Source organism: Chlorocebus sabaeus, chromosome 9 (assembly GCF_047675955.1).
Source record: "Chlorocebus sabaeus isolate Y175 chromosome 9, mChlSab1.0.hap1, whole genome shotgun sequence".
Lineage (NCBI taxonomy): Eukaryota > Metazoa > Chordata > Mammalia > Primates > Cercopithecidae > Chlorocebus > Chlorocebus sabaeus.
The window spans coordinates 50,230,310-50,518,031 of record NC_132912.1 but is presented as its reverse complement, the minus strand read 5'-3'; the positions used below and the strand labels follow the sequence as shown (position 1 = coordinate 50,518,031).

Below are 287,722 nucleotides of genomic sequence, written 5' to 3'. Positions count from 1 at the left end.
GGAAGTAAAGCACTCCTCAGCAAATGTAAAAGAACAGAAATTATAACGAACTGTCTCTCGGACCACAGTGCAATCAAACTAGAACTCAGGATTAAGAAACTCACTCAAAACTGCTCAACTACATGGAAACTGAACAACCTGCTCCTGAATGGACTACTGGGAACATAAAGAAATGAAGGCAGAAATAAAGATGTTCTTTGAAACCAATGAGAACAAAGACACAGCATATCAGAATCTCTGGGACACATTTAAAGCAGTGTGTAGAGAGAAATTTATAGCACTAAATGGCCACAAGAGAAAGCAGGAAAGATCTAAAATTGACACCCTAACATCACAATTAAAAGAACTAGAGAAGCAAGAGCAAACACATTCAAAAGCTAGCAGAAGGCAGGAAATAACTAAGATCAGAGCAGAACTGAAGGAGATAGAGACACAGAAAACCCTTCAAAAACTCAACGAATCCAGGAACTGGTTTTTTGAAAAGATCATCAAAATTGATAGACCACTAGCAAGACTAATAAAGAAGAAAATAGAGAAGAAGCAAATAGACGCAATAAAAAATGATAAAGGGGATACCACCATCAATCCCACAGAAATACAAACTACCATCAGAGAATACTATAAACATCACTATGCAAATAAACTAGAAAACCTAGAAGAAATGGATAAATTCCTTGAACCCCTTTATCCCCCTGGTTCAACACAAATCAATAAACGTAATCCAGCATATAAACAGAACCAAAGACAAAAACCAAATGATTATCTCCATAGATGCAGAAAAGGCCTTTGACAAAATTCAATAGCCTTCATGCTAAAAACTCTCAATAAATTCGGTATTGATGGAACGTATCTCAAAATAATAAGAGCTATTTATGACAAACCCACAGCCAATGTCATACTGAATGGGCAAAAATTGGAAGCATTCCCTTTGAAAACTGGCACAAGACAGGGATGCCCTCTCTCACCACTCCTATTCAACATAGTGTTGGAAGTTCTGGCCAGGGCAATCAGGCAGGAGAAAGAAATAAAGGGTATTCAATTAGGAAAAGAGGAAGTCAAACTGTCCCTGTTTGCAGATGATATGATTGTAAATTTAGAAAACCCCATCATCTCAGCCCAAAATCTCCTAAGCTGATAAGCAACTTCAGCAAAGTCTCAGGATACAAAATCAATGTGTAAAAATCACAAGCATTCCTATACACCAATAACAGACAAACAGAGAGCCAAATCATGAGTGAACTCCCATTCACAATTGCTTCAAAGAGAATAAAATACCTAGGAATCCAACTTACAAGGGATGTGAAGGACCTCTTCAAGGAGAACTAAAAACCACTGTTCAGTGAAATAAAAGAGGACACAAACAAATGGAAGAACATTCCATGCTCATGGATAGGAAGAATCAATATCGTGAAAATGGCCATACTTTCCAAGATAATTTATAGATTCAATGCCATCCCATCAAGCTACCAATGACTTTCTTAATAGAATTGGAAAAAACTACTTTAAAGTTCATATGGAACCAAAAAAGAGCCTGCATTGCCAAGAGAATCCTAAGCCAAAAGAACAAAGCTGGAGGCATCAAGCTACCTGACTTCAAACTATACTACAAGGCTACAGTAAACAAAACAGCATGGTACTGGTACCAAAACAGAGTTATAGACCAATGGAACAGAAGAGAGCCCTCAAAAATACCACCACACCTCTACAACCATCTGATCTTTGACAAACCTGACAAAAACAAGAAATGGGGAAAGGATTCCCTATTTAATAAATGGTGCTTGGAAAACTGGCTAACTGTATATAGAAAGCTGAAACTAGATCCCTTCCTTACACCTTATACAAAAATTAATTCAAGATGGATTAAAGACTTAAATGTTAGACCTAAAACCATAAAAACCCTAGAAGAAAACCTAGGCAATACCATTCAGGGCATAGGCATGGGCAAGGACTTCATGTCTAAAACACCAAAAGCAATGGCAACAAAAGCCAAAATTGACCAATGGAATCTAATTAAATTAAAGAGCTTCTGCACAGCAAAAGAAACTACCATCAGAGTGAACAAGCAACCTACAGAATGGGAGAAAATTTTTGCAACCTACTCATCTGACAAAGGGCTAATATTCAGAATCTACAAAGAACTCACACAAATTTACAAGTAAAAAACAAACAACGCCATCAAAAAGTGGGTGAAGGACATGAACAGACACTCTCAAAAGAAGACATTTATGTAGCCAACAGACACATGAAAAAATGCTCATCATCACTGGCCATCAGAGAAATGCAAATGAAAACCACAATGAGATACCATCTCACGCCAGTTAGAATGGTGATCATTAAAAACTCAGGAAACAGCAGGTGCTGGAGAGGATGTAGAGAAATAGGAACACTTTTACACTGTTGGTGGGACTGTAAACTAGTTCAACCATTGTGGAAGACAGTGTGGCAATTCCTCAAAGGTCTAGAACTAGAAATACCATTTGACCCAGTCATCCCATTACTGGGTATATACCCAAAGGATTATAAATTATGCTGCTATAAAGACACATGCACACATATGCTTATTGAGGCACTATTCACAATAGCAAAAACATGGAACCAACCCAAATGTCCATTGATGGCAATGATAGACTGGATTAAGAAAATGTGGCACATATACACCATGGAATACTATGCAGCCATAAAAAAGGATGGGTTCATGTCCTTTGTAGGGACATGGATGAAGCTGGAAACCATCATTCTCAGCAAATTATCGCAAGGCCAAAAAACCAAATACCGCATGTTCTCACTCATAGGTGGGAATTGAACAATGAGAACACTTGGACACAGGAAGGGGAACATCACACACAGTGGCCTGTCGTGGGGTGGGGGGAAGGGGGAGGGATAGTATTAGGAGATATACCTAATGTAAATGACGAGTTAATGGGTGCAGCACACCAACATGGCACTTGTATACATATGTAACAAACCTGTACCTTGTGCACATGTACCCTAGAACTTAAAATATAATAATAAAAAAAAGAAAAATGCTTCTGATAGAATGCTAGTATAGTCAACAAGCACTTATAAAGCACTTACTGTGTGCTAGCTATTATATTAAGTGCTTTAAAATTTTGAATTTAACTTATTTAATTCTCACAACAAGTCTATGAGGAAAATATTGTTACTATTATTCCCTCTTCGAGGAAATTAAAACATGGAGAGATTAGAGCAGCCCAAGGTGTAATGCCATAAGGGGTAGAAAAAATTCAAACTTGTTTGTACAATAGAAACTCACCTACATATATATACATAGAAGGATAAAATTTTAAAGTCCTCCTTTTTAAAAACTTTTTTTCTTGAGCTGTAACTTATATGTTAGGTTGGTGCAAAAGTAATTGCTGTTTTTGTCATTACATACAGTCAAGTACATAAGTCTTAGGTGCACGGCTTAATTTTTACATGGTATACACCCACGTAACTGTGATCCAGATAAGCACAAAGATAGCTTCCAGCATCCCAGAAGGCTCCCAGAGACTGCCTCCCAATCAATGCTTCCTAGAGGCAGCCACCATTCTGATCTCTATCACCATAGATTAACTTAGGCTGGTTTTGAACTTTATATAAACGAAATAGTGCAGTATAAATCTGTTGTATCTGATTTCTTTTAATCAACATTATGCCTGTAAGATTCATCCTTATTGGATGTCTCAGTAGTCCTTTTCATTGAATATACATGAATATACAGCAATTCATTCACCCATTCTCCCTGTTGGACTTTAGAATTTTTTCTACTGTAAATAATGGTCCTATGAATATTCTAGTATGTGTCTTTTAGTGGACCTAAGCCCTCATTTCTATTAGATACATTTCCTAAAGTTGAATTGCTGAGTCTCGGGGTATGGTAGATACTGCCAAATGGTTTTTCCATTTGGTATGGCAGTATCATAGGAGACAAGCCATGACACAAGAAGTGATCGAGGACTTAACACTAAACCCCACATCCATTGCTGAGTCACCCTGGATCTCAAGCTTGTAAATTGTGGGGTGAATCAATCTTATGTGAAGTATTTGGTGTGCCTGGGGCATGATATAAAGGTGTCCAAAAGTCTTCTAAAGAATTATTTTTAGGCCAGGCATGGTGGCTCATGCCTGTCATTCCAGCACTTTGGGAGGCCAAGGCAGATGGATCACCTGAGGACATGAGTTTAAGATTAGTCTGGCCAACATGGTGAAACCTCATCTCCACTAAAAATACAAAAATTAACCAGGTATGGTGGCAGGCACCTGTAATCCCAGCTACTTGGGAGGCTGAGGCAGGAGAATTGCTTGAACCCAGGAGACGGAGTTTGCAGTGAGCCGAGATCACGCCACTGCACTCCAGCCTGGGCGACAGAGCAAGACTCTCTCAAAAACAAGAAAAGAAACTATTTTTAGTCATTAAGGTCTGATCGCTTCTGCTATGCATCGGTGGCAGATACATGGTGGCTTTTCCTTTGATGAATTATGTTTTCTTTGCCATTTCTGAGAACATTATAACTTAGCTGTGTCTGAACACTGGCATCAAATTACAAGACGCATGAGTCATCATGGAAGAGACCCAAGGGAAAAAAGCAGGGCCTAATAAACTAGCCTCCAGGTCACAGCCTAACAGCATCCTTCTCCAAAGGGATGAGCTAAGCCTGCAGCCAGCGACTGTCAGTGACTATTAAGGAGATCTGGATGCAAAATGTGAGTGTCACCTGAATCAGGATTAGCGGATGCATGAGACTCCCCTTTTCCTAGCAAGTAGATTCTTACCTTACTGACTTCTACTATGTGCTAGGGATATGATCCCTGCCCTCAGGAGTCTCACAGTCCACACAGTGGAAACAGATAAGTAAACAGGAAATTATGACCCGGCATGACAGGTCATGTCTTACAGAAACTGGATGACCCAGGGCCTAAGAAGGGCAGATTTTAAAGTCTTGAAGAATTAAAGCTGTCACAATGTGAGTGAAAAAACAAGAGCAATAGAATATTTGAGCAAACAGCAATGCACCTGAAATTTTTAAAAAGTTAGCTTTCAGAGGCCAAAAGAGGCCTTGTGAAATTTTTTAAAAGTTAGCTTTCAGAGACCAAAAGAGGCCTTGGAGTGTCCGAGACACAGGAAATGTATTACAGGGAGACTAGTTCTAACCATCAGGTTCGAGAGCAAGGGGTTCCACATGTAAGGAAGGAGTTGCCGGGGGTCCTGGTTTCTGATCCTAGCTTGGATGTACTCTGTTTGTGGGGTCCTGGGAGGCTAGGTGGCTTCTCTGGGCTCAGTTTCCCTACCTGGGAATAGGTATAGACCAGAGAATCTCTGCAAGCTTCTTTCCAGATAGGATATGCTATGGCTGCTTAATATTTTTAAACAAGACAGAATGGCATCATCTCAAATGCTCACTGCAAGTCATCTCCACTGTATGCATTTTATCACTTCATGATATAATTTAATTTTGCTGGTGAACTCATTGTACATATCAAACTACATGCAAAAAAAAAAAAAAAAAAAAAAAAGGCAAGCCAGAGAGAACAGAAAAAAAGACAGTGGCTTGAGGACGTGATCTGGGGCGAAGAAATGAGACCCTTTTAACTCTTGAGTGCTCATGATGCAAAGTGAACCCGAGACCATCCAGGGATAGACGAATGGATGAGAGCCACTCCTCCTCCGCAAACTTCACCTTCCCTCCACCATCCTCAGAGTACCATGTCTAAACCTAGGATACTCATCAGTTAACTGGAATTGGATGGGAATGAAATCCAAGTCCCACCTCCATGGATTTCGGCCACACTCACTAAGCATGAGAACAGGCAGAACGCACACAGTGTGAGAAATGGGCATGTGAACAGGGGGTTGAAGTCAGGAAGGCACTGAGCAACAGAAGCTACCAGCTCTTTCGTCTTGAGAAAGCCTGGCTGTGCTTTGTATCTTGTCTGTAAATATCTGTTTACTTAATTAAAATACAAACAGCCGGGCGCGGTGGCTCACGCCTGTAATCCCAGCACTTTGGGAGGCGGAGACGGGCGGATCACGAGGTCAGGAGATCGAGACCATCCTGGCTAACCCGGTGAAACCCCGTCTCTACTAAAAAAATACAAAAAACTAGCCGGGCGAGATGGCGGGCGCCTGTAGTCCCAGCTACTCGGGAGGCTGAGGCAGGAGAATGGCGTAAACCCGGAAGGCGGAGCTTAACAGTGAGCTGAGATCCGGCCACTGCACTCCAGCCTGGGCGACAGAGCCAGACTCTGTCTCAAAAAAATAAATAAATAAATAAAATAAAATAAAATACAAACAGTCTGGGTCTGCCTTAAAATAAAGTGAACACCAAAAAGGAGAGGCCTAGCCCAGTTCAGTGGCTCATGCCCGTAATCCCAGTGCTTCAGGAGGCTGAGGTGGGAGGATTGCTTCAGGCCAGGAGTTTGACACCAGCCTGGGCAACACAATAAGACCCCGTCTTCACAAAAATTTAAAAATGTAGCCGGGCACAGTGGTGTGCACTCGTAGTCCCAGCTACTTGGAAGCTTGAGGCAAGAGGATCTCTTGAGCCTGGAAGGTCGAGGCTACAGTGAGCTATGATTGCACCACTGCACTCCAGCCTGGGTGACAGACCAAGATCCTGTCTTTAAAAAAAAAAAAAAGAAAAAAGAAAGAGAAGAAAAGAAAACAAAGAAAGAAGGGAGGGAGGGAGAGAAGGAGGAACTGAAGGGGAGGGGAGGGGAAGGGAAGGGGAGAGGAGGGGAGAAAAGGAGAGGAGAGGGGAGGAGAGAAGAAAGAAACCTGAGGGAAAGCTCATGCAAGCGTTGACAAAGGAGGTGTCCTCATTCAACACATTGACTTTTGCGGTTTGCTCTGTGCTCAGGGCTGGGAACTCAGGGATGAGACAGCCAGTTGGTGCCCTGCTAAAGCAGAATGATAAGACACACACACACAAATGAGAACAAAACCCTGTGCTGAGAAGGCTGCGTTATTCCACTGGAAGCATTGCATGGACCTGCAGCGGCAGCACCACCCAGGGGTTTGTTAGAAATGAATCTTAGGCTCCAGAACCAGAACCTGCATTGTAGCAGGAACTCCAGGGTTTTAGAAGCATGGCTGCATGGGGTAAGGGGCCCTGGGGAGCTTGCAGTGGGAGGAGAAGGGCTGATTCTGTCTAAGAGGGTCATAGAAGATCTCCCCCAGGAAGTCATATTTGGGCTAGCTCTTCAAAGATGAGTAGGAACTTAATTTGAGAAGAGAGGGAGGAAATTCCAAGCAGAGGAAGGGGTAGGATGAGATGGTGACAGACTTCAGAGAGATGATGCTGAGCTGGAAACGGGTTAGAATCTGATTTTGAAGACACCTGTACTCATCTACCATATTAAGGAATTTATGTTCTGTTTGTCTCCTGAGGCTGAGAATCAAGTAAGGAGGGAGAACATTCTCCAGGCACCATGCTGAGGTTTAGTCAGTGCAGGGTGTTCAGTGCACATTAGAGAGGCTGATGACCTTGTTCACAGCGGAGATTTTCTCTCAGGGAAAATAGTGAGTAAGACTAGTGCCCTTCAGGTCTGCCCATAGAGGGTGGGAGGGTCCTGCATTTAAAGGGAAACAGAAAAAAATGTTTCCATCTAAGGACATTTTTTTTTTTTTCCCTGAAGGTGATAGAAGCAAGGAAATTATCAATTACTCTAAATGGTAGGAAGCCAAAACATGGTGCCAAAGGACTGCAAAGTAATTTTTCTTGGAGGCAAAGTAGCAACGGTTTAATCTTTCAAACAGCCTCATGGAAGGCCAAGGCAGAGAGAGCGAGCCTGCTTCATCTTAGCAGAAACCTGGTTGTAACTCAGGACTCAGAAGCCTGGTGTTATCCAAGGATGGTCCACAGACACACCAGTCCCATGGCAGATGGAGTCCACACTGCCCAGGACCCTAGTTCTGGGAGCGATTGCTTTCCCCATGCAGGCCTGGGCCCTCCAGCTCCCAACTGGCCAGATCCTCTCAGTGACCAGTCAGAGGAAGCCATGCGCTTTTAAAAATGCCAGAGGACATTTGTCATGCTCTGTTATTGTCATGATTATAGATTGCTATAGTGGTCTTGTGTGTGTGGAATAATATAGCACATCCAGTCTAGCACAGATAATTCAGACAGCTCCCACATATAGAGATGTCTTGGCACGTGAAGGTGTTCTATTGTAGCAAAAGTCCTTGGGCCATTGGGACTGTGGATTGTGAGAAGTAAAAGGACAGCATTAGCAACCAGCACTAAACCATGCTGCAACGTGTAGAAGGAAAAAAAAAAAACCGTGGGAGCTTCTGGTATTAGCACTCATTAAATGCTGACCCTATAATGAATGCTTTCTAGCACTCATCTCGAATTCATTCCACAACCTAAGAGAGCTGCCATTAGCCCCATTTTCAAATGAGTAACCTGGGGTCCGGTGAGGGTGGTTGTCAGGGCACCACAGCTAAGCTGTGCAGAGCTGGTGTTCAGGTCTAGGTCAGCCTGTTGTGGACCACAGCTTACCACTCTGACTTTCTGGAGTGCACTATCCTGCCGTTCAGAAGTCTCTAAGATGCTGCGAGTTTGCTGAGAGTTTGTCTAGGCTTCAGAAAATTCACACAAAAGATCAAAACACAGAAAAGGCAGAAAACAGACAAAATCCACATAGGTAAAACATGAATTAAATATTAATTATTAAATAACAAAATTTGTAAATTATATATAATCATAAATAATAACTTTTTATTGGAAAAACTTCAGTTTACAAAAGACTTCAACATGTTTTATGTATCTAGCTTCTAAATTACTTAAAGTTGTCTGTTCACAGGTATTTAGTTTGTAGTTTTTCCAGAATAGTTTTCATTTCCATATTTCGCAGATGAAGAGGATTTCACATAAGCCCAAATCTATGGATCCATTTGATTCCTTAAGACACTGGTATGAGCAAATCAATGAGCATTTATCTATCACTACTCCTTTAAAGATGCTGTGTTAAATCCTGGAGGAGAAATGATGGTGAAGGAGATACAGGTTCATCTCTAAAGAGGTCTCTCTCCAGCAGGGAAGATGAATCAAACAAGCAGAAAATTAAGTAAAAGAGGTGTGTTGCTGTTGTCGCTGTTGCTTTTTATGTTAGTGACAAAAAATTAGAGAGAGAAAGGTTTTACTGGCCTAAGTAATATTCAGATGACACTTACTATAGGCATCAGAAAGGAGAAATGAGATCAGGTTCAGGAAGGAAAGCTGTACAATGCCAAGACTTGTTGCTGGATTTAGAAAGAGATAAGATGCTGAAAGGCAGAAAGAAAATGTATTTATCAGAGCCCAACAAAAGTACACAGGAAGATGTACTTAGGGAAGAGCATCCAGACTAATTTGAATTTGAAGAAACATTTGCAAATGGACTAAAGAGTGTTAAGCCCAAAAAGGCAGGTTGGAGCCATACCATCAAGAAAGTCTTGAAAGACTCATGCAGCAATTGGGACAGCTCTCTTTGGTGTGGCAGCCATGGAAGGTTTTTGATCTGCTTAAAGTACTTTCTTCCTTTTCAATAAACGGAGCTGGGAGAACTGGACACTCACATGCAAAAAAAAAAAAAAAAAAATGAAGTTAGATCCCCTATCTCACACCACATCCAAAAATCAACTCAAAATAAGGCTGGGCATGGTGGCTTCTGCCTGTAATCCCAATGCTTTGGGAGGCTGAAGTGGGTGGATCACCCTGAGCTCAGGAGTGCAAGACCAGCCTGGGCAACATGGTGAAACCCTGTGTCTACCAAAAACACACACACACACACACACAAAGAAGCAGCCAGGTGTGGTGGCCTATTCCTGCAGTCCCAGCTACGTGGGAGGCTGAAGTGGTAGGACTGCTTGAACCTGGGAAGCAGAGGTTGCCGTGAGCCAAGATCGCACCACTGCACTCCAGCCTAGGCAACAAAGTGAGATGCTATCTCCAAAAAAAAAAAAAAAATCAACTCAAAATAGATCACAGATGTATATGTAAGAGCTAAAATATGCAACTCTTAGATGAAAACACAGAAGTAAAGCTTTGTGATCTTGAATTAAGCAATTATTTCTTAGGTACAACACTGAAAGCACAAATTATTGAAGAAAAATTGATGTTGAATTTAATAAACATTTTAAAACTGCATTTCGAACAACACCATCAAGAAATAGAAAGGAGGCCAGGTGCAGCGGCTCAAGCCTGTAATCCCAACACTTTAGGATGCCAAGGTAAAAGGATTGCTTGGCCAGATGTGGTGGCTCACACCTATAATCCCAGTACTTTGAGAGGCCGAGGTGGGCGGACCACCTGAGGTGGGGAGTTCGAGACCAGCCTGAACAACATGGAGAAACCCTGTCTCTACTAAAAATACAAAATTAGCTGGGTGTGGTGGCACATGCCTGTAATCCCAGCTACTCGGGAGGCTGAAGCAGGAGAATCGCTTGAATCTGGAAGACGGAGGTTGTGGTGAGCTGACAACGCGCCATTGCACTCCAGCCTGGGCGACAAGGGCAAAAAACCTCGTCTCAGAAAAAAAAAAAAAAAAAAAAAAGGATTGCTTGAGACCAGGAGTTTCAGGCCAGCCTGGGTAATATTGTAAAACTCCATCTCTACAAAAATATTTTAAAAATTAGCTGGGCCTGGCGGTGCACACCTGTAGTTCCAGCTACTCGAGAAGCTGAGGTGGCAGGATCACGTGAGCCCAGGAGGTAAAGGCTGCAGTGAGCTATGATCACAGCACTACACTGTAGCCTGGGCGACAGAGCAAGACCCTGTCTCTAAAAAAGAAAAAAGAAAGAAGAAAAGAAAATTGAAAAGACACATTATAGACTGGGAGAAAATATTTGCATATCGTATATCCAATAAGAGACATATGTAGAATTAAGAAAATAACTCTTACAACTCAGTCATAAAAAAAAAATGTTCAATGGGCAAAAGATTTGAACAGACATTTCTCTAAAGAAAGTGTAGCCAGAGGCGGGGGGCAGGGGGGGCCCATGCCTGCAATCCCAGCACTTTGGGAGGCCAAGGCGGGCGGATCACCTGAGGTCAGGAGTTCAAGACCAGCCTGACCAACATGGAGAAACCCCATCTCTACTAAAAATGCCAAAAAAATTGCCAATTTTTCTCCTCTTACCTTGGCATCCTAAAGCTGGGCGTGGTGGTGCATGCCTGTAATCCCAGCTACTGGGGAGGCTGAGGCAAGAGAATAGGTTGAACCTGGGAGGCAGAGGTTGCTGTGAGTGGAGATCACGCCATTGCACTCCAGTCTGGGCAACAAGATCAAAACTCCATCTCAAAAAAAAAAAAAAAAGAAAGAAAAGAAAGCATAGAGTGTGCAATAAACACATGAAAAGATGCTCAACATCATTAGTCATTAGAGAACTGCAAATCAAAAACACAGTGAGACACCACTTCTTATCCACTAGGGTGGCTATAATAAAAAGCAGACAATAACAAATGCTGTTAAGGATGTGGAGAAAGTAGAATCCTCACACACTGCTGGTAGGATGAAAAATGGTACAGCTGCTGTGGAAAACAATTTGGCAATTCCTCAAAAATGTTAAACATAGAGTTACCATGTGACTGAGCAAGTCCTCTCAGAGAAATTCTTTAAGAGAAATAAAACCCCAGATCGGTGCCTCACGCCTGTAATCCCAACACTTTGGGAGGCTGAGGGGGGTGGATCACTTGAGGTCAGGAGTTCGAGACCGGCCTGGCCAACGTGGTGAAACCCTGTCTCTACTAAAAATACAAAGAATTAGCCGGGCATGGTGGTGTATGCCTGTAATCCCAGCTACTCGGGAGGCTGAGACAGGAGAATCACTTGAACCCAGGAGGCAGAAGTTGCAGTGAGCCGACATCATGCCATTACACTCCAGCCTGGGCAACAGAGTAGGACATCGTCTCAAAAATAAATAAATAAGCCGAGTGTGGTGGCTCACGACTATAAACCCAGCACTTTGGGAGGCCGAGGCGGGCGGATCATGAGGTCAGGAGATTGAGACCATCCTGGCTAACATGGTGAAACCCCATCTCTACTAAAAATACAAAAAATTAGCTGGGTGTGGTGGAGGGCGCCTGTAGTCCCAGCTACTCAGGAGGCTGAGGCAGGAGAATGGCATGAATCCGGGAGGCCGAGCTTGCAGTGAGCCGAGACTGCACCTCTGCACTCCAACCTGGACGACAAAGCAAGACTCCATCTCAATAAATAAATAAATAGAGAAAGAAATAAAATGACATTCGTACTAAGATTTGAACATGTATAGTCATAGAAGCATTATTCACGACAGCCATTTGGCTGTGGAAACAACCCAAGTGTCCATCAACTGAAGAATGGAAAAAACAAAATGTGGTCTATCCATATGATGGAATACTATTTAGCCATGAAAGAGAACTGAGTACTTACACATGCTACAACATGGATGAACCTCAAAAGTATTATGCACAATGAAAGAAGCCAGACACAAAGACCATGTGGAAGGAAAATGAATCTTGGGACCCCCAAATCACGAAAGCTGGGCACTGCTAAGGGCGCACCTGCCTCCCATTCTATTCCTAAAAAAGATACCTCCCTCACGAGGAATTTCCTTGTGGATAAAGGACAGACAGAGCTCAAAGTCATCCCTCAGCTCACTGAGATAGATGCATATCTGATTGCTTCCTTTGAAAAAGCTAATCAGCAACTCAAAAGAATGCAATCCTTTGTCTCTTACCTATGACCTGGAAGCCCCCTCCCCAATTCGAGTTGTCCAGACTTTCCAGACGGAACCAGTGTACATCTTAGGTAATTGACATTTCATGTATCCCTAAAATCTGTAAAACCAAACTGTGCCCCAACCACCTTGCGCACGTGTCGTCAGGACCTCCTGACGCTGTGTCACGGGCACAGGTCCTTAACTTTGACAAAATAAACTTCCTAAATTGACTGAGACCGGTCTCAGGTATTGAGGGTTCACAACCACATACTATAAGATTCCATTTCTAGGAAAAGTGCAAACAAGGCACATATTCTGTAAGTGAGAATGGGGTGTAAGTGAGCATGAAGTTTCTTTTTGGGATGAGGGAAATATTCTAAGATTAGAGAGTGGCACAACTCTGTAAATATACTAAAGCTCATCGAAGTGTGAGTTTTGTGGTATATAAATTGTATCTCAATAAAGCTGATTTTTAAAGACTCTTCCTTCATTCCTTTCTTGCTTCCTCCTTTTCTCCTTTCCTGTCCTTCTTGTCTTCTGTTCTCCTGTCCTTTCTTCTTTTTTTTTTCTCTTACTCTTTTGCCCAACTTTTAACCACAGGTGAGCATTTAAAACATAAATGTTGAGCAAACACTCAGGTCGCCACTACTTAGGTCAATAAATGGAATGTCTCTAGCTTGCCAGAGGCCTCTCCTGCATATACAGCGTCACTTCTCAATTGCAACTTCCCCCTCCTCTAAATACAAATTATCCTAGCTTTTAAGGTAGCCACTTTCTCACTTTTCTACACAGTTTTACCAGTGATACTACTAAGTATGTATCTTTAGACATTTAATATTAATTTTACTTGTTTTTGAAATAGATATACAGGTACAGATATCCATACGTTGTGCACAGTTTTCTGTCTGGTTTCTTTCACTCAACAAAATGTTTGTAAGGACAGAATTGTTGATGAAAAGAGACAAACTCTAAAATATTTGAAGAGATTTATTCTGAGCCAGCTATGAGTGACCAATGGCCCACGACACAGCCCTATCCCCTTCTCAGGGTAAACACACCTGGCAGTGGCATTTATCTGGTTCACCAGGCTGACTGTTCCCTCAGGAATAACTTCCTGTGTGTCCTGATCAGATATATTCATCAGCGATTGTTTAATAGTGAGCTGTGGGTCCTGCATGAACCCAAACATGCCCTTTCATTCCCTGGCATTGAAAATTAAAGATACTGGTCTGGTGCAGTCACTCATACCTATAATCCCAGCACTTTGGGAGGCCGAGGTAGGTGGATCACCTGAGGTCAGGAGTTCAAGACTAGCCTGACCAACATGATGCAACCCCATCTCTACTAAAAACACAAAAATCAGCCAGGTGTGGTGGCGTGCACCTGTAATCCCAGCTACTCGGGAGGCTGAGACAGGAGAATTGCCTGAACTCGGGAGACAGGGATTGCAGTGAACCAAGATTGTGCCACTGCATTCCAGGCTAGGCAACAGAGCAGGACTAAGTCTCAAAATAAATAAATAAATAAAAATAATTAAATTAAATTTAATTAATTAAATATACTGATATGGTTTGTGTCCCCATCCACATCTCATGTCAAATTGTAATTCCCATGTGTCAGGGGAGGGGCCTGGTGATAGGTGATTGGGTCATGGGTGTGGATTTCCCCTTGCTGTTCTCGTGATAGTGAGTGACCTCATGAGATCTGATGATTTAAAAATGCGTGGTTTTCTTCACTTGCTCTCTCTCCTGCCACCTTGTGAAGAAGGTCCTTGCTTCCCCTTCGCCTTTCACCATGATTGTAAGTTTCCTGAGGCTTCCCAGTCGTTTCCTGTTAAGCCTGCAGAACTATGAGTCAATTAATCCTCTTTTCTTCATAAGTTACCCAGTCTCAGGTAGTTCTTTATAACAGTGTGACAACAGACTAATACAGATACTGTCCTTAAAGTAGTTGTTTTACAATCCATTATAGTAAATGTTTCTCAGGAAGCTGATGATACCAATTTACAAAACAGAGCCATTCCTTTACATTATCCCCTCTGGTTTTAATAGTTACTTGGTTTTGCCTTTCCCTTGACCATCTTCTTGGCAACCACGGGTCTCAGAGGTAACTTTTGTTGCCCTGGCTTAATTTTTCCTTTTGTAAGTAGCTTTAAGGCTGGTGGCCTGAGCTGAGATAGACCCATATCTGAGCTTGGTCCAGTCTTAAGGCCCAACCCAGCACTCTTTTACTTTCCTTTTAGCTATTACAGATAATAATGAGCAAGGAATTTAATATTTTATCTTTTTCTCATTAGTTTGCATTTTCTTATGCATTCAATGAACTAACTCCCTGGGAGTATGAGTATGGCCCAGCTCTAAATTCCACTGGAAACTGTTACCTTTAGTGACTGAATGCAATCCACTGCAGCTCCTTAAGATGGGTAACCACGTGGCCACCCAGAAGTCTAAGGTTTTCCATTTCCCACCTTTTTACCTTTCTCTTTATCCATTTAAATTTAGCTATATAATTTTTCCTTTATTTTAAAGCAACTCAAATAGCCTTTAAACTAGGAAAAAAAAAAAAACATTTTCTTCAGCAAACATCCTTGTGTTTTTACAAATTTCACCAAAACATTTTTTACTCTTTTGCTATTTTAAGTCTTAGTAACCCAAATTCCAAGTGAAAAACCCAAGGTTACTTAATTTAACATAACATGACCTTAAGATTCTAAACTACTGGAGAGAATTTTGAGATTAAATTTACCAAATTAATCTTACCAAATATTACTATAGTCATGTGAACTAAAAGGCATCAGAGCTAGCTTTTGTTAGTCTGATAAGAACTTACTTTAAGCCAATTGATGAGAGCTCCTTCATATAGTTTGACAGTTAAATATCACTTCCACATAACACATGTAGATATAACAGATATACAGACAAAAGCAGATCCTATAAGATTTTTCTTCCTTTTTTTTTTTTTTGAGATGGAGTTTTGTTCTTGTTGCCCAGGCTGGAGTGCAACGGCACGGTGTTGGCTCACTGCAACCTCTGTCTCCCACCCAGCTAATTTTTGTTTTGTTTTGATTTGGTTTTTTTTGAGATGGAGTCTCACTCTGTCACCCAGTCTGGAGTGCAGTGGTGCCATCTTGGCTCACTGCAAACTCCGCCTCCCCGGTTCAAATGATTCTCCTGCCTCAGCCTCCCAAGTAGCTGGGATTACAGGCATGTGCCACCACACTTGGCTAATTTTTTGTATTTGGTAGAGATGGGGTTTCACCATGTTGGTCAGGCTGGTCTCGAACTCCTGACCTCAGGTGATCCACCTCCCTCAGCCTCACAAAGTGCTGGGATTACATGCGTGTGCCACCATGCCCAGCAATTTTTGTATTTTTAGTAGAGACAGAGTTTTACCATGTTGGCCAGGATGGTCTCGGTCTCTTGACCTCATGATCCACCTGCCTCAGCCTCCCAAAGTGCTGGCATTACAGGCGTGAGCCACCACACACGGCTGGCTGTGTATTTTTTTTTTTTTTTTTTTTTTTTGAGACTCAGTTTCGCTCTTGTTGTCCAGGCTAGGGTGCAATGGCGTGGTCTTGGCTCACTGCAACCTCTGCCTCCCAGGTTCAAGCGATTCTCCTGCCTCAGCCTCCCAAGTAGCTGGGATTACAGGCATGTGCCACCACACCTGGCTAATTTTTTGTATTTTTAGTAGAAATACGGTTTCCTCATGTTGGCCAGGCTGGTCTCGAACTCATGACCTCAGGTGATCTGCCCGCCATGGCCTCCCAAAGTGCTGGGATTGTAGACATGAGCCACCACACCCAGCTATTTACCTTTTAATATCACATTTTTTAGAAAAATGTTTTCCTATAATTTTAAAAATTAGAAACCACCCATTTAATGAATTATATTATTTAATGTAACTTTAGATTCTAAATTATATATCAAGTTTGTTTATAAGCATTTATTCCATTACATTTACCTGATTAATTTAATTTTGATAGTTTACTTAGGTTATTTATGAAAACTGTGATAGTCATCATTTAAAGCTATTTCCTGTTAACCTTTTTTATAGTTTCTTACTTAGGTAAGAAACTTAAGGTTAAATACCAGTATTTTACCAATAACTCAGAATTTAGCTGTTTTCATTAAACTAACAATAGTAAATGTCTTATTTATCAAAAATTACACAAGAAGGCTGGGCATGGTAGCTTATGCCTATAATCCCAGCACTTTGGGAGTCCAAGGTAAGCAGATCACTTGAGGCCAGGAATTCGAGACCAGACTGGCTATGATGGTAAAACCCTCGTCTCTACCAAAAATTCAAAAATTAGCCAGGTGTGTGGTGCACACTTGTAATCCCAGCTATTCAGGAGGCTGAGGTGGGAAGATCTCTTGAACCCAGCAAGTGGAGGTTGCAGTGAGCCAAAATCGTGCCATTGCACTCCAGTTTGGGCGACAAGAGTCTGTCCCCCAAAAAACAGCAACAACAAAAATTACACAAGTAAAGATCATTTTGTTTTGGGCTGGGTTTACAGTTTTACAACTCTTATGTCAAATTTTGGCATCTTATAGTATTTGGCAGGCATAAGTTTGAAACTGCTTCCATCAATCAATGGAAACAAAAATGTTGACAATTCTTAAGACATGTCTAATATTTATCAATAATTTTAAAGCTGGCTTATTTATTAAAGATTTTACTTATGTCACATGAACTTGAAAAACATTTGGGTTTATTATTTGAGTACTCTTCAAGCCAATTTGGTATATTGTGGCCACAACACATAAAGTACATGTACGTATATATAAACACGCACAGTCTTCAGACCAAGATCCTGTTGCTTTTACTTAGAATTCTAAACATGAAATATTAATACAAACTCACCAGTTTACAAAAACAAACAAATGGAGTGGCACAGTGGCTTATGCCTATGATCCTAACACTTTGGTAGGCAAAGGTGGGCAGATCGCTTGAGGTCAGGAGTTCCAGACCAGCCTGGACAACACAGTGAAACCCTGTCTCTACAAAAAAAAAAAAAAAAAAAAAAATTAGCCAGGCATGGTGGTGGGCACCTGTGGTCCTAGCTATTCAGGAGGCTGAGTTGGGAGGACCACTTGAACCAGGGAGGCAGAGGTTGCAGTGAGCTGAAATCATGCCACTGCACTCCAGCCTGGGCAATAGAGCCAGACACTGTCTCAAAAAAAAAAAAAAAAAAAAAAAAAGCCAAATAAAATGGTTGAATCCAAACAGTGATTTTTTTTTTAAAATCTCAGCAGAATAGTAACTGTTAGGCAGGAATCTAGACCCACCATGGCGGCATTACCCGGCGTAGCAGGCCTTTTGTTAAAGACTCCCTTCACCCTTTTACACACCAGCAGACTTACATGCGTCACAGTTCCGGCTGGGCAACCACACTCCCCCATGACCTGCAGCTCACCTGCATTCCACAAGTTTGTAAACAGCAGTTTCGGTTAACAGTTTCCAAAGACCCCTTCCTCATGACCCTTACTCAACTCCTGCCCTAGTAGTTTCAAGACCCCCCAGGCCCTGTTTGCACAACCAGCTTCCCTACCTCTCAGGCTATAAAAAGCCCCTACCCTCCTCCCTTAGCACGACTTCCTAGACCCGCACCTTTGGACTGAGGAACCTCTGAGGAACCTCGTCCGCAAGCCCTAATAAAAGGCTATTCTCACTGCCATTTGCCTTGTGTCTTCGTTCCCGGTTCGGCTCCAGCCTCAGTTTACCTTTACAGTAACGACAGATTTTAAGCAGCAGAAAATAAAACAGAGAAATAGAGAACTTAAGAACTCCATAGTGGCCGGGCACGGTGGCTCAAGCCTGTAATCCCAGCACTTTGGGAGGCTGAGACGGGCGGATCACGAGGTCAGGAGATCGAGACCATCCTGGCTAATACAGTGAAACCCCGTCTCTACTAAAAAATACAAAAAAATAGCCGGGTGAGGTGGCGGGCGCCTGTAGTCCCAGCTATAGGGAGGCTGAGGCAGGAGAATGGCACAAACCCGGGAGACGGAGCTTGCAGTGAGCTGCGATCCGGCCACTGCACTCCAGCCTGGGCAAAAGCGCGAGACTCCCTCTCAAAAAAAAAAAAAAAAAGAACTCCATAGTTGCAGGTGGATGTTGGGAGCAAGCCCCCCAAAATCTGGCCATAAACTGGCCCCAAGACTGGCCATAAACAAAATCTATGCAGCACTGTAACATGTTCATAATGGCCCTAACACCCAAGCTGGAAGGTTGTGGGTTTACGGGAATGAGGGCAAGCAGGCCCGCCCAGTGCGGAAAACTGTTTAAAGGCATTCTTAAGCCACAAACAACAGCATGAGTGATCTGTGCCTTAAGCGCACGTTTCTGCTGCAGTTAACTAGCCCAACCTATTCCTTTAATTCGGCCCATTCTTTCATTTCCCATAAGGGATATTTTTAGTTAATTTAATATCTGTAGAAACAATGCTAATGACTGGTTTGCTGTTAACAAATATGTGGGTAAATCTCTGTTTGGGGCTCTCAGCTCTGAAGGCTGTGAGACCCCTGATTTCCCACTTCACACCTCTATATAGGGTCTCCCAACCGAGCTGGTCTCAGCAAGTAGCATCCATCGTAGGGGCTCGAATCCAGGTCGAAGGGTCGCCGGAGCAACGGTTGGAACGGAAAACTAGCTGGAGGACACCCGAGTACTCTTAAAGCAATCTCCGTGGTGAGTAAGAAGGGGAGTTCGGAAGCGTCAGGGTAACAATGGGACAGGTATGGGGTCTGGTTCGTTTCACCCTGGAACTTTTTCACACTGATAATGAGGAGGAACAAGAGTATAGCGAAGTAACAGAAGAGGTTACAGAGCATGTTTATTTACCAGCTAAAGCTAAAGCGGCAAAGGAAGGAGAGGTTCATCCCTACCCTTCTGCACTTCATCCTTACTGTTTTGAAGAAACTGACTCCCCAGATCTTTCTTTTCCGGAGGACACTGGGTGAAAAGTAGTTGCCACAGTGACTGAGCAGTGCCTTGAGCGACGGCTCTTAGATTCAGGCAGGAATTCAGCAAGCTAGGCAAGAGGGTGATTCAGAGGCTTGGCAGTTCCCTGTTAGAATACACCCCCCCAGATCAACAGGGAAATATTACAGCTACATTTGAGCCTTTTCCTTTCAAATTACTCAAAGAGTTAAAACAAGCTATAAATGAGTATGGACCAGGTTCTCCTTTTGTAATGGGACTGTTAAAGAATGTTTGCTGTTTCCAGTCAGATGATTCCTACTGACTGGGACGCTCTTACTCGAGCTTGTCTAACTCCTGCTGAGGGTTCTTACAATTTAAAACTTGATGAGCAGATGAAGTTTCCATTCAGGCTGCTTGCAATGCCCAGGCCCAACCTCAAATTAATATAACTGCAGACCAACTTTTGGGGGTTGGCGGCTGGACTGGTTTAGATGCACAACTGGTCATGCAGGATGATGCCATAGGACAGCTTAGAGGAGTGTGCGTTAGAGCTTGGGAAAAAATCACTTCAGGTGGAGAACAATATTCTTCCTTTAGTGCTATAAAACAGGGACCCAGAGAACCATATGTTGATTTTATGGCTTGGTTGCAGGAGTCTCTTAAAAAGATTATTGCAGATTTGACTGCTCAGGATGTAGTGCTGCAATTATTGACTTTCAACAATGCTAATCCTGATTGCCAGGCTGCTCTGCGACCTATTAGAGGGAAAGCACATTTGGTTGATTATATCAAGGCCTGTGATGGCACTGGAGGTAATCTGCATAAAGCTACCTTGCTGGCACAGGTAATGGCAGGACTGAGAGTGGATAAAGGAAATACTCTGTTTCCTGGAGCTTGTTTTAACTGTGGGAAGCATGGTGACACTAAAAAAGAATGTAGAAAAAAATCAGCGAGTCAGGCCGCCAGAAAGGGGAAAAAAGAAAACTGCTGATCCTGAAATATGTCCAAAATGTGAAAAAGGAAAGCATTGGGCTAATCAGTGTCACTCTAAGTTTATAAGATGGGAACCCGATTTTGGGAAACGCCATGAAGGGCCTATCCTGGGCCCCATTCTCAACTGAGGCATTTCCAGCTCAGGCCATTCCCTCACCCCTGTACAATGTCTGTCCCCCGCCACAGCCGGTAGTGCCGCAGTAGATTCATGCTGCACAAAAGCTGTGAGCCTTCTGCCTGGGGAACCCCCGCAAAAGTTCCCAACAGGAGTCTGTGGACCCTTGCCAGCAGGGATAATAGGATTACTTTTAGGAAGGCCTAGTTTAGGTTTAAAAGGCATACAAATACATACAGGAGTCTTTGATTCAGATTACAATGGGGAAATTCAAATTGTTATATCTACTTCTGTTCCCTGGAAAGCAGAGTCAGGAGATTGCATAGCATAGCTCCTGATTGTACCATATGTGGGAATGAGACAAAGTGAAATTAAAGGAAGAGGAGGATTTGGAAGCACAAATAAACAAGGCAAAGCAGCTTATTGGGTAAATCAAACTACTGATAAATGTCCTACCTGTGAAATAACTATTCAAGGAAAGAAATTTAAAGGTTTGGTAGGTACAGGAGCAGACATTTCAATCATTTCTCTACAGCACTGGCCGTCCGTGTGGCCAATTCAACCTGCTCAATTTAACATAGTTGGAGTTGGTAAAACTGCTGAAGCATATCAAAGTAGTTATATTTTGCATTGTGAGGGGCCCGATGGACAACCTGGGACTATTCAACCAATTATAACTTCTGTACCTATAAATTTATGGGGAGGAGATTTATTGCAACAATGGGGAGCACAAATTCTAATTCCAGAACAATTATATGGCCCTCAAAGTCAACATACAGTGCATGAAATGGGGTATGTCCCCGTAATGGGACTAGAAAAAAATTTGCAGAGTTTGAAAGAACCACTTCAAGCAGAAAAACAAAGTTCCCTCCACAGATTAGGAAATAATTTTTGATGGCAGCCATTGTTAAGCCTCCAGAACCTCTACCTTCAAAATGGTTAACAGATAAGCCAATTTGGATAGAACAATGGCCACTAAGTAAAGAAAAACTGGAGGCTTTAGAGAAATTAGTTACTGAACAATTAGAAAATGTGCACTTAGCTGGCTGGGCGCGGTGGCTCAAGCCTGTAATCCCAGCACTTTGGGAGGCCGAGACGGGCGGATCACGAGGTCAGGAGATCGAGACCATCCTGGCTAACACGGTGAAACCCCGACTCTACTAAAAAAATACAAAAAAATTAGCCAGGCGTGATGGCGGCGCCTGTAGTCCCAGCTACTCGGGAGGCTGAGGCAGGAGAATGGTGTGAACCCGGGAGGCGGAGCTTGCAGTGAGCTGAGATCCGGCCACTGCACTCCGGCCTGGGTGACACAGTGAGACTCCGTCTCAAAAAAAAAAAAAAAAAAAAAGAATATGGGCACATAGCTCCAACATTTTCCCCTTGGAATTCTCCAGTTTTTGTAATTAAGAAAAAATCAGGTAAATGGAGAATGTTACCTGACTTAGGAGCCATCAATTCAGTTATACAACCTATGGGAGCACTACAGCCAGGATTGCCTTCTCCTGCTATAATTCCAAAAAATTGGCCTTTAATAATCATAGATTTAAAAGAATGTTTCTTTACTATCCCTTTAGCTGAGCAAGACTGAATGGTTTGCATTTACAATTCCTGCAGTAAACAACCTGCAGCCTGCTAAGCGTTATCATTGGAAAGTGTTGCCACAGGGCATGTCAAACAGCCCAACAATTTGCCAGACGTATGTGGGGCAAGCAATTGAACCTACGAAAAATTTTCACAGTGTTACATTATTCACTATATGGATGATATACTTTGTGCTGCTCCCACTCGAGAAATATTACTCCAACATTATGATCACTTGCAAAATTCGATTTCTTGTGCTGGTTTAATTATAACTCCTGACAAAATTCAGACTACTACTCCTTACTGCTACTTGGGGACCTTAGTAAATGACACTACCATTGTGCCACATAAAGTAACCATACGTAGGGATCAACTAAAAACATTAAATGACTTTCAAAAATTACTAGGAGATATTAATTGGATACGACCTGCTCTAGGTATTCCTACCTATGCCATGAGTAATCTGTTTTCTATCCATAGAGGAAATCCTAGTCTCACTAGCCCTTGGCAATTAACAAAGGAGGCTGAGGTTGAGTTATAGTTGACTGAAAAACAAGTCCATTAAGCTCAGATAAATAGAATAGATCCAGAGAAGACTCTAGATTTGCTAAGTTTTTCAACTCAGCATTCACCTACTGGTGTTATTGTCCAAGAACAGGACTTACTTAGTAAAGTGGCTTTTTCTTCCACATACTAATTCACGGACTCTAACTCCTTATTTAGATCAAATTGCTACTATGATAGGAAATGGGAGAACTTGGATTGTTAAATTACATGGATATGATCCTGGAAAAATTATTGTATCTCTCACGAAGGCACAAATACAGCAAGCTTTTATAAAGAGGCTTACTTGGCAAACCCATTTAGCTGACTTTGTGGGTATTCTTGATAATCATTTTCCTAAAACTAAACTGTTTCAGTTTTTTGAATTAACTAATTGGATTCTCCCTAAAATAACTAAATTTAAACCAACTGAAGGTGCTGAGAATGTTTTTACAGATGGGTCTAGTAATGGCAAAGCTTCTTATTTTGGCTCAAAAAGTAAAGTTTTCCACACGTCCTATACTTCAGCTCAAAAAGCAGAGCTTGTAGCTGTAATTGAGGTATTGACTGCTTTTGATACTCTATTAATGTGATTTCTGATTCTTCATACGTGTTTCATTCCACACAGCACAGTTAAATGAAAATGCTCCATTATGATTTCATACAGATGAACAACTGATGACTTTATTTACCCAACTGCAAACAGCAGTTAGGAGTAGAATGCATCCTTTTTACATCACTCACATTAGAGCTCATACACCTCTTCCAGGACCTTTGACTGAAGGGAATCAAATGGCTGATCGCCTAGTTGCTACTGCAATATCTAATGCTAGACACTTTCACAATTTAACCCATGTTAATGCCTCTGGTCTCAAACGCAGATACAGCATTACCTGGAAAGAAGCTAAAGTTATTATCCAGGGATGCCCAACTTGCCAAATGGACATTCCTCATCTTCTATAGGAGTTAATCCTCGAAGACTGGAACCTAACTCTATTTGGCAAATGGATGTCACACATGTTCCCTCATTTGGGAGACTAGTTTATGTACATGTATGTGTGGACACCTTTTCTCACTTTGTCTGGGCTACATGCCAATCAGGACAGTCTTCTGCCTGTGTTAAACATCACCTCTTGCAGTGTTTTGTGGTGATGGACATTCCAGTTCTATTAAAACAGATAATGCCCCAGGCTATACTAGCCAAGCTCTAGCTACATTTTTCTCTATGTAGAATATTAAACACATTACTGGAATGCCATACAATTCTCAAGGACAAGCCATAGTGGAAAGAATTAATCTCTCCCTAAAACAGCAGTTGCAAAAGCAGAAGGGAGACAGAGAATATGGAACCCCACAGATGCAACTGAACCTAGCATTATGAACTTTAAATTTTTTGAGCCTGCCCAAAGGCCAGATGTTATCAGCAGCTGAACAGCATCTATAGAAACCAGCTGCAAAGACAGAAACAGAACAACTGATTTGGTGGAGAGATTCAATAACAAAAAGTTGGGAAATAGGTAAAATAATAACTTGGGGTAGAGGTTATGCTTGTATTTCTCCAGGCCAAAATCAACAGCCTATTTCGATACCATCAAGACACCTGAAACCTTATCATGAGCCAGATGCCGAGGAAGAGACTCCGGGAGGATCCTGAGGACCCCTTGGTTGCAGCCATGTCAAGGCTGATGCTGAGGAGGACCCCAACTGTCACAAGCAACACCCATCGAACACAGCCACCCACCTGAGGACAGATCAAGAAGCTGTCACAGATGGTGGAAGAAAACCTGAGGAAAGCAGGACAACCAGTCACAGTGAATAACTTAATGGTATCTATGATAGCGGTTATCACCACTGCCGTGAGTATTCCTTCAATAAGGGCTGGTAATAATGCCTGGATGCAATCACTCTATGACACAGTTACACATGCTTTCTGATCTCCGTATTTACCATAATAAATCTGCTCCTATAATTGAGGCATACCACCCTCAAAAACCTATTTGTAAACAGGATTGGACCTGGTTAGAAAAAATGAACATGCTTGCTTGGGAAGATTGCTTTGCAGAACAGACAGAGGTGCTGCACAACAATTCCAATGGAATCATTATTAATTGGTCCCCTAAGGGGATGTTTAGCTTGAATTGCACCTCTCAGTCTGCGTGCCACATCTGAACAAAACGGACAGATGGTAGATATAATAAGTACGGCAAAAGTTCCTATTATCTGGAACCATGTCAGTATAGTGTCACCTCAACCTCAAATGATATGACCTGCTCTAGGAGCTTAACATAAGGATTTGTGGAAACTATTAAATGCTCTTAATAAGATCAAAATTTGGGAAAGAATAAAGAAGCATCTAGAAGGACACTCTACAAACTTCTTTTTGGATATAGCAAAATTAAAAGAACAAATATTTAAAGCATCCCAGGCACACCTGACCTTAATGCCAGGAACTGGAGCTCTTAAAGGAGCTGCAGACAAATTAGCAGCTAGTAACCCATTAAAATGGATAAAAACACTTGGAAGCTCTGTGATTTCAATGATGACTGTGCTTTTAATCTAAGTTGTTTGTCTTTGTATAGTCTGCAGATGCGGATCCCGCCTCCTGTGAGAAGTAGCTTACCGTGACAAAGTTGCCCTTGCTTTTATCTCTTTGCAGACCAGAGAAGGGGGACATGTTGGGAACAAGCACCCCAAAATCTGGCAGTAAACTGGCCCCAAGACTGGTCATAAACAAAATCTCTACACACTGTAACATGTTCATAATGGCCCTAACACCCATGCTGGAAGGTTGTGGGTTTACAGGAATGAGGGCAAGGAACGCCTGGCCCGCCCAGGGTGGAAAACTGCTTAAAGGCATTCTTAAGCCACAAACAGTAGCATAAGCAATCTGTGCCTTAAGGGCATGTTCCTGCCGCAGTTAACTAGCCCAACCTATTCCTTTAATTCGGCCTATCCCTTCGTTTCCCATAAGGGATACTTTTAGTTAATTTAATATCTATAGAAACAATGCTAATGACTGGTTTGCTGTAAATAAATATGTGAGTAAATCTCTGTTCGGGGCTCTCAGCTCTGAAGGCTGTGAGACCCCTGATTTCCCACTTCACACCTCTATATTTCTGTGTGTGTGTCTTTAATTCCTGTAGCGCTGCTGGATTAGGGTCTCCCTGACCGACCTGGTCTCGGCAGGTGGACCATTGGGCTCTGAATTTTTCCTTGATGTAATTTGCCCATCAGTTCAAAGTGTGCACAACAGACCATAATATGTAATCAGCTCGACTACTAGAAAACCTGGCATGCCTTTGGACTTTTCCTTCTCTTTTCTTTTTTGCTTGCTTCCTTCCTTCCTTCCTTCTTCTTCTTCTTCTTCTTTTTTTTTTTTTTAAAGGCAGGGACTCTCTCTGTTGTCCAGACTGGAGTGCAGTGGCATGATCACTGCAATCTCCACCTCCCAGGTTCAAGGGATTCTCCTGCCTCAGCCTCCTGAGTAGCTGGGATTGCAGCACCTGCCATCATGCCTGGCTAATTTTTGTATCTTTTGGTAGAGACCAGGTCGTGCCATGTTGCCTTGAGCTCAAACTGCTGAGATCAATCAATCCTCCCACCCCAGCCTCCCAAAGTGTTGGGATTACAGGCGTGAGCCACTGTACCCAGCCAGACTTTTTTATTTCGTACAAACACTTGCAAGTAGAGCTGCCATAAAACCAATGGGCTGCCCAAAAGGCAGTTGTTTTTTTTTTTTTCCCCTCATTCTTAGATTATTTGTGTCCCACTTTTTTTTTTAAAGGAGGAACTGAGCTGTGGCCTAGGGTTTACTGTGGTGGCTCAAAGTGTGCTGCTTGTGGGCAGGACTCCAGTGTGTCACTACTGAGTCCTTTCTGCCCTCTGATGTGTGTCAGTTTCCCTCTCTGGAGGTCTGTCATCTTCAAGAGGGCATGAAACACAGTTATCAGCTCTTATATGCATTTCCTGGGTGTGCTTTTAAAACTAATTTTGTTGAAGGATTCCCTGTAGGGCCACTGCATATCACAAGGGATCAATCCCTTAGATGCTCCCACTCTGGCCCCTTGTCATCTGGGGGCACCTTTAGGCTGAGAGGAGCAAAATCCCTTCTCTCTACAGAGCTAAGGAGCTCAGTTTCTCATTTATCTATGAAAAGGACAGTTCAGTTGCTTGTGCAAATGCACAGACAAGCAAATTGAGCTTAATTTTGGGAGAAAAAGCAACGGAGAAGACCCTTTAGAATGCACCTCAGAACTCAAATTAGGATCCTAAACAACTTCCCAGGAGAAAAAAAAAAAAAAAAAAAAAGCTCAAAATAAATCAAGGATTATCAACCAAACGGAGGTCTAGGGCTAATGAAGACTTCCCAGTTCCACTGAAGGAGAAGCTCGAAGTCGGGAAGGTTTCAATGGGCCCCTGCTGGTACCTTAGCTCCAAGAACAGGTAACTCCTTCTGGGTCATGAATCTTCTCTGAGGCCCCACATTTTGGGGGCACCAAATTATTATTGACAAAAAGAGTCAAACTCTGTAAAATATTTGAAGAGATTTGTTCTGAGCCAAATATGAGTGAACATGGCCCGTGACAGCCCCAGGAGATCCTGAGAACATGTGCCCAAGGTGGTCATGGTGCAGCCTAGTTTTATACATTTTAGGGAGACATGAGACATCAAATACATGTAAGATTTACATTGGCTCAATCTACATTGTGGTGGTGAGACTTCCAGGTCATAGGTAGATTTAAAACTTTTCTGATTGGCACCCAGGTGCCATAGCTCATGCCTGTAATACCAGCACTTTGGGAGGCTGAGGCAGGAAGATCACTTGAGGTCAGGAGTTCAAGACCAGCCTGGCCAACATGGTGAAACCCCAACTCTACTAAAAATACAAAAATTAGCTGAGCGGGGTGGTGCGCACCTGTAATCCCCACTACTCAGGAGGCTGAGGTGGGAGAATCGCTTGAACCCAGGAGGCAGAGATTGCAGTGAGCAACCACTGTGCTACTGTGTGGAGATCATGCCACTGCACTCCAGTCTGGGCAACAAAGCAAGACTCCATCTCAAAAATAAATAAAATAAAATAAAATTAAATTAAAATGTTTCTGATTGGCAATCAGTTGAGTTATTATCAATGGAAGGGAAAGTTTGAGTTATGATAAGGGGTTGTAGAGACCAAGGTTTTATCATGCAGATGAAGTCTCCAGGTAGCAGACTTCAGAGAGAACAGATTGTAAATGTTTCTTATCAGACTTAAAGAGTTTTATCAGTAATTCCAAAAGGGAGGGGATATAAACGAAGCATGTCTGGCTACCCCTCCCATCATGGCCTGAACTGGGATTTTTTGGTTTTGTTTTGTCTTTTTGAGACAAGGTCTCATCTGTTGCCCAGGCTGGAGTACAGTGGCACAATCTTGGCTCACAGGAACCTCCACCTCCCAGGCTCAAGCAATTCTCCCACCTCAGGCTCCCGAGTAGTTGGGATCATAGGCATGAGCCATCATGCCCAGCTAATTTTTTGTATTTTTGGTGGAGACGGGGTTTTACCATGTTGCCCAGGCTGGTCTTGAACTGAGCTCAAGCGATCCACCTGCCTTGGCCTCCAAAAATGCTGGATTACAGGTGTGAAGAACCACCCCCAGCCTGAAGCAGTTTTTCAGGTTAACTTTGGAACACCCTTGACCTGGAAGAGGGGTCCATTAAAATGGTTGGGGGGTCAAGAATTTCATTTTTGGTTTATGGAGTCTGGAGATAGAGTCACATACCTTCATTAATTTTTGATGAAGTTCCCAAGGCAATTCAATGAGGAAAGAAAAGTCTTTTCAACAAGTGATGCTGAAATAAATGAACATTTATGTGAAAAAAAGAACCTTGAACCCTACTCTATCACATATACGAAAATTAACTTGAAATGTATCTTAGACTTAAGTTTAAAACCTAACTCCAAAACTTTTAGAAGAAAATATAGGAGGAAAATCTCTGTGAACTTTGGTCAGGCAAAAATGTATTAGATAGGACACAGGTAGCACAGGCCATTACATTTTTTAAACTAATTTTACTTTATCTTACTTTAAAAAAGCCCGTTGAAAGACACCATCAAGAAAATGAAAAAACAAGACACAGACTGGAATAAAATATTTGCCAAACACATATCTGGTAAAGGACTTATATCCAGAAAACATAAAGAATATTTAAAAATTAATAATAATTCCAGTGAGTTTGGCTAAAATTAAGAAACCTGGTTAGGCGTGGTGGCTCATACTTGTAATCCCAGCACTTTGGGAGGCCAAGATAGGCAGAATGCTTGAGCTCAGGAGTTCGAGACCAGCCTGGGCAACATGGTGAAATCCCATCTCTATAAAACATACTGAAGTTAGCCGTGCATGGAGGCACACTCCTGTAGTCCCAGCAACTTAGGAGGCTGGGGCAGGAGGATCACTTGAGCCTGGGAGGCAGAGATCACAGTGAACTGAGATCGCTCCACTGTACTCCAGCCCGGGCAATGGAGCTAGACTTTGTCTCAAAAATAAATAAATAAATTAATTTAATTAAATTAAGAAACCCAAGGATACCAAGTGTGGGTGAGTATGCAGGGCAAACGCCATTCTCATATATTGCTGGTGAAAAGGCAAAATAGTGCAGCCACGTTGGAAAGCACTTTGGCAGTTTCTTTTAAAGTTGACTATACAACCCAGCCATCTGACTTTTGGGGTTTTACCTAAGAGAAGTGAAAATACATACCCACACAAAGCCCAAATGTTTCTAGGGGCTTTACTCATAATCACAAAAACCTGGAAACAACCCAGTGTCCATCTACTGGTGAATGAATAAACAAATTATGGTACCTCCATACAATGGAATACTGCTCAATAATAGGAATGAGTTACTGATAACTGATATGCTACAACATAGATCAATCTCAAAAATGTGTGCTAAGTGAAATAAGTTAGATAAAAAGATAAATGATTCATTCAAGATGAACGAATGATTCCATCACATTCTGGTAAAAGCAGATAGGAACAGAACTCAGATCAATATTTGATAGAGGGGCTAGACCATAGGAGGGGATTGACTTCAAGCGGCAAGGCAGAACTTTGGGCATCGAACCTGTTATGGTTACGGTACAAATTGAAATGCTGTGTTACAGTTTTCTTCTGCTCCATAGTTTTAGGGAGAGAGTCATGGGCTGAAATATTCAGATTCTTTTTGTTTTCTTCTTGTGGCTTTGTGTGGATAAAAACTGCCCATGTGCATGCATTCCATGAATGGGATTGGGAGTCTGGGTGGTTTACAAAATCCCTCCTCCCTCTTCTGTCACTGCCGGACTGTCGTTGCATTTTCCCTAATAGATGGCTTGGGGGAAGAGTGTGTGTATGACGAGTATTTCATGTGTTCTTCAACTTTTTGGCTCTCTTCTGTCTTCCAATTTTCTATTTCCCTCTCTTGTTCTTTCTCTTTCACTACCCAGGTTTCAAGAGCCATTCTTTCTCCTTTTTCTAGCTTTTTATTTTTTTTTTGAGACAGAGTCTCACTCTGTCGCCCAGGCTGGAGTGCAGTGGCACAATCTCAGCTGACAGCAACCTCCACCTTCCGGGTTCAGTGATTCTCCTGCCTCAGCCTCCTGAGTAGCTGGAATTACAGGCCACCATGCCTGGCTAATTTTTGTAATTTTAGTAGAGACAGGGTTTCACCATGTTGGTCAGGCTGGTCTCGAACTCCTGACCTCATGATCCGCCTGCCTTGGCCTCCCAAAGTGCTGGGATTACAGCATGAGTTACTGCGTCTGCCCTTTTCTAGCATTTTTGTGAGGATGCTCAAATATACAGAAAATAATTTTCCAGCAAACACTCATATACTCATCACTTAGATTCTACAATTGGCATTTTATAATTACTGCTTTCCCACATGTTGCTGAAACTATCTCTCTCTCCCTGCACTAATCCATACTATGTTGATACATTTCAAAGCAAATTGTACACATCCATCCATTTCCCCTTAGATACTTTATCATATGTATCATTAAATATAGCTCAATATTTCTTTACAGTTTTTAAATGTAAAATGTACATACAATGAAATTCACAGATATCCAGTATGTATTGCTAAATTTTGACAATTGCATAGTTACGTTTAACACAAACTCCTATCAAGATATAGGATATCATCATCAACTCCAGATAGTTTTCTTATGTTTCTCAGTAAATCTTCCACCCCATACTCACAGACAACATCGTTCTGATGTCCTCATGGGTTTTTTTTTTCCTGCCTGTTCTAGAATTTCATATGAACTGCAACTATGTGGTGCGTACTCTTTTGCATAACCTTATTTCACTTAGCATGTTTTTGAGATTCATCCATATTGTTTTATTAGTAATTTTATCAGTAATTCATTCTTTTTTAGTTCTGAGTAGTTTGAATATACCACAAATTGCTCATTTATTCTCCTGTTGGACATTTGGGTTGTTTCCAGTTTGATGCTATCAGGAAAAAGCTGCTCGTTATTCAGAGATGCGCTTTATCAGTCTAAGGGCTTCCTCCCCTAGCTTGCTCAGAGTTTTTATCAGGAAAGAATATTTAATTTCCTTCCTAAAAAAAAAAAATCCTCCTTTCCAAGAAGCCATGCTTTTCAAGGCTGCCACCATGAGCCCCATAAACTTTTTTTTTTCCCCCAAAAGAGCATCAGTTTCTCAACCCATAAACTTTCAAGGCCCATCCCTTTAGTGTTCTGATTTACTGTTTTGCAAAATTTAGTTCACGTACACAAAGTGTACAATTCATTGGTTGTCAGTCTGTTGATAAGTGCAACCATCACCACGGTCCATTTTAGGACATTTTTGTCACTGCAAGAAGAACACCATACATATCCTTTGGCTATCACCCTGTTTTCCCTTCATCCCTGCCCCCAACCCTAAGCAACAATTCTATTTTCTTTCTCTATGGATATGCCAGTTCTGAACTTTCCCATGAATGGAATCATATAAGATGTGGTCTTCGGTGTTTGACTTTTTTTGTTTGTTTCTTTTTTTTTTTTTTTCTTAGACAGGGGCTTGCTCTGTCGCCTAGGCTGTGATCCCAGCTCACTGCAGCTCAACCTCCCTGGTTCAAGCAATCCTCCCACCTCAGCCTCCCGAGTAGCTGGGACTACAGATGTACACCACCATGCCCTGCTAATTTTAGCTTCTTTCGCTTATCATGTTTACAAGGTTCATCTGTATAATAGCAAGTATCAGAACTTCATTCCTCTTTATGGCAGAATACCATTTTATTGTATAAATATCCCACATTTTATTGGCTCATTCACCTGCTGGCACATTTGGGTTGTTTCTGTCTTTCAATTATTGTGAATAATGCTCCTATAAACATTCATGTGCAAGCTTCTGTGTGGGCATGGGCTTTTCTTTCTATTGTCTATGTAGCTAGAGTAGAATTGCTGGGTCACGTGGTAAATTTCCCTGGAGTAACTGCCAGACTGTTTTCCAGAGTGACTGGCCTATTTTCATGTTCCCACCAGCAGTGTTGGGGGTTCCCATTTCTCCACATTCTTACCAGCAACTGTCGTTATCTTTTTGATTCTAGCCATTCTAGTGGGTGTGAAGTGGCATCTAATTGTGGTCTTGATGTGCATTTTCCTGATGGCTAATGATTTTGAGCAATGTTTCAAGTGCTATTTGACATTTGTGTATCTTCTTTGGAGAAATTACTATTCAGATTCTTTGCCCATTTTTTTATTGGTTTATTTTTCTTCTTCTTATTGCACTGTAAGAGTTCTTTATATATTCTAGATACAAGGCCCATATTAGATATATGATTTGCAAAAGCTTTCTCCCATTATGTGAATCATCTTCTCATTTTCTTGATGGAGTCCTTTGAAACATGAAAGTTTTAAATCTTGATTAAGTCAGCTTATCTATTTTTTCTTCTGTTGTTTGTACCTTTGGTGTCATATCTAAAAATATTTTGCCACATTTAAGGTCACAGAGTTTTTTTTTTTATTTTTTATTGTGGTAAAATATATCAACCACATATATGTATAATATATGTATTTAATATATATATTGTTTACCATTTTTAACATTTTCAAGTTAGGTTCAGTGGCATTAAATGCATTCACATCGTTCTGTGCAACCATCACCACCATCCATTTCCAGAACTTTTTCATCTTCCCAAACTGAAACTCTGTCCCCATTAAACAATAACTCCCTGTATCCCCCTCACCCTCCACCTGGTCCCTGGTAACCAGGGTTCTACTCTCTGTCTCTATGCGTTTGACTACTGTAGGTACGTCATATAAGTGGAATCATAGAATATTTGTCCATTTTTTATCTGGCTTATATTCCACTTGGCATAATGTCTTCAACCTTTATCCACGTTGTAGCATGTGTCAGAATTTCCTTCCTTTTTAAAGCTATGTAACAATCCATTGTATGCACAGATCACATTTTGTTTATTCATCTATTGGTGGACATTTTCCACCAACTTCCAATTTCTGCCTATTGTGAATAATGCTGCAGTGAACATTGTGTACAAATATCTGTTTCCTGAGTCCCTGCTTTCAATTATTTTGTGGATATACTCAGAAGTGGGATTGCTGAATCCAATTAATTAAAAAATTAATTCAGGCCAGGTGCAGTGGCTCATGCCTGTAATCCCAGCATTTTGGAAGGTCAAGGTGGGCGGATCACCTGAGGTCAGGAGTTCAAGACCAGCCTGGCCAACATGGCAAAACCCCACCTCAACTAAAAATACAAAATTAGCCAGGCATGGTGGCCCACGCCTGTGATCCCAGCTACTTGGGAGGCTAAGGCTGGAGAATCACTTCAACCCGGGAGGCAGAGGATGCAGTGGGTCAAAACTGAGCCATTGCACTCCAGCCTGGACAACAGAGTGAAATTCCGTCTCAAAGAAAAAACAAAATTAATTCAATGTTTAAATTTTTGAGGAACTGAAAGGCCATCAAGATTTACACCTATGTTTTCTTCTGTGAGTTTTATAGCTTCTGCTGTTACTTTTAGGTCTTTGACCCATTTTGAGTTTGTTTACATGTGGTATGAGGTAAGGTTCCAACTCAACTCTTTTGTATGGAGGCTATCCAGCTGACTCATCATCATGGTTGAAAAGATTATTCTTTCCTCATTGGATGATGTTAACACCCTTGCATAATCGTGCATTTTTTTCCAGATACTTAACCTATCCCAATAATCCATATGTCTCTCCTGGTGCCAGTAAGTTTTGCAATAAATAAATGTGAGTCTTTCTAGTTTATTCCTTTTTTTTTTTTTTTTTTTTTTTTTTGAGGCAGAGTCCCACTCTCTTGCCCAGGCTGGAGTGCAGTGGCATGATCTCGACTCACTACAACCTCTACCTCATGGGTACAAGCAATTCTCCTGTCTCAATCTCCCAAGTAGCTGGGATTACAGGCGCATGCCACCATGCCCAGCTAATTTTTGTATTTTTAGTAGAGATGGGGTTTCACCATATGGGTCAGGTTGATCTTGAACTCCTGACCTCAGGTGATCCAACTGCCTCGGCCTCCCAAAGTGTTGGGATTACAGGCGTGAGCCACCGTGCCTGGCCACTTTATTCTTTATTTTCAGGATTGTTTTGACTCTTCTGGCTCCCTTGAAATTCCATGTGAAGTTTAGAATCAGTTCATCAATTTGTATAAAGAAGTCAGCTGGGGCCGGGCGAGCTGGCTCATGCCTGTAATCCCAACACTGTGGAAGGCTGAGGCAGGTGGATCACCTGAGGTCAGGAGTTTGAGACCAGCCTGGTCAACACAGCGAAACCCTGTCTCTACTAAATATACAAAAATTAGTCAGGCATGCTGGCGCACACCTGTAACCCCAGCTACTCAGGAGGCTGAGGCAGGGAGAATCGGTTGAACCCAGGAGGTGGAGGTTGCAGTGAGCTGAGACCGAGCCACTGTACTCCGAGCCTGGGTAACAGAGCAAGACTCCGTCTCAAAAAAAAAAAAAAAAAAAAAAAAAAAAGTCAGCTGGGTTTCGGATAGGGATTACACTGACTATCCTCTAACCTCCAGTCAAACCTCAGCCTCCAGATCACTTCTTAGCTAGGCCCCTGCCTCCAAGACCAGCTAACACCATATTTTGTGCTCAGCATCTTGTCTCCAACAAAAGCTCCCAGATCCTTCAGAATTATTCTGTTGAGGCCAAGGCCCCTACCTCCTACCTGGCCAACCTGCCTTTGTGGCCTTCCAGCACCTAAATTTCTCTGTGTTACTATTTTGACTACAACAATGTGTCCCCAGTGGGCGTGTGCCTCTTCTGTGACTTGTCAAGACAGAAACCCAAGGGCACCAAGTGTCTCCATGAAAAAACCAGTGTGGTGTTAGTGCCTTCTTGGAGGATGCAGAAGCTATCTCAAGATGAGTCAGGTCACACCTGAGATGCCCTTGGATCTCCCTTGTCCTAGAGAAGACACTGAAGCTGCCCCCATTGGATCTGCACGGACTCTGCCAGCACCGGCCCACATCTCTGTGGCTTCCTGAAGAACCACTTCCTAAAGTAGGTGATGAAAGTCATGGAGAAGATGAGGTTTCACCTGACCAACTTCCACAGGTTGGGCTCACGCAGTACTTCCTTGGAAGAGTCACTCTCAAGCATGATTAGGGACCCCCCCAAGTTCAGTGACCACGAGGAACACTGCTGCAGCCCCTTCACCTCAGGGAGTCCATGAACTTCTGTCCCCATCCCCAGGGCAGATGGCTGATACACTCCCCAGACATTTTCCCAAGCTACGAATCAAGTGGAAACACATTTTAAATGGAAAATAATTAAGATAATGGAAGTGGAGAGCAGAATGAGATCTAAAATAGATCCAATCAGAGTCCCAGGAAACAGGAAAGAAAACGAAGGAGAAACAACCTTTGAAGATAATTTTTAGGCCTGATATATACATGAATCAAAAGGTAGGTGCAGGAAACCACAATATATGTCAAGCAAAATCAATACAAAGGAAATCAGAGTTAAGTTGCAGAATAGCAAGAACTAAAAGCAGATCTGAAAATCAGGGAAGTGAGACTTTTCAGGAACAAAAAAGCCATGAAGGGCCAGGCATGGTGGCTCATGCCTGTAATCTCAGCACATGTGGGAAGCCGAGGCGGGCGGATCACTTGAGGTCAGAAGTTTGAGACCAGCCTGGCCAACATGGTGAAACCCTGTGTCTACTAAAAATACAAAAATTAGCTGGGTGTGATGGCACACACCTGTAATCCCTGCTACTTGGGAGGCTGAGGCAGGAGAATCGCTAGAACCTGGGAAGCAGAGGTTGATGTGAGCCAAGATTGGGCCACTGCACTCCAGCCTGGGTAACAGAGTGAGACTCTGTCCCCTCGCAACCCCCACCAAGAAAAGCCATAAAAGTGTATTATATCCAGGATATAGTTGGGTTTTTGTTTTTGGTTTAGCATTTATTCCATTTTACTGCTTAAAAGCAGAATTTTTGAGCCCTTTCACAGCCCTAGGGCCTGGTAAACTAAAACCTCGATATATGGTGCAAACGTGTGTTGAATTTAGGCTTAGTGTGTTTTAGAGAGAGAGAGGAAGAGATAAGGTCTTGCTCTTTCATCTAGGCTGGAGTGCAGCGGTGCCATCATAGCTCACTGTAACCTCCAACTCCTGGGCTCAAACAATCCTCCCACCTAAGCCTCCAGAGTAGTTGGCACTACCGGGTGTGGGCCACCACGCCCTGCTAAGTTTTTACTTATTTAAAAAATATTTTTTGCAGAGACAAGGTTTTACTGTGTTGCCCAGGCTGGTCTCAAAATCCAGGCCTTAAGGAATCCTCCCACCTCAGCCTCCCAAAGTGCTGGGATTACAGGCTTGAGTTACCACAAGTCAGTCCAGTTTCCCCTGTTTTATCTTGCATTGCTGTGATACAGTTGTAACTGCTGGGGTTGTATCGACACATTATTATTAACTCAAGTCCATTATTTACATGGGGGTTCACACTTTGTGTTGTACAATTCTATGGGTTTTGACAAATGCATATGTCATGTATCCACCATTACAGTATCATAGAGAATAGTCTCATAGTCCTAAAAATCCTGTGCCTCCTTTTTCACCCCTCCCCTCACCTCTCCACTCACCTTGAACCCCTGGAAACCACTGATATTTCTACTATCTCTATATTTTCACCTTTTCCAGAAGTCATATAATTTGAATGATACAGTATGTAGCTTTTTCAGACCAGCTTCCTTCATTTGGCGATATGCATTTAAGGTTATTCCATGTTTTCTAGTGTTTTGACAGCTCATTTCTGTTTAGCACTGAATAATATTCCATAGTCTGCATGGAATGGTTCATAGTGCATTCACCTACTGAAGAACATCTTCATTGTTTCTACATTTCAGCAATGAGAAATAAAGCTGTGGTAAACATTCATGTGAGGATATTCTCTGGATATATTTTCAATTCACTTGGGTAAACACCTGGGAGGTTGGCTGCTGGTTCGTATGGTAAGACTATGTTTACATTTGTAAGAAGCTGTCTTCAAAAGTGGCTGTACCTTTTCCATTCCCACCAGCAATAAATGAGAGTTCCTGTACCTCCACTTCTGACCAGTGTTCAGTATTGCCAGCGTTTGAGGTTTTAGCTATTCTAATAGTTCTGTAGTGGTATCTCTTTGTTGTTTTATTTTGCGGTACACTAGTGACCTAGGATGTTGGGCATCTTTTCATATGCTTACTTGCCATCGATATATCTTCTTTGGTGAGGTATCTGTTCAGATCTTCTGCCTAGTTTTTTTTTTTTGAGATGCAGTCTCACTTTTTCGCCCAGGCTGGAGTGCAATGGTGCAATCTTGGCTCACTGCAACCTCCGCCTCCCGGGTCAAGTGATTCTCCTGCCTCAGCCTCCTGAGTAGCTGGGATTACAGGTGCCTGCCACCACGCCCAGCTAATTTTCATATTTTTAGTAGAGATGGGGTTTCACCATGTTGGTCAGGCTGGTCTCGAACTTCTGCCCTCATGATCCACCTGCCTCAGCCTCCCAAAGTGCTGGGACTATTGGCATAAGCCACTGTGCCCGGCCTCTGCCTACTTTTTAGTAGGGCTGCTTTCTTACTGTTGAGTTTTAAGAGTTTTTTTACACTTTAGATACATATTCTTTCTTTTTTCTTTTTTTTGAGACATCCTTCTCTGTCGCCCAGGCTAGAGTACAGTGGCTCAATCTCCTCTCACTGCAACCTCCATCTCCCAGGTTCAGCCAATTCTCCTGCCTCAGCCTGCAAAGTAGCTGGGACTACAGGTGTGCGCCACCATGCCTGGCCAAGTTTTTGTAATAGAGACAGGGTTTTGCCATGTTGTCCAGGCTGATCTTGAACTCCTGAGCTCAGGCAATCCACCGCCTCGACCTCCCAAAGTGCTAGGATTATAGAGGTGAGCCACCGCGCCCAGCTAGATACATATTATCAGAGTAGCTGGGACTACAGGCATGTGCCACCATGTCCATCTTTCTATTTTTTGTACAGATGGGGTATCACCATGTTGCTCAGGCTGGTCTTGGACTCCTGAGTGCAAGTGATCTGCCTGCCTCAGCCTCCCAAAGTGCTGGGATTACAAGTGTGAGCCACTGCGCCTGGCATTGTCTTTTTTTTTTTTTTTTTGCATGGTTTGTGCTTTTGATGTTAATCTACAAACTCATCACCGAACCTAGGTCACCTAGATTTTGGCCTTCAGGATCTTCAAGAAATTTTATAGTACTGTGTTTTGTATTTAGGTCCATGATCCGTTTTTTAGTTTAATTGTTGTAAAGGTATAAGGTCAGTGTCTAGATTCCTTTTGCACATGAATGTCCAGTTTGGATGTTGGTTAAAAACAATATCATTTCAGCCAGGTGCAGTGGCTCACACTTGTAATCCCAGCACTTTGGGAGGCCAAGGCAGGTGGATTACCTGAGGTCAGTAGTTCGAGACCAGCCTGGCCAACATGGTGAAACACTGTCTCTACCGAAAACACAAAAATTAGCTGATGGTGGGCACCTGTAAACCCAGTTACTCGAGAAGCTGAGGCAGGAGAATTGCTTGAACCCAGAAGTGGAGCTGCAGTGAGCCGAGATCATGCCACTACACTCCAGCCCGGGCAACAGAGTGAGAGTCTCCCTCAAAACAAACAAACAAACCGAAAAAACAAAAACACACACACTATCATTTCTACATCAAATTGCATTTGCTCCTTTGTCAAAGATTAGTGGGTACACTGGGTCTATCTCTGCACTCTCTATTCTGTTCCATTGACCTATTTGTATTCTTTTACCAATCCCAAACTGTCTTGATTATTGTAGCTATACAGTATGACTTGAAATCTGGTCATGCCAGTCTACCAATGTTCTTTTTCAGTACTGTGTTGGCTGTTTTGAGTCTTACTGTTCCATACAAACTTTAGAACCACTTTGTCAATGTACAAAAATGACTTGCTGGATTTTGATTGAGATTATGTTGAATACATTGATCAGGTTGAGCCTCGGTAACAATGTTGAGTCTTCTGATCCATGAACATGAAATATCTCTCCATTTATTATTTATTTATTTATTTATTTATTTATTTATTTATTTATGATGAAGTCTTGCTCTGTCACCCAGGCTGGAGTGCAGTGGTGTGATCTCGGCTCACGGCAACCTCCCAACCTGGTTCAAGTGATTCTCCTGCCTCAGCCTCCTGAGTAGCTGGGATTACAGGTGCGCACCACCACGCCTGGCTAATTTTTGTATTTTTAGTAGAGATGGGGTTTCACCATGTTTGTCAGGCTCGTCTCAATCTCCCGACCTTGTGATCCGCATGCCTTGGCCTCCCAAAATGCTGGGATTATACACGTGAGCCACTGGGCCTAGGCTTGTATCTCTCCATTTATTTAGGTATTTTTTATTTCTTTTGTCTGAGTTTGGTAGTTTTCTTCATATAGATCTTGTACATATTTTGTGAGCTTTATGCATAAGTATTTCATTTTTTAGCACTAATGTAAATGATATTGTTTTTAATTTGAAATTCTAATTGTTCATTGCTAGCATACAGCAAGGCAATTAACTTTTGTATACTAAACTTGTAACCTGAAACCTTACTACAATAGTTTATTAGTTTGTTTTCTTTGTCATTTCTTTAGAATTTTCTAGATAATCATTCCATTGGGAATAAAAGCTGTTTTATTTCTTCCTTCCCAGTCTGTACGACTTTTTAAAATTTTCTTTTATTGTCCTATTGCATTCACTAGAATTTCTAGAAGAATGTGGGAAAGTAACGGTGACAAGAGACAGCCTTGCCCTGTTCTTGATCTTAAATGTGAGAAATCTAACTTTTCAACATTGAGTATGATGTTAGCTATATATTTTTATAGCTTCTTTTAAAAAAATCAAGTTGAGGAAGTTCCTCCTCATTCCTAGGTTGTTGAGAGTCTATTAACATGAATGAATTTTGAATTTTGTCAGATGCTTTTTTCTACATCTTTTGATTGATCATATGACTTTTCTTCTTTGGCTTCTTGATGTGATAGATTACATTTTCAAATATTGAACCAGCTGGGCGTGGTGGCTCACACCTGTAATCCAGTACTTTGGGAGGCTCGTTAGGTGACTTGAGAAAAGAAATGAGACACAGAGACAAAGTATAGAGAAAGAAAAGGGGGCCCAGGGGACCAGCACTCAGCATACAGAGGACCCACGCTGGCACCGGTCTCTGAGTTCCCTCAGTATTTATTGATCATTATCTTTATCATCTTAGAAAAAGGGATCATCGTAGAGATAAGGTCAGCAGTAAGACATATGAATAAAGATCTCTGTGACATGAATAAGTTTAAGGAAAAGTGCTGTGCCTTGATATGCATATACAAACATCTCCATAAACGTTTTTAGTGCATAAAGAGCAGCATTGAGCTAGCAAGTCCCACCTTTCGCCCTAAGGTGGTTTTCTCCTTTCTTGGTAAACAGAACATACAATCGGGTTTTACACTGAGATGTTCCATTGCCCGGGGATGAGCAGCAGGAGACAGATGCTTTTCTCTATCTCAACTGCCAAAAGGTCTTCTTTCCTCTTATATTAGTCCTCCTCAGCACAGACCCTTCACGGGTGTCAGGCTGGGGGACAATCAGGTCTTTCCCCTCCCACGAGGCCATATTTCAGACTATCACATGGGGAGAAACCTTGGACAATACCTAGCTTTCCTAGGCAGAGGTCCCCACGACCTTTGGCAGTGTATGTGTCCCTGGGTACTTGAGATTAAGAGAATGGTGATGACTTTTCACAAGCATACTGCCTTCAGGCACTTGTTTAACAAAGCACACCCTGCACAGACAAAAATCCGTTAAACCTTGAGTCACCACAGCACATGTCTCTTGCAAGGACAAGGTTGGGGGTAGGGTCACAGATTAACAGCATCTCAAATACAGAACAAAATGGAGTCTCTTATGTCTACTTCTTTCTATATAGACACAGTAACAGTCTGATCTCTCTTTCTTTTCCCCACAGGCATGGCAGCACATGCCTGTGGTCCCAGCTACTTGGGAGGCTGAGGTGAAAGGCTCAGTGACTTGTGTTGTCACCACTGCACTCCAGCCTGAATGACAGGGTGAGACCCTGTCTTAAAAAAACCCCAAAAAACCAAAAACGAATATTGAATTAACCTTGCATACCTGGGATAAATCCCACTTTATCGCTCAATTCTATTTGCAATTTGCTAAGATATTTTTAGGTAGTTTTGCATCCATATTCCCACAGGATATTGGTCTGTAGTTTTTTTAATTTACTTTGGTTTTGGTATTAAAAGGAATTGGGGGGCCGGGCGCGGTGGCTCAAGCCTGTAATCCCAGCACTTTGGGAGGCCGAGACGGGCGGATCACGAGGTCAGGCGATCGAGACCATCCTGGCTAACACGGTGAAACCCCGTCTCTACTAAAAATACAAAAAACTAGCCGGGCGTGGTGGCGGCACCTGTGGTTCCAGCTCCTCGGGAGGCTGAGGCAGGAGAATGGCGGGAACCCGGGAGGCGGAGCTTGCAGTGAACTGAGATCCGGCCACTGCACTCCAGCCTGGGCGACAGAGCGAGACTCCGTCTCAAAAAAAAAAAAAAAGGAATTGGGAAGTTTTTTCTCCTCTTTTATTTTCTGAGAGAGATTGTATAGATGTGGCATAATTATTCCTTAAATATTTGCTAGAATTCTCCAATGAAACAGACTGGGCCTGAAGATTGCCTATTGTGAGTTATAAAATTAGAAATTCAATTTCCTTACTAGCTATATGGCTATTCAAATGATAAATTTACAAAATTAAACATACTCTTACCATACGATCTAGCACTCATACTCCTTAGTATTTATGCAAATGAAAACTTATGTTCACACAAAAATCTGCATGTAGATGTTTATAGCAGCTTTATTAGTCATTGGCAAAATTTGGAAGCAACCAAGATGTTCTTCAGTAGGTGAATGAAGAAACTGTGTTACATCAAACAATCGAATATTATTCAGTACTAAAAAGAAGTGAGCTATGAAGCCATGAAAATACATAGAGGAAATTTAAATGAATTTAACTACGTGAAAGAAGCCAGTCTGGGCCCGGGGTGATGAGTCACACCTGTAATCCCAGCAATTTGGGAGACTGAGGTGAGCAGATCACTTGAGATCAGGAGTTCAAGACCAGCCTGGCCAACATGGTGAAACCCCGTCTCTACCAAAAATACAAAAATTAGCTGGGCATGGTGGCGTGTGCCTGTAATCCCAGCTACTCAGGAGGCTGAGGCAGTAGAATCATTTGAATCTGGGAGGCGGAGGTTGCAGTGAGCCAAGATGGCGCCACTGTACTCCAGCCTGGGCAGCAGAGCAAGATTCAGTCTCAAAAGAAAAAAAAAAAAAAAAAAAAGGAAGCCAGTCTGAAAAGGCTACACACTAACACACTATGTAATTCCAACTATATGACATTGTGGAAGACACAAAATATCAATTGTTGCCAGTGCTTGTGGGGAGGGAGGAATGAACAGATGGAGCACAGAGGATTTTTAGGGCAATGTATTCAATCAGTTGTAGCAATTTGTACTTTTGGAGTTTTTGGTCCATTTCATCTAAGTTGTAAAAAATATGTATAGAGTTGTTCGAGCATTCCTTTATTATCCTTTTTGAGATTTGGAAGGTCTGCAATAATAGCCCTTGTTTTATTCCTGATACTAGTAATTTGAATCTTATTTTTTCTTTCAGTCTTGTGAGTTTTTTTTTTTTACATATTTTGTTGATTATTTCAAAGAACTAGCTTTTTGTTTCATTGAGTCTCTCTTGATTTTTGTTTCTCATTTTCATTGATTTCTGCTCTTTATTTTGTTGAATTATGCTCACTTTGGGCTTCTTTTACTCTTTTTACCAGTATCTTGAGGTGGGAGCTTCGGTTATTGATTTGTGAGTTTTCCTCTTTAGGTATGCATTTACTACTATAACTTTCCCATTCAGCACTGCTTTAACTGCATCCAACACATTTTGATGTTTTCATTTTCACTCAGTTCAACATATATTTCAGAAATTTCCCTTGAGACTTCCTCTTTGATGCATTTATTAAAGTGTGCTGTTTAGTTTCCAAGTCTTTAGAGATTTTTCTTTTATCTTTCTGTTATTGATTTCTAGTTGATCCACTGTGCCAGAGAACACATTTATATGATTCCGAATTTTAAAAATCTGTTTCATGGCCCAGAATACAGTCTATCTTGGCATGTGTTCCACGGGCACTTGAAAAGGATTTGCATTCTGCTGTTTTGGGATAGAGTGTTCCATAACTGCCATTTATGGTAGTTATGGTGGTGTTGTGTTCCTCTGTATTTTTGCTGATTTTCTGTCAAGTTGCTTTGTCAATTGTTAAGAGAGGGGTGTTAAAATCACCAACTATAATTGTAGATGAGTCTATTTCATCTTTTATTTCTATTGGCTTTTACTTCACATATTTTACAACCCTGTTATTTTGTGCATAAACATTTAGAATTGTTGTCTTCTCAGTGGCTTGACCCTTTAATCATGTAACATATCTCATTCCCTGACAACTTTTTTTGCTCTAAGGTCTGCTTTACTTCATATTATACAGCCAATGCTATTTTCTTTTGATTAATGTTTGCAAGGTATGCATTTTATTCCACTCATTCACTTTGAATCTACACATATTACTAGACTGGAAGTAAGTTTGTTACAGACACCATATAGTTCATATAATTGCATTTGTTTTCATAAGCTCGGCCAATCTGTCTTTTATATTTAATGTCCTTAGAGTTCATGTAACTACTAACGTATTAGGGCTTAGAGTCTGCCACTTTTTAAATTAATAAACTTCACATTTTATAGTTTTAGGTTTACAGCAAAAGTGAGCAGAAATTACAGTTTCCATATAGCTTGTTCCTGCACATACGCAACCTATCTATACCCCGTACTGCATTGGTACATTTTTTTTTTTTTTTTTTTTTACAATCAATGAACCTACATTTACACGTCATCACCCAAAGTTCATAGTTTACATTAGAGTTCACTTTTGGTGTTGTACATTCTACGGGTTTTTATAAATATGACGACATATATCCCCACCATTGTAGTATCATACAAAACAGTTTCATTGCCCTAAAAATCTTCTGTGCTCCACCTATTCATCTCTCCCTCCCCATAAGCACTGGAAACCACTGATATTTTACTATCTTCAAAATTTTGTCTCTTCCACTCTGTCATATAGTTGAACTATACAGTATGTAACCTTTTCAGATTGACTTCTATCACTTAGTTATATTCATTTAAATTTCCTTCATGTCTTTTCATGACTTGATAGCTCGCTTTTTAGTATTGAATAATATTCCATTGTTTGGATGTACCATAGCTGTTGTTTTTGTTTTTTTGGCAGAGTTTCGCTCGTTGCCCAGGCTGGTGTACAGTGACGTGATCTCAGCTCACCAGAACCTCTGCCTCCTGGGCTCGAGTGATTCTCCTGCCTCAGCCTCCCAAGTAGCTGGGATTATAGACATGCTCCACCATGCCCAGCTAATTTTGTATTTTTAGTAGAGACGGGGTTTCTCCATGTTGGTCAGGCTGGTCTTGAACTCCCGACCTCAGGTGATCCACCCACCTCGGCCTCCCAAAGTGCTGGGATTACAGGCGTGGGCCACTGCGCCTGACCAGGATGTACCATAGTTTCTTTATCCATTCATCTACTGAAGAACATGTTGGTTGCTTTCAAATTTTGAAAATGATTAATAAAGCGGCTATAAACATCTATGTACAGGTTTTTGTGTTTTCAATTCATTTGGATAAATACTAAAGAGTGTGAGTGCTGCATCATATGGTAAGAGTATGTTTAGTTTTGTAAGAAAATGTCAAACTGTTTTCCAAAGTGGCTATAAAATTTTGCATTCTTACCAGCAATAAATGAGAGTTCTTGTTACTCCACACCCTTGCCAGCATTTAATGTTATCAGTGCTTTTGGTTTTGGCCGTTCTAATAGGTATGTAGTGGCATCTCATTGTTTTAATTTGCCGTTTCCTAATAACACGTTATTATTGAGTATCTTTTCATATGTTTACTTGTGATTTGTGTATCATTTTTGGTGAGATGGCTGTTCAGTCTTTTGTTCTTTTTTTTGGAGACAGTTTCCCTCTGTCACCCAAGCTGGAGTGCAGTGGTGTGATCTCGGCTCACTGCAAGCTCCGCCTCCCGGGTTCACACCATTCTCCTGCCTCAGCGTCCTGAGTAGCTGGGACTACAGGCACCTGCCACCATGCCCGGCTATTTTTGTATTTTTAGTAGAGATGGGGTTTCACCGTGTTAGCCAGGATGGTCTCGATCTCCTGACCTTGTGACCCGCCTGTCTCAGTCTCCCAAAGTGCTGGGGATACAGGCATGAGCCACTGCCCCTGGCCCTTTTGTTCATTTTTAATTAGGTGTTCTTTCTCTTATTGTTAAGCTTCGAGTCCTTTGTATATTTTGGAGAACAGTTCATTATCAGATCTTTTGCAAATATAAAACTTGTCTTTTCATTCCCTTAACTGTGTCTTTTGGAGAGCAGAAGTTCTGAATTTTAACGAAGTCCAGTTTATCAGTTATTTCCTTTATGTAGTGTGCCTTTGGTGTTGCATCTAAAAAGTCAACCAGGTTTTCTCCTATGTTGTCTTCTAGGAGTTTTATAGTTTTGCATTGTACATCTAGGTCTATGATCCATTTTCAGTGAATTTTTGTGATGAGTGTAAGGTCTGTATCTAGATTTATTATTTTTTTTAACGTGGGATATTCAGTTGTTCCAGCATCATTTGTTGAAAAGACTGTCTTTGCTTCATTGTATGGCCTTTCCTCCTTTGTCAAAAAAATGAATTGACTGTATTCATATGGGTTTATTTCTGGGCCTCTATTCTGTTCCATTGATCTATTTATTTTTGCCTGTATGAATTACTGTAGCTTTATTTACCATCATTTTAGACCTGGTTGTTTAGTAGGTTTTGATGTCATCCAGTGTCAGTCTTCCAACTTTGTTCTCCTTCAATATTGAGTTGGCTATTCTGGTTTTTTTTTTGCCTCTCCATACAAAGTTTAGACTTAGTTAATCAATATCCATGAAATAACTTGCTGAGATTTTAATTGGGAATGTGTTGAATCTATAAAGTAGGAAAAACTGACATATTGACAATATTGAGTCTTCTTATCCATGAACATGGAATATCCCTCCACGTATTTCGTTCTTCTTTTTGATACCTTTTTTTTTTTTTTTTTTTTTTTGAGATGGAGTCTCACTCTGTCACCCCGGCTGGGGATCAGTGGCCAGATCTCAGCTCACTGCAAGCTCCGCCTCCTAGGTTCACGCCATTCTCCTGCCTCAGCCTCCCAAGTAGCTGGGACTACAGGCGCCCACCAACTCGCCTGGCTAGTTTTTTTTTGTATTTTTTAGTAGAGACGGGGTTTCACCGTGTTAGCCAGGATGGTCTCGATCTCCTGACCTCGTGATCTGCCCGTCTCGGCCTCCCAAAGTGCTGGGATTACAGGCTTGAGCCACCGCGCCCGGCCTGATATCTTTTTTTTTTTTTTTTTGAGAGGGAGTCTCGCTCTGTCACCCAGGCTGGAGTGCAGAGGCGGGATCTTGGCTCACTGCAAGCTCCACCTTCCGGGTTCATGCCATTCTCCTGCCTCAGCCTCCTGAGTAGCTGGGACTACAGGCGCCTGCTACCTTGCCCGGCTAGTTTTTTGTATTTTTTTAGTAGAGACGGGGTTTCACTGTGTTAGCCAGGATGGTCTCGATCTCCTGACCTCGTGATCCGCCCGTCTCGGCCTCCCAAAGTGCTATTACAGGCCTGAGCCACCGCGCCCGGCCTTTTTTGATATCTTTCATTAGAGTTTTGTAGTTTTCTTCATATACCTCTTATACATATTTTGTTAGATTTACACCTAAGTATTTCATTTTGGCAGAGGGTAATGTAAATGGTAATGTGTTTTGAATTTCAAATCCCACTTGTTAATTGCTGGTGTATAGAAAAGCAATAGACTTTTGTACTTTATATTCTATCCTGGGCAGGCATGGTGGCTCACACCTGTAATCCCAGCACTTTGGGAGGCCAAGGCAAGTGGATCACTTGAGTCCAGGAGGTCGACACCAACCTGGCCAACATGGCAAAACCCTGTCTCTACTAAAAATGCAAAAAATTAACCAGGTGTGGTGGTGCATGCCTGTAGTCCCAGCTACCTGGGAGGCTGGGGTGGGAAGATCCCTTGAGCCCCTAAGGTGGAGGTTGCAATGAGCTGAGATTGTGCCACTGCACTTCAGCCTGGGTGACAGAGTGAGATTCCATCTCAAACAAAACAAAAACAAAAACCATTCTATCCTGCAACCCTGCTGCAATTGTTTATCAGTTTCTTATTTGTCAATTCTACATGTCATCTATGAACAAAGTATTTCCTTTTACTGTTGTATTGCATTACCTAGGATTTCCAGTATGATGTTAAAAAACGGTGGTGATATGACATATCCTTGCCTCATTCCTGATCTTAGCAGGAAAGCTTCACGTTTCTCACCATTAAGTATGATGTTAACATGTAGACTTTTTCTAAATGTTCTTTATCAAGTTTAGGAAGTTTTCTTTTTCCTTTCTTCCCCCAAATAAATCTTAGTAACATTCAAAGTTTTCTTTCTATTCCTAGTTTGCCAAGTGTTTTTTTTTTTTTTTTTTTTAAATCATGAATGTGTGTTGGATTTTGTCAAATGCTTTTTCTGCATCTATTAATAGGATCATGTTATTTTTCTTCTTCAGCCTGTTGATGTAATGGATTAACTGATTTTGAATGCTGAACCAGCCTTACATACCTAGGATAAATCCCATTTGGTTGTGTGTATAATTATCTTAATACATTTCTGGATTCAATTTGTTAATGTTCTGAATGGGATTTTTACATCTATGCTCATAAGAAGTATTACCTGTAATTTCCTTTTCTTGTAATGTCTTTGTTTTAGTATTAGGGTAATGCTGACCTCAGAGATTAAGTTAAGAAGGATTCTCTCTGCTTCTATTTTCTGAACGACTTGGAGAATTGGTACAAATTCTTTCTTAAATGTTTGGTAGGATTCACCAGAAATCTGGGTCAAATGCTTTGTTTGGAAGGTCATTAATTATTGATTCATTATCTTTAAGAATCATAGGTCTAGTCATAGTCTAGTCATAAAACAAATTCTCTATTTCTTCTCATGTGATTTAAAGCAGATGTGTTTTTCAAGGAATTGGTCCATTTCTTCTAGCTTATTAAATTTGTGAACATAGTTGTTCATAATATTCCTTTATCATCCTTTTAATGTCATGGGATATGTAGTGATGCCCTCTCTTTCATTTATTATTATTATTTTTGAGATGAAGTCTTACAATGTCACCAGGCTGGAGTGCAGTGGTGCGATCTCAGCTCACTGCAACCTCCACCTCCCGGGTTCAAGCGATTCTCCTGCCTCAGCCTCCTGAGTAGTGGGACTACAGGCACGTGCCACTACACCCAGCTAATTTTTGTATTTTTAGTAGACACTTGGTTTCACCATATTGGCCACAATGGTCTCGATCTCCTGACCTCATGATCTGCTCACCTTGGCCTCCCAAAGTGCTCGGATTACAGGCATGAGCCACTGAGCCTGGCCATTTTTTATATTAGTAATTTTGTATCTTTACTTTTTTCTTAGTCTGGTTAGAGACTTATTTATTTTATTGATCTTCCCAAAGAACCAGCTTTTGGTTTTTCTGCCTTTTTCTTTTTTTTTTTTTTTCCCACTGGTTTTTCTTTTTTTCTTCCTGTGGGTTAATGGACTTTTTTTTTTTTTTTTTTAGAATTTCATTTTGGTTTATCTATAGTGTTTTTGAGTATATGTCTTTTCGTTGCCTTTCTAGTGGTTGCTCTAGCTACTACATTGTATTATGTATAGCTTTTCACAGTCTACTGGCATCAACATTTTACCTGTTTGTGTGAACCGAAACCTTACCTGTATGCCCCTTTTCTTTCCCACATTTATAACAATTATTTCCTGTATATTCAGTGAAAACCCCAATAGACAGAACTATAATTTTGCTTCAATAAATGTAATTTAGAAACCTATGAAGGTGTACTGTATTTACCCATATTTTTACTCTTTCTACTCTTCCTCCCTGATCTTCCAAGATTCCTTCTTTGATGGTTTCCTTTCTGTTTCAAGAACTGCTTTAGCATTTCAGCCAGAACCACCATTTTCCAATAATTCACCAAAATGACACACACAAAAGGAAAGAGGAGAGGCACCTGATATATGTTCTCTGGGCCTTTTATAACATGCAGTTGTTCCTTTGGCCACATACACATGAATCTAACAAGAAAAGTCATACCATAGACATCAGTATGGGAACTGTTTGAAAAGGAATGTCCCACAAATGTTACCATGGCAAAACTGGGAGTCCACAATGTTACCCACCATGCTGTTGGCATTGTTGTAAACAAATTAAGGAAAACACTCTTGTCAAGAGATTAATGTGCATATTGAGTGTAGTAAGGACTCTAAGGGGTGAGATAGCATACTGAGAAGTGTGAAGGAAAATGACCAGAAAAAGAAGGAAGCCAAAGAGAAAGGTACCTGGGCTTAACTGAGGTGCCAGCCTGTTCTGCCCAGAGAAGCACACTTTCTGAGAACCAATCGCAAGGAGCCTGAGCTGCCAGAACCTATTCTCTACTAATTCATACCATAATAGGTGTTCAACAGCAACAACAAAAAGACCTTTGGACTGTTAAACAAACAAACAAACAAAAACTTCCTTTAGCCATTTTATTAGGACAGATCTGCTGGCAACTAATTCTCTTAGTTTTCTTTTTTTGTGTTTGTCTTGTAGACAATGTGTCATTGCTTTTGGTTGCACTTTCCCGGTCCTTTAGCTACAGCAAACGGGCTCTTCTCGAACCTTTGTCTGTATGCAGCCTTTCCAGGTTGTTGGGTTCTCCAGTAACCGGTAGTAAGTATGGGATACACAAGGCAGTAAGAAAACCCAGGGAACTCACCACTATTTTATTCCTTGATTCCCAAGGTCTCTAGCGATTCTGCCTTCTTTTTTCCACCTTTCAACGTGTTCTTGTCTGTTTTACATATAATGTTCAGGGCTTTTTAAATGAGCTTAGAAGGGAGAATAGAGAAAAGTATGTTTACTCCATCTTTTGGAATCAGAAGTCCTTTCCCGATTATTTTGATGTGTGCGTGTGATGATGCTGTGGTCATCTTTTTAAGATATACTGATTTACAGATAAAATATAATGTCTGGAATGAACTTCGTAATAATTTGGCATGGGTAAATGGGTAGGAATATAGGTGGAAGTGAGATTAGCCATGAACGGATAAATATTGAAGATGAGTGATGGGTATATGGAGGTTTATTACCCTATTTTATTTTTGTATATCTCTGAAATGCTCCTTAAAAAAAAATTTCCTGACTACCCCACTCTAATATTACAGAATCTTACAATAATCAAGATTTATCTATAGCTACTGTCTATGTTCCCTGCTACAGTATAAATTTGTTAACAGGGACTCAGAGTATCTTGGTCACAATTATAAGCTCCAAAGCTTCAAAGTGACTGGCATATAGTTGTTACTCAAATCATCATGTTTTGTCAAATACAAGATGCCATAGATTGTAAAATATCTTAATTTTATGTACCAGTAGGAAAAATTTCTGCAAGATGTGACACATACTACCAGTTTTCTTTTCTATTTTTGAGATGGAGTTTCGCTCTTGTCACCCAGGCTGGAATGCAATGGCATGATCTCGGCTCACTGCAAATTTCGCCTCCTGAGTTCAAGCGATTCTCCTGCCTCAGCTTCCCAAGTAGCTGGGATTACAGACGCCTACCACCATGCCCAGCTAATTTTTGTATTTTTAGTAGAGACAGGGTTTCACCATGTTAGCCAGGCTGGTCTCAAACTCCTGGTGTCAGGTGATCCACCCACCTTGGCCTCCCGAAGTGCGGGGATTACAGGCGTGAGCCACTGCGCCCAGCTGACATACTACCAATTTTTAGAAGTATTTTGATTTGGGAGATGCTACAATGTGAAAACATGTCTATTGGTATCTGCGGAATAAATAAACTAAATAATGTGAGATTTAGATAATGGCGAATATGTGTTCAAGGACAGATCATGTATTAATCGATAACAGTTATATTTTTGAGTCTATTATCAATTCTTCAGTGAATGTTCCTTATCAAATATTAAAAATTTATGTCTAAGTTTGTAGGACTATTACAAACCTTAATAGAAAATGTGAGATTCCACAATGATGGTCTCCACCTTTTACCACCAAGAACTTCCTGTATTAATTTATCCCCAAGGTCTCCATATTTTAAAATACTTTGATAACCAAGTAAAGTTCATTTGTTAAGCTAATTTTGTCTTTTATGGAATAAATTATACTGTTTGGATTGAGGTAATATAATTCCAGCTACAATAAAAGACACTTCACTTTTTGCCCTACTTGTATGGATTCACTACAGGGAAATGTAACATTTCCATTAGAATAGAATTTTGCAACCTCTAGTGCTACCTTCCTGGAGTTTAGGCCCCAGTGGAATCGGGATGGCAGTCACTGACTGGCTCTTAGCTCCTGTATTAAGTCAACAAAGGGCATTTAGCTGGCCCATCTTACATTTATGTTAGGAGTTAGGCATTTGTTTACACAGCTCTCCACAAAAGAGTCTTACCTTCTGTGTTCCAAAATACCCAGCTGGGTGACTTCTTACTTGGATTAATGATTTCTCTACCACAAGAACCAACCTACCCTGTTCATGAAATATTTTAAAGAACTGGTCACTCAGTCTTGGGCTGCACGGGAGGGGACGAGTGTGGGGCTAGAAAAAGTGAAGACATGAAACAACCATGAATCTGCAACCAAAGCACAGACTGGGAAAGATTTTAGTATCAACAGAACTAAAGACAGATTCTTCCAAATTTGAGAGATGACTAAAAATCTTAGTTATTGTGGTAAAAAACTTCAGTGACAAGTGGCTGCCTTCAGGTGCCAAATCTCACTATCCTCTCATCTCTACATAAACAAAAAGAGCTATGGCCACCAGCCAAGGCCCTGTCATTTTCCCACCAGTAGCAGGAGGTCAGGCCATTCACTGAAGTGCCTTATGAATAGGATTTGACCGCTATTAGCATTTCCTGACAGCTGATGGTAAACCAGAACATCAACAGGGTGGTTTAGGATTGTTTTGGAAATCTGAGTAGTGCTTCTGTGATGAAACTCTACTTTCGGTTAACATAGGATTGGCTTTGGCTTTCACTTTAACCTCTGAAAGACATTATTGTTTATGTTTGTCGCCAGATTTAAAAATGGACAATTGTGATAAAGGACGTTAAACAGAACCCAGATAATGCCTAAACCTAATTGTTTCCCACCAGTCCAGTTTTATTTAGATTTTATGTGCTCACATATAGACACACTTAAAGAGCATATGTTTATATATACATATATAAAATATAGATATGGGAATTTCTGACAAAGTGATTTATTAATGAAAATTTATTCACTATATAACCTTTGAATACCTGAGAAACTTCATTATGTACAAATCAGCATGAAGTTCCCAGTTCCCAAACTTTGGTTATATGAATATGCCTCAAGCACCACAAAAGAAACATTAGTGCTAATTTAAAAAGAAAAAAGTACCAAGAAACAAAAAAAATCTTCAATTCTCTCGAATCTGTTTTCTTTACACCACATCAGGAAAACCCCCTTTTATTCCACATTTCCTTTCATCTCAGTCAGTTTTCAAAACTGGTATAAAAAGAACTGATCAGAAGGAAAACGACAGACAAACCATTATAGATAAAAGTGATTATCTCAAAAGGACAATTTCTGGAAATTATTCTATCTTAAATAAAGAAATTATTTTAATCTAGGAGGTTTGCATTATGCAACATATATGAAGAAAAACCCTAATTATTAATTTTCAGAATTTAAAAACTTAAACAATGCAAGCCTATTAAGAGTTGAGTGGAAGGCTCACAGGGAGATTTTTAGCAAAATCAGTTAAAGAGATTCCTGGATTTCAACTTGTTTCCTGGCATTGCTGGCATCTGTGGGCTGCAGAAGCAATTGGTATAATATATGGGCAGGAAGAAAGAGACCTGACAGGCTGAGCACAACCTTCCATGGGATTTCATAAGAGATCTGATGGACAAAAGAAATAACATCAAAGAATGAAAACTGAAAAAGAAGAAAATAGAAACAAAACATACCTAAGTCCACGTGAGTCAGGATGGAGGGGGTTTAGATGTATCAACTGACAATTGCATATGTGTGGAAGAGATTGCGTCCTTGACTACAAATGTGGATTATATACACATTTATATTAACTTAAGTCAATTCATATATTACACCTGACAGCTCAAAAGGACGTCTCTGGTGGGAGGTGGGAGGAGATGCTATTCGTTCGGCTCCTCAGGTCCCTGTCCTTTGCCCTGAATGGTCAGCAGTCTCTGCACAGGACTCGGCGGCATGGTATATGAACGGATAAAGCTTGATGTCTGGTCCAGGGGTGGAACAGTTTCTGCATTCTTCATTGTAATATCGTAGCAACAGCTTATACACGTCTCCTGGAGAGCCAAAGGTCAGACCAGAGGCACATTAAAGGATGTAATTGAAAAAAACCTTAGAAAGAACACTCCAGTTTTATCTTAATCTAAATAGCATATGCTCAGATTTGGCTTTTGAAAATACAGCATGAATTTCATATGCCTGAAAGGCTTTCCCAACATAAATTAAACAAATTTTAAAAACTCTTTAAAGCAACAACTTCTTAGCTCATGATAACAACAGGTTATACAGGTACACTGTCCATGCACCCTCCTGGGAGTTCACGGCAGCCCTCGTTATACACTTAGCTCCTGAGGTAGGAAGCACACTGGATGAGCACTGGCAGGTCTGAGAAATAGGACAGTGGTGCTTCTCAGATCTGAACTTACCTTCATTCATCTCTCCCATTTTAGATTTTTATAGACACAAAAGCAAAAATGAACACTAACTCCAGCTTCTTGACCTTACTTTAGTAAGCTGATGTACTCTATCAAGACTGTGGATGAAACTTTGCCAGAACAAAAAGACTCTGCACATGCTGCCCCTCTGAGAGCTTTGTTCTTCCCGCTCAGAGTCATGCTTTTGTTTCTTCGTACCCACTGTGATTCATCCAGATTTAGCAAGTGTTTCCACTGAATGGTGTATAATCCATCTAGATACCAACTGTCAAGAGTATCTCCTACTTACCAACAGTGAGTTTCCTTTCAGTAAGGAAAATGTGCATGCTGTAAATGTCTCTCATCAATTCTGAGTCCCCAAAGGTGAAATAAACCACATCTCGCTCAGCTGCAGCAGCTGCCAGTATCTGTATTAAGGCTGAGGCAAAGAGAAAACACACAGTTGTATAATGACACTTCCCACCTAGATACCTTTAGCTCTTTACCAGCTGGTGTGCCACAGTTTCACCCTAGATTAAAGATTTATAAACCTAGTATACATGATATTAGAAATGGGGAACACAAGGCTGGGCACAGTGGCTCACACCTGTAATCCCAGCACTTTGGGAGGCTGAGGCGGGCAAATCACCTGGTCAGGGGTTTGAGACCAGCCTGGCCAACATGGTGAGACCCTGTCTCTACTAAAAATACAAAAAAAAAAAAAAAAAAAAATTTAGCCGGGCACGGTGATGGTTGCCTGTAATCCCAGCTACTTGGGAGGCTGAGGCAGGAGAATCGCTTGAACCTGGGAGGCGGAGGTTGCAGTGAGCCGAGATCGCGCCATTGCACTCCAGCCTGGGTGACAGAGCAAGACTCCGTCTCAAAAAAAAAAAAAGAAAAGAAAATAAAATAAAAGAAATAAAAAGAAACGGGGAACACAAGATGGACATAAATCATCTAGTTGTGTGGCTTTTCAGATATGCTGCCAAGAGTATCATCAAACTATAAAATTCCAACACAGGCATCTTTGCTGAACCACAAATAATGGAAGCCGCAAACCATGGGACTAAGGTGGTATTTATATTCGCTTCTATTATATCTGGAACTAAAATTTTTGTATTTGCTTACTTGATATAATTGCTGTGTCTTATCACACAGCCACTGGTCTTTTGTATAGGCACATTTGGGAGGTTCTAATGTTCTCCTTAATCCCACAGCAGGAGTTCTCAAAATGGGCTGGGGAGCACACCTGCATCCCTCCTGTACTCCGACCTCCACTGGCCACTGCAGCACGGGAGGCAGAGGTCCTGAAAACACTGGAAAGTCACTCTCTGGTGTACTATAAGAATGAAAAAACAATCGAGATCTACTATCTCCAGGAATCAAAGTTACAAATCACTGAGCCTGAAGTATGTTTCCGAAAATTTAGTTACCTTACAATCTCAGTAGATAGGGTTTATTTTAAATAACCATAAAATTGAATATAGTTATGATAAATGCCCTTTTGCTAGTTATAGATCTCTTACTTCATAAAAGGGAAGATGGGAATCAAATTAAAACATTAAAGAGGGTATATATATTTTTTGAGATGGAGTCTTGCTCTGTCACCCACGCTGGAATGTAGTGGTGTGATCTCGGCTCACTGCAACCTGTGCCTCCCGGATTCAAGAGATTCTCCTGCCTCAGCCTCCCAAGTAGCTGGGATTACAGGAGCCTGCCACCATACCCGGCTAATTTCTATATTTTTAGTAAAGATAGAATTTTTTCTATCTTTAGAAAACGGTTTCACCATATTGGCCAGGCTGGTCTTGAACTCCTGACCTCAAGCAATCTGCCCATCTCAGCCTCCCAAAGTGTGTGGATTACAGGCGTGAGCCAATGTGTCTGGCCAAAGAGGGTATCTTTTTATAGTTTTGATTTTTTAGAGCATGTTAATATTCTATATATTTACAAATTAAAATTAAAATACTAAGAATAGGAATGGGGAGAAACCTGTAACTGAAGGTAAATTAAAACAAATGAGCGTAATTTTAGTTCAAATAAATAACATAACTAAACTGAAGGGAAACGAAGAAAAGGAAGAAAGAAAAAACCCAACAACTTATGAAGACAATATATGACTTACATAAGTCCATAAGACCATAATATATGGTCTTAGGCCAGAAAGAGAGAACTGCAAACGAATTCCTAACTCTTTTTACAAGGTTTGCTTACCACACTAATGGAGGTGAAGCAACTCCGAAACTATTTTGAACTGTATTAGAGGAATGAGCAAATGAATAAATATGTTGATGCTGCTGGGAATTGGGGTCTCACTGTGGAAGAAGGGACACACAAACATGGAATGGAAGAAGACAAAAAAGAACTGTGTGGAGATGGACCAAAATGGAAGGCATTGGTGTATACTCGTGATGTCGAAAATATGTGTATCTGTGTGTGTGTGTGTGTGTGTGTGTGTATGTGTACATATACATTTCCTAGCTCTGTCTGCCAAAAGGGTCAAAAGGGAGACACCATAGTAGCAATGACCACACTCAGCGCCCAGATCTTGGTCTCTACTATCATTCCCCCTAAATGGAACTAGATTCCTCAAGAAATGCTTAATGCTATAGTTTGGACAAGAAAGGTACAAGATGATCTCAAAATATTTTGTTATACCAGAAAGTAAAGAAATGCTCAAATGGATAAAACGAAACAAAAAACAGAAGGGCCAGCTCTTGCCCACAGGAGAAAGCCAAAGACTAACTGTTAAGTGTGGAGGGGGTGTTAGAAGAGGAACATCCTTTCTTTGCAACTACTGTGGTAAAGGTCAGGCAAGAATCATTAACATATGCTAAATCTACGGAAAATTTTGCCTTTGTCTTCCTACAGATTGCTTATTAGTTACAAGGGAGGAAAAAAACCCTCAACTCTGCAGCGGGGAAACTGGGCAACACCCTGACACGGTGATCAAAATTAAGATCCCCAGTAGTGTCAGATGGCCATCAAGTGCCTCGTGACAGTGTCACTGACGCAGCATTCTGACGGAGAATGCATAACCTTAACCTCATCACAAGGAAACCGCAAACAAACTCAAAGAACACTGTATTCTTTAAACACATCAATGTCATAAGAGACAAAGAGAGGCTGTGGAAATATTCTCGATTCAAAAGGAGGCTAACAAACATGACAACTAAATGCAGTAGCTGACCCTGGACCCTGCGCTAGAGGGAAAAAGGCTAGAAAGGGCTTTATTAGGTCATCTGACAAAATGGGAATATAGATGAAAGAGTAAATATCAGTGTACATTTATGAATTTAATAACTATAATGTGTTTAGGAGAATATTTTATCCTTAGGAAATACACATTGAAGTATTTAGAAAAGAGGGCATAGTATATGTAAGTTAGGCTCAAATGATTCAGAAAAAAATTGTGTGCAGGTGTACACATATATATGCATACGTAAAGGTGTGTATTTTTATTTTTACAAATTTGAAATTATTTTTAAACAGACAGTTTTAAAAATTACATGCGAAGAAAAAATTTTAAGTTGAACCAGTAAAATTTGATATAGTTGAGTATTTCCCAGATTTGGGAAAGAATCTATGACATTATAATATATGTAAGATTCTAAAATACCATCAAAGTATGTCCTAATTTCCAAACTAATATTTATTGAGTATCTACAACATGGGAGGTGCCATAACTATGCCTCATTAATCTCAGAGTATTGAAAGTAATTAACTTCAAAATAGAGATAAGTTTTAATTAAAACTGCTCAACCAACTTATGCATACATTAAAGCTTCAATACACCCTATTTCAAAAGGTTCCTAATTGACCTAAACTACACATAAAAATGGGAACTAATGAATCATCATCTTTCTTGACCAAGAAGTACCACTGCTTACCTTGAAAATGAAAATTTAGCTTTAAGTATTTACTATTAAAAAAGACAGAGACCCAAAGAAGAGTCTTTTTCATCCTATTTCCTACTAGATCTCTAGTCATTTGCCATTTGTGAAAATGAAGTATTAGTAAAAACATTTAAAAATTATCTCTTTATAGAATTTATTTTATATTGAGAAAATCAAAAAGTAAAACCAATTCACATTACATTCTTGATTTCATACCCATTTCTATTTGAGTACATATTGTACCATAAGCATGTGTTAGACTAGTCAGGACAGGGAGGCAGGAGATCCAAGTTCTATCCTCAGCCTTCTGCCAGCTATCTAGCTCTGTGACTTTAGCCAGTTACTCTCTGGGCCTCATTTTTCTCAATTACACAATGGAGTTAAATCAGATGCTCCCTGAAGATCCTTTCAGAGTTCGGAAATTCATAACGACCGTTATGATTGTTTTCCCTCCATTGGATGCTAGACTATAAATACATAAATGAAATTTCCAGAAAGATAATCTCGATCCTAGATACATCAGTAAACACTGACAAAAGTTTATTTTAAAACATCACTGTCTTCAGGCCTTCTTGTCTACAACACCCCCAAGATCTTTGCAAATTTACACAATTATGCTTCATGATTTAAGTGAACTCTCTTGCATCAAAAGTTAGATGAGAATAAATTACAAGTCTATTAGAGTATGTGGACTGATTCCAAGCATGATATAAAAACATCAAATTCTAACTTAAAGCACAACTACGTGCCAAAATAATCACTTAAATTAACCTGCAGGGAGTTTGGTTTTAATTTTCTTTTGGCATCAATGTTAAGCTATGAAAAAATATAAATAAATATGAGTAACATAAAAAGCAATTCATAGTGTCCTGTTGCAACAAATGGACCAAGCACAAAATGGGTAAGATGATTGATACTCACACCACAGGTGTGGTGTGAGGCCACCAGCATGTAATATTGGTAATGACTGCTAACACTGGGCTCTTACAGCACACTGAACACTGTTCTAGGAGCTTTACAAACACTACCTCATGATTCCTCACAAAAACTCAACAAGGTAATTATTACTTCCATATTGAAAATAAAGAAATTTAGGCACCAAAAGATTACGTAATTTGTCTCAGGTCACACAGCCAGAAAGTGGTGGAGCTGACTGGGACACCAACTCAAGAACACATGCCCTCACCCACTGCTTCTGGGCTGCTATGGCAATCCATGCTGGTCAACTCCAAGCAGACCTTACCACATGCCAGCCAGAGCAATGTCTTTACATTGTTTATTCAAACGATTTAAATGCATGCTGTCAAGGAGGCCAAAATAGTAGATTTGAAAGTACTACGCACGTCCTTCTACTGAGCTTACTTGGTGAGCTCTCACACTTTGGGTACCCTGAGAGGTCGGCTTTGCGCACCAGTCCCAAAAGCATTTCACTTCTTGTTTCTACCACACAGCATTCTTCGAGGCCAACTCTTACTCTCCAATTAGTCTTGTCCTCTGGCTACTGTTTTAAATCTTGACACTCCCTCCCTCCTTTTCCAGTATGGATGTTACTAGTGGCTCAATCTTTGGTCCTTTCACCTACTTTAAACACACTCTCTCTTCAAGAATGCAGCCACCATTTCTAGAATGGCAACTCCCAAATCTAGATCCAGATCCAGAGCTTGCAGCCAATACAGATTAAATAACAAAAGCACACAAGGGCTTCAATCCTGGTTTGAATCCTGGCACTACCACTTGCTATCTGTATGACTCAAGGCTAATTTACCTCTCGATGCCTCAGTTGTTACCCCTATACAGACAAAAAAGAAAACTTACCTAAATAGGTTGTTGTGTGCTAATACAGGTAAAGAATATATTTAGTACAATTCCTAGAACATAGCATGCACTCAATATGTTCTCAACTGATAACAACAATAGTAATGAACACATACTGGTTTTTGAGGAAGACGGGGCGAAGTTTGAATGTTGGTTCTGACACTTGCTAGCTGCTCTCTTGGGACAGGTTTATTAGCTATCTATAAACCTTGGTTTCTCATTCTTAAAAGTGGGGCAACAATGGAAGGGTAACTGTGCAAACCATATGAGAAAATGCAGTGATTGTTAAACCTGGCTGATCCCAGCTGAGGATAGTTAAAAAAAATTCCTAAAGCCATTTTCCAAGTCCACTAACTCAGCAGTATCTGAGGTGCTGACACAAGTTGAGTATCCCTCATCTGAAATGCTTGGGACCAGATTGGTTTTGGATTTGTTTTTTTGGTAATACCTGCAGTATCAGTTGAGCATCGAAATCTGAAAATCCGAAATTGAAATGCTCCAAAGAGCATTATCTTTGAGCATCATGCACTCAAAAACTTTTGGTGAATTTTGGAGCATTTTGAATTTTGGATTTTCAGATTTGGGATACTCAACCTGTAAGAAATACATACTTGCTCCAGACACCTTTGAATACACATTATCATGCAAGACCCCATTCTCAGCACTGGGGCCACAAAAAAGGATAACACAGAAATGTTAAGAAAGTAATCTTCCTGAGCAAGGCTGGGAGAGACCAAGAGAGAGTGATCTGTTCTGGCAGAAGAAAGCAAAGTGAGGAGGAGCCTGTGGTAGACAAACTGAGGTGACCTGATCCAATGCTCTATACTCCTACCTTCCATTTTTGGTTGGAAGTCACCCCTTCCCCAACTCCATAACCACACTTCCTATAAAACTCAGTCAAAGGGCTAGTGTAGGCCAACCATAGCATGGCAGAAAATGACATATCAGTACCATCTAGATTCTTTTTCTAGAGAAATTGTCTTTCTGGAGTTTATCTTGATTCCAAAATTACAAAATAACTAGTAATATTAGTATTTAAGTTTGATATAAATAAATGGACATAAGGTCTGAAAGAAATTTATAAAAAGTTTTTATATCTCAGAAACATTTCACTTAATATACATAAGTCATGGAAATAAATTAGAAATCCTTTAAATCTCATTAGGGGATGTATCTTGTGTTTCTTGATTCCTTGGCTCTAACAACTTGGTTCAAGGGATGAGAAGTAATCCCAGTTGGTCAAATTAGAGTATTTTTGTGGCATTTTAAAACTAAAAGGTCCTCCTTTCTTCTTGGGTCACACAACTGCAGGGTTGCAAGACTGGAATTATTTGGTCCTGGTTACTGCCAGTCAGAGATAATCTGAAGGAGACAGATGAAAATGAGGCCATTATATTGAAAGAAGCAGGCAGGAAAGGAATGAACACAAACAGAGGGAGAGCCTGATTCTAGGATGGACTCATACTTGAGGTCAACTCTACCTTGCTTTGCTCAGCCACGTCAAGCAACAGTACCCTTTTAGGTGGAAGGCATAAGCTACATTAGTGTCTCTTTCAACCAAAAGAATCCTAATACAGAACTTTTTTGGTGGAAGGGAATGAGGGTCTTTCTGGAGTAGTTACCACTGGAGTAGAACCTTACAAGGGACAGAATTAGCCAGGTACAGACAAGACAGTTACAGAAAAATGTGCAAAGCCTAAGATTAATTAAAGGCACACAGAAGCCACTAAATAAATTTATTAAATAGAAATTCATTGAGCATATTTTATTTGCAAGTCACTTTTAGGTACCGAAGGTAGGGAATGGGGATAGAAAAGAAAATGCAAAAAATGCAACAAGACATCTTTTAATGATAGTAAACTGGCAATGGCATACTTGTTTACAGGTCAGGTAACATATATGGGGGAGTCCAAGGGAGAGAATACAGTCATGGGTTCTCAGTTTCTGTTTCTGATTGGGCCAGTAAAGCCCCTTCCTCATCCCTCTTTTCCGCTTATCACTAGAGAGAGAAACTAAAAACTACAGCTTCAGGCTGCTAAGCACCTAAAACAAAACAAAACAAAACAGAACAAAAACAACAAAGAAATAAGGCAAGCTGGACAAACTTATAAGTAAACACCAAAGGAAATGCTAGGAGAAATTTACAAAAACACAACAGAAGAAGGAATGTTAAAGAAGAACTCAATTCCTTCACAAAATAAGCAAGTAAAGTCAGAAGGATAGAGTCTGACCTAAAAGGTATAGAATCTTACAGCAAAACAGTAAGTCTTATACCTTTCAGAGACACCTTTCCAAGTGTCAACATGTCTGCAATAACTGACTATGTTAGGTCATAAAGAGAAGTTCGAGAAACTCCAAAAAGTAGAAACAGTATTATTTACATTCTTTGATTACAATGCAATAAAATTAGACAGGAGATAAAAGCAAAATTTTTAACTAACCATTAAGAAAATTTTAAGTTATCTCCTAAAATTCTCATGGGTGCCTCGGGTCTGGTGGCACATTTGAGGCAGAAGCCCTCCCACGCAAACATCTCTGCTGAGACGAAATGTAGAAAGTTAAAAAACTCCAACCATGAGAAAAGGCCAAAATTGTAACTTTTTCTGAGTTTATAGGAGAGCTGAGTTTTTGAGGCAACCAAAGGGTGACAAACCCCTCTGAGAAGATAAAATACATGAACTGTTTTATTTTTGAAAGTAACAGGAGAAAGAGGTGGTCACCACACAAACGGGTAGGAATAAATCAGCTAAAACTTCAATGAAATGTTAAAAGCCAAGTATGAACTAGGGGGTCACTTTGGAACAGTTAGGAGCACCAGAAATAAGTAGAGCTTGCACTGGCTCAAAAGCTTTCACATGCACTTCCACAAGGTGCTCAGAAAGATGCAGGTCAGGCAGGAGGCCACAGGGAGCCCCTTCGGTGGCACAGGCACGCAGGAGGCCACTGGCTGCTGCTGGAGCCAGGTCCAAAGCCCCTCCATTTCCCCCTAGTCCTTTCTCTCCTAGCCTCTGGCTCCTAAGGCCACTGGCTGCCTGAGGAAGAAGGTTGTTAGTAAACTGTCTATTGAATGAACTAATATATTTAAAATGTTCTCTTAACAGTTGTCAAAGTAATGTGTAATTAAAGCAGTTCAAAACTAATTGTGAGGCTGGGCATGGCAGTGCATGCCTGCAGTCCCAGCTACTTGGGAGGCTGAAGCAGGAGGATCCCTTGAGCCCAGGAGGTCGAGGCTGCAGTGAGCTATGATCACGTCATTGCACTCTAGCCTGGGTGACACAATGAGACCCTGTATCTTACACAAACAAACAAATGAAGTGTGGTAAAACACAAAACTCATATACAATTAAGTAACAAGCATATTAAAAATATTTTGCTGGCCAGGTGCAGTGGCTCATGCCTATAATCCCAGCACTTTGGAAGCTGAGGCAGGTGAATCATGAGGTCAGGAGTCTGAGACCAGCCTGGCCAACATGGTGAAACCCCATCTCTACTAAAAATACAAAAAATTAGCTGGGCGTGGTGGCAGGTGCCTGTAATCCCAGCTACTCAGGAGGCTGAGGCAGACCTGCTTGAATCCAGGAGGTGGAGGCTGCAGTGAGCCGAGATAGCGCCACTGCACTCCAGCCCGGGTGACAGTGCAAGACTCCGTCTCAAAATAAAAAAAAATTTTTTTGCCTTCTTTCTTTTATAATTTTCTTTTTTTGTAAGAGATGTGGTCTTACTATGTTGCCCAGGCTGACCGTGAACTTCAGGGCTCAAGCATTCCTCCCACCTCAGCCTCCTCAGTAGCTGGGACTATAGGCACATACCATTGTGCTCAGCTTAGCCTTATTTCTATTAACAAAGAAATACAAGTTTAAGGATTTATACCTGCCCATGTTACCCACCATGAACGTTTTTTATAAGATTTTTTATTACAAAAACAATATATGCTCACAATAAAAAAGATGCAGATTAAAAATAAAGTATAAAACATCACTGACCAGGTGTGGTGGCTCACAAGTATAATCACAACACTTTGGGAGGTCAAGGTGGGAGGATCCCTTGAGCTCAGGAGTTTAAGACCAGCCTGGGCAACATAGTGAAACCCCATCTCTACTAAAAATAAAAAATGAAAAAAACCCAACAAAACAAAACAAAAAGTGTCACCCACTAGAGACGAACCATAGTTAATCTTGGCACATAAACAGATAAACATAGAGAACCTCGAATTTGTGTGTGATATTTTATATCCATAATTTAATTTTAAAATAGTTTATATGGCATACATTGTGTATTTCTCCCACTTGTCAATATTCCAAAACCATCTTTCCCTGTCAGCAGATACATTTCTATAATGGTTTTTAAAGGAAGCATAATATTTTATTGTATAAATGTACCATAATTTCTTTTTTTTTAGCATCATAGTTTTAGTAACCAATTCCCCACTGAAGGACATCATGACTCATTCTAAATTTTTAATAAGTATTTAGGCTAATGAAGGGGAGGGAAATGTCACAGTTACTCCAAAATTTAAATCTCAGTGGTTGAGGAAACGAATTATATAATGGAAATCTTTGACTACTATGCTTGATAGGCACCAGAGCAAGCACAGCTGCAGTCTGAAAGGCTTTTAAGCCAGAAAAAAAGAAAAAAGAAAAAGAAGTGAACACATTTATAAAGCTTTCCAAACTGTCTATCACAAATGACCATGGCTTACTGCAGACCTAGCTTCTGGATTGATGACTTGAATCTAGTCATTCATTTTACTTAAGAGAAAGACAGGAAAAAAGTGTCTGTCTTAAGATCAATAAGCCCAGAGTGAAAAACAGGTTTCCTCAAACACTGAAAATAGCACCACGCAGTTTTTGTCTTTGAATTTGAAGAAAATGTAGGTGAAAGTCTTTAGCATAAAGGGACAGGAAAGATCTTTACAAGCACACCACAAAAATGTGAACACATAAAAGCTAACTCAGTAACTTCAGCCTAATCAGCTGAAATAAATGAAGCAGAAAAATGTTTGTAACATATAACAGTTAAAGAATTAATATGTTTTAACATACAAAGAGTTATTATTAGCCAGTGATAAAATCAAACTACTCCCAAAGAGATGAATGGGCAGAAGGCATGAAAAAGCAATTCACAAAACAAACAAATGGCCAATAAACATGAAAACTGTTGAACCTCAAAGAAATGAAAAAGAATGACAAAGTCCTGTCGTGGTGATGCTGTTCATGTGAGGAAGACAACGGGAATTGATATCACCTTTCAGAGTGCAATCTACAAGGCTCAAAATGAAGTATACGTATTCTTTGAGTCATTAATCTCACCTCTAGGAATTTACCTTAATTACACATTTTATATATATATAATTGTACTACACACTGCAGTACTGCTTATAATATAATGAAAACAAACTGTGAATGGAGAATCTGTGAAATAAATTATGATACATATATGCATACAACAGAATACTGTGTAGCCACTAACAAATGCTGAGTACTCAGTAGATCTACGTTTGTTAGATGGATAGTTGAAAACTATCCATGAGACTGCAGACTTCCTAAAAGGAGGAGGCTGTAGAATAGAATAGAGGCTGTCACCTCATCCACAGTTACACAGATTGCCACAGAGATGACCTGAAGGATGGCCACCAAATGCTGACAGTGAATTCTAGTGATTTTTATACACTTCATGGTATTTTTCTGGATTTAAAAGAAATAATAAATGTGTCATTTTTATAAAAATATTAAGAAGCATTTTACTGATGAGGGGAAAGGCAGTTACATTATGACAGACTCAAGTATTCCCAAAGAGATGAATTTTATCTAAATATAGTTCGGCTATTAAGGCCAGCTGGCTGTTATATGTCTGCTTTACTTTGTTAACTGTGGTATAACAAAGAATTTTTCTGGCGTGCCATCTTGGGTTCCTGGTAGAAGCTTCAAAAACCCTTGGAATTTCCTGAGTGCTGGTGCTTTTGTTCTGCTAATGAGGTGATTCACATTGCACTCCCGGGAGCCAGGGGAGGGCAGAGACCGAGCTCAATCATGTGGCCAATGATTTAATCAATCATGCCTACAGAATGAGACTTCAATGAAATCTTTGGTCACCAAAGGTCAGTGCAGCCTCCCGACTGGTGTACAGACTGATGTGCCGGGAGAGTGGGGTGCCCTGACACTAAGGGGAAGGGTTGTAGAAGCTCTGCTTTCCCTTTTAGGCTTTGCTTTATGTGTTTCTTTTACAATAAAACTGTCATGGTAAGCACAGGACTTTTTTCTGAGTTCTGTGAGTCCTTCTAGTGAATTATCAAACCTGAGGTGGGGACATGGGAACCTCCTGGAACAGCAACCAGCTGGACAGAAATGTGAGTGGCCTGGGAATCCCCCTGAAACTTGTGGATGGAGTCTGAAGTGGGGGCAATCTTGTGGACTCTGTCCTCAATAGGCAAGATCTGCAATTACTCCAGGTAGTTGGTGTCATTTGCAATGCAGTACATCCAGGTGGTGTCAGATCAGTTGGGATGAAATGGAAAAGTAATTAAGTGATGATATAGTATTATTTTCTGTAACTGATACTTCGAAAAAATGTCAATGTAATAAATGGCCAATAGCTTTGTTGATCGGGTTTTGTGAATTTCCTACCACAAACAATAACACATAAGAAATGTTTCTCCTTCTTGGACATCCAGATGCCTCCTATCTGTGCCATTCATGCAACTCTCCCAGGCTGTGCTCCCACAGCCCCGTGGGCCTCCACCACAGCACTCATTCCCGTGTACTGCATTGGTCTCATACTGCCTCTCTCTCATATGCTGGACTGTGAATTCCAAAGCAGGCATCACATCTTCTCCATCTTTGTATTCTCAGAGCCTACCACTGTGCCTAGAAAGTGGCAGAGGTGCTATTAAGTTTGGTGGATGAATGAGTCAATGAAATAACTGTCCATAAAAATCACTCCAGTGAAGGCAAGCACTTGAGTGCAAGCTCAGGTTTGAAACTTCACAGTCATTATATGCTCTTCTCCCCCTGCCAACCTTTCAATATTCAATGAAATATTGTGTCCTGGGAGATCAAAGTGATAAGCAACCTTTGCAGGAAAATGATAAATTAAAATAAGAATTACTTTAAACATAATAGGAAAAAAGAAAATAGTGTTAAATATTCCTTTTCCTTTTCTCTTAGATTTTTGTGGTCTCATGACAGGACATTAGCAATCTGGCTTTAACGTTTTTTCGTGGTCAGAATGCTTTTATCCTTCTCTACAACAACTTACCTTTTAACCTGGCATCACCCCCAAAGGCACCACAGCCCCAGTTTCCTGTGGCCACTGCAGAAAGATTCTCTGAAGAAATTCCAGGACGGAGAAATCCACAGTAAGCCTGCAGGATAAAAGAAATATCAAAGCCTGTGAGTGCCTAGACACTAACAGTGTTTCTGACTAATGTACTAGGATCAGTGTCCAGTATTAAGCTTATGTTCAACTTCTCATTTTTTTTTTTCCATAGGGGCCAAAATAGAGGGAAAAACAGAGAAGGAAGAAGGGAGAGAAAAACCTGGGATTATGCAAGGAAGAGACTAAGAAATTATAAATTCTAATATTTATTTGTTTGAATGCTAAGCAAATAAAATCCCTTAAACTAATACAGGTCCCAATTTCTTTTCCCACTTCAAACAAACAGAAATGAAAATAGCAGAGATATTTCAAGAACTAATAGGATCCCAATTATAAACTACTAGGAAAAACCACCAAAAAAGAAAGGCACTTGTTAGAACAGTTTTCTTTTTGTTTGAAGGCTTTAATCACTATTCATCAGGCAAAGGGTCACTATTATGCCTCCTCAGCATTCTCTCTCCGAGTTATGGAGACTAGATTAATAAATGTGCTTCCTGCTACTGAAATACGTAACAAAGAGCAAGCAACTATCTATAGAAGGGATTCCTACACCTGGTTATGAAATAACCTTTAAGATGCCTTTCGGCTCTAAGATGCTCTAGTTTCACAGCTCTGCTTTAAGCTAGAATATTTAAAAATTTGCCAGTAATCTGAGAAAAGTAAAATATATTCTGAGGATGCTGGCTAAGTATTAATTAAATGAACAGCTCATTTTCTATATGAGAAGACCATTGTGTAAGATCCCAGAGTTCCTGATTTCCACCTCTTTGCTGTCAACTAGTTGGTCTTTCTGCCTTCTTTCTACATTCTTATTTTCTGAAGTGATCAGACTATAACAGGTTTAATATAACAGCAAAGCAAAACTCCCCTGGGTTCTCAAGTTCCAAACAAAGCCTAAAATATAGCTTACACATAACAGCAAATACAATTAAAAGAATGATCTTGACAAATGTTCCCAGAGAAAAACCAAGGATAAAGAAAGATGCTTCTATGAAACCCACACATAGAAATATAGTAAATTGTTCTTTGAAGTTTTCACAAAGGTATAAAAATTTATTTTACAGACTGATTAACAAGGCTATTCCTTCCATACCCTCCTACACTGTAAATCCTGACAGATATTAATTATAAGTTTGTACCAGGTCATTATTCAACACTGTAGTACAGAGCTTACACAAGTACTCACAAATTACCTGCATAGTCAGACGCATGGAGCTTCTGAAAATCTCTTTCAGGTCAAAAAAATCTAAGAGCTACATTTGTTTTGAATAGGCTCTTGAAAGATAGTCTGTGTCATTATACCAACAAGGGAGAGAACAAACCCTCTGGAAGAATAAACATAACTTTGCCGCTTTGTTTCATGTCAGAATTTTCTAACACGCCTAGAGAGAACGAGGCTTCCTCAGATTCCTAGTTCATTTCTGCGTTTATACTGTCAGGATGGTTTTAGTTTCTTTCTTACTGCTGTCTCTAAATAACTGGGTTAACTTTACTTCAATGTGCAAAAACAGCTTAGTGAAACTAAAGCCTAATGATTGAGAATTTGAAACATTTAAATTATTAGAAGCAAAATCTAGTATAAAATATTATCAAATTTTCCTGGAAAATTATCTATCTTGAAAAATGGCCATAAAAACAAACCATGAAACTGAAAATAAACCTCATTCAGTGTTTAGATCAAATTTTTAAAAGCTCATGGCTGTAACCCCAGCACTTTGGGAGGCTGAAGTGGGAGGATCGCTTGAGCTCTGGAGTTTTGAGACCAGCCTGGGCAATATGGCAAGACTTTGCCTCTACAAAACAAAAAAATTAGCCAGGTGTAGTGGCGCATGCCTGTGGTCTCACCTACTTGGGAGGCTGAAGTGGGAGGACTGCTTGAGCCCGGGAGGTCTAGGCTGCAGTGAGTCATGATGGGGCCACCACACTGCAGCCTGGGTGACAGTGAGACTCTATCCCCCATCCCTGCCACCAAAAAATATTAATCAGATAAAAATTAAATGATAAAATTACATAGAAATTAGAATAACTGGTTATAACGATTAAATACAAAATTATTTTATTCTGTTAAGAAGCAAGCATTTGTAAGGTCAAAAATAAGATAGCGGTAGTATGCTGCCCCGAGCCCTCTCTGGAAGGTCAGCCCAGGCTTCTCCCTTTTCTAGGAAGAAGGATACCTTAAGCGCTGGAGACCAGGGCAGAGCCTTGAATCAGGGCACCTTTCCTTTAATGAGTAGGAATTGAACTCCTTTGGTAAAGAAACAAAGATCAGATAAGGATAGAGGCCTCAAAAGAGTTGCCAAGTTCTCACTCCATAGAGAAAGGCACTAGGAATTCTCAAGAGCTCTATACTGGCATATGTGTTTGTTTTCCCTCACCCAGAGCAAGAGTACTTGAGAAGACTGATCAGAGAGCTGCAAGGGTAAAAGAAAGCCAGCTTGAACTCTGGCCATACCCTGGCCTGATATTCTGCAATGACAGAGCAATTTATTTTTACTAATAAACAACTCAGAAGGGGGAAAAGAAAAAGGAAGCACTGAGACCTCAGGATAGTAAGCAGAAGATACCAATGAACAACCCTATCTTGGAAGGAGTTTTGATGGGAAGGGAAGAAGACAGGGAACATAAAGGTAATTTGGGAGTCCTGAAGGTCGCAAAGGGGTGTGTTGGGAAGCAAGATGAAAATATTGGTACCTAGAGTTAAAAACCAGAGACCAATCAGGAAATGGTAATGATAAAGATGTAGGAAAGAAGGAAAGAAAATGGAAAAGAGACCAAACAAAACTGGTATAAGAGTCTACAGGCCCAAAACGAGGCCCAGGAAATAAATAGTATCCAGGGGAACAGTCTGGCACAAATGTGCACACGCACACTTAAGTAAGATCTTTGGCTTCAATATCAATTTTAGCAGGCCCAAGCAGAGAGACAGTTATGTGCTGCATAGTGATGTTGCAGTCAACAATGAAGCACAAACACGATGATGGTCCCATAAGATTAAAATACCATATTTTCATAGTACCTGTCCTATGTTTAAGACACATATACCTACCATTGCATCACAACTGCCTATAGTATTCAGTACAGTAACAAAGTACTGGTTTGCAGTCTAGGAGCAATAGGCCATACCATCTAGCCTAGGTGAGTAGCAGGCTATACCACTTAGGTTGTGTAAGTACTCTGTGATATGTGCACAGTGACTACTTCTCAGAACGTATCTCCATCTTTAAGTGATGCATGATTTTACTTAAAAGATTTCTTTCATTATCATGTAAATACATTATTCTATTTGCTAGAATAATTTAATAATTATTGTTCCTAAAGAGTTGCTCATTTATATGAAATCAATCTACTATACTTCTTTAACTTAATACAGAGTAGATACTGATACTGATTTTCTGAGGTTTTTAGTATTCTGTAATTTCTTATGACTTTTTTTTTTTTTTTTTTAGACAGAGTCTTGCTCTAATGCCCAGGTTGGGTACAGTGGTGTGATCCCAGCTCACTGCAACCTCCACCTCCCAGGTTCAAGCGATTCTCCTGCCTCAGCCTCCCGAGTAGCTGGGATTAGACTTTATCTCTAAAATAATTATAACATTAATACATTTTTTTTGCTATTCTAAAATGCAAAATAAAATGAAAGAAGTATGCAGATCTTAGTTTCCTGATGTATAAAATCCAAGATTGGGATATGTATTTGTTATTCTGATTCTATATGTTGGGAAACTTAAGGGAAAACCCACTACAAATGATACATTTGGAACATTCTTGAAAAGTAAAATGACACATATTTTATGAAAAGATTATAAGTGCTCAGATGCTCAATTTCTTAGAAATATCAGCAGCAAATATTGACTGGTTTTGTTATCAAGCTTTGGTTTAATAACAGACCTATTCCAAATATGGTGGTGAATAATAACAAAAACATCAATAAACAGATCAATTTTTTAAAAAGGTAAATAGGGATGATTTCTATCTCTCTACCTTGTTCAACTTCAGATTCAGAAAGCTCCACAAAACATATTCATTACTTAATCCTACCTAAAATCCTACCTAACATGGCAAATACAACTTTTCACAGGTGGTTTCTTTCTTCTCTTGCAGCGCTATTTGCCACTTTTACAAGATGAAGTCATAAATCTTTCTAATCCTAAGATAATTCTCCTTTAGAATGACACCCAGCTGATCTCTCACAGGATTAAACATTGCTTCACAGTATCAGTCAGATAAAAGGAGACTGGTTCCCTCCTTTAAAAACCAACTCTATTTGCAGGTCATGAAGTGGGTCCAGTAAGACTGGCGGAGCCTGGACGGAGCAGACCTTTTCCAGAGGCCTGGAAAGCACTTTGTAGGATTGGCTTTTCAATTATTAACTGGTGAGTAATGCTTAAAAGTAGCAAACAGGTCCCCAGAGATCAGAGATCCATATTGAATTCTGACGGTGAAAACTGGTCTTACTGCTTTTTCACTTAGAAAAATGTGGGTTTTTTTCTTTTCCTCCTTTCTCTCTGGCATGCATACACACACACACACACACACACAAGTAGAATTGTGCAAGTCATCTCTAAAGTGATTTCACACAGACTTCTGCTCTAAAAACAAAGTTTGCAAAACATGAGATACAAAATATTAAAAATTGTCTCCAAGTTGTGCTGTCAGTTTATGTGAGATTCCTGCTGCTCATAACCAAAATTCTTAAGTCAATTTTAATAGGTAAATATAGTTAGTAAGGGACAAATGCTTTAATTTAGAAGGCCTAAAGTTGTTTGGGTTAATTTCTAATTAAGTTGCCAATGACATTTAACAAAATCATTTACTGCTTTTTCCTTTTTCAGTGAAAGAATTAAAAAACTAATTATTTGCTAAAAGAACACATTTTTTGGAATATATCAGTGAATAAAAGAACACACATTTATCAGATGCCTTCCCATGTGCCAGGCTCTGAACTAGGTGCTTTCTCAAAGTTAGTCCAAGTGTTGATAGGCTCTATTACACTCGAGGTATTTCCTTGTCTCACAGGAATTTTTCTGAAAAATAGCAGGGAACCCTCAAATTTCCTTGAAAAAGTGTATCAAACAGAAAAGCATATTGAGAAAAGCATTTAACAGGTACCTTGCTCACAGCAGAAGTTTATGACCACAAAAGAAGAGTGATTCAGGCATAAGCAGGTAGGAGACTATTCCAAAAGCAGAAATATTCTCAATGATTTAAGTTTGAACCATAAAAAGTCTAGAAGGTCAGACCTAGTTATAGTAGTCTCTATGTGGAGGACTTACATTTTTAAAAAATGATTTGGCTGGGCGCAATGCCTCATGCCTGTAATCCCAACACTTTGGGAGGCCGAAGTGCACAGATTATCTGAGGTTGGGAGTTTGAGATGAGCCTGACCAAAGTGGAGAAACCCTGTCTCTATTAAACACACAAAAATAGCCGGTGTGGTAGTGCATCCTTGTAATCCCAGCTACTCGGGAGGCTGAGGCAGGAGAATTGATTGAACCCGGGAGGCGGAGGTTGCAGTGAGCCGAGATCATGCCATTGCACTCCAGTCTGGGCAACAATACAGAAACTCCATCTCAAAAAAAAAAAAAAAAGACTTGAAGTCAGGGGAGCCTGGATTTGAGCTCTGGTTTGGTCACTGACCAGCTATGTGACCTGGCCTGCGACAAATTACTCAACTTCCTAAGAAGTGAGCTCACTGTCTCTAAATTAGAGACAAGAAAAATAGTTATGCCTCCCTGAGTGGTTAGGACTAAATCAGACACTGCATTTAAAGTGCTAAGTAGAATGCCTCATACAGAGTAAGCAATCATTTACTATTGTTATCTGTATAATTTGAAAAAAAAAAAAATCCACCTGCATTTGACTGAAAGGAATCTTTTATGAATTATAAACTAGACTTTATTGACATGAATAAGTGACATGAATAATTGCAGGTGTAAAATGAATGTACACCTGCATCACTATACATTAAAAATGAACCCCTCTGCTTCATATGGCTTCATCTATCCCAAACTTGATTTGACACTCAACTTACTAGGCTTTATTGAGCACTCGAAGAGTATTTAGGAAATATATAACATTTTGTGACATATTGAGTGATTTAAGATAATGTACTTATGTAAATTCTAAAATGTTTACCTCGAAAACCTAAATTAACATTGTCTAAGATGTTATTTAGGCCAGGCGTGGTGGCTAATGCCTGTAATCCCAGCACCTTGGGAGGCTGAGATGGGTGGATCACCTGAGGTCAGGAGTTGGAGACAAAACTGGCCAACGTGATGAAATTCCATCTCCATTAAAAATACAAAAATTAGCCTGGCGTGGTGGTGCGTGCCTCTGGTCCCAGCTACTTGGGAGGCTGAGGCAGGAGAATCACTTGTACCCGGGAGGCGGAGGTTGCAGTGAGCTGAGATCGTGCCATTGCACTCCAGCCAGGGCAACGAGAGTGAAACTCCGTCTCAAAAAAAAAAAAAAAAAAAGTTTTTTATTTATCGATCAAGTCATTTAACAAAATATTTCTGAGACACTTCCATAAGGCAGTGTGACTGACCGCCGCCAACTCCCAATGAAATAAAACTCTTGTTGCCAGATTACTTAAAGACTCATTCTTAGTATAAAATGCCCCTCATGAGGACTCTATATTCTATAAAAAAATGTTCTTCCATGTTGCCAATATTTACAACTAACTTAACCTATTCACATATATCTTTTAAATTTCTGGTGTCTCTGAGGATGGTCAAACTGAAGGTTGGTGATACACAAGTAAGTGCAGAGAGAATCAACTGGACCTGGCAATTTTAAAAAAGACTTATGCCTGAAGTTACCTTCTTAAAAATTAAGGATAACTTCTAAAAGTGAATGATCTAGTTCTCACAGAAAAGTATATGTGGGAGTATAGACTTCATTCATAAAATAGGGAACCTTTCACTTTGTATTAATGTATTAATCATGGCTACACACATTTTGGTTCTACTTTCCTTTTCATATATTTCTCTCCAACAATCTACTGCTTATATAAATGTCCTCTTGACCATGTGACAAATTCACATATACATGTTTAGGTAAGTAAAACCTCATGAAAATTTAAAGATAAAACTGATTCTACTCGATATGCTCTATCATAAAAACTTCATGGCACTGGGGACAACTGCTTTAAGGCAAGAGTTTGGAACAGTGAAAACAGGCTTACATTTAAAATGTATCTAATTACTAGTAAAAGATACTTTTCAGGCAGGGCGTTGTGGCTCATGCCTATAATCCCAGCACTTTGGGAGGCTGAGGCAGGAGAAGATCGCTTGAGCCCAGGAGTTTGAAACTGGCCTGGGCAATATGGTGAAACCCGGTGTATCTAAAAAAGAAAAATTAGCCAGGTGTGGTGGTGCACACTAGTACTCCTGGCTACTCAGGCGGCTGAGACGGGAGGATCACCTGAGCCCAGAGAGGTTGAAAGTCTGCAGTGAGCTGTGATCACGCATGCCACTGCACTCCAGCCTAGGCAAAAAAGACCCTGCTTCAAAAAAAAAAAAAAAAAAAAAGAAAAAAAGATAATCTTCAGTACAGGCAAATCTCTGACTTTCAGAATCAGGTAGGAGAGAACTTTAGAACTGTTGATACATCAAAGGCCAGACATTCTGGATAGCTTTTCTGAGGGATTACTTTTTCTTTTTATTTTTAAATAAATGATGTCTGTTATGTAAGTTCAACTTTAAAAAATAGTGCATTATTCTTCAAATATTTTATAAAATTTGAGAACTCTAAACATTAAAATAATTTAAAAAATTATACATATGAGAATATGTTCAACAATAAATTAGATTCTCCCAAATAGATCAGGATATAAGATACTTAATTATGTTCAAAATATCTACTAAGTTTTAAGTGTAGTAAAAGTCTGTCTAGATCACTGTTATTATTCTCAGAAGTCTGTGTAGTAACTGGCACACCATGTATAACCACGTAAAACCACAAGCCTCATTATCCTAATAATCTTATAACCAAATCCTACTCATGGGAGTGAAACACTGATCTTCAGAATTGGGTCAGTCTTCTTGGCTGTGTGAATAATTTGTGGAACTAAAGAAAATCTCTAGGCTGGGCGCAGTGGCTCACGCCTGTAATCCCAACACTCTGGGAGGCCGTGGCTGGCAGGATTGCCTGAAGTCAGGAATTCGAGACCAGCCCGGCTAACACAGTGAAACCCTATCTCTACTAAAAATACAAAAATTAGCTGGGTGTGGTGGTGGGCACCTGTAATCTTAGTCCTTGGGAGACTGAGGCGGGAGAATCGCTCGAACCCGGGAGGCAGAGGTTGCAGTGAGCTAAGATCACGCCATTGCACTCCAGCCTCAGCCACAAAAGTGAAACTCCATTTCAAAAAGAAAAAAAAAAAAGGAAATCTCTGCTGAGTGAATAATTTGAGGAACTAAAGAAAATCTCTGCTGTTTTGGGAAAGCCCAAAATCCAGAGAACAGAATCAGCTCTCTATTGTGTAACAGAGTTTATTTATTACGGTTGCCAATACTGAAAATCTGAATAACAGGTATGGCTCATTTTTATATTTCTGTAATACAATAAAAAAGAAAAAAAATGAATATAGTAGGCAGCACTAAGTATTACAGAAAATAATAGATTCCATCACAAATCTTACCTAAAATAGAACATTTGACCTGGCTTTTTCAGTTTTTCTGTTTTAACCCTGATAGCATACTTTGTAGAGAAAATGTCATTAAGCAGGTCTGAGAAAAAATTTTCAGAGCTCATTCGTTTCTATATGGTTTTACAATGATAATGTTCCATAGCAGCTAAGGTACTTGATGAGATAAATGCATGTGTGGGGTTTAAAACTAAGCAACAGCCTATCTGGCAACCTTAGCTGCTAATCAAACAATTACAAAATGGAAAGTACATCTTGTACAAGCTGACACAGCCATTAAATCAGGAGAGCTGTGGGCAGACATACTGACACTGCAAGAATTACCAGAAAGCATTAATTTCAGCATTAATAAAATGGTAGTAAATAGATGACAGCTGCTGGATGAACTAAGAAATAAGGTTACTGGCCTTGTTCAGCTCGCGTCTGATTTTCTCAGGCACAAACTGATCGAGGTAGCGTCTGAAGTGAAGAGCATCGATGGCAACGATTTCAGTGCAGCGCCGCTGCCAGTCGTCCCTGGGACAGGATGGAAAGGGGAGAAAAGATAAGGAACAGGTAGTCAGTTGCTCAAATGAAATTCTCTCAGGGGTCAGGTTGCCAAGACTTTAGCTGTGTTAAAATATTCAAAACAAACAAACCAGTGTCTGCAGGTCTGAGCAAAAGGAAAGGAAAAGAAAGGAAACACCCTTTATTTTTAGATTGAGGCATATACAGTGTGCACTGTCAGACATTAAAGAGTAAAATGAAAAATTACCCAGAGACAACACAATGACATAGTGTAAACAGGTAAATCATTTATAGTAAGTCTCAGAGGTTAAAGGATTTGGGGGCAAACAAAAGGAATCTAGTTCTTTGTTTTCCTCTAATACTAAGGACATGGCATTTGCATCTTGACAAAAGCTCATTCCTCCTTTGCTTTGAGAGATCCGCTTTAAATCACTGGGGTTGTAACATCACTATGTACTGTTCAGGAAATTCCTAAGAAGTGTTACAAAAATGTGAAATAATTCAGTACAGCATTCTACCTACTGTGCTCAATTGCCGACTGTGAGAAACTATTTTTAAAATAACAAAGACATCAAAGCAGACAATACCATGTTGCCTGTGGAAATAGAAAGCAATGGTTGAGATGATAATTTTGGAAACATGTAAAATCCCAAATATTTAATCTCTTTATTAACTTCCATATATTGCTGTGCCAAGCAACTTTTCAAATTGAAAACCAAAATAGAAATCTTCATGCTGGTTTGTAAATAATTATCAGGAATAAACATCTACGTAGATGTTTGTTGCAACCACATATTTTAAAAAAATAAAGAGAAAGAAAGCAGAGGATGGACTTGAGACATTACGACGAATAAATTTCTGGCACGTGGGCAAGAGCTGATTCTTTCTGCCACAATGGCTTTCTCATCAAATAACAAACAAAATAAAACAAAACAAAAAATCCCACAAGCTTTCAGGTAGCATTTCTGCAGAATTTTATCTCTGGTAAACTAGAAGCAAGACTGTCAAAGTAGAAGACTATATTTCAAGAAGAAATAGGAGACAGGAGCAGCAAACCACACTGCAGGTTCTGCCATCAACTGGTTTGTGGCATTAGGTCAACTGTCACAACATAGGTTTCCTCTATCTATTTTCACAGAAAAATTAAATACAACTTAGTAAGTTGGTCAAAGGCTTTAAGCTCTAATTAGAACCTATTCTACTCAGATTTAAACACGGAATTTAACCTCCACAGCTTCTGATTGTAGCTCAGAGGTAAAGAACTGTAGAGAATTCTGCCCCTCTTTGTCTTTGCTTTAGACTTTTCGTTTTATCTTCTCTGTTCTTCCCTTTGGTACAGGAAGGTGCTAATAGTGTTTTAAATGACAATGAACCTGTAATGCTGATTTCTTTTCTTTTTCCTTTTTAAGTTCACTTGCTGAAATACAAGCAGAGGGAATGAGAGTGTGTGAGGGTCAAGCCCAAATTCCTTTGTTTTTAGTCATGGAATACTGAAGACAGAAACAGACTTACCTTTCACTCCCATCTTCGTGGCTCCGGGACCAGCGATATGTCTCGGCATAGCCTGTGTATTCACTGTACTGCTCAGTACCTGAAACAAACAATCTGTCACTATTAACTTCACACTTAATGGCAAAAACATTCCACCTACCACAATATGGCAAGAATCACTTCTGTTTAGCACTGTACTGAAGGTCTCTCCAGCCAGTGCAATAAAGCAAGAAAAGAAACAAAACGGCATAAAGAACATAAAAAAATAAGTCAAACTGTCCCTATTTGTAGATATCATGATTGTTTACATAGCAAATTCTATGGAATCACTAACTAAAGAGAGAGGCAAGGCACAGTGGCTCACGCCTGTAATCCCAGAGGCGGGTGGATTACCTAAGGTCAGAAGTTTGAGATCAGCCTGGCCAACATGGTGAAACTCCACCTCTACTAAAAATGTAAAAATTAGCCAGGCGTGGAGGTGTGCGCCTTTAATCCCAGCTACTGGGGGGCTGAGGCAGGAGAACTGCTTGAACCTGGGAGGCGGAGGTTGCAGTGAGCCAAGATGGTGACACTGCACTCCAGAGTGGGAGACAAAGCGAGACTCAGTCTCAAAAGAAAAAAAAAGAAAAAAGAAAAGAAAAGAAAGAAAGAGAGGAAATTAAAATAAAGAAAAAGCATGTAAGTAAACTTAGTAAGATCAAGGGTATGTTTGTACACTAGCAACAAACAATGAGAAAATAAACATTTTTTAAAAATCCATTACCCATAATGTCAAAAACCATAAAATACCTAGGAATAAATGTAACAACAAAGAAGACACTACTGGCCGGGTGCAGTGGCTCACGTCTGTAATCCTAGCACTTTGGGAGGCTGAGGCTGGTGGATCACCTGAGGTCAGAAGTTCAAGACCAGCCTGGCCAACATGGTGAAGCTCCGTCTCTACTAAAAATACAAAAATTAGCTGGGCGTTGTGGTGTGTGCCTGTAATCTCAGCTACTCAGGAGGCTGAGGAAGGAGAATTGCTTGAACCCAGGAGGCAGATGTTGCAGTGAGTGGAGACTGTATCACTTCACTCCAGCCTGGGCCACAGAGCAAGACTCCATCTCAAAAAAAAAAAAAAAAAAAAAAAAGGACACTATATAAAAAAAGAAAACTTAAATGGGACATATACTCTCTTGAGATAGAAGACTCAATATTGTTACAATGTTAATTTTTGATATAAAGATTCATATCAATCTTAACACAAGTAGACATTAAAAAATAATAATTAAGAAGGTGACTTAAAAATTTACAAGGAAATGCAAAGAACCTAGAATGAACAACAACAACAACAACAACAGCAACAAAAACCAAGAAAATTGGAACACTCAACGCCCTAAGTTGAACACTTACTTAGTCTTGGCCTTCAGAAAGACCAAGAGTTGAATGGAATTAAGCAGAATTCATAAGTACAATCACACTTGTATCATCAACTGATTTTCAACAAAGGTACTAAAATAATCCATTAGAAAAAAAAGAGCTTTTCTAACAAAATATTGCTGGAATAAGTAGATATTCATAGAAAAATCCATAAACCTTAACTGTGACCACACACTACAAATAAAAATTATTTTGAGATGGACCACAGACATAAACATAAAACACAAAACTGTAAGACTTTCAGAGGAAAATATAGGAGAATAGCTTTACGACATTGGGTAGGTATAAATTTCTTAGACAGGATAAAGAAAGCAGTGACCATAACATTTACAAAACAAGCCAGCCAACTGCCTGGGAAGTGAGGAGCGCCTCTGCCCGGCCGCCGCCCCATATGGGAAGTGAGGAGCGCCTCTGCCAGGCTGCCAACCTGTCCAGGAAGTGAGGAGCGCCTCTGCCCAGGTGCCCACAGTCCACAAAGTGAGGAGCACCCCGTGCTCAGTTGCCAACTGTCTGGGAAGTGAGGAGCGCCTCTGCCCAGCCAGCCAACCACCGGGGAAGTGAGGAGCGCCTCTGCCAGGGCGCCGCCCTGTCCAGGAAGTGAGGAGAGCCTCTGCCCAGCTGCTCATAGTCCGCAAAGTGAGGAGCGCCTGTGCTCAGCTGCCAGCTGCCTGGGAAGTGAGGAGCGCCTCTGCCAGGGCGCCCAACTGACTGGGAAGTGAGGAGCGCCTCTGCTCAGCTGCCAACTGTCTGGGAAGCGAGGGCGCTCAGCGCCTCTGCCTCGCCGCCGCCCCGTTTGGGAAGTGAGGAGCACCTCTGCCCAGCTTCCCACAGTCCGGGAAGTGAGGAGCGCCTCTGCCCAGCTGCCCACAGTCCGGGAAGTGAGGAGCGCCTCTGCCAGACTGCTGCCCTGTCCAGGAAGTGAGGAGCGCCTCTGCCAGACCGCCCGACTGACTGGGAAGTGAGGAGCGCCTCTGCCAGGCCGCCCAACTGACTGGGAAGTGAGGAGCGCCTCTGCCCGGCCGCCCAACTGACTGGGAAGTGAGGAGCGCCTCTGACCGGCCGCGGCCGCCGCCCCGTCTCCGAAGTGAGGAGCACCTCTGCCCGGCCACTGTGCAAGGGTACTTGGAAAGTCACCTTCCAAGTTTGAAGTGACAGCCTTGCGTGTGATCTTTTCTGTCTTTCCCAAGTTTGCATTTTCAACATTAAAGTTTACTTTTTAGTTAAAAGTTTTTCAAAAATTTACAAAACAAAAACTAGAATAAGCAAAATTAAATACTTCTGGTCATCAAAACCTTCAGGGCTGAGCGGCGTGGCTCATGCCTGTAATTCCAGCACTTTAGGAAGCTGAGGCAGGTGGATCACTTGAAGTCAGGAGTTTCAGACCAGCCTAGATAACAGGGTGAAATCTTGTCTCTACTAAAAATACAAAAACTAGCCAGGCATGGTGGCGTGCACCTGTAACCCCAGCTACTCGGGAGGCTAAGGCAGGAGAATTGCTTGAACCTGGGAGGTGGAGGTTGCACTGAGCTGAGATCATGCCACTGCACTCTGGCCTGGGTGACAGAGCGAGACTCCATCTCAGAAAAACAAAACAAAAGCAACAAACAAACAAACAATGAAAAAACACCTTCAGGAAAATGCTTAGACAAGACTGGAGAAAAAATATTTGCAAATCAAATATCTGACAAAGGACTTGTGTTCAGAATATGTGACGAACTCCTATATGTCTATATAAAAACACAACCCAATTTAGAAAAATGGACAGAAGACTTGATATAAACTTCACACAGGAAGATATACAACTGGCTAACAACCACATGAAATATTGCTCAACATTATTAGTCATCAGAGAAATGCAAATAAAAAAAATCACAGTGAGAACCCACCATACACTCAAAAGAGAGGCTAAAATAAAAAATAATAAAAAAAAGAGTGACAACACTAAATGTTGACGAGGATGTAGAAGAAGTGGAAATCTCATTATATATTGCTCGTAGAACATAAATTGGTGTAACAATTTTGGAAAAGAGTTTGGCAATCCCTTATAAAATTAAATATACACATATTCTTTGACCTAGAACTTCCATCCCTAGATATCTACTAAACAAATATTGAAAATATGTGCTCACAAAAACTGCAGAGAATACTACTACTAAACAAATACTGAATATGTGTGCTCACAAAAACTGCAAAGAATAATGTTCATAGCAGCTTTATTTATAATAGATTTGTATCAGTCATTGTTCAACCAGAGAAATGGAACCAGTAGGACATATATATGAAGAGATTTATTGCCAAAAATTGGTCTACACAATTGAGGAGCTGACTAGTCAGGTCCAAAGGGTGCACAGGAACTCTCAGGCATGGGTGAAGTGGCAGTGCACAGAATGAATCTCCTCTTCAGAGAAGCCTCAGCTCTGCTCTTAAGGCCTTCCACTGGACTGAATCAGGCCCAGGCAGATTATCACTTATTTAATGCAAATCATATTGAATGTAGCCAAACACAGTGGCTCACGCCTGTAATCCCAGCACTTTGGGAGGCTGAGGTGGGCAGATCACTTGAGGTCAGTAGTTCGAGACCAGCCTAGCCAACGTGGTGAAACCCAGTCCCTACTAAAATTACAAAAATTAGCTGAACATGGTGGCAGGCACCTGTAATCCCAGCTACTTGGGAGGCAGAGGCAGGGGCATCACAGAGGTTGCAGTGAGCCAAGGTCACACCACTGTACTCCAGCCTGGGCGATAGAGATGAGACTTTGTCTCAAAGGAAAAAAAAATGCTTATTGAATGTAATTAGATTAACTCCTTTACTTGTAGACTTTGATTACATCTATAAAATACTTTCACAGCAATACCCAAATTAGTGTTTGACAGAACTGGGGGCTGTAGCCTAGCTAAGTTGACATTACAAAAAAAAAGACTATCACAAAACTAAAGTAGAAACAATCCAACTATTGATAAAAAATTAATAAAACATTTGCCATGATTACACAAAGGAATACTCCTTAGTAATAAAAGGGATAGAACCACTGATATATTAAAAAACATAGATAAATCTCACATTATGCTAAGCAAAAGAAGCAAGATACAGAAGTGTATATGATATATATTTACATGACATTCAAAAAAAAAAGAAAAAAGTAATTTATAATGAAAAGAATAAAAATTATGGTTGTTTCTGGGGTTGGGGACTGACCAGAAAAGGGCTCAAGGGAAGTTTTTGAGGTGACAGACTTTTTTTTTTTTAAATGTCTTGATAGGGGTGTGGGATATAAAAGCATATCTATTTGCCAAAACTCACCATATTATCCATTTAACACTGTATACTTCAATGTGTGTAAATTTTACTTCAAAAATAAAAGAACTGTAAACAAATATTGAACTCCATTTAACAGGTTTACTTTCTGCAGGGGCATGGTTTAGAAGTTCTGAAACCACCTTTTGTATATATTAGGCTTAAACAAAGGAAAACAATTGAAGATATTGGGAGCCACATTCTTCACAGTTGGGGAAGAGAGTTCCAATTATGGAAAGGGGGAAAGACTACAATATAGGCTGTGATGCTGGTTAAGAATGGGAGGTATCAATATAAATTCACAGTTGTGTGTGTGTGTGTGTGTGTGTGTGTGTGTGTGTGTGTGTGTGATGTAACATATGTTCTAGTTCAAATCTTGGCTTCCAAAAACTAACAAAAATCCAGGATCACCTGCAGAAATGGTTGATTCCAGAGCTGGTGCAGGGAATATACAAGATAAGCCTACAACATCTTTTTGTGCTAAAAAGATGGAGATGCTCAAAGAAGAAAGTGCATTAAAGAATGATGGGCACATGTCAAAGGCACACAATAGTTTGAAGGCATTCCCACTGATTGAATATGGGACAATTTAGCATCAGATAATAAGCAATGGATCATAATCCACTGAATACAATAAGAATGCAAGTGTCTATACTTCTATATATATTAATAAATAATAATAAATAAGTATACTAAATAGAACACAGTATCACTTCAGTGGGATTCCTACCAAAATGAATAACCTGAACCTAATTAGGAAGAAGCAGTGGGCAAACACAAGAAGGACAATCTACAAAATAACTAGCCTATCCACTTTAGAAGTATCAAGGTGAATGAACACAAGGACAGGCTGAGAAATGGTTCCAGTTTAAAGAATACCAAGGTATGAGCCTGGACTAATTGAAGACTGGAAAGAAAGCTACAAAGATCATAATTGGAATAACAAAATTATATTATAATGTAGATTAACTAACAGTACTGTATCAAATTAAATTTCCTGATTTTGATAACTGTGCTGTGCTGATGTAAGACAATGTCCTAGTTCTTAGGAAATATACAACAAAGTATTTAGGGGTAAAAGGTCACAGTATCTCCAATATATTCTTAAACAATTCAAGAAAAGAAAATAGACAAAATGATGAAGTAGATGGGACAAAAATGTAAACTGTTGAATTTCAGTAGACTATATGGAAATTCCATGTATTATTCTTTCAACTTTTCTGTGAATCTGAGTAAAGAGTATATGGAAATTCCACGTATTACTCTTGCAACTTTTCTGTAAGTCTGAAATTTCATATGTATACACATAAAAATACATAATATAAAGCTGGGCAGGGTAGCTCACACCTGTAATCCCAGCACTTTGGGAGACCGAGGCGGGAGGATCACAAGGTCAAGAGATCGAGACCATCATGGCCAACATGGTGAAACCTCATCTCTACTAAAAATACAAAAATTAGCTGGGTGTGGTGGCATGCACCTGTAGTGGCATGCTCAGGAGGCTGAGGCAAGAGAATTACTTGAAGCCGGAAGGTGGAGGTTGCAGTAAGCCGAGATGGCGCCACTGCACTCCAGCCTGGTGACAGAGTGAGACTCTGTCTCAAAACAAACAAACAAAAAAACACACAATAAAAAACCACATAATATAAATAAAGCTATGAAAATACTCTATTTTCATATATGATTAAAAATTTCCAGAATCAAAAGCTGAAAGATTTAAACTCAATACTAGAATTACCAGTCTATTATTTAGTATACTGCTTCTAAAAATAATTTGTATTTTAATTATTACACATTTATCTAGAATTCTGGGCAAGATATTCATGCTAAAAATCAAGAAAATAACTAGAAAATTTATGTTATTTCTTTTATGAAGCGTTCCTTGTCACCATAAGTAGGGTTGATTGTTCCTCCTCCATGCTCCCAAGGTACTTTGCACATAACATTAGTAGAGCACTTAACATATTGAATTGTAATCTGAAAATCAATTGTATTTCCACATAGTAGTAATGAATAAAAACAGAAATTAAAAAAAATTTACAACAGCAACAAAATTATGAAATACTTATGGATAAATCTGACAAAATGGGGAAGAATTATACAATGAAGACTATAAAATACTAATGAGAAAAACTGACATGAATAAACAGAGACATATATCCTAGACATGTGTCAAAGGCAAAACATTGTTAAGATGTCAATTCTCCCCAAATAGATCTATAGATTCAAAGCATTCTCAAAATTCCAGCAGCTGTTTTGGTAAACATTGAAATACTAATTCTAAAACTTGGCAAAACAACTCTGAAGGAGAAAAAAGTTGAAGGACCCCTACTACCTGATTTTAAGACTTATTATAAAGCTATAGCAACCAAAACAGGAAGAACAAAAACAACACATTAATAAGCTTACTTCAAAACTAAAACTTCTGTGTTTCAAAAGTCACTGTGAAGAGAATGAAAAGACATGACACAAATATCTGATAAAGGATTTATATCCAAAATAAACACAGTTTTCAAAACTCAAAATAAAAAACAATGAAAACTTAGACAAAAGATAGCTTCATGAGTGTAGTCATATGTCCAAACTTACGCAACTGTATACTTTAAACAAATAGTTTATTTTATGTCAATTATACCTCAATAAATCTGTCTTAAGAAATGGAATCTGACTCCCTCACTAGATTCTCAGCTCCTCAAGGGCAGGGATTATAAATTATAGGCAGGGTGTGTTGGCTCATGCCTGTAAGCCTAGCATTTTGAGAAGCTGAGGCAGGAGGATTGCCTGAGCCCAGGAGTTTTCAGACCAGCCTGGGCAACAGAGTGAGACCTCGTCTCCACTAAAAATTAAAAAAAAAATTAGCTGGGTGCAGTGGTGTGAGTCTGCAGTTCGTGCTACTCAGGAGTCTGAGGTGGGAGGATCCCTGGAGCTCAGGAGTTTGAGGTAACAGTGAGCTATGATTGTGCCACTATAACCCAGCCTGGGTGACAAAGCAAGATCCTGTGTCTTAAAAAAGGAAAAAACAAATAACATTTTAATCTACATTAGCATCTTGTAATGCAAGAATATAAAAGCAGTTGAGTAAGAACTTCCTGAATAAACATAATAATTAATGAGTCAAAGAAATTTAACTGATATTAAAATAATGAGTCCAGAAATAATCTGAAGGCACTACATAATTGATGCATACTAAAAATTCACATCTACAATAAATGCATGGTATGGTAAAAAGAGCACTGAGATTAGGAAACACGAGAAACTCAAAGTGAATCTTTACTAGCTAGGTGACCTTAGATAACCAAACCTCACTGGACATCATTTCATCATCTGAAATTCAGGGTTGTTAATAATTCTTATTTTGTTTACATCATAGAATTCCTTGGGAAACTAAATAAGACAAGTAAAAAATTCATTCAAACCCACAAAGCCATCAATACTGGTGTCATCAGACTTAAATTTTTTAAGGGGGTAGAGAAATCACAGATATGTGATTCTATTTACACGGGGGTGAAAAGCAACCTGGTCTACTTGCCTGATAGGAACCAAGATAGCAAGGACTACTCCTTCTTTTCTGTTTTCTGCCTAGCAGTAGACAAGCTTTGTTTTTCCTGTTCATAAAAAGACAAACTGCCTATTCTGATCTGTTAACTCAGAAAACAAATACTTGTTCTGTCTTTTTAAAAGAAAGTGGCTGAAAAATATGAAATATCAATTATCATATTTCTACTTCAGGTTAATGTAGTTTCAGTGTTCTTTTCTAAGAGGAACAAGGTTAGATTTACTTCCTTCTCTCCTTTATGGGAAATAAAAAAATATACATACAAACACTTTTGTGCCAAACAAGTTAAATCCTGGGTTTTCTAAGTAGACACCTTTTAACATGCCAACTGTCTCCTTTGAAAAAAGTGAATGCCTTTAACTTGTTTAAAATGTAAATTAAAGAACTATGGTGAAAATATAAAGGTAAACTGGTAACAGCTACTGAGACAGAAGACTGAATGACCTTTGTGATATCTCTCACTAGAGATGGGCCTTTAAAACTTCACAAAGACCTTCACTTAAGGAAAAAACTAGAAGGAATCCATTAAAATCTTATGAAGAGTGCATAACCTCTATGATTTTTTAGATTTAGTAGTAAGAAACATGGTTATTTTCCCTTATTAGGAATAAGAGTTTGTAATAAACATGGGACAAAAATAGTTGGAGATTAAAAAAAATTCTACTTACCAATGGGTTGTTGAAAGCAGGTTTGTATAAACACCATTTTACCCAAATTTTATTAGCATCACTCAAACAGTAGTGATTATGTAGTAGATAGAAAACTCTTGCTTTTAATTCTAATGATTATTAAAAACTTAGAAAAGACAAGCATAAAAATGTTTAATTTCCAAACATTTTTGGAAAACAACAACTGAATTTGGACCTTTTGCAATGAGCTGGTGTCTTGACAGGCACCTCAAGTACTGTAACTCTAGAAGATGTCACCACTACTATAAGCAATGGTGTCTACTTGTTATCATTTCTATCAGCTCTGCTGATACTCAGAAAAGATGTAAAGATTTGTGATGTCTGGGATAATCTGATTCACTAGCGGCAGGTTTTATGTTAAATATACGAATATTCTGCCCAGTAGGTTTCATGCCTAGGCATCTGGTTTATGTGCTCACCAAATAGAAGCAGAAAAACAACTCTCAGAAAACTTAACACCCTTTAGTATTGAAACTATTTTCTGAATGTTGTATAGAAACAAATAAGAGGGAAAAAAAAGAAGAAGAAATGGGAAGACTGGAATTTTAACTCTTTCCCTCTATCTATACTTACTGAAAGGTTTTTAACTCATGGCTGCCCCAAGGAGGATCACAACAAACAGAGGGATAACACTGTCTGTATAAAAGTATTTGCCTGTTTGCATGACCTGTTTCATAGTCATTTAAAAGACTGATACCAACCAGATATCCCATAATGATGATAAATTTAATTTATTTTCAATTTCTCAAACTCTTCTACAGATTCAGGCAGCACAGTCACAGCCATTAGCTCACTGAGCTGGATGCATCATTGAAGGAATGGAATTGATCAGGCAGATAGATTGCAGTGCATGGCTAAGAGTCTCCTAAGGAGGGAGATGGCAGAAGTCCAGACATCAAATAGATGATGAAATGGCCATTTCCATTAAGGTAACATCACATCACAGATATTAATTAGGAGGCACTATAATAAAGTTAAGTGGATGTGGGAGAAAATGCTGAGTTAAAAGTCACCCCGTATGTCCTTAGCCTGAGGTAATTACAGATCTGAAGGTGAGTCATGGATCTGCAATTTTCCATTCATTTTACAATAGCTGCAGGAACGTTTAGAGATTACGTGAAAGGAGATTAGAATCCGTTTTTAGACTGGGGACAAATTATCTTTAAAAAAAGAAAATATTCTAACGTTTTCCTCTTAACATTCCTGTTTTATTCCCAAGGAAAATGACATCCTTTATTTACATTAACAACATTAATGGAGGATGACAAAGTACTGACTACTTTCTTTCTTTTTTTCTTTTTTTTTGAGATGGAGTCTTGCTCTGTCACACAGGCTGGAGTGCAGTGGCACAATTTCGTCTCACTGCAACCTCTGCCTCCCACGTTCAAACCATTCTCCTGCCTCAGCCTCCCAAGTAGCTGGGATTACAGGCTCATGCTACCATGCCAGGCTAATTTTTTGTATTTTTAGTAGAGATGGGGTTTCACCATGTTAGCCAGCATGGTCTCAATCTCCTGACCTCGTGATCTCCCTCAGCCTCGGCCTCCCAAAGTGCTGGGATTACAGGTGTCGGCCACCTTGCCTGGCCCAGTTCTTACTACTTTCTAGAGAAATTAAACAAATGAAACAAGTTAGTTTTAAGTTTAAATGCATTTTATCAAGTTTTTTGTTTCAAGAACGTAAATTCACCTTAAAAACTGATGGGATATTTTGTTCTAGTCTTCAGTCCAAATCTACCTTAACAGTTAAAAACAAAAAAAATTTTTTTTTTTTGAGACGGAGTCTTGCTCTGTTGCCCAGGCTGGAGCACAGTGGTGTGATCCACTGCAAGCTCCACCTTCCGGGTTCACGCCATTCTCCTGCCTCAGCCTCCGGAGTAGCTGGGACTACAGGCACCCGCCACCAGGCCTGGCTAATTTTTTTGTATTTTTAGTAGAGACAGGGTTTCACTGTGTTAGCCAGGATGGTCTCGATCTCATGACCTCATGATCCACCCGCCTCGGCCTCCCAAAGTCTGGGATTACAGGCGTGAGCTACTGCACCCAGCCGGAATAGTAATCTTTTAAAGTATTATTTGATGTATGTAAATGATGAAGACAGTTACATTCCAAACCTGCAGAGCTTCCCTACAATAGTATGAGAGCAACAGCCAAAGTGTTGGTTGCCCAACAATAGATTTATGCCAGTTTTTTTGTTCTGTAATTCCTTGCAATCTCATCTCCCTTAGTACCTTGCCCAACTATAACTTCCCATGTGTATCCATGATAACTAACAAATGCAGACAGATGGCCAAAATGTGAGTTGAGGAAGTGTTGAGTATGAAAGGAGTTTATCTTTCCATTTTAGTTTAATTTGGATCATAATCTCAGAATTCTGGATGCAGTACTCCAAGTCACTAACTTCAAATGGCTGACTGAGGCTCTATCTAGGAAAAAAATTCCTTTGCAGAGGTTCCAATCTTAATTTCCTACATAAAGTCAGACAATTTACAATTTTTTTTTTTTTTTGCTTTATTTCACCAAAACAGCAGAATCACGGGGATAAAAATTTACACAGGATGTCTAAATGATGTAGATTAATTCATTGAAAGCTCTTTTATCATCAGGTGCTTATAAAAGATAAAAAGACATCAGTCAAAAATGGTGCAGTAAAAACCTCTGAAAACTCTCTCCTCCATGAAAGCAATGGGAACACTGTGAGGAGCACTGTGAGAATCAACTGAAAAGTAGCCAAAGGCTTGCAGCAATCCAGGGAGTGTTTATTCAAGAAAAACCAGCTGAATCTTGGTAAAAACAGTAAACTTTGCAGTGTTTCATTTGCCTTATTCCCATCCCACTCTCCCAAGCTCCATCTCGGCCTTAAAAACTAACATTCCTGAATCACAGTGAAAATCAGCAGCCATCAGAGGGGGCAAAAGAAAGCTCCTTCAAAGCCCAATTCTCAGAGAACTATCATTATTTGACCTGTCTGGTGGTCCCCTGGAGGGCCCCGCTCAGAAGGCTGTCTTTACTTTACAGGACTTGGAGCTTGCCCAGTAGGAAAAGCCTAATTCTTGTGAGGGTTTGATGAAAACAATTACAGGCATTGCTTAACACTAAGACTTCCTGAGGTGGTGGCTAAAAGCTGGGGCAAACAATAGGCTAACCAAAAGCTTCAAAGGAAAAGCTGAAGAATGAGATGTCCACAACGGGCTCTGAAAAGTTCTAATATATTAAAACAAGAAGGAATCTAGAGGGCTCATGTGTGCTCATGGCCATATGAATGCTCAGGAAAAACCAGAGAAAGCCCTCAGCTCTCTCCTCTGCCTGACCTTGACAGGAAGTGAAGGCTAAGGCAGAGGCATCAACTGCTTGGTGTAGTGTTGAAGGTAGGCTGCACCTGCACATACATCCCTTCAACAAAGACTGAGAGACTTATTAGTTTAGAAAAGTCATTGAAAAAAAACAGCAAGAAAGATGAACTGTGATGAAAAGAGAAAATCTGATTTCCAGGGTCACACTACATTATTTTAAATGTCCAGTCTTAAACGAAAATTAGGAGACATGGAAAGAAATGAGAAAGTATGACCCATACTCAGAAAAAAAAGCAGTCATTAGTAACTGCCCCTGGGGAGACCTATGTTGGACTTAGTAGACAAAGAATTTACATTAGCTATTTAAAATATACTCAAACAACTAAAGAAAACTATGTCTAAAGAACTAAAGTAAAAGAACGATATGTCTCAAATAGAGAATAAAGGGATATGAATTATAAAAAATAAACAGAAATTTGTAATTGAAAAGCACAATAACTGAAATAAAAAATTCACCAGTGAGATTGAAAGCAGTTTAGAGCAAGCAGAAAAAACAATCAGTGAACTTGAAGACAGGTCGATTGAGATTGAGTCTGAGGAACAAGAATAATAAAGAATGAAGAAAAATAAACAGAGCTTCTAAGACCCGTGGAACATCAAGTGAATCAATAGACACATAATTTGGGAGTTTCAGAAGATGAGGAAAGGGGAAGAACAAATATTTGAAGAAATAATGGCCCAACATTTACCAAATATAACAAACATTAATCTAAACATTCAAGAGGTTCAAAAAACTTTAAGTAGGCTAAAGTCAAAGAGATCCACATGTAGACACACCATATTCAAATCGTTGAAAGTGAAAGAGAATCTTAAAAGCAAAACATAAGAAAGAAAATATACTCTTCTGAAGGTGGTCTACAAATCTATCTGAGGCACAGTGTGGCTTCAAGATTAGACTTTGGAGTAAGTTTTGTCATGTATGTCTTTGGAGGCAATGTGGTTGGGTACACATTTTATATAACTCATGGGGATGTTTTTTCTCCTATTATAATCTTTGGGAATAACAAACTAAATTCTACAACCCAGGTGAGTGTTTAGACCCCTACACTCATCTCCAAGCAGTAACAGATTCTAAGTGGAAATAAAAAAATCCACATGTGCAGGAAAAAAAAACAGTACCAGCAACTGATGGTGCATTAATGGCACTTATGTGGGAATATTCTTTTACGTACTTGGATAAAAGACTCAACTTACATATGGTGCCTGATTAAGAGTTTCTTAAGAGATATGAGGTAATTTTTATTGATAGCTTATTCACAACAAAATACTGTTACATAGTGATATCTCAGTCTGAAGAAACAAAAAAAATTAAATCTCTATAACAGATCTAAAGCATATATTTGACTAAATTTCCCCCCTTCTCCTCCCATATTAACGTAAAGAAATCAAGAAGAAACACCAAGATAATCAGACTTTTTTTTTTTTTTAGATGGAGTCTTGCTCTGTTGCCCTGGCTGGAGTACAGTGGCGTGATCTCAGCTCACTGCAACCTCCACCTCCCAGGTTCAAGTAATTCTCCTGCCTCAGCCCCGAGTAGCTGGGATTACAGGCGGCTGCCACCATGCCTGGATAGTTTTTGTAATTTTAGTAGAGACGGGGTTTCGTCATGTTGGCCAGGCTGGCCTTGAACTCCTGACCTCAGATGATCCTTCTGCCTCGGCCTCCCAAAGCGCTAGGATTACAGGCATAAGCCATGACGCCTAGCCATGATAATTGAACTTTTTCTTTTACGATTCAAAATAGGGTAAACAAAAGGTTACTGATTTATCTAAATACTGTTCCTGTGCTTCTTATATTTACACAATTGTCTTCACACTAAAGTACAAGAAACCACTTGAAAATTATTTTTAATAGAAACAAATCACTCTCAAATGGAAGAATTACAATAGAATACATACTAGAAGTATATCACTATATTCTTCTGAAGAGCATTATTATGTCATAAAATTTCAAACTGGGGGGCAACTGAATAGTTTTTTATCTCTGTTCCTCAGATAAAGATGCCAGGAAAGAAAAGGTAAAGATAAGATGTCTTACTTAAGATTAGGAAAATAAGGCTGTAATAATTTCAAAAACTAAGTATAAATTAATGATAAAAATATTGGGACTAATGCCCATGGAAGAGAAAAGCTCTACTGGGTAGTCTCTAGTCTTCATGACAGATATTCACAGATGGGGAAGACTATCCCATTATCCAGGCTTCCCAAAACTAACCTGTGATAATTAGACATTCATTGTGATCCAGCACCTCAGTGAAGAGCCGTGAAACAATCAACTCAGGATTGATTAAAAAGCGGATTTCTTCTTGCACAAGTCCTGCACTGGTTACACCACCTCCAACAAAACGATTTGCAAAATCCACCTGTAGGGAAAATGTGGCATGTTAAATAGTGGTCAAAAATACCTATGATCAAGAAGGGAAGCACACAGTCTCTAAGCTCTCATCTTTTTCTCTCCCATGAAAATCAATTCCCAAATAAGTAACCTTCCCAGGAAGGGTAGATTATGGTTGCTTAAACTCTTTCCATCTCACTGCAGTCAACACCTCTGCACATTTCTCTGGATCCCAGAACCACAGAAGGAATCTGGAAAATGGAGCCTTTAGGCAAAACATTATGTATTATACAGATTCTTGTTTATAAACCTATTTGTGTCTCAGGAGCTACAAATCAAGGGAGGTCTTTATCTGGGAAGGTTTCAAAGTCATTCTCCCCCATTCACTAGTCAATTTCCCTTTATGTATTTCACGTAACTTCAATGTAATTAAACTTTTCTTATGTAATATGGTAACCAAACACTTGCTCTAAAGAATTGAAAAAGTTTAGTAATCAACTTTTTGGGTAACCTTTTCCAACCTTATTGTAAGAATAAAGAGATCGAATTTTTTTCCTTCTAAATTCAACGCCAAACCCCAAACTACATGAACATTACAAACTATTTTTAAAAATATAACTAAGGAAAAAAGGAAGAAAAAAAATCCCAGTATAGCAACAAAGATTCAATTAAATTAATATTTCCAATTAGGTTGGAAATTTTTATGCTTCATGTGTAGTAGTATGATGGAATCCCCAAACTCCTACTAATAAAGAAGAGATACACAATCCTCCAGAGAAGCGAACTCAATTTGCTGGCATTATTTCCGTTTGTCCTGTGCGTCCAGCACTATGCCAGCCTCATGAGGCAGTATGTAAGAAATAGCAACCATCTTTCCCTTAGTGAGACTATCTTAGGAGTTAGATTACACACACACACAACTTGTGTATATACACAGTCATACACACAAGTAAAATAGAATTGACTAAATACCATGAGGCTTATATGCTTTCAAACTATTTTATATGTGAAAAGACAGAAATTAATAGAAGTCTTCTTTTTACCATAGAATAACTTAGAAAATACTAAAACATACCACTGAGTAACTTCAAATGAGTTACCAGAGAGAATCGCATATTTGGATTTGTATTCTGGAGTACTAAAACCAATGCTAAAAAACCAGAGTAACTTTTTAGCTTATATAGGAAAATAATTTTGGTGAAACCAGTCTGCTGATTAGAATTAGTTACCTATTACATATGAGGTCTATGGGCACTGGGTGATTCATGGCTTAAACTGTCCAATTCAACAAATATTTACTGAGTATTGTGCTGGGAATCACTGGATACAAAGATGAATAAGATATGTATGGTTCCTGGCCTCACGGCATTTGCAATTTAGATAGCAGTCAGAATGAGCATAAGCAGAATGAGAAGATGATTATTAAAGAGCTTGTTACTATGTATTTGATACTTCCTAAAAATACAATTAACTAAAATTGGGGCATGGGAGGAAGCTAGGAAAGTTTTACAAGAGGACGTGGCAGCTGATGTGCAGGCTGAGGGCATAGCTGCACAAGGACACAGGGCAAAAAAAACCAAATGTAAATCACCATATGAGGAGAATGGTAAACAGATTCCTCATGCTTGCCTGCATTGTAGAGTAGTTGGAGGCTTATAGTTGGTGATAAGGTCGTCTGAGGTCTAGGGAATTTTTATTCAACTTCCCTCTGAAGGTTCTGGGAAAGATTCAAGAAACACCTGGACCTATGTTTTAGGAAGATAACTCAGGCTAGAGTTTAAAGAATAAATGGAAAAGTGTAAAACTAAAAGTAAAAAGGCTGGTTAGGTGAGTACTGAATAGTTTATACAATCACTACTAGGGCCTCAAACAGGAAAATGGTAAAGGAAAGAGAAGAAACTCAGTAAAGAAATAAAATGGGCTGTACTTGAGAACTAAGAGACTGGCTGAGTGCCTAGAAGTGTAATGATATTGTGACTACGAATTTGAAACAGACGAGGTTTAAGATTGGTCTAACTTAATTTTTACTGGAATAAGGTACATAACAAAAATAAAAAGATAAGCTCTATCCAACTTATGTACTACTTGATAATGATCATGAAATACATTCAATGTGTATGCTATTGTTTATGCTTTGAATAAAAGGCCAACATTTGTAACTTGAAAGGTGTGCACAGAAATAAAAACACTAAACTCAGTATGCCTCTAAAAGCCGAAGTCTTTTAGAAAACCAAAGTTTTACACTTAAAAAAGTTCTTAACAATAAAGACCCTCTACAACAGTTGAGAAACCTGTTCCAGTACATGAAAACAAGAGTGTGAGTGCATCTTTATTTTTAGCCAGTTATTTTCCAAGTCACTTTAAAGCTACTCGTTCAGATTACTCAGCTTCTGAATTACAACTTGATGAAAAGACAGGAATGACAATGCTCCTCAGAGTGGTTTTGTTGTTGCTGCCATTCAGCATAATGTAATTTATATGCTACACAAGGAGCTGTGTCGCATTGCAATACAATATTCCCCGATCTCCTGGGGAGACATGGCATGGGTAGGGAGAACAATTAATAGCAAGAAGCCCTTACGGTATTCTTTTAATCTATCGAGGTCTCACATTTCATCTACAGTATATTCCAAGGAAGTGGTGAGGATCTCAACCTTAACTGTTGTCAAATAATTCCTTGTTGAATTGTATTGTAATGAAAGGTCAGCATTCCTGTGGTGCTAACCAGCCATAACTTTTGTTTAGTTCATGTGTATTAAGAATCTCTCAGTTTATCTAAGACTTTAAAGATGGAAAGAACTTTATCAAGAGGGGAATGTGGGGGAAAAAGTGATATTAATTCAAACCAATATTTAAGCATATTTTAAGATTAGTTTTAAAACAGAAAAAAGGTATAGGAGTAAATACAAATTTAAATATGTTTTGTTTTTGTTTTTGTTTTTCCAAAGTAAGCACAGGAAAAATATTAATTCAGCTATCCTAAGTATTTATAAGCTCAAATAACCACTTGGGAGAAGGTGATTTAGAATAAAACGTAGCTTGTTTCTTTGAAGATTTTAATTACAAATATGTCCAAATAAAAGGCTATTTAAAAAAAGAACCTGTTTCATTTAAATAATAACTAGACACAAATTTTATAGTAAGCATTAAGTTATTCAAACAAATCAGTCCATTTTCAGGCAACCGCTTTCTTTAGATTCTGAACCAATATAAGCACCAAATAAGAATCTAGGAAGAAAAATAAACTATTATCAATATAAATGAGATGGTATACAAGCTTCTTTCAAAGAAAACTCAGTTTACAATGCTCTTATAAATGGGATAAGAACACAAAACACTAACATTTTGTCTCTGATTAGTGAATTTTAAAGCAGCACTATAAATCAAAAGGTTAGGTTAGATATTACTATATTTTAAACATGGAGTTTTTGTTAACCCCCTTCTCCAAAAATACTTTTTAAAGGTAAAAGTAGTAACAGATTATAAACAAAGATTGAGGGGTGGACAGAATTACCTGCTTTTAACAGGGAAAAGACATAGCAAGCATAGCTAGCTCACGTGTATGAAACTGTTACATATGAGAGAGAGGCCTTTCTTATCAAATCAGTTTTAGATGTCTGCCCCTTCAACCTAAACAAAGCTGTTGGTGGCTGAAAGACATCTCAATCTGGTCATCAAGTAGGGCACAGCAAGAAGAGCCTTTAAGGAAAAAGAATAAAAATGCTTGGTGACAGTCTGTCAAGACTATACCCTGGGAATTTCCTCCACTGTCAACCTACAATCAATGTCTGAACCAAGAGGCTGATGCTGTCCAGATCTTGGGACTTTCTGTCAAAGGCTTTTGAGAGAAGCACATGTAAGAAACAGAGTATACACTGGTAAATAACAACATTACCAAGGCTGTCAAAGTGATCTGTTTGGTGTTTTTCCTTCATTCTGCTATCATGCTTCTTTGCATTAAATCAGTTTAGGAGACAAATAAACAGCTTTTCAAATTTCTTTTGCTGTCAGAAGTCTGAGAAGAAAAAGTCCCAATCATACACAGACACTACTGAGATTCACCTACCTGTAGCATGCCTCGGCCATTTTCTTCTATGGTACCTTCGTAAGTGACATGCAATCGTGTCAAGGGTTTTTCACATCTACAATGTGAAAAGACATTCCCTTACTTATTATTTTAATGACAAGTGCTTCACTGTGGACAAATGTGAAAATATAGGTAACTATTCAAAAACTGAAACCACCCCAAATCTCAGAAGTCAGAAACAGATGCCTACTGTTAACATTCTTGGTACTGATCCTCCTTATTCAAACATGTAAATATACACACTTAAATTAAAATGAGATAACATATTGTTTGAAACCTGCTTTTCCTCTAAATAGTATGAAAGTTTTTATTCTTTAAAACAGTTGAAAAACATTGCAAAATATTTAAAAAATTAAGATCTATGAAATTTTGTTATGGCCAGGGTTGGCAATCTGAGGAAAAATGTAGAAAAAATTTGGCAATAAATCATAATGATTCTCATATGGCTTCTATTTTCTGTTTTCACTGTTTGATAACTGTGTGTGTGTGTGTGTGTGTGTGTGTGTGTGTCTTGATGAAAATACATGCCACAGAAATTCTGAACAATGGTATTTTTCTATTAATAAGGTTAACAGATAAACCTAGCATCTGTAATTCAGAAGGCATAATTATTTTCTTTCCCTTTCAACCATGGTCACTGAGATATTTACTTGACTTAACGTTAGATTAACAACAAATTTCATTGTATTAATAGCATTTGTTAACATTATTTTCCTTATTAAATATTTTTCCCCTGATCACTTACTGAATAAAAAATATAAATTATTATGAATGAAACAGAGGAGATCCAAAGTTCTAACTCACGTAAGAGTGCCAATAATCTTTTTTGGGAGGGAGGAGATGATTATATTTTTAGAAAATAGTCTAGGAGGTTAGCTGGAAAAGTACTCAGAATTGCTTGATTCCTTCCTGGTCTCAATGAGTTTAAATATATTTCTGGCAAAACTCCAGACCAACAGGCTGATAGCTTTAACTCAGAAGGTAATTCTGCACAGGTTCTGTCTAAGAGCTTTATTTGTATTAACTCATTTAATCCTCTCAACAACCCTATTACTAACTCCTTTTATAGATGGGGAAACAAAGCACAGAACATCTAAGTAAGCTAATCAAGACTAGTAAACAAAGCAGCAGAGATGTGAAACTATGTAGACTCACTCAATGGTCCAGGCTCTGAATCAGTATGCCACACTTTTAGAGAAATTACTTTCCTGGTCTCTTGTAGAAAACAGTATCATAAGTTTAACTTCATTTTTTAACTTCCTTTTTTTGGTCCTACTTTCCTAGCCATTTTATTCAGAGGAAGACCCTCCCTGTGAGCATACTACTAAAATCTCTGGGCTGTCAAGTCAGGACTTCAGAACAGGAATTCCATCTGTTGTCAATTATTCTCCATGACTGAAACTAGAAACTTTATAGTATAGCTCTTAATAAAATTATGAAATTGCTAGAAACTTTTTCTTGGTTTTGTTTTGTTTTGAAGCATTTTCTAACTTCCCAATAGGTCATCCTCTAAACTCCTGCCCCAGGAGTCAAAGGCATAGATGATTCTGGCTCCCTGTGATTAAGCCTGGCTAAAGTATTTGTTGATAATCAAACGGTTAACTATAACATGCCAGAAACTTGGAATTCAGTTCCAACTCCTGGCACCTATTTAGCCCCTTACTCTTGGGAACACCAACAATCCTCAACTTTTCTTCATTCTCCCTCTTTAAGTGAATGCATGTTTCTGGTTCTGTGGAGTCTGGGAGACTGACTTCAATTACATTCTCCAACTCACTTATGAAGCAGCTAAAACAAAAAAGAGATCAATGAAACAAAAATAAGTTAAATTCTGCCTATCAAAACTAAGGGGACAATCTCGGTCTCACTTAGAGGCAAAGTTACTGTGTCTCACTGACAAAGCAGCCTTGCCAGTCTCTGCATTTTGACCTGTCCCTTCTCTCCCACATGGTGGTATACAAATGGGTGTTCTTTCACATTAGCGCCAAATGAATATCAGATGCACAGTAGAGAATCTGGATGACTTAAAAATAAGCCCTCAGATTGATCTGTAAAATCTACACCAAAGTAACAGGAATAAAACATCTGCATTCCTATTAGAGATTAATAGAAGAGTGAAGAAAAATAATTCTCTGCACCATAGAGATGCACAGCAGAATGGTACTTTTAATTCCAGGCACCATATTTTAAGAGGGCCCAATGAATGGGAGTATGTTAAGAGCAGAGATAAAGGGTTTAGAATACGTATTACATGTGAAATAGAAGAAACGAATCAATTTAGTATGAAATTATGTGCACTGTTAGAGAGGGAAGTAGGTCAAGAAGTCATTAAGATACATGAAAAGAAGGGTCAGATGCTAAAACTACAAATTCAGATGTATTTATGTAGCTCCAGAAGGAAGAACCAGGAATGGTGGAGAATGAATGTAGAAAACATTTTTAGTGAATGAAAGCATGAGATGATAACACAAGCAGCCACCATTGGAACAAACTGATGTGAAACAGCGGATTTCCCATCACTGAAGCTATCCAGTCTCCGTCCATTGCAGGTATTACAGAGCTGATCAAGAGTTTTAGTAGGTGGCTGGGGTTCCTTTCAGATCTAACATGCCATGATGCCAAAATGCTGTACATGTTCTTATCTTTTCCAGGCTCATTTTTTTTCTCTCTTCAGGTTGCTTAACCTTTTATCTACTTCCCTCTATTAATAATCATCTAAACCACACACACAAGTCTTCTGAAGTCAATTTCTTTATCTTTCACTTCACTTTATCTTTCACTTTCACTTGATGGATGAAAACAATACAGGAAAGCCACCTAAGCAGATATGACTTCTCAAGTTAACTTTTTAAAAGTGATTTCCATTCATCACTAATTTCAAACAAAACAATTACACACTATCATAAAATTATTAGAAAATTATTAGAAAGTGAAAACGAGAGGCATTGGTTAAATATGTTTAATACGCTTCATCATGTCCTCAAACATATTAAAAAAGTTAATCCACACTTCTTTAAGTGTATTAGGGGACTTGCTTTAGATTAAGAAATAGTTAACTATTTCAGGACCCTTCTTTAAGTGTACTGTAACTATTTCAGGACACTAAGGACCTTACAAATCTGAATTAGCTCAGATTGGCTGCTATCTCCTCAATATTTTCTGATAAATAAGAAACAAACAGAAAATACCAACTTCCACAAAATCTACCAGTAGTACACAAGGGCAGCCAAACTTCAAAATTCTTGCCACTTAGACAAACTCTAAACAGTTACTGCTTACTAAAATGTAAATAATAAAAAGACTTTTCTCCATCTTGTCCTCCAGAAAAAGCCATAAAGTTCAAATACTAACCAAAAAAAGGGTAAGGAGAAACATTTAAATATTGGTGTTCCTTTTATTAGTGTCTTCACATACAACACTCCTCAATTCTAAACAGGACTTTCTTTCAGAAAACAAAACCAAGACAAAATGGTAGAAATCAAAGGGTTATAGACTTTGATTTAAAAGGCATAACCTTTTCAAAAATGAGAGCTATTATTGGATCATTTATGAGAAGAAATTCCCTGGCACTAGGATAATTAGAGGTTGGAAAACCATCTCTCCAGGTGCTATAAAATAGAATCCTCTCATGGTGAAAGAGTCCTCCTAATTCTAGGGGTCCAGGATTATTTTTATTATTATTATTACCTTTCCCATTCTGGAAAATCTTCAAGACTCTGTCTTGTAAATGTCACCAACCCAGTAGGTTCTACAGAAGCAATAAAAGAAAAACATACCCAAAATAAGTTTCAATTTTGAAAAGATTATACACACACACACACACACACACACACTCAGTAAAAGAACAGGTCCAACATTGGCTATAAAACTAATCAGGAAATACAAAGTCTAGTATTGGAAAATAACAGAGTATCGATTGAAAATAATATTAACCTTACAGGGAAACTCCTATAAAATAATAAGACTTCACTAAACAAAACTATACAAACAACAGCACAACAGTAGGATTTGAGTGTTGGTACTTTCTGGTAAAGTTTTTGAAGTTGAATACACTTTTTTTTTTTTTAAAGCACTGAAAAAAAGGATCTATAACTGGTACAGCTTACGCAATAAAGACAAAATTGAATTGAAAGTTGTAGACTCCTTTATAAACGAAGGACTTAACCCTACATTCAAAGACTGGTGAATAAATACACATTTATATACTTTATGGCAAAGTGAAATAAATGCCACAGATTTAAAAAGGAAATCATTTGCACATCCTCTGGAGTTAGTACAGCTAAGTCCCGGGCTTAGACAGTGGGCAATCACTGTACTTGTTAGTCGCAGTTTTAGCCAGAGGAGAAATTACTGGTTCTAAGAGTTTACAGAACAAAGATGACATATTTTTCAAGAAGCAATAAATTTGGGAGGATTAAGATGAAATACTATTAATGCAGTCAATAATTTTAGAGGATGAGATCCTTTTCTAGTCAGATTTACTTTTTTAAAAAAAGCTAGTAGCAAAAGAAACAAATAAATCAGCTGGCCAGAAGTAATTTGTCTGATTCAAATCAAAGAACAAACTAAAAAGGCCATGCCATTTCTGTTTTCTTGAATAGAAAAAAAGCTCTTAAGGAAAGAGAGAGATGTCAGGAACTATTAGTGATGGCGGTGTCTAGCCCAGTGAAAGCCTCGCCATCATTCCATTCCTATGCACAATTCCACATTTCCTTGTTCTCAGTCAAAAGCAGGAACCACTCAAAAACCATATGGAGCAGTTGCAGTAGAAAACAAAATTTTTTCTTAACATGGGTCTTACATTCTTTAGATATCTAATCTTAGGATAAATGGGTAACATATTTAAAACTCACAAGTAAGTGGTCAAACAACTCAAACACTAGAGAACCAATTCCATGAATATAATAGAAAACATCTCTCTTGTCATTCGGCAACTTAGCAGAGAAGTAAGAACATCAAATGTCCTTCAAATATACCAGGAGATGCTAAGAGAAATTCATAAACACTGCTGGCAAAGCAAGAAAAGGCAGAAGAACATGGTTTCTTAGATTAACAAAAATGCCCTGAGAGCACGTCTGTTAGCTTTCTTTCATAACAAGGCAACTTTCATCTCAGAATAGGATACTTTGGTTAATCAAATACTTCCCATAATAATAATAAAGTCACAATATATACTACCTACAGGTCGTAAATTTTCAAAAACCTGATCTTTAAGATACTTTATTTAAAACAATATAGAAAATAATTTAATTTGGAATGCTCTTTACAATATTTCAGTCTCAATATCTTCATCAAATATAAAATACAAATGTTTAACAACACTGAAAAGTTGGTCCTGATGGAATTCTATTTTTATCAATTCTAAAAGGCATGTTTTTTCACATATTATGTTTCCGAAACTGGAATACATCTTTTAGGAGGTATCTTACCATAGGTCTAGAGGTGAATTTTCCCAGAGAATATGTACATCTGCTTCTGCTGTCATCTGGGAGCACTATTAGCCTGATATCATCCGAATTAATCCTTTGTGGCAGGCCTTTGTGGACCACACTGGTGGTGAGGCTGCACACCCAAAGCTTAGGGCTTGTGGTTCAAATTCTCAGAGAAATGTTTTTTTTTCCCTTTCTCTATTTAGAGTCAAGGTTGAGACTTGCATGTTTCTTTATGGTCCCTTTTCTGGATGACAAATTAATTTCTCATTTATTCTTAGGTGTACCAGCCTCGTGGGTCAGGTCTCCTACTAAACTCCCTGTCCGGAGTGGTTTTTTCCTTCTTAGAGGTATATAACGTAATAGCACTTTTTAAAAATAATCTATGACATCTTAGACTCGATGAAATATGGTATCTTAAATAAGTTTCTGAAGTCTACTGAGTAGGCTCCAGAACTTCTACACGACTCATTATATTGCAACCTCTTTTATTCTCTTTAGTATTTCCTCCTTAAACCGTTAGCTTTACATACTGAAGACCAAGAGCAATGTTGTACTGCATTTCTACAAAGAGCTTAATTACCATGTGTAGTGAAAAAGTCAGGAAATAAAATGTCTAGTTATAATTTATTTCTTCAAATTCCCAATACTTATAATGGCATATACATTTCTAGTTGAAAAAACAGACTTTTAGCTTTTTCCTCAAAGTATCTGAAATCCTAAAATTTAGAAAGCCAAGTTGGTTTTTAGAGAAGACATGTATGATTTGACTCCCAGGACAAAAAAGTAAACTCTGTACTACTTAGTTATAATAATTCTACTTAAAACAGCAACTCAAAGTACTGTGAAAACAAAACAAAACAAAACCAATAGTAATAATTCGAATTAGGCCTAGAATAGCCAAAAAAAAGTAGTCATCTTTTTTTTTTTTGAGACAGAGTCTTGCTCTGTCGCCCAGGCTAAAGTGCAGGGGCACAATCTCAGCTCACTGCAACCTCCACCTCCAGGGTTCAAGTGATTCTTGTGCCTCAACCTCCCGAGTAGCTGGGATTACAGGCTCCCACCACTGTGCCCGGCTAATTTTTGTATTTTTTTTTTTTTTTTTTTTGAGACGGAGTCTTGCTCTGTAGCCCAGGCTGGAGTACAGTGGCGTGATCTTGGCTCACTGCAAGCTCCGCCTCCCGGGTTCACGCCATTCTCCTGCTTCAGTCTCCCAAGTAGCTTGGACTACAGGCGCCGGCCACCACGCCCGGCTGATTTTTTGTATTTTTAGTAGAGACGGGGTTTCACCATGTTAGCCAGGCTGGTCTGGAACTCCTGAGCTCATGATCCACCCACCTCAGCCTCCCAAAGTGCTGGGATTACAGGCATGAGCCATCATGTCTGGCCTTAAATAGTCATCTTTTTAACAAATCATTACAAATTCTAATTTGATTTTGTATCTCATAGGTCCAAATAATTCTGCATTTTAATATTTCATTCAGTACAGGGCACAAACCTGAAATTCAATAAGCTATGAGATAAATAATCCCATATCAAAGTAGCATATAATTTTCCCTTAAATATCAAAATCCTGATAATTGATTTCATTCTAAAAATTTAACAATGTCCAATAGCAACACATTCAAGGGCGAAAATGCCAAGTACACTGAATGCAAGAGTAAAAGGATATGAGAAAAATGACCTTAAAATGATTCAAAGACATGTTTTAAGACAATCCTACAACCCAGAACTGAAAAAAAGCCATTTCACTTGACCAGGTTGACCTCACCTACTTAGCACAAAGAAACTTTTGAGGTGTTCTGGTTTACATCCACTTGTAGGAAAGGCTACCCATTAATAATAGCTTACATTTATTAAGCATGTATCCTCTTGTTTAATATCTATAACTACCCTATAAGGTAATGGCCATTATTATATTATTTCATAGATGATAAAACTGAAGCTTAGAGGTGTAAAGAAACTTGACTATGGTCATTCAGCTTCTGAGATAAGAGTGGCAATACCAATCTATTATCACTGGTCATTACTAGTATTTGTTGGACATTTACTAATATTGTCTCAGCTGCTATCAGGTTCTGGGGAAGCAAGAATGTTAAGGTTCAATAGAGGAAGATGGAGATACAAAACTCAGTACAAAACAGTTTTATAAGAACTCCACAAAGGGCTTAGGGGGGCACAAAAGAGAGGAATGGTTAGAAAAGCAATGCGTTAGTTGACTTATGCAAATAAACTAGTGAATACTTCTTTAAATAAAGAGCATCCAAAATTTATTTCCTGGTCAATATACTTTCTCTGGTTTTTATTCATGAAAATCTTTTGACGTATATTACAGATTTCAGAGAATATGGGTCTGATTTCAGAGTATGTAAACCCCGCCCCCTACATTTACAGCACACATTTATGCTCATACACAACATAAGCATAAAATCTAGGTTATAATGTCGAATCATTACTACTGTTTCAATGTGGTTGGGACAAGAAGGTTTATGTTAAACACAAAATGTTCCTCACATGTCACTTGACTTGAACTGTTCCCATCAGCAAGAAAAATTACAGTAAGAATGAAAGGAATTTACTTTTCTCTGTGACTCTTCTAAAGTAGCAGAAGAGCGTTTTAAGTTTCTCTGGTTTCCTTGATGAACGTCCCTCAAACAACCTAAAAGAGATAAAAAATAAAAGAGAGTGGAAGATGAGTTAAAATGCCTTCATGATTCACAGAACTACATCCATATTGCTACCAAGTAATAAAAAGAAATAATTCTTCCAGAAGATAATTCTGTAATGATAAGAACTGGAAAACTGGTTTAGATTCAAATACCCTCTGGAGAGAACTGAAACCAAGTAGAACCAGGCTTCCTCAAAGCTGTTCAAATCAGATGGCATTTGCTACCAACCACATTTCTCCAACCTACCTTCCACCATGGAGAAGGCACCATCTAGCCATCCCAGTCAATTAGGGTCAGTCAGTGCACAGCTACTTTCTCAAAGGCTAATAACATTTACAATTCATAATGTTACTAGGTAGTTTGATAAATAACAAAAACAGTAGCTGAAAAAAATCCTTATCTGAGTGTTTGTGAGGAAAGGAGAGTGGAGGGGAATGGGGGAAGGGACACAGGCAGGTATAACAAGGTATCAGGGCTCAATAATCCTTGTTAATTAAACAACTAGATTCTTTTATGCACTGAATGTCTGTGCCCTCTCAAAATTTATATGTCGAATCCTTAATCCCTAATGTAGCTAAATTTGGAGATAGGGCCTGTGAGGGGGTAGTAATGGTTAAATGAGGTCATAGGGGTGGGACTCTAATCTGATAGAACTGGTGTCATTTTAAGAAGAGAAGGAGAGTACTCTCCCTCTGCCATGTGAGGACAAGATGCCAGCCAACCTATAAGCCAGGAAGAAAGCCCTCATCAGGAACTGAAGCAGCAGCACCTTGATCTGCAGCTTCTAGCCTCCAGAACCATGAGAAAATAAATTTCTGTTGTTTAAGCCACTCAGTTCTATGGTATTTTATTATGGCAGCCCAAGCTCACTAATAGAGATCCTTTGCATGGTAACTAAAACAGTGCCTACCCTGTGTCATCTAGTTTTCAGCAACCCAGACTTGGATTACTTAATTCAGTTTTCTTTGAAACGACATGGCATTGTTATTGGTAACATATAATTCAATTTATTCTGAGGAAAGAAAAGCAGGGCTTTAAAAGCATTATGACCTGAGTAAGTATTCACTAAAAGATTTCTAACACAAAAGCATGCTTTTGAGCACCAGATCTAGCTTTCCAAAGGCATTTACAAATTATAGAGATTCAGTGGCTATAAACGATGAGGTACTCTTCATCTGCCTCTAGTCATGTGCTCTGACTTTAAAACCAGAAACCCTTCAAGTAAAGTCCACGTTAATAAGTGCTGAAATGGGTCATTGTTTTTCTTGATTACAAGAGCAAGCTTACGTAACTACGCTGAGAGGGAAAAGTTAATTCCATGAGAAAATCCTATTGAGCGACTGAAATAAATTAGGAAAAGGAAAGGAAATGCAGATTTCAAATGGTTCTGTTTTCAATGATCTGAAATCTGTATCCAGGGCCAATTTCTGGAAAAACAATTTATATGAATATTTACTTCCTAAAAAGACTACTAATGTAGGCTAGTATTTTAACCAAATCTAAAATCATATATCTCTTTAAAAATAGTTTAAGACAGCCTGTGTGATAATTTTTACTTATTTAAAAAAACATATCTTTCTAAAATATTTAATACACATACTCTCATAATCCAGCTGAAAGAAAGACTCTTTGAGGGTGCAGGTTTCAGCGGCTTCTTCTAGAACAGAGTTTATTTAAGTCAAAATGAAGCCACATGGCAGTTTAATTAAACATCCTACATCAATAAATACGATTTACTAAATTAATACCTTAGGCTCCACTGCAAAATCTCTTTCTAGGCTCACTATGTAGTACAGGAAAGCAGTATGAATGTAAAAGTAGCCACCACCTTTTCCTAGAGATGAACTGATGTACTATACAATTCAATTAAAGGATAAAAAGTACTTCAATAGAACTATTGCATAGTGAGGAGAAAATGGCTGTTGCTCTTAAGAAATAATTCTCCAAAACATAGAAAAAGTGTCCCTAGCTTCCATATGTGGTCATCTGTGTATAAAATCACATAAAAGGTCACATACTTCACAACCATAATGACAAATTATTAACTTTAGGAGCCTCGTGAGACTGCAGATTTATTATTCTGGCAACACAGACTTTCCTGGAAGATTTTATGGCTGTTATTATCAACCACTACAAATGAACACCATGGTTTATTTTGCAGGTCCAAATCTTAAAGGTACAAATCAAGCAGAATCTCAATGTACTCTGTTTATTCACTGCTCCAGTCCTAACTTCAAATCACTGTGTAACCAAATATGCTTTACCATCTTCCTGATAGAGCAGGGGGAAGTGCGGGAAGTGTGGTGATGGCTGCAGGGGTAAGAAGTGGAGATAAAATCAGAGGAGATGAAGTAGGTTTAAAATTCTTGTGACAATTCTCAGACTTGGCTGTTGTGAAATCTTAAAGTTATATGCACAGCCACTCAAATAAAATGAATTATCCTGATAGGGAAGCAAGTAAAAATAACATAAATAGACAGGCAAACAGCACGAATGAAAGTCATCCCAGGAGTGATAAACAATCTGAGAGACAGCTTTTGGGGGTGAGGAGGAAAACAAAAGGACTGAGGCTGGAGCCCAAGAAAGGGGTGAAGGGTGAGAAGAAAGATGGGACAGGGAAGACAGAAGAGAAAGGCTGATAGAAATGGGGTTAGAGACAGAGGGCACGAGAGACAGACACACAGAGAGAAAGACACATACAAACAGGCTCAGAAAAAGTGAGACCTCATAATCACTAAGCATCATTCCCCGCCCCCACTCCCCCTTTTTAATTAAACTTCCCAACACCTTTCTTTTTTAGTCTAGATTTTTCAAGTCCTGGGTATGTATATTTGAAGGCACATTTTAGGTCAGCAGTGTGCACACAAACCAGGCCATAATAACTCCTCCGCATGTAGGGAAGACATTTGGGCATTTAATTGAAAGATAATGATAGATTATTAAAGAAATCAAACAGAAAAAGCCAGTCAGGAAACCTTACTTTGTTCTAAACAAAACTGTTTGTATTTTCAAAGACAGAAGTCAGTCAAAGGTCAGATACTTATTAGCTGGTGTTTTTCTTTGCATACTTATTAAGGAGAAACACAGTTGAATAAAATTTTTCCCTGAATGGAATACTGATAACATTACTGGAATTTTATTCTAGGTATATCCATCCCCACCCCTGCCACAACCCACTATGCCATTTCAAGTTAAGTAATAATCCCATTAGTATACAGTAAATCAAGCCCAAAGCACTACAACCTCCATTTTAAAATACGAGCAAGTGATAATCCGGAACCCAGCCAGAAAGTCATTCCTGGCTCTTCTGTGAGGCACTCTGCCATATGGCCCCAGCAGCATTTTCAATCCAGGGAAGAGGCAGATGTAAAAACCTCCTGGGCTGACCACTGCTGAGACCCACAATTTATCTCTGACCATCTAGTTTCCATGCAAACTCAGAAGCATCAATGCTAATCATATTGGAAGCCTTTATATGAATGTTTAGGACCTGAAAGGCAAGCAGGGAAAAAGGTCAGCGGTATTTAATATAACTAAGCAGGCTGAAAGAACACAGCAATAAATAAAAAAGGGAAGACTTATTCAATTTATTGACGTCAGCCTCCCAACACATACTCTTACCATTTTTCTTATTCAACTAGCTAGCCATACCTCTTTTGAGATTAAATACACTCTCACACACACAACTCCCCACAGCTAGAAACTATAATCGTAAGTAGAAACTATGCATAAAAGGAAATAACACAATAAAATGCTACATAATCAGCTTAACAAATGGCTCATCAGATTAAGTACTGGATCTTTCAAAAGCTACATGAAAGTGGGGGGACTTTCGGTTGTTTGGCATTTCTGGAGCACTCAGAGCATTTTGCTCATGACAAGCATTGAGATATAATAAAAGAACACTGAGTTTGAGTAGAAGACAGTGATCAAGTTCCAGTTGTGCTAACAATTCATTTACTCTCCCTGAACCTTATTGTAGAGAGGTTTCCCTACCTAGAAAATTCCATAGACAGAATCAAAGCAAGTCATGAAAAGACAGCATCAATGGAGATGTACAATCGTTGTTCCTATTATTTGCTAGCTTAGGCTCATTAAAACACACACCATCTCACAGTGAAAGGCAAGTGCAGACATTCTGGCTGCTTAGGATTCTCTATAACATTGTGGAGACTAACACTGGGTTACCTGCCTTAATTCATTTTCCGTGTTCTGGTATCCAAAAGAACATCCATCACCTAGGAAGACAAGAATATGCCTGACTTCAAATCTTCAATGGAACTACTTAAAGTCTTATTTGGTGAGAATGCTATCTGCTGCAAGCTTAAATTCGTCACGGTCACTCTGGACTTACAAATGGCTTTAATTCATTTAGATCAATAGTTATTTCTAAAAATAGTTCTAATTTTTGACTAGCCATGAGGTAAGATTAATTCAGTTCATTCAAAGGGAAACTGTGTAGCAGAATGGTTAAGGGACACAGATTCTCAAAGGAGACTATATCCTGCGTTTGAATACCAAGTCTACCAGTTACTGTGTTAACCTGGTGAAGTGACCTCCCTCTCTAAACTTCCATCTCATTTTAAAAAAGAGAGTAACAACAATTCCTAATCAATATCTAATTCACATGGTTAATGTGACAAGTAAATGAATTTCAGATAACGCAGAGAAAGCTAAGGTACTTGAGCTAAAATAAGGCATTACATAGTGCCCAGGCAAAACAAAACAAAACAAAACAAAACAAAAAAAAACAACATTCATTTACATAAAGTAGTTGCATTGTTCTAATTAATATTCCCTTCATTTAAAAAAATGGCCCCACCTTGATTCTTAGGATAAATGACCATGTACAATGAAAAAGATAAATCTGCCATCGCCAAGAAGCCCCAGACTTCCCCACTCAGAAGTTTGGCTGAAAAGCAAAGGTCTTTTAAAATTAAAATATGTATTAAAATTGGCCCAGTGCAGTGGTTCATGCCTGTAATCCCAGCACTTTGGGAGGCCAAGGCGGGCTGATCACAAGGTCAGGAGATTGAGGCCATCCTGGCTAACACGGTGAAATCCCGTCTCTACTAAAAATACAAAAAATTAGCCGGGTGTGGTGGCGGGCACCTATAGACCCAGATACTCAGGGGGCTGAGGCAGGAGAATGGCATAAACCCGGGAGGCGGAGCTTGCAGTGAGCCGAGATCGCACCACTGCACTCCAGCCTGGGCGACAGAGCTAGACTCCATCTCATATATATGTATTTTATATATATGAGACATACATTATATATATATGTAAATTCTGGTAATTGGTGACAGGAAATTGGAAGTCACCAAAGCCAAGCCTTCCCAAGACATCTTGACCTCTGCTTGTCAGCCATCAAGCACCGGTGGGTCTTTACTGTTGAGAAAAGACAGCTGTCAGCATTGTGGCCTCCCCACAGGACTCTGTGGATTCTATTTCTTCCATAAGAAATAAAATGCTATATGCTAAGTAAGTAAAACAGGGTAAAGTAGACACAACGACAATGTGTCTATGGAGGTGTAATTGGAAAGAAGCTATCCACACTAGCTCTTTTGGAAAAGCCTCAAAAAATCCATGAAATTCCACCCTCAAAATCAAATTACAAAGATTGTACACTCTTTTTAACTTTGTGTTCAGCTTGATTTCTGACAACTGACTTGTTCTTCCCCTGACTCTTTTTTCTTCTGCACATAAAAGTAATACCTGGGCTGGGCATGGTGGCTCATGCCTCTGAAACAGGTTCTTTATATACTTGCAATTGCGGATTCCAATGCTCTGTGTTTTCTCTCAATTCTACCCCAATTACTAACAAAATCAGAGGTAGAAGCTATGTTTGATTATATGTGGCTTAAAAATAAAACATCTTGTAATTCCTAAGACTAAGATATAGTCTGAAAAGTAAAAGACAACAGACTGAGAACAAAGTGTCTAAATTATAGTCTTAGCACTCTGCCACTAACCAGCTCCGTTACTCAAAACAAGTCACTTAATTCTCAAATATCTCATCTGTAAAATTTATTTTCATTCATTCAACAAGCATTTATTGAAGGCCCACAATGCATGAGATTTTGTGAAAATAACAAAGAGGACAGTTAAGATCTCTGCCTCACTGAAATGATTAAATAAGCAATTATGAAGTAGTCTAGGTGGTACAGTAGGAAAAGTAGGGGACAGTAAGGGTGCACATCTGGTTGTACAAACCTAAGAAGTACCCTGGATGCCTCTCTCCACCCATAAACCAACCTTGTCCATCACCATCACTCTGGCTACCCCTTCAAATGTCTCCACACCTCTGTCCCCTCCCCTACACTATCCCAGCTACCACCCTCTACCCTGGTGCATTGCAATAGCCTCTCCAATTGGGTTAACTCAGTTACTCTGGCCCCTCTCTGCTTGATTCCCACATTACAGCCAAAATAAACTTTTGAAAATGTAAATTTGAACACGTGTGCTAGTCTCCCTCTACCCCCATATCTAATCCTCCAATGACTTCTCATTGTTTTCAGATGGCCTAGTGAGACACAGCATGGTCTAGCCTCCACCTACTTCTGCAGCCTCTCCCATCTCCATGCTCCTTCTCACTCTCTGTGCTGCAACCACACTGTCTTCTCTCAGTCTCTGGGCATGTCAGGTCCTTCTTGCGACAGTGCCTTTGCACGTACTCTTCCCCCTGCCTAGAATGCAACCATCTCTCCTTCTCCTTGGCAAAACTCTTATTCACCCTTTTGTACTTAATTCAAAAGTTGCACTGGGCATGGTGACATGCACCTGTAGTCCAAGTTACTTTGAAGACTGAGGTGGGAGGATCTCTTGAGCCCAGGAATTTGAGATCAGCCTGGGCAACATAATGAGATCCAGTCTCAAAACAACAACAGCAAGAAAAGTAACTTCCTTAAGGAAAGTTTCCTTTACTAAATTATATCTTTCTTTAATAAAATGTCATGGTGCTGTGCACCTCTCCAGAGGTACACAGAGGTTAGCATAGGAACCTAGAGTAGCAAACCTATCCTAGCAGAATCTGAGACACCAGAAAAACTGATACGTGAACTGAGTATTGAAGGAGGAATAAAAGTCATGTGGAAAAGAGAAGGGCATCTGTGACGTGAGGTTTGAAAATGAGATAATATTATGTAACAGTAAGAACTCAGAAACTGGCTTCTCCTTTCTCTGTAACCTCAAGGCACTCAATATACTGTGGGGAATATTGCAGTTGCTCATGTACATCTGAACTAAACACTGACTAAATACCAGTATCTAAAACTTAGCTACTGTACAAACTTGAAAAATAGATTAAAAACATGCCCCTTGCAACTAATATTTATGTAACCAAGGAGGATATTTTATATATATATATATAAATACTATACTGTTTGCTAACACTAGGATTTTAAAGAAATTTTCTTAGATAACATTATTTTTCATTCTTTGCTGCCCCTTCCTTAGTGTTGATAGTGGAGAATAATCATATATAATAACAAATTATCATCAATATTTTAATGTTTGAAGGTCATAAAAATATAACCCAAGAATTATGACAGTTTAAGAGTAGCTTATATTCAAGTCCTCTGCTATACTTTCACCTGCCAAACACACAATAAATGCACTGAAATGTCTAGTTTTTAAATTTTTTAATTAAAAATTTATATTAGGAACTAACCAGCTGAATTCTAGAATTCATCTTAAGAGAGTAACAACATTCTCCAATTTTAAAAGGCTAAAAATATGGCCTTTGGGGCTGACACTCTGATATTGGAGAGAATTGTGAATTCATTTCTCTGCTGCCATGTGGAGTTGTAAGAAATGCTGCCCATATAAAGTAAGTTGCATTAGAAACAATGACACTCTAGCAGCAATGAGCACACCTATCACCCAGATACTGGTCTCTAAATACCATTGTACAATAAAAGAAACCAGGAGTCCTTGAGAAAATGGTTGATTCCAGGATTGAGGCATGGAAAATATAAGATGAACTTGGAACAATGTATGATTCCAGAAAGAAAGTTAACGCTCAAAAAAAGGATGGGGCTTATCAAAAGAACATAGGCGTCAACCTGAAGGAGCCATAATAGCCAAAGCTAGAATATTTAAAGCAGTAAAATAAATAATACTATTCAATTTAAACTCATACAACAAAATAAATATCCATGAGTCCATTCTGATAGTTTAAAAATGGGGGAAAAGGGATAGCTCTTCCTTACAATGGAATTTCAATTAGCAAATGTAGAAGAAGAAAGCAGAAAATTCACAATAGGCAAACACTATGGTAATAATCATTGCAGACAAGATGCACCAATGGATGCTAAAATTAGTAGGGATAAATGTGAGGCAAAATAACATTTGCATAGTGTTTTATCTCTTGGAAAATATTTATTAATCACAAAAGGAAATATATGGTAACTTTACAGTGGAAAAAGCCAGCAGACACTACCTTAGCCAACTGATCACCAGTAATAAGAAGTATGATCCCATTGATACGGTGCACTGAGGACACAGGATCATTTCTGTGGTATTCTGCCAAAAATGCATGACCTCATTCCAATCCTGAAAAAACATCAGCCAAACCCAGATTGAGAATATTCTCCAAAATAACCGGAATGAGTACTCTGCAAAACTGTCAAGATCATGAAAGAAGAGAAAAAACAAGGAACATGCTGGAGGAGACAAGGTAATTAAATATAACTGGGATGCTGGGTAGGATCCTGGAACAGAAAAAGTATACTAGAAAAACTGGTAGAATCAGACTCGGTGCAGTGGCTCACACCTGTAATGGGAGCCCGAGGTGGGCGGATCACCAGAGGTCAGGAGTTCAAGACCAGCCTGGCCAACATGGTGAAACCCCATGTCTACTAAAATTACAAAAATTAGCCGGGTATGGTGGCATATTCCTGTAATCCCAGTTACTAGGGAGGCTGAGATGTCAGAGTCACTTGAACCTGGAAGGCAGTGAGCCGAGATCTCGCCACTGCACTCTAGCCTAGGTGACTGAGCAAGACTCTGTCTCAAAAAAACAAAAAAAGAAAGAAAGAAAGAAAAACTGGTAGAATCAAAATAAGGTTTACAGTCGGCCAGGCATGGTGGCTCATACCTATAACCCAGCACTTTGGGAGGCTGAGGCAGGAGGATTGTTTGACTCCAGTAATTCGAGATCAGCCTGGGCAAAACAGCCAGACTCAATCTCTACAAAAACTTTTTACAAATTAGCTAGGCATGATGCTGCATGTCTGTTGTCCCAGCTACGTGGGAGGCTGAGAAAGACTGCTTAAGCCCAGGACTTCAAGGCTGCAGTAAGCTATGACAGGCCACAGTACTCCAGCCTGGGCAATAGAGTGAGACACTATCTCTAAAAAATTTTCAAAAATAAAATAAGATCTACAGTTAATAATATTAAACCAATGTTAATTTAATTTTACTATGGTTACATAAGATGTTAACACAAGGTGGAGCCAGCTAAGCTTTATACAGGAATCCTTCGTACTATTTGTATAACTTTTCTGCAAGTCTAAAATTAGTTCAAAGTAAAATGTTTTTAAAGAAACTGTATTAAACGGCAAATTAAAATAAGTGGTACACCCAGCAAGGTGGTTCATGTCTGTAATCCCAGTACTTTGGGAGATTGAGGCACCTGGGGTCAGGAGTTTGGGACAAGCCTGGCCAACATGGTAAAACCCCATCTCTACTAAAAACACAAAATTAGCCGGGCGTGGTGGCACACACCTGTAATCCCAGCTACGCGGGAGGCTGAGAAAGGAGAATCGCTTGAATCCGGGAGGTAGAGGTTGCAGTTGGCCAAGACTGCGCCACTGCACTCCAGCCTGCACGACAGAGCGAGACTCCGTCTTTTTAAAAAAAAAAAAAAAAAAAAAAAAAGTGGTGTTACTGCATCATTCTACTTTGGAGATAAAAGCAGTATGGCAAACAAAAGTGGGTTTTGTTTGTGGGTCCGCTCTATGACTTTATCTCCTACTCTGCACACTGCCCCACCCTCAGAGGCAGGCTCTAGGTGACCAGGGGCAGTGAAGGGCATTACACACAACCTGCTGGGAAAGGGGCACAGATTACAGCAATTTCTCAAGTCTCACACTGAAATCAGGGAAGAAAACTCATATATTCTATTCATGGGTCCCATAAAGATAATTCTCAAGTGAAGAAAGAAACAGAGGCGGGGATATGAGAGCAGTGAGTAGGAAGGAAGAAAAAACACTGATTTGCCAAGAAGATTCTTTACAGTATTTTTGTTTGTGTAGAAGATAGAGAAAGTAGTTACTTGGGAAAATGGCTGGAATCTAAAACTTTATCAATACCTTCACACTGTATTAATTTAGTCAAGTAGTTTGAACATTCTTTTGTTTTTCTTTTTCACACTGATAAATTAATCATGTCTATAAATGGTCAAAATCACCTTTCATTTTTCATCAAAACAACTGCATTTTTTAAGTCTCATAAGACAGCTCATGACTTTATACTCTCATTTCATAAGACTTTTGTAGAAAGGAGGATTTCTCCTCTACCTTTCACAGTATTTCAGCATTAAGGAATATAAGCACAACAAAAGTTCTCATGAATAATCAAACTGAAGAGGCATGTGGAGTCCAGAGAACTGGGGAATCATCTGAGAGGACAGAAAGAACATGGGCCCTGGAGCAAGACAGGCCTGAAACAAAATCTCAGTTCTGTGACTTACTAGCTCCTGGATCCCAATCAAGTTCTTTTAACCTCAATGAACTTTAATCACCTTGCCTGCAAAATGGTGAAAATGTCACTTAAGTACTGTAAAAATTAAATAAGACAACGGCATATAAAATGCTTGGCCTATGGAATTCACTCAAAAAATATTATTAGTTCCTTCCACCTTTGTCTTTTTCATTGTTAAAGAGGTGTTTTCTGAAAACATACCGATTGAAGTTAATGTCTGGGTAACTAGAATACTCCGATTTCATCTTAGCATTTCGTCGTGGAAATGTGCAGAAGAAAGCATTAGCTAAAAGACTGGCAATCTGTTCCTGCGACATTGTGATGGAATGATTCATTTTCTGTTTCAGGAGCGGTATTGGCTGATAAAAGAAAGAAAAAAATACAGACGAGAAGAGCAATAATTAGTTTAGCAATTTCGAAAGCAGAGGCACCAAATTGCATTTGCTAAATTAAGGCAGAAATAATTTCAGGCCATTCTTGAATCCTTAAATCAGCAATATTGTTAAAGTCAAGCGCTGTTTATCAGGGATGATTGAGAAAATGTACTTACTTGACAAACTGCAGATTTCTAATCAATAATAATGATAGTGAAGAAAATATAAAACATTACTTATTAGTGAAAAACAAGATTGTTTCAGCAAGTAAATAAAAACACATTGCCCATTTAATGAAAAATTAAAACAAAAGATGAAACAAAAATATGTAACATTGCTTAAGCTAAATTTTGTTCTTATTTATATTAAAAATTATTGCCCAGGCCAGGCACGGTGGCTCACGCCCGTAATCCCAGCACTTTGGGAGGCCGAGGCGGACAGATCATGAGGTCAGGAGATCGAGACCATCCTGGCTAACACGGTGAAACTCCATCTCTACTAAAAACACAAAAAATTAGCCAGGTGTGGTGGTGGGCGCCTGTAGTCCCAGCTACTCACGAGGTTGAGGTAGGAGAATGGCGTAAACCTGGGAGACGGAGTTTGCAGTGAGCCGAGATTGCGCCACTGCACTCCAGCCTGGGCGACAGAGCGAGACTCTGTCTCAAAAAAAAAAAAAAAAAAATTGGCCAGAATAAACTTTCTTAGTTCTAAATAAAATGATCTAAGATAATTCAACAAAGAAGGCTTTACCCTCTTATTCCAAATTACACTTCATACTGACAATTTCTTTATAAGAATCAAATCTAACTTCATTAAAGTGATTAATAGAACATGTAAAAACCACCATACGAACACGTATAAGTTGTAAAAAGACAGACATTTCTTACATAATCAAACATTCCAAGTCAAAGAAGATGTAAGACACTTTTTCTTCAAATCTTTTATATCTAAAATGTCTTCCAGTTATACCACCAAATTCACTTACCTTTTACTGTCAGTATAATCCACACGACCTGAGTATTGTATTCAGTGGATTTCATTTAGTTCGTAAACCAAAAATAAAATTCCAAGTCCCCCAACCGACTGAATGAACCCCTCCTCTCAACCATGGGGATTCCAAAGTTAATATGAAACACTAGTCCACACCATGATAGGAAGTGTGGGTCCGACATGCCTCATTATATGCTCCTCACTTTAGAATTCGGCACAAGTGACTAGCATTAACATTAAAACAGAGGCCTTAAAACTGATGAAACAGATTTTTTATAGTAATAAGACACAATTCCAGCCTGACTCGAGTATAGCATCACATGACAGTTAGCAGATCTTGAAATAATTGAAGTATTTTACCCCAAAATATATTTCTTTGACATATTTTGAAATAGCCCTGCAAAGCTGTCTGTTGGGAAAATCTACACTTTGTAGAAAATCCCTATTCCTTTCCAGGTGAGAATTAAGAAAGGGTTTGATACCTTTTTAGGTCTGATAAAAGCTCCGAAGCCTACTACCTGGAGGTTTCATCCACATGATGAAATCTTGGTCTCAACAAATCCTTATCTTAAACCAGATATTCCTTTCTATTGATTCCAGGTCTTTAGATAATAACTCTTCTAACCAATGGCAAATTAGAAAATCTTTGAATCCACCTAAGACCTGTAAGCTCCCCTTATATGTATTGATTGATGTCTTATGTCTCCCTAAAATATATAAAGCCAAGCTATAGCCTGACCATCTTGGGCACATGTTCTCAGGATCTCCTGGGGCTGTTACAGGCCACTGGTTACTTATATTTGGCTCAAAATAAATCTCTTCAAATATTTTACAGAGTTTGACTCTTTTTGTCAACATATTTTAAATGTTAAAATGTTTTTAAAGACATGATGATAAAATCAAAGACCAACTCCCAGTTTATCCTTCAGCTGTCAAGTTTCAAAATGCTCCTACAGAATATTTAGAGATGCATTTACCTTCTCCCCTTCAGTAAGACACAGAACTAAGAGTTTCGGGTATCTGCACTCATCTCAAACTGGCATGCCTAGAGCAAACTGTCCCAATCATACCTCAGGAGTCGACACCCAGAATGAACCTGAGGAAAGGGCAGGCAAGACAAACCAAAACTGCAGTGCTGAATAATGAACGCTTTTCTAAGTACAGAAGTACACATCATTGCTAGAGTAAGAGTTTGCCAGAAAAAAGAACAGATTAAACTTGCAATTCAACTATTTCTCTTGGAAAAATTCAAAGGTAAACAAACAAGCAAAAGGTAAAGAATCTATTTTCACTATGTTATACAAAATTCTCTCCCCTTCAGGTCTTAGCAATCACCATTTCTGAGAAAAATAGAGAGCTCATATTGATCTCCATTTTCCATCCTGTGCATTTATTTACAACCAAGCAACGAGTGTAGAAAAGGTGACAGTGCATCAATGGCTTCAAGCAAAGTGTTGCTTGGTTTTAGTAAGAAATGAGTTTTTAACTACCATTTACCAAATTATTCAGAAAAATGATTTTAAAAATTAATGGTAAACATTTCAGGCTTAATGGACTTCAAACACAAACATTTCTTGTCTCCCAGATAAACAAATAGTATAATTTTAAATAGAGTTAATGATTTCTGCTCTCCTGGTGAGGGGAAATGCCTAAAAACTCATTATTTGGAGAAATGAGGAGATGTAAATCTTATTGTCAAGCACTCGGCTCAACAAAATAAAAGGCTGGTTACTGTGAACCAAGATACTTCAAAAAGTTCCTGACCAAATTTGTTTCCTTTAATTTTCTTTTGATAAATCTAAAATTTACCTTTTAGATTTGGCCTAGAGTACTTCAATGTGATAAATTATTAAATATCAACATATACAATTTAACTTGCGACAAGATGTATTTTGATCTCAAATAAAAATCTTAACTTTCACAGCAGAGATTGACTTTTCAATAGAGGGCAAAGCACAGAATTAAGATGCTCTCCCCACTGATATGCTAATGGAGAAGAAAGTCATTGGGAGAAGCCAGGACAAAAAGCTGAGGACCCAGGGGTCTGATTTTGGTTCCAAGGGGCTTGTTATAGCTTACAAAGTTAGATGCTTTTGAATAAAAATTTCTCATTAAATGAAATATGAAAACTCATATGCACGATGGGAAGAGAAGAGGATTAAATGGCCCACTCCCAAAGGCTACCTACTATCTACTATTGATTATGAACTACATATTGAATTCAAAAGGCATATAATTAAGCACCATGCAAACCAGTGACACAAAGAGGATCTCTCTTTAAGGAGACTATAATCCAGTGGTAAGAGATATATAATGACAACAATTATAAAACAATGATTTGAATGCTTCAGGAGGGATGAACCTTGTCTGGGAGTCAGGGAAGGCTTCACAGGGGAAGTAACAGACAGGCATACCTAGGAGGTAGTGAGAGATTTTACTAAGTAAGGAGACAAAGGAAAAAGAACTAACATGGAATATGATCAAGCAAATAACTTCCAACAGAAATAAGCAGAAGATATGTTTTAAAATATATTTCCCCTGCCCAATAGTAAAACTTATTTCAGACACAATGCATCACTGAGGTGAAATTAAAGTTACATAAAATTGAAAACATCACACTGGAAAACATTTCATGGGTCTCAATTGAAGATGGTATAGTCCAAGAAGGCATCGGGACATGTGTGGGTTATTTTCTGGTTGCCCCAATGACCCTATCTGTGGTGTTTAGGGTGTCCTAACGACATACTGCAATGGATGGGACCATGATACACATTCAGAAATTGTTCCACCCAAATGTCCACAGGGCCCCTGTGGAGTAAAATGCTAGCAGAACCCTGGCTAGCAGCCATGCAGCAAGAGGCGTTGGCCCTAGAAATAGAAGACAAAGGCAAATTCAAGCACCACTGTGAGAAACACAGGAATAAAATCATGAAGAACAAAACAAACCCCGTGGAGGTTTGAAAATACATTCACAAATTATTTGATGCTCCTCTCTTTAAGAGGTGGAGTCTTGGGCACGGTGGCTCATGCCTGTAATTCCAGCACTATGGGAGGCAGAGGTGGGAGGATCACATGAGGTCAGGAGTTCGAGACCAGCCTGGCCAAAATGGTGAAACTCCGTCTCTGCTAAAAATACAAAAAATTAGCCGAGTGTAGTGGCACACGCCTGTAGTCCCACCTACTCAGGTGACAGGCAGGAAAATCACTTGAACCCAGGAGACAGAGGTTGCAGTGAGCTGAGATCATGCCGCTGCATTCCAGCCTGGGGGACAAGGGTGAAACTTGGTCTCAAAAAAAAAAAAAAAAAAAAAAGAGGTGGAGTCTAATACTCCTCCCCTTGGGTATCGGCTAGCTTCTAATGAACACTAAAACAGCAGAAGTGATGCTAGGTGCCTTGAGAAAAATGGGTCACAGAAGACACTGCAGCTTCCTTGCTCTCTCCCTTGGATTGCTTGCTCTGGGGAAGTTAGCCATTACGTCATAGGGACAATCAATCAGCCTATAGAGAGGCCAATAGCAGGGCCTTCTGCCAACAGCTATGTAAGTAAGCCAACTTAGAGGTGTGTCCTTCAGCCCCAGGCAAGCCTTCAGATGACTGAAGCCCTGGCTGACATCCTCACTGCAATTACAAGAGAAACCCTGATCCACAACCACTCAGTCAGCTAATCTGCTCCCAAAGTCAACAGAAGTTGAGAGATAATACATGTTTATTGCTTTAAGCCATTAATTTTGACATAATTTGTTATGTAGCAATATAAAATTAATGTACTCCAAACAAAATAAAATACAGGATTCTTTATTTTTAAAAGTTAAGGCCGGCACAGTGGCTCACACCTGTAATCCCAGCATTTTGGGAGGCCAAGGCAGACGAATCACCTGAGATCAGGAGTTCAACACCAGCCTGGCAAACATGGTGAAACACCGTCTCTACTAAAAATACAAAAAGTAGCCAGGTGTGGCGGCGCACACCTGTAATCCCAGCTACTTGGGAAGCTGAGGCACAAGAATTGTTTGAACCCAGGAGGCAGTGGTTACAGTAACCTGGGATTTGTGCCACTGCACTCCAAAAAAAAGGAACCTTAGCCAGGTGTGGTGGCACATGCCTGTAATCCCAGCTACTTGGGTGCCTGAGGCAGGAGAATTGGTTAAATCCGGGAGATGGAGGATGCAGTGAGCCAAGATTTTGTCACTGCACTCCACTCTGGGTGACAGAGCAAGGCTCTGTCTCAAAAAAAAAAAAAGTTAAGAAAGTATCATTAACTCATTTGTTAGAGAATACATTACTTTGGGGGAGGGTGAGGAAGGAGTGGGTAGTATTAAGCCATTTTGAAAATATGCTATTCCAAATCCATTAGTATGTTTTGAAATAATGAGTACTTTTTAAAGTTAGAGGTTATTTGAACAAAGAGAGAAAAAAGTCATAGTAAACAAGCTTCAACAGTGTAAACAGAAGCTGAGGAATGGAATGCTGCATTTTTAATGTCCTTTTGTAGTACTCTCTACCCTCTAATCTTTTCCTTAATACAACAAAATTACCATACTTTTTGGCAAAAACTGTCTCCCTTCTCTTCTCTTCTCTTCTCTCTCTCTCTCTCTCTCTCTCTCTCTCTCTCTCTCTCTCTCTGTGACCTTGGCCATTCAAGTTTAAGGGAAATTCAATTGTCGGTCTCAGGGAAGCTACTGAGGAAGCTACAGCCACTAACCTGGGTGCAAATATTTGGCAGACAGAGTGCAATTTTCACCATATCAGGCAAAATGGACTGATATAAATGTTGAGCTTCTGCTTCTTCAAGTACCTGAAAACCAATAAAATAAGTTATGTGAATAATAATAACCAGTAAATATAATAACCGATGAATATGTTTGTCATGAAATTAAATCACGTATCTGCTTTTCATGGAACCCCATAAAGTGGCACACTTATCAGCATCAGCAAACACATGTAAAAATACATCAACAGGTGTATACAAATACATTTACAAATTTATTTCCAAATGTATATTTGGCATTAAGGCAATTCACCTTAATGCCCTCTGAAAAAACTTTAAGTATCCCAAATATCAAATATCCCTCACATAGCATTCACAATGAAGTAAAAACACTTGCAAATGGAAAACAGTACATTCTGCCCTTGGTTATATCAACTAGAAACTGCTAGACCACCAAGGACTCTCTTAGAAGCCCCCAAGGACCCATCTAGCTTCAACGGTCTATAATTGAAGAAATCTCCATAAAAGCCACATTAATTACTTCAGAGCATCCTCTGTCAAATCTAATCTACTGGGTAACAAACAATGAGGTTTCTGATAGTCTTAGAATTTCTCTTTTCTAGACACCCTCGGAAAGTGAAAACCACCATTCCCATATCATAATTTGAAGCACAACAAAGATGCCATGCATGGTCCATTTTTGTCTTTTATAAAATTTCCCATCACTTTAACACCTTCTAATCTAATTTCTTTCTAAACATCAGGGTATTTCTTTAAAAGTACTGGAAATGACAACATTCTTAATTTAGAGATACTACATATATAGTCTGGACTGAAGTAAATACTTTATCTACTTGAAATCACATTTTAACTAGAAGAGGCCTCAGTTATAATCTAGTCTGATCTTGTCACTACTGGAGAGAAAACTGAGGCCAAGGAGGTTACCTGATCATCCTACATTGAGGTCAATTAAAACTAAATCAGAACAAGAACCTAAGTGTTCTGGTCTTTATGCCACAGCTCTTCCTACTTCCCTATGTGACCAATGTTTGGAATCGATGAAGAAACAGACTTTTGACAAAAATCCGGAACTAAGCAGAAATACAGGTAAAACCATTTGTTTAGCTGCAGCTGGACAGTGTATGTGTATAAACAGAAAAAGTAACAAAGATTATTTGCCCTGATTTTGCCAGAAAATTCTAACACTAAGAATTTTCGTTATACCAAAACTCTAAAACCCAAACTATGTTTACTTCTCTTTTAAAATTAAGATGAGTAAACATATTCAGAATGAACAGAAGGATATTTGTAATTCAGAGAATCTGAAATTCAATTAATCATAAGCATATAGAAAATTAAGTCAACAAAAGACAATTATTAATTCTGGAGAAAACAAAAAGTTTTGCAAGAGAGGAAAAGCAATCACAGCCCATGTATGACTAGTGTTTATACTATCTAACTGAAAAAACAGACTACTGATGTAATTGAAATGAATATGAAAACTATAGTGAGAAAATGGGGAGGCAGAAATGAGGTTTGCATTTATGGAGGTGGAGAAAGTGAGAATAACAGCTAAATCCTAATCTTCTAAAGGGGGACTTGTTTCAAAAAGAGTTTAGAGTAGTCAAATGACTGCCTCTTTATAATCTGCCTCCTTAACTCTGTTAAAAATAAGAAAACTAGCTCTTTCCGTCTCAGGTCGCCGCTGCGAGAGGAGCCGCCGCCATGTCTGCCCATCTGCAATGGATGGTCGTGCGGAACTGCTCCAGTTTCCTGATCAAGAGGAATAAGCAGACCTACAGTACTGAGCCCAGTAACTTGAAGGCCCGCAATTCCTTCCGCTACAACGGGCTGATTCACCACAAGACTGTGGGCGTGGAGCCGGCAGCCGACGGCAAAGGCGTCGTGGTGGTCATTAAGCGGAGATCCGGCCAGCGGAAGCCTGCCACCTCCTACATGCGGACCACCATCAACAAGAATGCTCACGCCACACTCAGCAGCATCAGATACATGATCCGCAAGAACAAGTACCGCACCGACCTGCGCATGGCAGCCATCCGCAGGGCCAGCGCCATCCTGCGCAGCCAGAAGCCTGTGATGAAGAGGAAGCGCACCCGCTCCACCAAGAGCTCCTGAGCCCCCTGCCCCCAAAGCAATAGTCAGCTGGCTTTCTCAGGAGAAAGAAAAAAACAAACAAACAAACAAACAAACAAACAAAAACCTAAATTAAAAAAAACATACATTCATAGATGACATTCTATTTTAGAGGTACACACTAAAGATACTGGCTTCTCTACACCTGAAAATGTATAAAATACAAATACATTAATGGATTTGTTTAAAATATTCAAACTCTTCCCGTTTATAATTTATCTTTTTTTTTTTTTTTTTTTTAAATAGAAACAGGGTCTGCCCAGGCTGGAGTGCTGTGGAATGACCATAGCTCACTGTAACCTTGAACTCCTGGACTCAAAAAATCTCTTCCTGCCTCAGCATCCTGAGCAGCTAGGAATACAGGCCTTTTTGCTTTTTAAAACTATTTATTCTGAATTAATTATGGTTTCACAGGATGTTACAAAAATATTACCTCTCACCCAGTTTCTCTCAATGGTTACATTTTACATTACTATAACATACTAAAAACCAGGAATACCAGTACAATGTGTATCATTCTATGCCATTTTATCACACGTACATGTGTGTAATTACCACCAAAACTAAGATGCAGAACCATTTCACTGCAATAAAGATCTCATGCTACCCATTTATAGTCACACTCAGCTTCCTTCCTCTCACTATTCCTAACACCCATTAGTTTGTTTTCCAGCTCAAAAATTTTGCCATGTTACCTAAATGGAAACATACGAGTCCTTTGAAGTTGATTTTTTTTTTTTTTTTTTTTTTTTTTTTTTTTGAGGCGGAGTGTAGCTCTGTCGCCCAGGCTGGAGTGCAGTGGCCGGATCTCAGCTCACTGCAAGCTCCGCCTCCCGGGTTCACGCCATTCTCCGGCCTCAGCCTCCCGAGTAGCTGGGACTACAGGCGCCCGCCACCTCGCCCGGCTAGTTTTTTGTATTTTTTAGTAGAGACGGGGTTTCACCGTGTTAACCAGGATGGTCTCGATCTCTTGACCTCGTGATCCGCCCGTCTCGGCCTCCCAAAGTGCTGGGATTACAGGCTTGAGCCACCGCGCCCGGCCCTGAAGTTGATTTTTTTTTACACGGCTTAATGCCCTTAAGAGCCATTCAAGTTATTGCAAGTATCAATAGTTCACTCCTCCTCATTATTAAGTAGAATTCCATGGTATGAATATAACAGTTTGTTTAGCAGTTTCATCTACTGAGAGGCACTTTGGTTGTTTTCAGTTTTGTACTATTATAAATAAAGTTACCTTTACTCTCGACCTACCTATACTGTTGTCTGAAATTACTTCCTGTACACAGCACAGTGTGTCATTTTAAAAATTCACTCTGCAAATCTGTCTTTCAACAGATGAATTTAGGTCATTTATGTTTAATGTAGTCTTTGATATGTTGAAACTTAAATCTGTTATTTATTTTATCTGTTTTCTTTTCCCCTGCTCCTTATGGGTTACTTGAACATAGTTTAAAATTCCATTTTTGTTTATCTAAAATGTTTCTGACTGCATCTCTTTGAATAGATGTTTTTCTAAAGTAGCTGCTGAAGAACTGCATTACATACAGCTTATCAACATTTACTGGTGTCAATATTTCACCAGTTCCAGTGAAGTGTAGACTTTACCTTCCTTTACCCTTCTCCATTTATAAAGTAAATATCTTCAATATTTCCTCTACATACATTGATAACTACACTAGACTGTTTTACAATATTTGAAAACAGTGAAAAGTCAAACATAATTTACAACATTCAAAAAAGTTTTTTAAAAGTCTATTATATTTACTATATTTTTACTCTTTGTTGTTCTTTCTTCTTTCCTGATGTTCCATAATTCCTTTCTTGTATAATTTCTTTTCTGTTTCAGGAAATTTCTTTAGACATTATTTCACGGTAGGTCCGCTGATGATAAGTTCTCTTTTCCTTCACCTGAGAGCATCGTGGTTTCCTCTTCCTTTCTGAAGAATATCTTAATTGGATATAGAATTCTGGGATGACAATTATTTCCTTAGTCCTCAAAATTTTGTGCCACTTTTTTCTGGTCTCCATGTTTGCTGATAAGAGATCTACTGTCATTCAAACTGTTTTTCTGTATAGGCATTGTGTCATTTCTCTTGCTGCTTTCAAGATTTTTTCTTTGCCTTTGGTTTTAAGAAATGTGATTATAGTATGTCTTGGTATGAATTTCTTTGGGTTTATCCTACTTAAGGTTCAGTCAGCTTCTTGAATCTGTAGATTTATGACTTTTCTCAAGTTTTGGAAGTTTTCAGCCATTATTTCTTTGAATATTGTTTCAGTCCCACCCTCTTTCCCCTCTCTTTCTGTTCATATGATGACACAAATGTTATAGCTAAACTCTGGGTTTTGTTTTTCATCCATTTTCTCACTGCTGTTCAGAATGAGTAATTTCTCTTAATTTCTTCCAAGTTCATTGATTCTTTCCTCTACCATCCCCATTCTCCATTAAACCTGTCTATTCCATTTTAAAAAATCAGTTATTACATTTTTCAGTTCTAAAATTTCCATTTGGTTTCTCTTGATAGTTTTTTTTTTTTTTCCTTTGCTGGGACTTTGTATTTTTTCATTTGTTTCAAGTATGTTTTTAATTGCTCAGCCTTCTTGTGAGGGCTACTTTAAAATCATTGTCAGACAATTCACATCTGTATTCTCTTGGGGTTGGTGTCTATTGAGGTTCATTTTTCATTTCAGTTGAGATTTTCCTGATTCTTTTCTGGTTATGAGTGACTTTTATTGAAATTTGGATATTTGGGGTATTATAAATCTTTGGATCTTATTTAAATCTTCAGCCAGAGCAGGCCTTCTGTGATACTGTGCCAGTAGGGGAATGGGATAGCTACTTCATTACTAGCAATTGAGGGTAAAAATTCATGTTCCCCAGTCAGCCTTTAGTACCCAAAGTGGAAAGTGAGAGAGGTACCTTGATAGTGCTGGGTTGGGGTGAGAGTTCAAACTCCCCACTAGGTCTTTACTGATACCACTTTGGTGCCATGACAGTACCATAGTCCCTGCTGGTCAGTGGCCTTCTACCTTTCAGAGTCTTATGTTTGTTTTACACACAAGGTCCCTTGTTTTTCACTGTAATTAGTGGGAAGGACAGAGAGAAGTGACTAGTCAACCATGTTAAACCTAAAGATATTAAACCTTAAGTGTCTTAACAGGCTGACATGTCTCCTCTGGGTACCCATCTTTGTCTTTTAAAACTGACACGAGTGGCTGCTGTGGTGCTCTGCTGACAAACTTTACAATATCGCTTATTTATCTGATGAAGCATTATTGCACTGTACTTCTTCACAACTGTCAACACTCCAGACCTATGTCTAATGCTGCTTTGGAAACACAAAAAGGGAACCTAAAAAATGTCATTTAAGAACATAAGCGGCTCAACTACTGTTTGAGATGGAATGCATAATCTAAAATATCACCATGACCTTATAACCTGTATAATGCAAACTGGGATGCAAGTAGGGAAAGGTTATTTAAGATGTACATCACTTCTTAACTTCAAGAAAAGCAACAGCCACATTCTAAAAGCAACAGTCAAATATTCTATAACAATTAAAGAAAAATAAACATATATTACTTATTATGATGATAATGATGACTATAAGGGAGGTAAGCATTTACATGATGGTAAAAAAGAACGCTGTATTAAATTCTCCCACAAGTAAAACCCTGCCCTCTACTGGATAGTCTGCATAGATAATTATATACAGCGAGTGTTTTGATCTGTGCGTGTGCCCGTGTGTGTAGCAACTTTTTATTCTAGTCTCAGAAATTGGCTGTATATACATAATATATATATTTCAGTCAGAATTGATACAACAAATTTCAAAATTATACTGCTATTTTGCCTCTCTCCTCTCCTTATAGATCTGTTCATTCACTGGCTGATAAACAAATACCTGAGGAACTATTATGTGTCAGGAATTGTGCCAGAAGATGACAGAAGAGTAAACAGTAACAGATGTGGTCACTGACATTGTGAATTTCATGGCGCAAAGCCCTATCCTCTCCCCGTGACCCCCAAAACGTCAGCCCTAACCTAGGAGGGCAGTAATAACTGCAACCACATCACAGTGACTGTGGAGAGGCTATTTTTTTTCTTCTCTCCACAAATAGAAACAAGCTACTAAAATAAAGGAACTAAATCTGCCAAACACCAAAACATTATAAATTATTTAAATATCTACAAACATACAAATAGAAAAGAGATATTTACTTATTTCTTCTTTCTTTGAATATCTGATTAACTACATACATCTGTGAAATATGCTCTAATATTTATGAAAGACATATTTACACATGACTAAGTACCATACCTGACCTATGGAAAATATTAAATATTGACTATTGAACTTTGAATTAATAAGTGAAATCTGTAGCTCATAAAATGAGAAGACCAGTGTCATTTCAATAAAAGAAAATATTTCCATAGATCTTTATCAAACAGTTCAGAGCAAACAGCTTTAAAAAAGTAATCAGGCCGGGCGTGGTGGCTCATGCCTATAATCTCAGCATTTTGGGAGGCCGAGGCAGGCAGAGCACAAGATCAGGAGATGGAGACCATCCTGGCTAACAGAGTGAAACCCTATCTTTACTAAAAATACAAAAAATTTTTCTAGCCGGGCGTGGTGGTACATGCCTGTGGTCCCAGTTACTTGGGAGGCTGAGGCAGGAGAATTGCCTGAACCTGGGGAGCAGAGGTTGCAATGAGCCGAGATCACGCCACTGCACTCTAGTCTGGGTAACAGAGTGAGACTTTGTCTCGAAAAAAAAAAAAAAAGTAATCAATCACAAATCCATGAATATAAGAAATACCATAAGCTGCTCAGTTTTCTCTATTGGTCTAAACCTAGTTAGATCCCAATAAAATTGTGAAAAGTTACTAACAATCCTCTTTAATTAAAAAAATCAAAATCTATATGAAAAGTCTAGAACGTGAAATTTTAATAGACAATTTTTCAATAAGAAGTTCCCCACTCCAAAACCTAAATAGCAAAGAGGAAATATCCTCATAATCCCGTGGTCCTCATATATATATATATATATATATATATATATATATGATTCTCAATGGGGAATAATTACAAAAATTTTTCTCTACTTTGGAATACTGTGTAGCATTTATCATTGTATAATATGGAAAGACTTTTTAGGCTTTCTCTTAAGGCAAAAACAAGTTGTAGAAAAATATAACATTTTAAAAATTGATATAACACAAAACTGTGTGTTTATATGCACACATACCTAAGTTCTCAGAAGAAGTTTGGGGAGGAAATATGCATCTGTTTATATCTGAGAAGAGGATATCTTGGCAGTGGGTTTATGGGTAATATTTCTTTTCTTTTATTTACATTAATTTTCTTCACTGAAAATACATGACATTTTAAAAAACATTTTGCCTTCAGTGATGTAAAAAAATGCCCTTTTGTCATATTTGGTGAGAAAAAGTACTAAATTGTTTGAGCAGCATAATTTCAACTGATAAATGCACCTATGTGAGAGCTCTGAAAAAGAAACATAGGTATAAATATTGATTATGTTAATATTAGAAACATAGGTGATCCACCCACCTCAGCCTCCCAGAGTGCTGGGATTACAGGTGTGAGCCACCATGCCTGGCCAGGAAATTTTTTTAAAGGAGCATTTCAGACATATACAAAAATAAAATAGGGTAACGAACCTCCCTATATCCATCATCCACCTTCAGTATTACAGGCTCTTGCCTGTCATCTTAGCACTTTGGGAGGCTGAGGCAAGTGGATCACTTGAGGCCAGGAGTTCAAGACCAGTCTGGGCAAGACGGTGAAACCCCATCTTTACTAAAAATACAAAAATTATTTTATGGTATGAATACAACACAATTTGTTTATTCATTCTCTTGTTGATAGATACCTGGGCTGTTTCCAGGTTTTGGCTATTATAAGTAAAGCCGCTATAAACATTCTTCTACAAATCTTTTTGTGTATATATATTATTCTATAAATCTTTTTGTGTGTATATATTTTCGTATCTCATAGGTAGGTATAGAAAGGAATGAAATTAATGGGTAATAGGGTAAGTATATGTTCAGTTTTCTAAAAAACAGCCAGACCTTTTTCCAACACTGTAGTACATTTTAAACTCCCAACAACAAAGCATGAGAGTTCCAACTGCTCCATATCGCTACCTACATTTGGTCTTTTAAATTTCAGCCTTTCTAGCGCCTGCAGGCTAATATCTTATTCTAGTTATAACTGGCATTTCTCCAGTGACAAACAATATCAAGCATTTTTTAATGTGCTTATTGGCAATTTGTATACCTTCCTTTGGGAAATGCCTTTTAAATTCTTGCTCATTCTCTAATGAGGTTGGTTGTCTTTTTAATTTTTCAATTGTAGTTCTTTATATATTCGGGATATATGTCCCTTGTCAGATAAACATTTTGCAAATATTTCTCCCTGTCTTTTAAAATTTATTTATTTCTATTTATTTATCTGAGACAGGGTCTCACTGTGTTGCCAAAGCTGGAGTGTAGTGATGCAATCACATCTCCCTGCAGTCTTGACCTCCTGGGCATCAATCCTCCCATCCTCAGCCTCCCGAGTAGCTGGGACTACAGGTGTGTGCCACCATGCCTAATTTGTGGAGTTTTAATAGAGACCATTGCTGCCCAGGCTGGTATTGAACTCACAGGCTCAAGCAATGCATCTGCCTCAGCCTCCCAAAGTGCTGAGATTACAGGTGTAAGCCACCACACCTGGCCTTCAAGTGATCCTTCCACCTCAGCCTCCCACGTAGCTGGGACCTCAGGCATGTGCCACCATGTCCAGCTAATTAAAGTTTTTTTTTTTTTTTTGTAGAGACAAGGTCTCCCTATGTTGCCCCGGCTGGTCTTGAACTCCTGGACTCCAGCGATCAATCTGCTCTGGCCTCCCAAAGTGCTGGGATAACAGGCATGAGCCACTGCGCCTGGCATCCCTGTCTTTAGTTTGCCTATTTTCCAAATACTTGTCCTTCCGTCCTTATGAGTTTTAAAAACTCGTAAATACTTGTACTTCCGTCACAAGTATTTATAACGATGTCCTAGGAAATCTTTGTCAACTCCTAAGCTACAAAGATGTTTTCCTCTAGAAGCTTATAGTTTTTGCTTTTTCAGTTAGAATTCAGAATTATTTTCTATGTATAGTATGTGGGAAGGGGCGATTTTTTTTTTTAAGCCCACATGGAAATCCAGTTTTGCCAACACCATTTGTTGAAAAGACACTTCTTTTCCCTTGTATTGCTTTGGCACTTTTGTTGAAAATCAAATGCCTGTAAAACATGGGTCTGTTTCTTGGTTTACTACTTGGTTCCACTGATCAATTTGACTGTTATGTCAGTATCGCACTGTATTCATTTCATTTCCTTGAGCTGCTGTGACAAAGAACCACAAACCAGGTGGCTTAAAACAACAAAAATGTATTATCTCGCAGTTCTGGAGACTAGAAATCTGAAACCAAGTTGTTGGTAATATCACGCTCCCCCTGAAGGCTCTAAGGCTCTTCCTGGCCTCTTCCTAGCTTCTGGTGGCTTCTGGCAATTCTTGGGGTTCCTTGGCATTCAGATACATCACTCCAATCTCTAACTCCATCATCATATAAGCGTTTTCCCTCAGTGTCTTTGTCTCTGTGTCCTTTCCTTCTCTCATAAGGACACCAGTCATTGATTTAGGGTACACCATAATCCAGTGTGGCCTCATCTTAACCAGTTACATCTGCAAAGACTATTTCCAAATAAAGCCACATCCTGAGAGTCCAGGTTGACATTAATTTTGGGGGACACTATTCAACTCACTACACATACTGTGTTGGTTACTGTAGTCTTATCGTAAGTATTCAAAGCAATTCATGTAAGTCTGTAAACTCTGCCCTTCTTATTTACAATTTTTTTGTAAATAAGAGTCCTTTGTGTTTCCATATAAATTTTAGGAAACAGCTTTGCATTTTCTACAAAATCCCAGCTTGGTACTATGATTGGAACTGCATATAGGGAAAACTGATATCTTTTTTTTTTGAGATGGAGTTTCACTCTTGTTGCCCAGGCTGGACTGCAATGGTGTGATCTCGGCTCACCACAACCTCCGCCTCCTGGGTTCGAGTGATTCCCCTGCCTCAGCCTCCTGACTAGCTGGGATTACAGGTGCCCACAACCATGTCTAGCTAATTTTTTTTGTAGTTTTAGTAGAGATGGGGTTTCACCATGTTAGCCAGGCTGGTCTTGAACTCCTGTCCTCAAGTGATCCACCCACCACAGCCTCCCAAAGTGCTGGGATTACAAGCGTGAGCCACTGCACCTGGTGGAGAACTGACATCTTAACCACACTGAGTCATCTGGTCCATGAGCATGGCAGATATTCTTTTATTCAAGTTTTCTTCAATTTCTCTCAGCAATGTTTTATGGTCTTCAAGATACTGGTCTTACACATTTTTTGTTAAATTTATTTCTAAGTATTTTATGGGTTTTAGTGCTATTTTTAATGAAATTTTTAAAATTTCATTTACTGCGGGTATATAAAAATATAATGATTTTTGTATACAGACCTTATGTCTTGCTAAATAAATTAGTTCTAATAGTTATTTTCTAGGTTCCTTGGGTTTTTCTGCATAAACAAACACTGTCAACTACAAACAGAAACAGTTTTACTTCTTCCTTTCTGATTTTCAAACATTTTACTTCTTTTTCTTGTCTTACTGCATTGGCTAGGATTTCTAGTACAATGTACTCTTTATCAGATTGAGGACATAGTTGTTAACAGTTTTTTGTTGTTGTTGTTGTTTTCTGGAGACGGTTACTTTGTTGCCTAGGCTGGAGTGCAGTGGTGCGATCTTGGCTCACTGCAACCTCTGCCTCCCAGGTTCAAGCAATTCTCCTGCCTCAGCCTCCCGAGTAGCTGGGACTACAGGTGCATGCTACCATACCCAGCTAATTTTTGTAGTTTTAGTAGAGATGAAGTTTTACTATGTTGGCTAGGCTGGTCTCGAACTCCTAACCTCAGGTGATCTGCCTGCCTCGGCCTCCTGGAGTGTTAAGATTACAGGCATGAGCCATCACTCCTGGCCTGCTAATAGTTTTATACTCTGAATGGTTACTAAATTTTGTCAAGTGCTTATTCTGCATCTATCACAATAATCACACAGCTTTCAAAATATAAATCCAATCCTGCATTTCTGAGATAAACTCTACTTAGTAATGATGTATTATCCTTTTTACGTATTTCTGGATTTCATTTGCTAATATTTTATAAAATCTTTGTCACATACTATTATCAGAGGTATATATATGCCTTTATAAATGAGTTGGAAAGTGCTCCCGCCTCCTCTCTTCTTTGAGTTTCTGTGAACTTAGTATTACATCTTCCTTAAATGTTTGAGAGAATTGATCAGTGAAAACATCTTGGTCCACACAGTAACCACTGTTTAATTAGGCATATTTTACTAGGTATTAATCCTTTGTCTCTCATATATGTTAAAATAGTCTCCCCTGTGTATCATGAAACCACTAGTTTTATTATTTTTATTTTTTAATATCTACAATATAGTATACTTGAGCCCCTTTTTCAGTTTTATCTTTATCCTTTCTGTCGCTTGTTGGCTACTCTCCAGTGATACTTAACTATTTGCACCTCCCTAATGTACCATACTGACTTCACTATATACTATGATCAAATCACAACCTTTGAACCTATTTTCTTACTTATGAAATGAAAATATCTTGCAGAGATGTGGTCAGAATTATAAGCTTTTCAACAAATAACAGCTAGTATTATGATGATGATGCATTATTTTACCCTCTGCCTTGTTTAACATTTTATTACCATTAAACCACAAATTACACTTCAGGACTTAGTTCACATCTCCCTGGGAAGCCTTCACTGATTGCCTGACTGCCCCTTACTCTGTGACTCTAGAGCCAAAAGTACATACTTGTATTAGAACACTTACTGTGGTTACTACAATTATTTATCTGTATTTTCTGTCCTCTAATCTGTGAAACACAAAAAAATTTAAACATCCTGTGGCCCCCAGTACTAAGCATAGTATTTAGTGCTCATTATTTGCTGAATAAAGAGTTGATAAAACCAAAAACATTGCATTTTATCTTCAAAGTATCCTTGCAAGATAGAAACGACAAGGGCATCTAGAGAGACTAAAGCTCCAAGAAATAAGCAATTTGCCCACATTCAAAAACTTAGTGGTGGCTGGGGATGGTGGCTCACACCTATAATCCCAACACTTTGGGAGGCCAAAGCAGGTGGATCACTTGAGGTCAAGAGTTCGAGACCAGCCTGGCCATCTCTACTAAAAATACAAAAATTAGCTGAGCATGGGGGCCCACACCTGTAGTCCCAGCTATTTGGGTGGCTGAGGCATGAGAATCGCTTGAGCTAGGGAGGCAGAGGTTGCAGTGAGCCGAGATCACGCCACTGCGCCTCCAGCCTGGGTGACAGAGCAAGATTCTGTTTCAAAAACAAAAAACAAAAACACATTGGGACGAGATGCCAGAGCTTTTCTTCCCAGGTTCACAAGGAAGGCTATAAAAGAAGTACCGGCCAAGAAAGTGGAAGACTAGTTACAGGCCTAGATCTGCATTTACTCTCATATTAACCATAGAAAAATCCCTAAATTCTTTATTTCCTCATCCATAGTAAGGATAATTCTATAACTTTAACTTACGGAGTTATGAAAGCTCTCAGATATAACAGTGTTTTGTGAATTCTAAAGCTCCACATACAAAGTATTAATATCTAATGGGCCAGTAATTCACAAACTTTCTGGAGCCTCTTTCTTCTTTTATCACCCCCATATCAATATCAATTAACTGCCAAGTCCTATATTGATTGATCCAGCAGGATCTCACATATTTATTACCTCATCTTAATCACTACTAAACCACCCTCAGCCCCTCATCCAGTTTCATCAAGATTACTACAATAATTTAACTGTTGCCCTGCTGATAGACCACCTTCAGTTTCTGCCCAAGTAGACTCTGATGTGCTTCTGCTCCATTTCAAAGCTTTCAATGGCTTTCTGCTGCCTTTTCAATACAGAATAAATCCTTCGAACTAACAGTCAAGTTCTCTTACCCTAGATTCTTATCTAGTCTCATTCAGCATGTATCTCTCTCTCTCTCTCTCTCACACACACACACACACACACACACACACACACACACACACACACAAACTACCTTCTGTGTAGCCTACATACTAGGAAATTCATAAATTCATTCTTCTATAGCATCTGTTTGTGCTGCTACAGATACAATCCTGGAATATCTTTCCTCCTTAACTCCAAAACTTATCCAACCTTTTGGTCTTGCTCAAACAATAGCCTGCTTCAAGTCTATCCAAATTTACTCTCCAGCTAAAAAGTAATTCTCCTTCTTGTAATTTATTTGTACTTTTTTTCACAAGACACTTAAGAATTTATGCTTTCTGTTATTTATGAATGTGCCTTCTAGCTCCTACTAGAAGCTCCTTTAAGACAAGATTTATGATTGATTCACCATTCCTACAACAGAGGTGTTCATATGTAACACTGTCAATAAAAATATGTTAAATTAACTGACACTTTCTATCTGGGTTAACTGATTTTACAAAGCTCATCCTCCTCCTCTCCATCACCTTTCAGAATCTCTATTACTTAGCAAAAATATTATAGTTTTGTTTTGTGTAAGTTGATTAAACTGTCTATAGGTTAACTTTTCTATACTGGAACTACCTCTAAGTTTTCCCAAGTCTAAAACACAGGCTTACATTTCAAAAATTAAAAGTCCAAAAAAATTAAATGTTAGCGGAAAAACAATCATACTACTAAATTATGTAAGGGTAAAAAAAACTGGAGAAGGTGAAAGTTTCTAACATTTATCTGTGCACGACTCAGGCTGACACTTTGAAGAGAAGAATGTGACAGCTTACAAGAAAACAAACTCACTCATTCCCCTTAATTTCTGAAGGCTCATGAAAGTCTGACAGGCCAGCCACAGGGTGATCTCTCATGTGTATCGCCCATGACAATTATGGCTTCAATAAAAACTCCATTTTTAAAAAACTCCAATTGGTTTTCAGGAAATAGCCAGGCTAACATGTTCATATTTAAGAAGGCATATTTCACCAATTAGCAGCTAACTAGTTGATAGACCTAAATAAGACTGTACATGGAGAGGTACAAAATCAGTGTGGTAGCAGAGGGCAAGGTGACGTAAAAGGCTGAGTCCAGGAGTCAGCTGTGGTGACACATACAAAGGGCTGTGCTGAGGATCACCTTGTCCCTCTACTTTCTTTTGGTTTGATTTGGTTTTCCTCTTCAAACAGCTATTAAGAGTCTCCCTATGAATTTTCAAAATGTTTATGACTCAAATCTGGGAAATGCTGATAACAATCACAGCTCATTATAAGCATTTGAAATTATTTGCCCTAATGATAGATAAATGAGATATACCGAGTTTTTAAAGTATCCTGTAATTTACACTGGAAATAACCAGAGGTTGTCCTTATATTAATTTAACAGTTGCTTAATATCAAATAATCGGGCTGCTATACACTTTGTTTCCTCCCCATCAAGGATTGCCAGCAGAAGGGGGAAAAGAGGAAAAGAAGTGCTAAGCGATGAAATCTCCTTTCATTCTTAGTCTCCACTCCTAGGCCCAGCTCTTATCAGCTAGTGTGGGAAAAAGGAGGAGGAATGAAGGGAGAAAGAGTCCTCCTGCCAATCCTCACCACAAACCTACTTCCAATCTCTCCTAAGCACTGGTGTTTTTCTAATGACAGAACTCTGCATTAGTTTTTCACTTCAGAAAACAAGCCATCAGAGGCTTAAAATTCACAGGCTTTCTGGATGTGGTGGAAATTTCACCATCATGACTCCTAATTCCAAATAATTAACAACTAGTCTGGGAACACAATCAGTTTAGGAAGAATATCTTCATCTAATTCTTGAAACAAAATATGCCTCTAATCAAAAACAGTCACACTATTTTCCTACACAAACTTCATTAAACAAGAAGAACAGAATTGTGTAGGTTTATAAACCATGAAGGAAGCTCTTCTTTAAACAGTATTTATCACACAATCATTATCTATTTTCATGCTAATAATAAACAGCAGAATTCTTACCTTAGAAAAGACCAAACATAAAAATATACCCTCATTATCCTATGCCTCCAAAGAATTTACTTCTCAGTACTATTATGGTAAATGATTATTCCACACTGGAAATAAACCCACACTGGCACAAGACACTCTGACAGGTCTTTCCTATCTCTCACTTCTATTACTGTATGACTACGAGGCCATATCCATCAATCACTTTTGTAAACACCACCAAACCACATTGCTATTATGTCCAAGCCAATGGATACTTTCAATACCATATAGTCACACTATTATCCATCTTTATAGACAGGCAATCAAACTCAACATGACAAAATTTCAGAGAAACAGCTAATGGTGATGTAAGTTTTCTAGCCCTAGAAGTAAAATGGATGTAATCTGTCCAAGAAATACAGGTGAGCAATAACTTCAATCTTTTTTTATAGTTTATACTTTTAAATAATTAGCAGGTTTTTTGAACTCTAAGAAGTACTTTGAAAAATACTTATTTTTAAGTAATATATTTTTTTAAGAGATGGGGGTCTCACTTTTGTCACCCAGGCTGGAGTGCACTGGTGCGATCATAGTTCACTGCTGCCTCGAACTTCTGGGCTCAAGGGATCCTCCTGCCTCGGCCTCCCAAGTAGCTGGGACTACAGATGTATGCTACCACACCCAGCTAATTTTTTAAAAAAATTTTGTAGCGATGGGGTCTCACCATCTTGCCCCAGTTGGTCTTGCACTCCTGGGTTCAAGCGATCATCCCACATCAGCCTCCCAAAGTGCTAGAATTACAAGCATGAACCACCAAGTCCAGATTTAAGTAATTTTTAAGGAAGTTCAATGACAGCTTAGCACACTCACAGCATTATAAAATGTGCCATGCAAATCAAGTAACATACATACATATTATAGTGCTTAATTCTTAATTTAATTATTAAATTATCCAGTATGAAATAATAATATTATAGTCTGAACTTCACTCTTATTAAAGATGAAACAAAACTAATTTTCCTAAAAGGCTTGAGGACACTCTGTGGAAGCGCACTCTTTGGAGAAAGAACAAAAATGCTAATACATTAGTAGTTAAAACAAATGCTATTACAATGAAAAGATCTTTTTAAAAAATGGACAAGTCTACTCAACAACTCAATTATTTGAAGTAATATCCAATTTAAAAAAATTCAGGCCGGGCACAGTGGCTTACGCCTGTAATTCCAGCACTTTGGGAGGCCAAGGCGGGCAGATAACAAGATCAGGAGATCAAGACCATCCTGGCTAAACACGGTGAAACCTCGTCTCTAATAAAAAAAAAAAATACAAAAAATTAGCTGGGCGTGGCAGCGGGCGCCTGTAGTCCCAGCTGCTCAGGAGACTAAGGCAGGAGAATGGTGTCGACCCGGGAGGCAGAGCTTGCAGTGAGCAGAGACCGTGCGCCACTGCACTCCAGTCTGGGCGAGACAGCGAGACTCCGTCTCGAAAAAAAAAAAAAAATTCAAAACGCTGTCAAAGAATGTTGAGAAATCTCAGAAGTTCCCTGTAAGCAGGTTTCCATGTAGAAAGATAATGTCAGATGCAGAAGGATCCTTAGGGATGACCTAGTACATTGCTATCCAATCTAACTTTCTGCAGTGATGAAAATGTTCTATATCTGTGCTGTCCAGGATGGCAGCCCCCAGCCACATGTGGCTACTGTGACTGAAGAACTGAATTTTAAATTTTATTTCATTTTAATTAATTTCTATTTAAATAGCCATATATGGATAGTAGCTACTGTTTGGACTCCACAGATGTAGTCTTTCTTGCTATACCACTCCAATGAAATAGTCACCAGGGCAACCAAAAGAAGATTCAAGGGTTTTCAGACATATGTAGATACAACTACAGATTACTAAATCTGTAGCTTTTTGTTTAGACGTTTTAAAATACACCTAATTTTATTCAACTGCATCAGGCTACTTTTGGTAACCCCAATTCATTTTAAAAGAAGGATGAAAATGGTCAAATATTCCTCTTGAAATAATTTTGGTTTTATAGCCTATAAAAAAATGAAGGCATATAAGGACCGATGTGGCACGTAGTTACATCACATAAAACATTAAGAGGTCAGGTTCAATCTATCATCTGGTGCATTCATACTCCTTTTGCATGTAGGGAATTAAAGAGGTAAATGGGCCCCTGAAGTGTGAAATTACAGAGCTCAGAAATCCAAGAAAGAGAACAGCCTCTCCTTTTTACTGAATTCTAGTCATATGTTGCTACTTAGTCCAAACACATATTGAACACCCACTTTGTCCAGGGCATTAGATTGAGCACTGTGAAAAATAAATACCAAGACAAACAATACAAGGTGTCTGTCCTCTAGAAACTTACTACTTTTTAGGGTAAAAATGCTACACAACAACTATAAAGCCTGGGCACAGTGGTTCATGCCTGTAATCTCAGCACTCTGGGAGGCCAAAGCAGGAGGATCACTTAAAGCCAAGAGTTTAAGACTAGCTTGGGCAACATAATGAGACGCAGTCTCACTCTGCCACCAGACTGGAGTGCAGTGGTGCAATCTCGGCTCACTGCAACCTCTGCCTCCTGGGTTCAAGCGATTCTCCCACCTCAGCCTCCAGAGTAGCTGGAACTTACACACCACTACACCCAGCTAATTTTTGTATTTTTAGTAGAGATGGGGTTTCACCATGTTAGTCAGGATGGTCTTGATCTCTTGACCTCATGATCTGCCTGCCTCAGCCTCCCAAAGTGCTGGGATTACAGGCGTGAGCCACCGCGCCCGGCCAAAAAAAATTTTTACTTAGGTAGGTGTGGTGGTGTGGACCTATAGTCTCAGCTACTCTGGAAGCTGAGGTGGGAGGTTCTTGCTTAGGCCTAGGAATTTGAAGTTGCCATGATCATGTCACTGCACTCCAGCCTGGAGGACACAGTGAAATCCTGTCTCTGGAAAAAAAATAAATTAAAAAGCTATAATAAAGGTTATGCATACTGGCCTTACCTTTTCTCTCTTCCAATCACCAGTCACAAATGGTCAACTATCACCTTACACAAATAATTCCTAAATCTCTCAGTAAGCGATTGTGGTTCAAAGCCCACATTTCTGTGTGCTGGACTACTCTCCCTGAATATCCTGAACTCAGTTCAAGAAACGTTAACTGTGCATCAGCCATGAGCTAGAAAATATTAAGACACCCTGGAGAAATTGGGCCTCACAAATATTCAGACATTTCATGGCTATATGATGCCTAACGTAACAAGCACATGGAGGTGTGCACAGGTACTACTGTGAGCACACAGAGTTTTTAGTAGAGGCTGAGAGGACAAAAAAGGATACTCAGAGGAGATAAAAACTGAGCTGAGTCTTGAAGGCTGGATTAAGAAGCAAGCAAACACCATGACAGAGAACTACAAGTAATTCAGAGTCATCAGACCATCAGGTTTGGAGCAGGAAAAGTGGCATGAAATGATGCTGGAGAGGTGGGCAGAAGCAAAGTCATGGAATGCCATAAATATCACCAATAGAGCTGAAAAGAGATGAAATGCCATGGAAAGTTTTAATATCTATGCTTCAGAGAGATCATTGTGTGTGAGCAGCATGAAGGACGGATTTGAAGGGACCAACTGCACACAGGGGTCGGCTAGGTGACTGTTACAATATACTAGCTGAGTCACGACAATGGTATGGAGAAGACAAGTACAACAGAAATAGAGGCGAGACTCAAGAAGTATTTAGGAAGTAAAATTATGACATCATACTATAAAATGAGGAAATGGTAGATCAGTAGAAAAAGGTGGCTGAGGCAGAACAGGGCAGCTAGGATGATGAACCAGTTCTGGCTTGAGTGAATGAATAGATAAATGGTGGAACCATTCACTGACAGAATTTGGAGAGTGGCCACAAGGCTAGTTTTAGGTACTTGTGGAATATCCAGGTGAATAAATCTAATAGTCAATTAGAAGCTGGCAGAGAGAAAGAGCAGAAGAAAAAAGATTTGCGCATAACCTGCATTAAGTGATATTGAAAATTCTCACTATGTTAAGTGCTAGGAACATAACAAAGAACAAATCACCGCCTTGTACAAGGAAGCTTATAGAAGATGACTGTAAAACGTCAATTACAGAACTCTGAGTGGTAATGATGTACCAATGTAGGTTCATCAATTGTAGCAAATGCACTATTCTAGTGGGGGATGTTGACAATGGGGGAGGGTGTGCATGCCTGGAAGTGGGGGATATATGGGAAATCTGTGTATTTTGCTGTGAATCTAAAACTGCTCTAAAAAAAGAAAGTCTAGGTCGGGTGTGATAGCTCATGCCTGTAATTCCAGCACTTTGGGAGGCCCAACACAGGCGGATCACCTGAGGTCAGGGGTTTGAGACCAGCCTGTCCAACATGGCAAAACGCCATCTCTACTAAAAATATAAAAATTAGCCAGGCAAGGTGGTGCACGCCTGTAATACTCAGGAGGTTGAAGCAGGAGAATCGCTTGAACCCAGGAGGCGGAGGTTGCAGTGAGCCGAGATTGTGCCACTGTACTCCAACCGAGATGTCTCAGAAAAAAAAAAAAAACACCAAAACAGTCAATTGCAGAAGTGATGGTCATGCTGAACACTAAAAGTCAAGCAAGCACTAACCAGGCAGCAGGCAAAGAGGGTCAAGGCCAGAAAAGATACAGTGACATATGTATCCTAAAGTATAACTGTTTTGGATATGCTGCCCTTGAGGAATGGAGTAAGACTAGCTTTTCCTTTGAGATAACAAGAAAGAGACACATAAAGTATGTTGAAACCCTTAAAATGAAGAAACTGAAAGAATTTACCTTTTAGATGTCCTCAAATCTCTCCAAGAGGTATGAAGTAGGAGCAGACGGATAGTGGAATGTCAGTAAACATTAGAAAACAATGAAAATGTTTGGAATCCTAGAGTAATGAGGAAATATATAAAAGATGGCAACAGGAAACAAAGGCCTACTTAAGATTGAATAACATGAACTCTTAGCAAGGCCTATCAGTAAGATTTATTATTCCCTCTCTCCCTCCTTCCCTCTCTCCTCTCTCCCTTTATTTCTTCCTCCTTCCCTCCCTTCCCCATTACAACTGTGCTGTGCAAAGTGTGCTCCATGGAATACTTGCTACAAAGGAAGTCAAAAGCTGTTACACGGAAGCTGTTTATAAATAAGTTTGGGGGAAAAAAAAAAAGGGTTTAATTAAATAAAGCCAAGCATGTTTCTTTACTGTAAGACTCCTCAGAGCTATTCCCAGAAGGAGGATATAATACGCAGTACATTCCCCCATCTTAACCATTAACCCTTTACTCATGAAGTGTTAATATTTGCATAATACAACCTAGGACACAGTGGACCAGAAAAAAAGGGATGAACCAGAAAAAAAGGGATGAAAGCAGTGGAGATTCAAAAAACAGAAAGCACAGTAGGAATAAGGGAATAGAAAACTAGGAGGCTGTGGTGGGAGAAGAATTATGAGTTCATGACTTCAGAGAAGGAGCTGGCTCAGGGGATAACCAGGTCCAAGCTCTGGTCATTTGTGGTCACATGAATTAATAAAGTAGAAGGTCTCACACTCAGACTTGGGTCTGACTAGTAAATGGTTCATCAACATGAATATCAACTGAAACGAAGTTGCCCAAGGTGATGCCAAGTAACAGGAGAGAGGAAAAGAGGTGTCAAAGATGGGCAGATAACAAGAATGGGAAGAGGGAGTACAACCAGATGGCAAAGGATTCAAAGGAACGAAGACTGTTGGAAGCTGGTAGGTGCCCTCCCTGAGACTGTGCTGTTGCCGCCTTTTTTTTTTTTTTCCCAGTAGAAACAGGGGTTCACCATGTTGGTCAGGCTGGTCTCAAACTTCTGACCTCAAGTGATCTGTCTGCCTCAGGCTCCCAAAGTATTGGGATTACAGGCGTGAGCCACATGCCCAGCCATGTGGTTCTAAATGATGCCAGATCTAAGGCTATGGGCCATTAAGGCCACCTTTTGCTAGAAGGTTTTCCTCTTCTTTCTACCTTTAATTCAAGTCTTCGAACTTATCAGGCCTCCCTAGCTTTACTCAATTAGTTTTTACAATGAATCTTCCCCTTTCCCTAGCCATTTTCAACTGACCTAATGTTTGGGTAGTATGTTTAATCTGATTCAGCTTCTTTCCTAGGTGCAATGTCAAAGACCGACTCTGATGGCATGTGCCACGGCCCATAGATAAAAGTGAGATGTCACTTAGATACTTAAACTCCCTAAACCTTGGTTTTCCATTCTTCATTTGTAAAACAGAAATATTAATAGTATCTAACTCATGAGGTGGTTGTTAGAATTAAATCAGATAAAGCATACTGCTAACACTATAGTTGGTACATAGAAAACTCTGAGTAATAAGCACTACCACCTCCATCGCCACAGATAACCAAATAAGATGATCCAGCAAACACAAAGGAGATATCTACAGGGAAGATCTTGTAGAAGGGTGAGTTTGAAATGAGACAGACCTATGCCTGCAACAGATAAAAGTGTCCAAGAGAAGTGATGCTGGAAAAGTCTGCAACTTAAGCAGCAGGCATGGAAGAAGGAAAGGATTACAAAGGGAGACAGGAGCCAACTACCAGGAAAGAGCTATGCATATGGTTACTTAAGGCAGTGAGCAGTTCCTACATTACACTCCCAGTGGAAGATGCCCTTTGTTTATCTTAGAGCTAGGCTTCTCAGGACTGAGGCAGATTAGACCAAGAGCAAGACTTCAACATATATCACTTTGGAGTTCATTTGAAAATACTCCGTATTTCACTATGCTGGAAATGGCCCCTGTTGCAGAAAATGTCTTTTTATAATGCTTTTCATGTAATCAAAGAGCATTTGTGGCAACACAGTACTATGTCACTCAGCTTACCAAAAACTTCTTTAACACACTATATAAAGAAAAATTATTTCGCTAGCTTAGAATCTGACAGACCCTTGTACTTAATCATTACCTGTCATTATCATCACAATAAATCGAGGATGAGTATTTTTCTCTACTAGTACTAATAGTAAATAAGGAGAAAGACCATTGGCTCAGTCTTTGGTAAACCATAGCACCAACAGCACAGCACCCCCTCATATAAAAGGACCAATGGATCTATTTAGTCCTTGATGACCAAGTTTACCGCTTGTTTAAATAGGCTACACATTGAAACAGTACATAAATTTGAAAAACAAATCTAACGTCCTGTTTTCATTTACTCATTATTTCTACCTTCAGATAAAAATACTATAATAGTCCTTCCAGGGTTAAATATGAAATGTTACTTGTAGATAAAAATGTTCGAAGCATACTCAAAAAGACTACAGAATTTATTTTGATGAGTAGGAACATAAGAAGAATAAATGTAAATTAATTTAACAGGAATTATAAATCAAGGCATCATGTTGAACTGTGTTAATAAAATGCAAACAAAACAAAACAAAACTCAAAACACTTCAGAGCTAGCTGATAAAGAGAGACACAAATCACGGGCAAGATTAAAACATAAAATTATTTTCACTCATCTAACAGTAGATTTTTGGATAATGAAATCAACACCACAGCAATATTTAAAAGGAATAAATTCTACTGCTATTTGATCCAAAGGAAGGGTTAGAGTTATAGGACAAAATAAGTACTAGCTTAATTTAATTATTAGAATGTAAGAGAAAGTCCACTGAATGAATTTTCACTTTTGAGTATCTATAACTTCTAACCGCTTTGTCCACCACATAACTACAATCCAGATAGTGTTTTGCAAAAACAAAATAACAACTCTAACTTCATCAGTGATCTAGTGCATAGAGTGCTCAACTAAGACTGATATTCCATGGTAACTCATCAAGTTTATAAAAGCAAAGTGCCTAGTTCCAATTGGAGTAATCTGTCCTTTGGGATATGCACTATTTAGATATCATAAATATCAGACTCTCAACATATGTCCCAATTCAAAAGCACACATTACCCAAACCAGGGAGAGAAATTCCACATATTCCATACAAATCTAAAAGTCACAATTCATCTGTTTCAATATTTAAGTGACTCTGATTAGCTCCCTTTTGGCTCCTATAGTTCTTATGAATTAAATTGAGCTGTAAAGTAATGCAGACCTTATGATTCCAGAGACTGTGAGTCACCAAGGGAAGAGGTCCAAAAAGGTTAAATTTCCACTGAACTCCAAATCAGAGGTTCGAAAGCTAGAGAGATAAAGACATTAGCTGTAGTCTTATGAAACATTCAAGGCTGCTTTCATTTGATTAGGAGTTTGGTACAGGCTCTTTGTGACAAATATAACAAAGACATTTCATATTTTTTAAGCTTTGAAGAAAATCCCAGAAAACAGATAATCTATGAAGAATGTTAAATCAATCTAAGTAATAATGTGTTTATATACATTCAGAAACTTACTTCAGTGTTATCAAAAAAACCAAACCAAAACAAAACAAAAAATGACCACCAAAAGGCTATCACGGAAGGAGGCCACATTCCTTCAGTTACTGAAAAATGAAATCTGTTGTGATTTAAAATGGTAGTTACAACAATTTACTGCCTTAGGTAAGCTTTTCCCAAACTATTCTAAAGAGCACTAACCCTCCATGAAATGTTTATAGATAGTCTGGGGACAAAGGGGTGGAGAGAGGAGGAATGAAGAGAGAAGAAAGAAAAATCCTCTAACAACATTTTTGTTCTAAAATTTTTAATACACAAAAATACTGAGTATATTTGATACAGTTATAATTACCATGAGATAAGCTACTCATAATAGCATGCCACACCTCAGAAAGCCAAGATGTTCACAGTATACCACATATGCATGAATGCATTGATGCTCAAGTGATGCATAAACATACAACTATTGTGTTTTACGTTATTGAATCATAGCTGATTTGTGCTATGATTTTTGCCTAAGAATTTCAACATATATTTTAACTTTTTATTACATAATAGACATAAATCAAAACTTAATTTCTTCCAGCCATTACTCTGTGTCCATGAAATAACTTTTTTTGTAATCTGTTTTAATACAAGTTTATGTTCCTTTTTCTGAGTTTCTACTGATGCTCTGCCAATACATTATAATTTTTAAAGTTTTCCATAATCACAAGTTCAAAAACTGTTATTTTAGTTAAACACAGGTATAATAATACACGCCTCAATTTTGGAGACAATGAATTACGTTGTACCTGTTTTTAAAATTTTAAATGGCCTTTCTCTTTCTGCCAACTTGGAGCCTGTGGAGGCCTGCTGGGAACAGGACTTCTAAAAAGCAAATATGTCTGGAAGGCTGTGGTCCAAGGCCGTTTTTGCTGAGTATAAGTGGGGTCTCCAGAATCAAAGAGAGCACACAGCTCTTTTTAAAATTGAAGGTGTTTATGCCCAAAATGAAACAGAATTCTATTTGGGCATAAGACGTGCTTATGTATACAAAGCAAAGAACAACAAAGTGACTCCTGGTGGCAAACCAAACAAAACCAGAGTAATCTATGGAAAGGTAACTTGGTGCCAGGGAAAGAGTGGCATGGTTCACGCCAAATTCTGAAGCAATCTTCCTGCTAAGGCCATTGGACACAGAATCTGTGTGATGTTGTACCCCTCAAGGATTTAAACTAATGAAAAGTAAATAAATAAAAGTGGATTTGTGCTCTTGAAAAAAAAAACTAAAAAAAAATTTAAATGACAGAGAGTTCTGAAGAAAAAGATAGCTTAGACATAACATGATGAATTTAATTTGCATCATTCAAAACTCAATATTATGTCCCATTTACCTTTTAAATTAAGTAGCACATAAACAAAAATGCAAGTTCAATACAAATAGAATTACACACTCTTATTTACAGTGATAGAGGCTTTAAACATTCTCTGACAAGTTATAGGACAAGAGCTCATAGGAGAATGCATAGTCAATATTTTAATAACGATAGCGAACACAAAAGATGCAGAATTTCTAAGTTGCAATAATCTATTTTGTATGTATGATTTGAAGTAAAGACTTTATGCTATATATGTATATTTAAATTGTGGTTTACAAACAGAAATATATTACTAGCCTCATCACAGCAACAAAATCATTCTAAAGCCTAGGTTTTTCATTTTTTACTTTTAAATGTCCTGTCATTCCTGTACTCCTATCTCTCACTCTCCACCTTTACCAGCCACAGATGCAAAAAACAAAAGCAAAACCAAAACCACTCATTTTGTTATTTATGATAGCCTTCATGGAAAAACCAATGGAAGGATGAAACGAAAGGCATATACATTTCTATCTTTTCAATTCCAGACATAAAACTCAACACAGAAAGGAAGATGAAATAGTCACTAAAATCCTTAGGCTTCCTTTCAACAATTAATCCATTTTCTTAAGAAGTTTGCTACATAAATCAATTGCAGATTTAAAGCTCTTTAGTTTAACATTTTATACTTATTGTGAAATATTCAAAAAGTATATAAAAATATATACGTATAGTCTAATGAATAAATATAAAGCAAACATCCAAGTCCAGAAATAGAAGCCAACATCACAGAAATAGAAGAAACCCCCTTAAAAATATATCCCCCATGCTCTTCTTCAGTTACTACAGCTTTAATGTAAGTTTCACAAGTTAATACACTACGAATGAAATGAAACAGTGCCACAGGTGTTGTAAAAGAGGAGTATTTGGCTGGGCACTGTGGCTCATGCCTGTAATCCCAGCACTTTGGGAGGCCAAGGTGGGTGGATCACCTGAGGTCAGGAGTTTGAGACCAGCTTTACCAATATGGTGAAACCCTATCTCTACTAAAAATACAAAAATTAGCCTGGTGTGGTGGCAGATGCCTGTAATCCCAGCTACTCAGGAGGCTGAGGGGGTAAGAGTCGCTTAAACCTGAGATGCAGAGGTTGCAGTGGGCCGAGATTGTGCCACTCCACTCCAGCTTGAGTGAGAGGGAGAGACTGTCTCAAAAACAAAAAAAGAGAAGTATTTAAAAATTCCTCCAAGATGCATTGATAGAGGCCTTTTCTAATATATAGAACATTTTGTTCAACTTTCCAGTGAAAAATGCCAGGAGTAAGTATATTGATTCATTTAGAACATAAATTACAGAAGTGTTTGAATTTAATTTTGTGGAACACCACACAGGAGGGCCATAAAACACAGATTGTGTGTTCGTAGCACTTCCAGCAGCTGGCAGTGAGGAAGACCAATATTACCCCTGAAGATGCAGAAAATACTAAATAACAGCCATTTTGACTCAGTAGCACCTAAATATATAAATATAAGTAACAAATTAACAGATTGCTCTCTGTGATCTTTGCTGGTTTCTAAAAAAATAACAAAAGCTGAGGTAATACTCCTTACTTCCATTCCTGTAGAGGTGCTCACACACCAGGGTGGGCTTCTGGGCCCCTTACCTCTAGTGCTAGAGACCAGAATGTAGGTAATTACAGTACCATGGATTCACAATGACTGTTGATATAAACTCCTCTTGTTGTAAGGTAGTTTGAGTTACAAAATCCTTTACTTACTGAATTAATCAAAGAAAGGTTTTAAGGAGATAAATATCAACGGCCTCAAAATAAACGTAACTGCAAAATATTAATCTTAATATGATGTGAAATTTAATTATTTTCCTTAATAAAACAAGCCACTCAGAGTTCAATGTCACATTTAAGTAAAGAATTTCCAAATTCTGACTGGGAGCAGCCACTCACACCTGTAATCCCAACACTTTGGGAGGCCGAGGTGTGCAGATCGCTTGAAGTCAGGAGTTCGAGACCAGCCTGGCCAATATAGTGAAACCCTGTCTCTACCAAAAATCCAAAAATTAGCCGGGCGTGGTGGTGCGTGCCTGTAGTCCCAGCTACTCAGGAGGCTGAGGCATGAGAATTGCTTGAATCTGGGAGGTGGAGGTTACAGTGAGCCGAGATCGTGCCACTGCACTCCAGCCTGGGCGACAAGAGTGAGACACTGTCTCAAAACAACAAAAAATTAAAAAATAAAAACTGAAAAAAAATTGCCAAACCCTGCTAATAAACAATGTTTAAGAACCCTTAGTTTAAGGCCGAGTACAGTGGCTCCAGCCTGTAATCCCAGCACTCTGGGAGGCTGAGGAGGGGGGATCATGAGGTCAAGAGATTGAGACCATGATGGCCAACATGGTGAAACCCCGTCTCTAATAAAAATACAAAAAATTAGCTGGGCATGGTGGCATACGTCTGTAGTCCCAGCTACTTGGGAGGCTGAGGTAGGCGAATGGCTTGAACCCAGGAGGGGGAAGTTGCAGTGAGCCGAGATTACGCCACTGCATTCCAGTCTGGTGACAGAGCTAGAATCCATCTCAAAAAAAAAAAAAAAAAAGAACCCTTTATAGGCCAGGCAGAGTGGCTCATGCCTATAATCCCAGCTGAGGAACGAAGATTGCTTGAGTCCAAGAGTTCAAGACCAGCCTGGGTAACAATGGTGAAAAATCATCTCTACAAAAATCTTTATAAAGACAATTTTGGGTAACAATCTGAGTAACAATGGTGAAAAATCTGTCTCTACAAAAAAATACAAAAAACTAGCCAGGTGTGGTAGCACATGCCTGTAGTCCCAGCTACATGGGAGGCTAAAGTGGGAGGATGTATATAGCCCAGGAGGTTGAGGCAGCAGTGAGCTGTGACAGCATCTCTGCACTATAGCCTGGCTTTAAATTAAAAAAAAAAAAAAGAACCCCTTATAAACAAGCCTTCCTACTGCAGAACAAGACACTGAAAATGCAAATCAAATATAATTTATTTGTTTCCCTTGCACTAAAAACCTTTGCTTCTACCAATCCCACCTACATATATGTCTGACACTTACTTCTCACTAACCACTGCAAGCATGGGCAATGTTGTCCCTATGGGTCACGACTTAGTAAAGTTCTAGAATAATATCTGGAGATTTGATGGATAGAAAAATACACAAGTGTATTAAACATCCAAGGTATTTTGTTAAGTATACAATAATGACGGAATAGCAAACAATCACAGGGAGAACCACCTTCAAATCTCTAGATAGGCTTTATACAAATTTCCTCAAATCTCTAACAAACACAGGAGTGGATGAGCAGACAATTTATCAATTTGATGGAATATTGCTGCAACCATTAAGGCTAACCATTATAAAGTTATATATCACAGAAGATTTTATAATACAGCATAAATTTTAAACATACATTTATATCTAGCTATAAGACATCATATATATATGGGCAAAGACTTAAAGAATACAATAAGAAATGAACACTTAGTGTAGTTGTAGGGACTTCTCCAACCCTCCATATGTTTACAAAGTAAATGCAAATCAGAAGGTCTGGTTGGGAGCGGTGGCTCAGACCTATAATCCCAGCACTTTGGGAGGCCGAGGTGGGTGGATCACTTAAGGTCAGGAATTTGGGACCAGCCTCACCAACATGGCGAAAACCCGTCTCTACTAAAAATACAAAAATTAGCCAGGCAACGTGGCGGGCACCTGTAATCCCAGCTACTTGGGAGGTTGAGGCAAGAGAATTGCTTGAACCCGCAAGGCGGAAATTGCAGTGAGCTGAGATTGTGCCGCTGCACTCCAGCCTGGGTGACAGATGAGACTCCATCTCATAAAAAAATAAATAAGTAAGTATCAGAAGGTCGAAAATGCAAGGACTCTTCTCTCTAAAGAACTGTAAAACTATCATCAGCACCTGAGTAATCATTTCATATTTATGATCTACACTAAACACACCAAAACTTGCTATCTATTACCCGTTTCAGGCATGCTTCTGGGCAAGGTCACCAGATAAAGGGGAAACAAGGTCCTGTCTGAGTATTCTGATTAAGAAGAGAGAAAAAAATGACTACTCCATAGCAAGGTGACAGAGGTATTGTAACCAATGGCATGTTTTACTGCCATCTCAAGGTATCAAATCATACATTACTTCTTACCCCAATTAACCACCATATCCAATTTAAGCCCAGAAAGTTACAACACAAATGTTATGTCCTGATAAGTGACAAAGATAACGATTATATCAATTTGATCTACTTTTCATTGCATCAGATATTACATTGCTGTAACAGTGAAAGACATTTAGATTCAAGGATATCTGAGATATCCAATTTCCAGACACAAGGATAAGGCTTTCATTATTTACTTTATGTCTGCCTTGCAAAAGCCATATAGGTCAAAAGCTCAGTAAGATAATCCTGAAATTACTGGTACTACCTTGAAATGCAGAATTAGTTTGGATTCTATTAACATGATGTAAGAATTGCCCTTAGCACCTAGGTTTGTTGCAGAAAGTAATAAATTAATCCTAAAACTCAGAGTGAAATGCAAAGAATCCAAAAATAGCCAAAACAAATTTGAAAAAAAAAACCGAAGTTATAGGACACACACTTCCCACTTCCTGATTTTAAAACTTACCACAAAGCTATGGAACCAAGACTGTGTGGTACTGGCACAAGGATAGACACATAGATCAGTGGAGTAGAACTGAGAGGCCAGAAACAATCCTTACGTCAACTGATTTTGAAAAGGTGCCAACACAATATAACAGGGGATAGAAGAGTCTTTTCAACAAATGGTGCTGGCACAACTTGTTATCCACATGCAAAATAATGAAGTTGAACTCCTACCTTACACCACATATGAAAATTAACTCAAAATGGATATTCACATGGAAAATAATAAAATTGGACCCCTAATTTACATCACATACAAAAATTAAATGGGCAATGGTCATAGTGTAAGAGCTAAAGCTATAAAATTCTTAGAAGAAACATAAATCTTCATGATCTTAGATTAGCTTCTTAAATATGATCCTGAAAACAGAAGAAAAAAATGATAAACTAGACTTCATCAAAATTAAAAATTTTTCAGCTTCAAAGTGTACCATCAAGAAAATGAAAAAGAAAGGAAAAAAAAAAAACAAAAAATGGGAGAAAATATTTGAAATTCATATATCTGGTATGGAACCTGCATCTAAAATATATAAAGAATGCCTAAAATTCAATAATAAAGACAAAAAATTTGAATAGATATTTCTCCAAAGAAAATATACAAATGGCCAACAGACAAATGAAAAGACTCCCTCTGCTAATGGTACTGTGAAAGTAATATTCCTATCCACTACTGGCAGCATAGTAAATTGCTACAATTAATCTGTGGAAAAAGGATTTTATGGCAAAAGTTTTTAAAAGATTTTAAAACAAATGTTTTGTGTCCTTTGACTTAGTCATGTAATTTCTGGAAATCACCTAAAGAAACAATATCAAATATGGGAAACTATATATACATATACAATGATGTTGTCACAATGTAATTGGGGGTGAAACTGGATGCAACCTATATGTTTGAGAATATGGGAACCATTATATTCTCAAAATCTAAGCATGGACTATTATACATTCCTTGATAATGCTGATAATGGTATGAAAATATAACAGAAAATGTGTATTCTAAGAGACTAAAACAAAATTCAATATTAACTCCTAATTATATTTATCTAAGACATATATATAACAGCAAATTTATAAAACTAAAAGATGATAATTATCTTAGTGTGGCTGAATTATAGGTATTCTTCTCAAACCTTCTTATAGAGTAGTCAATAATATTTTCATAAATAAATAAGGATACTTTTACCTTATCCCAGAAATCGATCAAAGCTGTAAAGTCCCATTTCTTAGAATATGCCACATTGTATTTCAGAATAGCATCCTGTGGAAAATGCAGAAACAAAACGTCATGTTATGGACAAGTGAATGACCCATGAAGAGCCTGTCTCTTATGAACTACCTCCAGTACATTTCATAATGTCAGACAAGCTTCCTACAACCTCCCCCCGCTACTGATATGGACATCAGTAGCTACAGACAAACAGAATGAATACTAATTTATTAGTCACTTAAAAAAATGAGATTAGAAAGGTCAAGTAATAGGTGAAAAAACACAATTACACCCTAAAGCATGTGTTCTAAATAGGGTGATACACTCCAAATAGACAAAAACTGTATCATGAGGGATAAAAAATGAACTTGGATATCACAATTGTTGGTGGTCCTTGAAAGCATCTCATTATATATACACAGAGATACATAGTGTATTTGTAGTATGAAAGTTTCATGGGTCAGTTAATAGGGTTGAGGTATAAATTTTTTTTGTAAAAAACAAAAAATAAAAATTTCATGGGGACGAGATTAGGAAAAAATATTTAAAAATAGTCTTTTTTCCTTTACTCTAAGGTATTTTTATACAATATATATAAATAATTATCTTCCTCTAGCAGTTCACATAAATTACACATTTATGTAGAATGAAAAGTCAAAATATGCCATCTACTGGTGTACTTTTTAACTGTTTGAATAGGCAATACTATACATCTGGTTTCCGAGTCAGGTATGCATAAGACAATCCATTAGATGTGCAGAAAGAACAATTTATTTATAATTACCTTTTATCTCATCCTTTTAAATATCTACTTTGGTCTTATTTTATACTGTACATATTACATTAATAAAGTAAAAGATATGCAGAATTTATAAACAACTATCTTGGTAACACACACTCAAAATTTTTTTTACTGAGGTACACAAGTCTGAAAACCATTCTGTTAGATTATTACTATTAATCTTTCAAATTTCGTTATCATTGAATAAGTTTTAAAAAAACTAATACTCTGTCAAAGCTTCCTGAATAGTACTTCATGCCATACTAAGCATCTAGGTTAAAAGATGAGCCAACAAAATGTGTCTTATTTACTTGGAATCAAGGGACATCCAAGCTCCTTAAGAAAAGAAAAAGAAAAATCATCCATAAAATAAGATAGCAAGAAAGAGTCTTTATTTTTCGCTCACAAGCCATAACATAACATTTTCTATTAAGAATTAAGAGATTTTAGGCTGGGTGCAGTGGCTCATGCCTGTAATCCCAGCACTTCGGGAGGCCGAGGCAGGTGGATCACGAGGTCAGGAGATGGAGACCATCCTGTCCAACATGGTGAAACCCTGCCTCTACCAAAAATACAAAAACTAGCTGGGCATGGTGGTGTATGCTTGTAATTCCAGCTACTAGGGAGGCTGAGGCAGGAGCATCACTTGAATCAGGGAGTCAGATGTTGCAGTGAGCCGAGGTCACGCCACTGCACTCCAGCCTGGGCAACAGAGTGAGACTCAGTCTCCAAAAAAAAAAAAAAAAAAGAATTAAGAGATTTTGGCCTGCACGGTGGCTCATAGCACACTTTGGGAGGCTCATAGCACACTTTGGGAGGGCGAGGTAGGTGGATCGTTTGAGTCCAGGAGTTCGAGACTAGCGTGGGCAACATGACAAGACCCCTAGAAAAAAATACAAAAATTAACCAGGCATGGTGGTGCATGCCTGTAGTCCCAGCTACTTGGGGGGCTGAGGTGGGAGGACTGCCTGAGCCCAGGATGTTGAGGTTGCAGTGAGCCGAGATCGCACCACTGCAGTCCAGCCTGGGTGACAGAGCAAGATCCTGTCTCAAAAAAAAAAAAAAAAAAAAAAAGAAAGAAAGAAAGAAAAAAAATGTAAAGATTTTAAGGATTTTTTTTTTCTAATCACTGGTATCTAATTTCAGAACCTCACAAAGTATTAAATAGAAATGTGCATCAATAGGTGAATGAATAAAAAATGCATATACTGGAGCAAACTACCAATATACTGAACAACACGGATGAATCTCAAAAATCTTCATTTTGAGGGAATGAAGCCAGACATACCTACTATGATTCCATTCATGCAGAATGTAACTATAGTGAAAAAGAACAGATTAGTAGTTGTCTGGGGCCAGAGCAGAAAGCGGAATGGACTGCAAAGTGGGGAGAGGAACCTTTGGGGATGATACAAACATTCTGTATCTTGATTATAACGGAGCTTCATGGGTATGTGTAAATGTCAAAACTCATCAAATAAATAGCAATTGCATTCTAATTCTTCACTGTAATTCTCTAATTCTTTTAGTGTTTTAAAATTAGCATTAAGCTCTGGCTCGTATTTATTTTCACTTCAGTCTTCAAGTCTCAAAAGTAGTCTATCATGAGGTCGCCTGTCATTAGAAAAACTGGATACTACTCTGTACTCTTGAGTTATCAACTACTGAATAAGTTCTTTTTAGTTCCTAATTCACAATAAGCACATAAAATTCTTTATGTGCAAATTATCACACACATTATTTATATAAGTACTACTGTACTTACATGTAAAATCAACTTTTGAGGACACTATTACTTTTTAAAATTCCGAATGTCTCTAATCCCTCTAAATCCAACATCAAATGATATATAAACAGCAAAAAGATCATTATATTCAATTAGAGGGATTTAATGTTTCCCTCTTCCTCTCTCAAAGCATTCTTTCAGAGAAGGAAACAATTACCATAAGCAGATAGAAAAATATCTCGATGGATTACTCTGTTCTATTGAATCTACCATAAGAGAAATGCAAAAAGGAAATTCAGATTAAAGCAATTACCCTTTCCTGAAATAATCATGGTGCAACAAGGAATTGCTAGAGAGGTAAGAAGATTGTGTAATTTAGAACACTATAGTTAATCTTTCATTTATTTATTTTTTTTTGAGACAGAGTCTTCGCTCTGCTGCCCAGGCTGGAATGTAGTGGCCCGATCTCAGTTCACTGCAAGCTCCACCTCCCGGGTTCACGCCATTCTCCTGCCTCAGCCTCCCAAGAAGCTGGGACTACAGGTGCCCACCACCACGCCCGGCTAATTTTTTTGTATTTTTTAGTAGACAGAGGGTTTCACCGTGTTAGCCAGGATGGTCTCGATCTCCTGACCTTGTGATTCACCTGCGTTGGCCTCCCAAAGTGCTGGGATTACAGGCGTGAGCCATCACGCCCAGATGTCTTTTTTTTTTAAGATGGAGTTTCGCTCTTCGTTGCCCAGGTTGGAGTGCAGTGGCGTGATCTCGGCTCACTGCAACCTCCACCTCCTGGGTTCAAGCGATTCTCCTGTCTCAGCCTCCGGAGTAACTGGGAGGCATCCGCCACCACGCCCGGCTAATTTTTGTATTTTTAGTAGACTTGAGGTTTCACCATGTTGGCCAGGATGGTCTCGAACTCCTGACCTCGGGTGATCCACCCGCCTCGGCCTCCCAAAGTGCTGGGATTACAGGCCTGAGCCACTGCTCCTGGCCTCACTATAATTATTCTATTTGCGTTTGAAGAAATATAAAAATTCTTAAAAACAGCCTCTGTTTAGAAGAATAAAAATAAAGAACCTAAGATAGTGTTCTTCAAATGGACTCTGGGTAATATTCCTGGGTAGCCTGCTTCTATGTGAGTTTATAATTTTGTTTTTAGAAAATAACAGCCAAATGACAACATGCTATAGAAATGAAGGCTGGTACTATTAATAGACAAAAATAGTGAAAAGACTGAGCTGTCCTTCTATACACCACAGTACAGGTATGTTAAATTCTAAAGAACCTTGGTCCAGATGTGATAATGACATGCCTGTAATCCCCGTATTTTGGGAGGCCAAGGCAGGTAGAGCACTTGAGTTCAGGAGTTTGAGACCAGCATGGGTAACATGGCAAGACCCAGTGTCTCAGTCAAAAAATATAAAAAATTAGTCCAGTGTGGTGCCATGCGCCTGTGGCACACGCCTGTAACATTATACTAAAACTAAGTAAACTCTAGCAGAACTTGAGATTTTTTTCCAGCGACTCAGGAGGCTGAGGCACAAGAATCGCTTGAGCCAGTAGAGGTGTAGGTTGCAGTGAGCTGAGATCGCGCCACTGCGATCTGATGTTCTATATAAGGATCCCATCTTTGTTTCCACCAACATCCATCAACTGTTCATGATTAGTAGGAAAAGTAATAATTGCAAAATAATTTCTTCTTTATGTAGTATTTTAAAGAATTTCTCAGCAAGCTATTTTGGGGTTTGGATCAGTGGTTTGAAAATTTCTGTGCAAAGAAAGGAATAACAACTACAAATTGTTTTCACTGTGATAATAAATACAAATCAAACGATGGTTCATTATACTTGAAATTAAAAAAAAAAAAAAATCAGGCCAGGCGCGGTGGCTCACGCCTGTAATCCCAGCACTTTGGGAGGCCGAGGTGGGTGGATCACGAGGTCAGGAGACGGAGACCATCCTGGCTAACACGGTGAAACCCTGTCTCTACTAAAAATACAAAAAAATTAGCCAGGCTTGGTGACAGGTGCCTGTAGTCCCAGCTATTCAGGAGGCTGAAGCAGGAGAATGGCGTGAACCTAGGAGGCAGAGCTTGCAGTGAGTCGAGATTGCACCACTGCACTCCAGATTGGGCAACAGAGCGAGACTCTGTCTCAAAAAAAAAAATTCAAACTGACGTATCTGTACAAGCACTACAGATATAAGGAGTTAGCTAGGAGCAGTGACTCACGCCTATAATCCCAGCCAGCACTTTGGGAGGCAAGGCCAGGTGGATCACTTGAGCCCAGGAGTTGGAGACCAGACTAGGGAACACAGAGAAACCCTGTCTCTATAAATAAATAAAATAAACAAAATTAGTCTGGACATGGTGGCATGCACCTGTAGTCCCTGCTACTCAGGAGGCTGAGATGAGAGGATTGCTTGAGCCTTGGAAACAGAGGTTGCAGTGAGCTATGATCGCACCACTGCACTCCACCCTAGGTGATGGACCGAGACTCAGTCTCAAATTAAAAAAAAAAAAAAAGTATAAGGAGTTTATATTTAGTTTTATGTTTGTATACACATAATTAACATTATACTAAAACTAAGTAAACTCTAGCAGAACTTGAGATTTTTTCCATTTGAAGAGTTTGCTTTTTGTAGTTGTGAGCTGTGAGTGGTTAGTGTATTGTTGGTAATGCTGAAGGCAGGGTTGATCCCTCACTTGCTTGATACTCGCATTCAAGAGAATCTAAATTGTGTTGCGGAAGGGACTGACTGTACTCAAGGCTAACTTGAAGTATTAAAATAAGGCTGCCCCTAAAACCTTCTTAGTCACACAGGATCCCTGTAACCAAAACAGTGTATGTTCCAGCTGCAGAGAGCAGACTGTTCTCAGCTTGCATAGCACCTTAGGATTGGGAAGAATATATAGATAGGGAATGGGGTGGAGAAAGGAGGATGGAAATGCTGTCATCCAGGTGGCTTTAGGTTCCTAAGGAGTGGAGAAAGACGGCACTGGGAAGGTCTTCACGGATCTGTGTAGGAGTTCCTTGTAGATAAATTACTGATCCCCCATCTACTATCCCCAGTATGTAATGGCTGAATTAATATGTAATCAACTACATTGTATCTAAAGCCTTAGAACTAGTCAGGTGCTCCCCCCACCTAATACCATTTCTTACTCTGTAATCCTACCTGATCTTTAACAAACCATTAATAATTCTAAGGAAAATCTCTATTTTGTTGTGCTTTTTCGTAACTGTTTTAAATAAATCAATTGTATTGTAAAAAATAAATAAATAAAAATAAAGAGTCTGTTTGTTTTTTTTTTTTAGGAGCCCATTAGAAGATTGAGAAACACTGTCCCCAAGGAACAAAGCCTTCAAAATACATTATGGTATAACATATCAATGTTTTCCATGTAAAGAAAAAAAAACAGGAGCTACAGAAATGTATAGAAAGTTTAACAACAACTTGCAAGTGAGGAAAGAGAGAGACCCTCTCATATTGTTTTATATTCAGTACCTGTTTTAAGAAAAAAACAATGAAGTAAAGCCACAGGCAGGCACCCCGGCACCAGGCCCAGAAGCAGGCCTGGGTCTGCCTGGCCTAAACCCAGTAGTTAAAAATCAACTCATGACTTAGAAACCGATGTTCCTGACATTGTATAGAAGAACACTGTGAAACTCCCTGCCCTGTTCTGTTTCACTCCGACCACCGGTGCATGCAGCCCCATCACATACCCGCTGCTTGCTCAAATCAATCACGACCCTTTCATGCGAAGTCTTCAGTGTTGTGAGCCTTTAAAAGGGACATAAACTGTGCACTCAGAGAGCTCAGATTTTAAGGCAGTAGCTTGCCTATGCTCCCAGCTGAATAAAGCCCTTCCTTCTACAACTCAGTGTGAGAGGTTTTGTCTGCGGCTCGTCCTGCTACATTTCTTGGTTCCCTGACCAGGAAGTGAGGTAACTGATGGACGGATGGTGGAGGCAGCCCCTTAGGCAGCTTACGCCTGCCCTGTAGAGTATCCCTGTGGCAGAATCTGGCCAGCCTGAATGAGGCGATCCAAAGAGCGCTCCCGGGTAGGCAATTGCCCCGGTGGAATGCCTCGCCAGAGCAGTGTGTAGCAGGCCCCCGTGGAGGATTAACACAGTGTCTGAACACCGGGAAGGAACTGGCACTTCGAGTTTGGACATCTGAAACTTGGTAAGACTAGTCTTTGGAACTTGCCCACTCCATCTGAGTGGAAGCGTGGCCTGGTCTGATCACCCACAGTGTGCCTGTATTGGCACTTTTGTTCTGGTTTTGACTTGACTTCAATTGCTGGATACTTTGGTTTTAGTTTTGACTTGGCTTAGATTTCTTGGTACTTGGATTTTGGATTTTGTGGTATTCTGATTTTGGTTTGGTATAAACGATAAAAGTGTGTGTGTGCTCTCTTTACCCGTTCTTTGTTTTGTGGTGAGTGTGTGTTGTGAGTGTGGTATTTTGTCTTGAGAAAACATGGGTCAGGTGCAAAATAAGCCCACCCCACTAGGAACTATGTTGAAAAATTTTAAGAAAGAAAAAAGGGAGGAGGCAGAATTTATATTAAAAAAATGTTCTATGGTAAATTCTTGTCCTGAAATACATTAACTGGTTATTTAAAAAAAAAAAGTTTGTAATAAGTCAAAAAGTTGAGACATGTCAAAAAATTGTGAAAGTCGTGAAAAAAAGGTTATAAAAAATGTTTATGCAAAAAATATCATATAATTTAAAAGTAATAAGGCCTCCTGAGTACAGTTATGTACAAGGTGTATTAAAAAAGTAAAATATATCTTTAATAAAAAGATTATAAGGAGGCATAAGAATGTGGATTTTTACCTACATTAAAAGGTTAAAAAACTGTTTTAAAAGTTTAAGCAAGTTTTCAAACGTTAATTGTAAAGAAAATTCTGTGTGTAAACACATTAAAGTTAAAAAGGTATCATCCAGATTTTTCTGCGAACTAGACGTTAAAGTAAAAATGCAACAGGTTTTTCTTAAAACATCAACCCGCTCTTTAACAAAAATTATAAAAGGTTAAAAAGAGTCTATAAAATCTTACCTTATGGTCAAACATGAAAAATTGGATAAATAAGTCTACAAGGTTTTATTAAAATTAATAACACACTAATATAAAGGTAAAATTTAGCTTATCTGGTATAAAAATCATACAAAAAGCATTATTCAATATAAAACGGTATTTAGCTTTTTTTGGTCTAAAACTAGTAAAAATAGGTGCTAAAGGAAACATTCATTTTACTAGAAGATCATAAAAGTTAAAGACTTAAAACAAACTTTGACAATTAAGACAGCATACCAAGATGCAAATGCCTGGTTGAAATGGATCAAATATTCCATCTGCACATTAAACAAAAGCAACTGTTATGCTTGTGCACACGGCAGGCCAGAGGCCCTGACTGTCCCCCTTCCACTAAGGTGGTCCTCCAGTCAACCAGGCGTGGGCTGCATGGTAGCTCTTTTCCAGGATTCTACAGCCTGGAGTAATAAGTCATGCCAAGCTCTCTCTGCTATATCCCAAAGTCCCTGTGGGTCAGCCCCCGAGGGCCATCCAGCTTCCCCCAACACTAAGTCCACTTCGTGTCTCTCACGGCAGGAAGCAAATTTAGCATTACTTGGAGACCTGAAGGGATGCAGTGAGCTTAAGAATTTTCAAGAGCTTATCAGTCAGCCCTTGTTCATCCCTGAGCGGATGTGTGGTGATACTGTGGTGGACCTTTACTGGGCACTCTGCCAAATAATTAGAGTGACATTTGTGCTTTAGTTCATTTGGCTATCCCTTTCACCCTGGCGTTTCATCAACAAGAGAAAAAATAATAATAATGATACATTGTAAAGTTGAGAGAAGCCCCTAATAGATCTTACAACTCTCGTATCTATTTAAATGCAATTGGAGCCCCGCAAGAAATACCAGATCAATTTAAAGCTTGAAATCAAATAGTTACAGGATTTAAGTCAATATTTTGGTAAATGACAGTCAATAAAAATGTAGATTAGATAAACTACATCTATTACAACCAACAATGAGTTTTTCATGAGTTAAAAAGAAAAACTAATGTAGGCCGCAGCCCTGAGGCTACCTGACCTGACAAAACTCTCTACACTCTATGTGTGTGTGTGGCGGGGGAAATGGCAGTTGGAGTTTTAACCCAGACTGTAGGGCCCTGGCCAAGGCCAGTGACCTATCTCTCAAAACAACTAGATGGGGTTTCCGAAGGCTGGCCCCCATGTCCAAGAGCCCTGGCAGCAACGGCCCTGTCAGCACAAGAAGCAGATAAGCTAACTCTTAGGCAAAACCTAAAGTCCCCCCATGCTGTGGTAATTTAAATAAATACCAAAGGACACCATTAGCTAATAAATGCCAGACTAACTAGATAGTTAAATATCTAGTTAGATAAGTTAAATAATAGTTACATACCAAAGCTTGCTCTGTGAAAATCCCCGCATAATCATCGAAGTTTGCAACACCCTAAACCCCGCCACTTTGCTCCTGGTATCAGAGAGCCCAGTTAAACATAATTGTGTAAAAGTATTGGACTCAGTTTATCCTAGTGGGCCCAACCTCCGAGACCATCTTTAAACATCCAGTAGACTGGGAGCTGTACATGGATGGGAGCAGCTTCGCCAAGCCCTGCAAAGTGACTCTGAAAAAGATGATAAGCCCTGCTCCAGTCACACCCGGAAGCTGACTGGTCCACGCACGGCCGAAACACAAGGAAACTCATCGTGGGACTCATTTTCCTTAAAATTTGGACTTGTACAGTAAGGACTTCAACTGACCTTCCTCAGACTGTGGGCTGTTCCCCAGTATACAGACATCAAGTTACTGAGGTAGGACACAAGACTGCTACAGTCCTATTATTTTATTGTTTTATTTTTTTGAGACAGAGTCTCGCTCTATCGCCCAGGCTGGAGTGCCGTGGCCAGATCTCAGCTCGCTGCAAGCTCCGCCTCCTGGGTTTACGCCATTCTCCTGCTTCAGCCTCCTGAGTAGCTGGGACTACAGGCGCCTGCCACCTCGCCCGGCTAGTTTTTTGTATATTTTTAGGAGAGACGGGGTTTCACCGTGTTAGCCAGGATGGTCTCGATCTCCTGACCTCGTGATCCGCCCATCTCGGCCTCCCAAAGTGCTGGGATTACAGGCTTGAGCCACCGCGCCCAGCCAGTCCTATTATTTTATGGTTATTATAAGTGTACAAGGACTCTAAAAGAAACTTGTTTATATAATGACACCCAGTACAAAGTATGTAATCCAGGAAGTGACCAGCCCGATGTGTGCTATGACCCCTCTGAACCTCTCATAACCACAGTTTTCAAAATAAAATTAAGGAGTGGTCCTTTTCTAAGTGACACAGGTAAAGTAATAGCTTAAAAAGAAAGGGGGGGGTCCCCAAAAATGTAACCTTAAAATTTGAGGCCTGGCCTGGTGCGGTGGCTCACACCTGTAATCCCAGCACTTTGGGAGGCCGAGGAAGGCAGATCACAAGGTCAGGAGATCGAGACCACGGTGAAACCCCGTATCTACCAAAAATACAAAAAATTAGCTGGGCGCGGTGGCGGGCGCCTGTAGTCCCAGCTACTCGGGATGCTGAGGCAGGAGAATGGCGTGAACCCAGGAGGCGAAGTTTGCAGTGAGCCGAGATCGCACCACTGCACTCCAGCCTGGGGGACAGAGCGAGACTCCGTCTCAAAAAAAAAAAAAAAAAAAAAAAAAAAAAAAAAAAAATTGACACCTGTGCCGCTATGAATAATAAGCAGAATGGGATGGGATGCGGTTCTCTAGATTGGGAAAGAAAAGTTACACAGCAGAAAATAAGTATATCTGTCAAGAATTGTATTTATGTAATATGTGTCAATACTGGCCTTGTGTCATTTGGGCTACTTGGAAAAAAAATTAAAAAGATCCTGTTTGGCTCCAAAAAGGAAAAGTCAGCCCCTCCTGCATGAGTGGGAGCTACAACCCTTTGGAATTGGTAATCACAAACCCCTCAGACCCAAAATGAAAAAAAAAAAAAAAAGTAACATTAGACATTAATGAAAAAGGACTAGATCCTAGCGTAAGCATCCTAATAAAAGGAGAGGTTCAATGATACTCTCCAGAACCGGTATTTCAGACTTTCTATGATGAATACAATGTGCCAGTACCTGAAATTCCAGGAAAAACTAAGAATTTGTTTTTGCAATTAGCCGAACATGTAGCCCAGTCTCTAAAAGTCACTTCATGTTATGTTTGTGGAGGAAGCCTAACAGGAGATCAATGACCACGGGACGCCCGAGAATTAGTTCCTACGGACCCAGCTCCTGATGAATTCCCGGCCCAAAAGAACCACCCTGACAATTTTTGGGTTCTAAAAGTCTCAATTATTAGACAGTATTGCATAGCTAGAGAAGAAAAAGAATTCACTCATCCTGTAGGGCGGCTTAGTTGTCTTGGGCAAAAGCTGTATAATAGTACCGCAAAAACAGTTACATGGTGGAGTTCCAATTATGCAAAAAGAAATCCATTCAGTAAATTTCCAAGGTTGCAGACTGTCTGGGCCCACCCAGAATTCCACCAGGACTAGACTGCCCCCACCAGGTTATACTGGATAGGCAGACATAGAGCCTACGCTAAGCTGCCTGACCAGTGGACAGGTGGTTATGTTATTGGCACTATTAAACCACCTTTCTTCTTACTGCCCACAAAACAGGTGAACTTCTGGGCTTCCCAGTCTATGCTTCCTGTGAAAAACGAAGCATAGCCATAAATAATTAAAAAGATGATGAATGGCCCCTGAAAAAATCATACAATACTATGGACCCGCCGCTTGGGCACAAGATGGCTCATGGGGATATCGGACCCCCATTTACATGCTCAACTGAATTATATGGTTACAAGCTGTTTTAGAAATTACTACTAATAAAACTGGTCAAGGCTTGACTATTATGGCCTGGCAAAAAACAAACAAACAAATAAACAAAACACTCAGATAAAAAATGCTATCTATCAAAATAGATTGGCTCCTGACTACTTGCTAGCAACTAAAAACGGGTCTATAAGAAATGTAACCTTACTAATTACTGTCTACACATAGATAACCAAAGGCAAGTAGTTAAAGACATAGTTTAACATATGACAAAACTGGCACATGTACCTGTGCAAGTGTGACACTGACTTAATCTGAGAGCCATGCTTAAAAATTAGTTCCCAGCACTAAGAGAATTTAAAACTCATAATAAAAGTTATAATAGTAATAAAAACCTGCCTACTGCTCCTTTGTTTGCTACCTGTACTTCTTCAAATGATAAAAAAGCTTCATTGGTACCTTAGTTCAACAAAATGCTTCAGCACAAGTGTACTATACGAATCACTATCAATCTACTGCACAAAAAGACATGAGTAGCAAAAATAAGATTAAGAACTCCCACTAATAAAAAGTGTGAGTCTCCAAAGGGGGGAAATGAGGAAAGAGACAGACCCTCTCATATTGTTTTGTTGTTTTATATTCAGCACCTGTTTTAAGAAAAAACAATGAAGTAAAACCAAAGACAGGCAGCCCGGCACCAGGCCTGGGTCTGCCTGGCCTAAACCCAGTAGTTAAAAAACAACTCATGACTTAGAAACCGATGTTCCTGATATCGTACAGAAGAATACTATGAAACTCCCTGCCCTGTTCTGTTTCTCTCTGACCACCAGTGCACGCAGCCCCATCACATACCCGCTGCTTGCTCAAATCAATCACGACCCTTTCATGTGAAATCTGTAGTGTTGTAAGCCCTTAAAAGGGACATAAATTGTGCACTCAGAGAGCTTGGATTTTAAGGCAGTAGCTTGCCGATGCTCCCAGCTGGATAAAGCCCTTCCTTCTACAACTCGGTGTCTGAGAGGTTCTGTCTGTGGCTCACCCTGCTACACAAGTCTCAGTAGAAAATATTAAGAAATCTGAGAAACTATACACAACAAATTAAGTCTCTGAAAGAAAATAAAACCCATTTTCATGGACGTATAAAAAATTCTATCACTGTCTATATTTATAAAAACATTAAAATTTTCATGGCTATAGTGCCCCCCAATATAAATATATATATACATATATACCCACACACACGCATATTTTAGATATTAGAAAAACAATCTAATGGTTACCCTTGCAGTCTTAAATGAAATATAAATATAACAAAAATAAATTATTGCCAAAATATAAGATTAATAAATTATTAAACTACTAGCAGCTACATTAAGAGCAATAAAAACCAGAATGCTTAACATATACTTTAATCATTAGGAAACTCAGCTTCCCTTTGGGCAAATATTGCTGAAGTCATACTTCTTTCCTGATTTACTTTTAAAGATATTTCAGAAACACGATAATTTTAAAACAAAAAATAAAAGAGAAGCTTGGACTGAAGGAAATTGGATGGGGAATCAAGAAACAGAGGTATTACTCTTGGTTCTCCAAATTATTCTGTGTGGCTCCAGGCAAATCATTTGCAACTCTCAGTTCTTCTCATTTCCTAGTAGAATGTCTCTAAGGAGCCTTCCTTAGTGCCAGGAAGCAAGCACTTTGCATCTAAAGAATGTTGCTACCTGAATCTATTAAGACCAAAAAGTCTTTGAAAGAGGAGAGGCAGGGCCCATAAAGAGGCAAGAATGGTAAAAACAATATACCTTCAAGTTTTGGGGTCGTGTAAATTTGTTGAGAAGTGCAGTCTGAATGAGCTCCCACCGGCTCCCCGCAGTTCGCTCACCATTCTTTTGAAAAAAAGAAAAACACATGAGGAAGTTATTCTAAGTTCTTTTACATCACAGAATCAAAGGTCAAACAAGCAAGTACCAAACTATTTTTCAGAGACTAAAAGAATCTCGGTTTTGTTCTTACCTCATCTTCTACTGGGTACAAATTTTGTTCTGAACAAGGCATTTTAACATGCTTGTTATCCCACGAATCTTTATAATGTGTTGGAAAAGGTTTAGGAACTTCTCCTGCTCGCAAAAGATCTACCTGAAATTGAGGGTAAACAAAATGGTCAGTGCATAAAAACTAAATTTATCTTCTATAAAATAATCCAAAGTAACCAAAGCAAATGCTGTAAAATAAAGACCAGCTCCCAGGCAAGAAATCACCAAAGAACCCTTCAGCTCTTCCCATTCCTCACCTCTATTCAATCAGGTTCCAAGTCACCAGACACAGTACATATCCTAGCTCCATACCCCCTAGGAATCCTTCCTTGCCTCAGCTTTTACTAAGTGCTTCCTATCCTTCTGCCTAACTCCAGCTGTTGCTAGACACATCCAGCCCCCATAAAACCCTTACCCTCACTTTGGAATAACATTATCTTTCTAAGGAACTCCCAGGCTTCTAATGCTATAATGCCTATACTCTGATTATGTCATCCTGATTTTCATATACTTTCTTATCAAAACACTATTCATTCCAAACAAGTCTTAAACAACACTTAAAATTCCTTAAACATAGCAAATTCATTTTCATATCTACATCCCTGTATACATACTACTGTGGCCTCTCTTTTTAATACCACTACTACCAACTGCCACCTCCCCCACTGTATCTGGTTAAATCTCTGTTGTCACCTTCACAGCTCTGCCAAATTTTCATTACCTTTATGAAGTCTTTAGAAACTTCAAAGTAGGCAGCTATTTATCTTGTTTTGTTAGATTATCATGCTAGAGCACACTTGTTTTCTTTCCCTCATTAGATCCCAAACTTCCTGAAAATAACCATATTAACTTTGTATTCTGAATACGTAAACTAGAATCTGGCATGTATACATGTGTATGCACATACATGCAAATATATATGTACACACATATGCTACTACAGTAACTATTAAGTAAAAGTTTGAGGAAGTGTTACAGTAGGTAGCCAGTCAGACATGAGCAGGGCAGGACAGGGCTCCTACCACCACCGGGAATGTCAGACAACCTTCAAGTGATGCACAGGCAGCTGTGAAACTGCCTCTCTAAAATAACTGGATGCAGCTGGCACCAGGGAAAGGAGTCACCCAATAGATAGAAAAATCTGAAATTGGTGATCAGCAGCTTCCTGTTAAGATCTTAGGAGTTGGGCAAGTCAGCCCCAGCATGTGTACTAGGAAGCAAAATGGCAAAAGTTTAACTGGTATATGACCTTATAAGAACACTCGACTGGTAAGGGAAGAATACCTCAAGCGAGCACGTGTAGAACTCCAGTAATCACACCGCACATGCAGACAGCCCATCTCAAGGGAAGAATCGGGGAGAAGGGGACATAACCCCTTGGAAGCATGCCAACATATAAAATCTCAAGTCAAAGGTCAAACTATGTACTTGATCTCTCAAGTCGCTTGCTTGGCCCTTTCCCAAGTGTATTTACTTCCTTTCATTCCTGCTCTAAAGCTTTTTAATGAACTTTCACTCCTGCTCTAAAACTTGCCTTGGTTTCTCATTCTGCCTTATGCCCCTCAGTCAAATCCTTTCTTCTAAGGAGGCTAGTATTAGCATTGCTGCAGACCCATATAGATTTGCCACTGGTAAGAGAAAGAGACTATGGTTTAAAGTTTAACATTATGCCTATTCTGGATATTATATATAAAAGAAATCACATAATATGTGGCCTTTTGTGTCTGGGCTTTTTCGCTTAGCATAATGTTTTCAAGAGTAATCCATGTGGTAGTATGTATGAGTACTTCACTGCAGAGTATAATCACATAAATAAATATATAATTTCACTTGTAGTATGTTATGAATATGAGGAACATTGTGTTATGAGACCAGCTCAGATTTAGTTTATCTGGTAAACTTAGGTAAAGCTTCCTTGAGGAATGGTAACTGAGCTTAACTCTATAGGCTAAAAAATTAACAAGGAAAAGGGTGAAACAAAAATAAAATTCTAAGCCCCCCAACCAACTGAATAGACCCCTCCCTCAGTCAAGGGCATTCTAAAGCAAACCCAAAACACTAGTTCAGGCCATGATGGGAACAGGTGGTTGGACATGCTTCATTATACCTTCCTCCCTTTGAAATTTAGACATGACTGACCAGCATTAACATTAAAACAGGTACCTTAAGACTGACAAGGCAGACTCTTTATAGCAATTAAGATACCAACATGACAGATACCAGGCCCTGAAAGAAACAGAAATACTTTACTCTAAAATATATTCCTTTGAAATATTTTGAAATAGCCCTGCTAAACTGTCTCTTATGGGGAAAATCTACATTCTGTAGAGCAAGGGTCCCAAACTCCCCGGAATGCAGACAGGCATAGACTAGCAGTTTATGGCCTGTTAGGAACCAGGCCGCACAGCAGGAGGTGAGTGAGGCTGACCTCTGCCTCCTGTCAGGTCAGTGGCAACATCAGATTCTCATAAGGGCAAGAAGCCTATTATGAACTGCGCATGTGAGGGATCTAAGCTGCACACTCCTTATGAGAATCGAACTAATGCCTGATGATCTGAGGTGGAATAGTTTCATTCTGAAACCACCCCCTAACCCATGGAAAAATGGTCTTCCATAAAACTGGTCCCGGGGCCAAAAAGTTGGGGACTGCTGCTGTAGAGAATCCCCTTCCGTTTCCAGGTCTTCCCTGATCCAGTCCAGGAGAGAAGTAATGAAGTGTCTGATAAGAGCTCTGAAGCCTGTTATCTACAAGCATCATCTGCATGATAAAACCTTGGTCTTTAGAAACCCTTCTTAACCCAGACATTCCTTTCTATTGATTTCAGGTCTTTAGATAATAACTCTCTTAACCAACTGCCAAGCAGAGAATCTATGACCTGGAAGCCCCTTTCGAGTTGTCCTGCCTGCCGGACCAAATCAATATGCATCTTACATGTATTGAGTGATGTCTTATACCTCTCTAATACATATAAAACCAACCTGTAGCCTGACTACCTTGGGCACACATACTCAGGATCTCCTGGGGCTGTGTCACAGGCCATAGGTCACTCATATTTGGCTTAGAATAAATTTCTTTAAATATTTTACAGAGTTTGACTCTATTCATCAACATTCCTTAAAAAGGGAACAACTATGGAAAGAAGACTGTCAAATAGGCAGCTTCATAAAAACATCTGCTGAGACAGAGCAGGGAGCTCTCTTACGGGCCTGCTGGGGTGCCCTCAAGCAAGGAAATAAAAGAAAATCTCAAGTCCTTTTGTTAGGAATAATGCTCAAAAGCCTAAGGAAATTGAACACTCAAATAAAGGATTCTTAGCAAAGCAATTTTACTTCTGCGCAGGAGTGCCTCCTTGGCCAGTCGCCATGAGAGCACACCTGAACAAAGGGGCACAAGAGCCTTTATTCCTGATGCAAGTCCTGCCTCTGTACCCTTTCCCTATTGGCTGGGGTTGGGTCGTACAATCTAAACTAATCCCGGTTGGCTAAACGTTTGATTTTTTTAGATAGGTGGGCATGTGAAAGAAAGCGGAGAGGAAAGGGGAAGGCATGTCTGTAATGAGCTTGAAAGTTAGTTCTGTTTCCAAATAAGGAAAGGAATGTGAGCTGATATTGATAATGCTTGGTACTGTAGCATGCCTGGGCATCTAATAAAGGCAAAAAGGAAAAAAGGAGAAAAAGAAAAAAAAGGGAGGGGAGTACTATGAATTAAAGAATAAATGATTGATCAGGTTATTTGAAGAGAAACCTCATCATATCCCAAACTTCAAGGGAAATTCCAGGCACCTAGCTAGACTTGAGAAGTAAATGAGCCACCAGATTAGCAAGGAGGTAATAACAGCTTAAACCAATAGCCTCTCATGGAAGTCAGAGCCACAAGATGTGTTGCTCCCTATAGAAAATAAAGATAACATCTTGACAAAGGTCTCTGAGTTATTTTTCAGAAACTCAGACTCGGCCAAATGGAAAATGCTAACTACCATCACATAAGGGGGAACTGAAGACTGAACTCTGACTGACGTTCTTTGCTCTAAATTTCTTCCTGAGGGGCCTGGAGACAGTGACACCCACGTGCCAAACCTTAACATTCTTTTCTGCTGATCCCAAGTTTCTAGACAAAGCCTTAGTTCCTTAACCAATCGCAAATCAAAGAATCTCTGAATTCTGCCACCCCACCTCAAGATATCCTGCCTTTTGGGACTAAACCAACATATAACTCCCACATATTGATGTATGATTTTGCCAGTAACTTCTGCTTTCCTAGAATATATCTCTACCTTACAAAAATCTTGCTTGTATGCCACTGGGGAAGTCAAGTTTTAAGCAATAGCTATCCTATTCTACTTGCTTGGTGCCCTGCAAACAAACACCCTTATTTCTCTTGCTACAGATGTCAGTGTCGGTGTTTGGCTTTACTGCACTGGAGTGCACCCAGGTTCAGTTTAGTAACACTGCAACTTAAGAAAAATAAACTGGGCCGGTGGCTCATGCCTGTAATCCCAGCACTTCGGGAGGCCGCGGGCAGATCACGAGGTCAAGAGAGCGAGACCAGAGACCATCCTGGCCAACATGGAGAAACCCTGTCTCTACTAAAAATACAAAAAGTAGCTGGGAATGGTGGCGCATGTCGGTAGTCCCATCTACTTGGGAGGCTGAGGCACGCGAATCACTTGAACCCGGGAGGTGGAGGTTGCAGTGAGCGGAGATCAAGCCACTGCACTCCAGCCTGGCGACAGAGCGAGAATCCTTCTCAAAAAAAAAGAAAGAAAAGTAAAAGAAACCTGTGAGCTATCTATATAGGTGATCATTAAAACCACAAGGGTGGGTGAGACGAACCAGAGAGAGAGAGAAGAAAAAAGGACCTATGAAAAAGGCTTGAGGAACTCCAACAACACTTACTGGTCACACACAGAAGAACAGCCTAAAAGGAAAATAAGAATTGGCTAAGGAGGAAGAAATTTAGGATTATATTGTGTCACGGAGCCAAAGGGTGAGTATATTCCAAAGAGAAAAGAAATGTCTATAGAGTCAAATGTGGCCAGGCACAGTTGTTCACGTCTGCAATCTCAACACTTTGGGAGGTTGAGGCTAGAGGATCACTTGAGGCCTGGAGTTCAAAATCAGCCTGGGCCAACGTAGCTACAAATTTAGAAAATTAGCAGGTGTGGTGGCACATGCCTGTAACCCCAGCTACTCAGGAGGCTGAGGTGGGAAGATTGCTTGAACCTAAGAGTTGGAGGCTAGCCAAGATCACACAACTGCAACTGCAATCCAGCCTGGGTGACAGAGTGAGATCCTGTCTCTTTAAAAAAAAAAAAAAAGAAGAAGAAGGAGGCCAGGAACAGTGGCTCACACTTGTAATCCCAGCACATTGGGAGGCCCAGGCAGGTGATCACCTGATCTCAGGAGTTTAAGACCAGCCTAGCCAACGTGGCGAAACCCTGTCTCTATTACAAATACAAACATCAGCCGAGCTTGGTGGTATGCACCTGTAGTCCCAGCTACTTGGGAGGCTGAGGTAGGAGGATCGCTTGAACCCGGGAGGCAGAGGTTTCAGTGAGCCGAGATCACACCGCTGCACTCCAGCAGCCTGGGTGACAGAGCAAGACTCCATCTCAAAAAAAATAAGTCAACTGTGACAGAATCAGCAGTTATGCTGAAAGTATTTTCACCCTCATAAGAACGTCCTAAAGATGATTTTGTAAGGATGTTCCATATCATCTGATAAAACAGCATAGGTACCAGTTGAGCTTCACACAAAGGGGAACATACAGGTAATATGCTTTGTGTGTGGCTCTGTGTGTGTTTGCATGCATGCACACATGCATGTGTTTGTTGGAAATTGACCACTAAGTGAAATTTCAGATTGCCTTACCTTTCTAAAGCTAAATGTTGGCTTTATTTAATTTTATTTTTAAGAAACAGGGTCTTACTCTGTCATCCAGGCTAAACTGCAGGGCTCAAGTAATCCTCTCGCCTTAGCCTCATGAGTAGCTAGGATTATAGGCTTGTGCCACCATGCCTGGCTAATTTTTTAACTTTTTGTACAGATGGGCTCTCCCTATGTTGCCCAGGCTAGTCTTGAACTCCTGGCCTCAAGCAATCCTCCTGCCTTGGCGTCTTAAAGCGCTGGGATTATAGGTGTGAGCTATCGTGCCCAACTGTCATTTTACTATTTCAAATTCTGTAACTATTAACATCTGAAATCTTAATAACTAAACACTGCTATTAAGTAACTATTACATTTATATCTTATTATCATATTCAGGAGTAAGAATCTAGAAGAAAATACAACAAATTGTTAAACTCTGGGAATAGGACTGAGAGATGGGTTTTCTGAGTTACATGCTTTCATATAATAGTTGCATATTTTTTACAATAATCTTGCATTACTGTTGTAATAAAATAGAAGATTTTAAAAACCTGAGGGTCACTGGGTACCTAAGAAAGAAACGTTAACTACAGAGATTAAATAATGATGGCATAGGATGGTTGGGGTTTTCTTTGTGGGAGGGTGGGAGAGAGAAGGAGGAGAAAAAAGCTAAAAATATCACTTAACATCCTGTCAATCTTTTCTCCAGTTCCTCACCTTTAACATTATCTCAGTAATCTAGACTAAGAACCTTAATTTTACATGCATTATCAACAACTCCTTTTTATCACTCATATTTAAGAATTCACCATATTCTATCAATTTTACCTCAAAACAATGCAGCCTTCTATTTTCTTTTTTATCCCTAGGATTATTATCTCAGTGATTTTCAAGCTTTTTAAAACAGCAGAATCCTTTTTTTTCCCCTAAGAAATTTGACATAAAGTCAGTTAAAGTCACACCAAAGCTATTTTTAGAAATACAGTTTTTGGTAGAGCGCGGTGACTCACGCCTGTAATCCCAGCACTTTGGGAGGCTGAAGTGGGCGGATCACCTGAGGTTGGGAGTTCGACATCAGCCTGACCAACATGGAGAAACCCTGTCTCTACTAAAAATACAAAATTAGCTGGGCGTGGTGGTGCATGCCTGTAATCCCAGCTACCTGGGAAGCTGAGGCAGGAGAATTGTTTGAACCCGGGAGGAGGAGGTAGCCGTGAGCAAAGATTGCGCCACTGCACTCCAGTCTGGGCAGCAAGAGCAAAAAAGTCCGTCGGAAAAAAAAGAAATAGTTTTTATAGTAACTTTTACTTACTCTAATATCAATAAGTGATGATGAGACAGTTTTAAATACAAAGTTAGAAATTAGGAGTTAGGGATGAGAGTTAAAGCTTACATCAATCTACCATTTAGTTTACATTGATCTCTCTCACACATTATCTGATTCACGCACCTATACAGTTGCAAATGGTAACATTTTACATATTATTTTGATATTAAGCTAACTCTTCAGATAAACGTAGCAAGGGAACCTTGGCTCTATGGTCTACACAAAAATGGGTTATCTTGGCAAAAACAGCTGGCTCAAATGTGGAATTAAGCATCTTCAAATTTGATTGTGTAGTTCTTTTTTAACAAGTTTTTCACTGTTAAAAATATAATTTAGAAATGAAATTTGCATCAAACTTCAGAAGAACCCCTGAAGCAGCTCTATGTAGCACAATTCGGTACATACTGTTGCCTTACTTACCTCTTATCTGGGCTCTTACATTACCTCTCCTGGCTCCCAGTGTATCCTCACTTGTTTTCCTTACATGTAGCTGTCTGATTAATCTTGCTACAGCACAAATACTGTCTGCACAGACATGACTTAAGTCTGGTTCCTGGCACTTGAAGCTCTCTGTGATATGAACCCAATCCAATTTTCAAGTCTCTTCCTCATTCCCCACCCAAATTCCACACTACAGCAAAGGCACTGTTTTCCACTTCTGAAACAGATAGTTTTCAACCACACAGCCTGTTCTTATCAATCTTATATATCTGTCTGGAAGTCTCCTATCTTACTAACTCCACCTCAGAAAGTTATGCTCATCTTTTAGAGCTCAGCTCAAACCCCGTAACTCTGATCAATGTTACTCGCACCTCTAAATATGCTAAGGAATTCTGAATTTCAAAATAGTTAATCACATCTACACTAAATTGTATGTTAAGAGGGATCACATCAATTTTTTTAGTACTGCGCGTGAAATCTATATAAAACCTGACTAATAAATGAGATGAATGTTTAAAACTACCCAGCGAGTGATGGCAATCTAAAACTGGATTATGGTGATGGTCACATAGCTCAAATGGACTCTATCACCAAATTGAGCACTTAAAATGGGTGAATTTTTACATACCTCAATGAAATTGGTTTTTAAAAGTAAGAACACACAGAAAGTATAAAAGAGGTAACTAAGAACTAGGAGAAGCAGGGAAGGAGGTTTAATTATTTAATATGTACAGAGTTTCTGTTAGTGTAGTGTTATGATATTCACATTGGTTTTTGTCCAGGTTCTTGGCTTGTAACTCCCATAAAATGTTAGTATTTTGTTATGTTTTGTTACAATGTTGTTATAATGTTTTAATATAATGTTAAAACAAAGACAGTAACAGTCCTTTCCCAAAAGAAACCCCCTTCTTGCCTGGGGACTAGACTGCCATTGTAGAACTAACAAAGTAGGCACAAGATTAGAAATTATGGTTTAGGGGTCGTGCAGCTGGGGGCTACAAGATTCAGACCCTCCCTAAATTGCTAAGATCAGTGCTTGGGTATTTTGCAGACCCTGCACTTGATGGATCAGCTGGCACCTGGACCCAGATGGATAAACTGGCTCATTTGATCTTGTGGTCCCCACCCAGGAACTGATGCAGCACAAGAGGACAGCTTCAACTTCCCATTATTTCTTCTTGTGACCCAACCAATCAGTACTCTTGACTCACTGGCCTTCCCCAACCCACCAAATTATCCTTAAAAACTCTGACCTCCAAATGCTCGAGGAGACTGATTTGAGTAATAAGAAAACTCTGGTCTCCTGCAAAAAAAAAAAAAAAAAAAAAAAAAAAAAAAAAAAGGCACAACTGGATAATGATTTAAGGACACTAAACTATACGTAACTTTGAAATTTAGGGATGAATGCAGGATTGTGCAGTGGGTACACAATACTATCAACTGAGTAAAAAGACAGAAAAAGAATCCAATGAGGTTTCTTAAAAATACTGGAAAAAAAAATCTTCACCATCAGCTGACAATGATTGCTAATGATTGCTAATTTGTTAGGTTCCATATTAAGTAGGTTATCATCACACCGTTCCATACTGTAGGATTCTCAGTATTTTATATATGCAGAAAACAGAAGAACTTTCTAAGCCTTGGTCTGTTTCACAATAAATGAGGACTTCCAGTCTTCTCTCATGATAGATAAGAGGTGCTACCTACCCGAATAGTTACTGTGTGATTGGCAGATGGTCTCAAGAGAGGCAGCCGGCTCCCACATCGAGGCATTCTTCTCATTTCCTCAATGGGAGTTCCAAGCCACTTCTTATCTGGAGAAAGGTGAGGCGGAACGTATTTAGGGATCTTCCTTTCTGTTCTTTGATGTTTGGTTTCGCATTGTTCTTTTCTAAGGTCAAGACAAATGTATTTAGTCACAAATTATTTGCTGTTTTAATTCCCTTAGATACACAAGCACAAAACTTACCTAGATGTTACTCATTTCATTATGTTTTATATTTATATATCAACAGAAAAACTTATAAAGCTTATAAAACTCAAGAGCTTATTTTTAACAGTCTGTGGAAGAAAGTTCCAAACACATGTAAATCACCTTCTCAAAACAGAAATGAGTCATGGTTCACAGTATCATCTACACAGTAATTTTCAATGAAGTGAACTCACTATTGCATGCTTATTGCACTATCTCAGGAAACTCAGATCACAGAAATCATGGATGGGATTTAAGATTCCATATGGGGTAATAGCAAAATATAAGCTTTGTAATATGACACACCTGGATTTAAATCCCAGCATTACCACTCAGAAGGTGCATGATTCCAGTGAATTCTCTAACCCAAATCTCAGTTTTCTCATTTAGTGAGTATAATACCATCTGTCTGCCTGTCACGGCATTAAACAGTGTAAAAAAAAAAAAAAAAAGGTGTAATACACAATGGCCTACAAGAATGTCTGGCTGAAGAAACAGTAGCTACTATCAACCTAGTATTTTCATGTTCTAGTAATTCCCATAAATACCAAAAGGAAGCTCATGAAACTAAAAATCTGATTTCTAATACTCATTTTATTTCTTGTTTTCTGTTTCTAGCCTTTTCAGAGTTTAAACTTTGGAGTCTAGGTTTAAATTTCGCATAAGTAGTTAACAAGAAACAAAACCATTTCTTTGCTTTACTAGAAATCATAGCTTCGTTAAACTCCCTTACAAAACTATAAAGCATATTATGCTATTGGAGAGATAGTCCTCACAGAAAATTACCTTCTGTCCTCTGCTTTGGGCAGTCTCATGAAATGATCTGTGATTTTAGAATCCTTTCTTCCATGTTGCTTGGAATTTCTGCATTCTACATTCAGGCTAGAAATATTTCCAGGTAGTTTAGCATTTAAATCATTCATTCCAGTACGACTCTCTCCTCCTTCAAATTGGAAATGTAATCTAACTTCACCTCCCTTAGTAGAATACCGCTTCCTAAACTCAATGTCAGCATCTCTTGCTTGGAACCTTGAAGGTTTATTTGTTGTTTGGGAGGAACTACCATCTTCTTGTTCATCAAAACCTGGGCTTGTCTCCTCATCTGCTTCTGAGTCTTGACAACTATTTTTAGAATTATCCACATCCATCGGTGACTCGGGTTCACTTTCCTTCTCAAATGGAGGAGAATTTCCTAGGCAACTTTCTTGTCTACTCAATTTGTTGTCATTTTTTGGTCCAGTACCAACATCCTCAGAGCCAGCATCTGACAATGGACTCTCTGGCACGACGTCTATCTCCTCTTGCTGACAACTTGCACAGTCTTTCCCAGGATGGCAAGACTTGCTGCACGTCTGGTGGCTTCCGGCTTCTCTGGCCTGTTCATCTTCTGTAGTCTGCTTTGCATTTACAAGCTTTACCGTTGTGAGAAACTGTTGATTGTCTCTATTTTCTTCACTATCTGTGTCACTGTGATCATCATTTTGAGGTGACTGATCAATGTTAGCATTACTAAACTGCTCTGGTACCAGGGTTAGTGTCTGAGGCTCACTTTCCAAAGGCTGCTCCGTGTGTTTCCCTTCATTTTGCCACTTACACATTGCTGCAGTCTGATGTTGGTTCAAATACTGTGTACTTTTTTCAGTGGGTGACTTATCAAGACTTAGCTGAGAAACATTTTCTAATTTTTCTACATTATGTTGGTAAAAGTTATCTTTTTGTACAGAACTCATCATGGATTCTATTCTCGTATTGTTGTTTTCTTTACTATCCAAACTACAAGAGAACAGAAAGAACTAAAAACAACTTATAATACAAAAAAGTCACTTATCCAATTATATCCCCAGTGTCACAGCAGTAATTAAACTCCCTTTAGTTACCTGAGCACACACGTCTTCCATGACTCCATGCCTTTGCATGTGCCCCAATGCCCTCCCTGCAGCTGCGTGTCTGGCAAACACTTGCCTTTCCTTCAAGTCATAAATGTCACTCACATCTCTATGCAGTCTTGCTTTAGGGAGCAAAAGTAAAGTTGGACATTTGTTTCTTCTACACACTAACCACCACTGTGCCTTGCTCATACCTTTACTATTGCATCCATCACACTAGGCAGTAAGTATGTGTTTTTGTGTGTGTGGCCACTGCTACACTGTAAGTATCTTAAAGACACAAACTGGCCGGGCGCAGTGGCTCATGCCTGTAATCCCAGCACTTTGGGAGGCCGAGGCAGGCGGATCACGAGGTCAGGAGATCGAGACCATCCTGGCTACACCTGGTGAAACCCTATCTCTACTGAAAATACAAAAAATTAGCCAGGCGTGGTGGCAGGCGCCTGTAGTCCCAGCTACTCGGGAGGCTGACGCAGGAGAATGGCGTGAACCCAGGAGGCAGAGCTTGCAGTGAGCCGAGATCTCGTCACTGCACTCCAGCCTGGGCGATAGAGCGAGACTCCATCTCAAAAAAAAAAGACACAGACTATTCCTGTCTCATCTCGGTATTTCAAGTATACAGGACCGTCCCTGACACAAAGGACTCTCTAAAAAATTACTTTTAAGGTGATTTTGAATTAACATAGATAAAGGAGAACAGAAAAGCATGAACAAAGAAAGAAAATACTAAAGCAACAAGATAAAACATCCATGTATTATTATTCATTTCTCCATATAGGAATGTCTCTATACCTTTCTGATTCCGCTGTCTTGATTCCTTTAGTGTCCATCCAACTGGTAATAGTCTTTTGTTTGAAAACTATAAAAAAAAAATGTATATTCATACATTCCTTCAAACAGAAAACATATACAGCATATTATACATGCAAGGAACTATGCTAGGTTCTACAGGTTAAACAAAAGATTAATAACTCAAGTATTTGCCCTCAAGTAATACCAGTGAGATAGGAACATAAATGTTAATACATATGACACAGGGTAGAAAATGACTGGTGCCTAAGAGAGTTGGTATGGCCTAATGGATAACAGCATAGGCTACGGAATCAGAACATTTGCATTCAAATCCTGATTCTCCCATTAGCTTCCTAAGTTACTCTGTGAGGGGTCATTTCTCCGTATCTTAGATCCCTCATTTGTAAACGTGTAAAATAACTCTCTCTCATGAGACAAGGCTTAATTTAAGTAAAAACAGTTTATATAAAGTGTTTAGGGCATTATCTGGTTTATGCTTAGTAAATGTTGATTCTTAATTATCATTATTATTAAAAGAGGTCCCGATAAAGGAATTAAGGTTATTTCCCAGGAAGACACTACTTCGGTGAATAGGAGAAACTGGGGCATAATTGGTAAGATTTCTTTGGAAAAGGTAAGGCTTGAATTATGCCTTGAAAAGTAAACATGCAGTCACATAAAAAGAAAATTATAAGCAAAGGCACCAATATCGGGGAAATACAAAGAACTTAAAAAGAAAGCAAAAGAAAACATGGTTGAAAAGTCAGCCAGGATCATATCATACAATAGGATCTTGAATGACCCACAAAGAGAAGTACAAAAAAATGTGTTAAAAGATATGATTCTTCTCATCTAGGAGGCTCACAGTCATGCATGACAGCCTGGAGGATAAATCTGAGGGGCAAGAGTGAAGAGCTTATTGCCAGAAACCAGGGAGAAAGCTACTAGTCCAGGTCAGTGGTTCCTAAACTATTTGGATCATCAGGAAGCCAGCCACACTGAATCAGAATCCGTATGAGTAGGATGAAGTTCTACTGAATCAGAATCTATATGTGAGTAGGATGAAGGCATGAGGGGAGCTGGAATCTTTTTTTTTTTTTTCCAAAAGTGATTTTGATAATCCACTAGATTGAACAGTGACTGGCCAAGAACATAAACTAGTCCTTGTGAGAGTAGTAGAAGTGAGGAGAGTCATTACAGACTTCACAATAAGAGGGGAAGTTAAAAGTGACTTTAAGCTTTGGGCTTGAGAGACTTGAAAAATGATGACAGCCTTAAGTAGAAATATGGAATATAAGAGAATTGTGTTTAGGGAAAAAGCATGATTAGGTCGATTCTGCCTATACTAAATTTGAGATGCCAAAGAAGTAACTAGGTAGAAAACAATATTACTACTTCTGGCTTCCTAAGGTTTCCTTCCCAACACACCAGCAGATAGTAGCAACAGTAGAATTGATAGCTCAGGAGAGGGAGATGCAATATAAATAAATACAAGCCACATTTTATATAATCATTAGAAGTAAGTATGCTGTCAAAATTTAATATATTGAATAGGGATTAAATGTACATCATATTTTAGTATCAGAAATAAAATCTTAAACATTCGCAAATGTTTAAGATTTGAGATACTCACTAAATTGAATGTAAGAATCTTAGCACACTAAGTCACAGGATCTTTCTTATTTACCTACCTCTCCTCAAACACCATATTGAGCAAAACAGATGCAGGCTCCAACAGACGAAAATCAATGGTTTATTTTTCATTGAGATAATGGCATAATCAAAATACATTTCAGATGGGGAGAATTTTATACCAGAAAAATATTCAACTGCTATATAATCTTTACCTTCCACAAAATACTTATAATCCAACTAGTAAAAATCTTTGATTAGTGTTTCAAAAAATAGTTTCTATCACAAAAAAGTAATCATGCATAGTGATTTCTTACTGTTAAACACCATTACTTCAATGATTTTATTTAGCATTTCTGCAGCAGATCAGGCTTCAGAGAAAAAATGAGCCTCAGTCAGAGGGAGTAAGAGGATAAACCATCTGATTCTGAAACTTTTTCTATAGTTCTGTATTCTCTTTTTCTTTATATCAAATACAGCAAGTATAGTTTAGAAAATCCTCAAATTGGGCCGGGCACGGTGGCTCATGACTGTAATCCCAACACTTTGGGAAGCCAAGATGGGCTGATCACGAGGTCAGGGGATCGAGACCATCCTGGCTAACACGGTGAAACCCCGTCTCTACTAAAAATACAAAAAATTAGCCGGGCGTTGTGGCGGGCGCCAGAAGTCCCAGCTACTCGGGAGCCCGAGGCAGGAGAACGGTGTGAACCCGGGAGGCGGAGCTTGCAGTGAGCTGAGATCGTGCCACTGCACTCCAGCCTCGGCGACAGTGTGAGACTCCATCTTAAAAAAAAAAAAAAAAATCCTCAAATTACAAACCAGTAATATGCCAAAACATTCATTTTTTGAGTTGGTTTAGAAGTTAAAACATCTTTTTTCCATAAATATAAGGATTAATGTTAAGATGCAATGACTAGGTTCCTAAAACACACACGAAGCACATACTCCAGTGATAAGTCTACAGAACCTAAAGACTGCACACATCATTTCATGAAAAACCAGGAGTGTTCCAGTGATGGTGAGGAAGAGAGCTCTCTCCTGTAGCCCTGACCCTGAGAATGTGTTTTCTCTCCAGTTTCAGGTTTCCTGAAGCCTGAGGAAGGGATGAAGGAGGAAAAGCAAGAGGTGAGGAACCAGTATCTTCTGCTAATAAAACATTGATCAGTCCTTCCTAGGGCCTCAGAGAAAGGACTGCTTACTGCTCTCTGCAATATCACTACTTCTGGCTTCCTAAGGTTTCCTTCCCAACACACCACAGGACTGTGTCAGAGCTTTATCCCTCTTACTCCTGAAGCATAAAATGATGCTTTCCAGGTTTCCTGTGAATTTTAACTAGAAATAGTCACAACAAGGCAAAAAGAGTGGCAATAAAAAGTGACGAAGATACAAGATCTAGAGTCAGATCATCTTGGATTGAGATCTTTGTTCAGTCACTTACTAGTACCATCTTGGTCAAGTTGCTTCACTTTGTTAAGCCTTTATTTACTCACCCAGAAAATGAAGCTAACAACATCTACTTCTAAAGGTTATGTTGATCAATTAAAATGCAAAAATTAGAGAAAATATTGTGTTCAGTCTCACAAAACACTCAACAAATATGTTATCTCCCGACATTTCCACCCAGTCTTTTTTTTCCCCACTGAGATCAGTAATTCTTCAACTTTGACTTCACAACATTTACATTTATTCTCATCAGTAACATTACTCAGTAACCAGTGTATTTTAATCAGCAGGTCATTCAATTAACAGCTATAGATACAGCCAAAAGGCACAAAATGCAATAACATTCACCTACATTTCAAAGGCACGCTCCACTTTCACAAAAAGTCCATAGCAACGCATCTGGATAAACCCTTTATCATCACAATGTGAATAACATGCTGAGTTCTGCCAATATGCAGGTTTGCAGATTCTTTTTTTTTTCTTTTTTCAGAAGTGGGGTCTCGCTATGCTGCTTAAGCTGGACTGGAACTCCCGGGCTCAAGTGATCCTCTTGCCTTAGCCTCCCAAATAGCTGGGACTACAGGTGCATGTCACCATGCCCAGCAAAATTTGCGATTTCAGTCAGTATAAGAAACGTGCCCAGGAGGATAAATAATGTAAAATTTAAAGATACTGAGTAAATATCCATTTCTTTACCCCACCTACTTGTCCTAAGATAATTATGTATAAAAATTTAAATACCAAGTTCCTACAGGAATCCCAAAAATTCAAACAATGGGCTTTTGATACAAATATAGTCTTTGAACATTGTTAATTGGTGTCCTGTCCCAGGTATACAGAAAACATTTAAACACGTGAAATACAGCCCCAAGTATTCATTTGGTACCTCTTCTGTAGAAATCTAAAGATCCAACCAGTGAGGACTGACTGTCCTCACCCCTATTGCAACTAACTCCTCCTTTTTTACATGATAATAAGGTTAATGAAACCACAAATTATCCAGTCACGGGGCTGAAGTACACCTGAACACACACCTGAAGTTCACCTTCAGTTCCCTCTCCCCATACCAAGTTCTCTGAAATCTACATCCTAAATTTTAAATCCATCCCTTTCGTATACCCTTTAAACACATCACTTATTAGACAACTGCCATGTTTCTTGCAACTAGTCTCCCTGTCTATAATCTTGACTATCCAGTGTTCTACAAACTACAAATGACCAGTCAATTTGTAGTTTGAAATAACACAGACAATACAAGAATGCATCACACATAGTAAAGTTAAGTATTATTTCATGGAGCATTTATTTCAGTTAAAAATATGTCTTATTTGCCAGGTTACATATATTTCTAACTCTGTGTACCAGATAAAATTTATGCTGTGGGTTGCAGTTAGAAAAGTCCAAAAGCCATTGTTTAAGCCATATTTTCTAAAATATTAACCAAATGGTATTCCCAAGCTTAAAAGTTTTTTAGTGGTTTCTCCATTAACCACAGAATAAGGTTGAAATTCCTTAAAATGGAACTTGAGTTTCTTCACAAGCTCCTGCCTGCCACTCAGCCTCATCTGACACTCCTCTGTCATCTTATGCTCCAGTCTTACCAACTTTTGCATGTCTTATTCCCTCTGCGTGTATAATTCCTTCTCCTCCTGATTTATACAGCAAATCTTCCTCATCCTTCAAGGCTCAGTGAAAGTCGGCTTGGTACTGCCCCTAAGTATGAAGATATCTAAGTGTACACTCTTCATCAGAGAACTGCCCGAGCTCTACCCAGCCTCTTACACTGTTAACGAATGCATCCTTTTTGAAATGCTCTCCTTTGCCTGACACAACACAAGCCAGGCTTTCCTTCCACCTCTGCAGCTGCTTCTCTTCAGTCTACCCTTGAACTTTGGTGTTCCTAAGGCTTCTGCCCTAGGTCAACCTTTCCTTTCTCTACATGTTTATATGTTATCTATGCCCCTAGCATCCATTATAATGTTTATGCCAAGAACTCCCCAATCTACTTTTCCAGCACAGAAATATTTCTTCTCAAGCATCCCATTCTTTCATGAATCCACCCCCTTCTCTATTGCCAGCACCCAGGTCTAAGTTACAATTATTTCCAACCTAGATGAGCTCCTTAACTGAGTCTTGAGGCTCCACTTGAGTTCCTTTCCAATCCATTCTTTATTGTCCACACACCAGCCACACAGACTTTTCAACAAATAAGTCTAATCAAATCACTCCCCTCCTAAAAACCCTTGAGTAGCTTCTCAATGCCCTTAAAGCTCAAAATCCTTAGCAATGTCTACATATCCAATTTGATTTGAATTTTTGGACCACCCTGCAGCCTCATCTCTCACTCTCCTGCGTTCACTCTATGTATCAATTACACTTGTTTTTGTGTTGTTTTGTTTTTGTTTTTCTGAGGCGGAGTTTCACTCTTGTTGCCCAGGCTGGAGTGCAATGGTGCCCTCTTGACTCACTGCAACCTCCGCCTCCCAGGTTCCAGCGATTCTCCTGCCTCACCTGCCTCAGCCTCCCGAGTAGCTGGGATTACAGCTGCCCGCCACCAGGCTCGGCTAATTTTTTTTGATTTTTAGTAGAGACGGGGTTTCACCACACTGGTTAAGGCTGGTCTTGAGCTCCTGACCTCAAGTGATCCACCAACCCCGGTCTCCCAAAGTGCAGGGATTACAGGCGTAAACCACCGCGCCCGGCCTCAGTTGCACTCCTGAAACACTCACTTACTTCCTCCTCATCTAACTTCTACTCATTCTAAAGTCCTCAGAATAAGCATCTCATCTTCTGGAGGACTATTTTCGATCCCATAAATTAGGTTAGGTAGAACAATCTGTCCTTCATGTATCAGAACATCCATTACCTTTTATTATATTAACTTTTGCTATTGTCTATCTCTCCAGATAGATTTTAAGGTATGAAGGCAGAGGCCAAGCTTCTCTTGTTCAACACTGCATGCCAGGGACGGGTACAATGCCAGCTTAGACTAATAGCTCTGCACCCTGAGACCCAGAATCTGAACAAGTGAAGTGAAGTTGTTTTCTTCCTATCTAGAGGCCAAAGCGCCCTACTGTTTCACATACACAACTACATCTCCTTGACGACTAAGGCAATTTCTCAATCAAACCTGAAGAAGCAAACAGGTGGTGGAATCTCCTGCCATTTTCCGCCCTGTGAGTGACTGCTCATCAGTTTCTCACATCAATAGCACTGGGAAAAATGCGGCCCCATTCACCCACTAGTGGCTTTGGTAGCTCAGCAAGTGGACCTCAGCATGATAATGCACACAAGACCAGAAAGGAGTGACTGGAGCCCCTGGGTCCTCAGACTGAGACCAGAAGGTTCCGGCCGAGGCGAAGAACAAATATTTTTATTTTCCCACGTACCAAGCGAGGTGGCGCTGCCTCTGTGCTGTCCCGCCCGCCCTGGGACGCAGGCTGGCGAGGACGGTGGGACCCTGAACTGCACGTGAGCGTCCTTGGGGTCGAGGACGCGCCTCTGCCTGCTGGGAAAGCTCCGGGCGTCCGAAGCAGCCGGCGAAGTTGGAGCGGCGCCCCAGCGGGGTCGCTTGGTGCAGGGTTCACAGCCGGGGCCCGCATTCATGCTGGGACCCGCAGCGCACTGTCCCCGGGCCGGCCCGGGCGGAGAGCCTCATTCACTAACCGTGAGAGGGATGGACTGCACCTCCTTCTCCGCGCCTCCCCGCACCATTCCCTCTCCGCTGCTTCCTGCTTCTGCAGTTGCTGACCGCGGCCTCCCAAGTCAGGCCGTAAACAGTCTCCTGCAGTCCCTCTTCCACTGGCACCCCACCTGCCTCAGAATGCGCCGCTTTGATTCGGGACTCGTTCCCTTTCCCACCACCGGAAAGCTGCCGTCAGGCGCTTCCGGCTTCCGGGGCGCACACTGCCGCAAAGCGGAAGCGCGGCGCTTAGGGGGAACCGGCGCCCGGAAGGTCAGCGTGTGAAGGAGGCGCTAGCAACCCGGGGGTTACCCGCTGTTATTGAGGAGCAACGGCCCAGCGGACCACCCAGACTCGAGACAGCGGCGGGAACCACTCGGTTTGCTGAGATACCATGGAAGGAGGCGGGGGAAGCGGCAACAAAACCACAGGGGGATTGGCCGGCTTTTTCGGAGCCGGCGGAGCAGGTTACTCGCACGCGGATTTGGCTGGCGTCCCGCGTAAGTATGGGGCCTACCTTGCGATTATTTCTGACTGGTTCTTGCGTCTTCACTAAAGTTGCGCGTCCCATGTTTTATGTTTTTTTCCCTTTCTGGCATTTACAAGCTTCAGCACCAGTGGTGGGGTTAGTGTGTCTGCATGGCTGCTCTTTCAAGATCGAAAGGCCTTAAAAAGGGCCACGGATCTCCCGGGGAAGCTATCCGTGATTGACCTGGACTCGCGAGATGATGCATGTTTTCTTAGGTTTATATCCAAGCCTCGTGTCTTTTGTGTGTGGTGGGCCGTGTGATTGGCCCTTGATTAAGAGTAGAGCCCAGCTTTGGGAGTAAATGTATTCCAAATAGCAAGCCGTAGTTAACTTTTTAATACACAGCGACGTATTCTGAACCCCCAAGTAGCCGTTAGGGCAGAACATTCAGTAGTATTGCATATAAGTGAGAAATAAGTATGACTTGGGACAGGCTGGGAAACCATCTCTAGGAGCTAGGAAGTAAGCTGAACTTTAAAGGTGACATATATAGACATGAAGAAAGAAGCCACGTAAGAATTATAGGAAAGGAAATAAGCAACAACATAAAGGATACAGAGGCATAAATACCTTGCCTTTGCCTCTCCTCAGTCTTGCGAATATGTATTCCAGAACTTTGGTACTTTGTAACCGTGGTTATTCAACTGGATAAATAGAACTTGAACCTAAAGATAGGCAGTTGGTCGTGGATAAAGCCTTTACGAAAGTACTTTTTAGAGAATCCTTGTAATATTTTTCTAGGTGTTTTATACTAAAGGACAGCAACAACAAAATATGTTCAGACTGACTAGCGCAAAAAAATATAAAAGAAAAGACCTTTCATATCCCTTCATATCACCTTTGTCAAAAAACGGAATCTACAACACAAGGTGTTCTGTTCTGTTCTGTTGTTTTTTTCTGTTTTTAGAGTCAGTACCTCGTTCTGTCACCCACGTTGGGGTGCTGTGGCATGATTATAGTTCACTGAAGCCTCGCACGTCTGAGCTGAAACAATCCTCCCCTTTAAGCCTCCTAAGTAGCTGGGACTCTAGGCACGTGCCGCCACGCCTGGCTAATTTTTTTTTTTTTTTTTAACTTATTATGGAGATGGGATCTCCCTGTGTTACCCAGGCTGGTCTCAAACTCTTGAGCTCAAGCCATTCTCCTGTCTCGGCCTCCCAAAGTGCTGGGGTTCCTAGGCCTGAGCTACCACTCTACCTGTTTAGAACACAGTTTCATATTAATCTTAATATCTCTGAGTTTCAGAGCACAAACGGCATACACTTCCTTAATGTGACAATATTGTTACCTTAATGTGATTAAGGTTTGAAGGTAAATTGAGGGACCAGGGAATGAACACCATTTACTAAACTGGGGACAGGACTATAGTGGTTTTTTTGTGTTTTTTTGTTTTGTTTTGTTTTGAAAAGACTCTTGCACTCACAGAGCTTACATAATACAGAGGTAAGCCAACAAAAATTAAAACATTACAGTTAGTGGTAAGGGCTGTAAACGGGAATAAAGCAGAGTCATGAGATTGTGATGGAAGCAGGATGCCATTTTAGAACGGGTTAGGGAAAACATCTTAAGGGAGTTGACATTTGAGCTGTGACCCAAATACAGTACAAATGCTTGGGAGGCAAGTTTCCAGGAAATTAGCTAGTGCAAATGTCCTGAAACAAAACAAATTTGGTATGTTTAAGGAACAACTCTTAGGCCATTCTGTCTTCATAGTTACAAGGGAGTTGGATCAACTGAAGATTGTGAAATCAGAGAGGTAGGGAATGACAGCTAATGTAGGGTTTTGTAGGTTATGGTAAGGAGTTTGGATTTTCTTAAGAAAAATCACTGTAGTTGCTATGTAGACAGTGAGTTGAAGGGGCAAGAGAAAGCAAGGAGTTAGGTAGGAAGTTGTTGCTGTGAGATATGATGGTTGGACTAGGATGGTAGCAATAGAGATAAGTAACAATTCAAAATAGGTGATGAAAATAGAATAAACAGGACTTATAATTGATGAAACGATCAGAGGCATAGGTGATGCATATATTTGTGAATTAACTGCTGAGATACAGAAGAATCCAAAGATTGATAGGTTTTACTGTTTTCAGTGTTAGTGAATTCAGGTTTGGCCCTCTGAAAGTTTGTATTTTCTTTTGCACAGACCCACATACCTGTGGTAATGACCCAAGGATTCTCACCCTTGCCACAGTAAATCAATCGTTAATAGTAATACGTGAAGGAACTGCCTTGAAATACTTACATACAACATGTACACAGTCAGAAAACCCAACCCAACCACTGTTTTCACCATGGAATTGATTAGTCTTTTCTCAGTGTTATTTTGCAATTTACATAGTCACCAAGCATTCTTGTAGTAAATTGAAAGAAATTAACTATAAATGGCCTAGGCTACACTTCCTGTAAGTTCAGTAATCTGATCTATGACACTGCGAATATCTTACCTGGTGTAAAAGCCTGAGCCACCAGTGGAAAACCTGGTTTGGGATTGAGGGTCTGAGGATATCCTGAGTCAGCCCCCAAACTGACAGGGAGGATAAAATGGGACAAAATTTTCGCCTTCAGTGAGCCTGTAAAAATTGCAAACACATGTAACAATCAGAAGCTGGATTAACTCTAACCAAATTAACTTAAAGAATGTTGTTGCAATGTGACATTTTGTTTTCTCTCTAGTAACTGGTATGAACCCTCTGTCTCCTTATTTAAATGTGGATCCGCGATACCTCGTGCAGGTAAGATTAAGATTTTACTAGTTTGGTGCATTATTTTACCATTAAAAAAAAAAAAAGCCAAGTGCTATGCTGACTTGAACTATGACATGCACTTCTGGAGGCAGTAAGTTTCTGCTCTCCATTTACCCTTTTTTCCTCACAAACACTAGGAGCTTGGCCTGCATCTCTCTGAAATCAGTTAACTACCTTCAAAGGCTTATTTTTTTAAAACCACAGCAGAATTAATTTTTGAAAGCACCCCAATAAAGTATTGGGGTGCCTAATTACAAAGTGTATGGGGTTTTTTTGTTGTTGTTGTTTGTTCGTTTGTTTTGAGATGGAGTTTTGCTTTTGTCCTCCAGGCTAGAGTGCAGTAGCGCGATCTCTGCTCACTGCAACCTCAGCCTCCCAAATTCAGGCCATCCTCCTGCCTCAGCCACCCGAGTAGCTGGGACTACAGGTGCCCACCACAGTGCCTGGATAATTTTTATATTTTCAATAGAGACGGGGTTTCACCATGTTGGCCGGGCTCCCAAAGTGCTGGGATTACAGACAAAGTGTGTTTTAAAGCTCAGTTTACAATATCAGGGTTCTTTTGACTAAGCATCAAAAGTTTCAAAGAGTATCTTTTTGAATCCAAGATATATTTCCTATATTAGGAAATATATCTTGGATATATTAGGAAAGAAAGGTTGATTTAACACCTGAAAATTAATGTATTGTGCCATATCAATTTATAATAAAGCAATCAAGGAAAGAATATAGACCACATGCTCATCTCAGTAGATTCACAAAAATCGTTTGACAACATCCAACACCCCCATTTATGATTATAAAAACAAACTAGGCTGGGCGCAGTGATTCACACCTGTAATCCCAGCACTTTGGGAAGTGAGGCGGGTGGATCACTTGAGGCCAGGAGTTTTGAGACCAGCCTGGCCAACATAGCGAAACCCTGTTTCTACTAAAAATACAAAAATTAGCCAGGCATGGTGGTGCCTACCTGTAATCCCAGCTGCTTTAGAGACTGAGGCACGAGAATCGCTTGAACCCTGGAGACAAAACTTGCAGTGAGCTGAGATCACGCCGCTACACTCCAGCCTGGGTAACAGAGTAAGACCTTATCTCTAAATTAATAAATAAAACTAGACACAGAAGGGGCTTCAGCCTTATAAATGGCATCTAGAGAATATCCAAAGCTAACATAATTTAATAGTGAAAGACTGAATACCTTCTCCCTAAGATCAAGAACAAAGTAAATATGTTTACTCTCATTTATATTCAGCATTGTCTGACCAGGGCAATTAGTCAAGAACATGAAATGGCATTCAAGTTGAAAAAGAAGTTAAACTATCTGTTTACCAATGACATGATCTTATCTATAGAAAATCACAAGGGAAATCACAAAAATCTATTAAAACTAATGATCGAGTTCAGCAAGTTGCAGAATACAAGTTCAATATACATAAATATGTTTCTAGAGAGTCACAGTGAACACTACAAAAGTGAAATTACAAAAAACAGTTCATTACCAATAACATTAAAAAGCGAATACTTAGAAATAAATGGACCAGGTGCAAAACATATTCTGAAAACTATAAAACATTATTGAAATTAAGTGGAAAGACACTTGCTATGGTCCTGAAAATTTTAATATTAACATGACAGTACTCACCAAATTAACCAACAGATTTAGTGCAGTGCCTGTCAAAATCCCAGCTGGCTTTTTTTTGCAGAAATTGACAAGCTTTTATCCTAAACTTCGTACGGAAATTCAGGGGACATTGAATGACCAATGACTTTGAGAAAATAAATTGGAGGACTTGAACTTGTCAATTTCAAAACTTTCTACAGAACCACATCATGATAGTAACATAAGAATAAATCCATAGATTAATGAAATACAGAGTCCAGAAGAAAGACGTTGCTTTTCAACAAGGATGCCAAGATAAGTCAGGGGAGATGTTAGGACAACTGGAACCCATATGCATAAGAATGAAGTTGAACCCTAACCCTGCACCATATACAAAATGTTACCACCAAATGAATTAAAGACTTAAATGTAAACTAAAGCTGTCAAGAAACTCTTAGAAGAAATCATAGGCACAAGTAGTTGTGACTTTGGATTAGACAGTGATTTCTTGGATGTGACACCAAAAGCACAAGTGATAGAATGTTGACAGGTTGTATTTAATCAAAATTTTAAAATTTTGTGATTCAGACAATACCAACAAGAATGGAGGCCGGGTGCAGTGGCTCACACCTGTAATGCCAGCACTTTGGGAGGCCGAGGCTGGTGGGTCACCTGAGGTCAGGAGTTCGAGACCAGCCTGGTCAACATGGTGAAACCCCGTCTCTACTAAAAAATACAAAAATTAACCAGGCGCAGTGCTGGGTGCCTGTAATCCCAGCTACTTGGGAGGCTGAGGCAGGAGAATTACTTGAACCTGGGAGGCAGAGGTTGCAATGAGCCGAGATCATGCCACCACACTTTAGCCTGGGCAAAAGAGTAAGACTCTGCCTCAAAAAAAAAAAAAGAATGGAAAAAGGCCTGATGCAGTGGCTCACACCTATAATCCCAACACTTTTGAGAGGCTGTGGCGGGAGGATCACTTGAGCCCAAGAGTTTAAGACCTGCCTGGGCAACATAAGAAGATCCCATCTCTGCAAAAAAATCACAAAAATTAGCGGGGTGTGGTGGTGTGCACCTGTAGTCCCAGCTACTAGGGAGGCTAAGGTGGGAGGATCACTTGAGTCCAGCAGGTCAAGTCTCAGTGAGCGTAATCAAGCCACTTAACTCCAGCCTTGGTGACAGATGGAGACCTTGTCTCAAAAGGAAAAAAAAAAAATTGGGAAAAGACAATCGACAGATTGAGAGAAAATATTTGTGTATTATGTATCTGATAAGGAATTTATATCTAGAATATTTAATTTTTTAACTCTTAAAACATTAGTAAAAAATAATTACAAAATGGGCAAAGTATTTGAGTAGACGTTTATGAAGATGTAGAGATGTCTAATAGTGACATGAAAGCTGATCAGTAACATTAATTAGAGAAATAAAACCACAATGAGATACCTCTTTACACCCATGGGGATCAGTATAATCAAAAAGAAAATAATACATATTGTTGAGGATGTAGGGAAATTGGATTTCTGTACATTGCTGGTGGAAACGTAAAATGATACAGCTGCTTTTGGAAAAGTCTGGCAGTTTCTTAAAGTGTTAAAAATAGAGTTACCTTATGACTGACAATTTCACTTACGTATACTCCATACTCAAGAGAATTGAAAACCTCTGTGCACATAAGTTGTGAATGAGTGTTCCTAGTAGCATTATTCATAATCAAAAAATGGAAACAAACCAAATGTTTATCCACTGATGAATGGATAAAAAAATGTGGCATATCCATACAATGGAATATTATTTGGCAATAAAAAAGTATTAAATTATGCTACAATATAAATGAACCTTTAAAACTTCCTAAATGAAAGAAGCCAGTCACAAGATACCACATATTGTGTGGTTCCATTTATATGGAATGTCCAGAATAGGCAAATATATGGACAAGAAAGTAGATTAGTAGCTGCCAAGGGTTGGGAGTAAATGGGCAGTGACTGCTAATGGGTATGTGATTTTTTCGGGGGGTGAAGAAGATGCTTTAAAATTGATTGTGGTCTTGGTTGCATGACTCTGAATATACTAAAAACCACTGAATTGTACACTCAGTAAGTGAATTATATGGTGCATGAGATACATATCAGTAACTCTGTTTTCTCTCTCTTTTTCCTAAGAGACAAAGTCTCACTCTGTCTCCCAGGCTGGAGTTGCAGCAGCAGCATTATAGCTCGCTGTAACCTCAAGCATAGCTTACTGTAACCTCAAACTCCTAGACTCAAGCAGTCCTTCCACCTCATCCTCCCAGGTAGCTAGGGCTGCAGGTGAACACCACCACGCCTGGCTAATTCTTTTTTTCACATTCTTTGTAGAGATGATATGATCTGGCTTGTTTGCCCAGGCTGGTCTCTAACTCCTGGCCTCAAGTGATCCTCCTGTCTTGGCCTCCCAAAGTGCTGGAATTACAGGCGTGAGCCACCATGCCTGGCTTTTTTTTTTTTTTTATTTATTTAAGAGTTATGGTTAGAACCTTTTATTTCAGAGTTGAATCACTAACAGCATCTGACAGCGGCTGCATTTCTTGTTTGTGTTAAGTATTCGAATTGAAGCAAGTTGATGATTTGGACCTTGCCAGTTTAAAACTTCGTTATTTTTGAAATGTTTTTCAAATGTTATATTTTAACATTGGGTGTTCATTGATTTTTTTTGCTTTAAAAGTGCCCCTTTGTCAGTTTACTCAAAATTTCAAAACTAGTTGCATGTATTTTGCTTTAATGTTGAATCTACACTTAGAGGTTGTACTCTAGATCTAGTTACAAATTCAGTATCATTGTGGCCCTGCATTGCTAGGTGGGGCTTATTAAGGTTAGACATAAAATAGTTAGTATCCCCCAAAAAACTTGTGAATTCATTCTTCATCGTGAACATTTATCTTCCATTGGAATTCTAGAGGGACTTCAGACTTAAAAAAGTGTTTTATAAACCTCATCTGTTATTGGAAATAATTAAGGAAACCTTACGTTTAAAGATACCTTAATAGAAATTACATTTTGTCAAACTTTTGTTTATACTTTTGAAGGTTAGAGACATCTTAAATAAAATAGTACCTTCAACTCACCATGTCGTGACTTTGGCAACAGCTTTTTTTTTTTTTCTTGTTTAATAATAGACACAGGGTCTCACTATGTTGTCCAGGCTGGTCTTGAACTCCTGGACTCAAGCAGTCCTCCCACCTTGGCCTCCCAAAGTGCTGGCATTACAAGCATGAGCCACTGTGCCTAACCAACTTTTATCTGATGCAGTACTGTAGTTTCTCTTACTAATGCTTTTGTATCATCGCTACTCTTAACATCCTCATTAATTGTATCAAGTAATAATTTTTTTTGTTAGCCCAGGTGAACATCTGGTACAAAAATAAGGAAAATTTAAATATTTTTGACATTCATATTGTTAAACACACAAAATTATAAATTAAAAATGTTTTTTCTTTTTTTTCTTTTTCTCTAGCAAGTACATTGATACCCATTCTTGGATTTAGCTTCTGTGTTAACAAACTCTGGTACTTAGGAGATTTTAGTAATACTAGTGTCCTGGAGTGTCAGCAGGACAGGTTTAACAGGAGCTTTTTAGTAAATCTTCCTTACATTCAACATATTAATATACTTTGATAACAACCTTGTTTGTGTGTTGGACATTTGCTTACAACCCTTGTTACGTTTTTATTTTTCAGTTGCTACTAACAGGAGAATGAGTTGGTGACATGCACTTGTGCTTGCCTGATAATGTCCATCACAGCCTTTTTTTTTTTTTTTAAGTTTTTTGTTTATTTTATTTATTTATTTATTTATTTATTTATTTATTTTTTGGAGATAGAGTCTTGCTCTGTCACCCAGGCTGGAGTGCAGTGGCGTGATCTCGGCCTCCGCTCCCCGAATTCAAGCAGTTCTCCTCCCTCAGCCTCCCAAGTAGCTGGGACTACAGGTACACACTGCCACACCCAGCTAATTTTTTGTGTTTTAGTAGAGGGGGTTTCACTGTGTTGCCCAGGCTGACCTCAAACTCCTGAGCTCCAGCAGTCCACCCACCTCGGCCTCCCAAAGTGCTGAGATTACAGGTGGGAGGCACCACTCCTGGCCAAGTTTTCTGTTCTTAATTAGTGATCTGTTTCTGGATTGAAGAATATATATATATATATATTTTTTCTCAGGAACCATGGCCTGACAATAAAGGATAATTAGTTACCACATTGAATCTAGCATTTCAAAAAATTCAAACAAAAAGCTCAGTTTAATACTAAGTCATTAATTTAAAAGTTGAAGTACCCAAAATTTATAAAACTCTATACAATTATACTATGACATGGGATCTATTCAGTTTTTATTATTGCCCAGCAGACCGTTCTTATGTGATGAGAGTGGATGTGCTTGTTTACTTTTGCAATTTTTGGTGAGGATGTGTGCACATGCCAGAAAGAAAAAACCAAGGCAGAACCACAGTTTTCTGATCAGGAATACACTTTTCGGAATCAACGTTCAGTATTTGCCACGAGGATGTAGGAGAATGTTAATTGTCAGTGGTCTTTACTATGTTAAATGTAACACACTATGTGTCTTTTTGCCAAGAGTGTGACCTAGCCATTGGAGGCTTATTTTAACCATCTTTGCATGGAAAGCTTGCCAAAAATGAGTGTGTTTGTGTGTGTTTTTTTTTTTAATCCAGCAAGGTGATAGAATTTGGTTTGTTTGTTTTTTCCAGTGTGTTTTTCATAAAGGTGTATTGACTCTTCAAAATTGGTAACCATATTTTGCTCTTAAGAGTGTCATTTCTCAATCTTAGTATTTTGGGTGACCTTCCAGGGGTTCATGCCACAGTTTGTGTATACAATTACTAGAAAGAGGGTCTATAGCTTTCTAAGAGTATCAAAGGAATATATACTCCTTAAACAGATAAGAATTCTTAAAGGGGGTCATTTGCCCTTGCATGATTGATCCAAACTGTTGTACTTTATTAGTTTTTGCCCATTTTTTTGAACATTTGGCTTTATACATGGAAAGATGCACAATAAATAGCTGCTACAGAATGAAAGTTGTTTGCTTCTTCCAGACTGCTTGTCTATTCTATTCTTCTAATAGCTTTCAGTATTCCTTTCTCTAGAGCTGTCCTTTCTAAACTTAACTTTTGCACAAATCTATCAGATTTAAGTTATGAAGGAAACAGTCTTTAATGAGACTCCCTTCTGAGAACTGTGTTTCCTATTTCATTTCACTTTGATTTAGGTATTACTGTTGCAGAAAGTTTTATTTTTATTTAGGTATAGGTTTGAGTTAATTTAAGGTTTACTTTCTGTGAAAAACTACTTTGAAATGTTAAAAAAGATGACTTTACAAGATTTGTATCTTGAGGGACCCTCAGCTTGGTTTTCATTATTATCCTTTTAGGATACAGATGAGTTTATTTTACCTACTGGAGCTAATAAAACCCGGGGCAGATTTGAGCTGGCCTTCTTTACGATTGGAGGATGTTGCATGACAGGTGAGTGTTACATACTTTTTTCTCAAGTGTGCTCAGTTCAAGTAGTTGAGGGTGCTTAAAATCAAAAGCAGTTAGAATGTTGGTTTCAGGGGTTTTTTTTAATATTTACATTTGTCTTTTTCTATTAAATGAAAAAGAATCAGAAGTGTAGTTATGCAGTTTTGAGTTTCTTTGTTTGTTTTTTAATGTAAAGCTCTCTTATCTGGCTGAATTGTTATGATTTACCAGGGGCTGCGTTTGGGGCAATGAATGGTCTTCGGCTAGGATTGAAGGAAACCCAGAACATGGCCTGGTCCAAACCAAGAAATGTACAGTAAGTCTCATGTAACCATCTGATGTAGTGATACTTGAATATTAAGCTCTGTTTTGTTGGTTTGATGAGTACATCCTTGATATTATAGATGGTTAGCATAGTTACGTGATTTTTTTGTCTTTGTTTTTTAATCTTACTCAAAAGCAACTAAGGAATCAGATTACTGACTCTAAGCTTTTAAAAAGGAGTGATTTTTTGAATCAGTGTCCCTCAGTCAGCTAGTGCTATGCCAGCCTGGCTTCTCAGCTGCACCTGTCACGTTCTCCAACCCTGTGTGACATGCTTTTCAAATTGTTGAATTGCCGATGGGAATTTTGCATTGTTTGGGGGCATGCAGATCCATAGGAAATGGTAATGAAGACATAAACAGCTCATGAGAGTGATGGCTCAAGCTGCCATCATTTGACTTGAACTTCTTACTGTCTTGACTTTACGTTTCCGAAATGACGAGCCAGATAAATTTTAAATAAAACTTCTAGAATTAGAGTTAATTCCAAAAGGATAAGACACAGTTTTCTGTTAGAACTTGAAGTTGCAGAAAAGGGAAAGTGCAGCTAAAAGGATTGGAAAGTATGTTTTCACCCTTCTTAAGAAGTAAACATGGCCAGTCCCTCCTGATATTCCTTAAACAATATGTTTAGTTTTGCCCATTTTTATGCTTCATATATGCTTCATAAGTATGTATTCTTCGATGGCTACTGTTTTTGTCTTAGGACGCTTTAAACTCCCATCTTCCTTTCATATTGTTCAGCCAGCAGATGGCACCAGATGTGCTAGAACTAGACCATGGGAAACTGGAACGCCTGTTACATTATGGGATTTTTTGAGAGACACAGCCTTGCTGTGTTGCCCAGGCTGGCGTGCGGTGCCGCCGTCACAGCTCACTGTAGCCTTGACCTCCTGGGCTCAAGTGATCCTCCCACCTCAGCCTCCCAAGTAACTTTGACTACAGGCACATGCCACTGTACCCAGTTAATTTTTTAATTTTTTGTAGTGACGTGGTCTCACTGTGTTGCTCAGGCTGTTCTCAAACTCCTGTACTCAGGTGATCCTCCTGCCTCAGCCTTCCAAAGTACTGGGATTATAGACGTGAGCCACTGCGCCTAGCCCTGTTTTTTATATTCCTGTTAACTGTGTGGATCTCTGTCCATGCTTTGCCAGCCTAGATCCTTCAGTATTTTTATTACTTGTCCTTTGCTTCAATAATATTTTTAACTTTTTGTATTATGGGGAATTTTGAATATATAAAAGTAGACAAAAGACGTAGCATAGTGAACACATGGACCATAACCCATCCTCAACCGTGGCCAGTTCTATCCCATCTCCTTCTCCTCTCCCATCTTGTTTTGAGACAAAAATCCCAATATCATATTAAATAAAAATTTGGAAGTAGATCTAGAAAAGACAACTTGCTTCCTTTCTTAAAACGAGTCATTAAAATGCTTGTTAAAAATGAAAAAATAATGGCTGAACTTAAAATACATTAGTAAATATGTAACATAATTAGAATGTACTTCTGTTTGTAAACTTGACTGATTTTTTAAAACAACCTTTCAGAAGCAATACAAATTTTTGTTTCTGTAGAATATTAATTAAATGAGTTGTTTAATAATTAAACTGAATGAGTTCCCTCACTCTTTGTTACTGTATTTCCATAATTTCCAGCAGTAGTCAGCCATCTGGACAGAACCATTCCTGGAATGGTGTTACACTGCTGGGAGAGGAATGTCTTCTCTTCATCTGGTTGCCTCCATCACTGTTCTGGTGGTGTCTGGCACTGGTGCAAGGCAGGACTGTGCTTCCTTGAGTGTGTGCTGAGCATTCACCTTGGCTGCTTGGTTCTAGTCTGGGAGCAGACACAGGGTGCTTTCCCCGTGTATCCCAGTTAGATGGCTGATTCCTTCTCTTTAATTCTACTTTATATTCTGTACTTTGATATTCTTTACTTTGATTCTCTTTAACATTCTAAGCATATGTTCCCCTTCCAAAAAGAATCTTTTAGAAGCTAGCTCGTCATAGTTAACAGTGGCATTTTTTATGTGGATTAGTTTCTGTAAACCTCTGTAAAATACATTCCAGGCTGTCATTCAAAGCCTTGTATATATTTAATGTGTATTCATTATATTATACATTTAATAATAAGAGTTTTCCTCAGTTATTGCCCAAAGTCTTGAAAGTTTTAACCTAATTTTCACTTATGTAAAAACTATCCTTATTGAAATCTGAGATATTAAGATATATTTTAGAATTTAAAAAATTTTGAGCCTTGGGTCTAGACATGTTAAATAGCTATTATTATTGTTTTTAAAGGTTACTAGAGAAATAATGATTCTAAATACAGATTCTTTCTCTTTCTGCCCTGGTAGGATTTTGAATATGGTGACCAGGCAAGGGGCACTTTGGGCTAATACTCTAGGTTCTCTGGGTAAGTAGAGATCTCGTTTGATAAATTGTTAAAGAAAGAATGTACAAATATGAACAATTTAATCAACCGATATTCTGGTCCTAGGATATGAGACAATTATGTTTAAATCCATTCCATTGCATAATGTAGATACTACTTAGGGAAAGACCATGAACTAACTTATGAAATAATCTCAGGTGCTGATACCATTCTGAATACCATTTCTTAATTTTTAAAATCTTTTGAACACTGCACACTCTCCAAGCACAGCACCCAATCATGTTTAAATGAAATCCAGATAATTTAGGTCCAAAGTAAAGAGCTTGGTATATTAGGCAAGGTTCAAGGTCCTGTAGTGATACAAGATACATTAATCCGGCCCTCTTGCTGTCTTTTCTTAATAGCCTGTTCATTAGTCTGTTTACCTGAGTAGATTCCAGGCACCTAATTGCCAGAATTGGAATAGGTTCTTTGTAGATAATGAAAACGTTTGCAGTTCTAGGCAAAAGGTAATTTGGTAGTGCTTAATTAGAGCCTAATGCTTTCATACCGTATTGTTTATGAATGATTGATCACTTGGAATCTATCTCTTATGGCTTAGGTCCTGACATCCACAATTTTCATACTTTATGAACTTAGTTGGAAATCTCAATTTAAATTGTGGCAGATTAAGGAGGGGAAGACATAGAAAATTCATTGATACCATAGAAAAAATGTTTATTATGGCAGAGTAAGGTCCTGTCTTGTCACAGAATTTGGAAGCAGTATATCTTCACACTATAAAGCCGGTTTCCACATTTTGGATCCTAAGAGATGGCTGCATTCATATGTTTCTGATGTCTGCATTCCTCCCACCCTACTACTGAGTCACCCCCCTCTGTTTCTTTTGATTACTTGTTTACCTAGTCAGCCCAGCCATCCTTGTCTGCCTAGGACTTTCAGGGAAAAGTCCAAGAAACCATGTTCCAATAACCCCCGTTTCCCCCCCAACCCCCCCGCCCGCCCCGCAGTCCTGGACAAACTAGGATGACTGGTCACCGTCTGCATACCCATTGTGGTATGAACAATAACAATGTTCTGCTCATGATCAGTTTCAGTTAAGTAAGCTGAAGAGGAAGATGAGCTTTTATAGACGTATAAAAATACTGCAGTAGAGGAGTTGTAAGGCTGAGCACGGTGTATTGTTCCAAGGGTCAAATGTAGCTATAATTTTGAGAAAGAGCTTAAAAGTTTAACATACTCATTCCAGATAGGAATCTGTAAGAGCATAGAAGGATGGCTTGGGGGAAGATACTTTAAAATGAAATGGTGCTAGTGTTATAATATGTGAGGATCAAACCTCACATTTTTTTTAAATCTATTTTTTCTTATACTAGATATATGTGTGTGTGTCTTTAATCCAAAGTACAGAAATTATGGGTAGCATATAAATGAAAATTTTAAATATACTTCCTGAGACTTCCTAGTGGTACTTTCTAGAAATAGCTACTATTGATGTTTCCTCTGAGTTCTTCCAGTGCTTCTCTGCATAGCCAGTTAGTCATGTACCATGTGCACATGTCCTTACTTTACTTGTTAGTGAAAATGATTCTTCTGGTTTTTAAGTTACTGTATACCATTATATGAAAAGTCACTCTCTGAATCAGTTCAGATGGTACAAATGCTCTTGATGGGCATTTTATTTGTTGCCAGGTGTTTGCTGTTAGAAACTGTTCTAGTGATCATTCCATGTATATCTTTGGATAAATTTATCTAAATATAATTGCCATACTGACTTTTGTGTTGAAAAAAAAAGTTTTTTCTCTGCTCTCACACTATAACAGTCAACATAGGATATTTCTGTGACCAGTTATGTGGGAATATTTCCCCACATACCAAGTATTGTCTTTTGCAGTGGACACTGGCTGGGTGTCCTCCCATTTCAGTTCTGCCTGGAGATAGCATTAGATCAGCAGGTTGAGCACTCTGTCGCACAAAAATGAGCCCCACTTTGGATACTTCTGATACTGATTGCAAGCCCCAGGTTATTTTACCTGTGCTTCTGACCAACCAGCTTTGTCAGGGTTCCCACAACCCCCTCTTTGGGTTCGATTAATTTATCAGATTGGCTCACAGAACTCAAAGGAACACATACTTAACATTTGCCTAGTTATTATAAAGATTTTTTTTTTTTTTTTGGAGAGAGGGTCTTGCTTTGTCACCCGTGCTAGAGTGCAGTGGAGCTCACTGCAAGCTAGACTTTCTGGGCTTAAGCAAGTCTCCCACCTCAGCCTTTCAAGGAGCTGGGACTACAGGCAACATGCACCACCATGCTAGGTGATTTTTTAAAAACATTTTTTAGAGAAGGGGGTATCCCTATGTTGTTGCCCAGGCTGGTCTCAGACTCCTGGGCTCATGTGATCTTCCCACCTTGGCCTCCCAAAGTGCTGGGATTACAGAAACTTTGTGAGCCACCACACCTGGCTGGATATTTTTAAAGGATACAGATAAACAGCCCAGTCAAGGAATGCATAAGGTGAGGCCTGGATGGGCCCTGAGTGCAGGAGCTTTCATTTCACTGAAGTTGGGGTGCACTAGCCTCCTGACATGTGGGTGAGTTCTTTCTCGCTTTCCTGCAAGGCCCACAAGTTCAGCTGTCTAGAAAGTCCTCCGACCCCATCCACTTGGGCCTCGTGGAAAATTGATTGAATAGGCATGACTGAAGCATGGACAACCTTGTAGAACTGTGACTGGACAAAAAGGGCATGCTCTACTACTAACAGACTGGACGCAGAAACCCAGCAAGGCCTGTCTGCCCAGATTCTCCTTGGCCTTTCTGTGCAGCATTTCTTCTTCCTGGGTATGGGGTACGATCTCTTCTGAAATGGGGATCCTATGGCCTGCAATCAGACAAGGTAGGTCATAGAATTTCTTTATGACCAGTTCCAAGACAGAAACGTGGGGAAAGATTAGAGTCCTGCTGTGAGGAGAAAAGGGAGCAGATGAAAGGAGGACAGAAGAAGGTCAGAGAGATATTCTGTTTTCTGAGGCTGCTTCTGAGGCCTGAAGTGCCCCAGTAATACAAAAAGGACCTTCACCTTTGTCCCTCTGAAGCTGTTCCAAAGCTGCTTCCAGAACCAAGGACAAATACTTTAATAAGTGATTGTTTTAGTCACTTAGGAAGGGCTATGGGAGTTATGAGCTAGGAACCATGGATGAAAAACCAATATATGTATATCATAATATCACACTTTATCACTATTTTGTTGCTGAGCACTTCCATTTCCTCTTTAGCTTTGCTCTATAGTGCATTTGGTGTCATCATTGAGAAAACACGAGGTGCAGAAGATGACCTTAACACAGTAGCCGCTGGAACTATGACAGGCATGTTGTATAAATGTACAGGTGAGTACTGTTGAATGGAGAGCCATCTCTTAATACACTTGAAGTGCGCTTTTTAAAATTCATGGTTTTCAAGGAAACCACACTCTGTTGCAGTAAAATCTAGTGTTCTAACTTTGTGATTATTTTGGTTTGGTTTGGTTTTTAATTGTGGCAAAATAAACATAAGATTTACCTTCTTAACCATTTTTTAAGCGTACAGTACGTTAGTGTTACAGTCGCATGATTGTATAGCCAATCTCAGGAACTTTTTCATCTTGCAAAACTGATACTCTATATCTATTAAGCCTCCTTCCAATTTGCCACTCTCCTTAGCTCCTGATAATGTTACACTTTCTATCTCTGAATTGGCTGTTTTAGGCACCTCATATAAGTAGAATCATACAATATTTGTCCTTTTGTGATTGGCTTATTTTATGTAGCATAATATCCTCAAGGTTCATCCATGTCGTTGCATGTGCCAGAATTCCCTTCCTTTTTAAAGCTAAATAATATTCATTCTGTGTATGTATGCCACGTTTTGCATGTGCATTCTTTTATCAAGGGATATTTGGGTTGCTTCTACCTTTTGGCTCTTGGGAATAATGCTGCTACGAATGTGGATGTACAAATACCTCTTCAAGATCCTTTTCTTTTTTTGGATATATACGAGAAGTGGGATTCTCGGATCATATGGTTTGTGGTGTTTTTTTGACATTAAGAAGATAAGATTCTTTTCTGTATTTTTCATTCATTTTACTTTAGTTTTTTTAATCTTGGACAGACTAAGCAATAGAATATTCAGAATTGGTTTTGTTTTAAACAGTAGTTTGACCTGTGTGACATCAGCATATTAAATTATCACAAGACACCCAAGGTCAAAGCCCAGGAATGACTTCCCTGTAAGTCAATTTAGAGCATCTTATTCGTATGATCATCTTACTCTACTGGGAGATCAACATGTTGCTGTCAAGGGTCAGATAATTCTCTTCAGTGATAAATTTTTACTAGTTTAGAAGCATACGTTCAAGTAATGCCTAATTTAGCTTTTTTATTATGTTGATACATCTTTGGCTACTTAATTTTTATTTTTACCAAAATAATCGACATACATGATTTTTTAAGTCAAGGTTTTTATCTTTTTAACATCTGAAAGATTTTAATGATGTGCGACAGTGTTCTGTACGTCTCACCTTAATTCCCTTTTTCCAAAGGCAACTTTTAATTTTTTTTTTCTTTCTTTTGATATGGAGTCTCACTGTCACCCAGGCTGGAGTGCAGCAGCGTGATCTCAGCTCACTACAACCTCCACCTCCCAGAATCAAGCAATTCTCCCATCTCAGCCTCCTGAGTAGCTGGGACTACAGGCGTACGCCACCACATCTGGCTGATTTTTGTATTTTTAGTAGAGACAGGGTTTCACCATACTGGTCAGACTGGTCTCAAACTCCTGACCTCAGGTGACCCACCCTCCTCCCTCCCAAGTGCTAGGATTACAGGTGTGAGCCACCATGCTCAGCTTATTTTAATATTTTTTTAAAACAGAGTCACTCTATCATCCAGGCTGGAGTGCAGTGGCACAATCAAGGGTCACTGTAGCCTTGACCTCCTGGGCTCAGGTGATCCTCCCATCTCAGCCTCCTGAGTAGCTGGGACTACAGGCACACACCTCCATACCTAGCTAATTTTTTTTTTCCAGAGATGGAGTCTCACTATGTTGCCCCGGCTGGTCTTGAATTCCTGGGCTCAAGCAATCATCCTGCCTCAGCCTCCCAAAGTGCTGGGATTGCAGGTGTGAGCCACCATGCCCAGGCTGCTTTAATTCATTATTTTTTATTTTCATGTTTCTAAATAATATTATTGTCTTGATTTTTCTTGACTTTTCAATCTTACATATAGTCTGTTGACTTCCAAGAGGAAAGCTGTGTTAACTCCTTTAAGAACTGTACAAAATATGCTTTTTTTGTACAAATTGTACAAAATACGACCTTTTCTTTGAGGCCTTCTCTTAAACACTGTAGTACATACAGTTTTGCACATACATTTTAATTGTAGGATAAATTGCTAAAAATAAGTTACTTGAGCAAATTATCCGCATGCTTAAAACATGAATGACTACTACCAAATGACCCTTCCAGTACTTGCTAACCTTTGCCAGTGTTGTCATCTACCATCACTTTTTTTTTTTTTTTTGAGACAGAGTTTCACTCTTGTTGCCGGGCTGGAATGCAGTGGCACGATCTAGGCTCACCACCACCTCTGCCTCCCGAGTAGCTGGAATTACAGGCATGCACCACCATGCCCAGCTAATTTTTTGTGTTTTTAGTAGAGACAGGATTTCTCCATGTTGGTCAGACTCATCTCGAACTCCCGACCTCAGGTGATCTGCCAGCCTCAGCCTCCCAAAGTGCTGGGATTACAGGCGTGAGCCATCGCGCCTGGCCTACCATCACTTTTTTTTTAAGCTAGGTAGTGAACTGTTTTAATGTTTTACTTTGCTTTTTCCTGGTTGCTTATGAGAATAAGCACCTTTTTTTTTGTTTAGTGGTTGGTGGCATACCCTTTCTCTATTTTTTATCATATTGTTGGTTTGATTGATTTGTTGGAAGAGTTTATATATTATGGCAGTTAGCACTTTGCCAATTATATATTTTACATGAATTTTTACTTCCTGGAAAATTGTTGATGCCGGTAACAGAAATGTAGAAAGCATCCAGAGGTTCTTTTTGGTATGTGAAGTATAATTCTCAAGGGCTGGTATTCAATTTAGACATTGATAAATAGAACCTCTTAACAATAACCTTAATGAGAGTTGCCTAATTTGTATATCCTTTTACCTTAAATGACTTTGTTTTTAAGCTGACTTTCTTATGGAAGGAAGACATAGGATTAACAGTTCAGGGTGTTTTGGAGAGGAAGGCATCACCCGTATCCTTTGGTTTCTGAGGACTTATTTCTGAGAATATGTGACAAGGCTGCTCTAAAATTCCTAAGCTTATTGATGATGGCAAAACTACAGCTGTTTCTTTTCCAATAGAGCACTGGTTATTATTGAATAGATTCTCATATGTCACAGGGAATCTAATAACATTTCACATTTTTGGAGAAAATTTATGTAATTCATTAAAGAAGCATTAGACCTGAATTAAAATCACATGAATATCAGAGGTCTACCTTTAAATTAGCCTTTTGGGGCCCGGCACAGTGGCTCACACCTGTAATCCCAACACTTGGGAGGCAAGGTAGGTGGATCATCTGAGGTCAGGAGTTCAAGACCATCCTGGCAAACATGGTGAAACCCTGTCTCTGCTAAAATACAAAAATTAGCTGGGCATGATAGTGGGTGCCTGTAATCCCAGCTAGTTGGGAGACCGCGAGAAGAGAATTGCTTGAACCCAGGAGGCAGAGGTTGCGGTGAGCAGACATCGCGCCACTGCACTCCAGCCTGGGTGATAGAACGAGTCTCCGTCTCAAAATGAAATGACATGACATCATGAAATGAAATAATGAAATGAATAATTGAATGCGGGTGGTGCACTCCAGCCTGGCCGATACAGCAAGTCTCTGTCATGAAATGAAGTGATGAAATGAAATGATGAAACGAATAATTATATGCCAGGTTTGGTGGCACACTCCAGCCTGGGTGACAGAGCGAGTCTCCATCTTGAAATGAAATGAAGAAATGAAATAAATGAAATGAATACTGAAATGAAAAAATGAAATAACAAAATGAAGTGCTGGTGTGGTGGCACACTCCAGTCTGGGCAATAGAGCAAGTCTCCGTCTTGAAATGAAATACGAAATGCCGGGTGAAATGAAATGAATAATGAAATGCCTAGTGTGGTGGTGCACTCCATCCTGGGTAATACAGTGAGTCTCTGTCTCGAAATGAAATGATATGACATGACATGACATGATGAGATGAAATAATGAAATGAAATGAATAATGAAATGCCGGGTGTGGTGGTGCACTCCAGCTTGGCTGATAGAGTGAGTCTTCATCTCAAAATGAAATGAAATGAAATGAAAAATGATCGAATGAAATGATGAAATAATGAAATGAATAATGAAATGCTGGGTACAGTGGCACACTCTAGCCTGGGCAATAGAGCAAGTCTCCGTCTTGAAATGAAATGAAAAACGAAATGGTGAAATGAATAATGAAATGAAATGAAAAACTGAAATAGATGAAATGAAATAATGAAATGCTGGGTGCAGTGGTGCACTCCAGCCTGGGCGATAAGAGTGAGTCTCTGTCTCGAAATGAAATGAAGAAATGAAATAATGAATAATGAAATGCCGGGTGAAATGAAATGAAGAAATAATGAAATGAAATGAATAATGAAATGCTGGGTGTGGTGCTGCACTCCAGCCTGGGTGATAGACTCCATTTTGAAATGAAACGAAAGAAATGACATGATGAAGTAAATATGAAACGAAATATGAAATGCTGGGTGCGGTGGCTCATGCTTATAATCCTAGCACTTTGGGAGGCCAAGGCGGGCGGATCACCTGATGTCAGGAGTTTAAGATCAGCATGGCCAACATGGTGAAACCCCGTCTCTACTAAAATACAAAAATTAGCCTGGCATGATGGCAGGTGCCTGTAATCCCAGCTACTTGGGAGGCTGAGAGAGGAGAATTGCTTGTACCCAGGAGGTAGAGGGTGCGGTGAGCAGAGATCACGCCACTGCACTCCAGCCTGGGCGATAGAACGAGTCTCCATCTCGAAATGACATGATGAAATGAAATAATGAAATTAATAATGAAATGTGGGTGGCACACTCCAGCCTGGGTGATAGAGCAAGTCTCTGTCATGAAATGAGAAATGAAATATGAAATGAATAATGAAGTGCTGGGTGCACTCCAGCCTGGGTGACAGAGCAAGTCTACATCATGAAATTGAAAAATGAAATAGATGAAATGAAAAAATGAAATAATAAAATGAATAATGAAATGCTGGGTGTGGTGGTGCACTCCAGACTGGGCGATAGAGCAAGTCTCTGTCTTGAAATGAGATGAAATGAAGTGAGAAATGAAATGATGAAATGAAATAAGAAATGCCAGGTGAAATGAAATGAATAATGAAATGCCAGGTGTGGTGGTGCATTCCAGGGATGAAGAGCGAGTCTTCATCTCGAAATGAAACTAAATGAAATGATGAAATGAGTAATGAAATGCTGGGTGAAATGAAATAAAATAATGAATAATGAAATGCCAGATGCAGTGGCACACTCCACCCAGGGAAATAGAGCGAGTCTCTGTCTTGAAATGAAATAACGTGATATGACATGGCATGATGAAATGAAATAATGAAATGCCAGGTGTGGTGGTGCACTCCCAACTTGGGCGATAGAGTGAGTCTTCATCTCTAAGTGAAATGAAATGATGAAATGAAATGAATAATGAAATGCCAGGTGCAGTGGTGCACTTCAGCTTGAGCAATAGAGCAAGTCTGTGTCTCGAAATGAATTGAAATGAAATAAATGAATAATGAAATGCCAGGTATGGTGGTGCACTCCAGCCTGGGCGATTGAGCGAGTTTCCATCTCGAAATGAAATGAAATGAAGTGAAGAAATGAAATAATGAAATGAATAATGAAATGCTGGATGCAATGAAATGAAATGAAGAAATAATGAAATGAATAATGAAATGCCAGGTGTGGTAGCACACTCCAGCCTGGGTGATAGAGTGAGTCTCCATCTTGAAATGAAATGAAATGAAATATGAAATGCTGGGTGTGGTGGCTCACATCTGTAATCCTAGCACTTTGGGAGGCCGAGGCGGGTGGATCACCTGAGGTCAGAAGTTCAAGACCAACCTGGACAACATGATGAAACCCCATCTCTACTAAAATACAAAAATTGGCCGGGCATGATGGTGGGTGCCTGTACTCCCAGCTACTTGGGAGGCTGAGAGAGGAGAGTCACTTGAACCCAGGAGACGGTGGTTGCCGTGAGCCGAGATTGCGCCACTGCACTCCAACCTGGGCAGCTGAGCAAGACTCCGTCTCGAAAAAAAAATAAAAGGAATAAAATAAATAAATAAGCCTGTTGGATCTGACAGCTGCTAGTTTTTTCCTCATGATCTTTCTCTTAAAATAGCTCTGTACCTACTGTGTTGAGCCTTTTTTTTTTTTTTTTTTTTGACAAGGTCTCAGACTAGAGTACAGTGGTGTGATCATGGCTCACTGTTACCTCTGCCTCCTGGGTTCAAGTGATGCTCCCATCTCAGCCTCCCAAGGTGCTAGGACTACAGGCACACACCACCATGCCTGGCTAATTTTTTTGTGTTTTTTTGTAGAGACGAAGTTTCACCATGGTGCCCAGGCTAGTCTCAAACTCCTGAGCTCAAGCAATCCACCCCGGCTTGGCCTCCAAAGTATTGGGATTAGAGGTGTGAACCACTGTGCCCAGCCCTCTTTTTAAAAATGTCTGTATCTGAAGAGTACATTCGGAGTTGGAAATAGTTTAGGTCAGCAAAGATTAGCCATTTCCTGAATGTAAACTTCTTCACTCGTGCTATACTTAAGAGTGCCTAAGGTCATTTCCAAATCCATGAATCTGGAAGTTGAAGTTGTATTTGTATTCCCACCACACAAAATGTATGTCTGTGCCCTGTCTTCTTGGGTCTATTTTTAACCAGAAATTAGTAAGATATTGGTTTGCCTTTGTTAGAGTAATTTCAGTGTTTCGAGTTATTAAGACAGGAAGTGTGAGTCCATGTTGGAATTCTGGGTCAGCAGATTATTTACCTCTTCCACAATTGCAATGGAAATTGAAATCTATTTGTCACATGACAGAAATAATAAGTATTCTTTTTTGCTTTTTCTCTTCTGAGCCAAGAGCTTTCTTTTCATAATTTATGTTGGAGGTGTTCCAGACTATGTTATGTTACTACTGCAAGAAGGTCCTTGCCACAGAAAGTTAGACTGTCATTTCTTTTGATAATATCAAATATTCAGCCTTTTCCTCTGTCTTAAGAATGCATATAATATGCCTTAAATTAGATGCTAACTCAGTACATTCTTACATTCAGGGCTGCCCTTAAGGAGATACCATAGTGGCTTCCCTTATGTAAGACAATGGAGTAGAGGGGGCTGAGCTGGAGCTTCCATGCCTATCTGTTGGGCTAGAAACACCTCCCACTCAACTCCAGCCATTTGCCACTCTGCATAATGAGTGTACTTCATTTATTCAGAAGAAGTGGGATCCCAGATTTTTATGTAAAATCTTCTGTTTTTAAAATATTTGATCATTTTCAACATAATTTGGCCCAACAAAACTGTTGCTGGCTTGATGCTGCCCTTGTGCTGCCAGTTGAAGTTTAACATTTGCCTAACCCTAAAGACTTTCAAAGTGAAATTATTTTTAGGTTCTTAACAAGGTTTTTCTATGCCAAGGTAAAATTTTCAAGGGCATATGAGATATTTACTGTCTCACTCAGAGTTCTGTTTAAGTGAGCACATGGGCATGCTTGTTGGAGAAAGTGTTGTGAGCTCTTATGGGTAAAGTTTGAAATGCAACCTATTTTCAATTTAAAAAAAGCCTCTTACTCTCAGATATCTCAGGAAAACTTAGATTTTACAATCCTTTTAAGACTTAAGACTTTTAGGTCTGTGAAGTAAAAATGCTACCTGATATTTGTGGTGGATGAATTACTGAAAAACAGAATTCCTCAGCGAATCAGGGGTCTGATGAATAATAAACCAACCTAACAAAAAACTGCCTTTCAGAGGGAAGAATATAGAACGTGTAGTTAATTAAGCTATTTAAAACAGAAATGTTAGGCCTGGCACGGTGGCTCACACCTGTAATCCCAGCACTTTGGGAGGCCAAGGTGGGCAGATCATGAGGTCGGGAGATCGAGACCATCCTGGCTAACACAGTGAAACCCCATCTCTACTGAAAATACAAAAAAATTATCCGTGCGTGGTGGTGGGCACCTGTAGTCCTAACTACTAGGGAGGCTGAGACAGGAGAATGGCATGAACCCAGCAGGCGAGGCTTGCAGTGAGCCGAGATCGCACCACTGCACTCTAGCCTGGGCAACTGAGCGAGACTCCGTCTCCAAAAAAAGAAAAAAGAAATGTTATGAAAAATTTGGAAATACTTGTCACTAGCTGTATGACGTTTTGAAAAAGGACCACTTAATACTGTGCTCATCTGTACAATTAGGGTATGATGATTATCAATTTATAGGATTGTGATGCATTTTAAATGAAACAAGTTCCATTAAGTGCTTATTACTGAAGGTATAATTCAGTGAATGTTCGTTCCTTTTCTTAGAGCAGAATTTGGTATTTTATTTTCACCTAAGCCATTTTGGTTCAGTTCTTAAGGTTTTATTTTTTTTTTAGTTGAATAGTGTTTAGTGTGCCCATGTTCATAACGGCATATTATTCACAAGAGCCATACAGGCTAGGTGTGGTGGCTCATGTCTGTAATCCCAGCACTTTGGGAGGTCAGTGTGGGCAGATTGATTGAGTCCAGGAGTGCAAGGGCAATATGGGGAAACCCTGTCTATACAAAATATTAGCCGGACTTGGTGGTGGGCACCTGTAGTCTCAGTTACTGGGAAGGCTGAGATGGGAGAATCACCTGAGCCCAGGAGGTCAAGGCTGCAGTGAGCCTTGATTGTGCCACTGCACTCTAGCCTGAGTGACAGAGTGAGACCCTGTGTCAAAAAAAAAAAAAAAAGATAGCCTCTAAGTGGCCAAGGCAGGCAGATGGGCAGATTGCTTGAGCCCAGGAGTTGGAGACTATCCTGGACAACATAGCTACTGAAAACACAAAAAATGAGCTAAGCATGGTGGTACATGCTACTCCCGAGGCTGAGGTGGGAAGATCACTTGAGCTTGGGGAGATCAAGGCTGCATTGAGCCATGATCATGCCATTACACTCCAGCCTGGGTGACAGGAGCCAAGACCCTGTCTCAAAAAAGAAAAATGTGGTATATACATAAAATAGAAATTATTCTGCCTTCAAAAGAAGGAAATTCTGACAGATGGTGAGACATAGATGAACACTGGGCACATTATGCTAAAGAAGCCATCTACAAAAAAAATACTGTGTGATTCTACTAATGTGAGGTACTTAGAATAGTCAGATTCATACAGATAAAAAGTAGAATGGAAGATGGCCAGGATGGGATGTAGTTATTGTTAAATGGGCAAAGAGTTTCAGTTTTGCAAGATGAAAAGAGTCATCTGAAGATAGATGTTGGTACACCGAGCACCGTGGCTCACGCCTGTAGTCTCAACAGTTTGGGAGGCTGAGGCGGGAGGATTACTTGAGCCCAGGAGTTCAAGACCAGCCTAGGTAACATAGGGAGACCTCATCTCTACAGAAAATAAAAAATTTATCCCGGCACGAGGGTGCATACTTGTAGTCCTACCTACTTAGGAGGCCGTTGTGGGAGGATCACTTGAGCTCAGAAGGTCTAGGCTGCAGTGAGCCTGTTGGAACCTAGTTTTTAGATTCCTTGCTGGGCAGGGGTCGCCGCGAGAGACCACTCGACACGGAAGTCACAGCGGAGAGATTTATTGCTAGCGCGCTAGGGTCCTATGTCTGAAGTTGGCCACAGGACCCCGAATGCCTAGTACAGACAGTTTATAAAGGCAAAAACCACAGAAACTCACAAAGCTTGAGGCGCAAGATGATTGGAGCAGGTTATGGCCTGAGCAGGGTGTCTTACTCTGATTAGTTGGTTTGAACCCGCGCAGGGTATTTCTCGGACTCGTTTTTCTGTTTGAGTTCCGGGAATTTTGGGTGGGTGTTTTGGATAGCCACATGGACGTTGGGCGGGTGCTTTAGATGGCCACCTGGTCATTGGGCGTGTGCTTTAGATGGCCATCTGGTCATTGGGCGGGTGCTTTAGAGCCTGGTGTGGCTTTTCTAAGCTTTCTAAGTTTCTAAGTCTCTAAGTTTCTAAGTCTCTAAGTCTCTAAGTTTCTAAGTTTCTAAGTTTTTATGGCCTATTTTCATTCCGTCCTCTTTTTGTGCCTTAGAGGCTCAATCTTGAGCCTCCTCTTCTGTCCTGAGGGCCTGGTATTGTTGGGTCAGGACCATAGCATGTACAATGTTTAATTTATCTTTAATAAAGGCGAGCAAGCGGTTAAGTATACACGGCCCGAAAGTCAGGATGAGCATGAGTAGGATAAGGGGGCCTAAGATAGTGGAGACTAAGGTGCTGAACCAAGGGGACTGGTTGTACCAGCTTTCAAACCAATTTTGTTGAGACTCTCTTTCCTTTCTTCGTTTGTCTAATCTTTCTCTTAGTTTTGCCATAGAATCTTTAACCACTCCTGAATGGTCTGCGTAAAAGCAACATTGTTCTTTGAGGGCTGCACAGAGCCCGCCTTCCTTTAAGAAGACAATTTCTAGTCCTTGCCGGTTTTGCAATACAACTTCAGACAGAGAGGTTAGAGATTCTTCAAGTTTTGAAATAGAGTGTTCTATGGCTCTAAGGTCCTCATCCATGGCTGCCCTAAGTTGTTGCAGATGGTAGCTACCACATACTAAAGCTGCTGTTCCGGTCCCAACCCTGGCTGCTACCCCCACTCCTAGCATTACAGCAATGGTGACTGAGACAGGTTCCCTTTTGGGTCTACTATAAGCTTTCTGTTCATACCGGAGGTCAAAGGAGTCTCCAGAGTGATAGTATACCCGGGGAACAACCTGTGCTAACACACAGTAGTCTGTGCTGCGGTTAAACGCTGCTGTGGATACACAGGGAGTGAGTCCAGTGTTGCAAGCCCACCAGTCTGTCCCGGAAGGGACCAAATAGTGGTTGGAGCTAGGCACTGTCTGAGTCTTGTCACAGAGATGCTGATGGCTAGTGGGCACTTTTCCTATACAGATTCCTGACCCGGAAACTTCAGCCAGGGTCAGCTTTTTATGCTGATCCCATGCACATCCAGTAGGATTAGTGGAGTTGGTGAAATTATTAGTGGAGGCAATGCCCTCATAATAAGGGGGGGCTGTCGCTAGGCACAGCCAACAAGAGGAGGTGGATTCTGGCCTGGTCTGGTTCAAGGCAAAGTAAGAGCCCTTTATGAGATTAAGGAGCCTGTCACCTAAGCCCGGAGAACTCAAGGGCAGGGTAGTGCCTTGAGGGGCCTTTGGCTGAGGGCCCTGAGGGGCCTCCGGTTGAGGAGGCCTTCTGGTAAAACTGGGTTTTGCCCTATTGAGACAGGAGCTGAGGCAGGGCTGACTGCTAGCCTAATTTGGATGGGGATCCCAAACAGTGGCTTTTGGTGTAAATATAGGCCCCATATTAACCCTGACATCCAGCGGCCATCAGATTTCGCCGCTTTTTTGAATTTGATGTGGACCAGATTACAGTCGGCCGAATACCGGGTTCTGGTGCAGGGCTTAACAAAGGACATGGTTATGTACCATGGTGGTGTGGCCCATTTCCATTCTCCATCATTAGTAGTTACACAAGTCCAGCTAGCGCAATACAGGGAAGTTATATCCCCGCAAGTTTGTTTCATTTCTCCTGTCCGGAATCCGGGGCAGGCATAGAACCCGTTCCGGCTTATGGACACCCTTCTAGCCTGTTTTCTCCATGCTCCCCCTTCCATGTTATCTACCCCTGCTACTTTATCTAGGTTGAGATAGAGGTCAGGGAACCAAGTCCCCACAGGGGCAATTTGTGAGGTCTCATATAGGACTTCATGGGTATTAAAATTAGTTACTCTCCAGGTTAGGTTAAAAGGTTGGTGGGGGTTTCTGGTGTCAGCGACGCGGGGAAGGAGGGCTAGTAGTAAGTAAAGGGTTAGGTACGAGTGAGTCTTATCTTGAGGGGGTCCTCGGAGCGACCGGGTCTCCATGTCCCAGGTGGTCCGGGCGTCTCTGGAGCAGCCTTGGCGTGGGATGCGTGGATCCAAGTGGCGATTCCGTCAACCTTTATGGCTGTGGGTGTGGTCAGGAGAACAATGCAGGGTCCTTTCCACCGAGGCTCCAGTCCTTGAGAACGGTGTCGTCTAACGTAGACGGAGTCCCCCATCTGGAAGGGGTGGCTGGTCTGCGAATGTCCTGGCCGGTACAGTTCTGCCAAGGGGGCCCAGATTTGGGCTTGTACTGCTTGTAGTCCTTTTAGCCGGGCCTGCAGGTCAGTCTTAGAGTTGGAGGGAGAAAAGGAGTCAAGTAGGGTCGACAAAGGGGGAGGTCCTCCGTAGAGGATTTCATATGGAGTGAGCCCAAAGCGGTTAGGCGTATTTCGGGCTCTTAATAGAGCTAGAGATAGGAGGCGTCTCCAATCTTTTAAGCCAGTCTCTAAGGTCAATTTAGTAAGGGTCTCTTTTATTGTTCTATTCATTCTTTCTACCTGTCCTGAGCTCTGGGGTCTATAAGCACAATGCAATTTCCAATTAATTCCCAGTATCCTGGCTAGCCCCTGACTTACCTGGGAAACGAAGGCCGGCCCGTTGTCTGACCCAATTACCTTGGGAAGTCCAAATCTAGGAAAGATTTCTTCCAGAATCTTCTTGGCTGCTATGTGTGCTGTTTCTTGCCGGGTGGGGTAGGCTTCTACCCATCCTGAAAAGGTATCTACAAACACCAGTAAGTACTTATGCCCAGCATAGTGAGGTTTTACTTCAGTGAAGTCTACCTCCCAATAAGCCCCCGGGCGGCTGCCACGGGTTCGTATTCCTGCTGGCACTCGAGTAGCCCCAGCGTTCACCTGCTGACAGACCTTGCAGGCAGAAGTCACCTGTTCTATTAGAGTACTTGCCTTAGGAATTAGAAAGTCAGTTTTTTCTATCAACATTTTTAACTTCCGGCTACCTAAGTGTGTCCAGGCGTGCATCTGCTGGATCATAGCCACGGCTTCTTTTTGTGGGAGGACTGTCTTCCCTTCTTTTTCCCAGTTCTTGGTGTCCTTGTTTTCTATAGCTCCTATGGCTCTTGCCTCTTCCTGGTCTTCTGGGGTGTAGGTGTGTCCATCTTGGTCGGTTTTGTCGGGTTCTGAGGCTAAGGTTAGTACTTCTGCCATGGCTGCCTGCTTGGCCATGTGGTCCGCCTGTTTGTTTCCCACTGCAACTGGATCCTGTCCTTTCTGATGTCCGGGACAGTGGATTATGGCTACTTCTCGTGGGAGGAAGAGGGCTTTTAATAAGGCAATTATTTCAGCTTTGTTCTTGATTTCTTTCCCCTCTGATGTTAGGAGACCTCTTCTTTCATAAATACTTCCATGGGTATGAGCCGTTGCAAAAGCATATCGGCTCTCTGTATAAATATTAGCCTTTTTCCCCTTGGACAGCTCTAGGGCCTTTGTTAGTGCTATTAGCTCAGCCTTTTGTGCAGACGTGCCAGGGGGCGGTGACTGTGCCCAAATGGTGGTGTGGCCATCTACCACTGCCGCTCCCGCCCTCCGGGTACCTGAGTCAAGATAGCTGCTGCCGTCTGTATACCATGTGTGGTCCGCGTCTGGGAGTTCTGTGTCCTTGAGGTCCTCCCGCGTTCCGTGGGTTTCTGCCAACACCTGCCGACAGTCGTGAGGGCTCAGTTGGTCTTCTGGTAGCGGCAGCAGCGTTGCGGGGTTCAGGGTGACCGGAGGGCCAAACCGGACGCGGTCTGTGTCCAATAGGAGGGCCTGGTAGTGGGTCAAGCGTGCGTTGGTAATCCACCGGCCCGGGGGCTGTCGCACTATGGCCTCTAGAGCATGTGGAGTAATAACAGTTAATGGCTGCCCAAGGGTTAACTTAGCAGAGTCTTTGACTAACATGGTGGTGGCTGCCATGATGCGGAGACACGGGGGCCAACCGGCTGCTACAGGATCTAGCTTTTTAGACAGATACACTACCGGTCTCTTCCAGGGCCCCAATTTCTGGGTTAAGACTCCTTTTGCAATTCCTTGCCTCTCATCTAAGAAGAGGGTGGGAAGGTTTTGAGGTATCCAGTAACCCCAGGGCCGGGGCAGAGAGGAGTGCTTTCTTTAGAGTCTCAAAAGCCAATTGATGTTCCTCCTGCCAGGTAAAAGGGGTGCTTCCCTTGGTGAGGGTATAAAGGGGGGCGGCCAGTTCAGCGAAACCGGGTATCCACAAGCGACAGAACCCAGCAGTTCCCAGGAATTCACGCACCTCTCTGGGATTCCGGGGCGGTGGAATGCGAGCCACAGTGTCTATGCGCCCAGGGGTGAGCCACCTTTTCCCCTCACTCAGTATGTACCTCAGGTAGGTTACCTTGGTCTGACAAATTTGTGCCTTCTTGGCGGATGCCCGGTATCCTTTCTCACCCAGTTCCTGGAGTAGATGCCTAGTACCTTGCATGCAGGCTTCCTTTGTGGGGGCCGCCAGGAGGAGGTCATCTACATACTGGAGCAAGGTCACTTCTGGATGCTGGGTCCGGAAGTCGGTTAGGTCCCGGTGGAGAGCCTCATCGAAGAGAGTGGGAGAGTTCTTGAACCCTTGGGGAAGTCGGGTCCAGGTCAATTGGCCTGAGATTCCTCTCTCAGGGTCTTTCCACTCAAAGGCAAAGAGTTCCTGGCTTTGGGGGGCCAGGGGTAAACAAAAGAAGGCATCTTTTAAGTCCAGTACTGTATACCAGCTGTAGTCTGGTTTTAAGGTACTGAGCAAGTTGTAAGGATTGGGGACTGTGGGATGGATATCCACAGTTCTTTTGTTAATTTCTCTCAAATCTTGGACGGGCCTGTAATCCTGGGTACCAGGCTTTTTTACTGGCAGAAGAGGAGTATTCCAGGGTGAGCGACAAGGTCGCAAAACTCCAAGTTCTAGAAATTTGATAATGTGCTGCCGAATACCCATATGAGCCTCTCGGCTCATGGGATATTGTTCGATAGACACAGGCACCGCCGTGGGCTTTAGATCAATTATAATTGGGGCTTGACACTTGGCCCGCCCAAGTCCTCCCGTTTCCGCCCAAGCTTGGGGAAAATCTTGTAACCAAACATCAGGGAGGCTGGTGGTGACCGGGGTGTCAAAAAGCCGGTGTTCATCTTGCAGAGACACAGTCAAAATTTGGATGGGCTGGCCGTCCCGGTTTAACACTTGGGCCCCTTCCTCGGAGAAGTGAATTTGAGCTCCGAGCTTGGTCAAAAGATCTCGCCCTGGAAGGGGGTATGGGCATTCGGGCACCACCAAGAAGGAATGTGTTACCATCCCTTGTCCAAGATTAACTGTCTGGGGGTTGGTCCACTTGTGCAGCTTTCCCCCTGTTGCCCCTTGAACCCAAGAAGTACGAGAAGACAGGGGCCCGTTTGCCTGTGTCAACACCGAATGCTGGGCCCCTGTGTCCACCCGGAAGGTGGTGGGGTGCCCCCCTACAGAGAGAGCCGGGGCTTGGGGGGGCCTCCAGAGCCTTGACACCCCTATTCGCTGTCCTCACCTAAGGTGAGGACAGGGGCAGGTTTCTTCTGGTCTCTAGGACGCTTGGGGCAGTCCTTGATCCAATGCCCTCGTTCTTTGCAGTAGGCGCACTGGTCCTTGTCTACTTTTGGCCGCCTCCGCTTCTCCCCCTGTCTCCCTGGCCCTTTCTCTGTTACTACTGCCGCCAGGATTTTTGTCAAGTGGTTATCTCTCTTTCGGTCTCTTCGATTCTCCCGTTCCTCTTGTTCTTTCGCTAGCCTGGCCTCCCTTTCCTCGGGGGTTTCTCTCTTATTATACACTTTTTCTGCCTGTCTGACTAATTCCTGTAATCCATAGGTCTGGATCCCATCTAATCTTTGGAGTTTCCCTTTAATATCTGGTGCTGCTTGGTCTATGAACGACATGGCCACGGTAGCCTTATGTTCTAGAGCCTCTGGATCAAATGGGGTATACATTCGGAACCCTTCCAGAAGTCTTTCCATAAAGGCTGCCGGGTTTTCGTCCTTTCCCTGAATTATGGTCCTTACCTTGGCCAAATTGGTGGGGCGTTTCCCTGCCCCCTTGAGACCCGCCAACAGAGCCTGGCGATAGATTCGGAGACTCTCCCTACCTGGTGCTGTCTCATAATCCCAGTCCGGGCGTGTGAGGGGAAATCCCTCGTCTATTTCGTTGGGGAGCTGGGTTGGAAGGCCTCCTGGCCCCGGCACATTTTTCCGGGCCTCCAGGAGAACTCGTTGCCTTTCTTCGGTGGTCAGAAGGACCTGCAAAAGCTGTTGACAATCATCCCAGGTAGGCTGGTGGGTGAGGAGAATGGATTCTATCAATGAGGTTAAGGCCTGAGGGTCTTGGGAAAAGGGGGGGCTGTGAGTTTTCCAATTGTAGAGGTCGGAGGCAGAAAAGGGCCAATACTGGATCGCGCGGTTGACCGTGCGAAGGGGGAAAAGGGAGGACTGCCAGGTGGGAGTGCCATCCGGGTCTTCAGTCCGCCGCAAGCGGAGACGAGGTGTTGGTGGCGGCGTTATAGGGGTTAATTTGGGTGGGGTTGGAGAGGGAGGCGAGGTCGAGGAAGGGACCGATGAGGGGGCTGGAGAAAGAGTAGGGGCCGAGGGAGTAGTGGGAGGGATTGGGGATAGGGTAAGGGACGAGGGTGAAGCGTAAGGTGGAGGCCTCGGGGGGGGGGGGGTTGTGAGGAGGAGGAGGAGGCGGAGGGTCGAAAAGGAGGAGGTCTTGCTGAGTTCCATCAGGGAGGACTGGCTTAGGAGGATCTGGAGTCTGATTCTTTGGGGCTTCCACGGCAAGGAGGGTAGATTGGGACGGGGAGGGGGAATGGAAGAAGGGTTTCACCCAGGAAGGGGGGTATCGGACCAAATCTTCCCAGGTGATTATGTAGGCCACTTGGTCCTGGTGTCCTTGTGGCCCAGGATTCATCACTTTTGCTTTAACCTGTAAGATAATGGAGAGGTCAAATGTTCCGTCTTGGGGCCACCCTACATGGAGGGTTGGCCATTCAGACGAACAGAAAGTTTGCCATCGTCCTTTACGGACTTCCACGGAGAGATCGCGGGCTCGCGCCCGGACGTCAGGGAAGTGGGTCAAAGTCAAGGCTAAAGGAGTTGTTAGTGTCTGTCCCATAGTTTCGTCCAGAAAGTCACGCACACACAAGGACGAAATGACAACAATATACACAGTGACCAAACAAACACAGAGGAGCCGCGCGGCCGGAGAGTGGCGCCACAAGTTTACAAAAGATTCAGACGGCAGGGGCGACCTGCCTACCGATTTGAGGAGGCCAACAGAGTCGTCAGCTTTCCTCCCAACAACCGCCAGGGCGTCCCCCGGGGCGCAAGGGGGAAGGTACCGGACACGTCTGTCCCCCTTCCCCACCTGATTATTCATACGGAGTACTCCTCAGAGCTAGCCGGCAAGACAGACAGAGCGAAACGAAAGTACCTGACAGAGTCCGTTCGTCTGGTCAGCAGTCGGTGGCCCGGGCCAATTGGGTCTCCGCCGGAAGGGTCGAGGGTCCTCGGGCGACCCCGATTCCCGGCCAACGCACCAAATGTTGGAACCTAGTTTTTAGATTCCTTCCTGGGCAGGGGTCGCCGCGAGAGACCACTCAACACGGAAGTCACAGCGGAGAGATTTATTGCTAGCGCGCTAGGGTCCTATGTCCGAAGTTGGCCACAGGACCCCGAATGCCTAGTACAGACAGTTTATAAAGGCAAAAACCACAGAAACTCACAAAGCTTGAGGCGCAAGATGATTGGAGCAGGTTATGGCCTGAGCAGGGTGTCTTACTCTGATTAGTTGGTTTGAACCCGCGCGGGGTATTTCTCGGACTCGTTTTTCTGTTTGAGTTCCGGGAATTTTGGGTGGGTGTTTTGGATAGCCACATGGACGTTGGGCGGGTGCTTTAGATGGCCACCTGGTCATTGGGCGTGTGCTTTAGATGGCCATCTGGTCATTGGGCGGGTGCTTTAGAGCCTGGTGTGGCTTTTCTAAGCTTTCTAAGTTTCTAAGTCTCTAAGTCTCTAAATTTCTAAGTCTCTAAGTTTCTAAGTCTCTAAGTTTCTAGTTTTTATGGCCTATTTTCAAGCCTTTACCACGCCACGGCACTCCAGCCAGGGCAACAGCAAGACCTTGTCTCAAAAGAAAAAATAAAGGAAAAGTAGATGTTGGTAACACGGCGGTGTGAATGTACTTAATGCCTCTGAAATGTACACTTAAAAATGGTTAAGGTGGTAAATTTTATGTTACATGTATTGTACCATAATTCTTAAAAAAAGTTTTTTTAAAATTTTAAGACTGCTAAACAGTCCCCAACAGTGGTATTTAGTAGTCATGTTAGTATGTAGGTAATACTGTTCCTCTAGAGCAGGAGCCATCAACTCCTGCTGGCCAGCCGCCTGTTTATTTGCTGTGTGAAGGCTAAGAATGTGTTTTACAGTTTCACATTTTTTAGTTACATTTTAAATAGTTATATAAATACCTACATAATAGCCTTTGACCCTCAAAGCCTAAAATGTTTACTATGTGGCCCTTTTAAGAAAGATATATGCTAATCTGTGCTTTAAAGTCATTGTCATTTGAATGCATTAGTTCTGCCACTCACCAGTCCTGTATCCCACAAACAAGGCACTTAAATATTCTGGGCCTCATTTTCTCATGTATAAAAGAGGAGGTGCTTGCCTATCACTTTGGAAGAACTACATAAGGATCCCCAAATACGAGAGGTAAAACTGAAACACTGAAGGGGTGGCCTGCCCCTCCACACCTGTGGGTGTTTCTCGTAAGGTGGAACGAGAGACTTGAGAAAAGAAATAAGACACAGAGACAAAGTATAGAGAAAGAAAAGCGGGGGCCCAGAGGACTGTCGCTCAGCTTACAGAGGACCCACGCCGACACCGGTCTCTGAGTTCCCTTAGTATTTATAGATAATTCTCTTTACCATCTTAAAGATAAGGGAGTGGCAGGACAATAGGATCGTTTTTAGGGAGGAAATCAGCAGTAAGACATAAGAACAAGGATCTCTGTGACATGAATAAGTTTAAAGGAAAATCCTGTGCCTTGAGATAAACCTTTTAGCGGCATTGTTTCATCCTATCACATGGAGATAAACCTTGGACAATACCTAGCTTTTCTAGGAACAAAGACACACCCTGCACGCCCAAAATCCATTAAACCTTGAGTTACCACAGCACATGTCTCTTGCAAGGACAAGGTTGGGAGTAGGGTCACAGATTAACAGCATCTCAAATACAGAACAAAATGGAGTCTCTTATGTCTACTTCTTTCTATATAGACACAGTAACAGGCTGATCTCTCTTCCTTATCCCCACATTTCCCCCTTTTCTTTTCAACAAAACTACCATTGTCATCATGACACCGAGATTACATACTTCACAAAGTAATAGAATATCACAAAGCAAGTGGAGGAAGGATGAGATCACAGGATGGTGTTAAAATTAAAATTAAAAATGAAATTTTGGGCATGCATAGTCATGGATAACATCTTATCAGAAAACAGGGTTTGAGAGCAGACAACCTGTCTGACCAGAATTTATTAGGTAGGAATTTCCTCATCCTAATAAGCCTGGGAGCGCTACAGGAGGCCGGGGCTTATTTCATCCCTTCGGATTCAACCGTAAAAGGTGGCACGCCTCCAAGGGGGTCGTTTATAGGCCTACCCTCAGAGCGCATTCTCTTTCTCAGGGATGTTCCTTGCTGAGAAAAAGAATTCAGCGATATTTCTCCTATTTGCATAAGAAAATAGAAGAAATGTGGCTCTGTTCCATCCGGCTCACCGGCGGCCAGTTCAAGGTTGCCTCTCTTGTTCCCTGAACATTGCTGTTATCTTATTCTTTCTTCAAGATGCCCAGATTTCATATTGTTCAAACACACATGCTCCACAGACAATTTGTGCAGTTTAAGGCAATCATCACAGGGTCCTGAAGTGACATATACCCTCCTCAGTTTACAAAGAAGATGATGGAATTTAAGAGATAAAAGTAAAAACAGACATAAGAAATTACAAAAGTATTAATTTTGGAGAACTAATAAATGTCCATGAAATCTTCACATTTTATGTTTTTCTGCCGTGGCTTCAGCCAGTCCCTGCGTTCAAGGTCCCTGACTTCCCGCAACGTTCTCCCTCCCTTTTCCTCTATATAAATGTGCCATGGCGATGAAGGCTTGTTCGTTAGTCAATGGTGCTCGATTGCGGTGTTTCCGTCTCCGTGGAGGCGCTTTCCTTTGCATCTCCGATGGGTTCATTGTAGAACTTCAAATGTTTAGTGGGTATCCAAATAGGAAGCTGATTTTCTCCTGGTGAAACACAAGCAAAACCTCTTCCCCAGGTTATCACCTTCCCTATTTCGCATGTCTTATTTTTGTTGTCTTTCCACCAAATCAGTTTTCCTTCATGTGGACTGTTCTTTTTACCAGTAGGATGTTGTTCTGCAGAAGTAGTAGTCTGATTTCTATAAATGTTTAAAAAATTTAAAGTATAGAGTGCTAGATTAAGCTGCATCTGAGGAGTGGTACACTCCTTACTGTCTCCCCCTTTTTTTTGTTTAATTAACTGAGTTTTGAGTGTTCTATTAGTTCTTTCAACTATGGCCTGTCCTTGGGAATTATAAGGAATTCCTGTTGTACGTGTAATATTCCACTGATTTAAGAATTTTTGGAAAGCTTTACTACAATAACCTGGTCCATTGTCAGTTTTAATTTTCTTTGGAACTCCCATTACAGCAAAACAAGATAATAAATGTTTTTTAACATGGGAAGTACTTTCTCCTGTCTGGCATGTTGCCCATATGAAATGTGAATAAGTATCAACTGTTACATGAACATATGATAATTTTCCAAATGAAGGTACATGGGTAACATCCATTTGCCATAATGCATTAGGACACAGACCTCTGGGATTAACTCCTGCCTCTTGAGTGGGCAGGTGTAGTACTTGACACTGGGTGCAGTGTTGTACAATATCTTTTGCCTGTTTCCATGTGACATCAAATTTGTTTTTTAACCCTGCTGCATTTATATGAGTCAAAGCATGAAGTTCTTGTGCTTTTAAGAATGCAGAGGATACCAGTAAGTCAGCTTGTTGATTTGCTATAGTTAACGGTTCTGGTAAATTAGTGTGTGCTCGAATATGAGTAATATAAAATGGGAAATTCCTTTTTCTTACAGTTTGTTGTAACAAATTGAACAACTGGTTTAACTGATCATCCATGCTATATTTAATTAGAGCTGTCTCAACATCCCTTGTAGCCTGTACTACATATGCAGAATCTGATATAATATTAACAGGTTGATTAAAATCTTGTAACACTGTAATGACTGCAACCAACTCTGCTCTTTGAGCTGATTGATACTGAGTTTTGATTACTCGCTCTTTTGGTCCTGTGTAAGCTGCTTTTCCATTGCTGGAACCATCAGTAAATACTGTCAGAGCATTTTCTAAAGGCTCATGTCTGGTAATTTTAGGTAAAATCCAAGTAGTCAATTTTAAAAACTGGAAGATTTTTGTTTTTGGGTAGTGATTATCAATAACTCCCACAAAATCAGCAAGGCCAATCTACCATGCAGCAGAATTGATAAAGGCTTGTTTAACTTGTTCCTTGGTTAAGGGAACAACTATTTTGTCTGGGTCATTACCACACAATTTTATTATTCGTAATCTTGCCTGACCAATTAATGTAGCTATTTGATTCAAGTACAATGTAAAAGTCTTAATTGTACTGTGAGGAAGAAATGACCACTCCACAAGATCAGTATTTTGAATAATGATGCCTGTTGGAGAATGTGCAGTAGCAAAAATCAAAAGTTGGAGTGGGGCTAAAGGATCTATTCTACTTATTTGCACTGACTGAATTTTTTCTTCCACTAATTTAATTTCTTTGTTGCCTCTGGGGTTAATATTCTTTTACTATTTAAGTCTGGATCTCCTCTTAGGATAGAGAACAAATTTGACATGGCATAAGTAGGAATGCCTAGAGTTGGCCGAATCCAATTAATATCGCCTAACAATTTTTTAAAGTCATTTAATGTTTTTAATGTATCTTTTCTTATTTCTATTTTTTGTGGCTTAATTTTTCTATTTTCTATCTGCATCCCTAAATAATGAAAAGGAGCAGAGGTTTGGATCTTATCAGATGCTATTGTTAGTCCTGCGTTGGCAACCTCTGCTTGCAGAAATGTGTAACAGTCAATTAATTTTTCTCTTGTTTCTGCAGCACATAAAATATCATCAATATAGTGAATGATATAACAATCTGAAAATTTGTCTCTAACTGGTTGAAGGACTTGACCTACGAAAGTTTGACAAATAGTTGGACTATTAAGCATTCCCTGAGGTAGTACTTTCCACTGAAACCTGGTGGCTGGTTCTTTATTATTTATGGCTGGTATCGTAAAGGCAAATTTTTCACAATCTTGCTCTGCCAGAGGAATTGTAAAAAAGCAATCCTTAAGATCAATTATAATTAAAGGCCAGTCTTTTGGGATCATGGCCGGAGAGGGCAATCCGGGTTGAAGAGGCCCCATGGGTTGAATTACAGCATTTACGGCTCTTAAGTCCATTAACATACGCCATTTGCCTGATTTTTTCTGAATTACAAATACAGGAGAATTCCAGGGTGAGAATGAAGGCTCAATGTGTCCCTTTTCTAATTGCTCCTTTGCTAATGAATGTAAAGCCTCCAGTTTTTGCTTCGGTAGTGGCCACTGATTTACCCATACCGGTTTTTCTGTTTTCCAAGTTAATGGAATGGGTTTAGGAGGCGCTACAGCGGCCGCCCCTAAAAAGGATACCCTATTCCTTTTCTTTCTTGATTTTTCTCAGTCTCAATTGGGACTTTAATGCCATTTTCATTTTTTCCTAACCCCTTTCCTGGTATATATCCCATCTTAGTCATGATTTTTTGACTTGTGGGGCTGTATAATGGAGCGGGCATAATGATTTCCGCACCCCATTGCTGTAATAAATCTCGACCCCATAGATTAACAGGAATTGAAGTAATCATTGGCTGAACAGTACTTTCTTGATTATCTGGTCCTAAACAATGTAAAATCATTGTACTTTCATACACCTCTGAAGCTGTGCCTACGCCGACAAGTTTTGTAACAGCCTTTTGTTTAGGCCAATTTTTTGGCCACTGATTTAAAGCAATGACAGAGATATCTGCTCCAGTGTCTACCAACCCTTCAAACTGTTTTCCTTGAATAATGGCCTTACACACAGGTCTGCTCTCAGAGACCAGACTTGCCCAATATGCAGCCTTTCCTGTCAGATCAGTGCTTCCGAACCCTCCTGTTCTTTTTATCTCACTGTTTCCAACTTTAATATAAGGTAGGAGTAATAATTGAGCAATCCTGTCTCCTGGACTGGCACTCCAAGGAATTGAGGAACTAATAACCAATTGAATTTCGCCTTTATAGTCTGAATCAACCACACCAGTATGAATTTGAACTCCTTTTAGATTTAAACTTGATCTTCCTAAGATTAGTCCTACAGTCCCCTCAGGCAATGGACCATATACCCCTGTGGGGATTTTTCATGGAGGCTCCCCTGGAAGCAGAGAGACTGCTTGTATGGTGCATAAATCTACTGCTGCACTGCCGCTTGTGGCGGGGGATAATTGCTGTATTGTGATAATTGGCTTATTCCCTGAGACACTTGTGGCAGTGGGGGTTGTTGTTCCTGAAAACCCTGAGGAACAAAGGGCTGAATTTTGAATGCCCCAGTTTGTTGCGGGGCCTGAGGCTGGCCCCTCCTCTCGTTTCCCGACAGTGGTTGCCCATTTTTATCAAATTTAGAATGACATTCATTACCCCAATGTTTTCCCTTTTTACATCTTGGACATAGGCCAGGTGGCTCTTTATCTGTTCTTGTAGTAGCTTGAGTAGTTACATTTTGTTTATTTGAGACTAGGCAATTCTTTCTTAGATGACCAATTTGACCACAATTATAACATCTTCCCCCAAATGTTCTAACCTGTCCTCCTAAAGCAACTCCTGTGATTGCTTGAGCCATGAGCATAGCTTTTTGCATAGCTCCTCCAATTCCATCGCAGGCTTTAACATACTCTGAGATTACATCTGTTCCTGCGGGAACCCTTCCTTTTAGTGGCTTAATGGCTGATTGACAATCAGGATTGGCGTTTTCATATGCCATCAACTCCACTATGACCTTACGGGCATTTTCATCAGTAGTTGACTTTTGAGCAGCATCTTGAAGTCTTGCTACAAAATCAGGGTAGGGCTCTTTAGAGCCTTGTCTTATTGTATTAAAGGAGGGGCAGGCAGTTCCTGGGTCTTGGATTTTCTCCCAGGCCCTAAGGCAGATAGCCCTAATTTGCTCAATGGCCTCATTTGGCATTATTACTTGTTGGTCAACAGTGCTCCAATTTTGACCTATTCCTAATAGTTGATCTGCATCTATGTCAATTGGAGGATTGGCAGTCCTATTTTTTCGGACCTGTACTTGGGCTCCATCAATCCACCAAGTCTTAAGTTGTAAAAATTGAGAGGGTGAGAGTGAGGATTTTGCCAGAATCTCCCAATCATAAGGGATGAGTCTATGTCCATGAGCAATGGAATCTAATAATGTTCTCATGTAAGGAGAGTTGGGTCCATACTGTTTTACTCCCTCTTTCATTTCTTTTAGCATTTTTATAGAAAAAGACTTATATCTGGCTTCAGCTACGGGAAGCTCTCCCTCTTGGGCCCCTTCTCCAGGTGGTCTTGCTTCTAATATTACTGGGAATTGCCACACCTCAGTATCTCCTTGTTTTCTTGCCTCATCAATAATTTTATGTAACGCACTACCCTGTATACTAGGCGGTGCTGTAGGATTAAGTCTCATGGTGGGCGGCTGAGGATATGGCGCCCTGCCCTGTGGCGCTGGAAATGTTCCTGGCTGTCCATACAGATTTTCTGGGGGTGTTATGCCCAGACCGTTTGTTCCCCAAAGAAGACCACCAGAGTCCAATGTCAAAGCCAAGCGGCAAGGATCTTTATTACAAGTTCGAACCTGGACCCTCCATTCTACAGCATACAAGAGAGGGCCCCGAACAATGCGAGCATTTGCTTTTTATAGCCCGAAAGTTACAGGGGAACAAAGAAATTCTTTTGGCTCCTGCGCTTTCAGTGGAACCTTGAACGGCTGTCTCCTTATCGGAGGCTTTCCAGGTGGTGTTTATACTGGGCTCAGGGAGTTTGAGAGATATATGGCGATATGTGGTGGGATGGGAGGATGGAATGTGTTTGTACTAGGCTCAGGGAGTCTTGAGCCCGGGGCTAGAGGAATGCGCCCAGCTCCTTTCATTCCCCCCTTCTTTTCAGGTGTCTCTAGAGCCAATCTTGGGTCTTATAAGTCTGATTCTGTTTCAGCATTTACAGGTTGGTATTGGGCTCTGAGGACCATGAGTTGTACGGTATCAAATCTCTCTCTAATAAATCGTAAAATTTTGTTAACAACACAAGGTCCTACGGTAAGTAGAAATAGTAGACTTAGCAGGGGACCAAGGAAGGGGGCTAATAGAGAAAACATAGAGGAATTCTACCATTGGTCTGCAGCTGAAGTAAATTGCCATGTTTTTACTTCTGCTCTTAACTTGCGTAACTGTTGGACCCAGTCCTCTACAAGCCCTGATTCATTTATGTAGAAACAACAGTCTTCTTTCAGAAATATACGTGTACCACCTTTTTTTGCAGTGAGTAGGTCTAGGGCTCTCCGGTTCTGCAAGGTTACCTGAGCTAGGGACGTGAGTTGCCACTGAAGGGAGGCAAGGGATTCAGCCGACTCCTCCATAGCAACGGCAAATTGTTGGTATAACTTGTTGCTTTCTATGAGGGTGTGACCTAGGGCTCCTCCCGCCAGTCCGGCCGCCATGAAGGATGCGGTGAGGGAGATTCCCGCAATGAGGGGGAGAAATATGGCTCGTGCAGGTCTTGGTCTAGGGACTGAATGAATAGCGGTACTAGTCCAGTTACCGGTGTACCCTAGGAACTCGCCAGCAGTTAGTAGAGTCAACCGGGGAACTAATGTGACAGGAAGACACAGTAGGTTGGTAACAGAGGGACTAGGTAGGTTCTTAGATAATGTTCCATTACACCAGAAGAATATGCCCGGCGGAGCCTTTAGGGTGATATTAGGGGGCATTGTAGTGATGCTGCAGAGGCTGGTATTTGTTCTTGAGAAACAGTAGGGGAACTTCTCCTGACTGGGATTTAGGTATAGGGGCACGTCTAGGATAGGAGCATATGAGAGGTTTCGGAGGTTGTTAGCTTGGGCTAAGGTAGAGGATCCCCATGGCAGAGGGACAGCGGTTAGCGGTGGACGCCCTAGAGTGGCACACAGAAAGCAGCCAGACAGGCTGTGAAGTCCTGTAAGGTTAGCAAGTTCTAGTCCTTCTTGTAATAACTTTAACCAGGAGAAAGGACGTAAATCTTGTGTTAGTCTGTTTTCTTGTCGTTGGATATTCCCGTGGACCAGGGGCAGTACTTGCACTAGGCCTCGCCACAGATAGAGGTGACTGCTAGGCCATGTGGAGGAGGGGGAGTAGTATACAGCCCCATGTTGAGGCGTGGTCCAACGGGAGTTCCAGGGGTCTTTAACTATCTATGTATATGAAAAGTCTCTATCCCGTCTACGATGGAAGGGCCACTTAGGGTCTAACTGTTTTTTCTCTCCCCAATAACGGGGTCTATGGATGTTACAATAGTTATAAGGACAGCCGGCATTTTGGTGCCACCAATAGTGTTTACAATTGTATTTAGTCTGATCAAACTCAAAGCATATTATTGGTGTCTTAGGTTTGGCTATTTGAAAACCAGTAAAATTCAGTAGAATTGGGCTGTTGCACTCTGAGGAGGGGCAATCAGCAATGGCCAATAATTTTCCAGGCTTATGAGGTTGTCCAGGGTGGGTTTGGTTTTCATAAAGCCAGAATCTCCAAACAAAGGGATTAAGAGCTGGTTTTGTAATTTTTCCAGCGGCCACTAGGGCGGCTAACGTTATGGTTAAACTACTTAACTGCATGTTTACAGCGAGCTATGCTGCCGGCGCAAGGTGAGTTTTAAGGGGTTGTTCTTAGCTCTGTCCACAGTCCACGTGTCTGGTGCTTCTGCCGCCACCGTGATTGGTCCCAGAAGGTCGGAGGTTGGGTCCACCGGCTTGACGTGGGTGTAGTGGATCCACGACGCGATGCCTTCTACCTTCAGGGCGGTGGGTGTGGTTAGGAGTACCTGGAGTGGTCCTTTCCACCTGGGTTCTAGGGTCTCTTGTCGGTGTCGCTTAACTAGGACCTAATCTCCTGGCTGGTACGGATGGGGTGTCGGCGGGGGACCAGTCTCATATAGTTCTTTCAGCTTGGGCCAGATTTCTTGATGAATTTTCTGCAAGGCTTGTAGGGAAAATAAGAGTTCAGAAACATTTTCTGTTTCAGACTTAAGCAGATCATCTTTTAGGCTGGGAACTAAGGGTGGGGGTCTGCCATACATAATTTCATAAGGGGTAAGGCCCAGTCTGTAAGGGGTATTACGGGCCCGGAACAGAGCGTAGGGGAGAAGGACCACCCAGTTAGCGCTAGTCTCCATAGTTAATTTAGTTAAGGTCTCTTTTAAGGTCCGATTCATCCTTTCTACCTGTCCTGAACTCTGGGGCCTGTAAGCGCAATGTAATTTCCAATTTGCCCCAAGGATGGAAGCCAAATCCTGACTTACCTTAGCGACGAAGGCCGGCCTATTATCTGACCTTATCTGGACGGGGAAGCTATACCTGGGGAGGATATCTTCCAGGATTTTCTTTGTTACAACCTGAGCAGTTTCCTTTTTGGTGGGGAATGCTTCAGTCCATCCTGAAAAAGTATCTACAAAGACAAGTAAGTACCGATACCCGTATTTTCTTGGCTTTATCTCAGTAAAATCTACTTCCTAGTAGATACCGGGCCTGGTTCCCCTGAGCCTTGTTCCCGTTGCAGCCTGGGATTGGGGGTAGGCGTTGTTAAGCTGGCAGACTTTACAACTTGTCACAATGTTGCTGGCCATCTCGGCTGTATGTCTGAATCTGAGCTTAGAGCGTCTGATCAGGTCTATCATCCACCGAGCACCTAGGTGGGTGGTTCGGTGGACGTGTTTTAATACTTGTTGTCCTAATTTTTCTGGTAGGATGGTTTGGTCATTAGTATCAGTCCACCACCCATTCTGGGTCTGTTTCAGGGGAAGCTTGTCAATCCACTGGAGATCTTGTTCTGAATATTCAGGGAAATATGGCAAGTCCCGGGGGCCCGGGTCAGGGAGCTGGAGTGCAAGGAGTTGGCTGGGAGCCTTTGCCACCTTTCTTGCAGTTTGGTCTGCCAGAAAGTTGCCTTGAGCAGTTGGAGTAGTTAGTTTCTGATGCCCTGGGCAATGCACAATGGCTAACTTTTCTGGCCTCCACAGGGCTCTTAGCAGGGCTAGGATCTCTTGTTTGTTTTTTATTTCTTTTCCTTCAGCTGTTAGCAACCTTCACTCCCTGTAAATAGCCCCATGTATATGTGCCGTTGCAAAAGCATATCGGCTGTCTGTATATACCGTCAGCTTTTTCCCCGCCCCTAAGGTAAGAGCTTGGGTGAGCGCTATCAGTTCGGCCTTCTGGGCCGATGTCCCCGGGGGCAGGGGTTCCGCCCAGATTACCTCAGTCTCTGAAGTTACTGCCGCTCCAGCGTACCTCTGGCCTTGATGCATGAAGCTGCTCCCATCAGTGAACCAGACGAGGTCGGCGTCAGGAAGTGGGCAGTCCTGCAGGTCTTCTCGAACTCCGTGCACCTGAGCTAGTATCTCGGTGCAGTCGTGGAGTAGGGCGTCCAGGTCCGGGTTGGGCAGCAACGAGGCAGGGTTTAAGGTCGTTGGGGGCAGGAAAGTTATCCTGAGAGGATTTAGTAGCAGTCCTTGGTAGTGGGTGAGCCGGGCGTTACTCATCCATCGATTAGGTGGCTGTTTGAGTACACCTTCGATGGCATGTGGAGTAACGACCCGCAATTCTTGCCCCATGACCAGTTTATCAGCATCTTGCACCATCAGAGCCGTGGCTGCAATCATTTGGAGACAAGGGGGCCACCCGGCAGCCACTGGGTGTAACTTCTTTGACAGGTAGGCAACTGGCCTCCGCCAGGGGCCTAAGTTCTGAGTTATTACTGCCTTGGCGACACCCTTATTTTCATCTACATATAAGTGGAAGGGCTTGGTAACATCAGGTAGTCCCAGTGCAGGCGCGGAGAGTAGGGCGGTTTTAATCTGTTGGAAAGCCGACTCGGCTTCGTCTGTCCACCTAAATGGCTGCTGTCCCCGTGTTGCCTGATATAAGGGTTTAGCCAGTTCTGCAAACCCAAGTATCTATAGTCTGCAAAACCCCGCTGACCCCAGGAATTCCCTTACTTGTCGGGTGGATTGCGGCCTGGGGATCTACAGAACAGTTTGTTTCCGGGCGTCTGTTAACCAGCGCTGCCCTTCTTTAAGCAGGTACCCCAGATATGTTACCTCTGGCTTACAGATTTGAGCTTTTTTTGCCGAGGCTCGGTAGCCTAGATTTCCTAGAGCTTGTAAAGGACCTCTGGTCCCTTGGATGCAAGCTTCTTGGGGCTCAGCAGCAATTAGGAGGTCATCAACATACTGTAGTAAGGTTATTTCAGGGTGTTTGCGTCGGTACTCACCCAGGTCTTCATGGAGGGCCTCATCGAACAGGGTAGGAGAGTTTTTGAATCCTTGCGGTAGTCTGGTCCATGTCAGTTGGCCACTTATGCCCCTATCAGGGTCATTCCACTCGAAGGCGAAGAGCTTCTGGCTCTGAGGGGCTAAGGGCAGACTGAAGAAAGCATCTTTCAAATCTAAAACAGTGTACCATTGATGTTTAGGGTTTAAGGTACTCAGGAGGGTATATGGGTTAGGCACAGTTGGATGTATGTCCACAACCCTCTTATTGACTTTTCTTAAGTCTTGTACAGGTCTGTATTCTCCACTATTAGGTTTTCGTACCGGCAACAATGGAGTATTCCAGGGTGAGTGACATGGGCGAAGGACCCCCTGGTCAAGGAGCCGGCGGATATGCGGGGCAATTCCTTCTTGGCCTCTAGGGGCATCGGGTATTGGCGTACCTGCACGGGGTCTGCCCCAGGCTTAAGTTCAACAAATAAGGCAGGACGGTGTTTTGCTAGACCTAAGCCCCCCGTTTCCGCCCAAGCTTCTGGATATTGCTGGAGCCAGGTTGCTATGTTTTGGTCAGGGGCCGCTTGCTCCTGGTGGAGCCGGTACTCATCCTCTAGGGTTATAGTTAGGACGGACACGGGCTGATTGTGGGAGTTGGTCACGACGGGCCCCTCAGGGAGGAAATGGATCTGTGCTCCCATTTTAGTTAGCAGGTCTTTCCCCAATAGGGGACAGGGGCTCTCAGGAATGACCAGGAAAGAGTGGGTTACATTCTTGGCTCCGAGGTTTACTGTTCTTTGTGTTGTCCATGGGTATTTTTTAACTGCTGTGGCCCCTTGTACCCACGAGGACTTGGAGGATAATTTCCCATTAGTTCTAACTAAGACTGAGTGTTGTGCTCCCGTATCGACCAAGAACTGGACTGGGGACCCCTCCACTTGCAAAGTTACCCTAGGTTCGGGGAGGGGATCCGAACTCCGTCTTCCCTAGTCTTCATCTTGAGTGACTAGTACGGATGTAGACCTAGGGGGTTCCTGTCCTTGTTGTTTCTTTTTGGGGCAGCTTCTTACCCAGTGGCCAGTCTCCTTGCAGTAGGCACATTGGTCTTTTCTCAGATTATCATGCCGGGGGTGCTGCCTAGGTTGGGTGTACTCTGGCTGGGGATGCTCTTTCTGTACCGCTGCTGCCAGGACCTTGGTCATTTTTTCAGTGGCTTTAAAATGCCTTTCTTCTGGAGTATCTCTGTTATTGTAAACCCGCTGGGCTATCTGAAGGAGGTCCTGAATCTACTTTCCTTCTAAGTCTTCTAATTTCTGGAGTTTTCTTTTAATATCTGAGGCTGCCTGATTTACGAAAGACATTACAACAGCTGCCTGACTTCCTGGAGCCTCTGGATCTATGGAGGTGTACTGTCTAAAAGCTTCCATTAATCTTTCTAAGTAGGTAGCTGGGCTCTCTGTCTTTCCCTGCAGAATAGAATATACCTTAGCCAAATTAGTGGGCTTGCGAGCAGCTGCCCGGAGACCTGCCATTAGAGTCTGGCGATAAGGGCGTAGCCGTCCCCTACCTTCTGCCGTGTTGTAGTCCCACGCCGGCCTGGTCAGAGGAAAGGTCGCGTTTATGAGGTCGGGGTTGGCAGTCGGTTGCCCATCGTCCCCCGGGACCAGCTTTCTAGCTTCTACCTGTATTCTTTCTCGCTCCTCCGTGGTAAACAAGATTCGGAGGAGCTGCTGACAATCATCCCAAGTGGGCTGGTGGGTGAACATGACACTATCCAGTAAAGCCAGTAAATCTTTGGGGTTGTCTGAAAACCGAGCATTCTGAGTCTTCCAGTTATACAGATCACTGGTGGAGAATGGCCAGTACTGGAGCCTGGGGATTCCTGTGTCATCTGGGGGTCCTATTTCCCAAAGGGGTAAAGCCACCGTGGAGTCAGGCGGCTGGGGGGGGCTAGTCCGCGAAGTGCGCCCTCGCGTCCGCCCCGCCGGCCCTTCAAAGTTACTTTCTCTTTCAGCGGTCCGGGTGCGTCGGCCGCCTCCCGTCCGCCTGCTCCCTCCCGCGGCTGAGCCCGGGGAGCGGGTCCGGGTGCGTCGGCCGCCTCCCGTCCGCCTGCTTCCTCCCGCGGCTGAGCCCGGGGGGCGGGGGCCTGGGGCCCGGAGGGGTACGGAGGGGGTTCTGCGAGCAGCGGGTCCCCGCTGTCAGGTAGAACAGGATTGGGGGGGGGGCAGTTGGTTGCTTGGGCCTTAGTGGTCGGGCAACCAGCGCCTTACAGGGTTCAGAGGCTAATTGGAAAGGGGACAGCCAATGAGGCGGGTTTTCAACAAGGTTCTGCCATGTGAGGATATATGGTATTTGATCTAAGTGGCCTGCACGCCCAGGTAGAAAAATCTTGGACTTTACCCTAGTGATGACAGCAAGTCGGAAGGTCCCCCCGGGTGGCCATCTTACGTTAAAGGCAGGCCATTCAGAGCGACACAGAGTAATTAGCTTTCCTTTCCTGATTTCTATACCAAGATCATGGCCCCTTGCTCTAACTTCTTTAAAATTATTTGTGAGGAGAGATAGAGGAGTGCTCTGGGTATTACCCATCCTGTATTGATTTGTAGTCTCTTCCTGTAAAAGAATGTGGGTAAGAATCCTTGTAAAGGAAATTCGCGCTGGAAGCCGGAAGCTCGGGGACCGGGGCGGGAGCGCGCGCGGCGCCGGAAGCCCGGGGACGGGGCCGGGAGCGCGCGTGGCGCCGGAAGCCGGGAGCCCGGAGACCGGCGCAATTCAGACCGCAGGCGCGCACCCGGGGACCGGGGCAATTCAGACCGCAGGCGCGCACCCGGGGACCGGGGCAATTCAGACCGCACGCGCGCACCCGGGGACCGGGGCAATTCAGACCGCACGCGCGCACCCGGGGACCGGGGCAATTCAGAGTCAGCTGTTGCCCGGATCGCAAACGCGCTCCGGCAACTCAGATCACAATTTAAATCAGAAGAGAGCCAGGGGACGTCTCCCACCGGTCTCCACTGGCTGTCCTATAGCGCGTCCGCCAGGACTGTGCCAGCTTCAGTTTCAGACCTCGCGAGCCAGATTCAGACCAGACACAGACAGACACAGACAGACACAGGCAGACAAACATTGATGAGCCAGCTCACCTATCAGTAGATCGATCGTAGCAGATCCGTTGACCAGGGGTCTGGTGGGCTTGGGGAATCCCGGACGGGCCCCCAGATGTTATGCCCAGACCGTTTGTTCCCCAAAGAAGACCACCAGAGTCCAATGTCAAAGCCAAGCGGCAAGGATCTTTATTACAAGTTCGAACCTGGACCCTCCATTCTACAGCATACAAGAGAGGGCCCCGAACAATGCGAGCGTTTGCTTTTTATAGCCCGAAAGTTACAGGGGAACAAAGAAATTCTTTTGGCTCCTGCGCTTTCAGTGGAACCTTGAACGGCTGTCTCCTTATCGGAGGCTTTCCAGGTGGTGTTTATACTGGGCTCAGGGAGTTTGAGAGATATATGGCGATATGTGGTGGGATGGGAGGATGGAATGTGTTTGTACTAGGCTCAGGGAGTCTTGAGCCCGGGGCTAGAGGAATGCGCCCAGCTCCTTTCAGGGGCTGCCGATACTGCAGTTCAGCTGGCGGCCAGTATTGATAGGCTACTGGCGGCTGGGTCTTGTTTTCTACCGGCTGATATTGTGGACACTGCATTTGGATTGGCATTGCCATGACAGAGACTTTATCTTTTCCTATTTGATCTTCTTTTGGAGTTTGTACTTGTTTTACCTGCATTTGAGGTTGTAAAGTTACAGGCATCTGGGCTGCTGGAAGAGGAGTTGGCCATCGTGGTTTAGACTCTGATGGCTCTGCTAATTCTGGATCTTTTTCCTCTAATTTTAACGTTTCAGGATATACTACCTTCTGTAATTGATTATTGTCAACATTTTGCGTTGACTGAGCCATTACCGGCTCTGATACACATTCACAGTGTGAACTTTCCTTTCCTTTCCGGGATTCTATCCCTGCCTCTTTTTCACAATCTACTGCACAGCTTTTAGGGACATCAGAAATTGGAACGCTATCTTCTTCTGTTTGAAATGGTTCTAAAGCTACTTTAATAATGACCCAATCATTCCATACTGTAAGTGGAATGATTTTACCTTCCCTACTTGCTTGTTTTAATTCTTTGCCAATTTTTTCCCAGTCTTTTAGATCTAAAGTTCCCTGTTCCGGAAACCATGGACAAAACTGCTCTATTGTTTGAAATAGCGTAATTAGATTTTTGGTAGAGACTTTAACTCCCCCTCTCTTTAAGAGAATTTTAATAAAGCTGCGATAAGAGGCATATTTACTCTTAGTTTGCCCCATTGTTACCCTAGGTTCTTCCGAGCGCACAAGCTTACCGCAAGGCTGACTGTAGACGTACTCGGGAGTCTCTCGTCGACTTGTCCTCAATGACCACGCTCCAGCGTACCTTCACCTTAGAGAAAAGCTTCCACGTTGGGCACCAGATGAAGGGGTGGCCTGCCCCTCCACACTTGTGGGTGTTTCTCGTAAGGTGGAACGAGAGACTTGAGAAAAGAAATAAGACACAGAGACAAAGTATAGAGAAAGAAAAGCGGAGGCCCAGGGGACCGGCGCTCAGCTTACAGAGGACCCACGCCAGCACCGGTCTCTGAGTTCCTTTAGTATTTATAGATAATTCTCTTTACCATCTTAAAGATAAGGGAGTGGCAGGACAATAGGATCGTTTTTAGGGAGGAAATCAGCAGTAAGACATAAGAACAAGGATCTCTGTGACATGAATAAGTTTAAAGGAAAATCCTGTGCCTTGAGATAAACCTTTTAGCGGCATTGTTTCATCCTATCACATGGAGATAAACCTTGGACAATACCTAGCTTTTCTAGGAACAAAGACACACCCTGCACGCCCAAAATCCATTAAACCTTGAGTTACCACAGCACATGTCTCTTGCAAGGACAAGGTTGGGAGTAGGGTCACAGATTAACAGCATCTCAAATACAGAACAAAATGGAGTCTCTTATGTCTACTTCTTTCTATATAGACACAGTAACAGGCTGATCTGTCTTCCTTATCCCCACGAAACACAAGTCATATTTGCTTTGCTTTATAGAGATTGACCATTGGCCTTATTTGGTTACTTTGTTCAAAGCAAGTACCTTTGCTTGTCAACCTCCTGTGCTTAGTTGTGTAGAGTTGTTTGAGTAAAGAAACCCTAAGAGACCCATAAACTTGCAAACAGATCAACCAATTGGGAAACCCTGGAATTAATGGAAACAGTTACAATTAGAACATGGCTGGTATGTGGTAAAAGGCCACCCTTGAGTAAAGATTAGCTATGTGTTAAGTACAAACACCAATGTTCAGTGTCTTGTTGGAGATGACTTTTTTTCTCTTTGGCTTTTAAGAAGTAACTTCATTGATTTGAACTAAGTTTTTGATTCATTTGGCAAGAAAATAGAAAGCTTTTGGGGGAGTAAAATATTTAATATGTTACTGGTGTCCCAAATACCTTTTTTTTTTTTTTTTTTTTTTTTAAGAGACAGAGTCTTCCTGTATTGCCCAGGCTAGAGGCTAGAGTACAATGATGCGATCTTTGCTCACCGCAACCTCCACCCACCAGGTTCAAGCGGTTCTTTTGCTTCAGCCTCCCACAATAGCTGGGATTATAAGTGCCCGCCACCATGGCCGACTAATTTTTGTATACTTAATAGAGATGGGGTTTTACCATGTTGGCCAGGCTGGTCTTGAACTCCTGACCTCAAGTGATACGCCCACCTTGGCCTTCCAAAGTGCTGTGATTACAGGTGTGAGCCACCATGCCAGGCCTTTTTAAAATTTTTTTTATTTTTATTGTTTGAGACCAGGTCTGGCTTTGTTGCCCAGGCTGAAGTACAGTGGCACGATCTTGGCTCACTACAACCTCTACCTCCTAGGCTCAAGCAATCCTCTCACCTCAGCCTCCCAAATATCTGGAACTGCAGATGCATGCCACCACGCCTAGCTAATTCTTTACATTTTTTGTAGAGATGGGGTTTCACCATGTTGTCCACGTTGGTCTTGAACTCCTGGGCTCAAGCAGTCCGCCCACCTTGGCTTTCCAAAGTGCTGGGATTACAAGTGTGAGCCACTGCATCTGGCCCCCAAGTGTCTTAAAGCCTTATAGATCCCATTGTCACTATGTTACCCCTAGTGCGTATGCCAAAGAGGATTCCCAGGGAAGCTTGTTTTTTGATAGCTGAGAACTAATGTGAGAATCCTTCCAAGTGGCCAAGTAGATACCATGTTCTTAGAATGCACAAAGCAAAGAACTGGCTAGAAGCAGTGGTTTTGCAGCTCTTTCCAAAGCCCATGGACTGACTTCACAGTCTTGTGGATTATTGACTATAGGTTCAGGGGAGTTAATCTGAAGTTGAATATGTGGTCATAGGAAATAATGTCTGCAAAAGTATTGTGTTTTCAGCTACCGGCCCGTCATCATTTTTCCACTGACAAATAGCGGTAAGGGCACCTTGGCTATTGCTTGGTTTTATGTTCAGAATGGGGTTTTGAGTTACTACATTTTGGCTACCTGCTTGGAAGAATCCTTATTACACTCAAAATTAGATCTAATAACTGAGCCATAGCAATGCTGTTGCAGATACCTTTAGCATTTATTCTCCTGTGCCTCATAGTTAATAATTTCCACATTAGTAATTTGGTCTAATTATAGTTCACTTTCAGTTCTGCAGCTTTTTACTGATTTACTAGGCAGAGACATGAGGTTGATCCTTATTAAACTGAACAGATTATTTTGAGTGTACAGTATTTTCCAATTATTATAATTTTTCAGCCACATTGAATACAGTTAGAAGTTTAACTGCTATGCCTATAGTCTAAATATGGTAAGTTCACAAAGAGATGATGTGAACGTCAAGAAGATACCTCACATTATACTTTTAGTGGGGTTTTTTTGGACTTCCTAAAAATATTTTTGGTCCCCCTACACTTTTGACAGCTGTTTATAGATAATGTTTGCAGTTTCTGTTTGAGAGAGATAATTATGACACTTAGCATTGGAAAACTAAGAAGAACGTAAGCAGGTCAGCTATCAGAAGTCTTCAGACTGGAGAGATTCCTGGAGGGGGAGTGGCCCTTTAATCCATCAGCTGAAGCCATCTGGTAGGACACTCATTGCAGAAATGGTTGTGAAATGTTCTAACTCAGCAACATCACTGAATGTCACAGAATTGACAGACACAGAGCTAAAGGGCCTCTAGCCACCCCCACAACTCCTCTGTACCTTTGTGTCCCTAACACATGACTTGGAACAAATACAGTCTAGGTACAAATATGGCTACCTGAAGTTTATGATCCCTACTCATGGAGCTGCATGAGGACATCACATTTTTTAAAAAGCTGCTTTGGGCACCCCCATTCCTGAGAAGTGTTGTAGCTTGGTTTCCCTTTGCTGTATAACGTTTGTAAGACTAACATTTAATAACCATACACAGTTGGGGCATTTTCTATTTTGAGAAATTTATTTGTAGCTTCCTCTTATTTACACTTGGGGACTATTTTTAAGTATTTTTGTTTCTCCATTGCAAGTGAAATCCTTGTTGCTAATCTTTTGCCATATACAGAATTGTTCACTTGTTTTCAAGCAGGTAGTTCAATTATCTGTAATTCTTGAATTCTTTTCAGCTAGCACGATGCTAGGTGTCCCTCACTGCTTATTAATTGTAGGAGATAGATGCATCAGTGTGCAAAGTGGGGGGTGGTCACTAGCACCTAACTCAAAGTGTGATTATAGCTATCTTTCCACTTTTTTTTTTTTTTTTTTGAGACAGGGTCTCACTCTGTCACCCAGGATGGAGTGCAGTGGCATAATCTCAGCTTACTGCAGCCTCGACCTCCTGGGCTCAAGCGATCCTCCTACCTCAGCCTCCCAAATAGCACATGCCACTCCACTGAGCTAATTTTTCTATTTTTTGCAGAGACAGTGTTTTGCCATGTTGCCTAGGTTATTCTCAATTCCTGAGCTCAAGCCTGCCTCAGCCTCCCAAAGGGCTGAGATTACAGGTGTGAGCCACCATGCCTGGCCATCACTAATTTTCAAGGTTAATATTTGGAGGATCCATCCAGAGTCCAAAGGTTGTTAATACTCTTTCCAAATAGGGTGCCACCTTGTTTACACTACAGTCTTAAATCCATTGACACTGCTAGTGGAGTTCTAAATCATATTACTAGCAGGAAATGACTGTTTTAGTTGCAGCTCCAGTAATAAACTGCCATAGGAACAAGTTGGAAAGTGGGGGGGGGGGGAAATGTGAACATGAAAATGTCAAGTCGTATGTATTACACAAGTGGTATTACTTTAAAAACTTTATCTCCTTTTTGAGATGGAATATTGATTTATTTAAAAAATGGTCTCTCCCCATTTCACAGTACTTTTTTTTTTTTTTTTGACGGAGTCTCACTTCTCTCACCAGGCTGGAGTGCAGTGGTATGATCTCAGCTCACTGCAACCTCAGCTTCCAAGTAACTGGGACTATAAGCACACATCACCACACCCAGCCAATTTTTTTGAATTTTTAATAGGGTTTCAGTATGTTGGCCAGGCTGGTTGAACTCCTGACTTCAAGCGATCCACCCGCCTCGGCCTCCTGAAGTGCTGGGATTACCTGAGCCACGGTGCCCAGCCCATTTCACAGTACTTTTTATTTAACCCTATCATGCCAGGGCACTATGCAATATATGGCTGTTTCATTTTCCTGTTGTCTCTTTTTCCCAGGTGGTCTTCGAGGGATAGCACGAGGTGGTCTGACAGGACTAACACTTACCAGCCTCTATGCACTGTATAATAACTGGGAGCACATGAAAGGCTCCTTGCTCCAACAGTCACTCTGAAGATTTTGCCAACTCATGAATGGAGGACACTTAGTATCTAGATCATTTTATAAGACAGTCTGGAGTTATCCTCCCTCTCCTACCTACAATTAGTTTGAAAAATTGGAGATTTTGATTTGCTGTGATGAAAATCCTGGATGGTTGACCAAGACTGGCACTTGTTCCAGCCATTAGTGAGTTGAAGCCAAAGGCCTTTGGTGACTGAGAACCATGGTTCTCTTCTCTGGAGAAGATCTTGCACATCTCTCTTCTCCTCCCCCATGAACTAGAAAACCACTTACTCCCAGAATTCAGGTCGTGCTTGTCAGTACTATATCACCGTCTGTTCATTTAATGATCCAAAACTGTAATGTTGCACTGTATTCCAAATAAAGGGTAAAAACAGAACTAAAGTTGTAACTCTAACACAGAAACATAGTGGTTGTCTCAATTTAAAAGTATCTACCGGCCGGGCGCGGTGGCTCAAGCCTGTAATCCCAGCACTTTGGGAGGCTGAGATGGGCGGATCACAAGGTCAGGAGATCGAGACCATCCTGGCTAACACGGTGAAACCCCGTCTCTACTAAAAAGTACAAAAAACTAGCCGGGTGAGGTGGTGGGCGCCTGTAGTCCCAGCTACTCCGGAGGCTGAGGCAGGAGAATGGCTTAAACCCGGGAGGCAGAGCTTGCAGTGAGCTGAGATCCGGCCACTGCACTCCAGCCTGGGCGACAGAGCCAGACTCCGTCTCAAAAAAAAAAAAAAAAAAGTATCTACCTTGGTATAAAGTGAAAGGAACTCTCAGCATTTTCTGTCCCAATTGAGGCAAAACAACATCTTCATGTTTGTGTTGAAATGAGCTACTGGTGGCTGGGTGCAGTGGCTCACGCCTGTAATCCCAATACTTTGGGAGGCCAAGGCAGGAGGATCACCTGAGATCAGGAGTTTGAAGATCAGCCTGGCCAACATGGCAAAACCTTGTCTCTACTAATAAAATACAATAATCAGCCGGGTGTGGTGGGCGTGCGCCTGTAACCCCAGCTACTCGGGAGGTTGAGGCTGGAGAATCGCTTGAACCCAGGAGGCGGAGGTTGCAGTGAGCCCAGATGATGCCACTGCACTCCAGCGCAGGCAACAGAGTGAGACTCCATTTCAAAAAAAGAAATAAGCTACTGGTGGCATTCACCAATAGAGCTGATGCTAAACCACCTCAAGGTATTTCAGGTTAACCATTAGACTAGCATACTAGAACAATCTTTCCAACGATCCTGCTTCATTCCATACATATTAACTCCTCACTAGGAATAAATCAGAGCTAGGTTTTGGTTTTTTTTTTTCCGAGACAGGGTCTCACTCTGTTGCCCAGGCCGGAGTGCAGTGGCGCGATCCCAGCTCACTGCAACCTCCGCCTCCTGGGTTCAAGTAATTCTCCTGCCTCAGCCTCCCAAGTAGCTGGAATTACAGGCACTTGTCACCGTGCCCGGCTAATTTTTGTATTTTCAGTAGAGGCGGGGTTTCACCATGTTTGTCAGGGTGGTCTCAAACTCCTGACCTCAGGTGATCCACCCACCTCGGCCTCCCAGAGTGCTGGGATTACAGGCGTGAGCCACCGTGCCCGACCAAGAGCTAGATGTTTTTCAGGGAAGCCTTGGGAAAACTAAAGGATATAAGGCCAAGCTGTTTCAGTTTGTTTTCTCATCCACAGTATGAAGTTAATCATGTATAACTGCAGTACAGGTTATACACATAAATATTACTGTATTAAATACCTGGTGGCTATATGATTGGAGAAAGTAAACTAGGGCCTTTTTGGATGCATCTATTAAGAGGAATCCAGTAGAAAGGCACTGAGTCTTAGCTGAAGTCCCGTAGGTTTTTTTTTAATAGATATGAATAGTTTTCATAAAAGACTGAAAATGGAGGTTAATATACCTATTGTTTTCTAATTTTTCATAAAATACACTGGTTATTTTTATGCTCAAGCTGTTTCTCAGCTGGATTCCTAACCAAAAGTTATCACATTATATGACACCACACTTTGTGACAAATAGTTTTACAAATAACACGCAACAACTATGGCTGTTATGCTTTTAATGGAGGCAGATACAAAATTCATCAATGCAAAAGAATGTTTCACATACTCATTAACATAGTGATTAATGTAAATTATATTCTGACTTGTAAAATACAGTGTGTTTGGCCTCAAAAAAGAAACTACAGAGCTGCAACTCAAGATAACTGGAAAGGCTCCTTACATTGTTTTTGCCCACCACCTTTATTATAATACTCCTAAATGATATCTGGAGAGGGAATTAAAAAATAATACAAAGCTCTTTTCAGCTGTGGTTCAAAGAACTCTAGTGAAGCTGTATGGCAATGACATTGTGGGACCATGAAGTTTCCCCAGAAGTATTTCCAATAAGAGGCAGTTAAGAAGCTTAATGGTTTCAAAGTATGGAAAGCAGCAAAGATATCTTAGAGAAAACATAAACCCACCTCTCTCCTACAGAGACATTTTAAAGCATGGACGTAACTTTAAGGAGACTGAGAAAACATCAGTAGTTTTCACAAAGCTTCAATGATCACCCCGAGGCACAAGTGATGAAAATGGCCTGTTCACTAAAACATCACTTTTGGAGGTACAGGTATGCTGTGCTTGCAGTGAGAGGATGACTTTATCACTAGTTAAAAGCACCAGGTGTCAAGCTCAGCTTCCATTTACACAGGATGCACCAATAATCCCTATGATAGTGAATGGTTCAAGTACTATACTACATTTCCAACATGACTTTTGCCTATTTGCTTAGTCGGTACTGGGGTTCTTTTAAGCCCCGTAGGTCTGTAGAATATTTTAAAAGGCTAGAACTACCTCAAAAATAGTCTTGAAATATTACTGAGTCCTTCTAAAAGAGTTCACTGGATATTTTAATAACATTTACAGAAAGACAAAATTTGCAGTAGCTGAGTTTAAGAATAATGTAGAACTACCATGTGGGCTAAAATGTCAAAAATTGCCAAGATTATTAATACGTATTTTGGTAATCACTACTGACCAGGTTAATTTTTTGTGCAAAATACTTTATATATTAATAGAACAGGAAAATCATTATTTCAGACCACTAACAGGAGAAAACCCACAGCAAAAGAAGCATCTGTAGGGCAATTAAACATTAGGGAAGTTTACTAGCTTTAGAATACATCAATACACTTCGATTACGGAAATAATCATTTTTAAACAAGAGTGTTTTAATGTACTTTTAGTAATGACCCAATCTAAGGAGCCCTGGAGGTTTGTGAAAAAGACGTATCCACAAAGATGCTGCTTTTCTAGTGTGGGGTGAATTAATACTTCTGTAAGAAGGAGGGAACTGAATCACCTCAGCATGAATAAACAGCATTTTTCTTTTAAACAGTAACTCATAATCTGATGACTCACTTTGCTTTACTAGTTCAAAATTAGGCAGGAGAAGAACTAAGCTAACTGGTCAGACCCAGAAACACAAAGATTTGGCAAGCCGCAGTCATTCAGCTCATGATGTGTGATAATCGGCAGAAAGGCTGCTCAACTCTTGTCCATTCCTTCACATCTGTAAAGAAACGCCCACAGATAAGTTACTTCACTGAAGAATAAAAGCAAATTTTCCCTGCCTTAAAGCTCTGACTCATTTCCCAATATAGGTATACCTTGTTATATTGTATTTTTTTACAAATTGAGCATTTGTGTCATCAACTGTGCCCATTAAAGATGGTAAACTTTTCATCGATAAATGTATGTCCTGAATGCCCACCAAACAGCCTTTCCGCATTTCTCTGCCCTCTCCTCAGGCCTCCCTGGTTCCCTGAGACAAACAAGATTGAAATTAGGCCAATTATTAACCCTACAATTGCATCTAAGTGTTCAACTAAAAGGAAGAGTCCCCATCTCTCACTCTATTTAAATCAAAAGCCAGAAATGATTAAACTTAGCGAGAAAGTCATGTTGAAGGCCAAGAGAGGCTGAAAGCTAGGCAGGCCTTTTGGACCAGCCAAGCTGTGAACACAAAATCAAAGTGCTTTTTGTTGTTTTTTAGCTTCTCATTCTCTGGCTGAAAAGTTCTTGAAAAAAACGAAGTGCTACTCCAGTGAACAGATGAATGATTTAAAAAGCAAACAGCCTTATTTCTGATATGGAGAAAGTTTTAGTGGTCTCGATAGATCAAACTAGCCACAACATTCCCTTAGGCCAAAGCCTAACCCCAGAGTAAGGCCCTAATTCTCTTCAATTTTATGAAGGCTGAGAGAGGTGAGAAACCAGAAGTCATGTTTGAAGCTAGCAGTGGTTGGTTCATGAGGTTTAAGGAAAGAAGCCATCTCCATAGCAAAAATGCAGCGTGAAGTGGCATGTTAACCAGAATAGCCAAGATCATAAATGAAAGTAGCTACAATATTTTCAGTGTAGACAAAAACAACTTCCTATTGCAAGAAGCAGTCATCTAGAACTCGTAGCTAGAGAGATAAGTCAATGCCTGGCTTCAAAGGACAGACTGATTCTCTTGTTAGGGACCAACACAGTCAGTGACTTTTTTTTTTTTTGGAGACAGGGTGTCACTCTGTCAACCAGGCAAGACTGCAGCAGAGCTATCATAACACATTGCAGTCTTGACCTCCCAGATGCAAGATTCTCTCACCTCAGCCTCCTGAGTAGCTGGGACTATAGGCACACTCCACCATACCCAGCTAATTTGTTAATTTTTGTACAGAGGGTCTCTGTATGTTGCCCAGGCTGGTCTTGAACTCCTGGGCTCAAGCAATCTTCCTACCTCCGCCTCCCAAAGTGCTGGAATTGCAGGCCTGAGCCACTGCACTGGCCACTGGTGGCTAAGTTGAAGCCAGTGCTCAATTACTATTCCAAAAATCCTAGGGCCCTTAAGAATTACGCTAAATCTGGCCAGGCGCGGTGGCTCACGCCTGTAATCCCAGCACTTTGGGAGGCCGAGGCAGGTGGATCACAAGGTCAGGAGATTGAGACCATCCTGGCTAATATGCTGAAACCCCATCTCTACTAAAAAACAAAAAAATCAGTAGTCCCAGCTACTCGGGAGGCTGAGGCAGGAGAATGGTGTGAACCCGGGAGGCGGAGCTTGCAGTGAGCCAAGATGGAGCCGCTGCACTCCAGCCTGGGCGACAGACTCTGTCTCAAAAATAATAATAATAATAATAATAATTATGCTAAATCTACTCTGCCTGTGCTCCAGAAATGGAACAAAGCTTGGATGACAGCACACCTGTTCACAGCATGGTTTACTGAATCTTTTAAGCCCTCTGTTGAGAACTACTGCTCAGAAAAAACATTCCTTTCAAAATACTACGCCCATTGACAGTGCACCTGGTCACCCAAAAGCTCTGATGGAGATGCAGAAGGAGATTAATGTTTTCATGTTTGCTAATAAAACATCCATTCTGCAGCCTATGGATCAAAGAGTAATTTCAACTTTCAAGAATTATTTAAGAAATACATTTTTTAAGGCCCTAGCTGCGTAGGTTCCTCTGATAGATCTGGGCAAAGTAAACTGAAAACCTGGAAAGAATTCACCATTCTGGATGCCACTAAGACCATTTATGCTTCATGACAGGAAGTCAAAACATCAACATTAACAGGAGTTTGGAAGAAACAGATTCCCACCCTCATGGATGGCTTGGAGGAATTCAAGACTTCAGTGGAGGAAGTAACTGCAGGTGTGGTGGAAACAAGAGAAGTAGAATTAGAAGTGGAGCCTGAATGTGTGACTGAAATGCTGCCATCTCATGATCAAACTTAAACGGATGAGCAGCTGCTGCTTATGGATGAGCAAAGAAAGTAATTTCTTGAGATGGAATCTACTCCTGGAGAAGATGCTGTGTATTGTTGAAGTGACAACAAAGGATTTAGAATATTACATAAACTTAGTTGATGAAGAGCAACATGATTTGACTCCAATTTTGAAAGTTCTACTGTGGACAAAATGCTATCACACAGCATCACATGTTAGAGAGAAGTATTTCATAAAAGGAAAAGTCAACTGATGCAGGAAACTTCATTATCTTATTTAAAGAAATTGACACAGCCATCCCAACCTTCAAGCAGCTACCATCCTAATCAGTCAGCAGCAATCAACACCAAGGCAAGACTCTCCAACAGCAAAAAGATTGTGTAAATGGCTCAGATGACCTTCAGCACTTTGTAGTAATAAAATACTTTTTAATTGAGGTATATACATTGTTTTCTTCTTAAGACATAATGTTATTACAGACGTAACAAACTACAGTGTATTATATACAACTTTTATATGCAATGGGAAACGGAAGTATTTGTGTAGCTCACTTTATTGGGATATTTGCTTTATTGCAGTGGCCTGGAACCAAACCCACCTTCAAGGTAGGTCTATAAGCTATTAGAATCCACATGGGATTTGAAAATTCCCAACGGTTACATCTTGAAAGTTCCCTTTGAAGTATGCCTAGTTAGTTCATAAAGCAAATTCAATTAAAACACATGAACTTTTTATGAGCTCCCCCGTCCCACCCTCACTTGCCTAATATACATACTATTAAAAGGGATATGGTTCAATGAGCCAAGTATGACTTCATATGTAAGACAAAACATTTATTTTATAAATAGCTATAAGCTAATTTTCACACTGGTAGCATGTACCCACCTGTAGAGGAGTTCGATATAACCACTTCTCTTTATCAACTTTAAGTTGCATACAGGCAAAGAGATCACAAACTGCAGGAAGGCCATAATGGTCTGGGGGGAAGTTATGTTCTTCCTGTAGAGGTGAATTAAGTAATACTTCCTGCAATAAAAGAAAAGAGTAGGTTGCTTCATGAAAACTAGGAGGCATGAGACCAACTTATCTTTCAAATAGGGTCTACAGAGAATAATTTAAATGTTGGCCATTCTCTCTAACAACCAAAAACAAAGGTGACAATTGTTATTTCTACCCCAAATATTTTCCATAAATAGCAATAAAACAGGCTAGATTCTTTTCTTTCCTGAAGGATGGGGCTTAGGCCTGGAAAATGCACAAAAAATTCATAAATCCTCCATTCCAAATTTAGTATTTAACACATTTAAGGATCTGGCCAGTTTGGAAGGTTTGGGATTATGAAATATAAAACTCCAGGCCAGGTGTGGTGGATGACACCTGTAATCCTAGCAGTTTAAGAGGCCGAGACAGGCAGATCGCTTGAGCTCAGGAGTTCAGGAGACCAACCCCGGGCCAAAACCCCATCTCTACCAAAAATACAAAAAATTAGCCAGGCATGATGGTGCATGCCTATGGTCCCAGCTACACAGGAGGCTGTAGTGCGGGCAGGGGGATGGCTGGAGCCTGAGAAGGGGAGGTTGCAATGAGCTGAGACTGCACCACTGCACTCCAGACCCCACCATCTCAAAATAAATGAATAAATAAATAAAACTCAAACAGTGCTATTTTGATGTTTATGCTCACCTGGGCCTTCTTTCGAAGCAGCCACTTGTCTTCTTCAGAGGATAACTGGCTGAGGTTGCCCATCTTCTTTCCTGGCAGGACCCAGTCAGCTGTGTTAAAGGAACACCAGGAAGTGTTCATGGGGCTTTTAAACTTTTGTTTGCCATCTCTGTCTTCAGTACTAGGCACTTCCTTGGGACTTCTTTCTTTGTATGGGGTCCTGATAAGCCACTCCGACAAGGGGCTGTTCTTTATGACTTGGAAGGAATCAGCAATTCTAGAAGGAATCATTGCCTTTGGTGCTTTAGTTTGTTCTATTACTTCTTTTCTAGAAGGACAGAGCCACATATTCAGGGAATCTTTATGCTTCTCAGGCTCAGGTTTGGGTTCCACAGGCATCCCATTTTTATCCTTTCCTTCTTTCTTCAGAAGCCATTTATACAGAGCCTCCTTCTCACAATTCTCATCACACACACACTCTGCAAAGCTTGTGCAGGGCTCATTGGCTCTGCACACTTCTTCTACCTTACACGGGTCCTGATGGTTCTGGACAAGCCAATCCTCTGTAACCATGCTGGGGGTGGACAACTGTTTCTTGGTCTCCAAGTGGTCATTCAGGCACTTCAGATTGCCCAGGTTTTCAATCTCCACACCTTTGGGCTGGTTTCCCTGACAGTTGGTACAGGAGTCAGTCTTGACAAGCCAATCATTCACATTATAGGACTGGAACAAGAGCTTAAACTTCTCACTGGTTTCACGACTGTCACTCTCAGGCTTCCGCAGCTTATGGGATTCCTGGGGAGTCACTAGCCAATCTGATAGGTCCATCTCATCTTGATCAGGAAGCTCTTGATCTCCAACCTTTTCCATTTCAGTGGAGAAAGAACTAGTAGTGGAATGGCTGTTACACTTTTGATAACTTGGTTTTTCACTCTTGAGGAGCCAGTTTTCTAAGCCCTTTAGGTTTCCCCAGACATTACTGAAGAAATTGCAGGCTCTGGGAGAAGTCTACACAAAAAGTACACAGTATTAGTTTGCCAGAACAATTATGACTGCTTGGGAGATTCTGTCTGCACTTTTTTTTTTTTTGGAAACGAACTCTTGCTCTGTCACCCAGGCTGGAGTGCAGTGGCGCAATCTCAGCTCACTGCAAGTTCTGCCTCCCAGGTTCACGCCATTCTCCTGAAGTAGCTGGGACTACAGGTGCCCAACACCACGCCCGGCTAGTTCATCAAATTCTTGAGCCCCTACTGCATGCCAGATGCTAAACTGCTTTTTGTTTTGTTTTTTTATTTTTTTGAGACAGAATTTCACTCCGTCACCCAGGCTGGAGTGCAGTGGGGCAATTTTGGCTCACTGCAGCCTCCACCTCCCAGGTTCAAGCAATTCTGCAACCAAAAACTTAACAATGACACATACTACTACTGATTAGTAACTAACCCCACCTACTGCTGCATCTACTGTAGAAACAATCAAAGCAGCAACAGACCTGACTGTTCTCCAAGGTCTGCTTTTGGGTGAGCCAGTCGTGGGGGTCAGTGCTAGGTATGTAAGGAGCCTGATGACCACTGGCAGGTTTGCTTCCAAGGAGCCATTCACTGAGAGGGACAGCTACAATACCGGATGCTGACTTCTGTTAATCATATAACAAGGAATGTCAAATGCAGTAGAAAGTTCACCAGAAAAGGAGAAGAGCCACTCTCTAATCTTGGCTTGCCACTGACCCTGGGCAAGTCTTGTGCCTTCCCAGAGCCTCAATTTTCACAATTATAAAACAAGAGACATAGCTGATCTCTAGGGCTCTTCTCAACTAAAACATCTAGAATCCTTTATTCACATTGCCATTCCTTTAGAAATAAATCATCTCTACAAGTTATAAACAGGATCCCTCACAGAGAACCAGTATCAGTAAGACAGCTAATGATAATTTCCTGTGAACTATTGATAATTACTTTGTCTGTTAGCCCCAGCAAGATATCTAAATTTCTATTTGGCATTAGATCTCAAGGGAAGCATTCAATTTCATAAACTAACTCATTGCCACTGGTGCCTTTTTACAAATAGTAGTATTTTTTTAAAGCTATATAAAACGCAAAGGAAATATAAACCAAGCAATGACTTAATTACCAAAAACAAAATGGTATTTTACCTGCTCTGGCATTGGGATATAGCCTCTCTTCTCCAGGAAGGGCCCAATATTTGATGAACTAGCATGAGCCATCAAGTGCTCAGGAATTTGCTATGAAATGAGATAATTTAATCATGTTATTTATGCTATGCTGCCAAAAAAGTGAAATTATAATTCCAAATTTCAAAAATGTTAAAGCATTACTATTTCATTAGAAATATTGTTGACACTAAATTCCATGACTTACAAAGTAGTTATCAAATTTGAGAATACTCTACCACATAACTATTATATAAAAAATCTTCACCAGAATTGGTTGTATTACCACTTTTAACAAGACCCAAATGTTTGGTTCTTTATTAAAAACTATTCAAGCCATTAATTTTACAAAAAATGTATCAGAAGTATTTGGAGAGATACATGAGGCATTCCAAAAGAGTATCACTGAGTCTGTACTACACTCCAAGAACTACCAAGCTAGGCAACTTAAGCAGAACATGACTTTTTTTTTTTTTAGGCGGAGTCTCACTCTGTCCCCTAGGTTAGAATGCAGTGGCGTGATCTCAGCTCACTGCAACCTCCGCCTCCCGGGTTCAAGCGATTCTCCTGCCTCCGCCTTCCAAATAGCTGGGATTACAGGCACCTAGTTAATTTTTTAGTATTTTTAATAGAGACAGGTTTTCACCATGTTGGCCAGGCTGGTCTCGAACTTCTGACCTCAAGTGATCCGCCCTCCTCGGCCTCCCAAAGTGCTAGGATTACAGGTATGAGCCACCAGGCCCAGCTGAGAACATGAAATTTTTGAAACTAATCAAATTCTCAAGAAAGTCACTACTCATAGTAATTTTTTTTAAGACCAGCTGTGATGCCACAGATACGAGAAGTGCCCAATGAAGCATATGCGATTACTCACAATGGTTTTGAGAGACCCAAATGTGGTGATGGTCTGGCGCAGAGCAGTTGTGTCAGCTTCAAAGAGCAGGACAGTTGAATCTTCAGGCTTAAGGGTCAAACTGCCCAGTCTGGGGAAAAAAAACAAAATTGGCTATTTTTAAGGAATATCTGTTTCATCAACTTCACCCAAAACAAAAGTCAAATTGTGAGTAATTTTAAATGATTATACTTCCCTAAGATACTCAACCAAAGGTAGACGGCTTATTCATGTATCAGCAAGTATAATATTAAATACATAAAGCAGAATGATCTTATCCTAGCAACATACAAGTTAAATACAACGCATGCAATGAGTTACAAAATTGACTTTCTTTCAGTATACCAAAGTTAAAGAGTCAAAGTTAAAATAAGCAAAAAGGGTTGTTACCTTTCCAGGCACACAGAGACTTGATTGGCTAGATCTTTGTTTTGGGTACACTCCAGTTGATGAGTAAGACAATTGAATTGGCCCAATAACTAAAAGAAAAATGAAACCATCTAGCCACAATGATACCAAGAGCACCAGATATACTCAAGTTACCAAACAGAACTTGCAATTAAACTTTTATCTGATCTATATTAACACTGCATTACAAGGAAGATACTCTCTGGCAACCAGAAGCCATGCTCAAACCAGTTCTAGCCACGCAGTCACCTTACCCAGTAGAGCTGCTGAGCCTGCTGTTGAAGTGTCTCCTCTTTAAGCTGATAAATAAGGTCCACCTGTTCATACAGCCACACCTCACGGCTTCTAAGACATTCCAGGTGACGGCTTATACAACTGTGAATCTGAGCTTTGACCTAGGAAACACATACATGTTAGCTTCCTAGTGTTATAATCCCAAAGAATGATGTTTCCTGCAGAATAGTGAGGTTCTTAAACTTTTTTGGGGCGGGGGAGGGCTTGGGGGGATCACAAATCCTTTTTAATATCCAACGACATCTATGAAGTATCTCCCCAGAAAAAATGCGTATTTTCAAGATTTTGCCTATAATGTCACGGTTTAGTGTTCCAAAGCCCACCCAAGGACCGACTAAAGCCCTATGGACCCCAATTTAAGAATCCCAGCCATAAAGGCATACCTAAACTCTAAAATCCTCCTGCAATACCCATCCTTCTAAGAGGATTAGGTTTAATTTGGGTGTCCTAATCAAAAGAAAATACAAGAACGTACCAGGAAATACTGATCCCCCTCAGTTTTCCACATAATTTTAAAACCTATGGTTTTACAAGTTTATCAGCAGAATAAAGACAGAGTATTAACTTAATAGCTAGCCCCTTATCTCTTTTCTCACCCCACAGAATGGGCAGTCCATTTACAGCAGAATAATTTAGTAAAGAGATGTGCCACCACATGTCAACAGCTAGAAGACCATTAGGGTAGACAATTTAAGTAAAATTATAAACTAATGTTTCTGGAAGCATAAACAGTGATTCAAACAGGGCTAAATATAAAAATCCCAAGGGAAAAAGTCAAAACAGGCCATAAATTATCCATGACAATACACATAAGAAACTATATTTTAAAACACATTTTTTTTTTCCTGTTTAATAAAGTTGTGTTTCAAAGTCATGTAATACTTGATCTAACACACACAACAACAAAATACTACTGGAACCAACAACAGATTTCACTCTGGCTTGCCCTAACAGATAGTCATTTACAGAACAATGCCATCAACCAGTTAAAAGATGACGGGGAGGATGCTCAAGTGCATCCTTCATGCAATCAAGAGGACGCAGCTGAGAGGATACTGCTCACTCATTTCATATTTTACTGGTTACAGTGCCTGAGGAATCACACAGAGGAGTAATCAAAAATGCATGCTGAATAGAATTTTCTAGAATGGCACAGGGTCTTCCAGACTCTTCTAGCACCTGCCTTATTTCCCCTTGGGATGAAAGGCACTAGTGCATCAGGCAACTGACTGGGACCAAGTAGACCACGCAAGGCATGGGGTGAAATTTTTTGCTGGCACAGAGAAACCAAGTCCTTGGCCATGCTCTAACCAGCCCTGTGCCAAGAGTCCAGACAAGAGAAGAGAAAAGCACATGTCACACCTCTCGCAAGTTATCTTTAATTTGCTGTTCAGCCCGGAGAACTCCACCAATAGCAAGCTCCAAGTCCCTCCGTGCATCACTACACCTCAACAGGGGTTCTCTATTACTGGAGCTGCCACTCTGGTCTTGGAAGGTATTCATTCTCCTCACTGCTCCTTTAAAAGAAAAAAATATATATAAATAGCACCATAATTACAACCAAAAACCACCTTTCAATCATCCCTCAAATGATCATTCCAGCCAACTCCCATTACTACTACTTAGATTACTTTCCAACACTGGAGCTAGCACATAAGATATTCTTAATAAATATTGTCTCCTCCCTTCCCTCTACCACTGTTCCTGCCATAAAACTCTAAAATCTACTTTAGTAACACTTTGCATGTGAATAGCTATTTCTGGAAAAATACACTAATTATCCTGAATCAACAGAGCATACAGTGTCCTGAAAAGTTAAAAGAACCTTAAAATATAATTTTCTATTTATAACACACATATAGTCATATGAGGTATGTGTTCCTCTTTGTAGATTTAGAGATCAAGACTAAAAGGTACAGAAGGATCTTTGATTACTTTGAAAATAAGCTGCAAACAATCAAGTTTAGAATACTGTTTAGAAGACGGAATTTTTAATTTCCCCCTTTAAGGTAGAACTTTTTTTTTTTAATTTAGGAAGAACTTAAGAATGACTTCACAGCTAGGAAGCTCTCAAAAATATAACACAGGGCCGGGCACGGTGGCTCACACCTGTAATTCTAGTACTTAGGGAGGCCAAGGTGGGTGGATCACTTGATCCCACGAGTTCTGGACCAGCCGCGGCAAAATAGCAAGACCTCGTCTCTACAAAATACAAAAATTAGCCACATGTGGTGGTGTGCACCTGTAGTCCCAGTTACTTGGCAGGCTGAGGTGGGAAGATCACCTGAGCCCAGGGGTTCGCAGCTACAGTGAGCTGTGATCACACCACTGCACTCCAGCCTGGGTAAGAGGGTGAAACTCTGTCTCAAAACAACAAAAAAGAACACAACAGATATACAGATACATGTTTTTTATATAGAGAATATATGTAATATATAATATATAAAAGAATGTGCATTATACATAACAGATTATATGTGACAAAATGATTTCATATGATTCTCATATAAAGGAGAAACAGAAATTGGTACAGAGTTCTCTAAAAAGCTCGGGTTTAGGGGCGATAGGAAACAGAAACGGGAAGAACAGCATTAATGATAAAATGAGACTGCAACACAAGAGTGTCAGTAAAGCCATGAAGTAAAACTTGACAAAAGCTACTGGAAGAACAACGACATGATTTTTAAACACTGAGAAAATGACAGCAGTGATTACTAGAGCTCAGAATAGGTTCACTAAGCCCTGTGATACCAGTTATTTCCTTTTGGATTGTTTTACTAAACCGGCAAGTAAAGGTAATGCTGTAGACACCAAGGAATGACAGAAGACTTGTGGCAAGACTGTATGATATCACTGTGGACAAAGTGAGTATCAGCTAAAGAGAAGCACAATTAAACTGAATAATAAGATTATTTTTTACAAAATACTCAAAGGATGACAGACTAAGGCCAGTGTGTAAAGTTTTTAGAGGCACATCCCTGTTTTTTCTAATTACCTGTATGAAAACATAGAAGACAAACATTAAAGCTGGAGATAACATGGGGCTGTGACAGAAGCAGATCCCAAAACAATCTCTACACAGCTGTTCAATCTTACAAAACAAAATGTAAGTTTTTCACTTTAATCAGGGAGGGCAAGGAAAAGAATATATTCCATCCTTTTTAAAGGGTGGAAATCTTTAACTGAAAGTAAATTCTCTATGAATTCACAGTGTGCTGCGTCTGTGGGAAAAAATAACTTACATACTATTTGACTACATTTACCAAAAGTATAGTGTTTGTCACAGGATTAACTTGTTCCATGTTTATTAGACTAAATTCAAAACTTATTTCTGAGTAACATGCTTTAGAAGAGGACACTTAGAAAAGGGAAAGAGGCCTCAAAACCATGAAAAACTTCTCCAGGAAGGAAGGCTGTTTAGCCTAGATAAGAGACGTCTCCAGGAGGACATGATTACCATTCTCAAGTACGTGGAGACCTGTCAACTAGAAGAATTAAATTTGTTTGGAACAGACACAAGGGGGTAAAAAAGGTTAATAGGAGGCATGTTAGGCAATATATCAAATAACTTCCTAACTGTCCTGAAAGCAATGACTTTCTCGGAGAAGCCAGCTTTGGGGTGAAAAGTGGCCTACCCAGGGCAGAGTCCTCCAAGTGGCTGGCTGCCCATTTGAGACAAACGAACTTTGCCAGGCCTTGACTGCATCTTTAAGACTAAGTTTAGGGCCAGATGCCTAGCTGAAAGCTGGATAGAGACAAAAGTGGTGATTCCTCCCTCAGAAATAATGTATTCTGAGAGAAGTGGGAAGAGCAGCAAAACAAACTTTCTGTCCACTATCTCAGCAAAAGACTCCGATTCAGGAACTAGAGTTTCTATAACAACAATTCAGGAAATTTTTAAACTTCCCCTTGCTGATTTTGTTTCATCAGTTTCTTTTTCCATAATCATCTCTTAAAAAGAAAGGGTTGCCTTAATTGGACTTCACAGAAATCCCTGTGGAAATTTTTCCAACCCTGGACACACCAACAGCGGTTACCTTGCATCCTCCTTTTGCATGCCATAAGCTGCCTGTGTTAGGCAGAAGCGTTAGTGTGCACTTGGAACTCACTGCAGGGACTATGAAAAATACCTGCATCACACGGGTGAAATGCTGACTCTGATTTGGAGAGCTGGAGTGTGACGGGCTGCTTCACTTTGCACTTAGGTCAGTCATGCAAGACATGTTTAGCAGTCTTTCAAATGTGTTGCCCAGCCTTCTTCACCTGTGCCAAATTTCCCACTGTTAGATCCTCACCATTTGTGTGGAATGCCACAATGCCTAGCACAGTGTAAAATTTAATCAATAAAATTGTTGCTTCACAATGTCAAAACTCCAGAATTCCGGAACATACAGGAGACAAACTCAAACACATACAGTGCTGACTGTACTACTAGATTCCTAAAGCAAGTACTCTCAATTCAATCACAAGTATTAATATTACACAATAAGAGTAGAATATAGCAAGAGTTCACACACTGGACTTTCCCCTTATCAGCTATAGACAGAATGTAGGATGAGATTTAAAAGTTACAAAACTGATTCTTCCACACACAGTTATCACATTTTTTCAAATTAAAAGGAGTGTTATCCTTCAAAAGTCATCTTGAGAACTCATTTGTCAGCCACAAAGAAAACCTGTTTCATTTCTTTATGGTAAGTCCCAGGATGCTTGCCCCTTTGTTGCCTTTGGCTCTCTCTGTCCCTCCTCCTCCCTGTGGCGCAGTTAGAGCACTGTCAGCTTTCAGAGCCCAGATGCCAAGAAAGGAGCTGTGCAAAGCTTGCCCTTTTGCACTGTGATGAAGAGGAAACCTTCAGAGCTGAAATGAAGAGCCCCAACCATGGGTGAATTCAAATCACAATGAGTTGAAGCCTAAGCCAGCTGTACGAAATGTTACATCCAAAGAGACTGGTATGAGGTAACTAGCTCGCATGGCCATTTTCAACAGTTATTCACCATTTGTTTCAGGTTCAAGAGCCAGAGTGGCAAGCATGACCATCAAGAGATCACTCTGGAGTCTGACAAACCTGAGTTCTGACTGTGTCTCCAAGCTTGAGACCCCTGAGCTAGTAACATAACCTCTCTGGGCCTCAATTTCCTCAGGAAAAAGGGAGACAAGGATGGCAGCTACAGAGGGGCTGCAGTAAGGTTAAAGTGAGACATTATTTGTCTACCAGCACTTAGCCTAGCACCTGCATACCATAAGCCCTCCACATTACAGTGGTTATTGTTATCAGGTTTAGCTGACAGGCTGTGAATAGGATCTGACAGAATCCTTTAGCCACTTATCAGGGCTATGACCTTGCACCATTTGCCCTTGTGGAACCTAACTTCCTAATTCATACGTGAGGAATACAGACTCACAGACTTAGGGGGAAGGAGATGGTGATTATTTAATAAATATTAGATTTCCATCGAGTCTTTCACGTTATACAGCATAGCAAAAGGCAATCTTTTACTTACTCCAAAAACTCAATAGTCTAAATCCTCTAATATATACTAAGTATGGATACTTTTGACTGTTTTCTTACCTGTAAAAAGAATGGACCAAATCAGCTCTGATCCTAATATTCAAATCAATAAAAGATTACTAAAAATGTCTTTTTATCTTCACCATTATAATCCAAAATATTGCCTTACCATCTTCAAAACAGGACTGCTTTAAACGTTCATGTTTGAGACAACATTAAAAGTTTAAGTGCTTTCTAAAACTTCCCTGCTTCTAGGATCCCTGTCCTAAATTTGGGGGTGGAGGAAGTAAAGGAGGAGGAGAGAAACACACATACCCTTCTAACAAATAACAAAACCTGGAGTTTCCTCAACGAGGAATTCCTTAAACTATATATGCCATGCTTACACAATGCTTTGCACAAATCTATTTGTAAAGTCTGAAGATCATGGGACCAGAATTGAGCAACTAACCACAAATGAAGCTAAGTCATTACTGTATGGCTTAACCATAAAATTTCCAAAGAGCTATAACTCTTGTGACCCACACAAACTACAATTTAAAGCTGAAAAATAGCTCCTCACAAGACTCTTTAAAAAAATAAAAAATAAAACTGAAAAAATCTTGGCCATCTCTTTAATATAACACTCTCATTCTACAGATGAAGCCACAAAAAGCCCAGATAGTTTAAGTGACCCATCTGAAGGGCCACAGCCGGAAGGGCTAAGATTTGGGTTCAGAACACAGTTCCCAAGGTCTAGTCCTGGGTTCTCTCTCCCAGGTGAACTTGTTCTTCCTTTAGTGTACTATCACCCATAAAGTATTTTTATTTGCCAACACTAGAGATTAAAATTAACATTCCAATGGATTACTATTGAAATAACTTTCATTAAGATTTTCGGTCAATTTTCATAGTCCTCAGTAAATTATAACCACAATTATTCAGAATCTTCTGCCTTGGATAATACAAACAAAAATAAACAGTACTGGTCGAGCACGGTGGTTCACACCTGTCATCTCAACACTTTGGGAGGCCAAGGTGGGCGAATCACCTGAGGTCGGGAGTTCGAGACCAGCCTGAATAAACAAGGAGAAAGCCCGTCTCTACTAAAAATACAAAATTAGCCGGACGTGGTGGTGCATGCCTGTAATTCCAGCTAATCAGGAGGCTGAGACAGGAGAATCGCTTGAACCAGGGAGGCAGAGGTTGCGGTGGGCCGAAGTCGCAGCCATTGCACTCCAGCCTGGGCAACAGGAGTGAAACTCCGTCTCAAAAAAAAAAAAAAAAACAAAAAAACAACAACAAATAAATCAACAGTACCCTTGTATGTCATGATAAGCTCAGAAAAACCAAAACACTGCCAAATACCAATGCAAATGGTTTTGATTCAACGTCTGTATCACAGCCACTCCAGGCTTCATTTGTCTGTAAGAATGAAAGCTCAGACTAGATCATCTCTAACCTCACCTTCCAGCTCTCACATTCTCTGCCCCGCCTTGCCACCTGCCCCTCCTCCTCCAAAGACCTCTACTTTTTACTTATTTGCCTGGCATCCTAGTCATTGCTAAAAGGCCAAGCGCAGCATCTATCCACAGGATACCTATGTGTTCTATGAGTAATACACTCAAAATACTAACTGAACAATTTGGTTATCTTTGATGAGCCAATCTGCATTAGATCATCTGTAAAGCTTTTAGTTTAAAAAAATTATAAACTAAAAAATAATTTGCAATTTTACCTTGAGACTTTTTTCACTTCACACGTTCTTTCTTCCCTCTTTTTTAAAAAGGTTGTTTTTTATACAACTCATTAACTCAAGGATTATATACATGTTACCCTAGCCCCAGCCCACTTTAAATTCCTTATCAAGACAAGCAGTCTTTTCTGAAATCCAGAACCTGGTTCTCTGTAATCTTTTTTAAACCACACAAACAAACACTAATATCGCAACAGATTTAAAATAAGGTAATAATAAATTCACTATTGAACATTTTAAGATTTAACACTTCAGAGTTTACTAGGCTCAGATTTGCCCACCTTTACACAAGTAAATGACAGCAATAAATCCCAGCACATCAATTTTCTAAAGTAGTAACTGAAAACCGACCGCAAGGCGTTTCTAATTCGAAAGCAACATTGACTCAAGCGGCTTTCTAGATTTCCCAAAAGCCCTCTCCAAACGGCCTCAGGGGCCCTCGCCCTCGCCCACGCCCGGTCGCCGCTTTGCACGCATGCTCGCAGTCAGGCCCGGGGTCCTGGCTCCCGACCGGCGCCAGCCCTGCAAGGCTACCAGCCTCAAGGGCTCCCGGTACGGCCCCTGGGCTGCCAGACATACCTCACAGGCCAGGTGACCGACGCGCCAGCTGCCCGGCAAACGACAGGCTGCTTTACCGCTGACCCGAGTGCGGAAGGTCCCGGAGCCCGGGTCGCGCCCCGCCAGCGCGTCACACGGCGGCCACCAGCGAACTGGAGCGCTCAAGCCAGGGCCGGGGAGGAGCGGAAAACTCCACCCACTGTTGCCCTGCTCCCCACCAGTCCCAGCTGAGGCTCGCGGCCCCCGCGCAGCTCCCTAGCCGCTGGGCCTCTCCGCTAGACGCCTACTGCCCCCGCCCGGCTTGTCAGGGTAAGGCCAGCTAGAGGGACCTAGGATGGCACCTGGGGCTCCTCTCTAGCCTCTCCTTTCCCCGACTTGCTCCACCGATAATGGGCTCAACTCAATGAGAATTACATGAACCATAATGAATTATATGAACTAAAATGTTTAGGACAGTGCCTGGCATATAGCACTACCTACCTGTGACTATCATGCTTATGGTACTTCTAGCTTTCCCTTTTCTCCGAGTTAATCCTCATAGCCTGCATATGCAATCGGCCAAAAGATGAAATCTAGACAACGTTGTAACTCTGTTACCTTTTAGTCGATTTTTTGAATGTAAAATACTTGCTCTTTTCTATGAATATAGAGCTATTTTTGTTAATAGTAAGAGTAAAGCAAAATCACATGAGAAACACCAAAGGGGAACACTAAAGAACCATTACCCTAAATTAAGTATCCCTTAGATTTCAGATGAACAGAGTGGAAATGCCTGCTTTGTCTGTGATGCATACAATTTCTGGGACCCCAATCCAGGCATTCATTATCAAAAATAAGAAAATTTCTCCCTAATTCCAAATGCCTTCATTGGATAATACATTTCATAAAGACACAAAAAAACTAGACATACTTCTGAATGACTAAAGTTACAATTTTATGGTCCTTTGTACTAATTTACATCAATGGCAACAAAGAAGGAATTCTTAAGTCTATTAAAATATAACTGATGTCAGGAACTTTCATCTATTTTATGTGCCTCTGAAAAACGGCTGGTCACAATGTAAATACAAAGAAACTCTGTTGGCCATCACCTACTTAACTGATGGTCTCTGTTCCCTCTCTAAAAGATCCTGACCAATGCCCCAGCATAGTAAAGTCTTCAGTTACTGTATATTTTCACTGAGTTTCACAGCTATATTCATTTGTGTTTCTCCTCAAGCCAGCTGTAGCCGTTACTATGATGATGTGATTTATTAAATATTACATAAACATAAAAAGACTGAGAAAGAAAATCATAAAAATCTAAAATTCTGCACTCAGACCACTTTACACGTAGATTTTACTCCCTTATGCTTCAGTATTTGATCTTGTGTCTTTATAAAATGTTTAGGTTCTAAAGGGGAAAAATGCATAACGTATTTTACCTCTCTTCTGCTTCAAGAATTTCTGTGCTGTCTCAAAACAACCACCATCCATCCCAAGTAGATCATCTCATCTAAAGCAGCATAGCTCTCCTATGGCTCCCCATTTCCCTACAGGATAAAGTCCAAATTTCTTTTAAAAGCAATAAGGCTCTTGAGTTAGGGTTCTCCAGAGAAATGGACCATTATATAGACAGACATAGATATAGACATAAAGATATATACAGACATAGATATGAGAGGGGATTTATTAGGGGATCTGGCTCATGTGATTAGGAGGCTGAGATGTCCCATGACAGGCTGTCTGCAAGCTGGAGACCCTGGGATGCCAGTACCATAGCTCAGTCCAAGTGCCAAGGCCTCAGAACCAGGAAAGCAGATGATGTAAATCTCAGTCTGAAGCCAAAGGTCTGAGAACCCAAGGGACCACTGACACAAGTCCTGAAGCCCAAAGCCTGGGGAGCCTGGAGTTCTATTGTCCAAAGACAGGACAGGAAGAATGTATCCCAGCTCCAGCAGATAGATCTGCCTTTTCAGTGTTTTTTTCTCTGGGCCCCAGCAGATTGGATGGTGCCCACACACTGAGGTGGATTTCCCCCCACCTAATCCACTCTGATTCATACCCTAATATCCTCTGGAAACAGACACACCTCAAAATAACATTTCACCAGGTTTCTAGGTTTCCTTAATCCAGTCAAGTTGACACCTAAAATTAACCATCACAGCTCTCTATTTCCTAGCCTCACTGTGGCTCTCCTGCTGTCTCCCAGAACAGCTCCCACACCCTAATCTACTGGACAGCTGTTCTATGCATAGGGTAGTTTGGATTATCTTGTGCAGCTTGGCTATGCCAGCTCTCTCTGCCAGCAATGCCAGTCTCTCCTCTTCTCCCTACCTGTCTGCTTTTCAAGTCACCATCACTAACTACAAAGTCTTTCCTGACAGAGCACCTCATTCCTCAATACTTTTGGCCAGTAGACTTGGCTGCTCCCTCCTGCATGACCACTGTAATCTGTATGGGTTTCCGGCAGGACGCCTGTAACATGTTACCCTATTGTTACATGCCTGCCTCCTTAGCCTGAGGGCTCCATGAGAGAAGAAACCATGTCTTATTTATTTAACAGCTTTGTACATCCTAATACTGAGCAGACAGCCTGGTAGCGGTACCTTGGCATTACCAACCGTTCACATTCTATGTGTGCCACTGAATCAACATAAAGAGAAGAATGTACCTGGCATTGTACAATGCTTTGCCCTAAATTCAACAGAGGCCTAAGACATTCTGGACAAACGGATGAATATATGATAAATTAATGTTTAGGTTCAGACTAGCTACAGTTAAGTATGGTATAGTTCTGCTTTAAACATAATCAACTTGATGTCCCACTAAGGCCTGTATTAACGGAGGAAGGTTTTTTTAGAGAAAGAAAATGTTTCTAGCACAACTATTACTTTTGGGATTTTTTCAAACAAGAAAAGGCTGGCAAGGGTGTTGCCACTGAAAGTATGATCCCAGAATAAGTGCTGAGATAGTATCTTTCCTGCTAAGCTCAGCTTTGTGGATTCACACAAACAACAGCAAGACTGTGGTTTAAAGGGGACACATTTACTGTATTTTACAGCCAACTCTGAATTTTTTCTTCAGAGTTGGCGGTACCACAGAAATTCTAACTGAATTTCAAGTTGAATATTGGGGGGACGATATTCAACTTGAAACTTCTTGCCATAATATAGTGAAGGATAGGAAAACATGTTACTTACCTACCATCACAGTAATAATGCCATTTTATCCTGATTTTATATGGCAAACATTTTGTGGTTCTCCCTATAGAAGTCAACAAGTGATAAAATATTAGTATTTTCCCTCCTCTAAAGCCTGAAGGACTAGCAATAATGCCAAAATAAAGCTCAAAACACACCTGAGATTATCTTCTTTTGAAAGCTGTAATTGTCTCAATATTTAAAGACTTAACTTCTCACCCATGACCAAACTGACAACAAAACCTTTTAACTTATTTTGTGAGCTACTCACTACTTCACTGAACCAAACTGCCATATTTGTAGAGCACTTAGGTAATGCTGCATAAGAGGCATATTAAGCCCCAAAGGTGTCCCCAAACACACTGCTAACCCCAAAGAGGAACATCTTGATTAATTAAGTCAAGCAAAATTAGGGATGACAACTTGGGATAAGAATGACTAAGAGTGTACAGTCATTCATATCAGAAGTTAAGCACTGCAATGTTATGATTTAACAATCAAAGAAGATAAGCTAAGAAGAACATTATGGCAGCTCCTCTAACTGACATGCATGGAGATAGTATAATGCCTACTAGCTAGAACAACAGTGGTCAACTGGACCCCCATTCCAGCCTAGACCGCCATATCGTTCATGTGCGTTCTATGTTGAAGCAATGTGTCCAGACGTCATTACATGATAACAAAGTCAAAATGAAAACCTTGGATGAAAAATTTAAAAGGACTAAAAAATAGCAAGAAGAGTAATAAAAAATGTCATGGCCTTCTACAGTTCTTCCATGAAACTGAACTTAACCCAATGCATACATATTGTTTGGGTGGTCTGTTACAGACACTTTAGGCTTGCCTTTGCAACCTAACCAGTATGTGAACAGAGGCAGTGAATTCACTGCTGATTTCAGTAATGCTTGAGAAAGTGCTCTCTGAACCAGCAGCACATTCCACTGTATATCCTAAAGAGGGACAAATCTTCATTTTCTGAGGCTAAGTATACTTTGTTGGAAAGATCTGATGACTAGTATATGTAAAGCACTTAAAATAGTGCCTGATGCACATAAGAGCTATATAAGTATTAGCTATTTTTATTACTTTTTGTCAAAGAACAGGATATAACAAAGAAAGACATAAAGTTCATCAATTTCATTACCATCACCTCTCTCTAGGACTCCTGCAGAAACCTCATGACTGCTACCTACTCTTCCCCTCTACCCCTACTCTTCTCCTCCTGCTGCTCCTTTAGCATAACAAGGATGCTTCTTCCTCAGGGCCCTTGCACTTTCCTCCAGGTATCAAGCCCAGGCCTTAACTTCCTTCAGGTGTCTGCTCAGAGGTCATCTTCTCAGTGAGGCCATTCCTCACCATCTTTTATTTTTAAAAGTCTTGCCTCCACTCCCCCTCAATATGCTTTATCACTGTCCATAGTACTAACCACAATCTGGCACGTAGCAACCATTTATTTTCTGATCTCCCTTCAGAAAACGTACTAGAAGGGTAAGTTCCACATGGCGGGGACTTTGTCTTTTTGTTCACTGTTGTATAGTAGGTATTCAATAATTAATTACTGAGTAAATGAATTCAGTAAGTATTTACATCTAGTCTACTATGTGCCAAGCCTTTTATTTTTAAACTCATTATCTCATTTAGCACTCACAAACCATTAAAGGGGCTATTATCATCACCATTAATTTAAAAAAAAAAAAAGGCAGACTTGACAAGGTTAAATATATTACCTACAGTCACAAACTTCCAAGTAGAAGAGCCAAGATTTAATCCCAGATCTGAGTCCAAAGTCCCTAACCATACCGGGTATGTTGAAGGAATCATTAAGTATTAAGGTATTACGTATTCATCCAACAACTATTTATGGAGTACCTAAACTGCCACTACTGTGATAGTCCCTGAGAACACAATGGTGAACTTGCCACCTAGAGGAGAACTCGTGTCACCGATTCGCCAACAAAGCAGAAAATACTACTTCTTTGAAATAAGAGACAGAGTTCAAAGTCCATCAGCAGCAGCAATGACTGGCTCTGAATGCTAACACTATGTGAGGGAAAGTATTACAAAACACTAACTTAGGGACTCTCAAACCGGGGGAGGGATATGTGTCAGGATATCCTATGGAGTTTTATGAAACCCCTACACGGGCTCCCGAGATTCTGGCACAGCTATGCTGATTTAATAAAAACAGGGGTCAGGGGTATCATGTAGTTCTAAAATACCTTCTCCCCCTTTGAGAAGGACATCTTCCTTTCCTTCAATAGCTCAACGTGTTTTTTCTATTTCCGAAATGCCTGTTTGCACAAAGGTAATAATGTGATTGTAGAGATTTATTTAGATAAAAAGTATCACAAAACTTTCCAAGAGTAGGATTTTCCTCAGAGACCCAAGGACAAAGGCTCCCTGGAAGGGAGGGAAGGAGAAAGTGAAAGGAATGTTATTGTGCTGGACTTTACATACATTATCTCATTTACTTATCTAAACAAATCTGCAAGCTAGCAAATCTTCAAATGAGAAAACCAAGTCAATTGCCTAAGCCACAAGGCAGCAAATGAATCTCCCTCCATTGCATCATTAGGGTAAGCCTTTCTCAAACGGTCTCATGTACTTTAAAGTCTGGAAATGTCACAGTAGGATCTCGGTACAGAAATGGGCCAACTATGACTTCCTGTGCCATCCTCATTCCAATAAGTAACTCAAGAGTCTCTGTAAACTTAGTTCCAAATTACCAAGTGCCTGGTGGAAAGCTAAGTCCATCCAAAAGGCAGTTACTATGGTGAACCCGACCCTGATTAGATAGACACAAAAAGGCACAGTTAAAAGGAAAAAAGCTCTGCCCGTGGGGTCAGATAAATTCTAGCACTCTGACTTCTGTCATTCTACTTCTGCCATTCTTGATGGCATCATTCCACATTAAATCCCGTGCCACGTAAGCTTATGATTATTGTTGTTCCCAACACGAGAATTTAGTTCCATGAGAATTAGGAGTGTGTCCATTTTCTTCATTGCTATCCTCAACATCCTGAACATACAGGCACCAAATAAATGATTGTTGGTGGATGAACCAATGAATGAGCAAGCCTCACTCTTCTCATCTGTAAAACAGAGATAATCAAGCTACTTTTCGGGATTATTGGGAGAACTAAATGTGACGGTATGTGTTTAGCACACAGAGGGCCAAAAAACAACAAAAAAAACCCCAATATCTTATTTGTATTTCCACCTGACAAGCTAGAAATGGATTGTGTTCTGGGCTCGTTCGGCAAAACAGACCTTGCCACGCCCCAGATCCAGGCAAGAGGCGAGAGAAATAGGAAACTTGGAGCTGTCACACCTAAAGCCAGGGGAAGGCCGGCGGGGAGCAGGAGGTTTCGGGGCCGGGAATGAGGAGGGTCGGGGAGGAAAAGGCAGGCCCGGAGCCCGGCGTGTAGCGGGAAGGGGAGAAGGCAGGCCCGGCCCGGCGTGTGGAGGGAAGGGGAGAAGGCAGGCCGGGACCGGCGGGCAGGCAGGAAGAGGTGCCTGGGCCTGGCGTGTGGAGGGAAGGGGAGGAGAAGGCAGGCCGGGCGGTGTCGGTCAGGTCGGGAAGGGGACGGACAAGCCCGGGGCCAGCGATCATCCAGCCTCCACCCGGCCCAAGGCGTTCTTACCAGGTCCGAGTGCCTCTCCGCGCGATCCGAGGAGACCTTGGGTGGACTGAGACAGGGCCCCACACTAACCTAGGTCCCAAAGGCAGAGTTCTCGCGACAACGCAATCTTCCTCTCACGCCTCTTGCCAGACGTCTGAAAGTCTCGCGAGATCTCCCCCTCGGGTCAGGCAGAAGCCCTTGACTGCCCTCTAGAAGGCACAAAGCGCAGGCGCACACTTTCTCCCAGCCCCCTTGACTGCCCTCTAGAAGGCGCAGAGCGCAGGCGCACACTTTCTCCCAGCCCCCTTGACTGCCCTCTAGAAGGCGCAGAGCGCAGGCGCACACTTTCTCCCAGCCCTTGCACAACGTCCCTTAGCCCTTCGTGAATAAATCGAAATTAAATGAAGCAAATATTTTTTTGAAGGCAAGTTTTGTGCCGAGGACCATTCTAAGTGATTCAAATGCCCTCACAAGGTAGATATTATTTAACTTGAACGTTCAGATGCAAAAATGAATATCATAAGACACAAAAGGCCATATGTTGTATGATTCCACCTTTGCAATATTTGTTTTTGTAAAGTAAATAGGCCGGGCGCGGTGGCTCATGCCTGTAATCCCAGCACGTTGGGAACCCGAGGCGGGCGAATCACGAGGTCGGAAGATGGAGACCATCCTGACTAACACGGTGAAACTCCTCTACTAAAAATACAAAAAATTAGCCGGGCGTGGTGGCGCGCGCGTGTAGTCCCTGCTGCTTGGGAGGCTGAGGCGGAATTGCTTGAACCCGGCAGGCGGAGATTGTAGTGAGCCGAGATCGCGCCACTACACTGCCTGGGCGACAGAGCAACACTGGGTCTCAAAAAAAAAAAAAAAGAAAAGAAAAGAAAAGAAAAAAATACATTGAGTAAATAAATAAATGTCAGAACCCAGATTCTTTATTTCTTTTCTTTTTTCTTTGCGACAGGGTCTGACACTGTCTCCCAGGCTGGAGTGCAGTGGTGCAGTCTCGGCTCGCTGCAGCTTCTGCCTCCTGGGTTCAAGCGATTCTCCTGCCTCAACCTGCTGAGTAGCTGGGATTACCAACGTGCACCATGATGCCTGGTTTAAAAATTTTTTTTGGAGAGACAGGGTCTTGCTGTGTTACCCAGACTGGTCTGGAACTCCTAGGCACAAGCGATCCTCCCACCTCACCTGGGATTACAAGCATAAGCCACCACATCCAGTTTACAGCCCAGATAATAACCCACATTATTTACTTGTGACCAGATGTTAAAATAGCACTTCTTTCTGCCTCAGTTTTGACAGAGGTCCTCCATACTCAGTTGCCAACTGCTTCCCCACATTCCTCAGCAAAGGAGATGTTCATAGCAGGGTTTTATGGATCTCACCCAAGAGTGACTCCTACAAGGGGCAAGGCAACCTCATTAGAAAACAACAGGAGACACAGATTCTGATGCAGAAGCTAAGATAACAGCCACAGGCTGTGAGTGGAAGGAGAGTTGTGGAAAGAGAGGCCTACAAAAGTCCCATGAAAAGTCAGCCTAGAACATGACCTCAGGCAGAAGGAGCCCTTAACTCTCCTGTCCCCCATTGCCTCTCAATTCAGATGCAGCCCCTGGAATGAGGCTTTGTGTAACTCAAAATGTAACTCAGACCACTTTTGTAAACTATCCGAAGGTGACCAAGAAAGCTTAGGGACCTGTCTAGATTGCTCAACTGGCCCACGTAGCATGTTTGAACAGATAGGGGACAGGGGAAAATAAAGCTTTTTATCAGTTGCCCACCGATTGTTCAACAGATGACTGTTTGCTCATTTCCGATCTGTCACGTACACACAGCTAACTCCAAGCCCCAGGAGAGCAAGGTTCTCTCCTGAGATCTCTCTGGTTCACTGCTGTATCCCCAGGTCCAGAGCACTGCCTGACCCAGGTGCTCAGTACAGACCTGTTGAGTGAACAGATGTTTTCTAACACAGAAACAATCAAAAGAGAATCGATGTTGTCATTGTTTTAAGCCACTAAGTTTTAGGTGGTCTGTGTGTAGCAAGAGATAACTGATACTGCGGCCTTGCACCCAGGCCACGCTCTATCTGCAAGGCAGAGCCTCTGGCCTTTAATTCCCCCTTGGGCTGCATGTGGTCTTGGGGGCACTTTCTTCAGGCTGTCTTGTTCTAAGCTGCTTTGACCTCAAGCAAACACAGAGGAATGTGGGGGACACATCACAGAAGATACTTCCTGATGAAGAGGAAGGAGGGATAAACAGGAACACTGTAAAGAAACGAAGGGATCTAATTCCAGCTTGAAGACACACCTTTTTTTCATCATTCACCAGACAGCAGGACACGGGCAGCAGAATGCAGACATCAGAAACAGTAAGAGTGGCAGTGGTCCCCCAAGTAAGGGGTGCACAATGACCTATTATAGAGCTTAGGAAAAATAGAACTTTTATTCATGTTTATTTTGTTTTGTTTTGTTTGGGTTTGGGTTTTTTTGTTGGTTGCTTGTGTTTTGAGACGGAGTCTCACTCTGTCACCCAGGCTGGCGTGCACTGATGTGATCTTGGCTCACTGCAACCGCCGCCTCCCAAGTTCAAGTGATTCTCCCGCCTCAGCCTCCCAAGTAGCTGGGACTACAGGTGCCTGCCAGCATGCCTGGCTAATTTTGTATTTTTAGTGGAGATGGGTTTTCACTATGTTGGCCAGGCTGGTCTCGATCTCCTGACTTCAAATGATCCATCTGCCTCGGCCTCCCAAAGTGCTGGGATTATACGCATGAGCCACTGTGACTGGCCATTCATGTGTATTTTTGTCTCTCTTTTAAAATGTTTTATATTCTTTATAATGTGTATTAAATCAATGCATACACAAGTTATAAATTAAAAGTACACACATATTCAAGTGTTTGCTCAAAAATCTTTTTACTGATAGGCATGGCTACACAATCATAGACCAGAGGAGAATGACGCCTGGCCTGGGAGCCCTATGCCTACTAGAAGCACATTAGAGTATCCATTGATCGATAGGACAGGTCTTTTTTGGGTTCTTCTTCTCCACCACAATATACTTGCAGTCCTCCTTCTTGAAGATTCTCTGGCATTTTTTTTTGTCATAACCCACAGGTGTAGAAATACTGTCATTGAGACAAAACAGGGGCCTGTTAGAAGAGAAAGGACCCCCAGCACCCTCTCCCCAGTGCCAGCTCTGTTCAGGAAGTCACCCATGCTCCAACTTAAGGGCACCCTTTGGCTGGCAGCCCCAGAGTGTGGCCTCCAGGAACCTGGACCACTTTGTACCATAGAGTCACACAGCCCACCCCTACATTCCATCCTGCAGGCACAGAAGGTCAGCAGTAGGTGCTGACAGGCCCAGGGGCAAGTCTGGCTACTCTGGAAAGTGGCAGCTTGTTCCATGCTGGCTCCTCCCACCCTCCCTGTTCAGGAAGCGGCCAGCATATTGTTGCTAGAATGTGGAAAGGAAACAAATCCCAGCCCTGACTTGGAGGCCTGTTGGCAAAGGAGCTCTCTCAAGCAACCGGAGCAATGAGTGACCCCAGGCCAGTGTCATGGAGCCCAGGGAAAATCTGATGAAAATCAGAGACCACCTCTAATTGAGCTGCAGTTCATAGAAATATTTTGAAGAGTTCTGATGAGATGAGATGATACTAATGCTAGAATATTTATTATTATTACTTTAATTTTTTGAGACAAATTTCACTCTGTCACCCAGGATGGAGTGCAGTGGCACAATCTCAGCTCATTTCGGCCTCCGTCACCCAGGTTTAAGCGATTCTCCTGCCTCAGCCTCTTGAGTAGCTGAGATTACAGGAGCGCGTCACTACGCCCAGCTAATTTTTATATTTTTAGTGGAGATGGGGGGGGTGTCTCACCATGTTGGCCAGGCTGGTCTCGAACTCCTGACTTCAAATGATCCACCCGCCTTGGCCTCCCAAAGTGCTGGGATTAGAGGCGTGAGCCACCATGCCCAGCCCAATGCTAGAATACTAAGTGGAAAAATCAGCCCACAAAATTGTGATATAAAATTCGATATCCACTATGTAAAAGAAAAAAAATGTAGAAAAGAGACATAAAGAAATGATAATAGAAGCCCAGGCATGGTGTCACATGCCTGTAATCCCAGCTACTCAGGGGGCTAAAGTGAGACGACAGCTTGATCCCAGGAGTTTGAGACCAGCCTGGGCAACATAGTGAGACCCTGTCTCAATTTTTTAATACAAATAAATAAATAAATAAATAATATAGAATATTAATAGTTATTATCTTTACGTAGTCAGGATTATGAGTACGTTTTTCTTCTTTTTTCTCCTATACTTCCCCATGGTTCTATAATTCATATGTTTTACTTAGAAAATTGGGGGAAATGTCATTTAAAACCTTTCATGTTTAAAGGTGATTGCTGGCTGGTAGGAATGTAAAATGGTGCAGCTGCTGTGGAAAACAGCTTGGCAGCTCCTCAATAAGTTAAACAAAAAATTACCATATGACCCAGAAAGCTCCTCCTGGGCATATGTCCCAAAAGAATTGAAAGCAGGGACTCAAACATTATATGCCAATGTTTGTATATTGATAAACATTGTATGCTAATATTCAGAACAACATTTCTTACTTTAGCCAACAGGCAGAAGCAACTCAAGTGTTCAACAAATAAATGGATAGGCAAAATGTGGTATGGCCATGCCATGGAATATTATTCCGGCAGAAACAAGAATGAAGTACTGATACATGCTACAACATGATTGAACCTTGACAACATGCTGAGTGAAATAAGCCAGACACGGAAAGACAAACATCGTGTGAATTATATGAAATATCTAGAGTAGGCAAATTCATAGAGATAGAAAGTAGATTTGAGGTTACCATGGATTTGGGGGATGGGGAATCTGAGTTATTTTTAATGGATATAGAGTTTCAGGTTGGAGTCATTAAAAAGATTTGGAAATTAAGTACATTCATAGTACTGTGAATGTACTTAATGCTGCTGAATTGTACATTTTAAAATGGTTACACTGACACATTTTATGTAGTATACATTTTACCACAATAAAAAAAAGGTTAAAAATAAAGTCGTGCTTGTTGAAGAGATACAACTCTTTTAGTTCATGGTAGGAAGTGAAATGGTGAATCTCTGCTGCCTGTGTGCAAGTACAAGTTGGTAAGGCAAAGGGCATATTACTGGATACTTATTTCAATGCAAACCAGACTTAGCTCTATAGATGAAACTGCAGAGAGAGAGAGGGAAGAGAAACTGTCAACATCGGATATTCAGCTATCCAGAATCAGTGGTTGGATGACCTTGGCCTTTTGTCTCCCACTGCCTTTTCCTCACCCAAGTCAAGGAGCTAGCCCTGGGTCCAGGCAGAGTGGAGCCCAGGACATCTCCCATGCCCTGCCCTGGAGCCTCTGCCTGGGCCCCCAGCCTCAGGCTCCACTGCCACTGAGCACCTTGAGATCTGGGCAGCGTCCCACAGAGGGTGCAGTGAGTCCAAAAACTTCTTCCAGAAAAAGCTTAATCAAAGTTTGTATTTTTCCATGGAGGAGAAAAAAGTTGATGAGAAAAACAAACTTGGTAGGAAGTGAGGCATTTCCAGGGAAGAAGGTGTTGATTCATTTCCCCTTTGTGGAGCAGTGTGCCAAATGGAATAGGCAACATGGCAGGAGAAAGGGAAAGGGCACTTTGAAAACTGACCAGGTGTCAGTTACTGTCCCAGGCTCACATGACACAGAATTGGCACAGAGAAGACCTTAAGTGTTTGTTGGGTTAAAGAATATATATACAGAATCTCATTTAATTCTCATAGCCACCTGATCATACCTGATTATACTGTGAGGAAACAGAGGCTCAGAGACATTCAGAAAATTACTCAGGGTCACACAACTAGTATACAAGGGAATGGAGATTCAGACTCAAGTTACTCTGACTCCAACAGTGAGGTTCTTCCCTCTTCACTGCAAGGAGCAGCCTGGCTCTTTTACAGACCAGGCCCACGAGAATCCCAGCCTACAGTGGAGAATCTTAGAAGAGGGCTGGGATGCCAAATCTGGGTGACATGGACACTTTAGCCGCCAGGGAGCTGCGCTCCTTTGTGAGGGAGGGATCAGTCACCAGTCCTTCACCTGGCTGGGATACAATCACACTCTACCAGAGTGACATTAACACTTGATATAAAGACAATCACAAATCCCTGGAGCCACAAAATCAAGGCTCAGCTGTAATACCCAGTGATCTGGCCAATGCGATGCCCAGGAGCCTGCTCTGAGCAGCCAGCCATCTGCCAGTCCAATATTCCTCTGTTCCATTGGCACCTAGCATGGGGCCTGCTCAATAAATGTGGATGGAACTCTCCAGGCACTTCAGGTTCAGTAGGACTCAGGTGTTCTGATCTAAGTTAAGTGCTTGCTTCTCTACTCAGGGTGTCCTCATAAGATTCTCGAGGTACCTGTTAAAATTCAGATTCCTTGGCCCCTCCCCTACAGATTCTGATCAGTCACTTCTGGGATGGAGCCCAGGAATCCATATTTTGTCAAGCTTCCCAGGTGAGTCTGTGATTAGACAAGTTTGGGAAATGCCCCTTGACACCAATGCTTCTGCCATCAGATCCATTCCTGTTCCTGCAAAACACTACAAGCCAAGGCTACAGGAAGAAGTTAGATGGATTTGGGGGGTCGGGAGTTAGGTAGCTGGTATGGACATAGCTGCTGAGGAAACAGGTAAATTAGGACCGCACTGAGGGTACTCTGTGTTCTGTCTGCTCAAGTTCTAGACTTCTGGTGTCCATAGCAACCCAGCAGAAAACATCTGCATAGCCTTTGGGTTGACGTGAGTTAAACTTGAGCAGTGAAGCAGCATAAGTTTTATGGTGCAAGGCACACTACAGATCCTCCCTTTACCCCTCACATCTAATCCCTCTGCCTATGCTCAGAGCCACTGCTGTTTTTGCACATCTACAAGGCCCAGACTAAAGTGATGACCAGGACAATCTCTAGAATAGTGTCAGACCACTTAGATACTCTTTCCTGTCTTCAGGAGCCCGTCTGGAATAAAGCTACTTATCAAGTTTCAAAAACGACAGAAAATAAATCAGACTGAGGTGGAAAACAACCCAAGTGTCCATCAACAGATGAATGGAGATGCAAAATGTGGTCTCTCCGTATTACAGAATATGATTCAGCCTTGAACAAGAAGGAAATGTTGACACATGCTACAACATAGATGAACCACGAGGATATTATGCTAAGTGAAATGAGCCAGTCTCAAAAAAGCAATTACTGTATGATTCCACTTATATGAGGGACCTAGAGTAGTCAAAATCATAGAGACAGAAAGTAAAATGGTGGTTGCCAGGGGCTGGGGAGCAGGGGATGGAGAGTGACTGCTTAATGGGTACAGAGCTTCAGTTTTGGAAGATGAACAAGTTCTGGAAGTGGATGGCAGTGATGCCATAACAGTGTGAATGTACTTAATGCTGCTCAAGTATACATTTAAAATTGTTAACATGGTACATTTTATGTTACATATATTTTGCCACAATATTTTGTTTTGTTTTGTTTTTTTGATACGGAGTCTCACTCTGTTGCCCAGGTTGGAGTGCAGTGGCGCAATCTCTGCTCACCGCAAGCTCTGCCTCCCGGGTTCACGCCATTCTCCTGCCTCAGCCTCCCGAGTAGCTGGGACTACAGGCACCCACCACCACGGCTGGCTAATTTTTTTTTTGTATTTTTAGTAGAGACGGGGTTTCACGTGTTAGGCAGGATGGTCTTGATCTGCTGAACTAGTGATCCGCCTGCCTCAGTCTCCCAAAGTGTTGGGATTACAGGCGTGAGCCACTGCGCCTGGCCCACAATTTTTTAAAAAGAAACAGGACTGAAAGCTAACCCCCCAATACCACAACACCAAGAGTAAGCCCTAACATAAATTATGGACTCAGGTGATAATGATGTGTAATGTAGGTTCATCAGTCATAACAAATATACCACTGCGGTGGACGATGTTGGTAACGGGGAGGTCGTGCATGTGTGAGGGTGGGAGGCATATGGGAAATTTCTATACCTCTGCTCAGTTTTGCTGTGAATCTAAAACTACTCTATATAAAGTCTATAAAAAACTAAAACAAAAACTAAACCCCTGAAGGTTGGAATTTTGCAAGAAGGAGTAGCTGTTCCTCAGAGAACAGCTATATCCCCCTCTTGGCCAGCACTGGCTTGAGACTTACAGGGTGCAACAGATAATTTCTGTTTCGTAGCAAGAGCATCTCTCACAGTTGTCAGTCTGCCAGTTCGAGTTTATCGGGTGTTTGTTTCCTTGGAGATCCGTGCATTCTAAAACAATACACACAACAACATCAGTGCGAGTCATGCAATGAGAACAAGGCTTATCAGGACATTGAGTCCTGCCCCTACTATCTACACCCCTCCCAGAGAGAGAGGAGCTCAATGATTTTAAAGGTATCTAAGAATGGTGCTCCTGTATTCACCCATAGCTAATTCCAGTACTGCTCAGTTCATGCTGCTGATAATGTTTTCTTACAGAAAGCTTACATCCTTCTAAGTTTTATTTCAGAACAGATATTTCAAGAAAAAAATAAGGCCCTTTTTTTGAATCAGGTAGCCATGTGAGCCTACAGGTACTTGGGACCATGTTTTTTCCTGCTGGATTATCTCTGGATAAGTATCTTACTTCTACACTTCCCTTTGCTTTGCATCGGTGGTTTTCAACCCTGGGATGTTTCAACCCACATGTGAAACATCTTGGGTACTTGAAAACCACCCATGTCTCAACTTTACCCTAGAAGAATGAAATCAGTATTTCTGGGTGCAGGACCCAGGCTACTGTGTTCTTAGAAGGTTCCCCAAGTGAGGCCAGGCACAGTGGCTCACGCCTGTAATCCCAACACTTTGGGAGGCTGAGGCAGGCGGATGACCTGGGGTCAGGAGTTCAAGACCAGCCTGGCCAATGTGGCAAAGCCCTGTCTTTACCAAAAATACAAAAATTAGCCAGGCATGGTGGCACACACCTGTAGTCCCAGCTGCTTGGGAGGCTGAGGAGGTAGAATCACTGGAACCGAGGAGGAGGAGGTTGCAGTGAGCCGAAATGGTGCCACTGCACTCCAGCCTGGGAGACAGAGCATGACTATCTCAAAAAACAAACAAACGGAAACACAAAGGCTTTCATCTGCAGACAGGTCCATCTGCCAGGCTGCAATAACATAATAAACATTGAAAAGCCAAGATTTACCCTTGGTAGAATCTCCTGGAAATCTCTCAAGAGGTATGAAAGAGCATGATGCATTGCATAAAGTCACGAAGGTAGCAAAGATCACGAAGCCGCCCAGGAGAACATTCTGTAATGTGAAGAAAGGTCAGGGTGGAGAATGAATTAATTTTAATTCAGAGGATAATCCTTGACTAAGTGCTGTGTACCAGGACCTCGGCTGGGTTCTGGTGAGAGGTTATGAGGTGGAGTTCCTAACCTCGGATGACCTAGCGATGGAACAAGACCTGCACAAGTCACTAGCATGAACTACAGAAAGAGGCAAACAGGAGTCAACAGGCATGGGGCAGCAACAATAAGTGTGCTGTTCCATTGCAGAGGAAGTTCAGGAAACCCTTACAAATAAGGCAATTTTTAGCTGCTTTGCAGCATATGTAAGACTTCAAGGACAGAATGAGGAGTTTCATGAGAAGAATGAAATATTAACAAAGATATAGAAGAGAAGCAACACAAATATATAGTTGAAGGCTTGTTGTAGTTAACTGGATTAGTTGGAGATATGACTGGAAAAAATTGGGGCCAGGCTATAAACACAGACTGTGAGGCTAAGAACTTCATTTCCCAGGTCATAATGGCACCTTTTATGACTCCATGAACAAACCAGTTAATCTATACTGAAATTTAGAACAAGAAAAAGTATCTAGTTGACTTTGCCATCTTTTTGAGATGAGCTAAATAAACAAACAAACAAACCTTAACACGGTAATTTCTGGGAACTTTTGAAAAGGAAGATGGTGTTAAATAAAATGTATAGGAGGCCATTGGTGTTTGGACTGAGCTCCTGCACTAGGCCCAACAGACCAAACCAAAATGCAGTCGCCCTTGCTGAAGTTCTCTGCCACTAAGCCAAAACTAAGTTGCTTATCCAACCTTCTAAGAAATTAGGAGAGAGTGGGAGGTAATAGCCAAATGCTCAACAGGCCAGTTTTAGCTGACATGATGAGAAAGTCCCCTCTGCTTTAACTTCTAAGCAAAGTCACTCTGAAAAGACCAATTTACTTTTTGTTCTCTGTTTCTGCTTTTTCTGGCTCTTTTCTGTCTATAAAGCCAAACTTCTCTGGTCAACTCTGTGGAACACTCAATCTATTTTATGGAATGAGGTATTGCTGATTATAGACTTACAAGTAAAAGTTAATTAAGGGCCAGGCATGGTGGCTCATGCCTGTAATCCTAGCACTTTGGGAGGCTGAGGCGGGTGGACTGCCTGAGCTCAGGAGTTCAAAACCACCCTGGGCAACATGATGAAACCCATTCTCTACTAAAATACTGAAAAATTAGCTGGGCATGGTGGCACGCGACTGTAATCCCAGGTACTCTGAAGGCTGAGGCGGAAGAATCGCTTAAGCCTGGGAGGGGGAGGTTGCAGTGAGCCAAGATTGTGCCATTGCACTCCAGCTTGGGAGAGACAGTGAGACTCCTTCTCAAAAAAAAAAAAAAAAAAAAAAAGTCAATTAAGATCTTTAAACTAAATGTGTTGTAATTTTGTCTTTTGACAATGGGAATGAAGGCATTTATTCTGCAAGATTCCTGAAATTTATTATGAAGTGATGTTACTTGAAGTAGTATGTTACTCATATAAGAATAGAAAGATAGGCAGGGCACAGTGGCTCACTCTTGTAATCTCAGCAATTTGGGAAGCTGAGGCAAGCAGATTGCCTGAGCTCAGGAGTTCAAGACCAGCTTGGGCAATATGGTGAAACCCCATCTCTACAAAAAATACAAAAATTAGGTGGGCACGGTGGTGTGCCCCTATAGTCTCTGCTACTTGGGAGGCTGAGGTGGAGAATCGCTTGAACTCAGGAAGGTTGAGGCTGCAGTTAGCCATGATAGCACTACTGCACTCCAGCCTGGGCAACACAGCAAAACCCTGTCTTAAAAAAAAAAAAAGGGGAAACACAGGGATAAAAATAGAAAATCCCAGAAAGCTCCAAAGGTAGTTGGATAAGATAAAAAAGTAAAAAAGAAAACCTAGAACGCATAAATGTACGTAGAAGTTTATTATAAAATAAACATGTTATTTGAGTTCTGTGGAAAGCGATTATTCAATAAATGGTATTAGAACAAGTGGCGAACTATTTGGGGAAGAAATAAAGTTAATTTCCTACTTGAGTCCCCATTAGTGAAATGAATTCTAAAAGGATTCAAGGGTTAAGTTTTTACAATAAGATCATAAAATAATCACAGCATATATACATAAATACTTATTCTAAGCATAAAAGAAAAATAGATTTCATCCTGGCTAACACGGTGAAACCCCATCTCTACTAAAAAAATACAAAAAACTAGCCGGGCGAGGTGGCAGGTGCCTGTAGTCCCAGCTACTTGGGAGGCTGAGGCAGGAGAATGGCGTGAACCCGGGAGGCGGAGCTTGCAGTGAGCAGAGATTCGGCCACCGCACTCCAGCCTGGGTGACAGAGCGAGACTCCGTCTCAAAAAAAAACAAAAAACAAAAAACGAAAAATAGATTTGAGAATATAAACGTCATAAGAACATAACTGAAATTAGAAAGATATCAAATTTTCAGAACAATATCATTACATACCAATGGGGGAAGAAAAACATCTTAAACAGAAAAATGGCAAGAGAAATAAAGTGGCATTTCACACACACACACACACACACAGACAGAAATGGTGAATACACACATGAAACAGTTCAACTTACTGACAACAAAAGAAATGTAAATATGTAGATTAAATATAAACATAATGGGATGGTGAGAATAATCTTTTAATTTATAATACCCAGAGGGAAATAGAGACATCTATGGGAGGTGATATGCACAAGAAAGACTTACTTTGAACAATTGTTATGGAGAACAATTTGCTACGATATATCCACATTCTTAAAACCATTTACGACATTGGATTTCACCTTTTCGTCTCCAAGATGTGATCCTAAAAATGGCACAGACAGAGAGACAGACTCCTCCACAAGGATGCTTACTGCAGTGGAAAAATGGAAAGAAACAAAATGCCCAAGAACAGAGCTGGTGGAGAACAGTGACTCAGAAAAACACCTGGCAAGCCAGCAGGGTAGAAGGTGAAGTCACATGAGCAAATGATGACCACATGTCACGACATGAAATGAAGCAGGCTATGAAATACGTGATTCCTGTGACGCGGAGAGAGATGCTCAGAACACACTGAGGGTTTTGTACCAAATAACAAGTCATTTTTGGATGGGAGGATTAAGACAATTTTCTTCTTTGGACTTTTCCTCTTATTTTCTAAATTTTCTACAATAAAATGTGTGAGTTTTATAGCCAGAAAGAAAGAAAGAAATTCTTTAAAAACAACACAACGCTTGATACATTCAGCTCAAGCCAGGACTTGGAGTGGCCTTTGTTCTGTTTCATTCTTCTTTTGAGTAACCTTCAGCTCGAAATCAGGGTGGAAACCTAAACGTTTTCCCCCCAAAAAGCCAGCCTTGTTGACAGCATTTTTACTCCCTTCATGCAGAAAGAGGGCTCCTGGGGGACTGGGGATCACTGGAATCTTGTGGATCTTGTTTCACTGAGTCACAAAGCAGGAGAGTCAACAGGGACAAGCAGGACTGCATCCCAGGACAAGTGACATGTGCAAAATCCCCAAGTCTCCTGCAGCTCTAGAGTAGAGGCATGAGATTGAACCACCAGGGGAGAGTCCAAACATGGTGACAGCAGAGAGCAAATTATTTAATTTTGAGATTACCCACTTGACAGTATCTCAGAAATAGCCTAACACTGACTCTCTCTCTCTCTCTCTCTGAAATTTAGTTTTCCTCCCCTGTAAAAAGAGGGGTTCTCCCACTTGGGTAAGCATTAGAGTTACCCAGGGAGCTCATAGGAAACACAATCTCAGGGTCAGTGCCTCAGTATCTTTACCTAGTCTCCCAGGTGAGAACCCAAGTACAATGATCAACCCAATGCTGCTTTAATGTGCATATAAATTTCTGGGAGTTTATTTTGTTTTGTTTTGTTTGTTTTTGAGACGGAATCTCGTTCTGTCGCCCAGAGTAGAGTGCAGTGGCGCAATCTTGGCTCACTGCAACCTCCGCCTTCTGGGTTCAAGTGATTCTCCTGCCTTAGCCTCCTGAGTAGCTGAGATTACAGGAGTGCACCACAACGCCCGGCTAATTTTTGTATTTGTGGTAGAGACAGAGTTTCATCATGTGGGCCAGGCTGGTCTCAAATTCCTGACCTCAAATGATCCGCCCACTTCAGCCTCCCAAAGTATTGGGATTATGGGCATGAGCCACTGCCTGGCCAGAGCTTGTTAAATAACCTGCAGATTCTGCTTCAGTAGGTCTTCAGACTTACATGGAAACTCCCAGGTGATGCCCATGCTGCTGGTGTGAGGCCCACTCCTGAGTAGAGAGGCTCTAAAGCTTCTTTTCATTCCTGTCTTCTATTCTGTCACCAGCCTTCCCTCCCTTCATGTCTTCCATTCCCGCATTTAGTAATCCTGAGCTCCTGATGTGTGCAGGCACAGGAGATTACACCACGATGCCAGAATGGGCTTGGGTTTTCTAGATGGTGCTGCTAGCCTTGAGGTGAAGCAGACTGGCAGTGCTCTTAGAAGCTGTGTCTCTTTAGGTAAATTACTGCTCCTGGAAGGGTCTTATCCCATGATCAAGAGTTGCGGGTCTGGCCAGGCATAATGTCTCACACCCGCAATCCCAGCACTTTGGGAGGCCAAGGTGGGAGGATCACTTGGGCCCAGGAGTTAGACACCAGCCTGGGCAACATAGCAAAAACTCATCTTTACTAAAAATAATAATAAATTAATTAATAAATAAAGAAATTTAAGTTAATAAAGAGTTGGGGGTCCTCAGGATCTTAGGCAGGCAGCGGTATTGCCAGCTCCACAGCTTGCTAAATTCACTGTGAGGCTGCATGGAGGACGGGCTGGAGGAGCCAGGCGAGTGGAGATGGGGAGGACCTCCCACCCCACTGTTGTTTTACCATCCCCAGTTCTGCCTCAGGACAGTTTCTGAGAGTTCATTTGTCTTGCCGAGTGGCCCAGAGGAGGCCCAGGGTCTCCTCCTGAGGACCCTCTCCGGCCTCCCTTGGCTCCTCCCACTTGGCTGGCTGCTTCTTGCCTCATCTCCCTTGCAGCCCCAAGAGCAGCCCAGTTCATTCCCTGGAGTTAACAAAGAATGTTTTAAGAAAGATCAAGTTTAAGACACAAGAAAAGCCTGCAAGGGTTTTTATAAATTTTGAAGCAAAATTCTTTCTTGGCCAGGCACAGTGGTTCACACCTGTAATCCCACCACTTTGGGAGGCTGAGGTGGGCAGATTGCATGAGCCCAGGACTTCAAGACCAGCCTGGGCAGCATAGCAAAATCTTGTCTCTAAAAAAATACAAAAGTTAGTTGGGCATGGTGGTGCTCGCCTGTGGTCCCAGCTACTTGGGAAGCTGAGATGGGAGGATCACCTGAGCCCAGGAAGGTCGAGGCTACAGTGAAGTGTGACCACACCACTGCACTCCAGCCTGGATGACAGAGTGAGATCCTGTCTCAAAAACAAACAAATAAACAAACAAATAAAACTCCCAAAACCCAAGATTCTTCCTTAACACATGATAGTGAAAAAGGCCTAGGGAAATGATTCCCGGACTTGAGTAAGCATTAAAATCACCCAGGCAGCTTTTAAAATTGATGCCCTGTTCTCACTGCAGCCCAATTAAATCAGAGTGTCAGAGTGGAAGATGGGTATCAGTGTTCTTCAAAATTGCCCCGGGAGTTCCACTGCCCAGCCAAGTTTGGGAGCCCCCAGCAGGGAGAGAGGGATGCCTGGGTTCCTATCTCAGCTCATTCACAGGCTTGCGGTGAGACCCCAGTGGCAGCTCCTTCCCCTCCCCAGGTTCAGTTCCCTCATCTCAAAAACAATGCAGTCATGTAGCTCTGAAACTATTTTTAATTTCAAATTTCTCACATGGGACCCAAGAATCAGAGACACCTATGAAATCTAATTGATCCCCAGAATACTGGAAGGAGAAACAACTTACGTCTTAGATAATAGAGCTAGTGCTAAACTCATTACAATTTTCACAAGCTCCCAGACACTCGTACTCTGCACATTGAATTGCAGGTAATAACAGAAGATTCCTAACTAAGTCACATTTACCATTCAATGCTATGTGGTAGAAGCACACATCACAGCATATTAAAATAAGGAATACATATTCTCTTTTGCTTTTCTAACCTATATATATAAAACCAGTTACCTACCATTGTGGCAAGCAGGACTCCTTATAGACAGGTACATCCAGGAAAAGCTGCATCAAACTTTTATACTGGAGAGGGCAACCACACATTCGACATCATTGGGAATAACAAGGTGAAAACACATTGAGTGTTTACAGAGGGTTGACTAGTAAAAGGAAAGTATGGTTTCAGATGATTTATGAGTTATTAATCAATAAGATCTCCACCCAAGTTATGTGTTTACCTTGTCCCCACCCCGATCTGCATTTGCTCCTGACCTAAACGAGCAGAGGAGGAGAGAACTCCTCTTTGCTGAGCCTTCACCCTATACTGGTGGATTGCTAGCACATGACGTGTCCTTATTTGATTTTACACACAAAGAAACAGAGCCTCAGGGATGCCAGTCACAATAGTCAGGTGGTGAAGGTGGGTTTTGTGAAGGCATAAGAATAGCCCACAGGTCACTCCATCAGGCCCATTAGGCCTGGATCTGTGGCCCAGATGACACTGCCCTTAGGGTATGGCATGAGAGCAGAAATGGGTCAAGCCATCCTGCAGGGCACAGGAGAGCAAGAACTACATACAGCTCGAGTTTCCCTGACAAGCTCCATCGCTGGACCTTTCTAGAGCCCTTCTTGAATCTGTAGTCTACTCCCTGCTGCATCAAGCAAGCCTTCCTTCTTTTTGTTCCACAGTGGTCTCCTTCCAAAAAACTACGCCTGCCCTCATCATAGCCAGGATGGTCTTTGGAGAATGGCAACAAGCAGAACCTCCTAGGGTGCTGGAGGGACTTACTACTTTATCTGTTTGCTCTGGCCACCACAACAGAACACTGCAACTGGGTGGCTTTGACGAAAGAAAGTTATTTGCTCACAGCTGTGGAAACTAGAAATGTGAGGTCAAGCCACTGGGGAAAGCTTGTTTTCCTCTGAGCCCTCTCTTCTTGATTTGCAGATGGCCACGCTCCTGCTGCCTCTTACATGGCATGCATCCCTGGTGTCTCTCTCCGTGCCCAAATTTCCTCTCCTTATAAGGACACTAGCCATATTGGATTAGGGACCACTATAACTATTACATTTTACTTAAGCCACCTCTTTAAAGGCCATGTCTCCATTGCAGCCACATTCTGGGATATTGGGGGTTAGGGCTTAAACCAATGAATTTTGGGGGGATGCAATTGAGTTCATAAGACAATTTTATCCCAAGAAGTCCCCTCACACCCTGCCACAGCTTGCTACAGTTCCTAAAATTTAACCCCGAGATCCCTCTGCCCACAGATGAGAGTTCACGCTCCTAACCAGAGGGTCCTTGAGGCTCTTCTGAGCTGGCCACAGTGGCCCTTTCCGGCACCATCCTCTACCCTCCCGAAAATCAGCCTCACCACCCCTAACACAGCTTGGGGTCACTCTCCTGCTCCCTAGAAGAGCTGTAGTGCTGTCTGGCTGCCTCCTCACTCACCAAGGGTGCCACACACTTCTGCCTTCACCTGCATAAGTTAAGTGTTCATCGACTAAATTCCAGGAAATTGGGGCACATTCATTATGCACTGTAGCCGCTTGGTTTCTTTTAAAACTCCAAGTTTGAAGAACTTCCTATAGTGTGAAGTGGAAAGTTCTGCCTTACAATGAGAGCAACTAGGACTTGCTGCCCTCACCTCCTTGCCTCCAGGGCACAGGCACTAACCTTGGCTCCAAAACGCTCTCATCTCAACAAGTCCTATTCAGAGAGCGTTCAAGGACACTGGCATCATGCAGAATCTCCCTAGGAATGGTGGTGTGGAGGGTTCTGGCTCTTAGGGCGAGGGTTTCTGGAGTCCATTGTGCAGTGTCAGTGCATGGGGGCCATGACTGTGACTGGTAGCAAGGTGGTCTTGCTGGAGCAGTGTGGTTTCAGTGCTCTACCTGACCTTATGCCAAGAAAGCCTGTGTCTCTGGCCTTTAGTAGAGGCTTGAATTATCTAATAAATCTCTTTCCACCTCAAATGACCTAGAGCAAGTTCTATTGTTTGCAATTAAGAACTTTGTGACCAAGACGGTGACTGTGACCTATTGCTGTCAGTGTCCCTTCCAGTGACTGGCAGGGTGCCTGGCACAGAGCAGCTGCCCAGAACAGGATTTCACCTGGGTTATCTCAGGTATTCCCTAGTAAAAAGTATCCTGGCAAGACCAGCCCACACCACTGCTGAAATGAGCTTATCTACTCCAACCCTAGGGGTTGAGAAAGGGATGTTCAGAGCAGGTGTGGCCAGCTGCTGCCTACAGGGAAGAAGGCAAGTGAAATGAGCAGCGCTCTCTGGGCGTGTGACAACCAGCTCTGTCCAAACCTGCTTGATCAGTTTTCAGTGTTGATCCTACCTCAACTGTCACCCTTATAGATGGAACCAGCTTATTTTTCTTTTAATTATTTATTTTTCTTTTTATTTATTTTAATTTTTTTAAAAGACATAGTCTTGCTCTACTGCCCAGGCTGCAGTGCAGTGGCACCATGATAGCTCATTGTTACCTCCAATTCCTAGACTCAAGTGATCCTCCACCTAAGCCTCCCAAGTAGGTGGGACTACGGGTGTGTGCCACCGCACCCAGCTAATTTTTAGATTTTTTTGTAGAGACAGGGTCTTGCTATGCTGCCCAGCCTGGTCTTGAACTCCTGGGCTCTAGTGATCCTCCTGCCTCCCAAAGTGTTGGGATTACAGGCATAAACCACCATGCCCGGGCTGATTATTATTTTAATGGCCACATTTTATTCCATGGAATGATTTGGGCCATCATTTATTTGGTCAGGTTCCTCTTGTTGAACACTCAGGTTGTTTCTGACTTTATTTTCTATAATTAGAAATACTGTTGAAATCCAGGTCCTTCAGATAAAAATTTCTCACACTTACACTAATTTATTTAAGAGAAATTCATAGAGGTCAGGCAAGATGGCTCATGCCTGTAATCCCAGCACTTTGAGAGGTCGAGGTGGGAGGATCACCTGAGGTCGCGAGTTCGAGACCAGCCTCACCAAACATGGAGCAATCCCGTCCTTACTAAAAATACAAAATTAGCCGGGCATGGTGGCGCATGCCTGTAATCCTAGCTACTTGGGAGGCTGAGGCAGGAGAATCACTTGAACCTGGGAGACGAAGGTTGCTGTAGGCCGAGATCACGCCATTGCACTCCAGCCTGGGCAACAAGAGTGAAACTCCATCTCAAAAAAAAAAAAAAAGGAAATTAATAGAGGTAGAATTTCTGGGTAAAAGAAAATTATAATTCTCTTAGATTATCACCTATTACTCTGATAGATTTGAAATATTTTGTCTTAAATTATTTTTCTTTGCTAATTGGCAAGATTATACTTTTTCTTTTTTTTCCTTTTTGAGACGGAGTCTCACTCTGTCCCCCAGACTGGAGTGCAGTGGCTCAATTTCGGCTCAGTGCAAGCTCCGCCTCCCAGGTTCATGCCATTCTCCTGCCTCAGACTCCCGAGTAGCTGGGACTACAGGCGCCCACCACCACGCCTGGCTAATTTTTTGTATTTTTAGTAGAGATGAGGTTTCACCGTGTTAGCCAGGATGGTCTCGATCTCCTGACCTCGTGATTTGCCTGCCTCATCCTGCCAAAGTGCTGGGATTACAGGCATGAGCCATCGCACCCAGCCTAGACCTTTTTCTGTATATGTATTGACCAGTTGTTTTTCTTCTTTGGTGAGTACCCTGTTCACTCATGTCCTTTAGCTATTTTTCTGTTTGGGGTATTTATATTTTTCTCCTGGATTAGTCAAGGCTCCTAATATATTAAAGCTATTAATCTTCAAGTGTCACATGTGTTAAAATATTTTCCTGATTTTTTTCATAGTCAGCACATCCATTCTGGAGTTAAAACTAAGGAACGAGAAATTTTCATTTACATTTTTATCTCTCAAATGATATGTTTTGACATGTAGAGATTTTAAACTTTAACTCTGACTACAGCCACGCTATCCCCACCTGTGGGTCAGCCCTACAAGCCCCAGAGAACACCTCAAGATCTATGGAGTCACACAGCCCTTGGGCTGATGCTGTGGCAGGGGCTGCCATTCATTCCCAGGCTTTTTTGTTTTGTTTTGTTTTGTTTCTGAGACACGGTCTTACTCTGTAGCCCAGGATGGAGCACAGTGGTGCGATCTCAGCTCACTGCAACCTCCGCCTCCCGGGCACAAGCGATTCTTGTGCTTCAGCCTTCCCAGTAGCTGGGGCTACAGGCATGCACCACCATGCTTGGCTATTTTTGCATTTTTAGTAGAGATGGGGTTTCACCATTGCCCAGGTTGGTTTTGAACTCCTGACCTCAAGTGATCTGCCTGCCTTGGCCTCCCAAAGTGCTGAGATTACAGGCGTGGGCCACCGTGCCCCGCCATCATTCCCAGTGTTAAAAGAACCTTAGACAAATTAAATTTAACAGAGTTTGATTGTGCAAAGAACCATTTGTGTGAATCAGGCAGCCCCCAGGAAAAAATAGGTTCAGAGATACTCCTGCGCTGCCTCATAGTTGAAGATTTATGGACAGAAAAAGGAAAGTGATGTACAGAAAGTGGAAGTGAGGTACAGAAATAGATGGATTGGTGACGGCATGGTGTTTGGCTTATTTGAGCCCAGTTTGAACAGCTGGCCACCTGTGAGTGGTTGAAGTCTGGCTGCTGTGATTGACCGAGACTCAGGTACTTGGTACGAAAGTAGGTGACAGCCTATTTATGTCCAGTTAGCTTACAGTTCACTATGTACAGATAAAACTTTAGGGTGAATTTAAAATATGTGAGGAGAAGGCTTTAGGCTAAACTTGATTTAACACCAGGATTGGTGGGGGCTCCCCTCACCAGTCTTCAAGCTGATGACTAGTCTCCCATCCGCTCCCTCTCCCATCCTGCTCTAGAGCCTTTCCAAACCACGATCTCTTCTCTTAAACCTCTCACCCAACTGCCTACTTCATACCCAGAACATAATCTTACTTCGTATCTCACAGAGACCACAGGTGAAAACTGCACCCCCACCCCCCACCCTGCACATTGCCCTCCACTGGCTCCTGTTCTTTCCACTTTCCCTCTGGGTGTCTTCCTTACCCCAAATACGCAATACGGATCCCATTCCCCTCCCCGTTGGCCCCCATTCCTTCCCAGGGACCCCCCCTCCATAAAAGCCAGCCTCCCCGTGACAAGCAGGCATGAAGGGACAGATGGAAAAGTGTTCAGTGTTCGAGGACTGCCCAATTCCCAGCCTGGCAAAAGCCAGCCTCCCTGAGGGTCCACTTACACCCTGGCAGTTTTACTTTGTAGAGCCCGATCTTTGTAATACCCTGTGGCAGGACCCGTTTCTGTATTCGTCAGGATTCTGTTCTGTTGGAAACTGAACTAAAATGAGCATGGGCAAAAAGAGACGTTTTCAGCTCAAGTGTTAAGTCCAGAGGTGGACCAGCTTCTGGACGGAGGGGCTCAGTCTAGGACAGTCATTATGAGAGTTTTCACTCTGCAGAAACCAGAAAGACGGACTCTGCCCCCACCCGTGGATTCATTTCTTCATAATCTCTTGCTTCAGAAATATAATAAGACAAATTCTCCACACCAAAGGATGCAGTAGAGGGTCTTTTTACAGCCACAGAAATGCTGTAGGGTGAACCCCCTACATGGGGTGAGGGTGACGGTAGGATAGAGATCCTGGAGATCCAGGAAAAGAACTGAGCTGGAAAAGGAAGTCACTAATAGAATAGCGAGAAAGAACACTGTAAATGCTGTAAGCCACGGCTACTCTGGATAAGGAGTCATAAGAGTGCACTGGAATGCATTGAGGCTGACAAGCCAGGGACCAGGAAGACTGCCTGTGAATAATCTTTCTTGTTTTCTGTAAGGAACTTGGAAAGCTTATCCAGAGAGGTGTGAAAACAGCAGAGAAAACACTGAGACAAAGAAACGGGACGAAAGCAAACATGTTCGGGATTAGCCACTGAGAAACCTAAGAAACAAAACCAAGTTTTGTCCCAGAGAAAAGGAAGACTTGGGCATCCCCTTGGAGGTCTGGAATCTTCTTGTTTGTCAAGTGAATTAAAGGGTATTTGGTCAAGGAGCGTGTGTTTACAGCTTAGAGCAACTATGCACAGAACCCAGGAACTACCTGCCTCCCACACTTTCAATGTGTTGTCCCAGAGACCGCTCCCTTTTGTGAAGCTGATGTTTGTCTTGTGTTGAATGCAACACGGTCACAAGAAGGCTCTGGTGACAGGGAGCTTGTATTTTCTTTCTGGATGTGGTATTCAAAGCGTTGAACAACAAGTATGGCTCAACCACTGACCCTTCAGTTCAGCTGCCAGCAGTCAGTCTGGGGGACCCTACTGTGCCAGGTTCTACTCCTTCTATTTCTGAATGATGTTGAGGTCTGGATGGGCCAGGAGATCCAACATGCTGAGTAGGGGCACTCAGGAGTCTTGGGCAGTAGCCACGTACCCACCAGTATATCTGAACTGATCTATACCAGCATCACAGGCCCTCATTCTCCTCATAGAGCACATGCAAAGTAAATGCAGTCACTGAATTAGAGAGAAGAACGCCAGCCAGCAACCT

At 40.8% G+C, this 287,722-nt stretch overlaps 4 protein-coding genes, 1 long non-coding RNA gene, 1 other non-coding gene and 3 pseudogenes across 17 annotated transcripts; 5 read left to right on the top strand and 4 right to left on the bottom strand.

Annotated features, from left to right (window-relative positions):
* Positions 1-49,568: 49,568 nt before the first annotated feature.
* PARG (poly(ADP-ribose) glycohydrolase) lies at positions 49,569-185,650 on the bottom strand. 5 transcript variants are annotated; one of them, XM_007962557.3, is made up of 18 exons: positions 185,514-185,650; positions 178,237-178,303; positions 176,345-177,331; positions 175,294-175,477; positions 165,930-166,052; positions 165,719-165,802; positions 152,516-152,590; positions 121,610-121,702; positions 115,744-115,901; positions 104,749-104,828; positions 100,428-100,488; positions 96,720-96,795; positions 92,534-92,681; positions 78,030-78,108; positions 76,418-76,526; positions 67,244-67,349; positions 54,589-54,717; positions 49,569-53,921 (listed from the first exon to the last, which is right to left on the bottom strand). In XM_007962557.3, exons 2-18 carry the CDS (start codon positions 178,272-178,274, stop codon positions 53,767-53,769), a joined length of 2,685 nt encoding a protein of 894 aa, XP_007960748.3. In that variant the 5' UTR covers positions 178,275-178,303; positions 185,514-185,650; the 3' UTR covers positions 49,569-53,766. The 5 variants fall into 5 exon arrangements, with proteins under 5 accessions (XP_007960748.3, XP_007960744.3, XP_007960747.3 ...); XM_007962553.3 differs by lacking the exon at positions 185,514-185,650 and adding an exon at positions 184,704-185,223; XM_007962556.3 differs by lacking the exon at positions 185,514-185,650 and adding an exon at positions 184,981-185,185.
* LOC119628129 (uncharacterized) lies at positions 65,884-68,106 on the top strand. Its single transcript, XR_005244444.2, has 3 exons — positions 65,884-66,335; positions 67,153-67,377; positions 67,476-68,106. It is a non-coding gene; the product is annotated as an uncharacterized lncRNA (long non-coding RNA).
* On the bottom strand, positions 79,189-80,557 carry LOC140712446 (uncharacterized; annotated as a pseudogene).
* Positions 123,292-123,766, top strand: LOC103215820 (large ribosomal subunit protein eL28 pseudogene; annotated as a pseudogene).
* Positions 145,700-147,084, top strand: LOC140712390 (large ribosomal subunit protein eL33 pseudogene; annotated as a pseudogene).
* Positions 185,246-240,273, top strand: LOC103215822 (mitochondrial import inner membrane translocase subunit Tim23). Its single transcript, XM_007962559.3, has 7 exons — positions 185,246-185,496; positions 188,196-188,254; positions 195,290-195,383; positions 195,612-195,696; positions 198,063-198,121; positions 201,374-201,484; positions 239,771-240,273. The coding sequence occupies exons 1-7, from the start codon at positions 185,391-185,393 to the stop codon at positions 239,884-239,886; spliced, it is 630 nt and encodes a 209-aa protein (XP_007960750.1). The 5' UTR covers positions 185,246-185,390; the 3' UTR covers positions 239,887-240,273.
* On the top strand, positions 197,357-197,557 carry LOC119628183 (small nucleolar RNA SNORA74). The gene has a single exon (XR_005244487.1). It is a non-coding gene; the product is annotated as a small nucleolar RNA SNORA74 (small nucleolar RNA).
* A 1,664-nt stretch (positions 240,274-241,937) lies between the features above and the next one.
* On the bottom strand, positions 241,938-265,830 carry NCOA4 (nuclear receptor coactivator 4). 8 transcript variants are annotated; one of them, XM_007962549.3, is made up of 11 exons: positions 265,705-265,806; positions 255,206-255,338; positions 252,438-252,592; positions 251,036-251,176; positions 250,764-250,852; positions 250,356-250,464; positions 249,464-249,553; positions 248,804-248,947; positions 247,336-248,322; positions 246,538-246,678; positions 241,938-243,450 (listed from the first exon to the last, which is right to left on the bottom strand). In XM_007962549.3, exons 3-11 carry the CDS (start codon positions 252,576-252,578, stop codon positions 243,445-243,447), a joined length of 1,848 nt encoding a protein of 615 aa, XP_007960740.1. In that variant the 5' UTR covers positions 252,579-252,592; positions 255,206-255,338; positions 265,705-265,806; the 3' UTR covers positions 241,938-243,444. The 8 variants fall into 8 exon arrangements, with proteins under 8 accessions (XP_007960740.1, XP_072875080.1, XP_007960738.1 ...); XM_073018979.1 differs by lacking the exon at positions 255,206-255,338 and adding an exon at positions 262,061-262,124 and having other exon boundaries at positions 265,705-265,802; XM_007962547.3 differs by lacking the exon at positions 265,705-265,806 and adding an exon at positions 258,900-259,034.
* A 2,752-nt stretch (positions 265,831-268,582) lies between these two features.
* Positions 268,583-281,392, bottom strand: MSMB (microseminoprotein beta). Its single transcript, XM_007962543.3, has 4 exons — positions 281,180-281,392; positions 274,931-275,036; positions 273,909-274,014; positions 268,583-268,811 (listed from the first exon to the last, which is right to left on the bottom strand). Exons 1-4 carry the CDS (start codon positions 281,180-281,182, stop codon positions 268,682-268,684), a joined length of 345 nt encoding a protein of 114 aa, XP_007960734.1. The 5' UTR covers positions 281,183-281,392; the 3' UTR covers positions 268,583-268,681.
* Between the last annotated feature and the right edge of the window lie 6,330 nt (positions 281,393-287,722).

Excerpts from the sequence above, each read along its gene's own strand:
- MSMB (XM_007962543.3), bottom strand. Across the intron at positions 274,015-274,930 it reads TCCAGGAGATTCTACCAAGG|AATGCACGGATCTCCAAGGA; the intron begins GTAAATCTTGGC and ends GTATTGTTTTAG. Across the intron at positions 268,812-273,908 it reads GAAATTATCTGTTGCACCCT|TATTTCTACACCTGTGGGTT; the intron begins GTAAGTCTCAAG and ends TCTCAATGACAG.
- PARG (XM_007962553.3), bottom strand. The coding sequence starts at position 184,920 with ATGAATGCGGGCCCCGGCTGTGAACCCTGCACCAAGCGACCCCGCTGG. Across the intron at positions 115,902-121,609 it reads TGCCAAATATTTGCACCCAG|CCAATACCGCTCCTGAAACA; the intron begins GTTAGTGGCTGT and ends TTCTTTTATCAG. Across the intron at positions 53,922-54,588 it reads TGAAAGGAAACTCACTGTTG|GAGACGTGTATAAGCTGTTG; the intron begins GTAAGTAGGAGA and ends TTGGCTCTCCAG.
- LOC103215822 (XM_007962559.3), top strand. The coding sequence starts at position 185,391 with ATGGAAGGAGGCGGGGGAAGCGGCAACAAAACCACAGGGGGATTGGCC. Across the intron at positions 188,255-195,289 it reads ATCCGCGATACCTCGTGCAG|GATACAGATGAGTTTATTTT; the intron begins GTAAGATTAAGA and ends TTATCCTTTTAG. Across the intron at positions 195,697-198,062 it reads TCCAAACCAAGAAATGTACA|GATTTTGAATATGGTGACCA; the intron begins GTAAGTCTCATG and ends CTGCCCTGGTAG.
- NCOA4 (XM_073018979.1), bottom strand. Across the intron at positions 248,948-249,463 it reads ATATCCCAATGCCAGAGCAG|AAGTCAGCATCCGGTATTGT; the intron begins GTAAAATACCAT and ends TATGATTAACAG. Across the intron at positions 248,323-248,803 it reads AGACCTTGGAGAACAGTCAG|ACTTCTCCCAGAGCCTGCAA; the intron begins GTCTGTTGCTGC and ends CTTTTTGTGTAG.